At 46.5% G+C, this 211,696-nt stretch overlaps 1 protein-coding gene across 2 annotated transcripts; it reads right to left on the bottom strand.

Moving 5' to 3' along the window:
• Positions 1 to 97,031: 97,031 nt before the first annotated feature.
• mino (glycerol-3-phosphate acyltransferase mino) lies at positions 97,032 to 210,282 on the bottom strand. 2 transcript variants are annotated; one of them, XM_075676631.1, is made up of 22 exons: positions 210,060 to 210,282; positions 152,231 to 152,477; positions 143,378 to 143,485; positions 142,809 to 142,882; positions 142,618 to 142,725; positions 142,502 to 142,545; positions 142,336 to 142,414; positions 142,127 to 142,223; positions 141,929 to 142,065; positions 141,752 to 141,848; positions 139,985 to 140,114; positions 139,797 to 139,879; positions 139,601 to 139,714; positions 139,287 to 139,488; positions 139,102 to 139,172; positions 133,324 to 133,624; positions 130,530 to 130,672; positions 130,370 to 130,447; positions 127,559 to 127,684; positions 123,724 to 123,847; positions 99,749 to 99,817; positions 97,032 to 98,042 (listed from the first exon to the last, which is right to left on the bottom strand). In XM_075676631.1, exons 2-22 carry the CDS (start codon positions 152,468 to 152,470, stop codon positions 97,870 to 97,872), a joined length of 2,598 nt encoding a protein of 865 aa, XP_075532746.1. In that variant the 5' UTR covers positions 152,471 to 152,477; positions 210,060 to 210,282; the 3' UTR covers positions 97,032 to 97,869. The 2 variants fall into 2 exon arrangements, with proteins under 2 accessions (XP_075532746.1, XP_075532745.1); XM_075676630.1 differs by lacking the exon at positions 210,060 to 210,282 and adding an exon at positions 160,498 to 160,757.
• Between the last annotated feature and the right edge of the window lie 1,414 nt (positions 210,283 to 211,696).

The raw sequence follows: 211,696 nt of genomic DNA on the forward strand, positions 1-211,696 counted from the left end.
TTCGATGGAAGCGATGCTCCGTGAGTAGTCACGAGACGGCTGAAACTCGTATGTGGCCTAATTGTTGGCAGGCAAGCAATATGGTGAAATGTTGCCCTTGCGACATGTCCAATGTGCACTCTGTTGCTAATGGGTCGCAAGACCCAAGGGTAGCGTTGGCCTGGCGGCCTGGGGCACAGCTGGAAGCATCCGAAGGTCCTGGCAAAGGATGAGTCGACTGCTGACAGAACAACTTGTTTATCCTAGCATCTCAAAAGAGCGGCCGGTCAGGTCGACCGAAGTGGAGAAACAGGAGACCACGTTATTCGACTGAATAAATCGAAGCTTCTCTCTTGGCGTCCAGGGGCAGCTGCTTTTATACTCTCGGAGTCGAGGGCAAGAAGGAACGGCTCGGAAGAGGCGCACGTGACGGCGCCGCACGGACACGTTGTGACAAGAAGTGACAAGTATCCGCCGGGCCGGCGCCGCTCAGACCTCCTCGCTTCACAGTTGGGGAGCTCCTCTCCCCGGCTGCCGCGCTTTGACAAGCGTGGGCACCAACATGCACACACACACACACACGCACACACACACACGAAGACACTTCGCATTGAAACATGCCTGGACGCGCTTAGCAGGAGGTGTTGGGGCAGCGCTGAACTGGCCAAAATGTCCGCCGCTGTGAACGAAGCACCCGGCGTCCGTTGCATCCGCGCCTGCTATACCGCACGTCGGAGGCGAAACGTAACAGACCGCCCCGCCGGGAGCAGGAGATCCCGATGGTCAGGGGACTGCATCCGCTGTCCGGAGGGATGTCGCTCGATGATGCTCGTAACCGAAGTCGGTCGTCCCTCGGCGTTTCTTGAGCGCAGCGCACAGAGAAGGCCTCGTTCTCACGTTCAGGTTCACACAGGATACTGCAAAGTGACTTCGGGAGAGTTGCCATTTTTGTTCTCGTTCACAGCAAGCGTTAGAACTACGCCGAAACTCAACCGCTCAGTCAGCAAGCACGACACAACCCTCACTAAGCCATCCCAGGCTCTTTCCCCTTTTATAGTACTGCCTAGTTCCTTACAGTAGTCTAGCAGCACTCAGAACGCGTCCACAAATTGGAAAATTGCACTAGAAAGCACGTCATGACTTTCAAACACTAAACAAAAGCAATATGTTAAACATCCTGCCTCAGGAAGAAAAACATCAGTAACAAACAACTTTGAGGCTGATTCCTACGTTAGGGGCCTCGACTTAAGCCATCGGCGTTACCGTTGAGACTCCCCTTTTTGTAACGCACCTCAAAGGAATATTGTTGCAAAGCGAGGCTCCAGCGCAGGAGGCGGCGATTTTTGGAAGAGATGGTCTGCAGCCATTGGAGAGGGCAGTGATCCGTCTCAATGATAAACCTCGAGCCGGCTAGGTAGCATGACAATTTCTGAACGGCCCACACGAGACACGCACACTCTTTCTCGGTGGCGCTGTACGCCTGCTCATGACTGGTCAGCTTACGACTAGCATACAGGACGGGGTGTTCCACTTCTCCATTTTCCCGTTGGCACAGTACAACGCCCACGCCTCGCTCACTAGCATCGCACTGAACAACGAATTCTTTTGTGTAGTCTGGCGATCGTAGCACAGGCTGGCTTGTTAGGGCGCTCTTTAGGGCGCTCAAAGTTATTTCCCTTGTCTCGTCCCAGACGACTGCTTGGGGCTCTGTTTTTCTTAGAGCATCCGTCAGGGGAGCCGCGATATCAGAGTACCTGGGGATGTACCTCTGATAGCAGCCGGCGACACCTAAGAACGACCGAATATCGGTCTTCGTGCGCGGTTGCGGGAAGTCTCGCATAGCGGCCACCTTTATTTCAGAGGGGCGGCGACGACCCCGTCCAATCACGTGACCGAGGTAGGCAACCTCGGCCTGTGCTAAATGGCACTTGGGAGCCTTGACTGTCAAGCCCGCTTCGCGCAGGCGGGTTAGCACTGCCCGCAAGTGTGCCATATGCTCAGACCAGGATGCGGACAATATCGCTACGTCGTATAAATACAGTAAAGCGAATTCTTCCTGTCCCCGCAACACTTTGTCCATGAGGCTTGAAAAGCAGTATGGCGCGTTCTCCAAACCAAAACTCAAAACTTTAGGACGGAATGTTCCCATTGGGGAAATGAACGCCGCATACCTACTAGCCTCTTCTGTAAGTGGAACCTGCCAATAACCCCTGACAAGATCTAGGGTGGAAATAAACTGAGCGCTACTAACTTTCTCAAGGCGCTCCTCGATGTTAGGAATCGGATAAGTTTGATCCTTAGTGATGGAATTAAGCCTGCGGTAGTCGACGCAAGGACGAGGTTCCTTGCGCGGTACCTCAACTAAAATCAAAGGGGAGGTATAATCACTCTCACCCGCCTCAATAACACCGAGCTGTAGCATTTTCTTTACCTCAGCCTCCATAATATCGCGCTGGCGGGGTGGCACCCGGTACGCCTTGGATCGTACTGGATCTGGGGAGGTAAGTTCTATTTCATGAGTAAGGACAGAAGTCCTACCAGGCCTCTCAGAGAACTGACCTTGAAACTCTTGTAAGAGCAGGTGTAGTTCGGTTTTCTGCTCAGGCGACAGCGGTGCTTTACTGATTAAGTCACTAATGACTTCATCGGTGTCTTCCCTGTTTGTCACTGAGCCTAGTCCCGGAAGCTCGACCGGAAGCTCTTCGGGAACGTTTACCATCATGCACACCACTGCTTCCCGTTGTTTATAGGGTTTGAGCAGATTACAGTGGTAAACTTGCTGTGCTTTCCGCTTTCCTGGCAGACTCACCACGTAGTTAACGTCCGACAGTTTTTGAACAATTCGTGCTGGGCCCTCCCACTGCACGTCTAGTTTGTTTTGTAGCGATGTGCGCAATATCATGACCTCATCGCCCACCTCAAAACGACGGGCCCTGGCTGTCCGATCATAATAAACCTTGGCCCTCTGCTGGGCCTTTGCCATTGCTTCACCTGACAACTCCTGTGCCCTTCTTAAGCGTTCGAGGAGCCTAAGCACATTCTCCACCACGACTGGGTCGTCGCCCCTGCCTTCCCACGGGTCTCGAAGCATGCGAAGCGGAGACCGCAGCGAGCGACCGTACACCAGCTCCGCTGGCGAAAACCCCGTAGCCGCATGCGGCGCGGTCCTTAATGCAAACATCACCCTAGGCAGACACAGCTCCCAGTCAGTTTGTTGTTCAAAACACAATGCTCTCAACACGCGCTTCATGACGGAGTGGAGCTTCTCAACGGAATTCGACTGTGGGTGGTACACTGAGCTGTGTAACAGCTTCACCCCCACACCTTTCGAGAAAGGCTGTCGTCAAAGCGCTAGTAAACACTGTGCTCTGATCTGACTGTATTTCCGCAGGAAAACCAACTCGCGCAAATATGGACAGTACTGCATTGACTATCTCAACTGAGCTGAGTTCTTTAAGCGGCACTGCTTCAGGGAACTTTGTCGCTGGGCAGATCACAGTCAAAATGTGTCTGTACCCCGTGGTTGTTACCGGCAGAGGTCCCACTGTATCAATAACGAGCCGTCTAAAAGGCTCCGTAATGATAGGTACCAACTTCAACGGCGCCCTCGATTTGTCCCCTGGTTTGCCCACCCGCTGACAGGTGTCACGTGTCCTCATAAAGTGTTCTGCGTCACGAAAACACCCTGGCCAATAGTACTCTTGCAAGAGACGGTCCTTAGTCTTATTAACTCCTAGGTGTCCGGACCACGAACCCCCATGCGACAAGCGCAACAGATCCTGACGGTAGCACTGAGGCACGATCAGCTGATCGAACTCCACTCCCCTGCGGTCTAGATACTTCCGGTAGAGGACCCCACTTCTTTCCACAAAACGAGCATCTTTCTTGGCGATACCTTCCTTGACATTGCAGCGCATGTTTTCTAGGCTGCCATCCTTTTTTTTGCTCGGCTATCAAAGCGGACCGGCTGACTTTTAGCAACCTATTAAGTCCATCTGACGTAGGCGCGATGAGCAAATCTGCAGATAGCTCTTCTAACTTTCCCGTGTCGGGCATTTCCTCTCCAGTATCTGGTACCTTCCACGCTACAGGCTCAATTTTATTCAGTTCGGACGTGCTCTGAATATCAGCTTGCTGCGCCTGCGACCCTTTCTCATTGTTCGACAACGTCGGCCCGGCAACTACCGCCTTTGCAGCGAGCTCCCGAACTCTCGATCTGGTTAAGGCCTGAACGCTAGCCTCACCAAACAAAAGCCCCTTCTCGCGCAGGAGGTGATCGGACCTGTTCGAAAATAGGTACGGGTACTAGGGGGGCAGCATAGATGACACTGCCGCCTCCATCTCAAGTGCTCCGAAAGGTCCTTCATAAGCACTTTTGCTACAGGCAGACACACGCTATGAGCTTCCACGGCTCCCTTGATCCATGCGCACTCGCCCGTGAACATATCGGGTTCTACGTAAGAGGGGTGAACTACATCCATTGTAGCTGCGGAATCACAAAGCACTCGGCACTCTTTCCCGTTCACGAGGAGGTCTCGCATGTAAGGCTTGAGAAGCTTCATGTTCTCGTCAGTGCTGCATAATGACAAAAACACGACTTTTGTTTTTGTTTCTGGACACTACGCCGAAAAGTGACCCGGCTTCTGGCACGTATAACACACGCGCGCTTGCCTCGTCTCGAACCGCTTTCTGCGTTGGGCTTCGGCTGCCGCCGTCTCCTTAGGTGGTTCGGTCGGACTGCTTTCACTCGCATCCGCACTATGTGTGTCCCCCCTTGCTCTCATGGGCGTGAACTTCGGCCTCTCAAACTTGGAGCCAAATTCACCCTTTTGACCGTCGTTAGCTCCGCGAGCCCGACGCGTCACAAACTCCTCGGCTAGCTCGGCGGCTTTAGCCACCGTACTAACGTCTGGCCTATCCAAGACCCAGTACCGCACGTTCTCAGGTAACCGACTATAAAACTGTTCCAGCCCGAAACACTGCAGAACTTTCTCGTGGTCACCAAACGCTTTCTCTTCTTTGAGCCACTCCTGCATGTTTGACATAAGCCTGTAGGCAAACTCTGTATATGACTCACTTCTGCCTTTCTCATTTTCCCGAAACTTTCGACGGAACGCCTCCGCTGACAGCCTGTACTTTTTTAGCAGACTCGATTTCACTTGGTCGAAATCCTCTGCCTCCTCTCTCTTCAAGCGAGCGACTACGTCGGCCGCCTCGCCGGGTAACAAAGTGAGCAAGCGCTGTGGCCACGCTTCCCGAGAGAACCCCTGCTTCTCGCACGTTCGCTCAAAGTTAACTAGGAACAAACCAATGTCCTCTCCAAGCTTAAACGGCCGCATCAGGTCAGTCATATTGAACGATACTCGCTTTCCTGCACCGTGTGCCTGATTTCCATTACGAGCGCGTTCCATCTCTACCTCGAGACGCTTCATTTTCAAAGCGTGTTGACGGTCGCGCTCCTATTTCTCTTTTTGCTCTTTACGTTTGCGCTCCTGTCTTTCTCTTTTTGCCGTCTCCCTCTCCTCAATGGTCTCATGGCATTCCGACAGCTCGTCATCCTCAGCTTCTAACTCAAGAATAGCCCTTAGCAGTTCTGGTTTTCTGAGTTTGTCTGAGACATCCAGTCCCAACTCTCTTGCAAGCTCCAGCAATTTCGGTTTGCGCAACGACTTCAAATCCATGGCTGCTCTGAATGCTGCTTTCTCTACTGCCTACTATTGTCTTGCCGCAAACTAACCCGGCAGCAACGACAACCACAATTACCAGCTCTGTTTCTGACACTAACAAAAGCCTGGCAAAACTCAGAAGAAGAAAGTCCCGCACTCACCAAACCTCGCAGCCAAGAATTCAGCGCAGTCGTTCCGCTGCAGGCAACCAGTCATCACACAGGGCTCGTTGCACTGCTCCCGGATGGTCGTTGTGCTGCTCAGCATACAGTCGACCGCATATCTTTGCTGCTGGCCTCCGTTGTCGCGCACCACTGGCAACCAGTTGTTGCAAATAGGTCGCAAGCCCCAAAGGTTGCGTTGCCCTGGCGGCCTGGGGCACAGCTGGAAGCATCCGAAGGTCCTGGCAAAGGATGAGTCGACTGCTAACAGAACAACTTGTTTATCCTAGCATCTCAAAAGAGCGGCCGGTCAGGTCGACCGAAGTGGAGAAACGGGAGACTACGTTACTCGACTGAATAAATCGAAGCTTCTCTCTTGGCGTCCGGGGGCAGCTGCTTTTATACTCTCGGAGTCGAGGGCAAGAAGGAACGGCTCGGAAGAGGCGCACGTGACGGCGCCGCACGGACACGTTGTGACAAGAAGTGACAAGTATCCGCCGGGCCGGCGCCGGTCAGACCTCCTCGCTTCACAGTTGGGGAGCTCCTCTCCCCGGCTGCCGCGCTTTGACAAGCGTGGGCACCAACATGCACACACACACACACGAAGACACGTGGCATTGAAACATGCCTGGACGCGCTTAGCAGGAGGCGTTGGAACAGCGCTGAACTGGCCAAAATGTCCGCCGCTGTGAACGAAGCCCCGGCGTCCGTTGCATCCGCGCCGGCTATACCGAACGTCGGAGGCGAAACGTAACAACTCTTAGAATGTCGACTGCAGTTTACGTTGTTATAGGGCAGTCACGCGCTATGGCGATTGTGGCTATTGTGGATGCACACTTAGGGAGGCCGAGGCATGTCCGTAGAACTTGGGCTTGTATACTATGGAGTGCGCGAAGGTTCGTTTTACTGGTGCTTCCCAGCACGGGGAGGCTGTGTCTTAAGAAGCCCATAAAAAATACATGGTACAGATGCAGCATCGATTGCAGAGAGGCACCGGCGACAAATTTGAATACATGGGCTATTGCAGTCAACCTCTTTTTTTATGTATGAAATATGTGGCGTCCAAGACAAACCACGGTCGACGATGACTTCAAGAAAACGGTGATTAGTTTCGTAAGCAATTACTCGTCCATTTACGCGTACGACATATGGACTTATTGTTTTGCGTGTAAATGCGACTAATCGGCACTTTTCTAAGGAGAGTTCTAGGCCTTTCATATGCAGGTAAGAAGACGTTTGTGTGACCGCCATCTGCCGCCTCGCTCGTATCTGCGGACGTGTCATGCCGGACGCCCAGATGCAGATCTGCGCCCTTGGCAATGATTAAAGATGCAGATCTGGACGGTCCTTGACAATGATCCAACAAGGCCCAGCAATGCTACGTAGAAGAGCGTGGGGCTTAACACTCCGCCTTGTGGCACATTTTTGCTAGATTGATGGTGGGATGTCGTGCCATCCTCTGTAAGCACGAAGAAGGATCTGTCCTCCAAATAGCTACGAATCCAGCACAGTGCACGGCCATCGATGGCCACATCAGTCAAAGCACCGAGGATTGCTTGGTGTGCCACGTTATCATATGCGCATCTTGAAGGGGCGGTGCAAGACGACGAAGACAGAAGGCAGGAAGAAACAGGACAGTTCCTGCCTTCTGTCTTCGTCGTCTTGCGCCGCCCCTTCAAGATGTTGAACCAGTTCCAACTCGCCCAAATGTCGATCCTTCTACATCATATGCGCCTTTCATATCAAGAAACATAGCCATCGTTAATCGTTTCATGCTCTTTTGATGTTGAACGGATGATGATGATGATTTGTGGTGTTTAATGGCGCAAGGGCCAGGTGTGGCCAAAGAGCGCCATGACAAGTGGTGATGTTGACGATGTATTATGGAGATGTGGCTTGGCTGTAAAGTGGCCTAAAAATAGTCGCTGTAAAGTGCGTAAAATCTATGTGCTATAAAATTATGGCGATGATTAATGACGAGTACTATGAACATTAAAATCCATCGTAGAAGGATGATGCAAATTATAAAATATATAAGATGGTAAAATTACTTGGAGCACTGCTGCCTCGCCAGAGCCCTTGAACCACAAGGGCCTAGAGGCATGTGCTATTCAAAAATAATTATCATAGCGCCATCCTCTGAAGAGAGGAGACGCTACGAACATGTGGGGCTAAAAACATGAAACACAACATCTTTCAGATAACTTAGAACTGCGACGGTGTCAAATAGCGGTTCTGGGCCGAGTAACATTACTGGATGAAGGGGGATCTGCTGCTGGTATGCTATGGGAAAATGTTTCTTTCTTTCATATTCGGCTTTCCGACACTCCAGAAGGACGTGGAGGACGGTGAGCCTCTCCCCGCATCTACCGCAGGTTGGAGGCTCGTTTCCGGTGAGTAAATAGTTATGTGTGCCGAATGTGTGTCCTATTCTTATACGACAGAATAGGACATCTGTCCGGCGTGATTTTGTTACGGAAGGCCAGAATCCTAACTGTGGCTTTATCACGTGGAGCTTATTATTTATTTCTTCGTCCCACATGCGTTGCCAGTGGTTTCGTAGTTTCCTTCTTAAGAAAGGCTTCAAGTCTTTGACAGGGACCGAAGCAGTAGGACTAACTGCATGTAATGAAATTGATGTGGCCATCTGGTCCACTAGAACGTTACCCTGGATGCCCCTATGGCCAGGCACCCAGCATATAATCACATGCTGGTTAGATACATATGCTTTACATAACACGGAATAGAGTTCAATTAAAACAGGATTTTTGCGCTTACAGAACGATATCAAAGCCTTCACAACACTTAGGGAGTCCGTAAAAATAACTGATTTTCTGAGTTTTGTTTTCCTTATATGCTTCACGGTCGACAATATTGCGTAGGCCTCAGCCGTAAAGATACTAGTTTCCGGATGCAGTACGTCGGATTCCGAGAAGGATGAACCGACGGCTGCATAGGACACCCCGTCGTGTGACTTCGATGCGTCTGTGTAGAACTCCGTACAGGAGTATTTGTGCTGGAGTTCCCGGAAATGCATTTGGATTGCAATCTCTGGGGCGTTTTTTGTAACTTCCATGAAAGATGTATCGCATTGTATCAACTGCCACTCCCAAGGAGGTAGCAGCTTGGCTGGATGCATTAGGCGAAGTTCGAGAAGTGGAACATGCATTTCATGACTAAGCTCCCTCACACGCAGCGAGAAAGGCTGTCTTACGGAAGGACGATTACGAAACAGTGTAGCATATGTCATGTCGTTAATGGTGTTAAAACAGGGATGTTCAGGATTAGAGTGGACTTTCAAAAAATATGTTTGGCTGATGTATGTTCTCTGGATATGAAGTGACCACTCATTCGATTCTGCATATAAGCTTTGTACGGGACTCGTTCTGAAAGCTCCTGTGGCTAAACGGATACCCAGATGGTGAACAGGGTCTAGCATCTTTAGCGCGCTCGGGGCGGCAGAGTGATAAATCACGGCACCATAGTCTAGGCGTGAACGAATGAGGCTTTTATAGAGTTTCAATAAAGACATCCTGTCACTACCCCATGTACTCTGGGATAGGAGTTTCATTATGTTCATCGTTTTTAGACATTTTTCTTTAAGATGTTTAATGTGGGGGACGAAAGTGAGTCTGTAGTCAAGTATGACACCTAGAAATTTGTGTTCTTTGTTTACAGGTATTTGTTGTCCACCCAGTTCTAAGCAAGGGTCTGGGATCATTCCTCTCTTTCTTGTAAAAAGAACGCAAGTGCTTTTGTTAGGATTGATCTTAAAGCCGTTCCTGTCTGCCCACATTGAGACTTTGTTCAGGCCATGCTGTACCTGTCTCTCGCACACTGCGAGGTTACAGGATTTGAAAGCTATCTGAATGTCGTCCACGTAGACAGAGTAAAAGATGGCCTGAGGTAATGAAGCGCGAAGCGTGTTCATCTTCACGATGAAGAGCGTGCAGCTGAGCACACCTCCTTGGGGTACACCCGTTTCTTGCGTAAAAGGACGTGAGAGTGCATTGCCTACTTTTACCCGGAACGTACGATTTGACAGATAGCTTTCCATTATGTTAAGCATATTACCGTGGATGCCCATTTCTGACAGGTCTCTTAAGATTCCGTAACGCCACGTTGTGTCATAGGCCTTTTCCATATCGAGAAATATCGATAGGAAGAACTGTTTATGTATGAATGCCTCCCGAATATTTGCTTCAACACGTACGAGATGATCAGTTGTGGACCGCCCTTCTCGAAAGCCGCATTGATAAGGATCAAGCATTTTGCTCATTTCAAGGAAATGGATCAGTCGCCGATTAATCATTTTTTCAAATACCTTACAAAGGCAACTTGTGAGGGCTATCGGGCGGTAACTTGCCACTGAGGAAGGGTCTTTACCTTGTTTCAAAACAGGGACCACAATAGCTTCCTTCCATGCGGTTGGAAGGTACCCTGCATCCCAGATGGTGTTGAAAAGTGTGAGTAGTGTAACTTGCGTGTTATCGTGTAAGTTTTTGAGCATTTCATACATGATTCTGTCAGATCCGGGTGCAGAGCTCTTGCATGAGCTCAAGGCAGCTTTCAACTCAGCAATACTGAATGGGCAGTTGTAGGATTCACTCTGTGGACATTTTCTTTTGAGTGGCTTACATTCTTCTATTTGCTTATATTTCAGGAAGGATTTCGAATAATGTTTTGAACTTGACACACTCTCAAAGTGCTCCCCAAGTGAGTCTGCCTGATGTTGCAGCGTATCACCCTGTGTGTTTACCAGAGGGAGTGAATATGTTTGTCTCCCTCTAATTCTATTTACGCGGTTCCAGACTTTCGCCTCATCTGTAAACGAGTTGATGTTCGATAAAAACTTTTGCCAGCTCTCTCTTCTGGCCTGTCGGCGGGTTCTCCTGCCTTGAGACTTAACTTTCTTAAAGTTAACGAGATTCTCTGCAGTGGGCGAAGCGCGTAGCAACCCCCACGCTTTGTTTTGATTCCTACGTGCGACTCTACATTCATCGTTCCACCACGGGACATGCCGTTTGCATGCCGAGCCACTTACTTCACGTATGCATTTAGATGCGGCATCTATAATAAAAGCTGTAAGGTAATCCACAGCAGCATCAATTTGTAACGAGGACATGTCATCCCATGATATGCTAGTTATGGTTCGGAATTTCTCCCAGTCGGCTGTGTCGACCTGCCACCTAGGAGCCTGTGGTAGATATTCGTTTTCTTTAAGTGTTCTTAATAGTATGGGGAAGTGGTCGCTTCCGTAAGGATTGTTCGCAACTTCCCACTCCAGTTCAGGCAGTATAGACGGGGAAACTATGCTGAGATCAATTGAAGAAAAGGTATTATTTGCAAGACAGTAATAAGTGGGTTTCTTCTTATTCAAAAGGCACGCACCAGAAGAAAAAAGGAACTGTTCAACAAGACGACCTCGCGCATCTATACGACAGTCACCCCACAGGGAGCTGTGCGCATTGAGATCGCCAAGAACAACATAAGGTTCTGGCAATTCGTCTATAAATGACTGGAATTCATGTTTGTTTAATTTGTAGTGTGGGGGTACGTAAAGCGAGCTAATGGTGATGAGTTTGTTTAGGAGGACAGCTCGAACTGCCACTGCTTCAAGAGGCGTTTGGAGCTGTAAATGTTGACACGCAATGCTTTTGTGGATAACTATAGCTACACCTCCCGATGATGCGATAGCATCATCGCGATCTTTGCGAAAAGTTATATACTGTCGGAGAAAGTTTGTGTGTTTTGATTTTAGGTGTGTTTCCTGTAAACACAGCACTTTTGGATTGTGTTTGTGTATGAGTTCTTGTACGTCATCCAGGTTTCTAAGAAGACCTCTGACGTTCCATTGGATAATTTGTGTATCCATATTTATTTTAAATAAGTACTGTGTCTACGGAAAGGGAGGTGATGCCTTAGGTTACAGAGCTCTTTCGAGGCCCTGTAACCGGGGTTTTGTTTTTTCTGGAGCGCTCGAGGGAACCTCGCCGCTCCTTAGGCGCTTGCTGCGCCGTAGGTATAGGTGTTGTGTCCATTGCCTCTTGTGAGGCGCCGGACACGCGCTCTTGCGAGCGAGAAGTTTTTCGTGAGAGTCTCACCTCGGAAGGCAAGACCCCTGCGCCCACCAGCCCTGAGGTCGATGGGGCTCCCTGTGGGATTTGGCTGCGCCGGCTGTTGCCAGCGCTGGGAGGGGCCGGGGAGGTCGAGGCAGCCTCAGCTGCGCCTACCTTCGTGGCCGCTATCGGTCCTGCGGGATCGCTGCGCGCAGCGCAGGTTTCCGCAGATAACTCTTGTGGGACCGGCAACCCAAGGGTAGCCGGGCCTGGTTGCTGGTTGGATGGAGTAGGCTTACCTACTTCCACCCTGGGGGCAGGAGCCAAAGGTGCCTGCTCGCTGCACGCGGGCAGGGCACTCGGCGATTGCCGCTGCGACGCTGCCCCCCGACGCGCCACATCAACATAAGGTGTGCTGTGGACAGGTGAGCACCGTTTACGGGCTTCCTTAAACGAAATATTTTCTTTGACTTTAAGGGTGATTATATCTTTTTCTTTCTTCCAGTTCGGACAGGAGCGTGAGTAAGCTGGATGGTCGCCACTGCAGTTCACACAGTGAGGTGTGCCACTGCAGTTCTCGGAGGGGTGGCCCTGCACTCCACACTTTGCACAAGTTGTCTGACCACGGCAGCTCTGCGAGCCATGGCCGAACCTCTGACATTTGAAACACCTTCTAGGGTTGGGGATATATGGTCGAACGTTTAATCTGATGTATCCTGTTTCAATCGTTTCTGGCAGTACGCTGGATGCAAATGTTAGGATAAGATGCTTTGTGGGGATTTCCTTATTGTCCCGTCTAATTATAATACGCTTTACATCGGTCACATTTTGATCTTTCCATCCTTCCAGCAGTTCAGCTTCTGTCAAATCCTGAAGGTCTGCCTCTGAGACGACTCCGCGTGAGCTGTTCATTGATCGGTGTGGCGTAACAGAAACTGGAATGTTGCCAAAGGTCACCAGTCTGTCTAGCTTTTCGTATTGATTTTTCTGTGGGATCTCAAGAAGAAGATCTCCACTTGCCATTTTCGTCACCTTGTAACCTGACCCTAAGGCTTCGGTCAAAGATTTTGAAACTATGAATGGTGAAATGAGTCTGGCCTGTTTTGCAGCATTCTCACTATGTACAACATGGTATTTCGGGTAGTTTTCTTTAGTGCGGGTCAAACATGTGCTGAATTCTTCGGTGCGTCCCCTCTTCTGAGGGTGACGATCAAGTAGGCGGGGAAATGCGGGCGTTCCCATGGTATTTTGGTTTGTGTTCGGCAGCAATGGCGGCCACCCACCACGGAGCCCAACATGGGGACGCTGCAGGCCTTAACGCGTAAGGCTGCAGGCGCCAGCCGTACATTGCTACTATAACCCAATATATTATACCCAAGGGAGGGCAGATACACAAGGTTAACCCTTGCCGCCGTGGAGAAAGGAAGTAATAAGAAGTGAAGAGAAGACAGGAAAGATGTAAAAGTGGGAGAGAAAGTCGAAGATTGGAGAGGAGGACAGGAAGAGGCGACTACCGATTTCCCCCGGGTGGGTCAGTCCGGGGGTGCCGCCTATGTGAAGCCGAGGCCGAAGAGGGGTGTTGCCTCCGCCGGGGGGCCTTAAAGGTCCAAACACCCAGCATCGGCTCAACCTCCAGGATCCCCCTTTCCCCAGACACGGCTAAGCCGCGCACGGCTACACGCGGGAGGGTCCAACCCTCGTGTGCTCGGGTCCGTGGTGTCGCAACACACCAAACGCCTGCTGACGCAGACGCCCCTGCGGGGATGTTGAACGGATGTTACCAAATTAAACACGTTATCGATGGATAATCGACCGCGCCGGAAGCCTGCCATTGCACTCGGATATACCTCATTATGCCTGAAGTACAATTCAAGGCACGTCAACACCATCCTTTCCCTTACTTTCCCAATGTAACTTGCGAGAGCGATGGGACGGTACGATGCCAAGTCTAGTGGAGATTTAAAATTCTTAAGTAAAGGTACTAGGCGGCTGACCTTCCACTCATAAAGAATGAATCCTTCGCGCCAGGATTCGTTGTATCTCTTCATGAGTACACTGCGAGCTTTTTGGCCAAGGTTTCCAAGTGCCTTATGTGTGATCCCGTCTGGCCGAGACGATTACGACTTCCTACAGATCGCTAGCGCAGCTTCTAGCTCCTCCGCAGAGAACATGAAATCCATGTAGGAGTCCTGGGATGCCACAACATCCCGTGATGTTGATACAGGCAGTGACGGCAATCCAGCAATTCTTACGCAGAAGTCCTCAGCAATGTCGATCTCACGTCGTCCATGATGCAGGAAAGGAGACTTAAAAATTCGGCGCTGTTGTGGAGACGATTGTAGGCCATGCAGAGTTCTCCATATATGGGACAGAGGCTTACGAGGATCCAAAGACTCGCAAAAGGATTTCCACTTTCGAGATTGCAACTTATCGATGCGGCGCTGAATTTTCTTTTGGATCCGCCTCGCCTCCCTCAGATCATGAATACATTTGGTGCACCTGCACTTTCTTTCAGCTCGTCTGCGAATCGCTCGAAGCCTTTACAATTCACCTTCGTATCCTGTATGCATTGTAGAGGGCCTAAAAGTGAACATAGCCTTTTGCAGTCCATTTCGAGTGTGATTCTCAAGGAATGCGGGTTGCCTTCTGACATCCGTCTTCCATAATCGACCTGAACTTCTTCCAGTCTGTTCTATGGAGAGCAGTAGATAGAGACTTGGCCACTCCCTTGATCTTCAGATAGGTAGGGACGTGATCACTGCCATGGGTTTCTGTGTCTCAGAACGACTTTACACTTCTTCGAAGACACCAAGAGACCAAAGTCCATGCACCTGCTGTAAGTCAGTCTCCGTAAACATCTTGGGCTGCTGCCATTGAAAGAACAGAGTTCTTCATCCGAGGCAAATGCTACTAGTTTTCTTCCCTTGGAGTCCATCTTCAAACTCCCCCAAAGCGGGTGGTGTGCGTTAAAATCTCCACTAAGAATCCAAGAGCCAAGTGTCGCGGATAAGAAAGCACCTGATCGTTGCGTGTCAAAACGACTTGTTGGAGAACTATATGCAGCGACAAGAGTGAATGTAAGTGTCTTTGTTTTCATAGTTAAACGCACGTACTGGTCGTCGTCGTGGGGCAAAACTGAATGTAGCACCTAAGTGAGCTCACACCGCCCATAAACGACGACCTGGCTGAGGACACTACACGTTGTGGAGGATAAAGCTTCATAGCCGGACAGCTGGAATGTAGTTTGAAAGTATGGTTCACAGACGACGACAACGGGAAATTTGTTAGAGAAAATGAAAGGTTGTAAATCCGGAATTATTGATCTGAGACCTCGAATATTCCAGTGAAAAAGTGGTGCTTCCTTGACATCTTTACGGGACGACAGCGGTGAATGGGCCATGGTGCTATTCAAGCTTGCAAGTACTGGATTCATCGCGTCCATTACCTGCAGTGCGCTGCGAGCGTTTGGGGTGTTAGAGTTCGTCACTAATGTAGGCATGACATTCATGAGTGACCTCATCATGGCGAGCACTTGCAAGTCCCGACATTCTGTGCGGACTGCTACAGAGCCTGCTGTAAGGCCTTTCGTAGTTGGTGGAAGAGTCGTGTCTCATAGTTCTGCAAGTTGGCGTGGCTTCGGTAGAGGTGACCATGCTTCATTTAAAACAGTGATGGTGGGTGTCCTTCTCTGATCGCTGGTAATGCATGATGTCAGCGGTTGACGACCCGTTTTCGCCGGATTGGGCCCTTCTTTAGACCACGCACGTATACCAAAAAACTAGCACACAACAATAGGTAGCTGTCAAGACATAGAGAGAGACACATAGAAAGGCAAGGAGGTTCACCAGAAGTAGTTCTGTTGGCTGCCCTGCTTTGGGGGAAAGGTTAAGGGGGACAAAGAGAGAAAGAGTGTGGAAGGGGGAGATAGAGAGAGAAAAAGAGAGATGAGCACGAGCAAACCGCGTACACTAAGAGCGGTTGGAGGTGGCGTTCATAGCTATCAGCAGAACAACGAAAGCGACTGATGGAAAGTATCAAGAACAGCGAAACAGCTATTATACAGATTTTGAATTTTGTACAAAACAGAATGTTTGCTGTGACAAGCAGGAACGAAGAATGGTCAGTGTTTCCTTGTGATTTTTGCGGAATCCGAAGCGCGACATAATTAAGTATCTCAGCGCGGTTTAGGTTTCCGTGAAGGTGCTTATACAAAAAGGGAAGTTCTGCTCGAATGCGTCGGCAGGTAATTAGGGAAGGCAGTGAGGGCAAAGTGCAACCGCTACAAGATTCCCCAATGTCAGCGCAAGAACGCTGGTGGTAAATTGCTATGAATTTTTTCTTGACTCTTCGCAGTCTATCACTGCATAATAATAATAATAATAATAATAATAATAATAATAATAATAATAATAATAATAATAATAATAATAATAATAATAATTGCCACCAAAAATGCAAAACGACACGAACAGGTCGGTATAAACCTCAGTTGACATGTAGGACCATGCCTATGAATATTGTTACGTAGGAAGACGCAGACGAACCGCTATATAGAAGTATATTTACAAGGAGATACGTCGCACTTGTCCAAGAGGCAACAGCCCTCGCTAGCTTCCAATCGTCGTCGTCGTCGTCTTTTCACTGCTCGCCTCTTTGTCATTGTAAACACTGCTCCATAGCACTACCACCGGCGGCAAAAGCGCCGTTTCGGAGCGACTAAAGGCCGGACTCGGAAGCAGTGTAGTAGGTCTTGAGCCTACTGACGTGCACGACATCACTAGATGCCAGAGTAGAGGACAAGGTTGAACACACAGGAGCGATTTCGTACGTCGCAGGCGTCACCTGGCGCAGCACGCGGTAGGGCCCTGTGTATCGCGAAAGGAGCTTTTCTGAAAGTCCGACGTGACGAGAGGGCGACCGCAGGAGCACGAGCGCACCAGGCGAAAACAGTACGTCAAGGTTGCGGGCGTTGTACTGACGCTGCTGAGTGGTTTGCGAGGCCGTCAGTCGAGCACGGGCAAGCTGGCGTGCATGGTCGGCGAGGGCGATGGCATTGCGCGCATACTCGCCTCTTGAGATCGCAGCAGGAAGAAGTGCCGTGTCAAGGGGCAAGGTCGGTTCGCAAGCGTACAGTAGGTAAAAGGGAGAAAATCCAGCGGTGTCATGCCGGGAAGAATTGTACGCAAATGTGACGTAAGGAAGGACAATGTCCCAGTCGCGCACGATGGTCCTTGGAAACGTACTTGGAGAGCATATCGGTAAGAGTACGGTTTAACCGCTCTGTCAGGCCATTGGTTTGAGGATGGTATGAGGTAGTCAGCTTGTGTTGAGTGGAGCAGGAACGCACAATGTCGGCGATAACTTTCGGGAAAAAGTTACGACCACGGTCAGTAGGCAGCTGTCACGGGGCGCCATGAAGTAAATCAATGTCATGCAAGAGAAAGTCCGCGACGTCAGTGGCGCAACTGGTAGGGAGAGCCCGCGTGATAGCATATCGGGTGGCGTAATCAGTCGACGGCTACCCATTTGTTCCCAGAGGATGGCGTGGGAAAGGGACCGAGGAGGTCTAATCCAACACGAAAGAACGGTTCCACAGGGACGGTGATCGGCTGAAGATGACCGGCAGGTAGCACCAGAGGTGTTTTCCGACGCTGGCAGGGATCACAGGCAGCAACATAGCGTCGGACGGAGCGAGTGAGATCAGGCCAATAGAAGCGGCGGTGGACGCGGTCGTACGTGCGGGTTACCCCAAGATGTCCTGCAGTGGGTGCGTCATGCATCTGAAAGAGCACAGTCTGTCGTAGATGTTTTGGCACGACAAAAAGAAGGTCAGATCCGTCAGGGAGGAAGTTCCTTCGGTACAGAATGCCACCCTGAAGGGCATATCGGCAAACGGATGCGTCCGTAGGTGTAGAGCGCAGACGCTCGATGAGTGCTCGCAGCGATAGGTCTCGGTACTGCTGATCGGCGATTTAGCGAAGGCAGACACAGAGAAAATGCCGTTGGCGATACTACTATCGGCGTCGTCAGGCTCGTCTACCGGGTAGCGAGACAGGCAGTCAGCGTCCTTGTGTAGTCGGCCAGATTTGTAGGTGACAGTATACGAATATTCTTGGAGGCGTGAGGCCCAACGACCAAATCTTCCTGCAGGATCTTTCAGTGAGTATAACCAGCAAAGCGCGTAATGGTCTGTGACAACTGAAAAGGGTCGGCCATATTGTCACGTGGTGGTGACGTTGAAGGACACAGTAGCAATACTGTGAAAGAAAAAACGAACTTTTATCGGGCGAACCTGTGCCCACAAAGCAGGCTACACTTATAGCACAACGATAGCGGCGAACACGGTCGGCGATCGTCGAAAATCTGATCAGCGGGTCAAGCGCGTCGGCTTTTATACATCAGTCGTCGAATGTTCCAGAGTAACCGCTGGGACCCGCGTGTCTTGCACAAAGTTCTACACTATTTGCACCGCGCATACATGCAATCAGGTTACACAAGTTGCGGTGAAAGACAGTGGACGGAACCATCGATAACATTCCAGAAACTTCTTGTACTTGCAGGCGCGCGCACTGCGCTGTACGATAACATTTGTTAGGCGGTGAAACATGTCACCCGATAAAGATAAATAAGTACACGTGTCAATATAAGTATGGCGGAACTTCGCAACCGCCCAAACTAGGGCCAGACACTCACGCTCAGTGATGGAACAGTTGCGCTCCGAGGGTGAGAGGAGCCTGCTGGCGTAAGCGATAACGCGGTCGTTGCCACGCTGGCGTTGGGCCAGTACTGTGCCAATTCTGTGACCGCTGGCATCAGTACGGACTTCGATAGGTGCAGAAGGATCGAAATGGGCCAGAACGGGAGGCGTTGTGAGAAGGTCTATTAGATGCGAGAATGCAGAGGCCTCGTTATCGTCCCCCTGGAAAGGGGCGTCTTTTTTCAAGAGCTCGGTTATGGTCGTGCTATGGCCGCGAAATTTTTCACGAAACGTCGGAAGTACGAACAAAGGCCGATGAAGCTGCGCACATCCTTGACAAACTTAGGAACAGGGAAGTATATGATACACAAGGCGAAAAAAATACGTCAATCTGCTCACCAGTGCCCGTTTGGACAAGGATCGAACATGCTTCGTAGACGCTGCTTCGTACGCTCAAGAAGAAGCCTTCTCCTCAGTGGTCATCGACTGTGATTCCAAAGTCCTCAGCTGCGCTACCATCCGCACTTCTAGTTCCAGCGTTGCAGAGCAGGTTGCAATTGCTCTTGCATTGACGGACAGTGTACATGACACGATTTATTCAGACTACAAGGCCGCTATCAGGCCTTTCGGAGGGTAATAGTGGCTCCCCAGGCCCTACGTATCATTCAAAATGCTAAAGACCTCAAACATTACTCATTGGCCTGGTTCCCTGCGCACCTTAGAACCATTGAGGGTGCCTCGCTCAACCCCAACGAGGAGGCGCACTCGGCTGCAAGAGGTTCGACTGACCGTGCACCGGGTGGCGTTTTTAGAATTGCTAGTAGGTACAGCGGGGCGGGTGCTTTTGACGGCGCTCGACGTTTCTGCGCAGGCGCGAGTAAGAACGGGTGCGAGAGAGAAAATCTGGGGGCCTTTGCTCCTTGAATATGTGACTCTGCCTAGGCACTACGGTGGAGAAGTTGCTTTGCGCGTGTAGCGTGCGTTTGTCCCTAGGCGTGCCGGCATGGCGGGGGGGGGGGGGGTCGAGTTTGTTTACGCTCCGCCGCTGACTGCCTGCGCGGTGAGGCAGTGGGCGATCACTGTCTCTGAAGGGGCAAGGTTCTGACTTGTGTTGTATAAGTTGCGGGTCACTTTGTTAGTCGCGACGATAGATTGCATTTTTTACAAGCACTGCTCCAGGAGGGTACATGTAACGGGCGAACGGAGGCCTCAGGAGAGCACCTGAGGTTATGTTAAAGCCGGCGGCGCAGGATCTCCAGGGCACCCAAGCGGTAGCGGGGGAATCAAAGCTGGAAGCACGGTGGCCCGTGGGTGGGGGCCGCGGAGGCCGAAGCGTGCCAGGGGGTGTTCACATAAAAAATTGGCTGTCCGCCGATCTTATACTCCCCTGGCACGCGCAGGTCTCTGCGAGCCCCAACCCACGGACCAGTCCGGCTTCTAGCTTTGATGCCCCCGTTGCCGCTTTGGTGTCCTAGAGGCGCCGCCAATAATGCGAAATAGTGACACGTTGTTTTAATTAGCAAACAGCAGGATTGAATAAATATAACTGCGCCGAGCCGCCATATTGCAATGCAAGGTTCAGCACTTCCGCGCCCCGCGACTTTTGCCGGCGCGCCTATAGGGACAAGCGCATGCAATACACGCTAATAAGCTCCTCCGTAGTGCCTAGGCAGAGTCGTATATTCAAGGAGCAAAATTGCCCACATTTACTCTCGCATCCGCTCTTACTCGCGCATGCGCGCAAACGTCCGTCGTCTCCGCAAGTGCCACGCCCCGTTGTACCTACTAGCAATTGGAAATACGCCACCGGGTAACGCGTCCTCTCCTGGGCGACCCGAGTCTCTCTGCTCGTACAACGAGATCTGCAAGCATAATTATCTCTGAAGAAGACTCCTGCTTTTGCTGCACTCCTCGCTGTGCAGGGCCCATGCAGTCACTCTCAGACTTCTACAAACAAGCACTTACCCGAGCCCCGCGGCACTGCACACAATGTACCCCGAACGGTTCGCAAGCCCAGACTGCCACCTGTGTGGTGGTTATGCGGACTTCGAGCATGTCCTGCGGGGCTTTGCCTCTGCCGGTCCCCCTTTCACCCAAGAGGAAAGGAAGCTTATTAAGGCCCAGGACCAGACCTCTGAAATCCTGGCAGTCCAGGGGGCCCGCGAGAGGGCTGCCAGGTTTTACCTGATGGTCCCTGAGTGGGCCTAGCCAGGTGACGTCGAGTTTACCCGCGTCTATTGTGGACCGAATAAAGTTGCTTCACTCACTTACTCACTCACTCAATTGATGAGACATGTAGAACAAAGAAAAAGAATGAATGACATGGATATAAAAAAATGAATAATAATAATAAAGCAAAATAAATTAATTAATTTGAAATTATTTAAAGTCGCAAGCTAGGCCGTGTTTTCGATGAGCGCATGCACTGTGCGACAGATACAGCTCGTGGGGCCCATTGTGCAAGCCTCTCTATTCCAGCGACGGCAACAGCTCTCGAAGCGTGTGCTTCGCTGCGGTCAGCCAAAAAAGAGCCCCACGCACTCGCAGCATTTACAAAGCACGCACTGGGGAGACGAGGCTCGACTGACGCTGTGCCAAGCAAATAAAGCCGCTGAGCGAACCACACTCGCTCACTGTCGCCAAAGGAGAGAGAAGCAACCTGCGGACAAAACTTCGGTCACAACAAAGGCCGCTGCTGCGTGGGCATCCCGAAAGGACAAAAGGTGCGCCCGAAACACAATGCTCGCCTTCGCCTTTCATTTCACTGTGACTCGTGCTTTGTTTTCGCTCCGCAGCAGAAAAGAAAGAGAAGAAACAAATCACTACTTTCTGAAACATTCTAGTTACCCTGGCAAGCGTTCGCACGCGTTTTTTACGCATGTAATTATCCGCGCCCATGACTACCACTCTCCTTTCTACTGCCTTAATCCCAATCCTGACTGGGCGTGCGGCTGACTATTCAGCCACAGAATGCTGTCTTTTGTCAGCCGTTGCCCCCAAGAAACAAAAACGATCAAGCAACGCGGAGAAAAGAAAAACCAGCAAACGTGCGCAGCTCGGTCCCAAGCTCGTTCGCTTTCATTAAATTCTCGCGACACTCGGAGAGCGTTTCTCCGCGAACATTGGGGCAAACGAGCGGCCTTTAATGTTGTGCTGCGGGGCGCTTCAAAGAGCGTGAAATTTCTTGTTTTCGAAACGTAACAGCGACAGCCGGATGGCCCATTTTATTTAGCGTGAAGTGCATGCCTTCAGTACATGTAGCTGAAATGACTGTTTCGAGTGAAGAGAGCTCAATTTGGTGCAGGCTGCCCCTTCGCTGCAGTTACTGAATTTGTCGAAATGGCGACATCGGCGGGAGAAGAACTTCTGTTTCTCTGTTACATTGCCCGGTAGTTTCCTCGCACACACATGATGCGTGTTACCTAATTAAAATAAAAATCCGCCTCCATTCCACCCCGTCAAAGTGGATGTGCGCGAAGCTTTTGCCGACGTTACGCAAGCACAACCGACGTTAGATGACGTAACACAAGCACCTCCGCCACAAACGGCGTACGTCATGCGCGCACATGCATGTGCGGAAGTGCAGCATACATCCTCATCCTTCCAGGTCCTCCACAAAGCGCAAGTGCATTATTGGAACTAAATGAATGCTTAAAAGTAAATTGCGTCAAAAAATTGCGCAAGGTATGGCTTACACACAATATGCAGACATAACAGCTTCGGATTAATATTCGAATATACGAGAAAACAAATCTATTACGCGGAAACCGAAAGACAAAGCCCTTTTCCAGCTGCCGTTGAGGTCTGTCTGAGTTACCGGGGCCGCTAGGTGGCAGTACCGTTAGCACAGCATGCGTCCTCATTCGTGTAAGCCCTCCGCCCAGTGCAAGTACGTTATTGCATTAATTGAATTTCGCAAAGGGAAATGCGTCAGAAAATTCGTAAGGTACGACTTACACACCACCACCACCTACAGAAATGACAGCGTCGGAGTGAAATTCGAAAATACGAGAAAACATAATTCTGTTACGCAGAAACTCAAACACAAAGCCTTCCAGCAGCCATCTGTTTTTGGGTGAGCACGCCACAAAATATCTGACAAACTAGAGGCTAACAGCTTCGCTGTAAAAAAACAGGCTGCTAAAATACTCACTGCTTGCTGTCGCACCACTGAAGATGATATCTGATGTTTAATGGCACAATGGGCATGTCTGGCCAAAGAGCGCCATGCAAGTGCGTATGAGAATTTAATGGGACAATGAAGTGGAAAGTATTGATTGAATGCGGCTTTATATGGGCCTAAAAGTAGAGTCGCCTCGCATTGCGTAAAATATAAATATATTAAAATTACGACAATGGCTTTAAAGTGTTCAGTTAAAGTAAAAGATGTTTTGAAAGAATGGTCTTTTAAATTATGTGCGTGGCATTGGCACTGCTGCCTGATCGGAAACCTTGGATGCAAGGCCTTGGAGGCATGTGCCATACAAATGCTACTATCGCAACAGTAGCCTCTGTTAAGAGGTTGTGGTATACGAATTCATCAGGCGTGGAACTTGTAATGAATGAACATCATTTAAATATTTTCAAAGTGATTTGCTGTTGAAAAATGAGTCCGCACGAAGGAACACTGCTGGCTGAAGAGGAATATTCTGTTTGTAGTCTAAAGTGTCTTTTTTTTCTTTCAGCTTCTGATTCACGGCACTCCACCAGGGTATGTATGACGGTCAGCGTCTCTCAGCACTTAGCGCAGACGGGAAGGTCACCCCAAGACAGCAAGTAGGAGTGGGTCCCGTAGGTATAGCCTATCCTAAGTCAACAAAGAATTACTTCAATTCGTCGTATTTTCGATGTTGGTCGTCAATTACCCAACTAAGGCTTAATTAAATGAAGCTTATTCGATGTTCGATGTCCCAAATTCGCTGCCAGTATGTCCTAATTTTTCTGCGGAGGAAAGGCTTCAAGTCTGTCACGGGGATAGGTATGAGAGTGTTGCTCGCTTTCGCTGTAACAGATGTAGCTATAAGGCCTGCCAGCACATTCCCCTTGATGCCTCTGGGGCCGGGCACCCAGCAGATCACAACAAGCTGGTTTGACATGTACACAGCGCACAAAAGTGAATAAAGCTTGTTGCGTACAGGATTTTTGTTTTTGCGAAATGGCATTAAGGACCTTACTGCACTCAAAGTCAGTGAACACGATGGCACTGGGTAGGTTGGTTTTCCTGATAAATTTAACTGCCCAGATTACTACGCATGCCTCAGCAGAAAAGATACTTGTTTCCGTGTGCAAAACATCAGATTCTGAGAATGGTGGGCCAACCGCTGCAAAAGACCCGCCAGCATAGGACCTTGATTCGCCAGTATAAAATTTCGAGCATGAGTACTTTACCTGGAGTTCTACAAAGTACATTCGGATGTGTTCCTCAGGAGCGTGCTTTGTAACATGAACAAACGACGTGTCACATTTAATAAGCTGTCATTTCCACGGCGGTAAGAGCTTTGCCGGGGACTTTAGACGAGGTTCTAAAAGTGGGACACCCATTTCATCACTGAGCTTCCTCACACGCAGTCAGAAAGGCTCCTTTGCTGTGTGTCGGTTGCAAAACTATGGTGCACGTCATATCATTTATAGTAGCGTAACATGGATGTTCAGGGTTTGCGTGCACCTTCAGAAGATATGTAAAGCTGGAGTATGATCTATGCAAGTTAAGTGACCACTCGTTCGATTCCGCGTAGAGGCTTTGCACTGGACGTGCCCTGAACGTACCTGTGGCCAGGCGGTTACCCAAATGGTGAATCGGAACCAGCATCTTCAACGCGCATGGTGCGGCCAAAGTGGTACACCACAGCAGCATAGTTTAAACGTGTACGTATAAGGCTTTTGCACCGGTCCAATAGGCACTTCCTGTCGCTACCCCCCGTGGTGACAGAAGCTTTAGGAGGTTCATTATTTTCAAACATTTCGTCCTGCGATAGTTGATATGGGGTATAAGCGTTAGTTTCAAATCCAAGATAATACCTAAGAATTTATGTTCACTGCTGACAGTGAGTTCATGTCCACTGATAAAAATACCAGGGACTGGTATAGAGCCTCTTCGTGAAAAGCATGCAAATACTTTTCTGCATACATCCGCCAATATAGATAATTTGTTTAAATCAAGCTGAAGCTGGCGTTCGCAGATAGCAATATTACATGATTTAAAGCCTATCTGCCCATCGTCGATATACGACTTTATGAAGTGAATTCATTTTTACGACAAAGAGTGTGCAGCTAAGCATGCCTCTCTGCGACACACCGGTCTCTTGGGTGAATGTTCTAGACAAACTGTGCTGCCCACTCTTAAACAAAACGCACGATCAGATAGATAGCTTGCGATTGTGTTCAGCATGTTGCCACGAACACCCATTGCGGAAAGGTGCCAAAGAATACTGAAACGCCATGTCCTATCATATGCCTTCTCCAGGTCGAGAAACACTGAAAGAAAGAAGTGTTTATTTATGAAGGCATCCCTGATGTTCTCCTCAATACGAACTAGGTGATCTGTCGTCGACCTACCTTCTCGGAAACCACATTGGAAGGGGTCTACTATTTTGTTTTTCCTAAGAAACGGATTAAGTCCGGTTTATCATTTTTTCCAATAGCTTGCACAGACTGCTTATCAGAGCTATTCGTCTGTAACGGCTGGCTAGAGATGGGTCCTTGCCTTGTTTAAGTATGGGTATAACAATAGCTCCTTTCCAAGCAGATGGAATGTATCCAGCTGCCCACATGGCACTGAAAAGAGATAGAAGTGTTTTTAGAGTTTCCGAGTGTTCGTGTTCGATCAATTCATAAATGACGCGATCACTACCCGGCGCCGAGTCTTTGCAACTATTAAAAGATGCCTGAAGTTCAATTGTGATGAACGGGCGATTGTACGCTTCATTTCCTCCACATTGGCGTTCAAGGTGCTGTCACTCTGCGCTTTGTTTGAACCGCAGGAAAGTGTGCGTGTAGTGAGATGCACTCGAGATTTGTTCAAAGTGCTCACCTAGAAAACCTACCTCATTTTTCAGGCCGTGTCCTTCCGTATTTACTAGGGGTAGAGGATGAGACTGTCGTCTTTTTAATTTCCTTACCCGGTTCCAGACCTTTTTCTCATCAGTGTATGAATTAATACTGGATATATACTTCTCCCAACTATCTTTCTTAGCTCGTCGACATGTTCTTTTGCCCTGAGACAAAACTAATGAGGTTTTCTGCAGTTGGGCTGTCACGTAGCAAACCCCAAGCTCTGTTCTTTTTCCTTGCCTTTTGACATTCGTCACTCCACCAGGGGTTGCGGCGTTTATTAGACAGCCCATTCGTTTGTTGGATGCATTTTGTGGAAGAGTCTATTATAAAATCTGTCAAGTCAGCCACGGCATTGTCTATATTAAGATCGGCAATGTCCTCCCTGTCTAAACGTGTACGTTCTCGGAATAATTCCAAGTTCGCCGAGTCAACCTTCCATCGAGGATGATGTGGAGAGAATTCCTCCTGTGTTGTGAGACTTAGAACTATCGGAAGGTGGTCACTTCCGTAAGGGTTCTTGATAACATTCCAGTCGAGGTACGGCAGGAGTGTGCTGGATATGCTGGATACTATGCTTAAGTTGATTAAGGAGCAGGTGTTGTACGCAACGCTATAGTACATCGGCTCCTTCTTATTGAGCAAGCATGTACCAGATGAATGGAGAAAGTTTTCTATTAACCGCCCTTTTCCCTCGCAACGGGAGTCTCCCCACAAAGTGTTAAGCAGGTTAAGATCTCCGGCAATAATATATGGCTCAAGGAGTTCATCGATCTAACTTTGAAATTTGGTTTTATGAAGTTGATAGTTGGGAGGGATGTATATAGAGCTGATAGTAACTAACTTATTAAACAACACCGCTTGAACAGCAACTGCCTCTAGGGGTGTACAGAGCTCTTTTTTTCGTAACAGGCTACACATCTATAGCCTATAATAGACACGCTGCCAGACGACGCGACTGCATTATCACGGTATTTACAAAAAAAAATAGTATATTGTGTAAGAAAACTTGTTTGTGCGCGTTTGAGGTGCGTTTCTTGAAAACACAGCACCCTGGGACTAAGCTTGCGGGGGAGTTCTTTAACGTCATCGAGATTATGGAGGAGACCTTTGATGTTCCAATGAACTATTTGAGTACCCATATTAAAAAGAGTTTTGTGCTGTGTGTTTATGAAAAGTAAGTTAGCTTACAGAGGCCTTTACCGGCCCTGTGATTCGAGGTCTCTCTTTTTTTGAGCGGTCAAGAGAGTCGCGCCGCTCTTTAGGCGCTATAGCTAGGCTGTTTGGCTGGGAGTCGTGTCCATCGCCTCTTGAGGGGCGCTGGACACCCGCTCTTGCGAGCGCTGTGTTTCACGTGAAGGCCTCGTATCGGGGGACGAGACCCTTGCGGCCACCAGCCCGGAAGTCGATGACCTCTTCTTTGGACGGCAGAACAGTGCTAGCTGCAGCCGCAAGCCGTTGTGTCGCTGCCCCCTGACGCGTCACTTCGGCAAAACTGACCTTAGGCAGGTAGGGCACCCGCCTGCGTGCTTCCTTGAATTAGATATTTTCTTTTACTTTTAATTTCACAATTTCATTTTTTTTAAAGGATGGGCACGACTGCGAGTATTTAGCGTGCTCCTAGTCACAGTTCACACAGTAGAGGGAGTTTTCACTTGATTCAGGGAAGTGTTCATTTTCACCACATTTCGCACGCCTGACGACCTCGGCAATTCTGTGAACTGTGGCCGAATCCCTGGCACTTAAAGCATCGCAGGCGCTTTGGGACATACAGCTTGAACCGGATCTTAATATACCCTGCCTCGATAGTGTCGGGCAAGATGCTTGAGCCAAATACAAGTATGAGGTGTTTGGTATCAATTTGTTTTCCATCACGCCTCATTTTAATTCGCTTAACATTGATCACATTCCGATCATTCCAACCCTCTAGAAGTTCGGCTTCAGACAATTCTATCAGATCAGCATCGGAGAGAACGGCGCGGGCGGGTAGTATTCATGGAACGGTGTGGGGTCACTTACTGGAACACCCCCAAAAGACACAAGATTGGGCTGTTTTCATGTGTTTCTGATTGCGGAGCTCCAGAAGTAGATCACCGCTTGCCATTTTCGATGCTTTGTAACCGGGACCGAAAACTTCAGTCGGATATTTCGAGACGACGAAGGGTGAGATCATTCTCACCGTCTTTTCAGGTTTATCAGAGTTGATTACGTGAAAGCACGTGAAAGCGGGGAAAGTTCTGTGTTCGATTGCCAAAAAACTTCAAGACTTCTTCGGTGCGCCCGCGTTTCTGAGAGCGATCAGGAAGTGGGGGGAAGGAAGTTGCCATGAATACGCATAATAAATTCGGCAGCGGTGCCAGCCACCCACCACGGAGCCCAACGAGGGGACGCTGTAGGACCTTGAAAGGGCAGGTCCTGCATACGCCAGCTGTACGAAACTGCTATAACCAAATATGGTGTACCCAACGTTGGCTACCCACACAAGGTTAACCCTTGTTGCCCAGAAAATTAGAGGTAAAAGGAAATAAGGAGAGGACAGGAAAGAATGAAAGTGAGGGAGAAATACAAAGATATGAGAGAAGAGTATAGGAAAAGGCAACTACCGAGCTCCCCCGGGTAGGTCAGTACCAGGGTGCCTTCTACGTGAAGCGGAAGCCAAAGAGGTGTGTTGCCTCTGCCGAGGAGCCGTAAAGGTCCAAACACCCGGCATTGGCTCAACCTCCAGGATTCCCTTTTCCCCGGACACGACTAAGCAGCGCACGGTTAGACGCAGGAGGGTCCAACCCTGGTGTGCTCGGGTATGTGGGGCCGCAACACGCCAAACGCCTGCTGACGCAAACGCCCCTGCGGGGCACACCACTGAAAAAAACTATACTATAACTGCTATAAAAATACTATACATTTTCTAGGGCCCACAGTATTACACTGCAAAAGCTATCCACAACACCATGTAGATAGGAGACTTTACAAAAGAAGACGAATACATTAAGAACAGAATCCTGAACATCGGTAACATCGCGTGCTGCAAAGTCAGCTGCCCGTAAAGCAACGGAAGTCAGTTCAGCCCTGCGCAATAGTCAAACCTGACAGCTTCTAAATGATCAAAATGAGTCCTTGCTACGAATTGCAATCCGTTCTTTTATTGAAGTTATTGTTTACTCATACGAACTTGGTTTCAACTTCATAAACCTTGTTCGTACGCGTATTCGAACCAAGGGCCATCTAAATAGGTCGCGAAGAAACTTGCCAAAACCTATCGCCAGCGATATCAGTTAGTGGTGCACGGCTGAAGCGTAACTAGGTGAGGTGGGCCAAACACCGATACTAGAAAACCTATGTGAAAAATAAAATGTTCGAAAAATTTTAATCAGAATGCTGGCATACGAGTAAAAGTTCTGTTTCACACATTTTTCCAGCACTAAAAGAACAAATGTTAATTTTTTTCTATTTCACAATTTATTAGTTCTTTCTTGGAGACCACTACCAATCAGTGACTCTGGCGCAAGACTTGGCAAGCCTGTGCAAGCCAGCTATTACGTCGTGACCGAGGAATGGCGTTTCTCGCTTTAACGCGGTGGTTTCGTCCGAGTTATTATTATTATTATTATTATTATTATTATTATTATTATTATTATTTCCTTGCGTGTTTCTTCAAAGTGTGGCGGGCGCTTCAAATTTTGCGTGACCGAGCGCACTGCATTCGTTGGCGAAAAGTGTGAGTGCGGGTTTTTTGTTATCGTGCAAGTTCACCCTGCGGTATCCGACGCCCTTATCTCGTCGTGGAGATAAATGCGGAACGCCCGGCGAAGAAACATCGCGCTATGTTCGTTTACTCTCCATAACACAGGCTCTGAGTGTGCGACGGGCAGCAACATTAGTAAGTGAAATGTTTCCTAAATTATAATGTGGGGCAATGTTGTCTGATAACTGTTGTACATGAATACATGATGTGGCAGGGAATCGCAAATGATTCTGTGAAAAGGATTCGCATAGGCTGCTATGCATTACGACTGTGTGCTGGTCACAGTACTTTGCATCAGTGAAACACGTTTTGTGTGGTCAGTTATGTTGATTGCATTATTCAAGACGAATAAAAGTGAAGTTGATTTTGAAAGCTCTTTGGCAGTGTCATTTATTTCCATTCTATTCGCTCACCTTCCTAAGGAAGCTACTGAAGCAATTTACGTCGGTAACCGCCTAATTGCGTTCACCTTAAGACATACGCCACTCCTAATAGTTAAAGGGCACGCTGGTTTTTCAGCTGAGGCGAGTCGCAAACTCGCCTCAGCCTGAAAAGAAAAATAACTGCTGTCCTAGAGGCCGTAATGCCGGTCGCTAAAGAAATTCGAGCATTCGCGCTAGGCAGCGTAAGATCTTGACATCACTGCCATTTCCGGTTGTGACGTCACATTTCTTTTTTTTTCACTTTTTGCTTGCTGTTAGTTGTCCCCACGATACGTAGACGGCGATGGTTACAACGAGCCCCATCATCTTGACATGTGGGCTTCTATGGAAGCTTCGCTACCAGTTTACATATACCTTTATTCGAACAGCAAACTTTAGTACAAGTCATAATGGTTGACGCTATTTGAGAGTCGAAAGTGAAACCAGATGTTCTGCTTCCATTGGTATACGACAGCGCGACAGACGAAACACACAAAATAGAAACACAGGACGAGCGCTCAAAACTTCCAACTGAAAGTTGAATGCCTAACCCATGCAATATACGTAGTACATCTCAGAGCGTCCTGAGAAAGGACCGATATGAAAAAAATAAGCATATCAACACGTTTTTATGTATGCAGGTTCTTTAGAAAGCAAGTCAACAGAAGGCTGCGCGACGCATGCTTCCGACAGTTTGCTCATCCGAGCTGATACAACAATTTCCCGTTGCGTCTGTCCCCTGTGTTGGCAAACATGGGGACATATCCGCAATCACGACAGGGGTGACAAGGGTGAGCCATCTTGCCCTTCCAAGGAATTGTGGTGCTCCCGCAGGCGCTCATTAATGCAGCGCCCCGTCTGCCCAACATCCCAACGTACACACGATCGCACGAAAGCGGGACCGAATACCCCACCGAAGTGCGGTATGGGTCGCAACTGTTTACATGCCTCACCTGACAGCCGCCCTTCCGAGCCTTCGACTTGCACGAGATTATCCGGTCTACTTTTGCACAAAGCGTGCCCATATCGTGGGGGCAGAAATTAAGACTTGAACATCATAGCGTGAGGCCATCTTTTTTAGGCAGGGAGTCAATCCATTGACGTAGAGACGAACGGCTATTTCCCTACGCTTTTTTTCGCTCAACAGGCTGCTCTGCCCTCCTGTCACCTTTCTTGACGTTCCGTATATGCGAGCTATTCCGCGGCAGAAGAAAGCCGTTCTTCGGGAAAATCAGCTTCCCTCTGTGAAAACTGTGTGTTTCGTCTGTTGCGCTGTCATATACCAGTGGAACCATACCAACTAGCCTAGCTTTCCACCTTGCTGATGTTCTGCTTCATTCACTGATTTTTACTTAAAGAATTTCAGCTTTACGTGCACGCACCACCGCTGCTGCTGCATTATCTCCTTCCTGGACGTATACAGTGTCGTGATCACGAACACGCCTCGAGCATGAACGGTAATCATCCTTTCCGAGAAAACAAGAAACGCGAAGACAATCACAAAACCTAAAACCATGCAAAGAACATGCGCCAAAAAGTGAGCCCAACCCTTCTGAGCAGGAGGCGAATGGAAGTTCGTCTCCTGGCTCACAGTCCCCGGACCGGATATTCACTAACACCAAACCCACCAGACGTGTAATTCCGCCTTAACCATCACAGCGGAGAAACTAGTCACGCGCTGCCAGAAGTGCGGGAGGCTGAACGATAAAAAAAGCAATATCGAGCCCCTGCATTGTAGATGCACGGCAATAAATGACATGAGATACAAGAGCATTAAAGCGCGCCTAATAAATGAGTTCAAGGATTCCTCTTAACCCGGCTCATAATCCCCTATTCCCCACAATAGTTTTCGGGCCATAATTGCCAATAAAATTTGTCAACCGACCAACGGCCATGTATTGAGACAATAAGACGGCATTTTCACTACGTTAACCACCCACACCTCCCTGTAGATAATTCTGAACACTTCCAATACATGTTATTTGCATTGCATGCTGCGAAGAGGAAAAAAAAATTATGTTGCAGTACGATTCAACCAGCAAGGTTGTCAAGTGCCAATTCCTTTTCGGTCCTTCTCTTTGTCCTACGTGTCCCTTCCTTGTTCGTTTTTTTTTTTTGCGCTACTGGGAAAATGATGACGAAGTACCTCTTAGGTAAAAAGAAATGATAATAGTTTTTTTTCATCTCCCGATTCACGGTCGATCCCCCAGAGTGGATTGCGCCATTTCGCTAGAGAACAAGCACAAATTAGAACGCTTCTGTTTCTGTTCCTTGCATTCTAATCAGATGTTCCAAATTTTATATTGGGGGGACGCTGCTCCCTGCCTCATGGCAACGGACGTAGAGCCTTCCACAGGTCCGCCCAGCCTGAGGTCTGCTATGGCAAGATCCCCGGTGAATCAACGCCCCTGGTCCAGCATCAGCGAGATCATCAACGAGGCTCACTGCTTTGTGGCTATGGACGCTGTTGCGTTTCGCCTGCGACACGTGGTTTTGCCGGCGCGACGGCGGCGGGGCGGCGGACATTTTGGCCCGATCGTCGTCACCGCAACACTCATCGCCAGGTGTTTCCAGGCGCGTCTGCGGCGATGCGACCGCCTAGGGATTTCGTTCCAGTCATTGTGCCCGAAACAGGCGAGGCCAAAGCAGGGATCTCCTTCCAGTTATTGGGCCCGAAACAGGCGATGCCAAAGCAGGGATCTCGTTCCAGTCATTGTGCCCGAAACAGGCGATGCCAAAGCAGGGACCATCTTCTCGTTACAGTCATTGTGTCCGACCGGCAGCGCCACGACAGTGTGCTGCGCAGCGCCACGACAGTATGCTGCGCAGCGCCACGACAGTGTGCTGCGCAGCGCCACGACCAGGTGCTACGAGATCGTGCGCAGCGCCACGACATGGTGCTACGGCATCGCTACGACAGTGTGCGTCACCATTAGCCCATTGTACATTCACGTGCTCGTCTTTTGAGGGGTTCCTTCTTGCCCTCAACTGCGAGAGTATAAAAACAGCTGCCCCCGGACGCCAGAGAGGGCTCCGATTTCTTCCGTTGAGTGAAGTGCTCTCCCGTCTCTCTACTTCGGTCAAACCTGACCGCCAACTCTTTGCGATGTTAAAATAAACAAGTTGTTTCGTTGTTACCTGTCGACTCATGCTTTGCCGGGACCTTCGGATGCTTCGAGTTGTACCCCAGGCCGCCAGGCCAACGCTACCCTTGGGGCTTGCGACCCAGGTACAACCACGGGCGTCAGCGCCGAGTTCCCAACAGATCGTACCAGCAGTCGGATCCAAACATCTGGTTGGCAGCGGTGAGATCGCCTACGACTTCAAACAACTGTCTGCCAGCGGTGAGATCGCGACAACGGAGGCCAGCAGCGAAGAGATGCAGTTGACTGTATGCTGAGCAGCTCAACGACGATCCGGGAGCAGTGCAACGAGCCCTGTGTGACGACTGGTTGCCTGCAGCGGAACGACTGCGCGGAATTCCTGCCTGCGAGGTTTGGTGAGTGCGGGACTTTCTTCTACTGAGCTTTGCCAGGCTTTTTGTTAGTGTCAGAAACAGAGCTGGTAATTGTGGTTGTCGTTGCTGCCGGGTTAGTTTGCGGCAAGACAATAGTAAGCAGTAGAGAAAGCAGCATTCAGAGCAGCCATGGATTTGAAGTCGTTGCGCAAACCGAAATTGTTGGAGCTTGCAAGAGAGTTGGGTCTGGATGTCTCAGACAAACTAAGAAAACCGGAACTGATAACGGCTATTCTTGAGTTAGAGGCTGAGGATGACGAGCTGTCGGAATGCCTTGAGACTATTGAGGAGAGGTCAAAAAGACAGGAGCGCGAACTTAAAGAGCAGAAAGAAAAAGAAGAGCGCGAACACGCTTTGGAAATGAAGCGTCTCGAGGTAGAGATGGAACGCGCTCGTAATGGAAGTCAGGCACACGGTGCAGGAGAACGCGTATTGTTCAAAATGACTGACCTGATGCGGCCGTTTAAGCTTGGAGAGGACATTGGTTTGTTCCTGGTTAACTTTGAGCGAACGTGCGAGAAGCAGGGGTTCTCTCGGGAAACGTGGCCACAGCGCTTGCTCACTTTGTTACCCGGCGAGGCGGCCGACGTAGTCGCTCGCTTGGATAGAGAGGAAGCAGAGGATTTCGACAAAGTAAAATCGAGTCTGCTAAAAAAGTACCGGCTGTCTGCGGAAGCGTTCCGTCGGAAGTTTCGGGAAAATGAGAAAGGCAAAAGTGAGTCATATACAGAGTTTGCGTATAGGCTTATGTCGAACATGCAGGAGTGGCTCAAAGAAGAGAAAGCGTTTGGTGACCACGATAAAGTTCTGCAGTGTTTCGGGCTAGAACAGTTTTATAGTCGGTTACCGGAGAACGTGCGATACTGGGTCTTGGATAGGCCAGACGTGAGTACGGTGGCTAGAGCCGCTGAGCTAGCCGAGGAGTTTGTGACGCGTCGAGCTCGTGGAGCTAAGGACGGTCAAAAGGGTGAATTTGGCTCCAAGTCTGAGAGGCCAAGGTTCACGCCCATGAGATTTAAGGGGGACACGCGTAGTGAGGATGCGAGTGAAAGCAGTCCGACCAAACGTAAAGAGACGGCGGCAGCCAAACGCAGAAAGCGGTTCGAGATGAGGCGAGCGGGCGTTTGTTATACGTGCCAGAAGCCGGGTCACTTTTCGGCGCAGTGTCCGGAAACAACACCAAAAGTTGTGTTTTTTTCAATAGGCAGCACTGACGAGAACATGAAGCTTCTTGAGCCTTACATGCGAGACCTCCTCGTAAACGGGAAAGAGTGCCGAGTGCTTCGCGATTCCGCAGCTACGATGGATGTAGTTCACCCGTCTTATGTAGAACCCCATATGTTCACGGGCGAGTGCGCGTGGATCAAGCAAGCCGTGGAAGCTCATAGCGTGTGTCTGCCGGTAGCAAAAGTGCTTATTGAAGGACCTTTCGGAGCGCTTGAGACGGAGGCGGCAGTGTCATCTATGCTGCCACCCCAGTACCCGTACCTATTTTCAAACAGGTCCGATCACCTCCTGCGCGAGAAGGGGCTTTTGTTTGGTGAAGCTAGTGTTCAGGCCTTAACCAGATCGAAGGTTCGGGAGCTCGCTGCAAAGGCGGTAGTTGCGGGGCCGACGTTATCAAACAACGAAAAAGGGTCAGAGGCGCAGCAAGCTGATATTCAGAGCACGCCCGAACAGAATAGAATTGAGTCTGTAGCGTTGAAGGCGCCAGATACTGGAGAGGAAAATCCCGACGCGGGAAAGTTAGAAGAGCTATCTACTGATTTGCTCATCGCGCCTACGTCAGACGGACTTGATAGGTTGCTAAAAGTCAGCCGGACGGCTTTGATAGCCGAGCAAAAAAAGGATGGCAGCCTGGAAAACGTGCGCTGCAATGTCAAAGAAGGTATCGCCAGGAAAACTGCGCGTTTTGTGGAAAGAGGTGGAGTCCTGTACCGGAAGTATCTAGACCGCCGAGGAGTGGAGTTCGATCAGCTGGTCGTGCCTCAATGCTATCGTCAGGATCTGTTGCGCTTGTCACATGGGGGTTCGTGGTCCGGACACCTAGGAGTTAAGAAAACTAAGGACCGTCTCTTGCAAGAGTACTATTGGCCAGGGTGTTTTCGGGACGCAGACCATTTCGTGAGGACATGTGACACTTGTCAGCGGGTGGGCAAACCAGGGGACAAATCGAGGGCGCCGTTGAAATTGGTACCTATCATTACGGAGCCTTTTAGACGGCTCGTTATTGATACAGTGGGACCTCTGCCGGTAACAGCCACGGGGTACAGACACATTTTGACTGTGATCTGCCCAGCGACAAAGTTCCCTGAAGCAGTGCCGCTTAAAGAACTCAGCTCAGTTGAGATAGTTAATGCACTACTGTCCATATTTGCGCGAGTTGGTTTTCCTGCAGAAATTCAATCAGATCAGGGCACAGTGTTTACTAGCGCTTTGACGACAACTTTTCTCGAAAGGTGTGGGGTAAAGCTGCTACACAGCTCAGTGTACCACCCACAGTCGAATTCCGTTGAGAAGCTCCACTCCGTCATGAAGCGCGTGTTGAGAGCGTTGTGTTTTGAACATCGAACTGACTGGGAGCTGTGTCTGCCTGGGGTGATGTTTGCTTTAAGGACCGCGCCGCATGCGGCTACGGGGTTTTCGCCAGCTGAACTGGTGTACGGTCGCTCGCTTCGATCTCCGCTTCGCATGCTTCGAGAATCATGGGAAGGTAGGGGCGACGACCCAGTCGTGGTGGAGTACGTGCTTAAGCTCCTCGAACGCTTAAGAAGGGCACAGGAGTTGTCAGGTGAAGCAATGACAAAGGCCCAGCAGAGGGCCAAGGTTTATTATGATCGGACAGCCAGGGCCCGTCGTTTTGAGGTTGGCGATGAGGTCATGATATTGCGCACATCGCTAAACAACAAACTAGACGTGCAGTGGGAGGGCCCAGCGCGAATTGTTCAGAAACTGTCGGACGTTAACTACGTGGTAAGTCTGCCAGGAAAGCGGAAAGCACAGCAAGTTTACCACTGTAATCTGCTCAAACCTTATAGACAAAGAGAAGCAGTGGTGTGCATGATGGTAAACGTTCCTGAAGAGCTTCCGGTCGAGCTTCCGGGACTAGGCTCAGTGACGAACAGGGAAGACACCGGTCAAGTCATTAGTGACCTTATCAGTAAAGCACCGCTGTCGCCTGAGCAGAAAACCGAACTACACCAGCTATTACAAGAGTTTCAAGGTCTGTTCTCTGAGAGGCCTGGTAGGACTTCTGTACTTACTCATGATATAGAACTTACCTCCACAGAGCCAGTACGATCCAAGGCGTATCGGGTGTCACCCCGCCAGAGCGATATTATGGAGGCTGAGGTAAAGAAAATGCTACAGCTCGGTGTTATTGAGGCAGGTGAGAGTGATTATACCTCCCCTTTGATTTTAGTTGAGGTACCGGGCAAGGAACCTCGTCCTTGCGTCGACTACCGCAGGCTTAATTCCATCACTAAGGATCAAATTTATCCGATCCCTAACATCGAGGAGCGCCTTGAGAAAGTTAGTAGCGCTCAGTTTATTTCCACCCTAGATCTTGTCAGGGGTTATTGGCAGGTTCCACTTACAGAAGAGGCTAGTAGGTATGCGGCGTTCATTTCACCAATGGGAACATTCCGTCCTAAAGTGTTGAGTTTTGGTTTGAAGAACGCGCCATACTGTTTTTCAAGTCTCATGGATAAAGTGTTGCGGGGACAGCAAGAATTCGCTTTACCGTATCTAGACGACGTAGCGATATTCTCCGCATCCTGGTCTGAGCATATGACACACTTGCGGGCAGTGCTAACCCGCCTGCGCGAAGCAGGCTTGACAGTAAAGGCTCCTAAGTGCCAGTTAGCACAGGCCGAGGTTGTCTACCTCGGTCACGTGATTGGTCAGGGTCGTCGCCGCCCCTCTGAAATAAAAGTGGCCGCTGTGCGAGACTTTCCGCAACCGCGCACAAAGACCGATATTCGGTCGTTCTTAGGTGTCGCCGGCTACTATCAGAGGTACATCCCTAGGTACTCTGATATCGCGGCTCCCCTGACGGATGCTCTAAGAAAGACAGAGCCTCAAACAGTCGTCTGGGACGAGACAAAGGAAAGGGCTTTTAGCGCCCTAAAGAGTGCCCTAACAAGCCAGCCTGTGCTACGATCGCCAGACTATACAAAAGGGTTCATTGTTCAGTGCGATGCTAGTGAGCGAGGCATGGGCGTTGTACTGTGCCAACGGGAAAATGGAGAAGTAGAACACCCCGTCCTGTATGCTAGTCGTAAGCTGACCAGTCGTGAGCAGGCGTATAGCGCCACCGAGAAAGAGTGTGCGTGTCTCGTGTGGGCCGTTCAGAAATTGTCATGCTATCTAGCCGGCTCGAGGTTTATCATTGAGACAGATCACTGCCCTCTCCAATGGCTGCAGACCATCTCTCCCAAAAATGGCCGCCTCCTGCGCTGGAGCCTCGCTTTACAACAATATTCCTTTGAGGTGCGTTACAAAAAGGGGAGTCTCAACGGTAACGCCGATGGCTTAAGTCGAAGCCCCTAACGTAGGAATCAGCCTCAAAATTGTTTGTTACTGATGTTTTTCTTCCTGAGGCAGGATTTTTTTTAACATATTGCTTTTGTTTAGTGTTTCAAAGTGATGATATGCTTTCTAGTGCAATTTTTCAATTTGTGGACGCGTTCTGAGTGATGCTAGACTACTGTAAGGAACTAGGCAGTGGTATAAAAAGGGGAAAGAGCCTGGCAGGGCTTAGTGAGGGTTGTGCCGTGCTTGCTGACTGAGCGGTTGAGTTTTCAGCGTAGTTCTAACGCTTGCCGGGAACGAGAACAAAAATGTGAACTCTCCCGAAGTCACTTTGCAGTGTCCCGTGCGAACCTGAACGAGAGAACGAGGCCTTCTCTGTGCGCTGCGCTCAAGAAACGTCAAGGGACGCCCGACTTCGGTTATGAGCATCATCGAGCGACATCCCTCCGGACAGCGGATGCAGTCCCCTGTCCATCGGGATCTCCTTTCCCCGGCGGGGCGGTCTGTTGCGTTTCGCCTGCGACACGTGGTTTTGCCGGCGCGACGGCGGCGGGGCGGCGGACATTTTGGCCCGATCGTCGTCACCGCAACACTCATCGCCAGGTGTTTCCAGGCGCGTCTGCGGCGATGCGACCGCCTAGGGATTTCGTTCCAGTCATTGTGCCCGAAACAGGCGAGGCCAAAGCAGGGATCTCCTTCCAGTTATTGGGCCCGAAACAGGCGATGCCAAAGCAGGGATCTCGTTCCAGTCATTGTGCCCGAAACAGGCGATGCCAAAGCAGGGACCATCTTCTCGTTACAGTCATTGTGTCCGACCGGCAGCGCCACGACAGTGTGCTGCGCAGCGCCACGACAGTATGCTGCGCAGCGCCACGACAGTGTGCTGCGCAGCGCCACGACCAGGTGCTACGAGATCGTGCGCAGCGCCACGACATGGTGCTACGGCATCGCTACGACAGTGTGCGTCACCATTAGCCCATTGTACATTCACGTGCTCGTCTTTTGAGGGGTTCCTTCTTGCCCTCAACTGCGAGAGTATAAAAACAGCTGCCCCCGGACGCCAGAGAGGGCTCCGATTTCTTCCGTTGAGTGAAGTGCTCTCCCGTCTCTCTACTTCGGTCAAACCTGACCGCCAACTCTTTGCGATGTTAAAATAAACAAGTTGTTTCGTTGTTACCTGTCGACTCATGCTTTGCCGGGACCTTCGGATGCTTCGAGTTGTACCCCAGGCCGCCAGGCCAACGCTACCCTTGGGGCTTGCGACGCAGGTACAACCACGGGCGTCAGCGCCGAGTTCCCAACAGATCGTACCAGCAGTCGGATCCAAATAACGCGGAGTCAGCTGCGGTACCGGCTGGCCTGAGGTCAACTATAACGAGCTCGTCGAGGAAACGAGGTACTTGGTCCAGCACCAGCGAGGACACCGAACTGTTTTCGGTCACAGGCGACGACTCATCAGATGACAGGTTTGAGTCTGTAATAAGCAGGAATTCCAAAAGAAAGAGCCTCAAGGTATACCTTCACTAGCGAGGACGTTAGCTATGACGAAAAGAAAAAAAAAAGAGGGGGGGGGAGTAACTCTTAAGCCAAAATATGCGGATCCCACGTACTGTGGGAATCGATGAGCGCGAAGCTTTCTGTGCTGTTTGCTTTGATTGACGATAATTAGCGGTGATGTTGACGGCGAATGTTTAATTTATTCAACGTTTAGTCCAACACGAGAGTGGTGAGTTGATGTTGCGTGCACCAGCAGTGCTGCACGCAACATCATGATTGGTTGGGCTTCTGTATGCATCAGAAGGAGGCGGACGCCCTTAGCCAATCAGCACTTCAGCAGTAGACAAAATGGACATGTCCACTAGGTGAACACTTACAGAATAATCCCCCTGGAGTTCCCATGTGGCCTACCCGAAGAAATGTCTAACGGCCATTTCTCACCTTTACAAATTTTTTCTAGAGAAAACGTGGGATACTTCAGTACACACGTTGTTAAAACTCTACAGAACGCTGTTTCTCGGGTATCTCAGATACAGCTTACCTGTACTGAGCAATACTTACACAAGTAACATCCGCACAATCGAGAGTGCTCAGGCGCTGGCACTCATGGCACTCTTAAATTGCCGCGCTGGACATCAACAGCGGAAACAATTGCAAGAGCCCAAGATTACCCAGTCACAACTCATATGATATTGGAAGTGCTCATAGCACACATCAGGCACATTGCCCGCGCCCCATTTTTCACCACCGCGCCGCGCTGACAGAAGACCGGCCCAGTGCCTCCTTTTGCCAAGAGATATCGGCGTACCGCGACTGCCTCCCTAGAGATCGTGCACCTGCGTAGAGGCTGCTGGCACCTCCTTGGTGTTTGGCTCGCCCACAAGTTCGACTCTCGGTACCAAGAATTCGAACGAAAGCAGTATTCTCGTCGCCAGCTCTCAAGCAGCTATCTCTACTCATGCTGCACGAAACATACAAGGACCATCTTCAGATTTACACTGATGGCTCGGCAATTGCGGACGGATCTGCAGGAGCTGTGATCTTCCCCGAAAAAGCCGTGATCATTCAGTTTAAAACATCTCACCTGACAACGCCGACTGCTGCGGAGCTTGCTGCACTTCGCAGCGCACTTCACGGGATTCACCCCGAAAATGGAGCATATTTACCGATTCCGAGGCAGCCCTGCAATGTCTTCTATTTGCTCTAGGTTGTGGACCACAAGACTAACTTGTGCTGGAAACCAAGAAGCTATATCACCAACTAGCGGCGAAAGGACATGATATCCCTCCTCAGTGGCTTAAGGTCACTGCCGCATCATGGGCACCGAACATGCCGATGAAGCTGCTAGGAAGGCTCACGAAGATGCCGTGAAGGAACCCATCCCGCTATCAAGAACCGATGCAGCGACAAAGCTTCGCATACTCGCGCGTGGTGCCGCACGATCCATGTGGAACACGCTAGGCTTCCGGCATACTCGTTTGCATCGCTTGGACGCATCCCTCCGACTACTCATTCCACCTGCACTATCCCGAATAGAGACAATTGTTCTCTGCCAACAGTGTCTTGAAATGTCCTCTACGAATGCATTTGCTTGCCGCATCAGAATGGCCGACAGCGCTGCCTGTGATAGTTGTGGCAGCGAGGAAACCATCGAACATGTCCCCTGTTGTTATCCTCGCTACAGCTCCTAGAGACAGTCGCTCGTGACGGCGTTGGCACGCCTCGATGACCAGCTGTTTTCTAAGCAGACGACCTTGGGATGCCGGCTGATGTGGTCTTCACACCAGAAAGCGGCAGAGGCGCTACAGAAATTACTTTGGTCAAGTGACCTCTTCGAACGACTGTGACACTCGCGCATTCCTTTGCTTGTTTTCCTTCTTTTTCATCTCCTTCTCTTTGTATGCGTGTGTATTTTTTCTTTAACTTTCTGTCTCCCCTTACCCGTTCCCCAGTGCAGGGTAGCAAACTGGATATCTATCTTTCGGTTAACCTCCCAACCTTTCGCATATCAATTATATTTTTGCACGCTGCTCCAGCCTTTATTTACTAAATGAACCAACCAGCCCAAGCCATACGTTTATCGCTTCTATGCTTCGCGCGCAACAAAGCCGCTTTTAGCCTTCTTCCGGGAATCCGGCCTGAACCAGACAATCTATACTTGCTCGTGGATTTTGTGTGCGTGCGTACTACGAGGTGCGACTGGGTAATTTTCATGCATCCCTCTTCTCATTTGGAGCAACATGCGTACGGCCAAGGCTAAATGCCAATATTGCGAATAGCTTTATTCGGTTCATAAGACCAGTTTTCGTTCCTTGTATCTAACCATGTTCGTGGGTTGATTCCGAAGGCAGTGCTGTCTCACACAACGACTCAAAACGCTATAGCTGTCACAAGGGAAGAATACGAGAATCTGGCTCGTCGCGCACGCGCCAGACGTTTCAAGGCGCTTCTTTCACATGATAGAAACACGCGTGGCCTGCAATAAAGAAGACAAAAATGTGATTGCGCCCTGATAGAGCATTGGGCTGCTGTGCTGGCAGACAGAAGTTCTATGCCACCATCGTTCACGCATTTCCTTACAGCATTATAGGTGTATCGCGAGCGCGTCACCATGTGTACGAAGTCTCGAGTTCGTAACAGATGCGACATAAAGAAAACTCACTATAATACAGCGGACAGCTTTCTGGAAGCGGCAATGGTTTCTGCATGGGTTTCTTTTTTTTTTTTTTTTTTTTGCCTGAAACCACTGGCGCGAACCAAGACCTGTCCCATTCCGAAGCGCAGCAAAGCAGGTTGAAGACCCACATCCGCGAGAGCACAGCATGTCCGGAGAGGCGGACGAGTCAGACCGTGAGCCAGCTCTGGCTGCGCTCTTTCCATTACCTGCACAAGGTAAACCCTTCTCTTCCCGACTGGATAGCAGCGCCGGAGAAAGAAAGCTGTGGTGCGTCATGGGACGCGCAGGAAACGAAAAAACGGTGTCGAAACTTTGGAAAGGGGCAAGCTCGTGTGTTGCCATCGCTGCACGCGGTGCACCCCTCGAGAAACATTTCGCTCGTCACAACGCGCCGGCGAACGCAGCGCACTGCACAAGACCACGCTCGCAACCTTTCCGTCTGGTTTGCATGCAAATCTGATCATGCTACCCTGGCAGAAAACGAACCATGAGAGCAGCGTACTAGCGACTTGCCACACCGCAGCATCAGCGACCCGAAGTAGATGGCTCCGCATGAGACGTATGCCAGACGCGAAAACCTGGAACAGCACGCACACAGACATATCATCAGCCGTAGCGCACATCGCAAGTAATTCAATTACCAGGATTGAACGCGCAGTCGAGACTTGTCACTATTTTGTTGAGTCGGTTCAACTATGCAGGCGCATGCGCTGAATGCGAAATCAACCGCAAAAATGTATTCTGTTCCTTTTTATTTCATTTTATTCCTTCTCTACTTTCATAGTAGTCTCCTTAGTTTTGCTTTTAAACAAGCGTTCCACGTTCTCTGAATCCGCGCGAGGATTTTCAAGCTCAGACCTATCGCGATGGCTTAGTGGCCATGGTATTGCGCTGCTAAAGCACGAGGTCGCGGGATCAAATCCCGGCCGCGGCGGCCGCATTTCGATGGGGGCGAAATGCAAAAACGCCCTTGTCTTGTGCATTGGATGCCCGTTAAAGATCCCCTGCTGGTCAAAATTAATCCGGAGTCCCCCACTACGGCGTGCCGCATAATCAAATCGTGGTTCTGGCACGCAAAACCCCGGAATTCAATTTAATTTCCAAGCTCTGACAAGTCAACCTAATCATGAGCTTGTGACTCCGCAGTTTCTGAGCTAAGCTGTGTAGGTCTGTCTCTGAACCAGTACAATGGCTAGCCCAAAATATTGACGCTTACAAAATTATGTTACAGCTGAACGTCAGATTCATTGACATGTTTCGTGTCATATTGGATGGTCAAAAAAGTTACCCCAAAGCTATGTCTTCCGTGCTTCACGCGACGATGGGCTCTCAGACGTTATTTCTTCAAAATTTCCCCAAGATATACGTGTAGCATCCAGGCAATACATGGCTGCTCATGCAGAATTGTTATTAAGCAGCCACACTGTAAATTATGTGTGTGTGAAGGAAGCATTTTTTCGTATCCGGTGTCTAATAAATTTAAAGCCATGCAGGCGCACGTAGGCAAGCAAAAACAAGCATTTCATTTCGACGTCTCGGCCGGGATCCCGCCTTCATCAAGAGTACGACTGCAAGCACCCACAGCTCAATTTATACATTGTCTCTGTATGGGTGAAGTACATTAAAAAAACTATACGGCTTCATGAATACCTACATGCAACACGCGTACTTTCACTCAAGTACAAAAAAAGCGTAGGTAGCCTATGAATACAAACACGCGTATGCATGCAGTATATAGCGCCCACAAGAGAGGGGCGTGAGAAATATAAGATGGAAAGACGCAGCCAGTGGAATGCATAGGAGATCTAGGGGTCGTATGTTAACAAAGAACATGTGAGGATCGAGTCGCAACTGCCAGAAGAGTATTTCTCTTGTTCTTTGTTTGAAGGTACTGCAACTTCTGTGAGGCAACGAAGACTGTCAATACACCCATGCTTGGTTATATGACACCCATATCGCGACCTCCACAACCTCCGAGTTCCGCGAATTGCATTTCATTGCATTCTTTGCACAGGTGGTATCTTTCGTGATTGGGGGCGAACTGTTTGTTATACAATGTCTATGCGTGTATGAAAAATAAAATAAAATAATAAATTAGAAACTATACGACAAAGTGAAGTAATAAACATCAACATAAGAGAAGGGCGAGAAGAATCTCTAATAAAAGATGCGTAAATCTAGATGTAGCTTCATAAAGATGCTATATATATTATACCATATATAACCATTAGTTAATGCATAAATCAGGCAGAAAAAAGCATTCATTTGTGCACCAAACATGTCGGCAAACATGTCTTTTGCTAGTTGGGCATACAGGTCAGCCTACCTATGTTTTCATTACTTCCTCTAGAAAGTGTGCTGAAATCGTGTATTAGAAATGACTCGCAAGCTTCTCTGTCGCAGTGAGTGGAGAATATTGATTTCAAGATAGTGGCCTCAAAACCTTTCGGAAGGGTGCCCTAGTGTATTCACATGTTTGGAAAGGGGGAGCTGCGCTATAGATGAGCACCGCTAATGCTGCCAAGAGCACTGGTCTTCACTTTCACTCAAAATTCAAGGGCACTACAACCGCGACACTTATAATGTTGTATACCTGCTGCGCACAATACATCGGACTAACGGAAACCCATTTTAGGCTACGCTTTAATAATCCAAAACGCATGTAAAATCTACTGCTTTTACTTTTTTTATATATGAATAATATATTTTATCTCGAAGCATGATCTCGCCGTTGTCTCCGTTCTCAGCAGTCACGATACCAACGATAAATGCGTGATATTTTCTGCGACAAGTGGCTAAGTCCTAGGAAACCGGGTTTGTAAGTCCAACGCTCATAACGTAACGTCACGCTCATTTAGCCAACTCTGAGTGGTCGTCATAGGTGAACAACACATTGCCAGGCGATAGTGGCGGTCAAGAGGCCGAAACAATAGAATCCGGAAGTAGAAAACTGAAGAATCCAACTCTTTATTGAGCGAATTCATATACTCGAAAAGTAGCTTATAAGAGATGTGCCAGCGGCGAGCGCAATTGTCGAATCGAATATCCCACCACTCACATCCGGTACTTATCTATGCGGCATCGTATACATCTCAGAGCATTGACCGGTGCCCACGTAGATGTGAGATTGTGCTGCGCTATCCGAGTCGCTCTTACAATCTTATTAGACGCGCCTATCTCGCTAAACGAATAGGCGACAGCGTTCGCGAAGTTTCGGATACAGTCTTGCGTAAGAGCGATAGCTCGATAACAGCGATCATGGCGCTATTTGGCCATAGCTGGCCCTTGCGCCATTATACGCCACACATCATCATTGATAACAGCGAAATTAGGCGAAAGTAGTCAAAGTATATTACGCTCTTGCTCGTCGGTGTGAACGCCTATTGAAATAACACACCTAAAAAATTACTTTAAATTGTGGTATTTGACGTCCCGAACCTGCACAGTGGGTTCTGAGAGACGCCGTGTATAGTGGACGGATCTGGATTAATTTTGTCCACCTGGCGTTCTTTCACATACACACCCAATCCACGGTACGCGAGCGTTTTTTGCATTCTTACCCCATCGGAATAATGCTGCTACGACCGGGAATCGAACATCGGACCTAGTGCTCACTTACCTAATACAGCTGACAGTGATGACCGTTTCCGTATTTTAATGCCTTGGTACCTGAGAGCCCTTAAGGACTCCGAGGGGTTACATGCGCCAAAGGATTGTATGATTCAATTTTATTTTTATTTTCATTTTTCTATGTTCGAAAACACAGCAGTGAACTGCCTGTACGATTAAGGAGAAGTGATTAAATGCCTGGTACTGTTAGTACCGATGCATCAAGACGGCAAGTCGGGCCAGTTGGTTAGGACACAAGACACGGACAAAAGGAAGGTCCGTATTAGGTTGGATCAGAGATGCCAAGAAGAGCGTGGTCCCAGTCTTGCAATTAACTTACCATTTCAGCAGTTCAACGGCATCGTATTGCAAGTCATCGGTACTGATTGCAAGGTTCATTACAGCGCAATACAAGACACGGACAAAAGGAAGGTATAAAACGACGACACGGCGCTGACTCTCAACAGATATTATATTCAAGATATGTCTAACATACATATAGGTGCCAGTTCAAAAGCCAAACATGCACAAGACACAGAGATATATCGAGGCAACTGTGACCAACTGACGCATAATCAAAATCGACATAGGTAACGCAGTTCTTTGTCATGAAGAGCGATAGACGGTTCGCTGATACATGCCTTGTCCCTAATCTTTATATTGCGAGCCTCAGTGATTTCTCTTGTCAATTGGCTCGCGTGTTTAGAAATGACATTAGGTTTTTTTTTTTTTAAACAAGGACGACAACCACACGACTTGCAATGCTCCGGGAGATGAAGTTGCGCAACCCTTTGAAGAGATAGATTGCTCATGCTCCCTAAGTCGAACATTCACACAGCGCTACATTTGTCCCACGTACTCTCCATAACAAGATAATGGAATGGCACATACAACCTGCTTAACGGAAGTCATGTACCCGTTCACATGGTTGACAGTGCACTTTCCCTTTTCTTGTTTATCCTTCAACATATTATCAAACTAACGGGCATATGCGACCTATCTTATGTTTCGTAGAAAAACGAACATTAATGATGTACCTTTAACCGCCGACGTTCTTAAGCCCATGCGCCAACTTGTGTACATACGGTACTGCGTTTTTTTTTTCTTTTTTCTTCTAATTTAGTTTTGCCTCACTTATACTCTTGACGCCACGAACCATACTTCGCACACAGATGAAATAATCACTTCGGGGTAACCAGGGTCCAGTAAACGATTTACCTGGTCAGAAAAAGTAGCCTTGGACATATGAAAACACGACTTCTTTAGTGCAGCATTTAGGATAGTCTTCGTTATAGCCCGCTTCACTACCTTAGAATGACCGGATTGATAGTTCAAAATGGGCTTGACCGACCTGGGATCATATTTCCAGCACACGTGATTTTTACCAAAGGTTAACCTCAGGTCTAGAAAGTGCAGTTGATGATCTTTAGGGACTTCGAAAGTAAAATCAAGGCCCATGCCATGCTGCCTGAATACCATCAAAATTTCATCAGCCCCTTCGGAGTGAATGTCACTGTTAAAGAATATAACGAAATGATCAACATAGCGGAAAACCTTATTGGAAAGCTTAGCAAGGTGACCCTCTAGTTGCCTATCAATATAACCTAGAAAAAGTTCACTAATTATAGGAGCTACACACGAGCCAATGCCCCGATTTTTGTATATACAGACCTCCTCTCCATGAAACAAAGATAGATCTCAAGTAAAAGGAAAGAAGTTCAAGAAAGGCTTCTATTGAGATACCGCAACCATTGACGAAGGCTTCTTCATCATTGTTAAACACTATGCAGTCTTTAACACATTTCATAACTTGGGCATGTGGAAGGGAGTAATACAAGCTTCCCACATCTGCGCTGAAGGCACACCGGATGTTCAACGAACTGCCTTCCAGGTAGTCACACACAGTATCCGAACTGGCTATCCGGGAAGGATCAACTATTGTTAAGCGCACAAGTTTCCTCTGTAGAAATCGCGACACAACTATCAGCTGCCCTATTCCGAGACTATGGCCCGGAACGGCATGTCAACCTTGTGCGATTTCAGTGATAAAAACCTGTAGTTCCATAATTTTTGCTTTCTTTACGCTGGCCGCTAAACGTTGCAAATTCCTTCCTTCCAACAAAGATAGTGCTTGCTGCCCCGAAGTGATTATTTCATCTTTGAGTGAAAGTACGGTTCGTGGCGTCAAGAATGACTAAGGAGGTAAAATCAAAGAAGAAAAAAAGAAAAACGCAGTAGTACCGTATGTACACAAGTTGGCGCATGGCTTAAGAACGTCGGTTAAAGGTACAGCATTGATGTTCGTTTTTCTGGAAGACGTAAGATAGGTCGCATATGCCCGTTAGTTGACAATATGTTGAAGGATAAACAAGAAAAGGGAAAGTGCACTGTCAACCATGTGGACGGGTACATCACTTGCGTTAAGCAGGTTGTATGTGCCATTCCATTATCTTGTGGTGGAGAGTACGTGGGACAAATGAAGCGCTGAGTGAATGTTCAACTTAGGGAGCATGAGCTATCTATAGATAGCGCATGCTCCCTAAGTCGAACATTCACTCAGCGCTCTGAAGAGATATATCTCTTCAAAGGGTTGCTCCACTTCATCTCCCGGAGCATTGCAAGTCGTGCGGTTGTCGTCCCTGCTTAAAAAAAAACGAATGTCATTTCTAAACACGCGAGCCAATTGACAAGAGACACCGCTGAGGCTTGTAATATAAAGATTATGGTCAAGGCATGTATCAGTGAACCGTCTATCGCTCTCCATGACAAAGAACTGCGTCAATGTCAATTTTGATTATGCGTCAGTTGGTCACAGTTGCCTGGATGTATCTTTGTGTCTCGTGCATGTCATGGTTTTGAACTGGCACCTATGTATATGTTAAACATATCTTCAATAAAAATATCAGTTGAGAGTCAGTACCGTGGTCATCGTTTTATACTTTCTTGTGCTGCGCTGTAACGAACCTTACAATCAGTATCGATGCTTTGCAATACGATGCCGTTGAAATGCTGGAATGGTAAGTTAATTGCAAGACTTGGACAACGCTCTTCTAGGCATCTCTGATCCAACCTAATACGAAAACTGGACACCCCCGGACGAAGTACTCTATAAGAACGCCCCGCTTGAAGGTATTTTCCAGTGCGACCAGTCTTACATGACAGCGCGCATCACAGCTATTCGTCGCCTCCTTCGCTGCCCATGTTCAGTGTTTCGCAATGAATCTACCAAAACAACCAGTAGCAGCGTACTCGCTAGAGCCCGTAATGACAGGGCTATAAACTTCAATGGCCATTGTTCCTTTACTCAGCGTTGTCGCGAGATTATCAGACGAAGCACAGTAGACATCCTAAGAGAACATCCTTGCAAAAACCGCAGCCAAAGTGTGAGCGCCTAATATAGGGCCCTTATCAGGTTACACTGTAAAGCCCCCCTCCGCGCTGTCGTACAGAGCTGCTACCATTTCCAGAGGGAAAATGACCACCAGCGAACGGTGAGAACATTTCAGTGCCGTCTCGTCTGACGATCGGCCGCGATAATTGGCCGCCTTGTCGGGCCCCCCAGGTAATGATTCGACGCTGCGCCCGCAAATGGGCGCACCGACGGCCGGGCTTCGCTCGCGCAGACTCACTGCCATTATTACGGCCGATCACTCAAAGCTGCGCGTCGCCACGCACTAGAAGCACTGCCAGAGCTGTCGCGAATAGAACGACCTCGAAGCCTGCAGGCAGGTGTGCGATCGCCCAGAGGTGCATGGGCGTAGTCGATTTGAACTGGTTACGCACTGCATAGTGCGAGCGAATGGGGCTTTAAATGGGGCATGGCAGATGCTCCAACCGTGTCAGCAGCACCAGACGAACGCACGCCAAATTCCGCGCTAGAACGCCGACGGCGCCGTCAGGTCACCAGCACGCGGCACACCTAGGATCGCGACGCTGTGCAACGTGACTGGAGCCGGCGACAGCGAAGAGGAGCACGCGTCTGTTGTTGGCGTCGGAGTGTCTCGCTTACCTGGGCGTGCTTGGGTGTCGCACCTCCACAGCGGCGACAGACCGACTCTGGCACTACGTTTTCACTCAAGTTTCGGAAGCGCGCACACGGGAGCAAAGAGAAAGCGGACACCGTCTACGTAACTTTGACTCGTTAGAGCGCCGGTAAACATACGCAGCCACGCGTGTGACCTCATGGCGACGTTGCACTTGCGTAAGGCGTGCCAGATGCGCGCGCGTTGGGGCGAAGTGGAGTACACGCGCAGTGGATGCCAAGAAAGAAAAATAAAGGGAGATGGCGGAGGCAACGAGAGCGCTCGAAATCTAGCTCGGTGCGCAGGTCGCCGTTGTATCTCTTTCAGCTAAGGACATACACATGAATGAACTACAGCTCCGCCGCTGGTGCAGCCTTTGTAGCGAGGGCCTGGCCCACAGCCAAGACAGAACACGTACTATCACCATCGGCAGGCGCGCTCATCCGGTTTGAACGCACTGCGCTATGATGCTCCCACTTTTCGTTTCCGTTCTGGTTCTTTTTAATTTGAAAGCGACAAAAGAACAATCGAAGAAAGCGGAAGCTGCAATGTCACAGCGTAGGGCATGGACGATACTATATAATGTTGATCACCCAGTGCGGCGAAAGCGTATGTGCCATATCGGTTTCAAATTAAACGCGAACGGAGGTGCACTGTTTGCGCAGTCATCATTACTGCGCCGTCATTTGTACACTCTTAAGCAAAATTACACCCTTTTGCCACACAACAATAATCGTCATCTGTCTTGTCCGTATTTCCTTTCTTTAACCTGCATGGCAAGCCCGGTACTTCCCAGTCACGAACGGCATGCGCGTTATCAGTGCGACGCAGCATTCTCGACAGGAAAGTAGCGAGCGCCGAGTTTTCAGGAAAGGAAACGCAAGCAAGGCAGATGACAATTATCGTTGTGGGACAAATATACACCCCAAAGGGTGCAACCATTTTAAGAGTGTAGGAGTGTTGCGTGGTAGAGATACACCCCAAAGGGTGTAACTTTGCTTAAGACTGTACATTGAATAAAGGGAAAATGAGACATCCACCCGTGCTTCGTGTTGTCGACAAATTCGACTTCGCCCTACCATCTGCTAGCCGCCTGGTTAGCTCAGATGGTAGAGCGGATGCCCCGGAAAGGCGGTGGTCCCGGGTTCGAGTCCCGGACCAGGACGAATTTTTCTTCAACTTGAGGCTTTTCTTTCGAGGAACCCGTATGGGTTTCCTTTGTAGCAATTGCTACAAAACGGGTGGATGTCTCATTTTCCCTTTATTCATTGCCTCTCTCCACCTTGCGGGTTTCCGCAGAACTACTACGTCAAGACTGTACATTCTTCACTCTTACAAAAATTTACACCCTTTGGGGCTTATCTTGTCCCACAACGATAATCGTCATCCGTGTTGCCCGCGTTTCCTTTCTCTAACGCGGCGAGCCCGGTATTTCCCAGTCACGAACGGCATGCGCGTTATCAGTGTGACGCAGCATTCTCGACAGGAAAGTAGCGAGCACCGAGTTTTCAGGAAAGGAAACGCAAGCAATAATATAATATTTGGGGTTTTACGTGCCAAAACCACTTTCTGATTATGAGGCACGCCGTAGTGGAGGACTCCGGAAATTTTGACCACCTGGGGTTCTTTAACGTGCACCTAAATCTAAGCACACGGGTGTTTTCGCATTTCGCCCCCATCGAAATGCGGCCGCCGTGGCCGGGATTCGATCCCGCGACCTCGTGCTCAGCAGCCCAACACCATAGCCACTGAGCAACCACGGCGGGTGAAACGCAATCAAGGCAGATGACGATTATCGTTGTGGGACAAATTTACACCCCAAAGGGTGCAACCGTTTTAAGAGTGTTAAACAAATGTACACCCTTTGGGTCGTATGTTGCCACACAACGATAATCGTCATCTGTCTCGCTTGCGTTTCCTTTCTTGAAAACGCTGCGCTCGCTACTTTCCTGTCGAGAATGCTCTGTGATGCTGATAACGAGCATGCCGTTCGTGGCTTGGAAGTACTGGGCTCGCAGCGTTAAAAGAAGGAAATGCGGACAAGATAGATGACGGTTATCGTTGTGTGGCAAGATGCGACCCGAAGGGTGTAATTTTGCTTAGGAGTGTATGTACAGCACACACTAAAAAAGTTTACACCCTTTGGGGTGTATACCTGCCACACAACGATAATCGTCGTCTGCCTTGCTTGCGTTTCCTTTCCTGAAAACTCGGCGCTCGCTACTTTCCTGTCGAGAATGCTGCGTCGCACTGTGGGACTCGAAAGTTTTCACCATGTGTCGTTTGCGTTCGTTGTCTCCGGACATACGGATGCACCTCCCGCCTGTGTTACCACGACGTGAACAGGCTATGCTGTACCGTCTGTGGCTAGGCGTTGCCTTTACGAACTCATACTGTATGCTTTCCTTATTGGAATGGCCAACTGCCCTACGTGCGACACATGCAACACCAATGAGACGCTCGCACATATATGTGTCTGCCCTCGATATAGTGCCCAGAGACAAGTGATGTGCAGAGTACTGGACCAGTTGTACAATCATCCACTATCAGAACTCAAAGTTTTATGTGAGTGCTCCGAAAGAACATCCGCGTTGAAGGCCTTACTCGCGTTGTTAAGGGTCCTGCAGTCTACGGGACTTCACGATTGACTTTAAGAACGACGCCCCCTAGAGCTCTATAGTGCATGCGCTTTGTTCGTGCTAGTCTCTCTTTCTCTCTATCTCCCCCTTCCACTCTCTTTCTCTTTTTATCCCCCTTAACCCTTCCCTCCGTGCAGGGTAGCCAACCGAAACTACCTCTCGTTAACCTCCCCGCCTTTCTCTGTATTCTTCTCTCTCTCCCTCTCTCTCTCTCTCTCTCTCTCTCTCTCTCTCTCTCTCTCTCTCTTACATAGAACGTGAGGTACTGAGCGATCCCGACGCCATATGAGAATGCCACCAGACTTTCACATACGCGCTTACCCGACATTTGGCTGTGACTGCGGGGAATAGAAGAGCTGCCGTCGTGTCAGCCTCGAGACCCAGATTGCAGAAAGTGGTCAGGACTCTCTGAGCCGTGTTACAGTGCGTGCGCGCCTGAGGAGGAGATGATCTAATGTCTCCCCCTGGCAACATTCGGGCCACGCGCTGGCGGAAGCAGTGCCTTGTTTGTGGCGGCGATCCATTGTCCACGCGCACCCGTGTGTGTATTGCAGGCTGTGGCCTCCGAAGAGTGAAAAATGAAATTGTGATTCACTCGACAGTAGCACAAAGCAGGGCCCCCCAATGAGAAAATTTCGCAAATAAAAATGAATCGACCAGTTTCAAGCATTTAAAGCGCAGCGAAGGCCTTTCCGGGGCGATAGGAGCTAACCAAGAGGCTAGCAGGCCACAGTATGAGGCCGAATTAATAGACAGCTCGAAGCACATGGGGACTGGACATGACACACCACTTCGGTGGAAATACGCAAGACTGAGATAGTCTCATGAAAGGGAGAATTGTCATCCACCTACTAGTAGCACGAAGCTCTCTCTGCGTTCTGCCAGCCTCCTGGTATATATGTAATCCTGATTAGCTTACATCGTACAACAACCGCTAAGGAAAGACGTTGGTCACGGGTGCGATTCCTTGACCGCCACGAATTTTTTTCTTTTGCGAAGCTTTCTCTTCACAGAACCATTCTAGCTTCGTGTTTTGTCGGGTGGATGGCAATTTTCCTTTCATAAAACTGAATGAAGAATGAAGTGCACAAAACGTGTGCTTTCTTTTTTGGTACTATCATGTTCCAGGATGTTTCCCCATGTAGCAAAATCTCCTATTAACGGAGTAATCGTTTCTATAGCACGAACGCAACAATTCATGTCTGCTCTCTGTGCGCACTACCTATAAGGGGCACGAACGATACTATTCGCTGTTCGTAGGTGCTACACGTACGTGCCTCCGACTGCGGTGGCTCGAGAGACGGCGCACTCTTCCGCAGTCAAAAACGACCTGATCGATTAAAGCGAGGCCGATCGCCGCGAACCTTCATTTGAGTAGCGCAATCGATCAGCGCTGCGCGACGGCGATAAGAACAGCTGACTGCTGGCGAAGTTCCGAGAACCACGCGAAAAGTGTCCGGCCCCTTTTCGCCGTCCAGAGGTCAGCGGATCGAACGCACCAAGCCCAGAGAGGTACACGCGCTCCCTTCTATTTCTTTTCTTTAGTTTCTCTTTTTTGCTTTGGCTCTGAGTTCTCACAGGGAACGCCCAAGGGGACCACTCCTGCAGCAGCAGCAGCTTCAGCAGTTTGGAGTTCTTGCAGTTGAGCTCATGACTCCACCAAAGGCTGTTCTTGGTTTCATTCTTCCCGAACGAAGACGAACAAAACAAACACAGCTGGGCGCGTATAGCCCCACCCCCTCCTCTTCCTTCCTCGACTTCCCTAGTATTCAATACGTACCTTACCACCGGAACCTATGATTTGGTATCTTCAAGTGAACACAGACTGCGCGGACAAATGAAACATAGCATCGGGTGACGTTTAATTCTAACGTGCCGACACAATCCCCCTGAAAGCAATGCGCGTATACTGATCAATGCCATCTTTGCAGTGACGCACGACTGAGATATAGCATATGTGACCGCACAAAGAAGTTTTCTCTCGCGCGTGCTTATAGGTTGTAGCCTCTTATCCTGCTGAGAGGTCACCTGCCATGAGACATTTACAAAATGAGGGACACACACACACACACACACACACACACACAGACATAAATATGTTGGTGGGGTCGGCGCGTGCAGCATTGAAATTCTGGGGTTTTATGAGCCAAAACCGCGATCTTATTATGAGGCACATCGTAGCGGAGGACTCCGATTTAATTTTGACCACCTGGGGCTAACGTGCACTGAAATTTCGCCCCATCAAAATGCGGCAGCCGCGGCCGGGAATCGAAGCCGCAACTTCCATGTACATCGTGCTTAGCAGCTCAACGCCATAGCCACTAAGCCACCACTGCGGGTCAACTAAAGTATATTTGCTTAAATAACCACTGTGTCGGCAGTCAGTCACAGCGTTGTTTTCCAGGATGAAGTAACAGTAACTTGGTTGCGGTGCGCAATGCTGCTGCAGAGCCTCATACGTTCCAATTTTTTCCATGCTGCCTCAGCCAATTTTTCGAAGATTCGGCTACATGCGCTGCATAGGCACGCTAAACGATTTAGAACAGACTGCAATTGAATTCGTTGCTCCAGTTCGTGTACATTTCAGAGCGCGCGAGCCCCACGCCGACGGCTTACTGCGCAAACGCACACGCGAAACGTGAGGCAAAAAAGTTAAGTAAATTCTGGGGTCTTACGTGCCAAAACCACGATATGATTATGAGGGACGCCGTAGTGGGGGACTCCTGGTTAAGTTTGGCACTTGGAGTTCTTTAGCGTGCACCCAATGCACAGTACACAGGCGTTTTTGCGTTTCATTCCCATCGAAATGCGGCCGCCGTGGCAGGGAATCGATCCCGCGATCTCGTGCTTAGCAGCTCAACGACAAAGCCAATGCTGCAGGTAGTGCAATCAATAAGCACGCAGTAAATGGCCTCGACAAAAGGGGCTGCTATGTGAAAGACAGCACGTGCATTTGTAAGACAACGCGCCACGCAGACGCACGGGCACGCGTGCTGTGGCACCAAAGCAGCGCGTCCTTTCAAGTGGAGGAGGGCCATCGTTGAGGGAAGGGGAACGTGGAGCATCTAGGCAGCAAGCAAGTGAACAAAAACATACACGGGCGGCACAAGGCAGTACATGAATCGGGAAACAAACCAGAGCTAAAACCGTCGGTACAGCGCAAGCACGCACGCACGCGCGCGATCAGGTTGTGCGTGAGGTTCGGAGGATGACTCACACCTCACAGTGGAGGGTCACCAGATATTGCCTGTAAAACATAAATTCCTTGTGCTTTCTATTTCGGCCAAAGAAAGAAAAAGATAAAAGCTTTTGAAAAAAATCGAAATTAAGTTCACAAAACGAAACGGAAAATGCGTGGTATATGGCGTTTGGCGTTATATATATATATATATATATATATATATATATATATATATATATATATATATAGGTGTTTTCTTCAAAGTTCAGCACGGAGGACCCGACGTAACATACACAGGAAAGAGACGACGAACTTTTTGGGAGACTTCTTTTACTTAACGTTTTCGGCTGGTGGACCAGCCTTCGTCAGAGTACTGTACTCTGACGAAGGCTGGTCCACCAGCCGAAAACGTTAAGTAAAAGAAGTCTCCCAAAAAGTTCGTCGTCTCTTTCCTGTGTATATATATATATATATATATATATATATATATATATATATATATATATATATATATATATATATATATATATATATATATATATATATATATATATATATATCGTCGAAGGGTTTCTGACGGACAGACATCTGCGGGAATCTCAATTTTCCAGTCATATCATACATGACAGTGACAATATCAGCGGTGCAAACGGGGCAGCTTCCACTCTGTGGTCATAACCGCTTGCCACTACGACGAAAGCATACGATGCTTACAGTGTTCAGTTCAAACCGACTGCAGACATAATTGATTGCACACAGTCAACTCAGTCAACAGTGTCAAGGGTGTTCGATACAGTCGCAAGAGGCAAATTTCATTTTATTTTATTTCGAATTTTATTTTATTTCAGTGCGTTTCCAACTGGTTCCATTTTCGTGAACTCAGGTGACATTTGGGTAACCGTGAATGAATGAATGAATGAATGAATGAATGAATGAATGAATGAATGAATGAATGAATGAATGAATGAATTCTGGAGTTTCACGTGCCAAAACCACGATTTGATTATGAGGCACGTCGTAATGGCCCGATTAATTTTGACCACCTGGGGATCCTTAACGTGCCCCCATATGCACGGGACACGGGCGTTTCTGCATTTCGCCCCCGTCGAGATGCGGCCGCCGCGGCCGCGATTTGATCCCGCGACCTCGGGCTTAATTAACAGCGCAACACCACAGCCGCTAAGCCACCGCGGCGGATTGGTACCCGTGGACCACCTGCGGAAGGGTAGGTGAACGTTCTGGACAAGGATGCTCGAGGTGCTCAAGCGCAAGAGGCACATACGCCAACATTTACGACACGAGCGAAAAACAACGACATGAGCGGAGAACGGGATTAAGTTCCATCAGCGTTCCACTATGTCCTAGCTGATAGGAAGGACAGAAACGCCATAAACAGAAAGACAACAAAAGCGCAGAAGTTAAAGTACCGTGTGTTTAGGGTTGGGACGATCGCACATGCATGACCCTATCATTGCTGACGACAGCAGACCAGAAACGGGAAAGGTGCACACGCATGATTGCATGCTATCGTGAAGAGGTACTCAAGCTCATCAATGAGAAAACTAGTTGTTCGTGAAAAAAAAATCGCTGCTTCAAGCCTGCACGCAGGAACACTCAGACGGACACAGGCACCTACCCAGGGGGGGGGGGGCACATACCCGAGGGGGGGGGGGCACGCCCCCCCCTCCCGCTGAAATTAAGCCGAATACCCCCACCCCCATCCGCCCACGCCACCACTCCTCACACACATACCTTAAGCGCCGACAAATCAATCTACTCGGCGGTCAACATTTTGTTGCCTCTTACAGCGAAAGCAGTATATGACTAACTTCCGTAGTTTTTTCGGCGTCGATTAACAGAAAAAATCATCATGTGGGGGGGCCGATCTTGGTGATTGTGCAAGAAGGGTCCAAGATCAGTGGCACATACCCCTGTGGACTCGGGAACCTATAACGCACCCTTCGGAATCTTCGGGACGGGCCCGCGTATGGGGAGCGCTTAACGACTGCTTCACCTCCGATGCGGGTGGGCCTGGTATTGCAATATCTTCGGGATGGGCCCACGTATGGGGAGCGCTTAAGGCCTGCTTCACCTACACCGCGGGTCGGCCCGGCATTGCAATACCTTCGGTATGGACCCGCGTATGGGGAGCGCTTAACGCCTGCTTCACCTCCGACGCGGGTGGGCCTGGTATTGCAATATCTTCGGGATGGACCCACGTATGGGGAGCGCTTAAGGCCTGCTTCACCTCTGCCGAGGGTCGGCCTGGTGTTGCACTGCTTTCGGGATTGGCCCACGTAAAGAGGGTGATTAACGCCTGCTTCACCTCTGCCGAGAGTCGGCCTGGTGTTGCACTATCTTCGGGATGGACCCACCTATGGGGAGCGCTTAAGGCCTGCTTCACCTCCGGCGCAGGTGGGCCCGGTATTGCAATATCATCCGGATCGGGCTACGTATGGGGAGTTCTTAAAGGGACACTAAAGGTCAATATTAAGTCAACGTGGGCTGTTGAAATACCATCCCAGAAACCTCGAAACGCTTGTTTCATGCGAGGAAGAGACTTATTTTAAGAGAAAATGCGTTCTGAAGCGTCCGCGTTCCTCTAGCGCAGTTCAAATCGCCCGCCCTCCGATCGAGGAGTGGTGACGTCATGGTCTCATAGTGACGTTGCGCCGTCGGTGAGTAAAACGGCGCCCGCAGACGGCGCTACGGCTTTTCTGAGCAAAACGCAAACTCGCGGCCAAAAACAGAGCCAAGACAGAGCCGACAGCAGCGCGAAAGAGGAACTATGGTGGCTAGTGGAAGGGAAAGCGCGCGACGATAAGCTGGTTCTTTATTTTATGACGCCAACTTTGACGCTCGTTGCAATGGACGACCCTGACAACGACACATTGGCTCGCGACGCTGGGGTCGACTTCAGCGATTTAAGCACTGATGAACGTGACCTGCTGCTGAGGGCTCGCGCTGCCAGCGTCGTTGTGTACTGCTACGACGGCAACTGTATGTCATGGCTGTATATATTCGCACATTTGTAGCTTTCCCTTCGTGAAAACAGAATGCCGCACTCACCGCCCCGTCTTCGACCTGCAGTTGTTCTTGCGCTTCGGAGAATGCAGGCAAGACCGACGGAACAGCGCTACGGGAAAGCATTGTTTTGAAAGGCACTCAACACGACTTCAGTAAGTCGGCGTTGAACTCGTAATCCTCTGGACGAAAGTGAAGCGAGCACACTATGCGATTTTTCGGCTCTTTGCCAAGGCGCTGTGGCAAACGCACAGCACTTAACCACTTCGAACGGAGAGGTTCACTCGTTGACACAGAGTGATAAGTAACGTTGGATGCGCCGCTGCAACTGCCCTTGGCCAAGTTCCGCGGACCGTTCGCACATCCCACGACATAACATGGACGTGGCATTCTCGCTGCTTGTTCCAAATGCAAGTTTTGCGAGCTAGCAGAACCAGCGCAGCACGACGCGATAACTAAACAACTGAAACTCCAAAGCGCGCACGGCGCAGAGTCGAGCGCGCAGGGTCGAGCGAAAACGAAACCTTTTGACCACACATACTACTGAAGGGTAACGTCGAAATGTTGTTTTTTTATTAGAATCAAACAGAAGCAGACAAGTAGCATTTTCTTCCGTCTTATAACCTAATGAAATTATCTTTTTAATACGAGTAGTTGAGTACTAGTGATATAAATTATGATGAGGAGTGCCTTCGTCATCGGGCTAGTACCGGAATGTCGCTGGCGGGTCTGAAATCGTGTCATGCATTTACCTCAATTTCCCGTTTACTAAAGCTTTGTTCGCGATTCTATTGACGCCTTAGACGTTCTAGAGCATTGCTTTATCACTTTAACTTGACTTCATAGTAACCTTTAGTGTCCCTTTAACGCCTGCTTCACCCCCACAGCAGGTCGGCCCGGCGTTTCACTACCTTCGGCATCGGCCCACATATGGGGAGTGCTTAACGCCTGTTTCACCTTTGCCGCCGGTCGGCCTCGCGTTGCACTACCTTCGGCATCGGCCCACGTATGGGGGGTGCTTAACGCCTGCTTCACCTCCGCCGCGGCTCGGCCCGGCGTTGCACTACCTTCGGCATCGGCCCACGTATGGGGGGTGCTTAACGCCTGCTTCACCTCCGCCGCGGGTCGGCCCGATATTACACTATCTTTAGGCCGATCCGCAGCGGAGGTGAAACCCTTTGCCTTTCGTTTGAGAGCTTTTACTGTTGTCAGCTCTCGCTGCCACACCCGCCGTGGTTGCTCAGTGGCTATGGTGTTGGGCTGCTGAGCACGAGGTCGCGGGATCGAATCCCGGCCACGGCGGCCGCATTTCGATGGGGGCGAAATGCGAAAACACCTGTGTACTTAGATTTAAGTTGACGTTAAAGAACCCCAGGTGGTCGAAATTTCCGGAGTCCTCCACTACGGCGTGCCTCATAATCAGAAAGTGGTTTTGGCACGTAAAACCCCATAATTAAATTAGCTCTCGCTGCCATTCCATCATCACAGAGTGGAATGCATGGTTGTCAATTTTTTCACTCCTTTTGGATGGCGGTGGTTATAGGCATCTCCTGGGGTATGGAGGCCAGTTTTCTCATCAATTCGGTGCCCTCACGATTAACTCAAGATGAGTTGTATTATCACCATGTATTTCAGTAGGCAAGGCTTAGCTTATTGTTTTAATTATAATATTTTATTTTATTTATAAAGCCCAACGCAATTTTTATGTCACCATCTATTCAATGATCACGCGCGTCGCTGTTGCTTCGTTAGTTCAACCTTTTTTGTTTAGACTGATCCAGGGGCCAGGAAAGGGATTCGGTTCATAGTCAGCTGGTCTGTATGCTTGAGGAACGAGTTGCAGCCGGAGAAAACACCAGTTGCGTTGAACTTTTCCTTTTACTTCATTATTTCATCGAGTGAAGGCTCGCGGCGACGGTGGCAGAACCTCGGAACCATATACCCGCGATATGGGTTAGATAAGGTGGAAAATAAAATGATGCGAAACAGCGTCCATCATCAGGCCCTGCGATAACCGTTAAACCCATAAGCAATATGACTGTTACCTCGTCTGTATGTTCCCTAATTGTGCAACACTTTTCGTGCAAAACTGGCAACTGGAAACAAGAGGTGAAGGAGATGAAAAATTAAGCGATCTACTAAGGGAGAGAGCCAAGGCAACAGCCAAACAGAGAGGAAAACCGAAAATTGTTTGTGAAAATATTTATGAATCAACATCTTTTTATTTAAAAAGGAAGTAGAGGAAACGCCGCCGGAAGTGGAGAATAATTTCGTGCGTTTTGAATGACACTTCTACAGTTATCAATCGAGCTGCTTGACGTAGCCACTTCTCTGCTGTGCTAATGGGGGTGTTTTTCTAATCTTCCGCGGTGGGCGCAGTGCGTCTGGAACCGCAGCGTCCTGCGCTCTACGCGGTTTTACGGGACTGGTGACCCCGCATCGTTACGCAACTTCCCAGATAACAACACGAGTCGGTTTTGGCACTTGGTAGAGCAGTAAACGAGGGATCCAAAAGAACTGTGATTGTTCCGCAAATATACATTTCTCTATAATTCTTCCAGAGCTAATTCAAGAAACGCTAGTAGAAATATTTATTTTGCACTTTCGCTTGTTAACTTGTTCTTGGCAAGGTTCTTCCTGCGCATCTTTCATGAGCGAATCAATTTGATGTGGTTCTTTGTTTGCCACGTAAAGGAAAGGTGTATCTCATAGGCGTACCTGTGAGATACAGGTTATTTCAATCCTCTTTTCCGGGTGTACACGTCTTTGTGGTGAATGGTGGGCATTAGCCACATTCGTACTAGTAAAAGTACCCCACCCCCCGTCATTTGCATAGAAAAATTACCTTGGCTTGCCCCCCCCTGCCCCCCCCCCCTGAAAAAGAATCCTGCGTACGTACCTGGACGGACACACAAGTCCGTAGTTGGTGGAGCCGTCAAACCAACTATTAAAGGTGCCGTCATAAAGGGGGCATAGAGTCAACTTTCCAGACGTGCCCCATTGCCGTGTACGAACCTTCACACCTATCAACCGCAGATTGATTGGGTCCTTACCTTGAAAGCTGTCGGTAAACGTGGAAACAGCGAGAGAAAACGCACGCAAGCGGCTGCGGCACCAGGCGACAGCATCCGATCTCTGCGCCTGCACAAGCTGTCACGCGACTTAAACCTTCGTAGTCGTGTGGAAGTAGCGAGATTCTGAATTTAATTGTAATTCAAAAAATTATACAGATCCCACGCACTGTGGGAAGCGATGTAAGCGAAGCTTTCCGTGCTGGATGCTTTGATTGTAGAAATTAAGCTTTAGCCGACAACATCACCGCTAATTATCGTCAAAGTTTAGAACGTATATAGTACACACAGCACACAGGGAGAGGTGTTTGCTTGAGGCGTTGTTGTGCGCCATATTTTATAACATCTGAGAGGGTTGAGCGTTGTCATTGCCTCACATGGCACATTACATTGTGGCACATTGTATTACACTTGAGTTGGATTATGGGGCTGTACGTGCCAAAACCACAATCGGATTATGAGGCAAGCCGTAGTGGCGGACTCCGGATTAATTTTGAAACCGTAATGTTCTTTAATGTGTCCCAAAATCTAAGTGCACGTGCGTTTTCTATTTCGCTCCCGTCGAAATGCGGCTGCCGCGATTGGAATCAGATCCACGAGCTTAGCAATGCCATAGCCGCAAAGTTAACGCGGCGGGCACAGAAGTGTTGATTTGACGGTCGACCATTTCCGTAGTCTCTCCTGGACCCTGCGGTCCGTTTTAAGTAATGCGGCCCTGCTTCAGCACTCCCTGCGTATGTTGCCCGCTTGACATATTTGCAGGGCATTTATTTTTTAGAAATAGCAGCAACGTACTGTACTGTACCTTGAACTTAAGCTTATCCTGTTTGCCCGCAACCGCTTCTTTGCCTTCTCACGTCACCTCCCCCCCTCTCTTGTATGGGAACTACCTCTTCTCCCTATACAGTTATATATGCGTCCCCTCTGGCCTATCACGTTAGTAGAAAGGGAAGCGCTGCAGTTTCTGCAATGCTTCTGAGGGAAGTCACGGTTAATTACAGCTGTCAAGCTATTAATTTGGCGACGGCCATGGAGCTCCAGAGGGCATAGGGCACATTCGACGCGGTGAGGCGAAAAGGTGTTTTTCCCGTCGCCTTTCATCTCTGACTCGCGCCACGCTCTGAGCCACCCCCCGACGCGGTGTGCGCGACAGCAGCAGCAGCAGCAGCAGCAGCAGCAGCAGTGGGAAAGTAGACGGAGGAGGCAAAGAAAGCTTCGCTTTAAAATCACAAGTGAAGAAATGTAATGCCAGTACTCCTTTAAAAGTGGATGTGCGATCGTCTCAGTCAACACAACCTGATCAATGCACTCTCTATGGTGCAACGACGGCATGCAGGCCACAATATGCCCTCCGTGAAGGAGGAGCCGGCGGCGAAGGAATCTCAACGCAACCTGGCCGACGCGCGTACGGGCACTCGGGTGAGTGTATACCACATTGGCGCGGACCGTCGCCAGGAGGGTGAACAAGCACGTCGGCTATAATCGCACAGCCTCAGTGAATGCAAGCTAAAGGGAACGATTAGCCTCCCGAAGAGGGGACACAACGTGTCACGGGGAGTAAGGAGGACCATAACAATAGAAAGAAAAGGCTCGAGAACCAGCGGTCGGGAATAGAACGTCCAGTATACAAGGTGTTTCACATACCTCGAAGCAAAATGTTTCGTTTAAATGTGGTTTATTCGTGGACTGGTAAGATCAATGGCATATCAGCGTTCGCAATGCCCCTTAGAAACATATAATATGCTTAGTGTGCTTATAAGCTCATTGTTGCTAGGCCTTATGAGTGGCAAGCCTGGTTGTTTTCTCTGTATTTTTAATCAATAAAACAACATATGACACCGTTAAATCAAATGAATTCTGTAAATTTTTGAAAGTTCATTTAGGACATAAGTTAGGTTTGAAAGTAAAGCAGGACAAGAAATGTAGCTTGAGCACTGGACAGCTTCAGTTCCCAAAATGCGACAGTCCCTTCAATTAATTATAATGTTAATGACCTTTTAATTAGAGAAGTATGCACTGCCCTTTGTCGTCCAAGTAATTTACGCGTCTAAGTAAACCAGCTAAAAAGGTGGAATTCTGCTTGAGTTTTAAAGAAATTAGCGATATAGAGTAACGAGCTCCGTTTTAATAAAACGCTTGAGCGTTACCCGCCGTTAACGGCGCTCAGTGATTTATGCACACGCTCCTGAAGTTGCCTAACGGCTCCTCCCACCCTTGTTCTTATCAAGTCCCCCTCCCCCATTAGTTTTCCTTTCGTTCTCACTTAGAACCACGCGACAACGAAAATTAAATTTTGCCGTAGTGGGCTGGTGTCGAAGTTGATCCGCATGACTGCAAAATTATTGATATTTTGCATTTACTTGTGCGCCTGAAAATTTTCCAGACTATATTGCAGGGGGAAAGCGAACAAGGAAGAAAAAATTATGGAATTAGGCTAATGACAGCAAATGAAAATTTCGACTTTCGATGCCGTCTTGAAAATGGTGATTTGTAATTAATAAGAAGTATTTAAAACGCTGCTGGCGACTTTTCTTTTTTTTTTGCCGTCTGTCGAATTCTCGAAGTTAACCTGCAGAAGTTCATTGAAATAGGTTTATCAACGTCAGCAATGCATCTGGAAAATTTTCGAAAGCTATTCCGAAAGCATAATGCCCCTTTTCTCTGTATAACTTGCATTCGCAGAAGCGTGTAGGCGTTGTATACAAGAATCATCCGCGCTCGGATTGTGCAGAAGTATGGTAGTCGTGAAGACCGCAAGAACGACGGCTCGGTTTAAAGGGCAACTCCGGCGATTTTTAGAGATCAACGGCTCTGAATGAAATTTGCTGAGTGGGTTCTTTTGCATGCTTCCATAATTCCTTGAAAACATGAGGCTTGAGAGTTGCGCAGATTGTTTACAAATGAATTTCGCTCATTCACTAGTACCACCTGTCTTGCCTGTTCCTCAGCTACTGACTACACTGCGTTATGACATAAAAGGTTGTATACGCAGAGCATGCTGGGAATGAATAGCAGACGACAGGGAACTAGTGATAAGGAGCTAGTGTTTGGCGTGAGAAGTTGTTGTGCCAAAAGTTACGTTCTGCGTGTACGGACAAGAGATGGGAGACACGTGCTGATGCGTTGTTGGCTGTACGAACTTCAGCCCTCGCCATACGCACACACAGTTTGAGCTGATGCCGATGGCGTTCAGCCGAGGTTAAGCCTATCACAGTCGCTGAGTTCTGCGCCTATACTCGCGGCGGACCTGAGCTACTGACCTGGAGCTAATGAAGCCGTTGGGATGAAGAAAAATGCTTCTGTAGTTTTTACAATACAAATTTGAAATAAACCATTCCGCATTTCGTGTAGTGCCGTTCTCGAAGGCGGCCAGTCGCACTCGCCGGTACTTCCCTAAATTAAATGTGACTATACGTACATGGGTGTATTTTTACGAATTGTTATGCTGACTCGTTATTTAGTTTCCGAGGCGCACTGTTTGCCTCGTATCCCAAATGGGCAGCATGCCGATGCCCCTTCGTTACAGCAGCGTAAACAACCGCCTCATTCAGCTAGCTGCCAACGGTGTCAATAATGGCATCGTCGTTCCCGCGAGAAAACTTAGCGTTTTCAATATGAATGATCACATGCGCAAAGTCCAAATCTAGGTTTACATTACGGAACACATTAATTGTGTGCATGAAGAGATTACGAAGAATGATAAGTAGGCAGCATAACAGCGGTCCCGTACTATGGTCTCCCGCTCGCTGTTTTCGAAGGTGTCTGGTCGCTCATATCAGCGCGACTCATATATAGTGATGCAACGGTGCTTACATGCACAAAATCTGCGTGTTTTGATATGTTCTGATATTGATGCCACCCACGAGCGGCTAGCATTATATCTCAAGCGACTCACTGGACCGCCAACGTCCTACAGATGTCGACCAGACGTCCTAAACGGGACAGCCGAACGTAACTATAGGAAATACGTAAAAATCCAGTGGATCATTTTTGAATGTCCATGAGATTGTCGCGTGTACGCGAACTTACGTTCCTAGAAATGTCCCATGAATGTCCTAATGGGATATTGGAACGTCCAAGGGATGTTTAAATATGGCTAATTCTTATTGCATGATCCCGAGCACGTACTAAGGACATTTCTGTGAGGATGATGGACGCTTCTGGAACATTTTGTGTTAACAATCGTCCAAAGGTGGTTTGCGGGACATTTGTGTGGGACATTTTTGTGGGCTTGTCGTCTGCCGTTTCTAAACCAGACAGACAAGCTTTAGAATAGGCAGTCACCCCTGACACTTGTGCGCATTTTATTCGAGAGTGTGAAATAGTGTCAGCAGTGATAAGGGATCTATACCGACATATGTGACATCGAATTGCACGATAGTGCATTAGGCGTAGCTGAAATAGCTGGATTGTTGGCGACGTAGCATGGATGGCCATCTGACCCAACAGCGATGCTAATGGTTTGTGGTCAGTTTCAAAAACGACTTCTAAACCACGTATGTACTCATCAAATCGTTCGGTTGCCCAAGTCAGCGCGAGAGCTTCCTTTTCGTTCTGGGAGTAGCTTCGCTCGGTTTTTGTTAGCGAACGAGACGAAAAAGCAACTGGTCTGCGTTGCCCGTTTTGTGCGTGCGTGCGTGCGTGCGTGTGCGTGTGCGTGCGCGTGCGTGCGTGCGTGCGTGCGTGTGTGTGTGTGTGTGCGTGTGTGTGTGTGTGTGTGCGTGTGTGTGTGTGTGTGTGTGTGTGTGTGTGTGTGTGTGTGTGTGTGTGTGTGTGTGTGTGTGTGTGTGTGTGTGTGTGTGTGTGTGTGCGTGTGCGTGTGTGTGTGTGCGTGTGTGTGTGTGTGCGTGTGTGTGTGTGTGTGTGTGTGTGTGTGTGTGTGTGTGTGTGTGTGTGTGTGTGTGTGTGTGTGTGTGTGTGTGTGTGTGTGTGTGTGTGGAACAAAGCAGCTCCCATGCCCATATGAGGATGCGTCCGCCGAAAGAACTTGATCGCGTGGCGTCATACATTGTCATACACTACGTTGAATAAATCAGTAGCTTCAGTTCTTTGCATGACTTTTCTTTGCGTACAGCCCCAGAGCCACTCCACCTCCTTATGCAAAATAGCGTGCATGCACTGGATCACTGGTTGCTCTGATCTGAGCTGAAAATCTTGCCGGATGCCGTTTTCATCGATGATGTGATGGTAACACTTGTGCTATAGCTAGACGCGAAATCACTTTAACTAGTCGCTCATTGTGCTGACCTTTACTTTTGCCAAACACTAAGACATCGTCCATGACACTGACAACGTACTCGGAAGGCCGCATAGAATATCCGATATCCTTTTCTGAAGATATTCTGGTCTTCAAGCGATACCGAACGGCAATCTGGTAAAACAGTATCTACCAAAAGGAGCAAGAGCAAGAAATGTCGTGAGCTCTTCCGAATCTTTACCTAGATTCAGTTGGTAGAAGCCCCAGTTAGAGTCGAGTTTAGAAAACCACTTTGCTCCCGAGAGAGATTCCAAGGCTTGATCCACCTTCGGCAAAGTAAAACGCTCTCGGGCAACACATTTGTTCAGCTTGGCTGGGTCTACACATACCCTCACGTCACCTGATGGTTTCATGACCGGAACTATTCCTGCACATGGGGTCATCTATTCTTTCCTGATGACACCCATATACGCTCTATTTTTTTTAAGTTTCTTTCTTCAATGGTTCCCCAAGCGAATTGGTATCCTACGTGTAACGGCCTAAGGACATGTGGAACTGCCCCAGGCTGGAGTCTGATCTTTGAAGAAAAGAGCGCTACGAAGACGCAGACTAAAAGAGGAACATGTACGACGGACAAGGCGCACATGTTCCTTTTTTAGTCCGCGTCTTCGTAGCGCTCTTTTCTTCAAGTACGCAAAACCAACTCGCCCACATCAAGCTTCTGCCGGAGTCTGATCGTGCACTGACCTGGCAGAGTTCCAAGTTCTGAACATTTGCTGGGAGAGAGCGTCGTAATCCTGCTTCGTTCCACTAAGCTCGTCGGCAAATTTAATAAGCCCGCTGAGTGCCTCTAGCGCTGGCAGTTCCCGAAGTACGTCGCCCAGTGAAATAATGACATAACAAATTTGACTGGCAACCTTTCCTTTCCGCGCTATCTCGGCGATAAATTTACCCATAATAAACTGAGCTTGTTGCATGCATCGCGCATTCTGCATATCACGTCAGTTTCCTCTAGATAGAGAGTAATCCGGGAAAAATTGACGGCACAATAGACGCTTCTGCGTCCGAGTCCGCTTTATCAAAAATATACACAGCATTTAACAATGCCTGCAGATAGCGCGGTTTCCCGTTCGCGTCGATCGCACCAATAAAAGCCTCTCCGGTCTCGCGTTCGCATTCTGTGACCATTGATACTCTCCAGTTAACCCAACCATCGCAAAAACTTCACGAGCTTGGCATCTGATAGTTTAAATAAGCGTGCGTACCTGGGCTTCCCCGGAGCATTCGTTGAGACCCGTTGCATAGCCGTAGCCACTGAAGTGCTCGATCCACGCTGGCCACTCTGACGTGTTGGCAAAGTACAGCGGCGGAGGTTGCTGAAGCCCGAACATCGGCACAGGAGACGTCTTTGACATCTGCACGGTTTTGCTGGGGTCAGTGGGATGTTTCTGACACCATGTCATGATTGGCCACCGTCTAGCGCACGCCAGACGTGCTGCTTTATGATAAATCCAAGTGCCGTGAGCTCGGATGACAAAGACTGTTTTATTCTTGCGTCGTCTTATATACACTACCAAGCACAATATCACCTAATCTAATCCTAACCTAACCTAACCTAATCACCTAATCTCGCGACTCGCCTTGTATACACTTCCAAACACAACATCACCTGGTCATATCGTGACTCGATCGTCTTGTATACACATCCAGGCACATCATAGCATGATCAGTGCCAGACGTAGCTGTCGCCGCTCGCCGTCTGTCACGTAGAGTAGCGCGTAAGATATGAAAATGCTATCCCAGCACAATTCGTCCGGCAGAGCCCTTATCACGATGAATGTCGACGTTAATGCGATTATCCTTGAAGCAATGTAGCGACACCCCGTATTGCCAGCGCCAAAACACGTCATTTATGAAGCGTGTACTGCAGCCGGGCTCCTCTCTCGCCATTCGATTTGGACACGCTGCGCCATCTAACAGCGCAGCGTGTCCTCTGAGATGCGTGACGCGCCGGTGCGCGCGCTCGCTTAGAAACGCGTCATGTATGCATGAGGCGTGTACTGCATCCGGTCTCCTCTCTAGCTGATGATTATTAATTGGCATCCGCTACCGAAACGGGGCAGCAACAAATATTCACCTATCCTGCTTTAGCTTAATCAAGTAATCTAGTGACGTTTAAGCTTTCATCTCTTCCTTAAAACCTTCATATTTATTTTGTACAGTTACCTATGCCTGTAAAGGAACCGGTCCTATAAATTTCTTTCCTGTTTATTTTCCACCAATACTCTAATCGTCTTTGCTTATCTCAACTGGCCAGCGCTTCTGGAAGGCAGGCGTTTCCGATGGGTCTGGCTGGGTGAATACCTTCGTATTCCATAAGGATGTGCTGAGTTATCTCCGGATTTTTGCTGCAGCACACACATGTATGACCCTGTTACGCATATTTGCTCCGGTGTGTTTTCGTCCTTAGACAACCAGCTCGAGCCTCATACGGGGTGATCATCTTTAAATTTCGTGCATTTTTTTTTAAAATCGCTTGTGGCAGATCCCATAATTTTGGTCCTTAAGCTGGATGGTTCAGAGAGCCGGACATAACTTCCACGAAAAATCAGAATGCATATTCAAATGATTAAAACTTTTACTAATAAACTTATTAATTAATTACATTACGGAACATTTTGCAATTTACGAGTTCTAGCGTAAGAGTTGGTCAGGAGGATACACTTGGAATGAATTTCCTGAATTACACCAATTTGGAGCAATGCGCCATCAAACTCACCGTAAAAATGCACTTTGGTCCGCTTGCATTTTTAATGAAACGCTATTTATGCATTGAAGCACAAAAGTAACTGGAACGTCCATGTATTTATTCCCGTAATTTGGTAAATACCTCGAAACTTGCGTCATCTTGGAAATGCATTTCGAGTGGATGCGTCTTGCAATCTCACCGGCTACAATTAGTAAATTGCAATATGTGCCATGAAGTAATTAATAAGGTTATTAGTCCATTTCTTATTGTTTAATGTTGTTTTCGATTTCTTGTGTCAGTAATGTCCACCTCTTCGAATACTCCAGCTCGATGACAAGACTTATGCTATCTGCCACAGGAGGTTTTTAAAACTTCCGTGAAACTTAAAAATAATCGCTCTGTATAGCAAAGCCCTGCCATTTGTTTATTGCACAGATTTTCCCTTATTTATTTCTTCCCATTCTTGTAAATCTCCATGGTCTTCTTTGTTTCGATTCTTTGAATCCAATTCACTGCGTCTGTTTCTCTCAGTTTCTTTTTCATGACTCCTGGTTGCCTATTTACACCTTCAATTACCCTGCACTTGGTTGCCGACTTTTTGACCTCTTCCAGCATCCTGTGTACACGCTTTTTCAGATACAGATACTTGCGCACTTTAGCCGCCCATTTATTTTGATCCATGTTCCTGAGTCTTTCTTCAAAACTAATTTTCCTCTGGGCTTTTCTGACTGCAAAAGAGGCCCAACCTATGTCACCCTGCAATGCCTCATTCCACTGCCTCACCGTGGGCTTCCAAGGTCAACAGGCCTACCGAACTTTGGTTGTGTTATATCGCACTATTTAATCAGTTATCTTGCAACCCCGGAAAGATAACCGATTTTAAGCATAGAATGGCATTTGCGAACGTTAGCGCTGGCACCATTACTCCTTTCCAGATTCCACGCACCACCTCATACTTATTGTGGCCCCTCAATACTCTGTTTTTCATTGTTGCAGCAATGCGCTTCCCCTTTATTTTCAGATTCTCTTTGTGGGTACTTGAGTCTTTCCTTCGTTTATGTATACGCTGAGGTACTTATATTGCTTGACTGTGGGCATGACTTGCTGTTGAATTCACACCACGTAATTACTCTCTCTTCATTAAAGATCATAATTACCGATTTCTCTGTGCTGAACTTGAGGCCTAAATTTGTTGCTGCGTTGCCACAGATATTCGCAAGTGTCTGTGGCTGGATGGATGGATGCATAGGCGCCGAGTACGGGGGTCATCCGGGGCACCGGGCGGCGTATTTCCAATTGCTAGTAGGTACAGCGGGGCATGGCACTTGCTGAGACGACGGACATTTGCGCGAATGCGCGAGTAAGAGCGGCTGAAGGAGAGGAAATGTGGAAAGTTTTGCTCCTTAAAAATACGACTCTGCCTAGGCACTACGGAGGAGTTTCTTAGCGCGTGTTGTACGCGCTTGTCCCTAGGCGCGCCGGCAGAAATCGCGGGGCGCGGTAGTGCTGAACCTAGCATCGCAAGTTGGCGGCTTGACGTAATTATATTTATTCAATCACGTTGTTTGCTAATTAAAACAACGTGTCACTATTCCGCATTATTGGCGGCGCCACCAGGACACCAAAGCGGCAACGGGGACATCAAAGCTAGAAGCCGGACTGGACCGTGGGTTGGGGCTAGCAGAGGTCTGCGCGTGCCAGGGGAGTGTAAGATCGGCGTACAGCCAATTTTTTATGCGAACACCTCCTGGCACGCTTCGGCCTCCGCGGCCCCAACCCATGGGCCGCCCTGCTTCCAGCTTTGATCCCCCCGCTACCACTTGGGTGCCTCGGAGATCCTGCGCCGCCTATTTTAATATAACGTCAGGTGCTCTCCTGAGGCCTCGGTTTGCCGGTTACATGTGCCCTCCTGGAGCAGTGCTTGTAAAAATGCAATCTATCGTCGCGACTAAGGAAGTGATCCGCGTCTTATACAACACCAGTCAGAACCTTGCCCCTTCAGAGACAGTCATCACCGAATGGGGCGTCCGTGCCCACTGCCTCACCGCGCGGGCAGTCAGCGGTGGAGCGTAAACAAACTCGACCCCCCTCCGCCATGCCGGCACGCCTAGGGACAAACGCACGCTACACGCGCAAAGAAACATATTCAAGGAGCAAAGGCCCCCAGATTTTCTCTCTCGCACCCACTCTTACTCACGCCTGCGCAGAAACGTCGAGCGCCGTCAAAAGCGCCACGCCCCGCTGTACCTGCCAGCAATTGTAAAAGAGGTTTTTACAACCCGCCTCTTTCACGGCGCGACGGCGCATGCGCCCTGCACTATCGGATTAGGCGCGAAACGTTTTGGGAGGGACGCGCGCGCGCGGCCAGATATTAGGGGAAAGTACCCCGAAAAAAAAAAGCTCTTGGACGCGCGCTGTTGCAAACCCTCGTGCCATGTACCGCGTTGAAACTCTACCGGTAGCTGGTGCGGTGCCGAAAACCTGCGTAAGACTGCAACTCCACTTTGGAACAGGAAAGAGCCAGGGCTTAGTACGGACTGCACCGTGAACCACGTAGTTGCCGCTTTGCATTGACGGCTGTCACATTTATCGATAAACTCCTGCGTTACACTTGGGCGACACTTCAAAAACACGTTGCTGACGCAGTCTTCTTGCAGCGTCGGCCCACTCTTGCTGGTGGTGGCAGCGCGTGCCTGACTTCATGTACTGTTTTAAGGCGTGGTAACAATTGGTCTATACGCGCCATGCACGCCGGCGGACGCGCCACTGGTGGCAGCCTTGCGCAGAACACGCGGGAGAGGAGCGTGGCGCACGCCGTAGCTTGTTGTGTCGTTGATCGTGCTTCTCTGTCTTATTCACGTTTTCAGAGCAAGATAGGCAACACCATTCGCACGTGTGGGGTGGCCAAAGCTTTAGGGAATGTCGAAGAAGAATTGTTGCAGGGTGGGGGGCTCAAATACCGGTGAAAACGTGCCGGCGATACGGTTCTAATCATTCCCGGCAAAGCCTCATCAGTGAGAGCAACGGTAGCTAAAATGGATCGTCGCTTCGAAGGGAAATTTCTTGTTCTCACCTTTTCCTTTGTCTCGTCGGTGTTTTTTTCCACTCGATCATAGTTAGACGCGTGAGCAACGAAGTTCGTCTGCAGTGCAGCATGAGGTTTAAAGGCATTTCGATAAAGTTCGGAATGCTTTTTGCCGCTTATATTGTTTTCCGCTTCTTTACCGCGTTACAGGCAGCACGACTGCACGAGCGCATTGCGTTGTATGTTAAAGCTACTGAACTTTGCAAGAACTGAAATTGTTGGTTTCATGTGGCGCGGTAAATCTTCGCACCAGCTGTCGTGCACTTCATGTTTTTACATATATTTTATGCGTGGCTTCGCACATGTTTAACTGTTGCTAGTTGCTCCATGCATAACTCTTGTCGATTCTTTTGAGCTGCGAAGTTTTCACCCTGCCTTGTTTATAAAGGGTATAAATCACGCTGTGTCTTATCGGAATGATACAAAGGAAGTGCTTCTTTAACAGCTTCATTCTTTTCGCCTGAGGGTATCTTAGATTTTGTTTGCGTTTTGGGAAATGTGTTTAGAAAATAGGTAGTTCAGGGCGAGAATTGCTAATAGCTGCTGCATATGGTATTTTTGTTCCATTTCTCGCTGAAAAGTTCGCGTCCCGTTTGGGAAGTCATCACACCTCGATGCTGCGTGAGCAAACTTAACACGCCGAGTGATTTGTTTGTTTAAGAACGTAGTCCCTTCTTGCATGTGAGTTTTGTACTCAACTGAATGCTTTCTTATACTTACACTGCAGACGACTAAACCGGGCCTTGCCGCCAGCGCTCATCTACTTTGACTGGCGCTGCTCTGCCTTTAAATATATCATGTGGCACCTCTCTCTAGTAATATAAAAAAGTACTGAAAAGTTAGTCAATCTTTAGCTTTGTACGTTTCCAAGCAGCTCCCTTAGGGAATTTAAAATTGCACAAACTGCAGCGGGAACGGTAGTTCATCGGCGTATGCAGCAGAATTGCATCGACGGTACAGCACTAACACGCGCTTTTATTAACCCGTGTGTTTGGTGACTTCGTTGGCTAGTGTACGCGTTTCCATCAATAAATTGTCAATTACTCTTCTTGAGGCGACTTCGACTGCAGTTATTCGGCAATGTCACATATAATCATTGGCAAAAAAATCACAACGGCATATGCAGAGATTGTACCGTGCGGATTTGTTGGATATAAGTCTGCACTAACGACGAGTGCTTATTATTCAGGTACAAAAGCAGCATTGCGGCAAGGGTAGAATAAAAAAAAAACCATCGAGAGATCGCATCACTCAACAAAATTTATCGACTAGTCAACATGAGCTCCACGTCATGTAAATGGGGTTCATGGCGTTTGTCTGCGGGACACACCTTGCACGTATGTGTACCATGTTGTCCCAAACACCAGTAACATCGTGTTCATACCCGCTCGCACAGAGATCAGCATCTTCCCTACAGGTGTCACCGCAGAGAAGCAGCCTGGCACCCGAACAAAGGAGAAATCGCAGCCGCGAACTTCAGCCATCCTTGCTGCAAAGGGTTGTCGTCTGCTACTGCTCCCGCGTGTACTGTTGGAAGCGTCCGCTAGGTGGCTTTCAGTGGCGCCTCTACTAAGGTCCCTCTATAACAAGGTAGCGACATCTGCCGCGCGCGCCACCTAGGAAGCTCCTGTAGCAGACGGCGCCCAAGCTAAACCGCGGCGCCGCGGCATTCATGAGGTGAAAAAATATCTGCACACGCGCGGAAATAAAACGCTACTGGTGCCTGACTATGGTGAAAAACGAAAGAAGGGCCCGAACTGCTAAATCTAGTCCTTTAATTTCAAATGAGCGCTGAAAGAAAAACGCTCAAGAGAGGAATGAGTGCTTGATCGCCTCGCGAGTCCATGTTTACCTTTCGTTCGTTTGCGCTCAATCACCGCGCGAGCCTTGGTGATTGCTTGCGCTTAATCCCGTTTGCTCTGTGAATCCTTTTGCTCGTAAGTGTGCTGCGTACACATAGCGGTTACTTTGAACGAAGAATTTGGGCAAAAAAGAAGGCTGACAGTGGCTTGGACCGAAAAGTTTCGACATAACGTCGCTGAAACGTGCGACCCTCACGGCAACTAAACAACATCCTGTATGTGTGTGGAAACGAGAGCGCCAACAGTCCTCTTGCCGCTGAGTGTGTTTGTCGTGTAGCGATTACACGACGACTGTTTTGTTTTGTAGTTCAGTGCTACGAGCCAGTGCAACTGTCGTGACATTCTAAAGCGGCTGTATGGATCATGTCAGCGAGTCTCCTCGATCGTGTTCGGGCTGCCAGCGCGATCTAATGTCGCGGCACACCAACATCGAGCGTAGTGTGTGCGCGTGTGTGCATGCGGTTGACTGTTCTCTTGAACCGTGCGACGTCGCCACGTAAACTTCAATCATGACGCGCATTGTTGTGTTTATGCCTTTTCGCCTCCGTGCACCTCTAAAGCCTCGTAAGAATTAGGGCGCCCTTATACGAAACGCACGCGGATTGGCCTAGCTATTACTGCACTGTTTTGCTGGCGATCCGTGTATCGCTTCTGGCGTTTTTCTTATGCTAATTAGCAGTTGTGTGTTTTTCATCAGTAAAATGGTGTCGCCGATTTCTGAAACTTCTTCGAGGGTAAGGGAAACTTGGAAGGAACGAGCTCGCAGCTGTATGTAATGTACTTTGATAAATTGTATTACACTTTATTATTTGATGGCCAGTAGCAGTGGCTATGCAGTATTTGTTTCTAAAGGCAGAGTAATGCAGGCACTTAGGAATATATTTGTTCACATATGCAATGCACAGAAAACGATTAGGATATGCAGAGTTGGAAATGACTTTTTGGACATATTGTAAAGCGCAATTAACAACGCGCGCAAACACAGGAAAGTGTGAAAGTAGAATTCGCTGCTGAAATTTATTTTTTATCGCACGTAACGCAATGCGGATATTTGTCAGCGAGTTAATGGGTTTCTGCCCCACTATTTACTTGCATGCTAGGTCATACTGCACTTGCTAAGTCAATGGGCTCCATAATGCACTAAAATCAATAATCTCCACAAACTTCGGCCGTCAACATTCATGCGCGTGAATGAAATACTATCGCAGCTCTGCACACACACGTGTATACTTTTTCTCGCACCTTCGTATCGCTCTACGTTACTTTCCTCGCATAGTCGTGCAGTTACCGACGGTTCTGTCTATCCGTCCGATTCTATGCGGCCACATTTATCTTCTGGTTAGGTTTTGTTTGCCGCGCGGAATGCAAAATAACTTCTTGTCGTCCTCCGTCTGATCTCGGCACTCACCCGCACAGCAACAAGGCATTTCGGTCCTTTGCATCCTAGGTCATACTGAACTATTCAGCGGGCTCCCCCCCCCCCATAACGAACTAAAATAAATAATATCCACAAACTTTGGCCATCAACATTCATGCGCGCGAGTGAAATACTATCACAGCTCGACGCATGCACGTGTATACTTTCTATCGCACCTTTGTATCGTTCTGTGTTTCTTGCGTCGCATAACCGTGCAGTTACAGGCAGTTCGAAGTCCTTCCGTCCAATTCTGTTCAAGCATACTTTTCTTCTGGTTAGGTTCTGGTTGCCGCGCGGGATGCAAAATAACTTCTTGCCATCGTTCGTCCGGTTTCGGCACCCAACCGCAAAGCAACAAGGCAATTCGGCCCTCCCGGAACGAAATTACCGCAGCAATGTGCATAGCACAACAGGCGAAACGCGCGCACTTCACCCGGCACGCAGGAACTTTCATGGCGGCAAAGGGGCGGAGCAAGGTCACATGTCACCGATCAGCCTATCGCTGGCGTCGTCGGCTGGATCAAAGCCTTTCTGTACTTTGGAATTATTGAGGGACTTTAGCCTCTATAGGCGGTGCACGAGGCGTATACGAGACCGACAAGACGCTGACGCCGACGATTGCCCGACTATTCAGCAGTGTGTCACTGAGACAATTTAATCGTAATAGCCCGACAACGACAGCACCGACGGGTGCGAGTTGTCATATAGCGCGACGGGCTTTCGTGTCGACAGCGTGACGACCGTGATAGCTCGACCGAACTCTACGTGATCAGTCGTCGAACCGACAACGCGATAGCTGCAGCTCATTCACTTGTGAATATAATTATTCGCGCTCAAAATGCGTCGACATGACTTCGAAGTTGAAATGCACGAGCTTCAGTCCTCTCAAGCCGTGCACGTGAAGTTTGAGCCAATGTTGATCCTGTTTAGCGAAGTTTGGGTTAGGCTTAACCCGGTCGAGTTCGTGCACCGGCTACCGATGGAGCTGAACTTAAAAAATAAGCAGTCAGGACGAAGGAAACCGCTCTTATATTTAGGTTGCGGCCCTATAGCGATTTGGTAACTACTCTTCACTTCGCACGGCACGTACAAAATAAGCGGCAAGCGGCGACACAGCGCTGTGCCAACATCTCGTACTTTGGTCACCGTACCCGAACGCTGCCGGTCGCATTCCCGTAGATGGTGGGTATGTGTGTGTTATTATGCCGACATTTCTTAATTCCAAAAAAGCATTGTTTACCTATGCGTCAAACGGGAAAGGAGAGACAGTGCATTCGATACAGCAGCATAAACTCGCTCAGTTGCCAACGGTGTCAGCGATGGCATCCGCCTTTTTGCGAGAGAACTACACGGCATATAAGTGGGGACTTATGTCGAGCACAGTTCATAGTTCACAGTTCACAGTTCATAATACTTCATAGCACGCGCAAACTGTAAGTATGGTGAAGTTAAGCAAAGGCGGGAATCAGTAGTAGCAGCCCGTAATATATATGTGTCTGGATCACAGTTGCAGTTGTTTAAGGGACTCGGCCGCTCATACTGACTCGTATGTATCTTTTGCTACGTTTTGAGATTATTTCACATCAGCGATGCGCCGTTTATAATATAACCGAAGCTTACAGCGATCTGAAGCTGTAGAGGTAAACAAATGCATCGCTTTGGCAAATCCCACGTGGAAGGCTGCGCTCGAAGGCTTCTGAATATGCGAAATGTTTAGTGAATGTGTAAAAGGAATACAAAAAGCGACGTGCAATCGCAGACATCAGCGACAACGCACCCAAGGCAGTGTTAAGAACGGCCAGCTGCAGTGCAAGTTTGCCAGCGATTTACGCCAGCGGTGGTAACCTCATCTTGGAACGCCGCCGCCAACCTCTAGCCTCGTCGCCGTTGCGAGTGAAGGAGTTCGACGAAGTAGGCTTTGTGCGCAACACGAAAACGCCGCCCTGTTCTGCTATGAGTGGGGGAGTTTCAGCGACGTACTAATTTTCAGCGACGTACTAATTGATTACTAATTTTTTCCGACTGATAAATAAACCCCATGAAAAATGAAAAATACCACGTGACTGCGCTCCCACCCGCATCATAAAGCAGTGCCCTCGAACATGCTTCCTCTGAGTTATCCATAACGAAATAAAGGAAATAAACAAAAACATCGTGATCGAGTTAGTTCCTTATCTGCCGCGTCCCGGCCGAAGTAACACGTCGCGTTCGGCGTTAGTTGGAAACAAGTTGTGATAGCTGTTGTCTTAGCGTAGATAAAATACACGGATTTTTTTTTTTGTCACAGAACCTATCATCATAAAAGCGGATTGACAACGTCAGTGCAAAGGTTTAGAGGCGCGTTTTGTTTCGTCCCAGTCACCATGTCTTCCTCTGTTGAGCAGATGGTAAACATGTCCCTGGCCTTGGGATCTGCAAATGGCAACAAGAGGGATGCCGCAAATATACATATCAGTCATGGAAGTGTGGCGGTAGACCCAACGCATCGACTATCATCAGAAATTAGAGAGTTTTAGTTTAGGGGACGCAAGCGGCTTGCGTACGCAAGAACTAGGGGCGACGGTACTGCGCATGCGCAGACCGCTACGTCTACTTGCGTCCTTGGGTTGTATGGCCGGCCGAAAACATCGCTGCCCCTAAGTGGTCACGTTACCCACGTGACTCTCGCGGTGTAGGAGAACTGGCGAGTAGCTAGCGGGTAGATAATCTAATAAATCTTTCGCCAAGTGTCGACAGACGTCGTCATATATATATATATATATATATATATATATATATATATATATATATATATATAGAGAGAGAGAGAGAGAGAGAGAGAGAGAGAGAGAGGTTTAGCGTGTCCGGTACTCGGATAAACGCAGGCTGGGGCGTTGGGGCGGAGCCATGAACGGGAGCGGCCTGCATGGTGCATCCACCTGGCGGCGCAAAGCTCAAACGGAAAAAAGCAGTTAATATTGCTGTAACCAAGCATATTCTACTTCGCTGCTGGTGTAAATTTTCGGCACTGGCGTAATTGTGTTGCTGCAAAAAATTTATACGCACAGCAAAGTAAAATACACTTGTTTACTGCAATATTAGCTGTGTTTGTCTGTTTGAGCTTTGCGCCACCAGGTGGCCGCACCGTGCAGGTCGCTCCCGTTCATGGCTCCGCCCCAACGCCCCAGCCTGCGTTTACCCGAATACCGGACACGCAAAACCTCTCTACTAACTGCTTTTAATAAGGATAGTTTCATGTGCTTTACTTCATATGCTTGATTTCACGTTTTAAAAAATGATTACGAAGCAAAAATCAGACGTTGATGGCGCTGCGAGCTCATCCGACCTCACTGTGGCTTGCGTTTGGGGCCGCTAATCTATAACGTGTTTCTGCTTGCGTACGCAAACGCAAACGCACCCAAGCGCTAGGGGCCCCAACGCCTTGCGTCCCCTAAACTAAAACTCTCTATTATGAAAACCTGAGACAAACCGGCAGCTTCAAGAAACAGCGGCGGAGGACTTCATCTTTGACTCCTAGCCTACACTCTCAGACAAAGGTACACCATTTGGGGTGTACCTTTAGAGTGTGCACTCTAAAACAAAATTACACCCTTTGGGTCGTCTCTTGCCACACAACGATAAACGTCATCTGTCTTGTCCGCATTTCCTTTCTTTAACGCTACGAGCCCGGTACTTCCCAGTAACGAACGGCATGCGCGTTATCAGCATGCATGACATAGCATTGCCGACAGGAATGTAGCGGGCGCGGCGTTTTCAAGAAAGGAAATGCAAGCAAGGCAGATGATGATTATCGTTGTGTGGCAGATATGCACTCCAAAGGGTGTACCTTGTCTAAGAGTGTACGCACGGATGTTCTAGCATTTATGGCCTCAAACCCTCTTGCTAGCGTGCGGGACGTGGCCGCCCAGGTGCCAATTTCCAACTCATCAGTTTGGAGGATTCTAAACGACGGCCTTTCACCCGTAGGACCTTAACCAGCACCAACGCTTGGAAGATAGGTACCTGTAGAATCGTCTAGATTTCTCGAACTGGGTCCTCACAAAAGCCGATGAGTCACCGGACTTTTTGAGTAACATCATGTGCACAAATGAAGTCAACTTTCGCAGAAACGCCCAGGTAAATTTGCATAACACACATTACTAGAGGGACTCCAGTCCACACTGGGTAAAGCGCAATCGGCACCAGTACCATATGTTGCTCTATGTGAGGTTCGGAATTTACGCCGGTGCTATAATCGGCCCCATCTTCTTCGATTAGACACTGAACTGCACAGCGTTACGTGAAAAAAATCCTTGAACGAGGGGTGGGCGAGTTTCTCAGCGAAGTCCCGCTGTCACGTCTTCCACTTCGGTGGTATCAACAAGTTGGAGCACCAGCACACAGCAGCAGCCGAGCACGCAACTAGTTGGATGCCACTTTTCATGCGCAATAGATTGGAAGGCACGGGCCTGTAAATTGGCCGGCTACGTCACATGACCTCTATTCACTCGATTTCTTTCTTTGAGATTATGTGAAAGATCGCGCTTACATGATGGAGACGGACGTCAGATTAGTTCAAGGCAAGGATAACGGATGTCTTCTATAGAATTCCGGCGTCGGTCATCAAGAACGCCACTGAAGATGTTATAAAACGAACACAGTACTACGTAGCTGCAAGAGAGACCTTTTCGAACACGTCCTCTAGGCAGCATCTGGTGTTCAACGGAGCTTACGAATTTATAGATAATAAGGGCACACTGAAATCTGATGCGTTTTTTTTTTTCTGCAGCCATCCTGATTGCCAATTCGGCTCATTTAGAAATGCTATAATTACATTCTTGAACGCATCGGTTTTGCCTTTTCTCTACATGTTGCTCGCTTCCCGTTCTGTTCATTTCGCTTTTATTTTTTGACACGAACCTGCTTTTGCAGCACGTATACACTTTCATGAAAAATAAAACGGTCACTTTAATTTGGCTTTGGTCCACAGCAAGTTTCTCGCCCAAAATATAGCTTCGCGTGCACGCTTTCGATGAGGTGCGAGCAAAGCCGGGATTTTAGAATATTCTATGTATATGCCTATTACATTGCTATTCGCATTTCATGCGTGGTCAGAGCGGCGCTTCGGCCGCGTTATCAAGGGGATGTCGTTATCAATGTGATCAGTCCGCACTAAGAGACGGATAATACTTGTGACGTAGAAATGAGAGGAAGGAATAGCTGCAAAGCCGCGAAACCTGCTGTCGGTGCTCCTTCCGTACCATTATCAAGGTGGTGCGCAGTACCTTCGAATTTGCGACAGGCAATTCAGTTGCTTTCAATCAGCTTATTTGAGGGCGATGCTTTATGAAGCGGGTGGGAGAGCAATCACGCGATATTTTTCATGTTTCGTGGGGTTTCTTTACCAGTCGGAAAAAATTAGTGCGCAATTAGTGCGCAATTAGTGCGTTGCTCAAAACACCGCAGTTAGATGTCATTTTGGGTACCTACGAATGCCTCATTGACACTCTGAAAATTAGGACAGTACTTCTCGAGTTAGATAATTCATTGCAATTACCGAATTAAATCTCAGTAACAAAAGAATTACTGGTGGCTACTCCACTATACTGGAAACAATATGCGCTAGGTTTTCTTCGAGTAACGCAAATACTCTTTCTTAAAGTCTTGGTGCATGATAGTTGGGGAACACACTATAATTCACTCAGTAACCGAAATGAGGTCCAGCCGGATTCACTCGAAATCTAAACAAGTGTCATGCGCAGCAGCGCTTATACTCGGACTCACAGAAAAAGAAAAGAGACAGACAGAGAGAGAGAGAGAGAGAGACTACAGTTTCGGTGGAAAGGCGCAGCAGTATTAGTCATAGCCACGTATGCCATAATTACACGAAGGAAGATTACACCACCGAGAGGATCAGGCTGTGAAATTGAACTGTCTCCTACTATGAGGTCTTGTATATGTATATATTATATAACGCCGTCACTTCAGCGCTCGATTCTTCGAGCGGAAGAGATTGCCGAAGCCCAAGAACGCGCGCAACTCACTCGCCTGACCACCACAGCGGCAGGTAAACGAATCCTCGAAGAGCTGGGTTACCACCCTGTGGGATTCCCGATGGTCAGTACCCCGATCCCTAGGTGCATTCGACACATGTTCGTAGTGACCCCTGTGCCCCGAAACGTCCATCCCGCCCACAACGAGGGTAGACGCAAGGCCAGAGCAACAGCCATCTTCAAACAGATCAAGCAGCACGACATTAGAGCAAGCTTCGTTGACGCCGCGGAGTGCAGCGACGGGAAGACCTTTGCCGTCGTTGTGGTCGACTCCAGCGGCAAGATTTCCAATAGCACCTCGATTCGCACTTCAGATCCCGGAGTCGCCGAGCAAGCCAGCATCGCCCTCGCCCTGCTAGACGGTCGTGGGTCCGAGATCTATAGTGATTCCAAAACGGCAGTTAGGGCTTTTCAGAAGGGTTGCATCGCCAAGCAAGCTGCTCTTCTTCTTAGCGGCTCGAGTCCATATGCTCTCACACATTATTCAATTCACTGGTTTCCCGCTCACGTAGGGTCGGTCGAGGGTGCTCCACCGACCCTCAATGAGTCTGCTGACGAGGCTGCGCGTGACCTCACCGACCGCGCTTCCTCTATAAAGAGCGCTGACTCCCCTCCTCTCTACGGCTACAGGGACGCTGCCGCTACTCACAACGAGATTATTAAATTTTTCTACATGTCTAGAAGAGTCTTTCCACCCCCTCACCCAAAGTATAACAGGACGCAAGCCGTTTCGCTTAGACTTTTACAGACTAGCACATACGCGTGTCTGTCCGTTCTCCGCGAGGCATACCCCGACGTGTATCGCGACGACACCTGCCCGTCCTGCGGGCAGACCTCCACTCTACCTCACATGCTCTGGGAGTGCTGGTCGACATACCCCAAGTTCATCAAGGAGGAGTGGGACTCGCTCCTGCGTAGCCCCGCTCTAGACAAGGAAATCCTGGCTGTCCGGCGTGCCCGCGACCGGGTCGGTGGGCTAGACCTGCCGGTGCCGACGTGGGACTAGCCGGGTACGCGACGAGTTCGCGTCCTCGCCGGACCTGCAATAAAGTTTCTTCACTCACTCAGGTCACACGAAGTTTCTTCAAGTGCAATTTTATATATATATATATATATATATATATATATATATATATATATATATAATATTTGGGGTTTTACGTGCCAAAACCACTTTCTGATTATGAGGCACGCCGTAGTGGAGGACTCCGGAAATTTTGACCACCTGAGGTTCTTTAACGTGCACCTAAATCTAAGCACACGGGTGTTTTCGCATTTCGCCCCCATCGAAATGCGGCCGCCGTGGCCGGGATTCGATCCCGCGACCTCGTGCTCAGCAGCCCAACACCATAGCCACTGAGCAACCACGGCGGGTTATACATATATAATGAAAGGTGGTTTATTGCAGCTCGTTCGAGGGATCGCAAGTAGCTCTTGATCACGAGTCCCAGAGTCCTAGCCCGAGCTCGGGTCTCGCGCCGCAGCGGTGGCAGTACGCACAGCGCCACATGCATATTCCCTACTACAATATATATATATATATATATATATATAGATATTGCGACTCATTTTCCTATGTGCAACCCTTTAAAGAGTTTTTTTTTTTTTTTTTTTTTTTAGCTTTGCGTGATGGATCCTAGCCACGGCAGCCGTATTTCCATGGGGGCGAAATGCGAAAACACCTGTGTAGTTAGATTTAGGTGCACGTTAAAGAACACCAAGTGGTCCAAATTTCCTGAAGTCCCCCACTATGGCGCCCCTCATAATCAAATCATGGTTTTGGCTCTTAAACCGCATAAAAAAATAGGGGGGGGGGGGTTACTTTGCATGATATGTTACTGTGAAACCAGGTAGGTTAGGCCCTTCTCCGCATGTGCTCCATCCACACGAACCGGGGTAGACGCGCCATCAGATCAACGTTCGACGTTCGTCCGCGCGGCGTACTCTGCCAAAGCCACGTAGAAAAAGAATATATAAGGCCTCCGCACGTCGGTGTGACGTCACGCTAGTCGCATGGGCCGGACAGTCGACGCCGTCGGCGTCTCCGCGCCTAGGTTCGTTGCGCTTGCAGTCTCGTTGCGCGTCGTGGATACTATGGCTTCGGAAAATTAGTGCTTTCCTTGAAGTGACAGCAACCTATAAATGCATATGCTTCGGTTCCAAAGCAAGACACGTTTAGCTGACGCAAAAAACAAAGGGGAGCCGCCGGTTCACCGCAGTCAACTCCACCATGGAAAGCAACATTCTTTGATACCTTTCTTAGATTACTTGACTAGCGACATTGTTTTATGCGTGTATCGCAATATGACCTGCCTTATTGTCCTTGCGATGTTTGGTCGGGACTAATACAAGCAAACTGCATGCTGTTTAGTCACTTTAACCTTAGACGGGAAGAAAGAAAGAGGAAAACTGCATATTGAAGACACATAATATACTTTATTCACAAATGATAAGAACTGCATTCAGAAACAAACATTTTAAATCTTTCATATACAATTATCATTCTCACTTTTGCATTGCGTAAAACAGTCCTCGCTAGACACATGAATATCGAGGTTCATTTTGTAGTGAACATTGTAACATTATAGGGTCACGCACAACTAATTGTCGAATAGAATAAGCTTCCGTTTTTGTTGTACCATTTCTTGTGTTTCTTTTATTTCCACCCGCCTGTTTTCAGGCTTTTTTGGTCTTCATAAAATGCTGAGATAACGGTGAAAAGTAAGTCAAAAACAAGAGGCCTACTCTCAGTCCTGAAGGAAAACGTGCAATTAATGGACTGCGGTAGCATGGAGAGTTCCAATCATAAACAGGTAGCACAATACACTCAAACGCTAACATTTGAATTGGCCAAAATGCAGGGCTTAAATTTTGATAATGTAGGCAAATAAATCCTAGCTACGCCACAGGTTTATTTTTACAAGGGTTCTGTCAACACAAACATACGTAGATCTTCAACATAAACAGAGCTTCATGAATAAAAAATAAATAATGAGAAACATATCTCAGGCCTTCAAGGTCTGCAATTTTCGGTCGTTCTTGGCATTGCGTAATTTGACATTTTCTGTGCGGCACAAGTTGTTCAGCAGTGTATTCGCTGCAGCACTTACAACATGCCCCATTACCTCCTGCGCAGGATGACCGAAATCACACACATCTACATCCTCAAAGTCATGAAGGGTAGCGAACACAAGGCCGACAAGAGTATCTTTCTGCCTAGGAAGGCTGAAAAATCGTACGGCATATTCTGGTGTCCTGAGCTTGTCCAATATGATTTCAGAAAAGAGTACAGCATTAACTACAACTGCTCGTAGAAACTTCAGGCCACCCCTCGTCATCTTCGTGATTAATGCATTGTCAGGGTCATCTAGATCGACGTCTTGCATCACAAGGCTTTCGCTGCAAGATGTGCATGTCAAATTTTTTAGAGCTGCATGGGCACAATAGCCGGCAACATAGGTTAGTGCCGGTAGCCTTGACGTTTTTTTCTCAATGTCAGAGTCGGTCACAGTGACGTGAAACTGGCCGCTTCCTGAATTTACACTTGTCTCCAACGTGCTCGCACTTGGTGGTAGTAGCATGTCCAAATCTGGCAGGTCCAGAACCTTCTGCAAACGCAATTTGTTTTCAGATTCATATATCTGCCTTATAGACACGTGGTAATTGGCACCAGACAATTGCCGATACTTTCCAAGCTATCCTCCAAGCTATCAGTTTGAAATTTGCCCAAAAGAACATACTCGAAATTAAGCTCTTCGAGACAGTATATGGCAAGTTCGTGCAAGGCGTGGGTAGTGTGGCTGAAAGCTGTGTGCGTTTCACGTGTCAGGCGGCCATTGTCATGTTTGAGGCTTCCCCAGCGATCAAGCCATTGAACTATTCTCTCTAAGAATTCTAGTTGAGGACATGACGATGAAACTATTGGACCTTGCAACTGATCTCGCAACCGCAATTTTTAGACCCACCCTTCGGCTTTGCCTCCCCAGGTCAGTGAGCATGCATTGCAGTTGGTCCCCTGAGTTACTAAGCAAGGCAATATCATCAGCGAATCGCAAGTTACTAAGGTATTCTCCATTAACTCTTATCCCCAATTCTTCCCAATCCAGGTCTCTGAATACCTCCTGTAAACACGCTGTGAATAGCATTGGAGAGATCGTATCTCCCTGCCTGACGCCTTTCTTTATTGGGATTTTGTTGCTTTCTTTATGGAGGACAACGGTGGCTGTGGAGCCGCTATAGATATATTTCAGTATCTTTACATACGGCTCGTCTACACCCTGATTCCGCAATGCCTCCATGACTGCTGAGGTTTCGACTGAATCAAACGCTTTCTCGTAATCAATGAAAGCTATATATAAAGGTTGGTTATATTCCGCAAATTTTTCTATCACCTGATTGATAGTGTGAATATGGTCTATTGTTGAGTAGCCTTTACGGAATCCTGCCTGGTCCTTTGGTTGACGGAAGTCCAAGGTGTTCCTGATTCTATTTGCAATTACCTTAGTAAATACTTTGTAGGCAACGGACAGTAAGCTGCTCGGTCTATAATTTTTTAAGTCTTTGGCGTCCCCTTTCTTATGGATTAGGATTATCTTAGCGTTTTTACAAGATTCCGGTACGCTCGAAGTCATGAGGCATTGCGTATACAGGGTGGCCAGTTTCTCTAGAACAATCTGCCCACCATCCTTCAACAAATCTGCTGTTACCTGATCCTCCCCAGCTGCCTTCCCCCTTCGCATAGCTCAAGGCTTTCTTTACTTCTTCCGGCGTTACCTGTGGGATTTCGAATTCCTCTAGGCTATTCTCTCTTCCATTATCGTCGTGGGTGCCACTGGTACTGTATAGATCTCTATAGAACTCCTCAGCCACGTGAACTATCTCATCCATATTAGTAATGATGTTGCCGGCTTTGTCTCTTAACGCATACATCTGATTCTGGTCAATTCCTAGTTTCTTCTTCACTGCTTTTAGGCTTCCTCCGTTCCTGAGAGCGTGTTCAATTCTATCCATATCATACTTCCTTATGTCAGCTGTCTTACGCTTGTTGATTAACTTCGAAAGTTCTGCCAGTTCTATTCTACCTGTAGGGTTAGAGGCTTTCATACATTGGCGTTTCTTGATCAGATCTTTCGTCTCCTGCGATAGCTTGCTGGTATCCTGTCTAACGGAGTTACCACCGACTTCTATTGCACACTCATTAATGATGGCCACAAGACTGTCGTTCATTGCTTCAACACTAAGGTCTTCTTCCTGAGTTAAAGCCGAATACCTGTTCTGTAGCTTGATCTGAAATTCGTCTATTTTCCCTCTTACCGCTAACTCATTTATCGGCTTCTTATATACCAGTTTCTTCCGTTCCCTCCTCAGGTATAGGCTAATTCGAGTTCTTACCATCCTATGGTCACTGCAGCGCACCTTGCTGAGCACGTCAACATCTTGTATGATACCAGGGTTAGCGCAGAGTATGAAGTCGACTTCATTTCTAGTCTCGCCGTTCGGGCTCCTCTACGTACACTTTCGGCTATCCCACTTGCGGAAGAAGGTATTCATTATCCGCATATTATTCTGTTCCGCAAGCTCTACTAATAACTCTCCCCTGCTATTCCTAGTTCCTATGCCATATTCCCCCACTGCCTTGTCTCCAGCCTGCTTCTTGCCTACATTGGCATTGAAGTCGCCCATCAGCATAGTGTATTTTGTTTTGACTTTACCCATCGCCGATTCCACGTCTTCATAGAAGCTTTCGACTTGCTGGTCATCATGACTGGATGTAGGGGCGTAAACCTGTACAACTTTCATTTTGTACCTCTTATTGAGTTTCACAACAAGACCTGCCACCCTCTCGTTAAAGGGACCCTGAAACGCTTTTGACGATTTTCTACAAACGTATTGAGTCGTTAGAGTAGGTCCTTCTGATCATTAATTGACACATCTAAGTGCTCCGCGTAAAGCGTGTAATTTATTATAAGGTTTTAAATATGCACATCGCTGCCGATCGCAGCGCACTGCTCGGCGGAATTTTAAGCCGCCCCTACCCATATGACCGAAATCGCCCATACGACGTCAGTGGGGCGAGCTATCCGATTGGCTGACAAGGGCGCGTGATCGATAATTTTTCCAACTTTATGGTAAACAAATGATCTTCGTAATAGTTGGAATGTTAGTTAATTTGTTTTTATGAAAAGAAAGTAACATAAAGAGAATGCACAATAATAATTTTTCAGTACACTTAAGCACTTCCGGCACACAGCAAGTGTCGTCTGCTTGTGTTACAACGTACTCCATTTTGAAGAGAGCTCCGCGGTCAGAGTCGGTCTCAGTCTTTTCGCGAGCACTGTGATTCGACTTTCTTGCCTTGTGGACTGCAAACGTAGCGACTGGCAATATGTCAAGCTGCGACATCGTGTCCCACTGCAAGGCAGCGTGCGAGCGAACTAGCTGCTGCGCATCGGACTGTCGCTATCCGATCCGCGCCAGAATTTGCGCGGTTGTGGCCGTCACTTTACACCGGAAGATTACTAACGCAATAGCGTTTCCCGAGTCCAGTATTAGGGAAAACGCAAGCGCAAGGGGACAGAGTCTGGCCGCTTGACTTTGCCGTAACGGGATGAGCCATGAGATGAGCAGAAGGGCAAATGCGAATGGTCTGCACGGTGCAGCCACCTGGTGGCACAGAGCTCAACCATACACAGTAGCAGCAACGAAGTGTATTCTTCTTTGCTGCTGATGTGTATTTTTCGCAGGAGTGTAATCATGAACACGTTTTTATAAATGTTTAAAATGTTTTACGCTTGGTTAGAGCAATATTAGCGCTTTGTTTGGCTGGTTAAACGCTGCACCAACAAGTGTATGGACCGTGCTGACCGATCAGGCCGCTCACGTACGTCTACGCTAAAGTTCCTTCATCAGCTTGAGTTTATGCCTAGTCATTTGCCGAAATGACCAGCTTGCCTGTGGTTACCGGAATACAAGACACGTTCGGCGCTACGACAGAATGCTCGCAACGCACGCTGCTTCGATAGCTCTCGCTTGGGGTCGACGGCCAAGCGGCTAGCGGAGCGGTCTCGCGCGGGCGGGGGCGGGCTCCAAAACAACCGGAAGTGGACGATGTGACGTCGCATCGTGACGCTGAACCAGTGAAGGCGGAGCTTAGCCCCACTCGCTCGGCGAACGAGTTGAGGAGGAAAAGCATGGCTAGGGAGGAGGGTAGCTTCTAATCGCTTGTAGCTCCATTAATACGTAACGCTTCACTTAAATTGTGGTGCGAATGTTCTACTTAAGCTGTACCCTACGCGTCTACAAAATTTGTCCGAACCGTTTCAGGGGCCCTTTAATGCTATAGAATTGCTTTATGTTACCAGCTATATTCTTATTAATCAGGAACCTGACTCCTAGTTCTCGTCTCTCCGCTAAGCCCCGGTAGCACAGGACGTGCCCGCTTTTTAGCACTGTATATGCTTCTTTTGGCTTCCTAACTTCACTGAGCCCTATTATATCCCATTTACTGCCCTCTAATTCCTCCAATAGCACTGCTAGACTCGCCTCACTAGATAACGTTCTAGCGTTAAACGTTGCCAGGTTCATATTCCAATGGCGGCCTGTCCGGAGCCAGGGATTCTTAGCACCCTCTGCTGGGGACTGAGGGCCGGGGTTTGATTGTTGTGTTCATATAGGAGGTTGTGGCCAAGTACTGCACCAGGGTGACCAATCCTGCTCTGGTGAGGGAGTGCGTTACCGGTTCTGATCACCGGGATCAGGCCACACTCCAGGCCTGCTTATGCAATTTTATCAACACGCGGATTTTTTTTAATCCGGTGGAAAATTGCGCGGCACCGGGATTCGATCCACGGACCTCTTGCACGCGAGGCGGGTGTTCTACTTCTACGCCACCGCTGCTTTTTCTTTATTTTTTTTCGTTTTTCTTTAAACTTTAGTACAGAGACCCAGCTGCTAGTGCCCGCAGGTGAGCGGCCACCCTTTTCCACGTAGCCGTGGCCCTATTCTGATAGCATACGCCGATTCACCAGCTGTAGCTGGTCCTCGGGACTTGCGGTTGTCAGCTGGGCCTCTCACTAGTCTTCTGTTGGTGCTTGGATAGGCGTTGTCCGCGAGTTCTGTTTGGATTCCCAGACCATGTGGTAAAGGGCTTTTGGTGTATCTCAGAACTGGCAGTCTCTTGTATATGTTGAGGGGTACATCGCGTGTATAGTGGAGTGGCGTGGAGGCGATTGCCCATCTGAAGTCTGCGTAGTGTGATGGCTTCTTCTCTGTTAAGCTTGCAGTGTAGTGGTAGATATTCCGGCCCGTTCCTCTTGTAATGTTCTAGGATGTTGCAGTATATATTTGCTTTGTATCATTTCGTCTTGGTCGGACGGCAGGCGATGTCCTGGTGGGGTTGCCCGGTGTACATGTTCTCGGGCCGCGGCGTGAGCCGCTTGCTTTTTCTCCAAGGATTCGTGTACCAGAGTTCAGACGATGTACATTTCAGGGATGTCTTGATTCTTGATGGTGGCGAGTGCGGCCTTGCTCATCCTTCCTGTCCGAAAATGGCGACTAGCTGCCCGCGAGTCTGTGACGACGATGACCGGCACATCCCATCGGCAGGTCCATATGGCCATTGCTATGACGACCTGTTCGGCTACCTCAAGGCCCTCAGCAACTACTGATGCAGCTGCTATCTCTTCGTTCGCCTTTTTGGTGATGCAGGTTATGCTGCCTGGCGTCCGTGTACCATATTTCTGCCTTATTGCTTTCTTTGTTTAGCATTTCTTGTAGCGCGGTGGCTCTCGCAATTGTCTTCTCTCTTTGTTGTATTCTGGGTGCATGTGTCTCCTTGGATGTATCCTTGCTCTCAGGGTCAGGGGTACACGTTGTGTTCTTCTTCGAGAGGGTATCCAAGTCTTCTGAGTAAAGTTCTACCGGCAGTGGCAAGTTTTAGTCTTTCGAGTTAGTCTGTCTTGTGAGCCTCCGCCAATTCTTCCCAGGTATTATGTACTCCTATAGCCGGGTAAAACTCAAGAAGGCAGTGGCATTTCATCCTCAAAGGCGGATGCATACGAACCTCCACCAATGGGCCCGCACTCTAGACTGATGTCATGAGCCGGACGGCCGGTGACCCCGCCGACGGAGAACACGGCACTGGGCCGAGTCGCGTCAGCGGGACTATTTCTTTAGTCGCAGAGGCAATCGGCTCCGCGACTGAACACACGCAGGAACTCACGCACGCACACGTTTGTCCATTTGATTCGCCTGTAGCCATAAGGCAATATTTTAAAGCCAAATATAACTAAATCTGTACTAGAGAAGAGTACATAAGCAGCGTGTTCAAAGGGGCTGGTTGGTTCATCTTTTAGAATAAAAAACAGCGTGACACAGAGTGAAAACAAACAGCGTGACTCGCTCGTCCTGTGTCGCACTCTTTTTTATTCTAAAGAATATATTTGTGTCGTCAGCATATAACAGGTGCTGTGTTGGGCACAGTAATAATGCCATTTATATATATCAAGAATAATAATGGGCCAAGGATGGAACGTTGTGGGACACCGTATTTTTGAGGGACCTACGTTTAACATAATTTTCGCGCACTGTACAAACAAAATGTTGTTTCATAGAGTCGAACGCTTTCCTAAAATCGAAAAACAATCCGATAGTAAGCAGTTTCTGTTCAATGTTACTATTTTCGTCTTTGTTTATAGGACCTGTTCAGAACATTTTTCTTTTGAAAACCGTACTTTGGTCTACGATAATGTTGTTTACGTTAAAGAAGTTTAATAATCTTAATTTCTTTTTCTAGTTATATAAAAAATTGCAAAGCAGGAATGGGTCGGTAATTATTTAAGTCATTAGAATCACCCTTTCTGTAGATAGCCAATACCTTTGCCATTTTAATTGGTAATGAAAAATATCAGTAGAAAGCACTAAGTCACAGATATGAGTTAGGGGCTTGCAAATAAAATGAGCGACTGCTTTGATCGGCTATGCTCATCATACCCAGCTGCACCATACTGTTTCAGTTTCTGAAGAAATTTATAAATTTCTGCTTCTGTGGTAGAAGAAAATTGAATTCATGTTTTTTGAAGCAAGCTGGCATCTGTAGCCAGAGCCACCATCTGCTAAATTACTGGCACACCCAGCTCATTAAATTAAGGATCTGCCAATTGCCTAAAGTAGGAGCACGCCACGGACAGTACGGATCCTTGGTCTTGATATTCATCAGTCCGGAACAGGATCAAAGTGACTATGCAAAATAAGAAATACATCAAAGTCGACCCTCCACATAATACGAATGCCAATATATCCTTAAACGTCTGGGACCGCGCACTTCAGAGACAGTTCGTAACGCTGTTCGGTCTGCATTGCAGCCACGCATGCTCTACCAGGCTGTTTCCTCGGCTCACACTGAAGAAGTTGAACCATGCAGATTGAGATTATTACTCGGGACGCGATGAGGGCAGTCACCACTCTTCTGCGCATTATGCCTCTATTCAATCTTCAGGAATGGGCCTGCAGTTAATGCTACAGCAGAATGACAACTCAACATGAGTGAGCGCGCTAATTAAGGAAGCAACATATTTCAGTCGCTGCTGAACTTTTCACCTAGTTCCAGAATGCACGTCAGCACCTCAAGTCAATGAACTGCCCCTCTGGGTGTATACCTGCGTACAACAGATCATACCAATGCAAGAAGTAACCGAAGTCCAAGGTACCACAGCACACTGATGTTCCCTTGGGCCACCATGTGCACAGACGCTGCTGTTACACGTGGCAGCGGAGGAACGGCTTAGATCAGTGCTACGCATTTATCTATTCAAGGGAACACTACACGATGAATGTATGACTCCCCTCTGCTTGAACTCCAGAACACACATGATGCAACTGAGACAGCCTCACGTTTATCGAACATCTGCCCAAGTGCACGCATACACTTACTCCTTGAGTGTCAATGAACAGGTAAAGTGAGTCACTAAAACTTCATTATTAAGGAGAAACAAAGTTTCATAATCGCTTGATTTTGAATGTTCGCCTACACTGGACTTAAGGGCACAGCAATGACATCACAAATAACAAAACACAGAACTCGAACACTCATCTACAGACACCTCTTGTGCCGGGGTCATTTTGCATTCTCCTATATAGCCCAAAAATATTCCCTCCGATGCACACACGTGCTCCCATACCCTCACGTGCCCGCTCCCTCCCCGCAACCTCACAGGGCGAACTACACCAAGGAAGCCCCGTTCCCCAACTGTACAACCCTGACACAAGGCACCAATGTGTGCCGCCTGCTGTGAAATTTGCCGAACACTATTCGGGAGCTCTTCCTCATATGTCCTGGCCCTACGCAGCGACCAGCAAACTGACTTCAGCTTGTGTATTCAAGTTATCACTACATGGAATTACTGGACTTCTGCAAGATGCGAGGTTGCATTCATTTTTTTTTTATTACTATGCCTCAAAGAACCACATTTAGAATTGAATATATATACAGACTACCTATCGGGGAGGCAGGCACCACGAGACGATAAAATTTTACAACCTTTGGAGGCAATAAATGCAATTTACGGAAACGGATGTTTGACAAGCACCCAGGACATGTTCCCGCGCTTCTTCCGTTACCATGTATTTCGTAACCAAAAGAACCACAGATTCCTTTCACAGCATTTGTGTGTCCTCTTGTGTCGGCATTGTTTTATGCACTGTTCTTACCCTCAAAACCCTACAAATTAGTGTAAAACGTGTAGTTTCATCCAGTCTTCCATCCTCGCACAATGCTCTCAGTGAACTTTGGTCACAGTCGGTTGGAAAGATATCACATGCCAGCCTATTACTAGAACAGGGTCACACGCAATGTGAGAGCACAGTTGCCAAAGACAAAGAGCAGATAACGATAATGAAGTCCACTTATGCACATGCAGGACAACATTGCAACAATTTGAGTTGGTTTAGGGAGAATTTTTAGTTTCTAACGTCAACTTTCATACAAGCCGGCGGGCAGTTGGAAACGATATTGGAATGCTCTGTTTCAGTGCCAAAGCGTTGCCCTTTCCGAAAACCGCCGAAGTTGCATGACCACAAACACTCGTTCTCTCTCACCTGCAGCCGCAAAAGGGTGTCCCAACTCTATGCCCGCACGCATGTTGCAACCGCATATATTCGAGATTGCTCAACCCTGTGCAGATTTCACTCACACGCAAATGTGAAAGGGGGGCAGTGACCTGCACAGCACGAGCACACTGAATCATCGACTCTTTCGGGCCCGGCCTCCACGTCGAGTATAGAACGCACTTCTAAGGACAAAGAAGTCCGTTATGAATGCGCTGTTTCGCCAAGCCGACGAGGCTGTTTTCTACCTCCCAACGCTACGGGAAATTGGGAAAACCCCGTAAAACAGCTGGTCCCTTGCAAAGTCCCTACATGATGATGGGCACAATACGCAGGTCACCCAATTGACTAACAATTGGTCCGTGTCTGCTTTCATTTCTAGGCAGGCGAGCGTGTATATCAGCAGGAGTGATTCAATTGTATGGACACGAGTTCTTTTGATAATGTACCACTTAGGTGATTGCGTCATTCGTGATGCAAGAATTGATGGCAGCTGTCTGCGCAAAAGTCGTCAACGCGCCTTCTGCTAACCGATGGCAACCATCACTCATGGCTATCTTCTGCCAACACGAAACTCGCAATCCCGGCTACTCTCAGTCCTTGGACTTTTTTTCTTATCTGCAAATCAGCATCCCACCACTGCTTTTAGGAGCAGATTTTGCGAACATGGCCGCGCGCAAAGCCTCCCCGCCGTGGTGGTTGCACATCTTCACGCTCCTTCGTTAAATGTTTTACCGCACATAAACAAGTGGCAGATAACCATTGACAGCGCACACGCAACAGCGCAAGGCCACAAGTCATTGACTTTAAGGACTTGACGACAAATAGCTCGACAAAGAAATCTGCATAGGTACGATAAAACAGGCCTTGGACACTGGCTGTGTTGTGTACGAGCATCTCCGAATGCAACGTGCACACAGTTTTGGCAACAAACGTGATAAGGGGTTATACCGGCTGTCCCAACTAAATGTGGCCAACAATCGCAAAATAACAGACAGCTTTATGCGAATGGCGATCAATATGTTGGCGAGTGTTGTTCATGCTATCCAGCCTTTTTTTTTTTTTTGCAAAAAGAATTATCTTGCAAAAGTTAACTATTAGCTTAACTAATCGATAAGGTGGCAAGGCAAAAGTTGCGGATGTTCAAGAATGATTGTAAACAGCTTTAAGACAAGCTAGGCCTCTTTTTTTGTTTTGTTTTGTAACAGAAAACCGAATGTAGAAACATTTAACGCGACATTGCCTCCACGTGGCAGGGATTGTAGCGCTCTCGAATGTACTCAAATACGGGCATAGCTAATCGAACTGGGAACAAGCAAACCATGCTCTTTCCACAATGCGTCGACTTTACTATTTACTGTTCAGCAGTAGTAAAGCTGCACATCATTTACTCTTGAATATTCCTGGTCTCAATGTCGCAGCTGCTGTAGGCTGTAGACTGCAGGGCACTAAGCAGATCATAGCAAACACTATAAACTTCTTATTCATAGAGTTCAGCAAAAAAGCACTTGCAAAAGTGCTTCTCTTTAATAATGTGTAGAACTTTAAAATATGTAAGGCTTTCTTTTATTGTTGACATTAAAAAAACATTGCTTTAAAATTCACCCGTCACACTTAACACAATTCTACTTCTTAAACTAGATTACTCTCAGAGGCAGACATTATTTGCAAGAAAAATCAAAGTAAATACTTGACTAAAACAAACTTTTGCTAATCAACTTTTGAACTAATTACTGTACACCGCATATAGCAATTTACAAATTGTAGCCAGCAACTCTTTAAAGACACCAGTTTTAATACTATATGTGTTCGAAAAGTTTGTGATGAAATACACTGTTCCAGTAACTTTTGACCTTTAATGCACAAGATTTTTTGTTAAAAAAAGTGAAACAGTACATTCTTACGGCAAGTTGGATTTTGCTTATCTCAAAACGGGCTAGTTTCAAGATTTGTTCCAAATGAATGTGCCTCGAGACGACTAGCTTCTATTCGTGCATTGCAGTATGCACGCTAAAGTAATTAGTTTAGGTTCATTAATGAAATTTTGTTAATCAATCATGCATGTTGACTTTCAGTGTATGTATGAAATTAATTAAATTATGGGGTTTTACGTGCCAAAACCACTTTCTGTTTATGAGGCACGCCGTAGTGGAGGACTCCTGAAATTTTGACCACCTGGGGTTCTTTAACGTGCACCTAAATCTAAGTACCCGGGTGTTTTTGCATTTCGCCCCCATCGAAATGCGGCTGCCGTGGCCAGGATTCGATCCCGCGAAGTGTATGTATGTATTCTGTTCACTTTGGCTCCCTATTCCAAGAAAGCCAGTGGCATCTTTCTATCAGAAGTGATTGCCCCAAAAACAATTATTGACTGAGGGTGAGGAACGCTTGAGGCAATCCTTCCACTGACGGCTTCTTAAGAGGTTTTCCATCAATACTCTTCTGTTTGGTGGTTTAAAAACTGCTTGATATTGAACACTGCTTCATCTGTGAAGTGTGCAGAGCATTTGTGTGCAGAGCTCCCAAAGCATTTGAGCAGGTCCTTGCCTTTACGACCCTGGCCTCTTATGTGCTCTGCGAGCTTTCTGAATCTTGTACTTGTGCAGATTCTTTTTCCCAATTCTTCAGACGAAACACTGAGAAATTCCTTCGGTTTTGGCTATTTGGTATTTTCACAACTGATTTCAGGAGAGTGCTGCAACTTTTGGCACACCCTGTAGACTAAGTTAAAACATTCCTCAATATCTCACAGACATGTTATGATATTCACACGTTATGTACTTGGGCAGCTCGTTTGCTATGAGACAACATACACTACTAGTTTCAATGTATGCTTGGCAACAGCTTCAAACAAAGACCATTTGACGATTGGAGTTTTTCTCCCCTCTGCAGGAAAAGTGCCTAGCAGGTATAGCTAGCATACTAAGGCTAGAGGCTATTAACACAGTTTATTTTCTTTATTATTTCAACTAAAGGCATAGCAACCACACCGAATTGCTCACCTTGGAGGCATTAATAAGAAGACTTCTTGGATATGCCTATTTCTATCTGAGAATATGACAAAGTTGCTTTATTTGTTAACTATGATGGCACAAACTAAATTATACAGTCATGAAATGACATTATTCACAAATGAACAATTTGATTACATATATACACAGTACATGCAATGTGAAAACGAAATGCAGTTTGTCCCTTTATGGTGCAATTCCCTCACCTTTTGATTTGAAAGAGTCATGCTTCTCAGTGCCAACAACACACACACATTACCACATGAAACAAGACATGAACAAGATATGAAAGCACAGTAATAAGCCACTAATGCTTTAAACTTGCACACTTAGAACTACGCAATAGAGACTCTGGAAAGCAAAGGTTACAGCATGAAAACAGTTTCACCAGTTCAACAACTGCTAAACAAGCTGCCTTTTGAAATATCACTCTTTAAACCCTTATCTAGTGCGTTCATCTCTCGTTTTACCTTAAAGCAGGAGAAAATTACAACAACATGCTGACAGTTCTTAGGTCCCATCAACACCACAACAAGCCTAGAAAAACAAGGAACACAAAACCCAAAGTATAAAACTTGAACTGGAAAGGCATGAAAGGGGTTTAAAGTTAAAAAAAAAAAACCTGATAAGCAGGTCATCATTAGCCCCAGCACAGTATAGATGCACACTTGCATACACATACTACACGAAATGACACGAAATGACCAGAACCTTAAAAAAGGAAAGAAAAGAAAGAAAGAAAAGCAAGAAGCGAAAGCTTTGACCTGGGCAGCCACCAATAGAACACAAAAACTAGACACGAACAGTTGCTTTTGTCTTTGGCAGCTGCTGTTCCCAGCTGAATGTCTCACAAGTGAACGTCCTTCAGTCACTGCCTGAATGCCCCCACAAAGCTAATCACAGAATCGATGGCTTCGTCCACATTCCACTGTTCATTCAAATAGAGAACACGCACGCCATCTTGAGTGTGGTGTTCCATAATACCCCATTGTTCATACAGCTGGACTGCATTGTGCAGTGTGTCAGCAGCAAAGCTTTCCTCTGCAACAGAAAAGAATGGGAATTAGAAAATAAACATAATTTTGCAGTTGAAACAAGACGTCCAAACTGGCAAATAAATATGAACGTGTCATGATGCACATTTCTCCAATGCCTCACACAGGCACCGATGTGTGCTATGACCAGATCTGCCAACTTTAATATCTGAAAAACAATAGTCGAAACCAAAAAAGTTCATTAATAATAATAATTGATTTATTACTCAAGATACTGACTGTGGGTGCTCTGCGCTATAGTCGAGGCAAGCATGATCTGCACTACCAGTGTTCTCCCTACGGGGGGCGGCAGTGGAAATACCGCTCACTGCTCCAGTCGAACACCCTTCACACCTGTTTCACCGCCCACTGCTCCGGGTGACCAGTGAAAATTTATTATCCTTATTTTACTATCCTCGGGTGTTCCTTCATCAAGTGTGGAAATATAAGGAAGAAAATTGACATATAGGTTGAGAAAATCATGTTTTCATAGTGGGCTATCGACATAAATTGGGTAGAGACGTCCGTCTGAAGGTGCCTATCACACTGTGAAGCGCGCAACTTTACGTTGCACTATGAAGGGCAACACTGTCATGCTGTAACCATCGTAAAGAGGAGATCTGACCCTCACATAATCTAGTGCCATATTTCGCCATGCATAAATAAAGCAAAAGAAGTGTACAAAAACATTTTTAAAAAAGCTAGCGTTGCAATTTGTTACTGCTGCCACGTGGACAAAAGTCCTCCTAATGGCTGATGCAGATTTGAATCATCAGCTCATGTTTCGTGTGCATTTTGACAGCCGCAAGCTGTGCATTTTTTTGTCCTGACCAAGTTGGGCAGGATGCGTCACTGGCTTGCGTTATAGTTTCATTAATGTATCCAAAATTCAAAATTGGTGAGTTAACACAAAATGGTGGCATGGCTATATTTGAAAAAAAGAGACAGAGAGGGGAGGAGCGGGCTTGGGGCTTAGGCGTATGCGTGCAGCAGTAAACAGCATGGTGCGCTGGTTACAGAGTTGATAACATGCCGAGCAAATATGCACTGACTAGCAAACCTCACCTTATTTAGTTGTATACAAACAGCCATTAGCATTCAAACCCCCTCCCGACACCTTGCATGCTGAATGGCACAGTCCTCTGCCCAGTTGCATTCAGTGTCTACATGCTTTGGACAGAGTTAAGATCATTGTAAAAAAATTACAGGTTTTATTGCCAATTGGTAGTCACATTCTAGGGTCAGGCATTGGAAGACTACAGAAGTGGCTTAAAGGGAACATTTCGACAGAAGTGCATTGGGCTTGGATAGTACATTTCGTGAGCCAGTCCCCATGGCAAAGTGTTCAAATAAAATTGTGGCATCTGTTTTTTCTCATGGCAGGCACAAATGAATAAGTACACCAGTGAAAATTGAAAAGGTAAATGTGGGAGCCCAGTCCCATTTTAATTGAAAAATAAAAATCTACGTAACTAGCACAATGTGCTAGTCTGATATGCAATGCATATGCATTGTTCTTCTCCTGCAATACCCAACTGCTTAAAAAGTCAAGGCAGCAGGCAGCGCACGCGCACACACACACACACACACACACACACACACACACACACACACACACACACACACACACAAAATTTGAAAACATAAGATGCAGACAGCAGCAAATGAATGAGAACAAATCCATCAATTCAAGAACTAATAACTTTTTCTTACCATAATACAGCGTCCCTTGTTGCAATTTGTCTTGAGCAACCTTCTGTATTTGTCGGAAGAATATTCTCTCTGCAATTAAAAGAAACCCACAGGCAACAATATAGCAAAAGACAGCTTGTTTTATTTAGGATACCAGCACACAGACACAAGCACAAATAGAGTAGGCACAAATACTTCAGAGAAGTAAGCCATGAGAGAGATTCAGATTTTGAGCCAAGACCATCACAAGTTTACTCAATAACCACGCTGTTGAACTGAAGCGAGTGTACACCACACGGCCTAATAAAAGAGCAGAACCTCGAATAAACATGATGTTAAAGGGAGTGACAAACGATTTTCATGGTATCTATTTTTTTATTGCAATGGAAAGCTTACCGGTCAGAGTGTCTAATTATGTAGTAGTAACATGGAAAACACCATGGAACATTTTTTATCAAAATTTTTCGATTTGCAGTGAGGATGTAGTCATGCACCGGAAGTTTGCTGAAAACGGTGACAGGTGAGCGCCATAGCGATTACACACCGGCATTAGTGGGAGGCAGACAACAAGTGTGGCTGTAACTGAGAAAATATTGTTTATCAAGTCGATGTTCCTGTGATTCATGCTTTACGAAATGTTAAAGTATTTCTGCTATATTAGCTACGCGTTTTTATGGCCTCCTGTCCAACTGCCTTGCTATTTAGCCAGTCAAAACGAAACCAATCAGATCAAAAATGAAATGATGCTTCTACACGTCATACGCAGCTCAGCATGTTGCCATAGTCACGCAAGAGTTTTTGATTACCGAAGCGTAGAATAAAGCGCAAGTGTCTAATAATACAGCAACTGCAATTTTAAGCAATACATTGTACTTATTCACAGTCAAATTACGTACAGTAATCTCATACACTACATCCAAAGTACCAAAATTTAAATGACAGGCCTCACTAACTGGTCTTTGAGACTTTATTTGCCAATTCATAATTCCTACTTAAATCGTGAACAGCGCGCTGGATTCTATCACTATAAATCTTGGTCATTTCCATCAATGTCTCACAACACATTTGGGCCAGTTGTCAGTCCCTTGAAAGCACAGACACACTGCACTCATTAACTTATGACCAAAAGCTGTGCAAATTGGTAGGCATTATCCATGGCTTGAAGAGACAGGCGCATAAAGCATGGAAACAAGAAAAATGAGAAGGACAACACAAGTCTAGCCATTAGCATTTTGAGTTATCTTTTTTGCTTTTGTGTGTTTTGTATGCCTACATCTTCAGACCATGACTCTGTATTGAGAACTGCATTTTCTTGTATGTCTGTGTTAATGGACATCAAATGAGACTGAAAATGTGTTTATGGATGGATGGATATTAAGAGCATCTCCTTTGAAATGTGGCAATGCTGGGTGTCACCCAGCTATTTCCATCTTTCTACCGAGTCTCATGTTACAGACTAACTTTAATGGGTGCCGCCATATTGCACAAGCAGTGGTGCCAACTATGGGCAGTCGGCATGCTGGCTTGGGTGAGCACTCCACGTTGTTTACCAGGTATACGCTCTGTGGCAGTTTCTAGCAGTTATTTTTTGCACTCCTGTGGTTTATTTTGTATGGTGTGGCGTCTTCTATATGAGAAACTGTTCTGCGAGACGTACTGAAGTGATTAAGTCAGCATGGCGGGAGTTGCTGTTGTCATGAAGCGTACGGAGCAGCCAACGAGACGTGTGCGCATGTTTGAGCCTACAATCAGCCTTGGAGATCAGTTGCATATTTCTGAAAATTCATTTCACAAATGTCACCTTACCGCGGCAGTCTCACTGTAATTCTGAGCTGTGGTTTAGCACATTTCTGCTGCGAAATAAGTTGTGCTGTTTACTTTGACAAGCGTTCAAACTTATCTGTAGATACACTGCACAACTACCTCGTTTGTTGGACAAAGTTTCCACTCACTACTAAAAACAGCATACCGTACAGTGTGAATCACACTTTTCTAGTGGTCGAGCCACCAGCTGCAGACTGCACGAGCGTCCGAAACAGTTATTGATGCTAGGTCATAGATATATTTGTTCTTATAGTGCATGATACAGGCATGCGGCATGACCATGCAATGTCTTATTACAGAGTTAGCGAGTGTTTTTCGTAAAAGAAGAGGGTGAAAATCGATTATTTTTTTTTTTATTTGGTCATCCCGTCCTTTACGATACACTGACCTGTTTTAGGGAAATTGTATACCCACAAATAGCAGTTTAGTTTTTTTTTAATGTGATCCCCTTTGGGTATTACTGGTTTACAGGGCAAGAAGGCAATGCCAAAGCAGAAAGCTTATACAGGGTGTTTCAGCAAACACTCAAATTTTTAAAGGTTGCCTATGGCCGATATCACAATTCTACTCGAAGCGGCGGACACTACTTGCACAATAAAATGAAATGCAAAAGCGACTAATTAACAAGAATGCACTAATTAACTTTTAGTTAATTATCTCATGACCCATATTGCAATTTACAAATTCTAGCAGTGGACTTCACAAGGCAGATCCACTTGGAACGAATTCTCAGGACGACACTAGTTTTGAGATATAAATTCCCGAACTTTGCGGAGAAAAGCATTGGTGCTCCAGTTACTTGTGTGCTTCAGTGCACGAAACAACGTTTTGTTAAATGAACTTGTCTTCGCCTCCAGTACTTGCACCACTTCGTCCTTGTCTTGATGGCAAACGACATTCTCCGGGGCCTCTTGTTCCACCCTTCCTGGGATGATACAGGATGATGTTCCTAATGGATTGTCTTCACTGGAGTCTCGTAGTACATTGACTTCAGAATTTCTTGCTGGCTTGCCATCTAGTAACCATGTATGGACTAAGGAATTCGCACATGAGGCTGCCGAGTCCTTTCTTGACGAGCAAAACTTCCAGGTTCAATCACAGGCAACTTACGATAGTGCCTGCTGTTGAAGTTTCTCTTCATTCCAAATTTATATTTCATTTGTTGTTCGGCTGTCTTGGGGGTCTCTAGAAGAGCAAAGGAACTAGCAATTCCTAACTGATGATCTGCAGGAAGCCAAGGATTGTTCCATTTGTACAAAAGTACATAGTGCAACCTAGCCCCTCCATGTAAGTGCTATATTGTGGTGAGTTGCTGCAGCTTCCAAGGCATATTTCCACCCACCAGGGAAGGACGGGTACATCTCCAAGCACTCCTTTAGGTCGTGAATTAACTTTTCTGTGGGTGGTACCTTTCCAGGTGGTGTGCCGTTGAAATTCTTAGCGATTCCTCCTCTGTTCTGCCCATTTCCAGAGTTTTTCACTATGAAAAGCAGGTCCGGTTATAGGAGACCAGTGCTTTAGTTGACTCTTTCCACTAGGGCAACTACAGAGTTGGCATCTTCTTTTCCACATTTACCTGCTGCCATTCTAGTATGTTTGTCAATAGTGACAAGGAAAGCCAGCATCTTCTGCACCCTTTCCCCCTTCTTTTTGACTTCAGCTAAGTCAAGGTAGACAACTTCAAAGGACCCCCCCAAATACATGGGAATGACCATTTCATTTCCTCTAGGTTTGCACATATTTGGCTTTGGCTATTTGACACAGGTGGCACGTACAGACATATTCAAGCACATCTTTCATACTTTCTCAGGTAAAACAGTGGTTTATCCTCTTGAATAACATCAGGGTGTCTATCAAGTTGACACTTTCAAATTCCCCAAGTTTTCCAGGCTTTCCCGGAATGCCTTTGCAAAATTGCCCGTGTGACGCAGAGCTTCGTTTCATGTCAACATGGGTTGACACCATGTCACCTGATGCTGTCACTCTCTAGTAAGCATGTTAAAGAATAAAAAAAAATACTTAATCCAGTGTGAATAGTAAGGAGCAGTGTTTATTTTATTTAAAATAGAAAACTGAATGGAGGGATTAGCAAAATGCACAGGGAATAAAACATCTTCGAAAAAAGAATGGTAAAGCCCATTGCAAATTGAGTTGAACATTTTCAAATACGAATAAAAAGAAATGCATACAGAAACAAATATTTTCGAAAATGAGCTATTTCTATCAACTGATAGCAAGCTCATTGGTATTAGGCCTGAACTTTGTTACAAGTGAGATTCTCTCAGCAGCTGGAAAGTCAACCTCAACTGTCCTGACATACTCTCAGCCTGCACACAATGCCTCAGTGTTGCATTTCCCTGCTTTAGTGAGTTTATTTTGGTTTGGATGAGGGTCACCTGCATCTCGGCGTCAGCCAACACTTTGCTTTTTGAGCTCAATATCCTTCAAAGCAGAGGCGGCACAGTTCCTTTCTCGATCATTCCTCAATGTGACAGTCCTTTCTGTTGTCATCCTGTTTCCGCCATATGTTCGCCCCACGGACCATTTGAAGCATCCTCTTGGCAAGCTGCACAGTCAACATCCAATTTTTTGGACTCGCTAGGGGCCGCGAGAACGTCTGAAAAATGAATGCATTTTTTTTACTGTCCTTCAGGGCTCAAACCGCCACAGGCATGTCCGAAAAAGCTCTGAAGGCCTGCCAGTACACTTATTAGGGATATCGGTGCTCGTACTGTGATAGAAGACTGTGTGCAAGCGTGTATATTTATGGAATATGTACCGAGTCCCGTTACAATTGCCCTTTCCCACGCTTAAGCTTCACCACAATACTTCACGTATGCTTCACCGTGTGACCTTCCTTTTCTGAGGCAAAGCTGCCTTTTGGGAACCGGCAATATACAATGTGCCGTGCTTGTTTGCCAATGCCAAGGATTACAGAGGTGGAGTCTATGCCATTGCTGACAGCGGTGAATTCTTTCAATGAAAAGCATGGCACCGAACGGCAAAAACCTTAATAGCGAACGTCGAAGCAGCTAGGCCTCGCACTGCCACAGTGGTGGGTACGGCTGCCAGCGTATCTGAGTGCGACAGGGCCGGTTCGAGGCAACGAGATAATCGAAACGGCAGTGTCGGCTTTGATTATAGTTATTTCGAACCTGCAGTCACGGCAAAATGTCCGAAAAATCAAATGGAGAAGGGTTCTTGCATACGAAATTTCGCACATTCTTATACATTGACTCTACGGGGTACGTGGTGGTGCTGCGAAGCCGTCTGCATTATTGGGCATGTCCCAAAAATCGAGCGTCCAGAAAATAGTTTGTTAACTGTACACTGGCAACTCCTCCAGCCGACAACATGGCGTCAAAGACAACGTTACGATTCCCCTCTTTTATTCGAGCCAGCATTAAGGTGACTTTCGTTCCCTTTCAATAAAATGATGGCTAATTTTCCCCGATAGAAACACAAATTCCCTGAGTTTTCCCCAAGTATTTCCAGACTATTCAAAGTCCCTGAGAATTCCCGGTTTTCCCAGTTGGTAGACACCCTGTACTTGGAGAATCCATCATGCCCACTCGATTCGGAACTGTAGTGGTAAGGTCGCAAGATTGGTAAAGTTACAAGATTCTTGGCCAACTTGTCTCTGGTAGATAAAACTTCTCACCCGGCACTAGAATTTCCTCTGTGCCCTCCCGAGTGTCGATGGCGCGCACTTTTTTTGCATTTACTGCCGATGTAATATACAGCATGATAATCCATCAGCTTCTGGCACCTTGTCCCCTTGTGTGTCTGGGTCGCTTCAAATGTGAATTGCTGCAACTCATTGATCCCCTTGCAATTCTACCTCTGGGTTGCGAGAGATTGAGAAAATAGGTTAGTACTTCGTTGTCCGTAAACAGTTTGAACTGCTAGCCTTCAAGGTATGTTCTGAAATAACCAACAGATATTACCACTGCAGGCACCATGTTCACTCCAAACAAACGGTAAACTTTTCGGCGTTAGAGATGTCAAGCACTTCGTCATGGAGGTGTAGTGTGGTATGAAGGGTCGAACAGACCAGACAGACCTAAAAAAAACTCTCAAGGAATACAAACTGTGCAGCCTAGAAAGACTCTGCTTTGGTACTTTTTGTGTGGCTGCCAAACACTCTGCCCAGAAATACCACAAAAAGCTTGAAAAATTCGCTTTTTCTAACGTTTAGCTACAACTTGGCTTTACTCAGTGCTTCCAAAACCTGTGATAAATTATTTATTTGCTGGTCCTCTGTTTTAGGGTACACAATAATAGTGTCCCTGTAGACGCTGCAAAATTGATAAGTAAAAGCAGATAGAACATTGCTAATTACTTTTTTAAGCCAGGCGCCCAAGTTCTTCCAGCCAAATGGAAGCCTGATGCAATCGTACACATTAAAAGGTGTGACGAAAGCTGTAAACTTCTTGTATTGTTCTTGGAGAGGAATTTGCCAATAACCTCTGCAGAGACTGATTCGCAATAACCACTAGTATTTTCCAGTTTCATTATGTCATCAATCCGTTGCATAGAAAATGAAAACAAGTCTGTCTGTCACCTTATCAATCTGTAGTCGATGCACAATCTGAAAGTACTGTCCTCCTACAATTGTTATAGGTGATGCAAACGGGGATGTGGAGGGCATGATGATTTTACAGGGCGTCTACCAAGTTGACATTTCCAAATTCCCAGAGTTTTCCAGGTTTTTCACTGAGGAGTGCCTTTGCGAAATTCCCTTAGTGATGCAGAACTATGTGTTAAGTCAAGACAGGCTGAAACCATATCGCCCGATGCTGTCACTGTCTGGTAAACATATGAAAAAAAAATTTAGAAAACGACTTAATCCAATTTGAATACTAAGGAGAGTGTTCATGTTATTCAAAAAGAGAATAGAAGGGAGGAGTTAGTAAAATGCACAGCAAATAAAATATCTTCGCAAAAGCTGCAAATCGAGTCGGACATTTTCGGCAACGACGACGAACAAAAACAATTTCTTCTCCTAGGCTACAGCAATGCGAGAAATGACTAAATGGCTGGCAGTACTGTTATTTGACGACTTGGTGCTCGTATTGTGACTGGAGGCGGTGCATGCACACAATGTATAATTAAACACATATTAGACCTTTGCCTCACATGCACTCGTCTACCCGTGTCTTGATCCGAAGCAAGTCAGCAGAGTTATGCCTAGACAGCCTGCTAACGAATGGTTGGATTTGAACTACTTAGGTTACCCACTTAGCACATAATGGCAAATAGAATGTGGCTGTGCTTCATGAAGTGGCTTTGTTTTGTTTTTCAATTTTTTTTTCTTCACTATGGGGTTAGGCAGAGTGTCTACCAAGTTGACATTTCCAAATTCCCGGAGTTTTCCCGGTTTTCCCCGAGTGCCTTTGCAAAATTTCCTGAGTGATGCGTAACTGTTTTATGTCAAGATGAGCTGAAACCACATCGCCCGATGCGGTCACTCTAGTAAGCATATAAAAAAAAATTTAAAAAAGAACAACTTAATCCAATTTGAATACTAAAGCGGAGTGTTCATGTTATTCAAAAAGAGAATAGAAGGGAGGGGTTAATAAAATGCACTGCAAATAAAATATCTTCGAAAAAATTGCAAATCGAGTTGGACATTCTCAAATACGAATAAAAAGATGCATACATGAGCAAATATTTTTGAATATGAGCTATTTCTATCAACTGATGGCAAGCTCGTTGGTATGAGGTCCGAACTTTGTCAGAAGTGAGATTCTCTTTCAATCACTGGTGTGTCGACCTCACTGTCCTGATATACTCTCAGCCCGCGCACTACACCTCAGTGTTGAGTTTCATTGCTTTAAAGAGTTTAGTTTGGTCTGGATCAGGAACACCTGCATCTCGGCGTCAGACAACACTGTTTTTTGAGCTCAAGCTCCTTGAAAGAAGCGGCGGCACACTCCCTTTCCCGTTCATTCATCAATGCATAGGTTCTTTCTGTTCTTGTCCTCCTTCCACCACTCGTTTGCCCCAGGGACCATTTGAAGCATCTTCTTGGTCAGTTGCACAATTTACGTCCTATTTTTCGAACCCCCTAGGGGCCGCGAAAACGTCCGAAAAATCGGCCAGTTCGAAAAAATAAATGCATGTCATTTACTGTATTTAAGGGCTTAAACCGCCACAGGCACATTCGAAAACGCTCTGAAGACCTGTCGATACACGTATTAGGCATATCGGTGCTCGTACTGTGGCAGGAAATACCGGGTGCATGCGTGTATAATTGAGGAATACATACAGTGTCCCGTGGCAATAGCCCCTCCCCACGCTTGTTATGCTTCACTGCAATACTCGTGCATATGCTTCACTAAGTAACATTCCTGTACGGAGGCGAAGCTGACTTTCGGAAACCGGCATTGCGCAACGCATTGTGCTTTCCAAGCTTCTAAGCCAATCGCGAGGACCAAAAAGGCTATCTCCGTGCCATTGCTTACAGCAACGAATTATTTCAATAAAACACACGGCACCCAAAGGCAAGAAGCTTCATAGCGAACGTCAAAACAGCTAGGCCTAGCGTTGTCGCAATGGTGGCTACGGCTGCCAGCGGATCTGCGTGCAAGAGTGCCGGTTCGAGGCAGCGAGATAATCAAAATAGCAGCGGTGGTGGCTTTGATTAATGCCGTTTCAAACCTGCGGTCACGGCAAAACGTCTGGAAAATGGGACGGCAAAGAGTTCTTGCATCCGAAATTTCAGACGTTCTGATACATTGACTATATGGGGTACGTGCATTTCTTGGCGGTGCCGCGAAGCCGTCCAAATTATTGGGAAACCGAAAAGTCGGTCGTCGACTGTACACTGGCAACCCCTTCGGAAGACGACAGGCCATCAAAGACTATCATTACGATTCCTGTCTGTTACTCGAGCCAGCGTTACCGCGACTTGCGGCCCTTTCAATAAAATCACACCTAATTTTCCCTCATAGAGGCTCAAATTCCCCGAGTTTTCCCTGCCTTTTTCCAGACTACTCAAAATCCCTAAGAATTCCCGATTTTCCCGGTTGGTAGACACCCTGTTTTAGCATTTAACAGTTGGCCCAGTTCGTTTCTGAGCCATACTTCCCTCTCGTGAAATAGTGGATAGGACTTCTTGCAGACTACATTACTGTCTCACAGCTTGAGTGTAACTTCCAGGAAAGGCGTCGCAGGAGGGTAGGCTGCAATGCAGATGAGGTCAGGATATGTTGTCAGTATCTCTTCTGCATTTCTTGTGCGAAGCAGCTTTATTCGAACGTTGAGTCAAGAGTTAATTAATTTTTGCGAATTATGTTGAGCTCCAGGCACCCCACTGCTTTGGACTGCTTTGCACCTCCACTGCTTTATCTCGCCGAATTCTCTTCTTGTCTGCCAGGACCTCATATATATGGCTCGCAGATGATTCAGTATCCACCAACACATGCGTGCCTCTGCAATTAATTTTCATTTTGGCATGAAGAATATCGGTCTTCAATGTATAACAGCTCTGTCGTATGACCCAGATACACTGTCCTTGCCATTTACTTGGCTTTCCACTCCTTCACTGCCAAGCGATCTCTCTTTCGCTCCTGCTTGCATTTGCTCTTGGGTTACTATGCTCTAAACATCCACTTGACCGACATTTTTGGCTTTTTTTTTTCGTGTAGTTCTGTGTTGGTCAATATGCCCAAAACAGTGCACAATAGCGGTGTTCAGATAGTGCAGGAGATCCTCAATGGTCTTAGGAGATTTGGCCAGGAGCTGTTTCTGACAGTATGCTTGGCATAATCAGCAGAACTGATGTGTCAGGAAGGCTTGCATCAGTGAGGAGTAGCCTCTGCTTTTCATAGAAGTATTCTTGAAGGCTTCAGACTGTGTCTGAACAAAATGGCATTGTTTCACCATTCTAAGTGGTTCATTTCAAACAATGCCAGTAAGCTCTGTTTTCATTGTGTCCACATGCCACTAAGGTGGTCTAAGGTTCTCATGCTGAACCACTTTTTCACAACTCCTGACGATAATGGCCTGAACTTTCTTATCTTGTCATCATCCAAATTCCATCGATTTTGCCGGCAGGCATATTCATAAAAGCCAATCTATGTAGCTGCAGCCATCGACACACCATTAAAAATGTCTGGTTTTACGGCACCACTTTTTTGGATGGCTCTGTGTAATGCAGCCTGACTCAAGATATTCGACAGCTGTGACAGCTGCTCAACCTGCTGCAACTGCACGTGCGGTAAATCATAATATAAATCATAACATAGTACTGCCATGAAAGCGACTCATTCAATGGTGTCTGACAGTAGGTCTTGCCATGGTGCATCAAAGTGCAAAATTCAGTCACACGTGTCTCTGTCAAGGGACATTTGGGCGGGCTGAGTGGCTCAGTCAATGTAGAAGACACGCCTGAGTCAATGTCACTCTTGTCACTTGGGCAGTAGCTTCCCGGCATGTCCACATTTCTGGCTCAGGTAGTCTTCTCAACATGCAATAGATTTAATCTTCTACGATTGCACAAAAATGTAAAGAAATCAACGGAGATGAATAAAGCCACTCTTCCGTTTTATTAAATTTCTTTTCTCCTCTTTTCCGGTACTTCCACCACTTTGTCCTTGTCTTGACAGCACTCCACATCTATATCTTTTACTAGGCTCTGCCACAGATGCATTTACGTTTCTCCATTGTCCCTAATAGTGAAGGTTTGAGGCAGACTAGCTACAGCCACAGTTACTTCCGAATGGATAGTTAGCAACAGTAAGACATGCCAATGATGGCCTTACAACACCTTACGCACTAATTGCTTTCATTGGTAAACTTACTGCGATAACTTCTCATTCCTAGACAGCCTCATCTGGCTTTGAACAGCAGAGCACTGCCAGGAGAACTACATTTCCTTGCCGGTTTCATTCTTTGCTACCTGTTACAGATCCAGAGATGGCTTCCTCTTCATCATGTATTTGTTAAGTAAGCTCTGTATATTTAATTATGTTTACCACCGTTATCTTTTGTCTTTTTCTCCCCTGTGTATCAGCATTTTTCATAACCACCGTTTCTTTTGTCTTCTCCACTGTGCATCAGCTTTTTTCATACAACTATGTAAACACTTTAGCTGCCCATCTATTTTCATTATTATTTTTATAATCCACCTTGCAGGCGATAAAACTAGGCAATAAAAGCCAACGCCATGAAGAATGCGTTCATCTGTGCCCTGTCATTTGCTCAAGCCTGTGACAACTCTGCATCCAACACAACACCCATAACTGATCCCTCTGGTAGGAGTGCGAATGATGCGAAGCAGTATGCTAAGGTTAATGTAATGCAGTGATTTGGGCTTGTTGGTATGACATCGTGAGACTTATAGTGCGTGAAAAGACAAGGACGAAAGGAAGACGTGAGCGCCTGTGTGTGTCACATCTCCCTTTCGTCCTTGTCTTTTTGTGTGCTATAAGCTTCACTAAGGTTGATATTGTTCAGGCTCTTTGATGTGCTTTCTGCCACTGCCACTGCACCAGAGCTTCTTTGTCAACAGGAATTTTCCAGGTTGGTTGTCTGGCAGCTCAATGGTATAACCTCATTCCTATGTTTCAGAAACAAAAATGTGTGAAAAAACATACTTAACCAGGAAAATGTACGACCCAAGTCACTAGAAAAATGTGGCAGACTGCACTGTAGTTGACGTCTATGTAATGCGAAGCATTGCATGAATCATTGCAGCACAAGACGGCTTCAGCAAGCATACATTTGCACTCTCCAGATCCAGCCTGCTTAAGCAAGTTCTTGGGTGGGCAGTTTTGATGTGCCCACTCGGCGAGAATTGTCGCGGCATGAGACTCCCAACGCACATGAAGCTGGTGGGACCCAAGTGACCCGAGATGCACTTTGTCATTTTCCTATTTCATAGTCTTACAGCGATGAGGAACCAAACGAAATCAAGTTGGTGGGCGTAGCTGGAATACAATGCCGCAACAGTGAAACATGACGCTCACTTCGCAATGCCTGCAGCAGAGACCAGTGGCGTGTGCAAGTTATTGCCTATTAAAAGCGGGAAGTAGACATCCATCAGCTGTGAAACAGATAGGTGAAGATGCTTATGGTAATAGGGTTGGCAGTGATAGCTGCGAATGCAACGTGCAATGACATACAAGGAGATTTTCTGATACCGAAAGTGGGAACTGGTTGTGTGCCTGCATTTTCATGTGACACAAGCAGGCAAGTACTGTGGGGAAGCTGCCGTGGTGGGAATCTACTGGTCTCGATCATGTGTGCCTAGTGGCCTTCCCAGTTCGTATGAGATCTAATGGCCAGAAGACGTACCACACAATTACAACTTGGCAATGTTCTGAATATCGGTGCCAAAAGGTAGTGTTCTCCGGGAATGTACTAACTGGCAAAAAAAACGCACCTGTATCGGGTCATTTTTTGTGTTCTTGAATGCGAACATTGGCACAGGGAAACTGCCTACGAAACGGGATTGTTTTTCAGTTCCTGCGGGGTCCAAAAAATCAGTCAGCTACAGCATATGCATTGCAAGCACTATACAGGGTGTCCCAGCTAACTTTAACCAGAGGTTAAAAATATGCAAATGCCACGTAGCTGGAACGAACCAAAGTATTGTTGTTTACTGTTGCTAGGAGACAGATTTTTTTCAGTCTACCTAATTACATCATTATCAGCAGCAGCAGCCTGGCTACACCCACTGCAGGGCAAAAGCCTCTCCCATACTTCTCCAACTACCCCGGTCATGTGCTAATTGTGACCATGTTGTCCCTGCAAACTTCTTAATCTCATCCACCCACCTAACTTACTGCCGCCTCCTGCTATGCTTCCCTTCCCTTGGAATCCAGTCCGTAACCCTTAATGACCATCGGTTATCTTCCCTCCTCATTACATGTCCTGCCCATGCCCTCCCCCCCCATTTCTTTTTCTTGATTTCAACTAAGATGTCATTAACTTGCATTTGTTCCCTCACCCAATCTGCTCTTTTTTTTATCCCTTCACGTTACACTCATCATTCTTCTTTCCAAGCTCATTGCATCATCCTCAATTTAACCCTTTGACGGTCAATGACATAAATATACGGCGCCGCGAACAAGTCTGAAAATAGTTTACAGCGCCGTCTGTACATTTAAAAAGCATGCCAATTTCCGAACTTTTTCTTTTCTGCCATGTGCTGCCACTATGTGGGGAGATACAGGGAATTTTTTTCGCGCACCTACCTCTTTCGGTTTTCGTTGCATGGTTTGTTTTAGCGCTAGTTTGTTCCCGCGCGTCTATATACTACCGCTCGTGCGCTGGCGTGCACGTGTGCAGGCGGCCGTTTGGATTTTGTTTCGCAGGTGGTTTCGGCTTTTTTCGCTTGCGAAACTGCTGGCTATCTTGTTCCTAATTGCTCAAAGGGCGACCGCTTGTTTCTCGCTCGTTTAGTGCTCACAGGGGTGCGCATAAGAAGGATGCCGCCGTGCATGCATTTTCATTTCTTTTCTTTTTTTCTTTTTTTTTTTAAGACTGGCAAAAGCTAATTGCCCTAGCTGGTTGGCGATAAGATGAAGATTAGCGGTAGTTTGTCACACGTGCTGCTTTTTTGATGGGCCCACAACCAAACAGTTTTTTTGAGCGCGCGCACCTACGCAGTTCGATTATGCTATGGACGTACGTATTAGTGTAAGAGCAGGAACATTTGAGGCTTGCGAAATATTCCCTTGTACGGATTTTCAAAACCTTGAACTATGTGCATAAAAATGCATAAAATTTTTAATTCTGACAAGTTTATAACGTTTTTTATTGTTTATTCATGAATGAAGAGTGCATATATACCAACGCAAAAGATTTTTTTTCTCACTTTACGGTGACCCTAGAAAAATTACGGAAAATTTTTTTCGAAATAAGTCCCCAAGAAGAATCGGAATCTGCAATAAAAAAAAAATCGACCCTGGGCAGTCGCATATGGTAAATAAATCTACCCTCAAAGGGTTACGAGAACCCTTTTCGTAAGCCTCCAGGTTTCTGCCCCGTACGACAGTACTGGTAAGACACATCTGTTATACACTTTTCTCTTGAGGGATAATGGCAACCTGCTGTTCATGATCTGAGAATGCCTGCCAAACGCACCCCAGCCCATTCTTATTCTTCTGATTATTTCAGCCTCATGATCCGGATGCGCGGTCACTACCTGTCCGAAGTAGATGTATTCCCTTGCCACATCCAGTGCCTCGCTACCTATCGTAAACTGCTGCTCTCTTCCGAGACTGTTAAACATTACTTTAGTTTTCTGCTGATGAATTTTTAGACCCACCCTTCTGCTTTGCCTCTCCAGGTCAGTGAGCATGCATTGCAATTGGTCCCCTGAGTTACTAAGCAAGGCAATATCATCAGCGAATCGCAAGTTACTAAGGTATTCTCCATTAACTCTTATCCCCAATTCTTCCCAATCCAGGTCTCTGAATACCTCCTGTAAACACGCTGTGAATAGCATTTGAGAGATCGTATCTCCCTGCCTGACGCCTTTCCTTATTGGGATTTTGTTGCTTTCTTTATGGAGGACTACGGTGGCTGTGGAGCCGCTATAGATATCTTTCAGTATATTTACATACGGGTCGTCTACACCACGATTCCGTACTGCATCCATGACTGCTGAGGTTTCGACTGAATCAAACGCTTTCTCGTAATCAATGGAAGCTACATATAAGGGTTGGTTATATTCCGCACATTTTTCTATCACCTGATTGATAGTGTGAATATGGTCTATTGTTGAGCAGCCTATACGGAATCCTGCCTGGTCCTTTGGTTGACAGAAGTCTAAGGTGTTCTCGATTCTATTTGCGTTTACCTTAGTAAATACTTTGTAGGCAATGGACAATAAGTTGATTTGTCTATAATTTTTCAAGTCTTTGGCGTCCCCTTTCTTATGGATTAGGATTACGTTAGAGTTCTTCCAAGATTCCGGTACGCTCCAAGTCATGAGGCATTGCGTATACAGGGTGGCCAGTTTTTCTAGAACAATCTGCCCACCATCCTTCAACAAATCTGCTGTTACCCGATCCTCCCCCCTTTGCATAGCTCCCAAGGCTTTTCTTTCTTTACTTCTTCTGGCATTACTTGTAGGATTTTAAATTCCTACAGACTATTCTTTCTTCCATTATCGTCGTGGGTGCCACTGGTAATGTATAAATCTCTATAGAATTCCTCAGCCACCTGAACTATCTCATCTATATTAGCAATAATATTGCCGGCTTTGTCTCTTAACGCATACATCTGATTCTTGCCTATTCCTAGTTTCTTCACTGCTTTTAGGCTTCCTCCGTTACTGAGAGCATGTTCAATTCTATCCATGTTATACTTCGTTATGTCAGCTGTCTTACACTTGTTGATTAACTTGGAAAGTTCTGCCAGTTCTATTCCAGCTGTAGGGTTAGAGGCTTTCATACATTGGCGTTTCTTGTGATCAGATCTTTCATCTCCTGCAATAGCTTACTGGCATCCTGCCTAACGGAGTTACCACCGACTTTTATTGCACACTCCTTAATGATGCCCATAAGATTGTCGTTCATATTTTCAACACTATGGTCCTCTTCCTGAGTTAAAGCCAAATACCTGTTCTGCAGCTTGATCCGAAATTCCTCTATTTTCCCTCTTACCGCTAACTCATTGATCGGCTTCTTATGTACCAGTTTCTTCCGTTCCTTCCTCAAGTCTAGGCTAATTAGAGTTCTTACCATCCTATGGTCACTGCAGCGCACCTTGCCGAGCACGTCCACATCTTGTATGATGCCAGGGTTTGCGCAGAGTTTAAGGTCTACAGTAAAACCTCGTTAAACCGTACCCGCTTAAACAGTAGTTTCGTTTTAAAAGTAGTAAAGTCAAATCCCCGACTCAGCGGCCGTTGAACATAATGTGTTTCGTATCCGCATAAACCGTACCAGCTTACTGCGTACGCATCGGTTAAAACGTAGCGTTTGAATTTTTCGTCGCGGAAACACGGCGCTGCGCCGTCTCCATCGGGCGGCCCGGCAGAACAACATGCCTCAGAGATCGGAACAACGGCCTCCAAGCGCCCTGTGCGTTTGCGCGTGAAGCCACATCAACATCAACATCATTTCGCCGCGCTGCCAGAGAGCGTTATGGCGTCGTGCAAGCGAGGACTCTCGTCATTCCGAAGCTTGGATAAAAAAGACGCCGGGTGCTCAGCATAGAAGAAAAATTAGACATCGTCCGTGCTATTGAACGTGACACGAAGAAGTCGGCGCTGACACGCAACAGGGATCTGCTGTTGACTACAGTGTGTGGCATTTGGAATGCGAAGAAGTTGCTCGGCAGCGCTGCTGCGACCGCGAAGATATGTCGGCTACGAGGTTCGACTTTTCGCAATCGTTGCCTCTGTTGTTGCCGAAGTGTCGACTAGCGACAGTGACGAGGACGACACGGAAAGCGATAGCACGGGTGATTCAGGGCCGACAGTGGCATAAGCTGCGCGTTGCGTCAGCCTCATGAATGCAATCGTCGCGACGACAATAGGGGCGCGATAACATAACTCTATTCCAAATGAAAATTATTCCAAACTCCGGCACCCGTAATGAAAAAGGCGCCCCCGGAACTTCTGCAGCACTACTGCGCACATGCACGGTGAATACAAAACGCCAACGAGGAATCTGCCATGCGAGTGTTTGCCGAGAAGAGGGGGCTGGCTGAAATCTGGCACGCAGCTTCAGCAAGTTTGAGGCCGCTGTCGTCGGCGTGCTAGGCCGCCGTGGCATCAAACGAAAATAACGCTTTTGTCGCGTGAAGTGAATAAATACTGCATGTTTTTTCCCCTTTCATCGCACTCTCTCCGAGTTCCGTTTTCGACAGGTAAGTGGGCGATCTCATGCTATTCGGTTAAACAGTACTACCGTTTAGTACGTACCTTTCCCGAGCTCCGGCCAACTATGGTTTAACGAGGTTTCACTGTATTTCATTTCTAGCCTCGCCATTCGGGCTCCTCCACGTCCACTTTCGGCTATGCCACTTGCGGAAGAAGGTATTCATTATCCGCATATTATTCTGTTCTGCAAACTCTACTAATAACTCTCCCCTGCTATTCCTAGAGTCTGTGCCATATTGCCCCACTGCTTCCTCCAGCCTCCAGCCTGCTTCTTGCCTACCCGGGCATTGAAGTCGCCCATCAGTATCGCGTTTTGTTTTGACTTAACCCAGCGCCGATTCCACGTCTTCATAGAAGCTTTCGACTTCCTGGTCATCATGACTGGATGTAGGGGCGTAGACCTGTACGACCTTCAATTTGTACCTCTTATTAAGTTTCACAACAACACCTGCCACCCTCTCAATGCCATAGAATTCCTGTATGTTACCAGCTATATTCTTATTAATCAGGAATCCGACTCCTAGTTCTCGCCTTTCCGCTAAGCCCCGGTAGCACAGGACGTGCCCGCTTTTTAGCACTGTGTATGCTTGTTTTGTCCCAACTTCACTGAGTCCTATTATATCCCATTTACTACCCTCTAATTCCTCTAATAGCACTGCTAGACTCGCCTCACTAGACAACATTCTAGCGTTAAATGTTGCCAGGTTCAGATTCCAATGGCTGCCTGTCTGAAACCAGGGATTCTTAGCACCCTCTGAATTACATAATTATAAAATACCTAACTACATAAGTAGTCCTAATTATTCAACTTCTCAAATATTATAATTAGATGAAAAGTGTCAATGAGAAAATTGTAGAGCAACATGAAAAACTCCTGATACTGCTTTCTGTTGCCCAATACGTGCTACATAAATGTGTTTTTCCGACCGTGAAAGGAGCCCATGAATATAGGCAAAGTACCTCATGCGGCCAGTCGCGCGGCAATTTTACTTGCATTTGTGGGCTTCTTTCACTCTCGGAAAAACACTAAAAACACTTATGTAGCACGTATTGAGTAACGAAAAGCGGTATCAGGAGTTTTTCATGTTGCTCTACAATTTTCTCATTGACACTCAAAATGCCTCAAGCAGCCAGTCGCACAGCAATTTTAAGTGCATTTGCGGGCTTCTTTCATGCTCGAAGAAACACTTTTATGCAGCACATATCAGGCAACAGAAAACTCATCATATCATCAGCCTATTTTATGTCCACTGCAGGACGAAGCCCTCTTCCAGTGATCTCCAATTACCCCTGTGCTGTGCCAACCGGCTCCAACTAGCACCTGGACATTTTTAAATTTCATCACCCTACCCAGTCTTCTGCCGTCCTCGACCGCACTTGCCTTCTCTTGGTACCCATTCTGTAACCCTAATGGTCCAATGGTTATCTGACCTGCACATTACATGACCTGCCCAGCGCCATTTTTTTCTCTTACTGTCAATTAGAGTATCGTCTATACCCGTTTGCTCCATGATCCAAACCGCTCTCTTTTTGTCTTTCAAAGTTATGCCTAGCATTCTTCGTTCCGTCGCTCTCTGTGAGGTCCTTAACTTGTTCTCAAGCTTCTTTGTCAGTCTCCAAGTCTCGGCCCCATATGTCAGCGCTGGTAAAATACACTGATTATACACCTTCATTTTCAATGATTTCAATGATTTCAATTTCTCCGCCACCGCGAGGGAAAGCCAACTTCCGGGGGCACATTCCGCCGCTTGACGTTCAATATATCGGGTGTCGCTGCTATTTTTGTTCGATGTAAGCGTAATTTTTGCGATATATACTCATTGTAACTATATCGTGTCCAGAAATTGTTCGATATATAGAATAATTCTATGTAAACGGGTTCGATATAGTTGGGTTCGACTGTACACATAGTTCAAGGCTTTCAAGATGCGCACACGAGAATATTTCGCAAGACTCAAATATTCCTGCTTTTACACTAATATGTACATCCATAGTGTAATCGAACTGCATAGGTGCGTGCACTCAAGAAAACTGTGTGGTTGTGTGCCCATCAAGAAAGCAAAATGTCTGACGAACTTCAGCTAATCTTCATCTTATCGCCAACCAAAGGCAATTAATTCTCGCGAGTCTCAAAAAAAAAAGAAGAAGAAGAAAAGCAACGGAAACGCATGCACGGCGGCATCGTTCCTATGCGCACCCCTGTGAGCACTAAATGAGCGCGAAACAAGCTGTCGCCCTTTGGGCGATTAGTAACGAGATAGCCATCAACTTTGCAAGCACAAGAAGCCGAAACCGCCCGCGGAACAAAGCCCAAACCACCACCCGCCCGCACGCGTGCAAATGGGCGAGTGGTGCTATACAAACGCGCGGGAGCGAACTAGCGATAAAACAAACCATGCAACGAAAACCCAGAGAGGAAGGCACGCGAAAAAAATTCCCTGTATCCCCACATAGTGGCAGCACATGGCAGAAAAGAAGAAGTTAAATTGGCGTGCTTTTTAAACATACAGACGCCGCTGTAAATATACAGCATCGACCATTTTGGACTTGGTTCACGACGCCGTATATTTACATCATTGACCCTCAAAGGTTTAACGTCTCCCTTTTCGTGGATTAGTATGATGTTGGCATTCTTCCAGTTATCTGGGGTCCTTAAAGTCTATGACAGTTCGTATAGAAGACCGCTAGTTTTTCAAGCATTACATGTCCTCCATCTTTGATTAAATCGGCTGTTATTCCATCTTCTCCTGCCACTTCTCCCCGTTTCATGTCTTGCAAGGCCCTTCTAACTTCATCACTAGTTATACAGTAAAAGCTCGTTAATTCGCACCTCATTAATTCAAATTTTCGAATAATTCGAACTAATTGGCACGGTCCGGCCATGCTCCATAGAGCCCCATGTATTGAAAAGCTCGTTAATTCGAATGCTAATCCGGTCCGCCACGGATAATTCGAACTGCGCGCCGCTGTAGCCAGCTTGCAGTCTCTGCTTTTAAGCGACAGATGGCGCGACATACACTATCATCATCGCGTGTTTTTAGGGGGCAGCACTTGCGTTTATTCGCAAATGCTCTGCCGCATCGTCATGGACAGCAGGATACGCAGTGCGTTCGGCGACAACCGCGAGACCGGCCATTCTCTCCGTCGCCTATGCGATCAGAACGTCGAAGCCTAAAAGTGCGCCGTTGCTCGCTTTTGTTCTGTACGCGTCCGTCGCAGACTGACACTGCTCGCGTGCCGCGATGTCGTCACGTGGAAAGTATCGTGCCAAAACGTTGAAGGATAAATTAGAAATTCTGCGGGAAGTTGATGCAGGGAAACTGAGCAAGAACGAAATTGCAAAGAAGCACGATATACCGAAAAGCACGCTGTCGACATACATCCGGAATAAGAGGACGATTGAGGACTCCTACAAGGCTGAAACTTTCGGCAAGGATCGGAAAAGGCTTTGGAGGCAGCGTTGCTCACATGGATCAAGGAAAAACGGAGCCAAGATATCCCATTGAGTGGCTCCATCATCATAGCGAAAGCGGCTGATTTCGCGCAACGTCTGAACGTCTCCGACTTCGCCGCTTCGGACGGATGGTTTCACCGCTTCAGAGACAGGCATGACCTCGTTTTCCGCAGTGTGTGCGGCGAAGCCAAAGCCGTAGACGCAGAAACCTGCACCGTGTGGCGGAATGGTGCGCTACTAGAGCACCTGAACAGGTACGCACCATCCGATATTTTCAATGCCGACGAGACCGCCTTGTTTTTTAAACTCTTACCGGACAAAACGATCACGTACAAGGGGGACGTGTGCGCAGGCTGCAAGCGCAGCAAAGAGCGCGTGACAGTGTTGCTCGGGGCGAACATGACTGGAACAGAGAAGCTCCCCCTGTTTGTGATAGGGAAGTCACAGAAACCTCGATGTTTTAAGAACATCCGCACGCTGCCGGCCAACTACGCAGCAAATAAGAAGGCCTGGATGACGGGCGAGCTTTTCAAGCAGTGGCTGAGGAAACTCGACCGAAAATTTGAGCTTGCCAAGAGGCAGATTCTCCTCCACATCGACAACTGCTCGGCGCACAAGGTGGAAATAGAATTGAGAGCCATTGAGCTCGTTTTTCTTCCGGCTAACACCACCGCGGCTCTTCAGCCTATGGATCAGGGCGTTATAAAGAATTTGAAAAGTTTTTATAGACGTCACATTCTTGAGAAGTTGCTCCTGTGCTCCGATAATGAGAAAAGCTATACCGTGACTCTGCTCACAGCCCTGCACATGCTTGTGCGTGCCTGGAATCAGGTACCCACAGAAACCATTGCAAATTGTTTCCGCCACTGTGGTTTCGGAGCCCTTAACGCAGACGCTAATGAAGTTGAAGAGGACGTCCGCGCTCCGCTTCATGTACGGGAGGTGCTCTGCGATACAGACTTCAGCGACTACGTGAATGTCAACAGCTGCGCCGCGGTCTGCGGTGCCGTGACCAATGATGAAATCATCGCCCAAGTCATCGGCGAAGACGAAGAACCGGCCGTGGACGATGATGACGCGAATGATGAAGATGATGATGTTGGTGAAACACCGGTACGACCTTCGTTGGCACAGGTGATGGACGGACTGAATCACGCCCGGCTTTTCTTCAGTTTCGAAGAAGGCGAAGACGATGCTTTTCGGCTCATTCGAGCTCTGGAAGATAAAGCGACAGCGATCGCTTTCAGAGGAAAAAAGCAAAAAACCATTAAGGACTTTTTTTCCAAATAAAAGTACCCAGAGTTACTGTACTTTTTTTTTATCAGATGTGGCCTTTTCTTAATCACTTTCGTTAGTTCGAATTTCGGTTAATTCGAACTCGTTAAGTGTCCCCGTGAAATTCGAATTAACGAGCTTTTACTGTAGAAGGAGTCTTTGTAACCTGTTCATTACTACTTCGAAGGGAGGTATTCTGGCTTCTATGGGTACTGTACAGGTCAGTATAGAATACTTCTGCTGCTTTTACTATATCTTCGAGATTGCTGATGGTATTACCCTGCTTATATTTCAGTGCATACACCTTGTTTTGTCCTATGCAAAGTTTCCTTCTCACCGATTTCATGCTGCGTCCATTTTTTACTGCTTCCTCAGCGTTTCTCACATTATAATTTCGAATATTCCGCATTTTCTACTTGATCAGTTTTGACAGTTCTGCGAATTCTATTTGAGCTCTTCAGTTGGACACTTATTTTTTTGTCATTTCTTTATTAGGTTTCGTTCATTACCTCTATGTCTTCATCTCTCTGTTCTAAGGCTCCATATTTGTTTGCAAGTACCAGCCTGAATTGATCTGCTTTTACCTTTACTGCATCTAGGTTGGTCTGTTTCCTCTTGGCCAATTTTACTCTTTCTCTCTTCAAATTGAGGTTAATCCTAACCCTCACTAACCTAGGATCACTGCACTTTACCCTACCTAACACTTCTACATCCAGCACTATGCAGGGACCGGCAGAAAGTATGAAATGAATCTCATTTCTTGTTTCACCAGTAGGGCTTTTCCAGGTCAACTTTTTGTTCCTACGCTTCCTGAAGGTGTTCATTATTGGCAGCTTATTCTTTTCAGCTAATTCTGCCAACATCTCTCCTCATGTGTTCCTAGAATCGATGCCATAGTTGCCAATTACTTGTTTACCAGCTTGCTTTTTCCCCTCTTTTGCATTGAAGTCACCCATTACTACAGTATACCGAGTTGGCACCTTCCTCACCGTTAATTCAACATCTTCATAAAACTGACCTATTTCATCATCATCATGACTGGAGGTTGGAGCGTAGGCTTGTTACCATCTTTATCTATACCACTGAACTTCTATTACGACTACTGCTACACTCTCATTAATGCTGTAGAATTTGTCAATGTTGCGTAATATGTCCTTATGGATTAAGAATCCTGCTCTGTACTGCTTTTTATCTGGAAGTCCTCTATGGCAAGTACGTGGCCATTTGTCAGCACTGCATAGGCTTCACCAGTTTTAACCTCACTAAGGCCAATGATACCACAAACAATGCTTGATAGTTTCTCAAAGAGCCCTTTTAAGCCAGCTTCACTCGAAAGAGTGCGAGTGTTAAATGTTGCCAGGGTCAGTTTCTAGGGTCAGTTTCCGCAGAAACCTGTATCAGGAGTCTTTCGTGTCGCTCTACAATTTTCTTATTGACACTTTTCATCTAATTATAATATTTGAGAGGTTAATTCAGTCTAATTATCTAATTAGTCAGAATGAAAAAAATATATATAATTTGGTTATCTCCAAGCGACGGCAAACAACATTACCTATGTTCGGTCCAGCTACGTGGCATTTTCACATTTTTAAAGCTTGGCTAAAGTTATGTGGGACACCCTGTATATGTTACAAGCAGTATATGTGCTGCTCAAGAGTGCACCTCGGAACACACCGATCAAGCTTGCTAAAATCACCAGCCCCATTTCTGTGTGCATATTTATAATAACTGCAAGATACCACAGATTTGACTATATAACCTGGTAAATAAAAAAAAATAACCTATAGCATATTTTGTTATATTCTTTTCATAAATCATACTCTAGCTAAGGCAAATGTTATAATGCACGGATAATTTACTGAGATTCACTGTAACATTAAAGGTGTTCATATACATTCAGGACTTGCCTAATGCCAGTTCCAACATTACACAGACGAAGAAATTGTCTTAACAGGCACTGCTGGGCTAGTTGGTTCATACTTAATTTGTAATAGCGCTTACGAGGACATCTGCTTGTTCTGTCTTTGCTGTGGTGTTGATCTCGTTAGTGCAACACCAATTGTAAGAAATGATTATAGCATTCACTTAAGCACAAAATATGGTGAAACCTATATACAGGGTGGGTGCCTGGTAAGTCAGTGGCTGTTAAATATGTTTCTTACTTCAAAAATTATACATTTGTATAAAACAATCTTAATGGATAACAGCATCCAAACATTTTCTTGCCATGCAGATGGTAACTGGCGACAGCACGGCTAACATGAATAGAATTCAGACTCCTGGCATGGCACAAAGGCCTCCTCCACTGACTGTCCAGTGGGAAATGTTGAACAGATTTGTAACAGTTTGAAATGATCTTCTGGGATGGGAGAAAGAACAAAGTGAAATAAAAAAACGAAAACAAGGGGCAGGGATCAAATGGAAATGGGAATGCAAGCAGTACGTTTAAAATATAGCATCTGCTATATTTTAATGTTCGTGCAAAGTTAATTACTGTAAATGCTTTTGCATGCGCAAGAAAAAATTTGAAATTGACAACAGAATCCAACATTGCACACACTGCATAAATCCTTGTAAGGGTGCAGCATTGTGGCATACCTTCCATCTGTGCTCCCACCAGCTTGGAAAGGGAACAGGCAACCACCCAGTAGGACTCTAGGTAGCTTGCAAGCACAGAGCGAAGAAACTCCAGCATGGCAATGCTCTTGTCATCCAACATAACCTGAAAAGGTTGAAAACAGTTTCCAGATTTGGGCTTTATTAAAGGGGCCCTGAACTGCCTTTTATCACAGTAACATAACGCAACCAGGGATCTGCACGCAAATGTGCAAATGGACATGTAAACTGAAAAGTTGAGAAATGCATTTGAAGTTAGAATAGACTATTTTAGAAATGCTTTGCCGATCAAAGTACATCAATGTGTTCAGCAGAAGCGTAGTTATTGGCAATCAAAAGTCGTGTATGATCACATTCGCAGTGCTTCTGCTCCTTCTTCAATGACTTGCGATGTGAAAGCTACAATGGAGAGGCATGCCCACAGTGCTCCACTACTGAACATTACTATGCCACGCAGTTCAAATTTGATTTTCGATGTTCACGTAAATGCCACTATTTCCGATTTTGGCACGTACGAAGCACCAAATGCGATTTTCCTCAGCGAGCTGCAGTGCGCTCAGCCAGTAGACTCATTACGGCATCCAAGTTACGCAGCAGTTCACAGGTACATGTTACTGCTGAGTCTACACACAACATTTGCTTTGTGCACGACAGGGTTTGAGTGCGCTCTCCAGACTGGCCTTGCTATGTGGTGCGGACTGGCTTTGTTCTGCACCAGCTTGACCGACGGATAGTAGCCACACCTAACTAGTGCATTTTTTAAGTGCTACCAATAGCTCAATATGAAGTTAAGCCTGCCAGGGCATGTAACTAGGACCAGCCAGGAGTAAGCGCACACTGGAAAGCGTGTCTGTGGTCTGACCTTTAAGTTTGGCACTGTTCGAGGCCAGTACAATGTTCAAAATAAGTCAAATTTAGCTAGACCTGATTGCTACAACATCGATAAGCAGGGCAGCCAAAGTTTAGGCGGGCAGTTGCGGCCGAGCATGAGTAGACAATAGTCTACTTCTTCCGGAAGTACGTAATTATTACCGAAATTAGACAGCAGATTTTAGCTTAGTTCAGCCTGTTTATAAACTGCATCAATAAATATACACAGTAACAATATGAAGAAGCATAATACTCCAAACTCCCTTCTTTATGGATGTCAGTTATAGGCCAATAGTAGCTGCGTATGGGGATCTGCTATATTATGAAATAAAGTGTTCAGAAAAGAGTGAGGAGTAGGTTTTGTTGAAGAGAAGCGTTCGAGAAAAAGGTGACTTCGCACTGCGGTTGTGAGCTCCACGCACCACACAGGACTTCAAAATTTGGCCGAGGCGTTAACAGCAGCTTATGCTATCTGCAGACTTTTTTCATCAAGAGCAAGGGGCGGTTCAGAATTCCTTTAAATCAAGAATTTTACCACCAGAAACAGACAAGCAATGCACTGCCAAACTGCCTGAAAATTTTCTGCCGGTGATGTCACCAAAAGAGCACAACGAAAGAAAACGTACAATAAAAATACAGAACAAGAAACTGAATCAAAATAGCTAACATCTAAACCCCCCCCCCCCCCCCCCCCGTTTCTACGAGTATTCACCTCCCAATCTTGATTTACTCTCCTTCAACGGTTGCATAAGGCTAACATGGGCACAAGCTACACATGAATAAGAATTATAAAATTGAAGGCCCACAGATTTGTGGAAAGGAGATGTACAGGGCACACTATTAGTGGCAGCAGTTCATGGGGTCAGAAAAAGTGCAAGACAATGGTGCACGAATATGAGTGCCTATGTAACTTAAAATGCTAGCAAAGGTTCTGTGGAATACAGTTTGGGAACACTTTCTCTAAATAACTAGCATACATTACTGAGCACTACAATCCTTTCCTTAAAATATAAAAGGTGATTTAATTTAATGGAAACAGATTTTAAAAACTTCAGATATAACTGGTGCAATGATGCTTTCTCCATTTTTCTTCTTTCAGTATGACGGGCACTAGATGTTCAAGGGGCCGTCACAGTCTACTTGTTAAATAAAATTGGTTAATCAATTTTTATTACTTTTAACACCAACAATGCAATAGCAGTATTGGAGGAAGATGCTGCAGGAGGCACAATCAAGTCGTGTGATTTTAATAATGCCACCTGTTGTTAAGACATTCATCAACGAAAATTTACCATTTCTAGATTCGATACCAAAACTTGGCACACGAAGAACGCTGGAGACACTGGGTGAATGCCTGTGCATCCCTCTTATCTCAAGAAGCATGTATCTTGGCGACCTACTATCACTTGCGGAGCAAACATGCAACTATGTATTGGATGCCTCAGCAGGCTATCGGAATTAACTGCTCTGCATCCTGAAAGTGTCAAGAATAAGTGGGCAGCGCTTCCAGTGCTGTATGTGTGCCGTTTCGGAATTGAGCGAAAAATTCCCAATTTTCGTCGACAAATATCTAAACAGTGGATGGCCTTTTTAAAACCATATAAACTGCTATAGCTTCCTGCAGCATTCTGCTGTAATATTGCCACTGTGACATGGCTTTAAAGCCCGTAACATAAAGGTTAACAAATATTCGTTAATTAGCAAACAAAGTGGAATGGCTATATACCCACCTAGTGTCTGCCACGCTGAAGAGTCATGTAGCGGAGAAAACATTGTCGCATCAGTTAAATGATCTTTAAAAAGAAATCTGTATCAATTAAAATACATCACCTTGTATAAATTCCATTTCATTTTATACCTTGAAGACAACCTAGGTGGCAACTATTACGTAAGGGGTGGGTAACATGGAATAAAAACGCAACTGTTATGTAAGGGGTGGGTAACATGCAATAAAAACACATCGGGTAACCAGTAAATGTCAGATAGACAAGTACATCTAAATCTGAAATAGTAGACTTCCGTTAATTTGGGTTCAGTTAATTCGATCAAGACCTAATGGACTGGCAGGTCCAAATGAATTTCTATAGGCCCAAACTTTCGTTATTTCCATCCTAAGATTGGCCTCCACCAGATAATTCGAACTTGACCAGTCAACATGCACATGCCTGATCCCTGTGGTGACCACAATACTGACCCCTTTAGTGGTAATGTCTGTCTCAGCGGAGCTTAAGGGACAGTGAATTCATTGAACACGCTTTATCTCCTGCTAAAACCCCCCATTTTCGGCCTGCCCGAGGAAAGTAACAACTGCAGCTCATAATGTCCAATTACAGTATTTACCCAATTCTAACGTGAGCTTTTCTTTTTCCAAGAAAACTGGGCAGAAAATTGCCTGCACGGTGCAATTGGACATGTAACCAAACTGCCTTGGAGAAATTCATATGCTTTACCACATTACACAAACGTATCACAGGAAACCAGCTGCCAGTGTGCAACACATATTAGACCTTTTCCCGTTTTTCTTGCTAAAAAATTAGAGTGTGCGTTGGATTTCTACTTTGTTTAACAGCTTTAATGTCATTTCTATACCAGTTTTCTACTTCGGACACATAAAAAGTGGCCGCGCGATTGGTTCAGGGTCGTATTAGAAAAGGGCAAATACTGCCAAAGAATCAGCAGTGCGTTTTGGTGTTTCAGCATCTTGTTTATTCGGACCACCGGTAATACGATCAATAGCGTCAGTCGTGTCAGGGTCGAAATAATGAAAGTCAACTGTAGTACAGTGAAAGCAGGCCTTCTAGTAGAAAAGAAACAGTCCCCCCAATAGATCATTACATATTAATAAAATGAGAATATCTTATACAGTATACGATAACGTTCTCAAGTAGAAAAATTAGTAGTTACAGTATTTATGAATAAGTGGACTGGAATGAGAGCTCATACAGACCCGGTACTGTTCTTCAACGATGTTGTACTCGTTATTGTCACCACTTTCATCACCCCAATCAAGTGCTTCCAATATAGCATCCGGCCACTTCTTGGGTGGACCAGGAATCTGCTTTTGGCTAGGGCACTGCGTCAAAAAAAAAAGTAAAAATTTGTTTAAGGCGTTTTCTAAGACACACACACACACAAATGCACGTAAAGCAAAATTTGCGCAAACTTTATGAACGGCAGATTGGGGCACTCTCTCTGCAATGGCAAAAAGTTTGTCCAATATTGATAAGGCATTCAATTATGTACATGGAAAAGGTTTGTTCAGCCCAATTTGAGTATAATGTCAGCAATGCTTAACCCATTACTGCATGTACTTTTGTTTCCTTATGAACAAATTAGGCAAGTCTGTCTATGTTGGAAATTCCCAGACAAACCAAGTTTCCAAAGAAATGCATTACTGTGGATCTGAGCAAAAATTGTGTATCATACATGATACACCATTCAGTTATGAGTATATATTATAGCCAGATGGAAAGACGTTTGAATTAGAACCTGCAGAAAATATCACCACTGGAAAAAAACTGCTGCGATAAATGTTTATTTCTTGTAGCGCAAGCTAGTAAAAGTTCCAGAAAAATGTGACATCATTTAGTCACTAAACGATAGCCTCAATATCAGTGGGACTCCGTTCCTTTTACGTGAATTTTTGTTTTACATTGGCTACGAGCTTGTCGCAAACAGAAAGAACGCAGAGTTCGTACAGGTCTCGGCGACAAAAATTCAAGGATATTCAAGGACTTTCAAGGCCTTGCCAAAGCTATTTAAAGGGTGCACAGCGGCATTGCATGTAGCAACTTTTTACTATAACGTTTTCAAAACACTATACCTAAACTTGGAGATAACGAACTTGGTAAAATTGGCACTTCGTCATATTGAAATTGGACCTTTTATGCAAATAAATACAGTCACCAACATATTCTTCTTGCACGGAAAGGGTCGTAATGCTTTTTGCATCATCACGAGACCAGAAAAATAAATTTCATGATGAGAAAGGCCTTTTTTTATATTTGTGAGTGCACAATGAAAGATATGCTTTCATGCCATGTTAATGTCTTTACATCAACGGTACAAAACGAAGCCTGAGAAGCTCTCATGTCCACTATGCCGTGGCGGTTGATAGCATCACCTGCAGGGGGTGACTTTGCAACTGCCATAGATTACCTTCAAAAATAAAGCATGGCCGCATGATAAAGAAAAAGTGCTGCAGCCACTTCTGTACCGCACACCCAATGCAGCACGATTTTGCCGTGTCGCCAGCCTCACACGCCTTTCTCCAGTCTTCCTTCCACTCTTTTGAAACACGAGCCTGACAGTGCCGACAGAAAAGGGACGGAAGGGAGACGGGGGTAAGCGTGAAAGGGTGTAACTGTGACAAAGTCGTGCTGTGCGAGGTCAAGAAATTCAAGGGTTTTCAAGGGTCAAAAAGAATTTCAGGGCTTTCAAGGGCCTTGAAAATATACTTTTCAATTTTAACGGTGTTCAAGGATTTCAAGGACCTGTGCGTACGCTGGAATTCCTTTTTTCTCTTTTGCAGGGAATTTTTTGTTGCTGTTCTTGTGTTTAGTGCTTGGAACACGGCTGGTGCCCAACACTATATATATGCTAAAGCTGTGGAATTTATTTTCAGACAAAATAGTCACAATAACGGTGCTATCGGAGGTATAGCCTGCAAGAACTTTATATTTTGCCAACAAATTTGTTTCTCTCTTGACACATCCTTGCTCATCCACAAAACAATCCATAACTTCATGCTGTATCATATCACACAGCAATTAATGCTTGCCTCACAGGACCACTAGAAAGTATTTTTCGTTCAAACATCACAGTAGGCTAATAAAGAGCAAACAGACACCCTGGTATTTTTCAATAACGTTTTAAAGCACAATGCTTATGAAAATGATCTTTTTGTTTGCAAACTGCTTGTCCACATCGCAAACTGTGTCCACATCACAGATTGCTTTCAAGATACAGTGCCCGCGCGGGTGCTCACCTTGTCCACATCGCAGATCGCTTTCAAGATACGGCGGCCGCACGGCCACGCCGTTAACTGCAGCCACCGGAGTAGCACACACACACCCACACACATACACATACCCACACACATAAATACACCCCACTGTGCCTTGCCACGTGGAAGACGCAGTTTCCGCCTCTCTTTCCTCCCTCCCTCACGCGCTCAAGATGTTCAGCTGCGATCACAGGCTGAGCTTCGCAAGTCAATTGCGGACACGGCAAAAGTCCGTTTTATACGCCCTATTCTGACAAAAATTGCCGCTAATTTCGTCGGCCTTGCTGTCAACCTTGCTTTAATGAACAAGTACAGTGTGTACATTACTCAGCCAATCATATTAGCTTAACAGTGCTGCTAGATGCATATAGGTGTACTAAGAAACTCCAGCTCAAACTTGATTTCCATTGGTCGTGCTAAATTGCTTGGTCATGGCCAGGATTGGTTTAATGACACCAGGCAGGAGCGATCTACCACAAGCCACAAAAAGCCCGTGGGAAGCTTATGACATCAAAGGAAGCACAGTGCACACAAGGCCATTCAATGAAGATATGTAGAGTCCTCTCATTGCAAGCATAAAAAGAGAAAGGGCACCATTATGATGCATGACTACATACGCTGAGGTGCTCATCAGCGAATATTATGGCTGCAAGCAAAGAGCAGCTCTTCATTTACTCAACCACTTGTAAATCAGCTTTTTCCCTCGACCCTGCAATTTGTGAAAAATTTTAGGGGCACTTTAGTGCCACTTACCTGGCAGTTAGTTAGAACATTCTCCCTAACAAGGTTCAATATGGCATCACTGATCACTGCCTGTACACTGGAGCAGGGCTGGAATAAAGAATACATAGAGTTGGCTTCAGAAAAACATTTTACATCCAACAAGAGAAAAATCTAACAAAGTGCCACTTACCAGGACCAACACAAACTCGCGCTGGAGGATGTTGAAGAGATCCTGGCATTTGCTCAGCAGGTCACCCCTTGAAACAACTACAAGGCTGTCACGGCCATGCATGCGAGTCATGTAGTCGCTAGTGAGACTATATAGTGCAGTGACTGAAATAAGGAAGAATCATTAAAAAAAAAATAAAAATAAAAGATTTAGACAAACGATGCAGCTTTACAGGATGGTAATTAACATAGAGCTCATTTAAGCTTTGCCCACATACAGCAAGTGAAATGTTCAATGCTAAGCTCATATGAGCCTCTTCTGCTCCAGTCTATCAGTCTGCTGGCACACTACACAGGGGCAAATTAATGAAAAGAGGCACGAAGCACATTCAAGCACTGGCACACACTAAAAAATGTTTGCACGCTTTGTTGCTTATCTTATTCTCAAACAATAATCATCTTTAACGCTGCACGCCAGGTACTTCCAGGTCATGAAAGACATGTACGTTATCAGAGCGACACAGCATTTTTTACAAGAAAGTCAAGGACAACTTTTCACGGTAAACACAAGAAAGAGAGATGATAATTATTTTGGGGGGACAAGGTAAGCTCCGACGGGTGCAAACTTTTTTTTTAGAGTAAAATTTCATAGCCTGCTGCTTGAGTGAAACACTGTCCCAACTAATTATTTCATTCAAACTTTTTTTTGTATGAAAGCAGCAGCTAAAACTACTAGGTAAGGAAGCTGTATGCATCCTTTAGTTCTCATTTTTATTCTTGCTAAGTTCTGGATATTAGCAATGTGATGTGAACATTAGGCAAGGACTGTGCTTTACTTCCAGAAAGTGCAGCAGCATGTGCTTGCCCTAGCATTTGCCTAATGCCTGGGCATGTACACAATCACATAGAATTTCAACGCTACTATTGTTGCTCTGTAAGCAATTGCGGCAAAAATCTGTTTTAAGAGCCATATTACAGCTGTGACCTTCCCCTCTCGTCCTAAGCCTGTCCTCTATTCTGCACAAAATCAAAGGTACTTGCCACTAAAATGAATGACCAAAGATCAGTGAGCGAGTCAGGTGTTTGCAAAAAGACAGATAAATTATCAGGTGCTCCACCTTATGACATTATCGAATATGTTTCTACGGCTAACACCCTATACTGTGATTCAGTATGAATGGCATGCTCAATACTGCAAGGAAAATGCTAGAGACAACCAGAGGATTGCAAAGCCACTCAGCCACTGTGAAAAAAATGACCATAAGGGTCTTCCGAGTAGCGCACGATAAATGACGACACAAAGACAAATGACAACACAAAGTGCTTTGTGTTGTCGTCTGTCCTTTTACATCATTGTTCAGCCTGCGCTACTCAGTACAAAGATCATGTATCAACAAGCCCAAATTTCCATCATGAAATTAATGAAGGGTGAGCCACACCTTAATCATAACATCAATGGGCAATTGTAAATGTGAAAACATTGCAATAGAAGAAATCATGTATTCTGTCTGGCAGTCTCATTTCCCAATGGCATCACACTAGTCCACCAGGCACATATACTGACCAAGTTCCTAGCCAAACGCAGGTTCGCTAAGAAAAATACTTTGCACTTGCCTAACTGCACTCCAATTTTCAAAGTGAAATTGACCTTGAAACAATGTTCCAACAACAATGCACATGCCAAGGAATTTGTAACCGCACACCTCAATTTAAAAAATTTTTAATTCTGCCATTCTACATGCCAAAACCACAATATGATTACGAGGCACACCATAGTGGGTACTACGGATTAATTTTGACCACCTGGAGTTCTTTAAGGTGTACCCAATGCACAGTACATGGGCATTTTTGCATTTCACCCCGATCAAAAAGTCGCCGCAGCAGCCACGATTTGATCCCGCGACCTTGTCCTAAGCAGTGCAACACCAAAGCCACTACAACACCTTGGCAAGTGCTGAATTCAATGTTGTCTCAGTAATTCACTTCAAAAATTAACAGATGGTTTCTGTAGCAATAAATATTGCACATAACGATGACCATTTTGGTTAAATACCACAAAAATTGGTAAGGCCCATTCCACTTAAGTTTTGTTAGACACTATGTTTGCTGCTTTCATCACTTTCCTTTGTTAATGGCTCTGTTAGCACTACCAAATTAAAAAAAAAAAAAGGAATCTAGACAACCACATCTACTTGCAAACGTTTTAAGAAGAGTTCACTATGAAGCATCCTCAAGAATTTTCTTTGCCACAATATTAGATACCTTTTACTCTAACAAACCAAACATTTAAATATGTGATAACTAGAAAAAAAATACTGTAAAGAAATTTTAGAAACACCAAATAAACTGAATTAAACAGAACAAGGACTTGGCAATACTGCATTACAGATGTTTACAACATGCTGATAAGTGCCTCCAAGTTTGTTTTTTTCTGCCACAGTTTTGAGAATGTGGAGATACTAGAGATGATCAATAAATGAATAAGCTGCAAAACCGAGCATACATGAAAATCTGCCATGCGTTTTTCTTTTTTTTCCATATTTAAGCAGCAATACGAAAGATGTCTGACCTTATGTTTATGATACTGCTGAAGCTAGGGGCTGCATGCACAAATAAAGAAAGGAAGGGTGGTCCACGGATGGCTGCACAAGCCTTATTTACACCACTCATGCAAGGTCCACCACATTCTGTGGGTCAAATGGAGTTTCTGGGAAAGCACACTTGCAAAACTTCGCATATCCCTTACGTTATTTAACTGCAATGTGGGTGGCAGTTGGTTAACTTTCACATCTGCCGGATGTCTTACGTGTTCTTACCAACAATTGCTTCATGCACAAACACTGGGAGTACAGCATTGGCATAGTACTGCAGCTCTAGCACAGAAGGAAGGTGTAGTGCAGGCCGGTAGAAGACAATCTTGACATTGTTATTCTCGGTGTCACCCGATGACCACTCCATCTGGACCGTCTCAGAGATGACCAGTTCCTTGCCCAGCAGGGAACAAGCATGGCGCACTGACTCTCCACTCTCACCAGGGCACATCACCTGGTGATCTCGCAGCGACACCGCCGCTCGCAGCCAGCAAAGGCTTTCCGCCAACTGCTGCAGTGTGCCGCCCTGCGCAGACGTACCACACCAATAGTTAAGGGCCACCCTAATGTACTTTTCTATCAGTTTGTGTGTGCGTGTGCGTGTGTGTGTGGGGGGAGGGGCAAAGGGAGGGGAAGAGTCCTGCAACATCACTGTTCGTCCCTTCCTGCACCTGAGACTTTCGTGACCTTTCATTACACTGAGATGCATGCATATCCAGTCACTGAATACAAAAGCCACCACTGACAGGTCTGCTTGTACAGTTAATCAACGAATGTTAACCAGCTGACTGCCAATAAAGACAAAGACGTAGCATGATCGCTGGTGTCAGAATGTGTTGCACTGTGGCAAAAAACTTGGCATGTCTGCAATGAAGAGAAAAGTTGCACACTAGGAGAAAGCAGACATGCTGCAGAGAGACAATGATTTCTCATAAGTTGATATTTGATATTTACATAGCAAATATTAATTTAACCCTTTCACAGGCAAATTTTTTTACACGCAGCACAGGTGTCTACTTACGCAGAATTTCCACAAAGACATGGTCACGAAAGTTCCCTGTAAAAATGTCACATTTCACATTTTTTCGAGAAAAATTTGTAGACGTACTCTGGTGGAAACTATTCTTCCTGCTGCCCAGTAGGCGCACAGAAGAAAAAAATATTTTCATATTACTCAAGAAACAACAAAAGACTTGAAATGCCTTTCTATGGCTCAAAAAAGTATACATATTACAGTGTCATTTTCCGTAAATCCTGAACAACGGGTCTGCGCAAAGTGGCATAGTACAGCACTGGAAAAGGTACTGCATACGCTTCTCTGCCACGTTTATGCTGCAGTGTCAGCGCATAATGCATAGACTCGTGTAAGGGCCGCATTTTTTTTTTCACAATTTTGGCAAGGTGCAGCCCTTATACGGGACCGAACCTTTCGGTCAATATAGTGCCGGCGCAACCAGCGACTTGTGCACTCCCCAACGATACGGTCATTTGAGGGATCACCCGATGTTTGTGCGCAGGCGTGAGTAAGAGCGGGTGCGAAAGAAAATCTGGGGGGCTTTCGCCCCTTGAGTACCTGTCTTTGTTTAGGCACTATGTAGAAGTTTCTGTGCTCGTGTTGTATGCGTTTGTCCCCTACACATGCTGGCATTGTGGAGTGGGGTCAAGTTTGTTTACACTCCGATGTTGGCTGCCCGCACGGTGAGGCAGCGAGCACAGATGCTCTATTTGGTGATGGGTGTGCCTGAAGGTATGTCAGGCAGACTTTCTCACGCCTGCGGCGCTGGTGCTGAGTCAGTCATGCCCGATTAAAACTTTCTTGCCCCTTACGACACTCTACTTTAAAAAAAAATAACATCACTGATTTTTCCGAGGGTGCAGTAGCAGCCGTAGTAGAGGCCCGGCCTGCTCTCCTGGTGCAGTATCTTTGCTCTTGACAGGCTTTTCGTGTGGTGCTGTCCGCGACTTTTCAGCAGCATTTTTTAGTGGTCCCCTTTGAGTGGAATAAATGCGCAGCGCCTTAGCAACTGCAGTTCAACGCCACTGCCTGATATCATGCCGTGAGGATTATTGGCATTGTGTCTCGCCCACGTTAGGTTAGCTTAGGTTACCTTAGGTTGGGTTATGTTAGTGTAAAAGGCGTTAGGGTGGCACGGCGAATTCTTGCAGCGCTTACACCGTGAGGATTATTGCCTTTTCGTCTCAGCCATGCTTGGTTAGGTTAACGTTATGTTAGGTTAGCGTAAGAGGTGTTAGGGTAGCATGACGTATTCTCATAGCGGTTGCATGGGCATCGAGCCTCAACGGCGGCCTTTCAGGCACTTGCGTTCAACCATGGCTGCGACGAGATTTTCAATATATGTGGCCCGGCCTCTACTACAGTCCCTACTGCTCCCAAGGAAACATCTCGGATGTTATTTTCAAGGTAAATCGCCGTAAGGCATGAGATAGCTACAATCCGGTACGACTGACTTAGCACGAGTGCCGCAGGTGCCTGTCCGACACAGCGGTCGCCAAATGGGGTGTCAGTGCCTGCTACTTCACCTATTTCACCCTGTTGGCAGCCAGCGTCCGAGCGTAAACAAACTCGACCCCAATCCGCAATGCCGGCACACCTAGGGACAAACGCATACAACACGCACTAGCCTGCGCACAAACATTGGGCAGTCCCTCAAATGACAGTCTCGTGCACACCCCAAATCCCCGGATATACCATTGCATCAGAGGTCAATGTGCAGCTCTCGCCATCTAGTAGCAACATGCAGAAGTATGCAGCGCAAGAAAATTTGGCAATGTGTACACGCAGCATCAGGGCACCGAACGTGATTGCTTCTCTGTTAGAAATTTATTTTTTCCAAATTTCGAATTGAAAAGTTGAGGGTACAGCCCTTACACAAGTCTGTACAGTATTTGCAACAAAAACACTAGCAGCAAATTCTGAACAAAGGACACGAAGAAACTTGTTTTGAAACATTTCAGCACCTTCTAAAGCCGCAACTCACACAAAGGATCAAGCAGACTGCATCAGTAAAATCAGCTCATGGTGGCAAAAGCTGCAGGTCTAATTCTTCTGCAACAGAGGGCACACCACTGTATCTGCTTTAAGGAGGTATGGTAGGGTAAATGGGTCATCTTAGTATCAGCTTTATATCTCGAACTGTATCATTTTATTGTGAAATCTTGCAGATTGAATGGGAATGCTTTTGGCCTTCACTTGGGTAATTTTTTCACTGCAACTTTCTTTTGTTTTTATTTGAGAACCAGATTTTAGGCTGGGGTGTAAAATTAAATGCACCTTTTCTCAGAACAAAATATATTATGTTCGTGAAATTTTGCACAATAATTCCACATGATAAAAATTTGGTGCCTACACTCATCTCGCAAGAAAAAAAAATATTGTCCTCAATTGTGATGTACAGTAAGAGACACTTTCCAATTTATCTATTACTTTCTTTTTCAGAATTATTACTCAAACAGTTTTGTTCAGATTATTTGCAAGGGATCTCGGTATAACCTGAGAAAATGTCAGTGTCATCAGTCAGATAGTTTTCCAGAAAAGGTACATCAAAGTTAGAGAAATTTCAAAAAACTGATAGAGAAAAATGCAATTTTGTGTTTACTTTTAAATATAAGGACGTGCGGTCTTCAGTGCCATATTCAGATGGCTTCAAGCACTCTTGTGCACATGCCACTCCAAGCCTTTGCTCTGCACAGTGTGTATTATATTTTAGTAATAAAATAAAATATCTGTTTTTTGATGGAAAACAACATGTAAACAAACCCTTGCGTTTGTCATTTTGAAACACCAGGAGGCAAGATGTTTAAATGCACCATTTTTAAATGGCTTGGAGCGCTCCTGCGCACTCGCCACTCAGCAGTTTTACTATGCACAGTGTGTATAATTTTTCAGTAATGAAATTTTAAAAAATGGTTTTTTTGGTCAATTTACCCTACCATACCCCCCCCCCCCCCCAAGCTTTACTATGTTTCAGAGCAAAACGAGAACAAGGTGAAAGCAGGAGCCAATGTTTCGACAAGTGGACTTGTCTAAGCATCTCCCGCCTTACCCGTGTTTTCCCTGCAAGATGACAAGACAGTTCTGTGGTAGGAATAATGCTTTCCATGACCTTGCTACGCATATTTAGCACGTGGGAAGTGTGCTTCTCGCTGCCTGTGAAAGGGTTAACTATTTCCAATTTTAGCTTAAATTAACATTGCATATTAAACTCCGAGTTGGCGAAGTAATGTGGTACAAATTTCAATGTAACGAACTTGTTGCACTAGTGCCTTCATAACAAGCAAGGAAACTGACAGGCTTCATCTGCATACACCTTTTTTATGTAAAGATATTTTTAGCACAATACCAAACAGCTGCATGCCAAGAGATGTGCTACTTCGTTTCTCACTATTCACACTTATTCCAGCTCGTCAACAATATGATGACACTACATTAGTAAATTAGTTTTACAATAGCAAAGCAGCTACATTTAACTTCAAAAGAGACTGAGTAAGCAAGAAAAGACAAGAAAATAAAAGAGGTGGCAACACCACCCTGAAGTTCCCACACCAACTCACCATGACATCATGGATTTTGAGAGCGCCACTCACTTGTGTCTAGTTAATTGCTTATTGGTAATGGAAGACTACAATGCATTTTAAAGAAAAGACTCATCCCAGGATTTTTAATGTTAGTGCTTTTATGCCAAAACAGCCCAAATAAAGCAAATACATTGAAATCCATGCTGTCAAACTGATACCCCTGACCCACGGGCACTCTAAAGTCCTTTAGGTAAGGAGAAAATCTACCGGAAAGGCATTCAAGCACAGCGACACATGATAAAGGAGTATCTCCCTTACCGTAAAGTTCCCTTGCGGGAAAGGAAATCGCGCATCTACTTTTCGAGCGGAAAAGGTGTTACTCTCGCACAGAGCATGCACAACTCATCAACAGAAGGAAATCTGCCACAAAGCTACAATGCACCCTAAGTATTTTTTTTTTTTTTGCCTTGTGAACACGTTTTCATTTTTAGCATTAATGCGATTTGTCGAACAGTGAAGCTCTACTATAGCAATACTCTCAAACGCTCATATCACAACACAAACTTGAAAAAGGACGGCAGAAACATGTGCAGTACCATGGCAGCGCCATAATAAACAGCATGCACAGCAAAAACGCAAGAACATGAAAATAAGCTAATATGTGCATTATAAGCCACCAACGATGGAAAAAACATGTTTTTAGGTTCTACAGTAGCTAAATGTAATCTAAATACGCACCCACCTACGGAAGTTAATGCGGTGTCATGTGTCATTGGTGCCACTCCTTTCTGCAAAGGGTCCTTCAGAGTAACAAAAGGGGTTTACTGCGAAGGACTTTACTTTTGCCCATGTGTCAGGGGTATGACATGCCAAAGCCAATGCTTTGACTAGAAATTGAGGAAAGGTAAGTTCAACCTTCACTTTCTCCAATAAAAACCAACTTTTTCCTACCAAATGAACCAAAACAGTTTTGAAAGTCAATTTCACTCAGCCAAACCAGCTTGGTATAGCCTCTTTAGCATCCCTTTAAAGTATAATTTTACTGCCTTCCAAGTTGTGCATCAGCATAACTGAACTTACATGCAGTGGCAGCTAAGTGGCTATGAAATAGTGCTGCTTAGCATGATGTCACAGGTTCAACACTGGCCGTGGCAGCTACATTCCGATAGGGGGCAGAATACAGAAACTCTCATGTATGATGCATTCAGAGCATGTTAAAGAACCCCAAGTGGTCCAAATTAATCCAGAGTTTCCCACTATGGCACGCCATCCTAATCAGATCATGGCTTTGGCATGTAAAACCCCAGAATACGACTTCAAAATTTTCCAATTCAAAGGGAAATACACGTGGCAAAACAGATACTACAAACCTCGTCTTCACAGTCTGTCTTATGCAGCTATGTAATGATAGCATCAGAAGGTTATCCAAGTTTTCTACTTACAAGCAAGAAGCGCACACGGACTCACCTTTCGGTGTTTTGTGAGAAGTAGGAAGGCGACCAAGTTTGTGCTCATCAATGCAAGAGATGCCGTTGACTCTGGAAAAAATAAAAAAGAATTAGTGTGTGCGTGCGTGTGTGTGGAGAAATTAATAAAAACAAAAAAAGGAAATATTCAATCTTGTTCCCATACATGAGTAGCAAAGAACTCACGGTAAACAACATGGTTGGCAAGGCTTTTAATAGTTGTTCGTGTGTCTTCTGGCAAGCTGTCTGCACTGGCCAGTGAACTTGCACTTGCACACTCTTTGTTCTTGGTTAGAAGTGCATCGTCCTTTGCAGACCCCAGCAAAGAAAGTGGGCAGTGGAAGTATAGTGGCTCTGAAGACAAAGTTCTGGCAGAATTGAGAAACTCCTAAAACGATAAGGATACAAAATAAAACAAAATATAATGCAGCAAGCGACACACAGGAGAACAACAAATGCCTTCAGCGAGTAGCACATGAGAGCAATACTGAAGACTTTACCCTCAGTGAGAATGGCTGACAGAAATCAACACGGACAGCACCATAGTTGGAATGCAGTATCCTCCAGATGGAACTGAGTGCTGCTGTGAACGTTTCCATGACCTTTGGCTCTCCCTACAACCAGACAGTAAAGGAGTCAGCAATAAGTTAAGAAAGCTGCCAGGAAAGAACAAACAGTCGGACAAAAAAAACTAACCAGCTGCTCACTGACAAAGTTTCCATCTAACAGCTTCTCATAGCTTATGGAAATTGGTACTATAAAAACATCCTCCACTGGTTCTGAAAAGAAAAGATATCTTACTTACAGTAATGCCACTGCACACACTACGCCATCTACAGTGTAATGAGCAAGAATATAAGGCATAAAAAAACTGAAATGAATACCTTCAGTGAGAGCGTTAACGATGACTGACAGGAGACCTGCTTTTGGAAGGCGCGTTTTCCCAGTTCGTGATCGGCCTCCTTCGAGGAAGAACTCCAAGCTGTGGTTTGCCTTCAAAATCTCTTTCATGTACTGCAACATTACAAGTAGTTGAAGCAGTACCGTTAATTCCTGTGGACATGTGCAGCTACCCTACTGCGACATTGGTTTCGATTTACAGTACAGTTCAAAGCAGACACATGTAATGTGAAAGTACAAAGCTGACTAAGATCATGAAATTGAAAAACACTGTATGCATACAAGCTACGAATGACTACACATTGCTCTGGTATGATCAACATTGCTCCCAGCTATATAAATTAAAATGGGGTTTTACATGCCAAAACCACTATTGGATAATGACGCACACCGTAGTGGGCAAGTCCGGATTAATTTCGACCACCTGGGGTTCTTGAAGGTGCATCTAATGCGCGATACACAGGTGTTTTTTTTCCCCCTGACCCAATCGAAATGCAGAATGCTGTAGCCACTAAACCACGGCAGACGCTAGCTATTTAGTCTCTTCACAAGTCGTATTATTGTAAAAATTTTATTAGCACATAGAACAAATGACAGATCAAACATTTTTTTTGCTACAAATATTTACTGCTATCATTACACCCTTACTTGTGTAATCACAAAATGCTGTCTTAGGCTGCACCAACTGTTCATAGACATAATTATCACAGCTGATCATAGGGCTACCTTAGAATTTAAAAATTAAATTGGCCATGCACCTCTGGAATTTACAATTGAGGAGGTTAGATAAACTTGTAAGGTACAATATAACTGAATGCTGAACTGCAGCAGTCTTATCAACCAATAATAAAATTTCAGAACCTAACTATGCTCCAAGCCTCTGAAAGCTTAGAGCAATAAAATAATGCTGAAAGCTACAATGATGACAAGGAAAAAGCCAGTTAAATGCAAGTTGAAAGTTCTCGGGAAGCAAAGCAAATTCTACAGAATGGCAATTGACGTGCAATACAAAAAAGTTTGGAAGACAACAATGCAAAATCACCCACCCTGTTGGCTTAGTGGCTATGGTGTTGCGCTGCTAAGCACGAGGTCGTGGGATCAAATCCTGGCCACAGTGGCCGCATTTCGATGGGGTCGAGGTGCAAAAACACCATATACTGTGCATTGTGGGCACATTAAAGATATCCCTGTGGTCAAAATTAATCCAGAGTCCCCACTACGGCGTGCCTCATAATCAAATCTTGGTTTTGGTATGCAAGACCCCAGAATTCATTAATTCATCACAACAAATAGATGCAAAAGATTGAACAAGATTACTCTGAGCTACAAGGCTCTCATGCTATCTTGAAAGACTATGCAAGTTTAACAAGTTTAGTACACAGAATCTGGTGTCTGCAGATTACACTACAAGCTGCAGTTCTTGAAGCCAAATCACAACTGAAAGTAAATGCCACAATGTGCAGCTCTTTTGTGGCACTTTTTTCTTAGCTGATGTGGAGCCAAGCCGCCTCAACTGAACAAAAAAAGGGGTAAGGCATGGAGACACGGGCACAAGAGAAGTGGACAACACGAACACGGCAGAACACGAACAACAGGAACGGCATTCGTGTTGTCTACTTGTGTCCATGTCTGCATGCCTTACCCCTTTTTTTGCATTATGAATCCTTACCGACTAGCTCAGCTTTCTGTCGTTCTCAACTAAACAGTTGCGACAGACTAAACCTGTATGCAATTCATAATTGCTCCCTTACCTCGTTGAGGACAGCTCTGTACACGTGGTCTTTGCGTCCATCCTTGAAGTCGAGTCTCCGCTTAATAAAAAATCCTCCCAGTCCTCGTAGCAACTGCCTATTGGGTACAAAATAAATTTAGCTACCCTGTAAATACAATAAATTCAAAATGACACCACATTAAATGGCAGTCCTTACCCAAAAATAGGAATGAGCAGGTTGTCTCCAGCAGCCACAAGTGGCACCCTCATGCCATTGAGGTACAGCAGGTAGGTCACAAGGATGTAATCAAGGTGGCTCCGATGCAGGGGCAAGTAAACCATGGGGTAGTTTTGCTAAAAATTATGATGCAATGAGCACTGGATAATTCCTAAATTTCTTACAAGGCTCACTCACCTCTGTGGCTCGTTTGATCATGTCGATCTGGCCCTTTGGCACATACACACCACTCAACATGCGGGACATGATACGATGCATGAACCAAACTGCCGCCCTGAAATGATTAGCATTTTTTGTGAAATGAGCGAGAAAGACTGAAAAACTGAGCATGCACACACATGCTCATAAAAACACAAATGAGGTGTGCGGGAGTTCACTTGGGTTACCTTAGCAATGTTGTAGAAATCGACGCTCGCATCCGCTCAAAGATACTAGCAGCCCGTTTCCGATGCTCTGCTCTGTCAGCTGCAAGGCATTAGTCATTTTAAATTCAAATTTGCTGAAAGAACACAGAAAACTGTTAGCAAATGGAACGGACTGTGAGAAACTCACTTTCAGGATCATCTTCAATAGCTCGGCTGATAGCATCTTCAACTCTGCAAGAACACAAATTGCATGCATATGTGATTGCATCTGCAAAATTAAGATCTTGCTACATGCTTCATTACCTTTCAGAAGACAGGATTTCTTTAGGGATAGGCACATAGTCATGTGGTATGTTTTTGCAAGTAAGATAAATAGAGTTCTTCAGAAATTCTACTGGCGTCAGCCAACTCCTACAAATAGAGAATAAAGAAATCAATTTAAATAAGCGAAAAACAGAAGCTAACACTAATTAAAGCACAAGTACAAACATTACCTGCAACTAGATGGCATATTGAGGGCATTGTCAAGTCCTTGCAAAGTTGTACCTGCACCAGTGCTTAACTGCAACTGAAACATTTAAGCAAAATGACTACATGCCACATAATTTGGTAGCATGCCGAACACTACACAATGTTGAAGATAGCATTGTGAAGATGACCCCAGAATTGTAACTATCAATCTTGTCTTCATTTTACAGATAACACCAGCTGACTACACATTTTAGTACATGCAGCTATAAGGATAGGAACCACGTTCCGAAAGGCCTCGCAGTAAGTCCACTGCACATGTAACAGCACTAAATGTGGTCACAAAGTAATGCTCCAGACAAACAGTTCTGTGCAGAAGCATGCCCATTCCGTTTTATGATGAAACAATTGTAAATTCTTCTGCCAGAGACAAGATCCTTAATAAATGTACAGCTGTGACTTATACAAGAGCAGCCTACAGTAGCACCAGCGAAGTTGATCACTGCAGAACTTCCACACTACACTCACAATGCATAACCCACACAAGAAAGGTCCACCATTCTAACTGAAAATTCAAGCAAACAAGAGCTCCCACCTTGCTCACAGGCAGACACTTTTCACAGCTTTCAAGGGGAAGGTAGTGCAGCGCTTCAGACTGCCGCACTTCCTCCATAGGAGGCCACCTTTTGAAATGCGGCAAGACCTGAAACACACATGCCCTCAGTAGAGTCAGAAAATAGCTCGGCCCAGAATAAGCCCCCCCACTCTTCCCCTTTCACCCTCAAGGCACCCCACTCTTTCTGCCCTCCTCTGTTGCCAGCACAAAACCGCAAGATTCAGGGGCAACAGTGCATTCATCTTGGCTTAGAGACTATCTTATATAATTAACTCATTAACTGTACGGTGTGCAAGAATTAACAAGAACAGAAAAACAGTGATGCTACTGGCCCATGTCATCTTGGAGCAGGACTATACAAAGCAATTCCAAACTTTCCAAATTATAATATCCTCTAAAGTTCAAGTACCAGTAATTTTTATAAATCTAATGTCAGCTATGCAAATATTTGCTTGCATAGGCCGCTTATGTGCTTTGGCAGACACAGTTCTTAAGAAGAAATAGAGCTGGCAAACAAAACCACTTTTTTTTTAATTTGACAAATTATGGTATGTATGTTTTAATTCAAACATGAGTGACCAATTCTGAGACAAGTTCACTTTGTTTGATTTGACAAATTCGGCTTTTAGGCTAGCATGCTACATAATTACCTACGTCACCTGGTCGGTTCATCTTTGTGTCGAGACTTTCACCTCTGAATGGGAAAATTAGCGTACCGGGTGTCAAACTATAGTAAAAACAGTCGCCGGCCAATTTCTTATTTTTCACAAAAGTGTCCGAATAATCGGGCAGTCCAAGGATATGAGCTTTAGGAATAAAATAACTTTGTTGCTTTGTCCAACATCAGCAGTGCGAAAGATTTTCTGAATGCCCTAGTGCTGTGCTTCACTGATGTACCATCTATTTAAGATACCCTGATGGTCAAGACTGCAGAGGCGTTTCATTTTCGCATGGCCTATGACGGTACAATGTTGCAAGATTAGGCTCTGGTGTGTGAATTCAGTTAGTAGCTAGAATTCTGCCTACACGCAAGATTTTGCCGTTCCGCCCATTAAGCATATGAAACACACAATAAGTGTTTGCGGCAGTTGCTAGCATACCACCCGCAGACCCGATAGAGATTTCCGGTCGCCAGTCTAGCCACGATTCTCATGGCCAATCACCGAGGAGGTTTACAGGTCCGAACATATCAACCACCACCTTGCCGCGATGGCCTGATGTCAACTAATTTTTGTAACGGCGGTACGATGAAGTTAGGTCTATCGAGAACCGCTTCTTCAGTATCTTGCAGTACAAGTTAATGTTTGGTTCGAGTCAACGAAAATTTTACTAGCGGCCATACCACATCCCTAAAACCACAAAATCGCCTCACCAACTTAAGTTGGGGTTAGGCAACCAAATGAATGGCAGTAACTTTGTTCATGGCCACCATTTCTGTGACATTGTGCATGACATGTTCAAACAATTGAGCAAAACAACATATGGCATTCGAACTTCAGTCAGCCGACTTACACTGGTCATACAGAGAAAAGCACGCAGTCTGGCTTGGCACTATCGATATCACTTGCTGCCGCCTGAAAATCAACCCTCTAGCGTTGCCTAAGTAACCCACATGCGGCAGGCGGAAGGTATTGATGAAAACACGACTTCCTTAAGGAAGCATTTGGGATAGTCTTCGCTACAGCCCGCTTCACTACCTCAGAATCACTGGATTAAGCCCATCTTGAACTATATATCCGTCTCTACCACAAGATAATAACCACAAGTATTATCTTGTGGTAGAGAGTGTGTGGGACAAACGAATCGCTGTGTGAATGTTCGACTTAGGGAGCATGAGCTATCTCTTCAAGGGGTTGCGCCATTTCATCTCCCGGAGCATTGCAAGTCGCGCAGTTGTCGCCCCTATTTTAACCTTTTGAGGGTCAATCATGTAAATATATGGCGCCGCGAAAAAGTCCAAAATGATCGATGACGTATATTTACGGTGCCGTCTGTACGTTTAAAACACGCGTCAATTTCCTAACTTTTCCTTTTCTGGCATGTGCTGCCACTATGTGGGAATCAAGGGAATTTTTTTTCTCACGCCTCCCTCTCTCAGTTTTCGTTGCATGGTTTGTTTTAGAGCTAGTTTGCTTCCAGGTGTCTATATACTACCACTCGCGCATTAGAGCGCGCAGGCGGGCGGCGGTTTGGGTTTTGTTCGGCACGCAGTTTCGGCTTCTTCACTCGCAAAACTGACTGCTAAGTTGTTGCTCATCGCTCAAAGGGCGACCGCCTGCTTCTCGCTCGTTTAGTGCTCACAGGGGTGCGCATAGGAAGGATGCCGCTGTGCATGTATTTCCTCTTGTTTTCTTTTTTTTTGTTGCAGACTCGTGAAAACTAATTGCCTCTGGTTGGCGATAAGATGAAGATTAGCGAAAGTTTCTCACACGTTTTGCTTTTTTGACGGGCACACAACCACAGTTTTCTTGAGTGCGCTCACCTACGTAGTTCGATTATGCTATGGACGTAAATATTACTGTAAGAGCAGGAACACTTGACACTTTTGACATATTCTCGTGTGCGCATTTTCTAAGCCTTATGTGTATAACAATGCACCAAATTTTTAATTCTTATAAGTTTATTTCCTTTTTTTATTGTTATTCATGAATAAACAGTACATATATACCAACGCAAAATATTTTTTTCTCACTTTACGGTCACCCTAGAAAAATTACGGTAATTTTTTTTCGAAATAGGTCCCTAAGAAGAATTGGAATCTGCAATAAAAAAAAAAAAATCAACCATGGGAGGTCGCACATGGTGAGAAAATTGACCCTCAAGGGGATAAAATAACTAATGTCATTTACAAACACGCGAGCCAATTGATAAGAGAAATTGCCGAGGCTTACAATATGAAGATTAGAGACAAGGCATGTACCCGCGAATCGTCTATTGCTCTTCATGACAAGAAACAGAGTTACCTTTGTCACTTGATTATCTATCAGTTGGTCACAGTTGCCTCAATATATCTCTGTCTCGTGCATGTCATGGTTTATGAACTGGCAATATATATATATATATGTTAGACATATCTTCAATAAAGTATCAGGTAAGAGTCAGCGCCGTGTCGCCATTTTTACTTTCCTTTTGTCCGTGTCTTGTGTTACACTGTTACGAACCTTACAATGAAGGTTTGGAAATACCCTTTCAAGTGTCACTAACAAGCTCTATGAAGCGTGCTATCCACCTAGGTATTTATTTGAATCCATCAGTAAACACTTTACACCTAATGTGAGCCAAAATACAATATTGTAAATCTTTTATCTCTCAGAAAGCATCTGCTTTATTTGGCTTTCTAACATTTTCAACAGCTAGGCCGTAGTACCACAAGGCATGAAACTATTTTAATATAATTAGCATTTTTGGGGAACTTCACGCACTCTTTCATGTCAACTTGGGTCCCTGGGTATGTGCAACTGGGTATGCACCTGAATAGACAACTTGTGCCATCGGGTATGTGCAAATGGGCATGTGACAGTAGGTACGTGAACCTCCTTCAGTATTACATTTCCTCTGTAATTGTAATATTGTCTATTAATAATAAATTGATTGATTGATTGAGTCTTGGCCAATCCTCTAGAATGGGTATGTGCCACCAGGTCCAGACAGACAAGCAAAACACGAGGCAAGAAGTGAAGCCGTCGGCAACAGAAAATTGAAGTGAGCTGCAGAGAAGCAAAAAAGTCGGCATCAAAAGCAGCTGAGTGAGGAGAAAGAAGTGAACAGAATGGGACCAGAGTGTGCATTGAACGAGGAGTATAGAGAAGTGAAGATGATGTCACTAACAGAACATTAAAGAGGTCAGCTACACAGAAGTGAAGAATGTGGCAACACGGTATGTGTTGCTAAAATGCTTGAATGCCAATCAAATTAACGTCCGCAATCATCGTGAGGAGGGTCTTGCCGGATTTTTTAAATATCACAACACACACACACAAAAGATATGTTTCTTTTAAAGCTTTCAAATTGTGGCAATTTGCTATTTGAGTGGATAGTCAAGAACAAAGTAAATTGAGCTACACTAACTTTAAAGAATATGTACAAAGGAACCATTTCACGTTTGTATCCACTTCAGGACCGCAGATACAATCAGGGTAAGCCACTTGACTGTCAGGTTGCACGTGGCCCCCTGACTGCCTTCCACATTTGCCAAGCAAATATTATAGGAAGTGCCGCCACATACAGCATTCAGTGGAGAAAGGTCACATATGACATCGGCTCCAAGTCGTGCAAGCACTCCCCCATCTCAGAGGCCAAACCACATGTGGTCACTCTTCATTACCTGCTGTGTGGCAATCAGGCGAATCTTACTGAATGGACACATGACACACCAGAAAGGTATAAGAGCAAGGTATAAGAGAGGTATAAGAAAGGTATAATTTTTGGCAATGTTTGACCGAGGCTAGTTAAGCATTTACTAATAAAAAAAAAGTTATATTACGCCATAGTTAACAATAAATGAAGACTACTGTGAGTATTCCCCACACAAAATGGACCTAAACGTGCAAAAATATACAGCGATACCCTTCACATCATACCATTGCTGCCACGGTTGAAAAATTCTAAAATTTTTGAACTATGGCAAGATTAGAATTCATAAATGTTTAGCCTTCAGACTGTTTATAAACTTTTTTTTTGCAGTAAAACAATTGTTTTAACCCTTTAAGGGTCGATTCTTTTTACTGCAGATTCCAATTCTTCTTAAGGACTTATTTCGAAAAAGTGTATCGTAATTTTTCTAGGATGACCGTAAAGTGAGAAAAAAGTATTTTGTGTTGGAATATATGTACTCTTCATTCATGAATAACAACACTAAAAAAGGAAATAAACTTATAAGAATTAAGAATTTGATGCATTGTTATACACATAGTTCAAGGCTTTCAAGATGCGCACACGAGAACATTTCGCAAGACTCAAATATTCCTGCTTTTACACTAATATGTACATATGTGTAATATGTACATCCATAGTGTAATCGAACTGCATAGGTGCATGCACTCAAGAAAACTGTGTGGCCATCAAGAAAGCAAAATGTGTGACGAACTTCCGCTAATCTTCATCTTATCACCAACAAGAGGCAATTAGATTTCGCAAGTCTCCAAAAAAGAAAGGAAGAAAGAAAAGCAACACCTCTGTGAGCACCTCTGCGACACCTCTGTGAGCACTAAACGAGCGAAAAACAAGTGGTCACTCTTTGAGCGACTAGGAACGAGATAGCCATCAGTTTTGCATGTGCAAAAAGCCGAAACCGCCCGCGGAACAAAACCCAAACTGCCGCCCGCCCGCGCACGTGCCAATGCGCGAGCGGTAGTGTCACGTGGGAGCAAACTAGCTCTAGAACAAACCATGCAACGAAAACCGAGAGAGGGAGGCGCACGCAAAAAATTCCATGTATTCCCACATAGTGGCAGCACATGACAGAAAAAGTTAGGAAATTGGCGGACCTTTTAAACGTACAGACAGCGCCGTAAATATATGGCATCGACCATTTTGGACTTGTTCGTGGCGCCGTATATTTACGTCATTGACCCTGAAAGGGTTAATTAAATAAGCAGTCTTGGAAGTGTAGACCAGTCTAGACAAGTCTACAAGCTAGTCTCAGAGAGCAAGCTTCGCACATGGCCTCCTAATAAGTTCAGGCAGAGAGTCAGCAAAAAAGTTGGGAGTTGGTTTAGCAGAGCCACAGTCTCACTCTCTCCACTCAGAGACCCATTTGACTTCTAGTACAAGCCAGAGTGCTGTATGACAAGGCAGAATTTCATACGTGCACTTTCTGTGCCACCCATTTTAGAGCAATAACTATCTTTGCCTACTTGATCAATTCTGGATAGATGTCGGCCAATCTCTCACAATAAAAACCAGCAGGACAGTCAACTTGGGCCCTTGGGTATGTGCTGGCTGCTGTCTTGCCAAGCAGACATGGGCCACTTGCATGTGCCTGAATAGACAACTTGCTGCTTGCTGCAGTCTAGCAGCTTTGGCACTGCATATGTGATAGTGGTATGTGCCCATCCTTGGCCAATGCCCCAGAAAGGATGTGCCATGGTGACACAAGGGATAAGTAGCCATAAGTAGCCTTAAATGGCTACTTCACCCACTTTACGTTGGACTTTCACTGTTCTCAAACTGCGAAGAGAGTAAGAAGTGGAGAGAAACTGCAGGTGCTAAGAAAGAGTATAGCGAGGCACCCAATTGGTTGGCACATGCATGCCTGCTGTGAGCATCCCATCTGCACACACTGAGCGTAGCTACTTCATGAATAGCCATTGCAACTAAACTGAAGCCAGAATACTAGGGATAGTGGGGGGTTGCTATGAAGTTTCAACTGGGGTGCAGCGATTACAACAAGATAATACTGCCTCAAGGTATCATTTGGCATTGTGATTCGCAGGAAGATTGTCACTTCGTGTGTCTACTGATATAGGTTTCGCAATTCATGAATGGCATGGAGGTATGCATAGGTTACACAAGACAGCTATCGCTTACTTTGACAATCATCTTCTCCGATTATTTCTGCCACAATCTTTAGTTTTGCTCAAAATAAATATCGACGAACAGATGGAACAAAAGATCAATATCAATTTCTTAAGAAATTGGAGGCAAGGAAGTAGAGAAATTTATCAGAGTTTCAAAAGGCCTAAGGAAAGAATGCCCTATAGGAATAAAAAACCCTTTCAAGTAGGTCCCGCATTTTCTGGAAGGCCGCGAAGACCCCAAAGATGATGCAAGATCATGATGATGATAACCCTGATCATGTGTGTTCTCCTGTGCTCAGTGACTGCCGCATGACTTAGAAAGATATGAAGCACATGGTTGAGAAAGTTGTCCATTCCCCAGATTTTGACTGAAAATATGGAAATGAAAAACGTTTACACCAAGATGGTGCCCAAACAGCCGACTCCTGAACAAAAGTTAGGAGAAAAACAACATTGCTTTGATTTGAAAATTTCAGGCAACAGTGATGAATCCTTGAAGTGGGTCATCAACAACGAAATTTGGATTTACAAACACGAAATTGTGCTGAAGTTGCAGAGCAAGTAGAGGAAAAAGAAAGATGACCCAAGGCTAAATGAAGGGGGAACAAAGCAATAATCAAAGTCATGATCGTTTCTTGCCTGCCACAGAATTGTGCATCACAAATTTGTACCTGAACATCAAACTGTCAATGCAGCTTTCTTACGTGGAGGTCCTTGAAGCCTCTGAAAGATTGTGTGCCACGTGTGACCAAATTTGGTTGAAATAGTAGCTCTAGTGATTGATAGTACTCAACGCTCTGGCATGCAATTCCATCAGTGCACTGAAATACCCTCCCTACTCACTGGATTTAGCACCTCTGCAAATTTTTTTTTTTTTATTCCCCAAATGCCAACTGGTGCTCCAGAGGCAGCATTTCGGAGGTGTGATGACAATTCAAAAGGAAACGAGACTGCTACTGAAGCACTTCACGTAAGATGGTTTCCAAGGGCGCCTCCAGCAATGGAAGATGAGGTGGAGCCAGTGCATTGTGTCTAATAGGGAGTATGTTGTAGGTGACCACATTGATGTATTTGAAAGATTTCGATTTTTTTTTTTTTATGTACTGCGCGAACTTTTGGGAAAGATTTTGTACACTGTTTGAAAACAGGATTTTTACGTAGTCCAAAATTTCATTTCAGTTAGCCTTTAAGCACAGTAAAGAGCCCTAAGCTAAAGAAATGCCACTGGCACAGCACTCAAGTGACGTAAAGAACTCTGCATCAGGTGCACCTCAAGCTAAGAACCCCATACTAAAATTCATGTATTCCATTACATTCCATTATACACAGGTAGGGTCAAAAGTTTACAGGATGAAGGATCTGAGAGAGATTATTTCCGAAACCTGGGCAACACAGACTGGATTTCAAATATGCTACGTGTACTAGACCAGTGTACACGACCAACATAGCAATGTACTGTTTAAATGGCTGCGAGCTAAAATCAAGCTAATATATTTGACTGTTCTGCAGAACCTGCATCCCTTAACTTTTGACCTAGCCTGCTAAAATTAAATTCTGGGGTCTTATGTGTCGAAACCACAATATGATTATGAGGCATGCCGTAGTAGGGGCTTTGGATTACTTTCGGCCATGTGGGGTTCTTTAACAGGCACCCAATGCATGGTAAATGGGCGTTTCTGCATTTGGGCTGCCGCAGATCCAGCACCTTCGGGCTTAGCAGTGTAATGCCATAGCAACCACGACAGGTAACGCTACATACATCATGACGACCATGCAAGTAACCCTCACACAGAGGACCTGGGCGCACAGTAATATAAAAGACAAAATGTATTTAGCGACATAGCACCCAGCTGAATATACTAATATGTTGGAGGAGACTGCTCAGACAGCAGATAAGGAACAAGCATGAGAACATCTGCCGAGCTACAATCGCACGACATAGCAGCCGAGACTGCTCAGCCAAAATTGGCAGGTTGAACCAAAGCACCAGGATGTGAAGACTTTGCAGCCAGATAAGCATGCATGTTCTCTCGCCTCCTTGCTCATGCAACAGCACTTGTGTTCCAAGTGTGGACTTTAAACATCACCCTGCGCTGGAAAGAGGTGCTCATCAGCGTGAGCTGGCCTCTTCAAATCTGCCTTTAGAGTAACAAATGACAGCATTATTTTGCAAAAGGACAGTGTAAAAAAATTTTTTTAGAACAAAGTAACACAAGTAGAAAATGGCACCACACACAAGCTGCCATGCTAGTGTGTGGTGCACAAAGATAGCATACACAAAGATAGCATGTAATTTTTAGAAATGGTGGCTCACCTCAGGGACCTTATTCCGCTTGTTGCGGTGAACACAGGGCACGCGGATGGACTCCACACCATGGCTGTTGGGCTTAAGAGCTGGGCCCCGAAAGTAGACTCGATCTCCATTGCGGTACCTGCGATGGTGCTGTTCATGCCCCCGGCCCGCAAAGGATGTTGAGGAGTCTCCAACACAAGGCCGCGATTTGAAATTCCACATTGTGGAGACATCTTGCACGTTCTGTAGCAGCTTCACCATCAGGGCCCTGCAAGCACAACACACAATTGCAGAAAGCGCTGAACTTTCATTTTACTTCAATCATAATTAGCAGTGTTTGAAGCTGTCTCCAACTGAAGCTATGTATGCATGTTAAAAAGAGTTACTAAAGCTTGAGTTAAGTAAGTTGTGCTCTATACAAAGCACGAATTCTATTTGCACTTTAGAAAAGTAAGGCACCATGTAAGGCATCGTGCTAAACTCCCCATAACAATAGCTCATTTGTGTTACATGCTATCGATTGATGGTCATTGTCAGAGACTGCACCTTCTCAGCACCTGCAGTAAACATATTCAAGAACATGCCCACAAAATTCCCACAACACACTGTTAGGAATGGCCGTACGGGGTGGCAACATGCCAGCTACTTCAGCACGTGTTCCTATCCAACCGGACGGGGCGCACTTCAGAGAACTGCGAATAACCGGCAGCCACGAGGCGCGGGGTCAGCTCAGGAATGTGGTACTCGGCCGCGCCACCCGGGACGAAGCAGAGTTCTACGAAGCCCCTCTGACGTCGGCTCCGGACCTTTACACCTGTGTGTGTGTGTGCGGCACTGAAACCTGTGCAACACGTGTTTGTGAGCCCTCCTCCAAAAGGGCGGGTCATCTACGGTGACGTCGAACGATGACTGGACGAAAGTTTCCATCCACTGGGAATCAAGGGGGGTCAAGTGCTTATAAGCAGCGGTTGCCAGCTGCTAGGGCGTGCTCGTCGTCGGGAGCTGTGTGCTCGTTGTCGTGCTAGAAATGTACTAGTGAGCTGCGTGCTCGTTGTCATGCTCGAAATGTACTCGTGAGCTGTGTGCTCGTAAGCTGTTTGCTGTATGTTAGTCTTGCGGGTTCTATATGGGAGTCACGCTAGACTGTCGATGTATGTCTAAGATGTAAATAATGTAAATAAATCCTGTTCACCGAGTTCCTCTCTACGACCTTCAACTCCTTCAAATGGTGGGAGCGGCGAGATCGTCCAACGACTCCTACATCTGGTTGACAGCGGTGGGATCGTCCGACGAATCTAATAACACCTAACAAATAATTAAAGCAGCTTCTACTAAACACTCAGGCATACACACACACTTGCTCACAATATAGATGGAGTATTTTGGTGAAGGCACACTTCACAATATGTACATCCCCTTGGCAAATTACAAATTGAATTTCATATGAAGTCGTCAATTTTGTGTTCATCTTAAGCATTGAAGAGCTAGCTAGAGAGCAATGCCAGAAATATCAGGAAGCATATCTATGGGAGGAAATATATTGTGTAGCACAGCTCACACGAAATCTCAAGAGGAAGATAAAGGAATCAACAGATACAACTTAAAGATACTTTGAATGAACACTAAAGAAAAATAATTGTACAGAAGCCATTGACACTGATAATTGATGTAAGCTGATAGCCAAACGCTTCTAGAAAGCTATTCGCTTTATTAAAGAAATGAGGCACTTTATAGAGTATATTAGTTTCTGTGGGGATATTTAGGTAGCAGTTGTTTCATTCAGTAATTCCATAGAGAACAGACCCATAAAAGGCACATCGGTAGCTTTAGACATAAGCCAATTTGTCATATGTACATGGGCCGTCTCCAGCGCTGCGAGCGCCGGTATGGAAGGTGACTGCCATCCTCCTCTATGCCAGACCCTCTCCCACAGCTACCACAATGAAGAGATTGAAGGAAGAGGCTGGTTGTCTTTGCCAAGCACTCTACAGTGTCTCATACACAATGTGTTTTAAAAAGCTAGTTGGCATTCACCTACGAACATGCCCCACAACTTGGTTGCGCGAGAGCACACACCCTTTGCATTGGCAGGGAAAATACGACCACCAACCACTGACTGCCAGCCATGAAAACGGGAGGAAGAGGCAAAGAAAGCTAATCAGTTTTAAAAACACAACATGCAGACATCAAAGGGGCCATAATAACTAAAGAAAGAATAATATGCTCAAACTGCATGAACCCCACAGTTGGACAAGTATGCTCAAGAGGCCAAGATTGTTGGGAGTACTTGAATTAATATCTTGCGGCCCTCTTTTACAGAATTCTTAAGAGCAAGGAGATAAGGTTCAAGAGCCCCATTTCAAATCAGATATCTTGTCCGCAGTAAGCACAATCCAGAAGTGCCAGAGAAAACCCTGCACAGATAACGTGGAATCATGTGGGGTTGCAATGTGTACAAAGGTCATTGACAAAAAGATTATGTTGCACAGCTTGATCGAAACGCTGAAGACTACTTACTGCCAGATACAAAACGAAATATGAGCAAGGAAACCAAAGTGGACCAATAGCCCTATCAACTACAAAATTTGAGTAGCAAAGTGTCTATGCTTAACACTTTTGCAATGAACGAAGAACGGCACTGGCTCTCTGCATCTTAAAGTGAATAGCTTCCTTTATCTCTTTTGCCCATTTTTGTGGTCCAACTTTCACTACTGGACACAAAGGTGCAGACACAAAGGGTGAATGCCCTAGTGTAACTGAGTTGCGGGGCACATTTGGTGACAAATTCCAGCAGCAAATATATCAGGTTAAAAAATCGTCATTGCAAACAGAGTGCTCACAAGCTTATCAGTTCAAGATATGTCATTTGCAACGGTGAAATAAATATTTTGTCAAATTTTGTTACACATACATAATGCAAACGTTGTGAAAATAGGCAACTGAAGAAATTGCGAAGTTAGAACTTGGCTCTATTGTAAACATGCCTTCGTAGCCTCGCACTTACAGAGTTGTGCATGTACGCAAACAGCCAGGCCTGACTGCACGCGCTGCCGTGCAACAGCTTTGAGCCGTTTGAAGATTTACGAGTTGTGGTGGTGTGCTCAGGAAGGACAGCCTTCCTCTTCTGCAGGAGAGGATTCCGGCACCACTACAGACGTACTGGTTAATAGTCCTGTTCTCTAGGAAATTATGCAATGAAGCAACAAATGCTGCCCAGATCTCCTCGCTGCAACAAATATATTATGCCTTCAAGCTCATCACTCCTCTAATAATATTAATAGTTTTCTAGAAGCGTTCGGCTACTCGTTTACATTGACAATCATTAGAAATGGTTTGTGCACAATTTTTATTAATACGTAGGCTCTGTATCACTTTGAATGTACAAGAAGTTGTTTAATAATGTGCATAACATGAAATTAAAGTGCAAGAGCAACTGCAAAAATCCATGCGCATGTTAAAATGACATTTGTCAATGCAAAAAATAAATTCCAACAAAAATGAAACTTGTATTCAACTTCTATTTAATTTAATGTTTCAAATAATCATCAACAGAGTTGTGCAAGTTTAATGCTTCAATGGCAAACAAACTAGTACCAAGAACTGGTTGTCACCCCATAGCCAAAGCATAAGCTAAAGAAAAAAAAGTAGTGACAACATACTATTCAGCTTCTGTTCTTCAATTAATTCAAGCGTTCAAAACTCCCCTGCAACCATCTGGCACAAGGACATCAAGCAGCTGCATTTTGACAAACAACCTGCCCTACTGCTAAAGCTACTTTTCAGTTCATTATACGCAGAAACTAGAACACAACTTGCACATAAAGTGGTAACTGTGTTGCACTGAGCTTTTGGGAATTAAAGCAAGCAGTCACACACTTTTTGTGCAAAGTATGAGCCTGGACAAAGTGTGCTGCATTTCATTATGACAAATTGAATAAAATGCTCTATACACTTGCAAAATGCCTACGATACATCCTCCACACAATGAAATTTCTTTCACCATAATGAAGCAGGTGGTGTACTACATACAGCAAGATAATAAAACAAAGAACAAGCTTTTTTGTGACATGTTGGCTAATCGCATTCAACACTCCTTAACCAAGACTACACCTTGCAAACAGCACAATTTTCTACATAAATAATCACAAATATACATCAAACAGGTTAGAGATAGTGGTGCACTTTTGCACTGATGAACCACTAGCTGCAAAATTGATGTCAGCCAACATCTCCACTGCTGCCACTGGTAGCAAAATGCAATAGCAGATGCTTGTCCAGAACACTATTCTCTTTCAGTTGCAAACCTCACTTGCATACTTTATTATATCACAAGTAGCACATTATGCCATACAGGGCATCCCTGCGTAACATGCACACGTCACCTTTCTGAACAGTAATTTAACTCAACCAGTGAATTGAAGGCAAAAATGCATTGATATAATTATGGCTTCAAGTCAAGGCAACGCTGTAGTGATTTTAATAAATAATTGTGTTTTACATAGGGTTTACTATGCATAGGGTTTCTATGCATCAACACCACAAGAAAGTCTCATGTACTACTGTGCCATGCTGCATCAATTGAACCTACACGACAGTGTAATACACTGAGCCCATCTGGCTCTAAAGACTCTCTCCACAAAGGATCCAATTAGTGCACAAAAAGTTTATATGCAATCTTACTGGTATGACATGGTCTTCAACCAAGAATAAAAAGCAATGCATTAACTATATTTTGTGCACTTAATTTCTTGAACAACTTCTGATAAGTATTGACCCAGTTCACAAATTCTGGATGCCATCTTCAAACTAAAGACAATTCATGTTAGCTTCATTGTACATTACATGTATGCATCAACCATAAACATACCATCAGTGTTTGCATGAAAAAAAGTGCCGAGTTATTTCACCTGCACTCCACACAGTACAGTCGGCAATTAAGTGTATAGGGTATGGTATCCAGAAAAAAAAAGTATAATATTTATGCAGTCTCTGCACCAATCCCTGGTATCAGGATTCCCAGTCTTTACTAGTATATACAAACATCGTGTTGCATTATTTTAATGGCTGTAAGAACAAACTTTAAAAATTTGCTGAACCAGTGCCTTGTAAACTTTTGATGCCGACTGCACATAGTAACACTGAAGCCAAGGAAAGCATGAGGGAACTGAATATTTTAATTCTAGAACAGCATTTTCTGTCAGGTTGATTTCACTCCAGGTACATACTAAGAAGTCATTCTGTGTTGGGAACTGAATGTGGCAGAATGGACAAGGTACCACTACTAAGATCCAAGGACACACAGTAACTAAACGTAAAAGGAAATAGAAGGAGTAGGATCGTAAATGCAACTGAAATAAAATGCAGACTGCACCTTTCCATGCTTGCTTCAGCACTTCAACTGTTTTCTTTACACTAACAACAATGCTGTGTTCAAAGCGAGGTGCTTCCTAACGTATAACTTATGGCCTACAGCAGTGATTTGTTCTTCCTTGAAGTAACATTTAAAGTTATGCACTAAGAATATTTTAATATGACGATCACAATGGCCAAATCAAAACACTACTCTGGAAGTTGTAGAGTTATCAACCTGGCACATACTGAACATAGGCAGCTAAGAGCTGGGGAAAATGTGGTGGCACACACACCTTTATCTTTTGACATGCACTAGGGCCAAGCCCTTCTTTATATATTCAAAAGTCACATCGTGGTTTTCGTAAGGCTGTCCTCAAATGCGAGTGCTTTCGCTCTCGAGAAGCTGCAAAGCCTTGACAATGTGCAATACCACTGTGCAACACAGACACACCTGCTCCACCAAATATAATCAGGTGCACAGAGTATCTGCAGTGAAAAGAAGCTCAGGCTACACTTCACAATACCTGGAATTTTCCATTTGTTTGTGTCAAGCATAATTCAGAGGCTTGAAGTTGGCAATTTGTGAGAAGTGTATACACGAACAATGGTGGGTCTCTGCCAAGCTCCTCGTTTGGTGCTTCATTTTTAAATTTTTTTTTATCTTTCATTTCATATATTGACTTATTCCAGCTCTTCACACAAAATGTGCAACAGTATTTTACCAGTGATAATGAAGCTGCTTTGAAGTTCCAAGGATGAAGCTTTTGAGATGTGCATTTGTCACGCATCTTCGCGCACATTTTTGTTTCGGGTGCCTTCCTATCAATAGCACTTACATGAGGACAGCGCTATTGTAAGGAATTCAACTTAAGTTGCACATTATTAAAGAGATGTTCACACTACAGAATATCATCCGGTGTACATATTCATACGTTCACCTTTATCCACAGCGTGCGTATGTTCTTCATACTGAGTGCAGTTTTTACAATTGCAGGAATTAAAGCACTTATGGCTGCTGAACTCTAGAACGAGCAGCCTCAAATCAAGCGCACAGTCGCAGCGGGCATGACGCATATGTGGTCAAGCGCATGAATGTGAACGCACAGCCACCTTGCGCTCATTCATGTCAAGGCCACGGCGCGACCAACCAGACCGCGACGACGAGCGGCTAACAAGTGGATCTCCGAAAGGAGATGGCGCGCGATGGAAGCCAGTTTCCTGAGGGGCCCAGTCGCCCCCTTTCAAGAGAATTCCAACTCGCGGGTGAGCGGAATGCCAAAGGAGGCGGCGCTAACACCGGAGGAGTTCACACTCAGCAGAGCGAACGAGGAAAGATGACTGGGACACGTGTTCACGCTTTGCCTCTCAAAATCAGCATCACGGTCGAGCCCTACCGTTGTGACAACGTCGCTCCCCGCGTCGGGGAACCACAAGGAAAACACGCCCACCATCCGAAACCCGAACACGCTCCAACGCCGATGAAACTTTTTTTTCTTCTTTCGAGGTAGTAAATTAGAATGACCCAAATCCTTTTCGGTAGCATTTTGAAACTAAATAAAGAGCTGTAGCGCACTCAGTTTGTTCTCAAAAGAAGGGCGTTTATTGAGATACTTGAACAAGCGAAATAATAACCCCCTCCCCAAGTGAATTATTATCTAGTGAACATGACACGAACAGTGGAATACAATGCCAAAGCACGCGCCAAATAACTAATCCTGCGAAGCTAGGCGAAGTTGCGGCACCAAAAAAAAAAAAAAAAAAGAAAGAAAAAAGAAAAAAAAGAAAGAGAAAACACGTTAGGTACAATCACTTAAAATGAGCTGTATCAACAAGACTAACCAATTTATTACAGCACGCGCACATAATTTTAATGTAACGACAGCCGCACCAGCTAACTACAGTCCAACTTCTCGAGGAGAGCATATATGTATATATCTTCAAACTCCAGTTATTGACAAACTAATTGTACGTGTATAGCTGGTGCAGCTGCAATTATTGTGAGAGTAAGTTTGGTGCGCTTGTTTTAATAAATTGGTTAGATATGATGATCCTATCAGGTGATTACGCGCTCCCACGAGCATGAACGTTACGAGGATAAACAACACGAGCGGCGAACGGCGCACATTCATATCGGAAGTCCAGCAGTTTTCCTCTTCGGACACGTTTTGATCCGTCGTTTCACGCACGCGGCGTTCGACCAAGTACGGCGCGTTGGCGACATTGTAACAAGACCCAACAATATTGTTTTATAGCAAGTTAACGAAAAAGAGTTTTTTTTTTTTTTAACGCAGTTCCGATCTAGAGCTGCGAGTCGCGAAGACAAGCTCACGCCGCTCTCATTCATAACCAAGTGACCGAACAACTTACAACGTGCACAGAGAGAAAAATTCATGAGTACGGCTGAATGCAGAAAGGAACAGATTACGCTGCGCAGTGTGCGGCCGTTGCAGCAAAAGCAGACGAACGTCGACAGAATCAACATGAGATCGCAGCCACCCCAGCAGCGAGTGCCACGACGATCTCTACCCGCATACCAATCTCCCCCAACATTTGCAACATAAAAACGCGCACAACTTCACTCGCGCTAGGGTCCTGCGGCTGTGTCAAGCCTAGCTACTTCACACAAAAAGCACACGAAGCGAAAACTAAGAGCAGAATCAGCACTTCAAACAAGCCCGCGCTGTCGAATCTGCGTGCAATCTTGCATCAGCCTGCGCATTATCAAACCCACGTGCTCATCGGCAGCGGCTGAACTCGATCGGCCGGCACGGCAGTGGCGCCGCTCCGCGCGATCGCAGCCAATAAGTCTGACATCACGCAGCACAAAAGTTCCGTGAAAGCCGAAACACGCAGTAAGCAAGGGAAGACACCGTCTGAGCCGCGGTGACCGAATGTAAACGACGCGAACAGAGGCAGTTCTCGAACCGGTGGCTCACCTGACGGCCAGGTAGACTGACACAAACAGCACCAGGGCGGTCAGCATTTCGCCGCACTACTGCTGACGATCCTCGCAGTGAAAGTGACGGCGGCCGAATAAGCCGGCAGCGAAGACGCCGAATCCACCAGGGACAATCATGCTCTCGACGACGTCGCGACCGGTGCAGTGATAGCGCCTTGCAGATTACGTCATGGCCAGGCTATGGTGGCTAGCCAGGCCGGCGAACAACATTTACAAAACCAAAGCGGAAACGCACTACGCAGCGGAGCGGAAGCGTACACGCCAGCGCGGCATTCGATTGGCCTGCTCGCGCGAATGGAGCAGGCTGCCGGCCACCAGGGGCCACGCTCGCACATATGTGACGCAGCAAACGAGGCCGGCCAGAGAGCAGAGCGCGCGCGGTCGTCGCCGCCGCGGCAGCAGAAAAATCGTCGACGCGCTTCCGACGAACTCCACTTACGGCACATTCGGGAGAGGGAGACATACGGTTTATTTTTTTTTTTCAGGCTTCTTTCTCTTTTTCCACCCCCTTTTCGGAACGCCCCACATTCCGCGTGGTTCAGTGCACATACGACCAATTTATGGATGCGCTCAACAACAGTTTACGAATAGCCGTCTGAGACACCAAGCGGTTTCGGCAGAGAAAGCAATTTTGTCATGACGACAGCCGTAATTGATGGTGAATATTCCGATCCGGGTATTAAATCAGCGAAGCTCGCAGACGTAAAGTCGTTTCAACATAGAAGTCGTCGTTGCTTCTGGTTTCGCCTTGTGTGAGGGAAATGCGAGCATAGTTATGCGCATGTGGTTTCATTCAATACTGAACTTTGTTTTTCTGAGTTAGTAACGTCACGTTTTAGTGCACACTTGTTAGTCGTTCTCATGGGCAGGCTAGATAATATTTGGCATACAAAGTAGAATTGAACACATTTGCAAATTTTCAAGGTCGTGGTAAATTGGCATAGTAATAACTTCTAAAAACTGGCTCATTTAAGGCCGAGTGAACCACCGAGAATCAGAGTGGCAGGGAGCAGGCTCATTCGCTTTCCGTTTGAATGAAAGAATCGTAAACAATTATTGCTTTAACTGTGTCGCGCAATAAGTGACTTAAGGATGTCGTAAGTGTCCAATTGTAATTTTGGGGGGAGTGACCTATATACGGCGACTTCTCGGGGTCCTTGTTAATGACAGATGAAAAGCGTTCACAAAGAACGTAGGTAGTTACAACTATTATGGATTACAAAACTAAGGTTATGCTTTTAAGCTCTCTTTGGAAGATATCTAACAGCACATCGGATTACAAGAAGAAAAAAAAATAATGTTTATTACTCGCACATAAGAAATTCACCATGAACCTACGCAAGAGCCGCACGGTGATAAAAAAGAAAGTTATTTAAATGTCGTTTGTTCGGTAGATAAAGTATTGTGCGTAGTGTATACATGGTAATGGTGACTGCGGGCTGTCGAGTAGTAATACTTGATAGCCTGCCGTCACACACAAAACCCCAGCAAACAAAATTGGAGAGGTTGGGCGCACGTCTACTCGCAAATCAGAAGCAACGAACTGTGGCGATTTTTATTTAGCGAAGACGTATAACTTGCAAAGAACACGTTCACATGAATATGAATGATAAGGACATACACACGCGCTAGCTTTGGAGAATCTATGCGGGATGATAAATTTACGGCGATAATACGATCTACGCACGGAACTATAAATGAGCTGCAATGAAATTGAACGAGTGACTGAGTTTAATGAAATTGAAAAACGGTGCTACTAGTTTCAAGGATTATGCTGTTGATCACAAAAAGACAATTTCTGTACGTTGTGAGCACGTTACAAGTCTGTGGTACGTCCTGCGTGGATTATTTCAGCTACCATCGCACTCACCAGGAATAGTATGTTAGGCGTGCCGCCAGGCAAACCCAGGAAGTTTTCATTAAAAGAGCCTCTCTCTTTCGCGCGCGCCCGAGTGCAGATGTCCCGGCAGTCCGATAAGTCAACATTGCTGCCGTTGATGTAGAAGACAGTGCGCGATGGTCGATGAGAAGGAATAGCTATTAATGAATTGACAACATTATCAGATCACTCTGTACGTTCCGTACACCGGAGTGCAAAGGGTGATAACCAAGCCACTGACACCTGGAATCTAACGAGACTCATCCACGCTTGCCAAGAGCTTTTACGTCAGTGATCAGGTGACGTCAAGAAGTCCCTTGAACTTTATTAATCGGACTTCCGCGCTGAAGAACACAATATTGAAGGACAGCGACGAGGCTTGATTGGTGCGCGTTAGTTCGCTGGCCCCACTATTAAATACTTTTTTTTTTTTTTTTGAGTCTCTATGTCGGCCTCACCCTTGTGTAGAGCGCTGGAACGGCGGCCTCCGGGGGCGCCTTGGAGGCAGCCAGCGACGTCTAACGCTAGCTGCCTCACCCTTGTGTAGAGCGCTGGAACGGCGGCCTCCGGGGCGCTTTGGAGGCAGCCAGCGACGTCTAACGCTAGCTGTTGGACACGTTTGTGCTCAGCAGCTAGCGTTAGACGTCGCTGGCTGTCTCCAAGGCGCCCCCGGAGGCCGCCGTTCCAGCGCTCTACACAAGGGTGAGGCCGACATATCCATGCTTGTGAAAAGGATAGGTTATTGCGTTGAACTGGAAGGGGAGTATAACGCTTTTAGTGACAGTTACTTTGGTTCGTCCTATAAGAATTCTGATCTCCAACTAAAGGCGCACCTTAAGTTCCTAAAGGGTCAGGCTGCAGCGCTCTAACAAGGTGTGCCAACACAAGCTCGAGCAAATGATGGAAGCATCGCTCGTATAATTTCAAGGTCAAGAATGTAACAGCGGTGTGAAGTTGCATAACTCGGTACAAATCAGTCGGTTGGTTTTACACAACACGACGGTGTGGCGCTTCAAATGTTAACTTCGTAAGCCAACGCTAGTCGCGAGAGCGAAAGGGCCACGAGACGAGGAAGAAAAAGCAGCGCAATAAACTAATATACAATACACAGCCCAATGGGTGCTTCTTTTTGCACTCCCAGAACTTCCTAAATAACAACCCTTGTAGAAAAGAAAGCAAGAAATATTGAGGAGCCAATCCACTCTGTGAAGGTGGATGACCAGCGAAGCTGTATGGCACATTACACAGGGTTAGGAAAGGGTACATGCATTCATTTTCAACATTTGGTAACAGTAGTGACGATAGCTTTGTGATTACGATTGGTGCGGTTACAACCTTAGAATCTTGGTCAAAGTTAAATCTATACACGGCCGTTGTTGAGTAGTTGAGTGTCTTGGATTGGTTTGGCACTTTATACCAAAACTCTTCTAGCACAAACTGAGTGAACCATTTCTTGTTTGGTTTTGAAATGCCCACATTGAAGTCTCCAACGATGACCAGAGGGGTAGTGTCGTCACGGCTAACCCACGCAAAGTGCGTGGTCATGAACTTCTCTATATCACACTTGGATGTGCCTAGAGATACATACACAGTGAATATCACAATTCCGTCTTTCGTTTGTGCGGCACAGACATGCCCACAGTCGGTAACATTGTCCTCTTGCGAGTTAAAGGTGTATGGTTGTACATACATATTGTCCTTCGCGTATATGGCAATGCCTCCTGCTCGTGAGTCCATGTGTTGTTAACAAACGAGTCCAGCATACCCATCCACTTGCAACAATTTATCTATGATTTATGTATGTCAATTATTATTATTATTATTATTATTATTATTATTATTATTATTATTATTATTATTATTATTATTATTATTATAGGTGGAGTGCTTAGACTGTTGAAAGGTATCTCCTGTCGTAATGTAAATATTGTAAATAAATTCCGTACTCCTAGTTCTCAATGATAGCAAGTTCCTCCCTACAACCACGTCCCAAGCGTGGGTGAGTTGGACGACGGCATGGGCCAGCTACCACATGTTTACATGCCCGACTACAACCCGTACAGTAGTACAATGAACACACAGCGAGACGTGTTTGCTTGGGGCGTTGCTGTGCGCCATTGTTCATAGCCTGCGAGAAGGTTAGCACTGTCATTGCCTCACATGACATTTCATCGTATCAGAAGGGTTGAGCTTTAAATTGTGGGGCTTTACGTGCCAAGCCCACAATTTGATTATGAACACCTAGCAGTGGGGGCCTCCGTTTAATTTTGATCACTTGTGATTCTTTAGTGTGCACCTAAATCTGAATACACTAGCGTTTTAACATTTCTCCGCCGTCGAAATGCGGCTGCCGCGGTCGGGATCAAACCCGTGAGCCCAAGGATCCTATACTTAACTCGCCTATCGAAGAATATGAGAAATGGGCTGAGTCGCTGCTAGCTGTCAAAGGAAGAGTAACGAGAACGCTGCATACCTCAGAGGATGTCCCGGCAGTCGACAACTACCTGCTCCACCTCTGGGAGGCCAGGAGAGGCCTCCCCAGAAGATGGAAGAAGCAAGAACACAATCACAAGCTTAAAATCAAGATTGCTGAAATGACGCGACAAGCAGAGGAATACGCTTGGACGTTGGCTAAGAACAACTGGCTAATCAAGTGCGACTAATTGAGAGGCGGGCTGGGCGTCAAGTCTACGTGCAGCCTCCTGCGATGCCTTATCGAGCCCAGCAAGACGAGCGCAGAGCAGCAGAGGAACCTCAAGAGAGCACTCCACGGCTATGAGGTTAGGGATTATCAGCTGGTGGCAGCCCTGACGAGCAAGTACCAGCAAGCTGATGGAGAAAGCAATGCATGTCAGACTTTTAGCGTATTTGGAGGGAAATGATTACATGCCCCACACCATGTTTGGCTTCAGCGCGCCTCTATCCACGCAAGACGTACTGCTGCAGCTCAAGATGGAAGTTATTGACCCACCCAATAAACGCAACAGTAGAGCCAGCCTAGCCCTGGATCTATCGATAATGTGAAGTACTCAAAGATCCTGGACAACCTGCGGAAGACGCTGTGTGGAAGAAGGACTTCTGAATACGTCAGAGACTTTGTACAAGACATCCCTGTCAGTCCCTGCGTGGGAGACGCCCACTGCGCGCTGAAGTGCGTTCTGCAGGACTTTTATTAAAGTTTGTCCAATCCAATCTACAAGACAAAGAAGCTGATGTAAAAATTGGAGATGTTAGGACCCAACCAGTCTTTGTGGACACTAGGGGTACGCCACAAGGAGCAGTCCTCTACCCTCTGCTCTCCAATATTGCTCTTATAAATTTGCCAGAACAACTCGATCGCATAGAGGGAATTCGGCACGCCCTCTATGCAGATGACATCACGGTCTCGGTGACGAAGGGCAGTCTGAAGCAGAGGAAAGAGGCGCTTCAAGAGGCTGTTTTGACAGTCCAAAAATACGCCGAGGTGTGCGGACTGCGCTGCTCTCCGGAAAAATCGGCACTTCTAGCATGCGCAGACGTGAAGATGAAGTCCCGGTCAAAATTAGGGTGCACGACGCCGCGATCCCTGAAGTGGAGACAGTGCGTATCCTGGGACTACTGGTTAACAACAAGGGTGTCAACGCAGCAATGATTATTCAACTCCGTACATCATGCGAATAAGTAATGCGAATGGTTACTCGTATCATCAATAAGACGAGAGGGATGATGGAGAACGACCCTCTTTGTTTGGTCCAAGCCTTTATACTCAGCCGAATCGTGTACGTGGCTCCGTACTTTCGGATGAGGAGGCGCTATTTAAACCATTCCGTCGTCACGCTTAGAACAGCACATACAAGAAGGTGCTAGCACTGTCGGTCAAAACATCTACAGAGCACTTGTTGCAGTTGGGGGTGCACAATACAACAGATGAGGTAATTGAGGCCCACGTATTAATATGCCAGATTGGAAGGAACAAAAACGGGACGAAAGGTGCTGGATGACTTGAATATGAGCTGTCCTCGCTATACGGCAACAAGACAAGACATTCCGAAGGAGTGAAGGAGCAAGTTTGCGAAACCACCCCTTCCTAAAAGATACACCCAGAACATCACAAAGCAAGGAGGAGGGCAAGAGTCAAGAATATGGACCGTATCTATTCTCAATTAGAGGGAGTCTTCTTCGTGGATGTTGCGGTTCCGGAAGGAGCCTTCACAATATCGATGGTGCATCAAGAGCAGACGGTCAATGGAATTTCTGTTCGGTACGGGATGGATAGATGGATGAATAACTCTCTTGAGGTCCCTCGGTGCGCGCGATTAGCGCGCAGCGGGCCGCTCCCACGTCGGGACAGAGAGGCCATGCATGCCCCACCGCCGCGTTGCGGGCCCGATGGACAGCCTAGAGCTATGCTTCAAGGTCCGAGCTGCGCAGAGCTCGGTCCCACTCTTCCTTCGTGCTCCTGGCCCCCGGCGCCAGGGGGCAAACCCAGAGCATGTGAGCAAGGCGAGCTATATATTTACAAAAGCGACACGCATTGTGAGGGTGCGCGTCCAGATATTGTGCAGGAAGGCCGGGCATGGGTAGGAAGTCGCCTGTACATGACTTCTTGTGCTTTATTGATTGCTTTGTGCGGTAGCGGGATAGTTCTCTTGACTAACTTATAGCGCTGGGTGAGATCATTGTAAGTGGAAATTGCAGAATTGGAAGAGGTGTCGATCGCTATGGCAGCTTCGCATCCTAATTCCGAATACATCGTTACGGACTCGCAAACTGCATAGAGAAATTACACGCAGGGCGGAATTGCACCGCTAGCTTGCAGGATTCTAAAACACTCTGGGGTCTTCGCTTCGCGCAAAGAGCTGATTTGGATGCCATGTCATGGGGGTGTAGAGGGAAACGCTGCACACGCTGCCGTCCCAGCTTTTCTCCCGCAGGGTGCCTCCCCCTCCATCCCCGAAGACTCGGACTTCCCATTGCCATTAGTAACTTGTGCAGACGCATTACAGCACTTGCGCTTATCGCGACGAAAATACCCCGGCCCAGCCAAGGGATTAGGTAAAACAGAAGAATGTCATTTACGGTGATTACAAACCATGTCATTTAAAGGGACACTAAAGTGAAAAATGATTTTTTCTGCATCAATAAATTACCGTTCTACAACACCAAAAACACCACTCTTACAACGAAAAGATGTTTGGTAAGCCAGAAAAAGAGCAAGAACGAAATACGGGTGGCGACGCCTACTTAAGTTCCCGCACCTGGGGGCTGTGACGTCTTGGATTTGGATGGCATCTTCTAGGGCCTGCTAATTATATATCGCGGTACAAATTGACTACTGTGTTCTAAAGGTACCAAGTATTAAACATGGCAAGTTTCGGGAACCTTTATTCAGCCAACGCGGCCCAAATGCGAAAACATACTTTGGAATCCCTGACGTCACGCTGACGTACCGGCGCTGGGGCTTCGGCGCGAAATTCAAATACTGATACTTGTAGATTCATTATCTCATCTAATAATCAAAATATTTTTTTGAAATGACTGCCTGCGGGGTTCTCAAACAATGCTTCATTAGTCTAAACTGATTTATTGTTTCGCTTTAGTGTCCCTTTAATAACCCAGTCAAGCTACATGCTATCGAGCCACAATCATTTTCAGCCGAATGTAAATTCTGCGGGCAGAAAGCAGATTTGTACCATATGGTGTGGGCCTGCCAGGCTGATAATGCCTTAGACGCTATTAGCCTTGCACCATACCATATGGCAACGTGGGAAGGATGGGAGGCAGCCTATTCCAGCTCAACCCTCGAAGACCAGCAAGCCCTCGTGGAAAAAGCCAGGGCGGCGGCCTTAGCCAACGGAATTCCGGGATAAGAATCCGACCACCCTTCTCCTAACTCCCCCCCCCCCCTTTTCCTGTCAATAAAACGTTTTCATCATCATCAACCCGTGACCTCGAGCAACGTCGCAGCCACAAAACTACCGCGGCGGGTACAGAAGTGTTGATTTAATGGACGGTTGCTTCCGAAGTGTCGTCTGTTGTCCGTTTGACTAATTTTCACGGTATTTATTCTTTAGAAATAGCAGAAGCGTACCGAAATAGTACCCATAGAACTTAAGCTTATCCAGTTTATCCACAACTGCTGCAGTGTCTAATAGTCGCGTTTGCTTGCCTTCTTACGTAACCTTTTCCCTCTCCCCCCCCCCCCCGCATGCGAGCGAAGAGTGGCAAGGCTGTTAAGGGCTCAATCACGCCGGCGACTTCAAGAGGTTGCGTGACCATTCGCGACTGGCGACCAAAAAGCGACTGAAGGCGACCGATGCTCAAACCGGCAAGCCCGGGCGAGCGCGACCCGCAAGCCGCAATCCTGGAGATTATCCTTCTCAGAGAGAACTCTAAGGACCTACGCAGTTCGCGTGCACTTCGCTGCGTTCAGGCAACAGCCATGGATTTTGGTTCCAGCGAAGAGGAAAATGTCGTCCCTGTGCTGATGTGCATGCCGCGCATGGCGTCAGCTGTGGCAGCAGGGAAGCCTCCGAAGAAAAAGCAACGCTAGTGGGTGCGACCGTGCCGCCGTTCGCGATCAGCGGCAGGGCACGCAAGCCGCCTACTGGGCAGCGAGCGACTGGACCAGAATAGCCGCTTTTCTAGAAAAGCGACCGTTTGCGACCAACTTGGTCGCGCGACCACTGTCAGTTGCCTGTGTGAATGAACCTTTATTCAGTCCTTTCGTGACTTCGTCGGTTCTAACCCGTTCTCTGGCTCACCTTCCTACCTCCTCTCTACCATTCTAGCTACCTCACATCCGCACTGTTGCACGCGTAGAAATAGCTGCAGTTTCTGCAAAGCTTTTGAGTGGATAATTGCAGAAGTCGAGAGGGTATTGTGGCGATGCCCAGGGAGCTCCAGAGGGCATTGTTGCGACGCGTAAAGCATACCTGATTAACTCAAGCAAGTTAAGTGATCACTTGTCACCGCCCCGTTTCAAAGGGGATGCCAATAAATTATAATCGGAAAGGTCGAAACGAGTTTCTCGCGTCGCCTTTCCTCTCTGCCGTGCTCCCTCAAACCACCCACCGACGCTGGACAGCAGCAGCAGTGGAAAATTCGAAGGAAGAGGCAAAGAAAGCTTCGCTTTAAAAAGAGGAAATAAATGCGACATTTCAGCCGCCTTCAACACTTCCCGTCCAAGCAGTGGCCAACTCGTGAAAAAAAGTTCAGTAATGTGATCACCAAATGATGGGGAAAATTCACGGCTTCAAAAGCAAGTTTTGTTGTCTTAAGAATCCCAGGGTTTGTTTCACATTCATAAGTAGAAAAAAAGGCACTGATTCGGCAACTGATACGCTAGATCTTAAAGCAAGCAAACGAAAGACGAAGAGGCGTGCAGCTACAGTATGCCTTCAGTGTTTGCCTACTATGCGGCAGCCGACTACAATTTCAGTACGAGGAGACCAACCTCCCTACTTACCATACAGAGTCTTAACACCACTCAACACCAAGGAAAACTAGGGCTTGTTTACCATGGAAAGAAGGTTCGTATTAAAAATAACAACAAAGAAGCGCTTCTGAGATAGAAAAAATTGTGTTGAAATTAATTTATTAGTAATTAGTTTGCTGAACCATCCACAACTGGAAATTTTACTTAAGCGTTATTCGATCTTGCCGTTGAGTGCGGGAGTTGGCCGATTAAGTACAGGAATAGAAAAAAGGCAAAATACCAGTAAACAAGTCATCGCTACAGCCGACAGCAAATCAGACGCTGCGGCCCGCGGCAAGAAAAGTGCCTCTCTTCCTGATGTTTCTCTTGCTTATAACCCCTTCAGTCCGTCGGGGTCACTTCATTTTCAGCCAATCGTCGAGCCCGTGCAAGTCGCGTCATGTTCCGTCAATGGGGACACTTTCATGGGCTCTATTCTTCGATGGCTGACCTCCTTCCGGCGTTGCCTCCCGCCTGGAAGACGCTCAGCTGGAGGGGACGGGTCGTTCTTGAACAACATTCCAGTGCTGCGAGGCAGCTTTTCCCTGGACGAGGGTCAACGACTTCGAACCGTGCCGGCTTCCAGTTGCAATTTCGGAAAGCATTCGTCAAGGGATTACAAAAGCTCCAGGCACGGCACGCGAGGGCGGCATAGCCGACCTGTCTGACGAGTCCGACAGCGTGGTCGACGCGAACCTGCGCACTAAAGCAACTCCATAGTTTTCGCCGAAAGGTTAAGTACTGCCAACCTACCCTCCTCCTCCTCTTGCGCTTCTCCCTCGCTCACTCCCTCAGCTTCCGGCGTCAAGCGGAATTGCGTGGTCCCAGCTACTGGTTTTAGGCGGAGGCGGCGTCACTGCTGCATAGAGGTGCGGCCGTGCAACATCGAAAATTCAGGAACCGGAAATCCCGAAAACCGGACGACTGGAAACGGAAACCTCGGAAGCGGAAATTGCGGTGGAGGAGGTGAGAATTTAAGTTCAAGATACGGTACGCTCCTGCTATTTTTGGAAAAATAAACCCCATGCAAATTTCTCAGGCGAACAATTTACGCAAGGCGTGCAGAAGCAGAGCCGAATTAAAGTGCACCGTAGGGTCTAGGCAGCACTACGGAAGCGGTCACACGTCAAATCAACACTTCTCTGCCCGCCGCGATAGCTTTGCGGCTATGGCATTGCTCAAGGTCGCCTGTTTGATCGCGACAGCCGCATTTCGACGGGAGCGAAATAAAAAACGTTCGTGCGCTTAGATTTAGGGACACGTTAAAGAACACCATGATGTCAAAATTAATGCAGAGTCCGCCACTACGGCGTGCCTCATAATCCGATCGTGGTTTTGGCCCGTACAGCCCCGTAATTCAATTGAATTTAATACTTCTGCCCCGATGCGACGTGCCATGTACGAGGCAAGGAATATAATTAACCCTCTTGAAGTTTGTGAAGTACGGCGCACAACAACGCCTCACACAAACACCTCCCCCTGTGTGTTTTGTGTACTACGCAAACAAACAGCAGTGGTGCACGCAAGGTAACGTAAAACATCAACTCACCACTCTCGTGTTAGACTAAACGTTGATGAAATTAAACATTCGCCGTCAACATCACCGCTAATTATCGTCAATCAAGGCAATAGCACAGAAAGCTTCCCTTACATCGATTCCCACAGTGTGCGGGATCCGCATAATTTTTAAGCTTTACAGAATTTTTAAATATCGCCTGTGGCAGACAGCAAGATTCCAGTCCTTGAGTTGGATGATTCAAGGAGGCGGACATTACTTGCAAGAGAAATCGGAACATACGCTTAATTCAAAAACACTAATTAAGTTCATAATTAATTAGCTTACGGCACATATTGCAATTTATTAATAGTAGCCGGTGAGTTCGTAAGGCGCACTTGGAACGAATTTTCAGGTTGACACCAGTTCCGAGGGGTTCATTCGCAAAACGAAATACATTGGCGGTCTAGTTACTTTTGTGCTCCAATACATAAAAAAGCGTTTTGTTAAAAAAAAAGTAATTCGTAAAAAAGCATTTTTACAGCACGTTTTACGGTTGCATGGGTCTAAACCGGAGCCTTTCATTTCGTTCAGAGTGGATACGCCTTGTGAACTCACAGGCTACAATTCGTAAATTGCAATATGTGCCGTAAAGTGATTCTTTAAAAATTGATTTAGGGAAAGTTTGTTAGTCAATTCATTTCTATTGTTCCAGTAACGTCCGCTTCTTCTAGCAATTAGGTTCAAGGATTAGATTTGTGCTACCTGCCACAGGCAATTAAAAAACATGTACATTCTAAAAAAATGAATAACCCTGGTACAACTGGCCTCCGCGCAATACTTTATGTTCGAAATGCAAGTGCCTGCGCCAAGAAAAGCTCGAAAGAGGAATAATCACCGCCATCTGACTGCTCGCCGGTAATGCTGCAGTACTCGGAAAGCTGAGAACCAGTGCGGCGCCTGTGCATGACTTCCGTGATATGCAGTCACCCTCGGCAAGCTGAAAATCTCGGAAGCCTTGTTCTGCGATTTGTGTAATATCTGCTGACCACCACGTGGCCGCGTCGTCTGGTAAGGTGCTATATAAAGGCTGTCAATAAAAGAATTAAGAGTATTATCAGCCGTGCAGCTTAGACAACATTGCTTGGATAAATTTATAATTTCTATAATTTATAAATTCTATAGGTGAAAATTCGCTGCAGTCTTTCCAATGCCGGTACACGAGCTCCGGATACTCTTCTCGTCCAATCCTTCATAGCTCTTTTATCCTGGATTTTGTACCAACAGCGTAAATTGAAACACGAACAGGAAATAACTGATCGGAACGCCTGTTACACATAATTACATGAAAATACGACGTGTAATCGCTCTGCAGCCGCTTTCTAGCCATGCAGTAGTCCCTGTGTGTGTACGTTTTGGAGTCTGAATTAAGCGACCGTTACAAATGCATGTGACTCTGGAAGCGGTACAACGCATTGGAGTAGTTTTGGAATTGTTCGCGTCTGAATGTATGTTGATAGTACATGCCGACGGCTTACATGCCCTACTTTGATCGCTCTTTTCCTTTCACTGGGCCTGTCGGTCCCTTCCTATTTGAAACAAACAACATTCTCACTCAGTCGTTTTCGTTATCAATCTGGCACTGTCGATCGCTCTCAAACGTCCGTGCTTAGCATAGTAGATCAAGGACGCCATCAAATGAAAGCCGTTCCATTTTATTATAAATCTCTTTTTCGTGCACTACAGTTGGCGTTTTATTTGCGTTTACTCTGCAGAAGTTACACCCACTTATCGCAAAATCAGGACAAGGTCATTAAATTATGCAACAGCGGCATCACAAGTATGACGCCAGGAATAAAACGCGGGCTCTCAGCCGCTCTTTTTTCTCATCCCAGGCGACAAATCTGACTCTTCCAGCCCGAGACAGAGCGAACAGCTTTCATCAATCGCGCACGCACAGCTGCGATCGCTCCATCCGCCTGATGTGTTACGCCAGCCCTAGGTACACTAAACACCTTCGCATCTATCACGAGCCATCAATGGCCGCTAACCTGTCGCCTGGACGGATGCCAGGGAGCTACGCGGTTTCGTTTCTGAGTTTGCAGATACATTTAAGCATGCAGATAACGTGCATCGCCTAAGCCGCCCTGCAGGCTATCCGTATTCCACGGTTTTTTCTGTCCTAATGGTTTGTGAGAAAAAAAACTTCAGCAACTTGCCAAGTCGCAGGCAGCGGCTTTTAGAGCAATGGAGGAAAAATTACTGGGATGGAATTTGCTTTTTTCAAAGTCCGTTTCCAAGAGTGCAGGCTGTCGACGTTTGCAGCAAGTGCGTGCCACGTATCGAACCAGACGAACAGGAAGCTTTATAGAGTCCCTGAAGTCGGGAGACGCTATCGGCCAGGCGTACAAAATCACTGGAAAAGGCGTAGAAAAGAGTTTGGTTTTTTGGGGTACGCTATTTCTAAACTCCCTAAGACAGCCAACAGCTTGTCGTATCTTACATGCGGGAAGCGTGTGGTACGGTTTATACAACTTCGAAAGCACGCTACGGCTCAACGAACATGTTTGTCACGGCAAGGCAATGATAGGGCTATAGTGGTCCTGAGGGTATATCCATGTATCTCTTTTCACGTCGAATAGCAGTACACATTTTCTTTATTTGACTTAAGACAACAAAATATTGCTTTTCCTCTGCGCACTTTATCACGTTTATAATTGTATTTTTTTCAATTATTTAGAAATAGCCATGCTTCCTCAGTTGATACGGAAAGCAATTACGATACTAGTGTACCGACAAAACTGTCAAGCAATTTAATAATTCTGAATATTTGTGTTATCGACGTCCCCATCCCCACGGTGCAATATGCCTGCTCCTATTTCATAAACAAGTATCTGATATAGTTCTCACATGTGCAAGTAATTGTAGTCTACGTATAATGATGTGTACGTATATGTAAAAAAATATTTATTACTACGCAAACAACCAAGGCATGTAGTCAAAGGCTTACACATGAAACTTGATGAGGAAAAAAAACGCATACATAATGGGACGAGGAAAGTACATGCACTTCAGTCTCTTGGAGGGTCGTTGGAACGACGAAGAAAAACACGCCCTGTTCGCTGTTCTCTGTCAGCATTAGAAACAAAATGAAATGGTGTCCAATAGCAGGCTAATTTCCCTACCGCTCTCTTTTGAACTGTAAGAGTGCCTGTCGCCTTCCGAGCCAGCCAGGGATAAAACCCAGCCGTCTAAGCCGTCACACGGCCATTTAGGTGCCAAAATTGCGTAGCCATTGGTTTGTTGCCGTAAGCATCGCGCCGGTGGCGCACATCCAACGCCTAGCGCCAACGCGCGCTTGTTTGTTTCGTAGGGCGATACCACCGGTTTGACGGCGGGAGATAAGTGGCCTTCCGTTAGCTGCCCTCGTTAGCCATCTGGGCTAGGACAACTTGTGCTGAAACGTGTGACCATGCACGCCTCAGACGGTGGCCGATTTGTGGCGTCCTATCGAAGGAGGCGCCAATTAATTTTAAACCAAGCTACTAAATAAATATTTCAGTCGGAATCACCAGGCACCAAGCTACAGCCACTAAAATGGCCACTAAGAAACAGGCTACGAAATACATTCTGCAGCGAAAAAACGAGTAGATTGCCGCTGCTGGAAAACTTTGATGCGACGGCGCTCCAGAGCATCACGGGACCATCCCGCGAAAAGCTTAGGGGCAGGCCATCGGAATCGACGAACTCGATCGTTCGAACGCACGACCGTTCGCCTGACCGTACACGCGAACGATTGGGCGTTGGTGTCCAGCATGGGTGCGAACATATTCGCTCGCTATCCGGTCGCGGTGAGTCGAACTTCTTCGATTTATCGTATATGTTGTATAGGTAATAATTTGGCTGGCTAGATTGGTGTATAAAAGGCGAAATAAATGCCATTGTGATTGTCTGCACCACTGTGTTTTTGTTCCTTTGTCGCAAGGGCACGTTTGAGAGCGCCCAACTCCTACGGGTGCACTTGATACGGCTGGTCGCAATATAAAAAAAAGGGAGCCCGAAGAAAAAAACTGTCGGAGACCCCATGACAAGATACTGTTTCTTTCTAACAGCAACAGTGAGAGCACAGAAGTATAGGGCAGCCGGAAGTATAAGGGACCGGGAATATAGATGGCAAATGTGGTAGTCGTACTGAGAAGTCCCCACTGAAGTTTTCGACTTAAAGGGACTGACAACCGACTTTTAAGGACCTAGTTTTCTATGGCGCGACGCAAAGCTCACCCTCGGTAGTGTTTAGATCTGCAGAGGTTACTCCCAAAAGCATGTGGATATTTAGTAAGCAGAATTTTTCGATCTGAGCAGTCTAAAACAAAGAGTCCGTCCTCCAGCAACGCTGAGAAGTGAGAGCGATGTCGATAGCCTGCCTCGCAAATTGTGAAAGTCACCTATCGTTCTGCTTTCACAGAAATGAGTGCAACTGTGGTTAACCTCCTAAGTGTTGACCTTTTCAACCACTTCTGAAGATAGGCTAGTGCAATAAGTTCACGTTGTTGTACAGTTATTTCTTACATTTGTACCACGTTTTTTCCCAAGTACACGCCTACGTCATGGCTGGCCGGCCCTCGTCGCCGTTGTTCTGTCGATAGACGAGCCAAGCCAACTCATCGAAAACGAAGGCAGCTCCAATTTTCTGCTCACAATAAACGAAGGCTTATCTGCACATTGTAAGTCAGGAAATACTTATAGTAATAAAAAGGTATACTGCATTTTATTACTAATAAAAAGATCAGGAACCGCGTACTCTAGTAGAAGGTCACGTGGTGGACCTCTTATGCAGCTTCATGTTTTTGCCGAGTTGGGCGCCAAAGGTCATTTTTCGCAACTTGTAGTGATCAATTAAAAATATAAATTCATGTTTAATGAGAAAAACGTGGCTCGTTTTAGCCACTACGATAGAGAATCGTTCCATCAGCGGAGTTATCTCGATTCACATTCTGAGCGGTTGCCTGTCCCTTTAAGTACAGACGCGTCAGCTGCGACAAAATTTCCTTTTTTAGTCTCACATTCTGTGTCCCGTAAACTTGTGGTTGGAGGCATAAGACTGCCGTCTGATAGTGAAAATGCCACTGTAGCTCAATCATATTTTCCCTTATTCGAGGACGATGCGCCATTTATAACGCAAGCCGTGAGCAAGAAGTTACCGATCAACAAGCCTGTACCGCCAGTCAAGCCAATACTATGACCCCGGGAAGTAAATATAGAAAAGAAAAAAAAACTAGCGTTTACGGACTGTCTATGTCTATTCTTTGCGGATAACTTTGGCTACCTGAACTATGACGTCTGTGCGCAACGAATAATTCGGGTAACTGCAGAAACGAAAAAGAACGACCTTAACTACCGCTGTTCTACCGCCTCTAATCGTCATGAGAAAGCGCTCTGAGCCCGAATTCTAATCCGGACGCCGTAAAAAGAAGAAGAAAAAACGCGCGATAACCAGCGAGGTTTCCGGTTCACTACTCTTTCCAGGAAAGAAAACCGTGACAAGAACAAAAGCGTCCGACGCAAGCCCCGAGTGGGGTCTCAGGCCAGGGACGTTTCCATTCACTTTTTTTTTTTTTTTTTTTTTTAAGAAAGCAGAGCCCTGTCTTGTCACCCGCCGCCGAGGTTATCACAGCAAGGCAACACAACAAGCGCTGCTCTTTCCTACAAGCCCCTTCCCCCGCCGCAGGCAGCGAGCGCTGCAGGAAACGGAACATTGTAATCACGCTAGACACTGGCCTAGCTGGCAGACAAAGAGGGAAAGATTAGCTCACCAGTCTCGGCCTACAGTCCAGAAATAGCAGCGATACTATTCAGAAGCTAAGGGCGGCGTATTACTATCACAAGGGTGTTGCGCTTCTCTTTTTATTTGTACAGGCTCAATTTCCTTACCGCGCTCTTAATCACTCTGACGCGCGGGTTTCCTTTAGACAGGTACGTAACAGACAGTCTTCAACGTCTCAAAGCAACGTTAAGAAACATTTGATAGTAGAAAGTGCTACGTAGCACTTGCACAACTCCCGAGGTACACATGGGGCTTGAGCAACGGCGATTTCACTCGGCTTTTACACGCGCAAGGTCGCCGGACGTCATGCAAGCGCTATGTTTGGCTCCTATCAGGCCGGTAATTTTGCAACCGTTACCATCACCTCAATGCCCTTATCAACGTTCACATCCTGCACGGAAGTTTCCTCGTTCTTTTATCGACCACATCGACAGCGCGTGCTGCTGGAGTGCACAGGACGAAAAAACCCACATCAAAACGAGCCACATTTGAGGGTTATATTAACTACCGCTTCTCACACGCGGCGCAAGTACGTGCGCCAGCGAGTCGGAACTATCCTCTCACCCTCGCCGCTGCGACTGTTAGGTTTGTGCAGTGTAGTACCACTACAGCGCTCTCTCTCTCTCTCTCTCTCTCTCTCTCTCTCTCTCTCTCTCTACTTCCTTTTTTTCATATGGTCTTAACGCGCACGCTCTCACAATCTAAGAAAGAGCCGTCGCCGGGTTCGGCTCCCACCGGCAACAAAAGTTCTTACAATAAAAAGAAATTTTGGCACACTTTATCTCCGCTTATAATTAATTCCGCAGCGTAATTAAAAATAACTGCTCATTTTCTCCAACAATTTCTTTGGCTTCACACACACACACACACACAGTAAGATTCCGCAAGCATGTGAAAGTAATTAGAAACCAATTAGCAACATATAATGAACCGCACATTGTTGTGAACTGTCGTGCAAAGAAATGCCAGCAGCTTCAAGTAATTGAACTGAAGATGGAGGAATTGGGTACCGCCAGCATCTTTTTAAAATGATTTCTAACCTTTAAAAAAATCTCCGACGATTACGATAGTCCCTAATAAGAAATTTGAGCGCAGCTCCGTGAGTGTTTTAATTTTGCGATATATTGGCTGGCGCGGACAATCTGTCTCGTGCGGCACAATGCAATAGGAGCAAAGCATGGTGCGACTGCCTCGCTAATTGGGAGATCGCGAGGCAGCGCGTGGGTGACGCATGCGCGCAATTCACAGCAGCCGCCGCAGACAGACCTCCACTCATGCAGCGCTTTGTTTCCACATCGTATCAGTCGACGAGCTCGATGCATGCCATCGGTGAATAGACGACGGCGCGCTACTTTGGCGCCATCTCGTAGCAGTCATCGCCGCAGAGCACGTCTTGCATGGTACTACGCTTTTCTTCGGACGCTTTCGCCATACCCTCCTCCTCTTCTTTCCGCCTTGTGGTTCCGCTGCAGCCTCATCCGTTTTTCTCCCTCGCGTTCTCATCGCTATCGCCGTCTTTCATCCCCCGCTGCGCGCCGCGCTCCTTGTTTCATCCTTCGCTGTGCTCGTTCGCTCAGTTACGCCGAGGGACGACGCCGACGCGAAACGCAGGAATGGGCGCCTATGAGCTGCACCGACCCCCGGAACGCGAGTGCTAGTTTCGGTTGTAAGGGACAGGCGTGCTCCTAGCGGTAGCCAGGCTCCCGTGGAAGATACCGTGGAACGAAGTGTACGTGGACGTTGACATTTCTTGTCATTGACAAGTTTTTAGAAATAAAGAAATGTGAGTGAGCGGCAACACTATTTCTGGTTAGTTATTGTTTTATTTCTCTTTGTGAATTTAAATCGGACAAAGCGCGGGAAGTGGTTGCCCTCGTGTGTCCGTCCAACTCTCTTCTGTTCACACTTGCCACACGCTCAGCGATATCACAAGTCGGATCGCGCTCGGTCATCAGCTTCGGTTGTGGTGCCAAGTATGAAGATGGAAAAGATAAGAGAAGCTTGATCAGGCGTGCAAGGAACGGAGGACGGTCCAAGCATTAGACGAAAATGGCTAAATTGGGGCGTCACATGTCTTGTGTGGCTCTGTAGGTGTTCCAACAGCGGGATTTCCAGTTCTGCGGAGTTTTTCAGATTTTCTAATGAAAACAGGTAAGCACAATTTCCACTATTTTCTGAGCAGGTATTCACTTTGCATGATTAAAACAGCTTTGTGCAAGCTTGAGTGGACTGACCTAAGTGTTCCTCGACTCATTCGTCATGACGGCAGCGCATGTGCTGCCAGTGAAATACTTGTAATGAAGTGCTTGAGTGCGTGCGTGTTGAGCTATACATTTTGTTCACTTTTCTTTGTCGACATGAACAGTAAAGGCTAAAGTAAAATTAAACGAAACCCCGCCGTGATGTTTTGTCAAACTTCAAGAGCAAGGACGGCGAAACGATTCCATTCCTTCTTGGCGTTTTGATGCACCCCTGATTGTACTAACGAAGGTTTAAGCTGTCTATTTGAATTTTTCTGCAGACTGCCACTTTCGCACTGCGTGGAGGTCAGTCATTTTTCCAGTATAAATGTGTGAATAAAAACAAAAACGTTCAGCTTTTACTTGTGTTGAGATTTGGCTGATTGGGAAATCGGCCAGCTTTCACTGAACCACTTCACAACACACGAACAAAATTAACGAATGTTGGCGCCAGAAAGTTACTTTCTTTGTGTTAGCCCCCACTATTATCTGTTGACTAGCTGAACTTATTAACCACAAGGAATTTCAAAGCGTCTAATTTTACGAAATGACGAAATGTAACATTTTAACAGCGAAAATTGGTAGCTAACGATGGTTTCATACACACATATTTCTCATTATAATAGCTTTGCGCTGGTGTGTACGACCGATGTTTCAGTGCTTTAAAAAATGGACAGAAGCTTGCAAGGTAAACGCGGCAGAAAAGCGCTCCGTAAAGACGGCGCACTTCAGCGGGTCCTGCTCCGTGATATGGTCAATGCCGCGCGCGGCCAGCGGGCATGCAAGAGAGCAAAAGCACATCCCGCTTACATCTGAAATGGCAGAAAGAGAGCTTCCGCGGCAACCCTCCTCCTCCCGGCTGCGCGCCCTCTCCTCTATCTCCTGGCCTCCGCAGTGACGTGTCATGAAGGCATTGTTTCGTTCGCGAATGATTTCCAGTTACGGCAGCCGCCAGTGGTGGAAGCGGCGCTGCCGCGACTATCAGCATGCGGCCGAGCGTCCCAAGGGAGGTACCGCACACTGGCTGCGCTGTACAATAGATTCGCGCAGAAGCGTGTGACCAGCTACAGCTGCAGCTGGCGACGTAACGTTTTAGCATAACGCCCCCACATCAGCGCTACCATTATTGTTCTTGTCGGGCGCCATCTGCGAGTGCTTGGAATGGTGTAGCTAGCGCACACGAAGCTGACACCTCACCGGTGTGGTGGCAACGGTAACGCGCCCTTAATAACGTAACGCGCCGTAACGCGCCCGTAGTTTTTCTCTCTCCCTCTCCTTACAAAAAAGAAATAACCCACGAATAAATATCAAGAACGCGCCTTTCACATTATTGACTACGGTATTTGAATTTCATAAATGAACCAGCAGTTTCCAAGAGAAAACTTAATCTGTTGTCTCCTTGAGTATGGTCTCGTGACAGTACATCGCCCTACCTGCGCAGGCGTTAGTCCTCTGGAAGCTGCCTGCCGGGTATTCTCGGAATGCGGGCCATGCCCGCTGTCGCGTTCGCTCCGGTAGTGGACCCGACTACGCAATCGACCAGCTCCGTAGTGGACCCAGCTACGCAATCGACCAGCCAAAAATGAAACCCGAACAAAATATGCACATCGTACATCATTGAGCGGTTGCGTTGAGGCATCACACAGTCAAGTAAAATCCCTGCACAAAAATTCGTCATATTGCAAAAAACAGTCAATGGTCAAAAACAGTCCATCTGACTTGAAATCTAGAACTCGGCGGCCACAGCAGTTGCGACATGAAGATGCGACGTGGCGTGAAGATGCGTGACACTAATTTCATCTACCGCTCAAAAAGGAAAAAAAATCATTCAGGACCAATAAAAAAAGATGGAAAATATTGGGCGAGCTGGTGAAGCTTCATAGTAGCTACAGCCAGACAGACGCGGACAGCTAAAATACGGCGGGCAGGGAACTTAAAGCGCACCAGGGCGGGAGAAGCCAAGGATTAAGAGCGGAACAGAGTTGCTTTCTCGCACAGACTGAAGAAAGTGGCTTCTAAGTTCCAGGTCAGGATTGGGTTCTCGCGAAAAATAAACTAACAGGCATATGTGAAGCAGTAAGCAAGTGCGTTCTTCACAAGGGGTGTCTGAGCAGGGGGGACTGCAAAGTGAAACATGGCATGTAGTTTGTTCCTTTCACACAAAATGCTTGAAGATTCGACCAAGGGAGCACCATAGTTCTTTGCACGGTTTTGCGCATTCGCACCTTTCTATGCATTGTCGTGACTATGGATGTCATCCGGTTATTCAAAGCATTATTGTGCTGTTCAGACACCGTTAAAAGCTCTCACGTGAATTAATGGAGGCTTATCACATTGGCTTATCATGTTAGCCAGCCTTCCATTTCGCTGGAAGATAGCGAGGCTGCCTTGTTAGATCTTGATTAAAGCCACTGATTAGCCTCGTGCATTAGTAATTTGTTATGTCGGTTAATCAGTCGTGACAAGTGTATCACCGTCGAAACACGCGCCTTCTGTGATATAAAGGTTGTTTTTTATCGTGTATCTGCGTGTACCGGGGGAGGAGGAAGGGAGGGGGTTCGGTCACGTGATGCGTGTTATATATTGGTTGTTTTCTTCCAATAAACTTTAGTTGTTAGTCAGCGTCGTATAGTGTCCCCTTCCATTCCTTGTCCGCGCCTGTCGCGCTGTAGCTGCCATGAAACTTCAGGCAATCATCAACGTTTCAAAGATCAACGCTTTAGGCAATTATACTGATCGCTCGAAGCGTTTATCGTGTTCCATTGTGGGCTAGTACAAGCGTAGCAGCACCCGCAAGCAAGGGAAAGCACGAACCGCAAGAGCGCTGGGAATTCAAGTGGAAACGACCACCCGAGAGGGGATGCTTTGTGTGTGCGCGCGTGTGTGTGCGCGCGCGCGCCTCGATGTCAGCGCCACCTCCAAAAGCGTGGTGTCGAGGCGCCCTAGTGTGTGTGTGTGTGTGTGTGGAGGGGGGGGGGGCTTTATATTTGAAGCGTTAGCGAGGAGTCCATCCATTTGAAGGCATCGCTTAATGTAGGCAGCCTACACCGTGTCCTTATTCCTTCCTAGTTGGCGTGCGAGGAATGTGCAACTTCGATAAAACAACCACCGTGGGGGTAATGTGTCCGAGAACCCGCCGAGCGCTACACCGAATCCACGAAGCCGCCTTTATTCGGACATTCAACGGCCTCTTTGTACGCTGCAGCTTCCACTCCAACCCAACGTATACGTGCCGCTGAGCCGCGCTAAGCTACGGTACGCTTTCAAAGAATATGAATGAATATATGGCCTTGCTTTTGTGCGCTACAATTCCATCTCACGATCTCCTGTTCTCTCATCTCCATTCAAGAAAGAAAAACACAATGCAATACTCGGGAGTCAAGCGACGCAGCCATAACGCCAACTTTTTTCCGCCTCCTCCAAGATTAGACTGGAGACCTCGCATTCTGTTTGCACCCACTGCACACTTCGTTCCTCGTTGGACTGGACGAGGGCCAAGGCAACGGGTATGCCGTGTCAACGTGCATCGGTCGCTTCGTGGAAATCCTGGAGGGGTCTTTCTTGGGCCTAATTTGTGTGGCTTCGTCATTAACGTCGGATGTAGTAGAAGCGAGGTTTCTGCAACGGCTATAGACTTAGTACGTCACAGCAATTCTCGAACCCGTAATAGTTACTCAGCAAAACAACGTGCTGTTTAAGAAAAAAAACACGGTTAGTCACCGCACGGGAAAACCACACAGCGCCCCGTTCGCATTTAATATACAGCGTCCGAAGGGTACGATAGTGACAAGACTTGTAGGTGCCAACCTGATCAACATCACGGGGATTCGAAACCGTCGGAAAATACGGTTTTGTCGCAAGCGCTAGGCGACGGCTATGGTTTGTTTCTATCGGTGGCTTGAACAAGATCGGGCAACCGTCCTCGACACAGCACAAGGCGCAGTGGTAATCCGTCTCGGTCTGCCTGTTCAATCGGAGTTCTACAGTCGGTGGTTAAGCGTGTTTTGTAGCAATTGCCACTTAGGTTGAGCAGAAGCGAACACATTGTCCATGTTTTAAGAGCTTCCGCCTTACAGTTCTGCGTGCTTGAACAGAAAGAAAACAAAGGACAACAGGTGTTACGCCTCCTGATCACTAAAGACGAGGGAACAATTCATTAAACAAACTTAAATTCTGAGGTATTATGGACCAGAGTCATGATTTGATCATGAGGCACGTCGTAGTGAGAGACTCCGCATTAATTTTGACCACCTGGGGTACTTTAATGTGCACCCAATGCACAGCATACGGGCGTTTATGCATTTCACGCCCATCGAAATCCGGCCGCTGCGGCGGTATACGATCCCGCGCGTTAGGGCGTAGTAGCGCAACGCCATAGCCTACTATACGCCACCACGGCGGGCTATCTTACTTTTTTTTTTTTTTACTGGAAAACTTTTTTCGGTGACTCTATTGGTTGCACTATAACGCGGTCGGAAGAGTGACAGAAGAGACGCGGTCTGTCAGTCTTCCGTCCGCTGGTGCGCTATTTTTACGATGGATTACCAACTAGCCCGGTCACCCACACCTCCTCTCGGGTCAACGTTGGAGGCACAAAAGTAGCGCCGTCTTTTTTCCCCTGGCGGAAAGGGATTGATTAAAGCTCCAACTTTGCGTGCACAGCTATCGCGCTTCTGTCGCGCTTCATTTCTCTCCATAAGGTGCGGCTGCCCTGCAATCGGTTAACCACAGCTCCATAAACACTAACCCCCGTATTCTTAAACACTCAACGCTTCTCCTCGACTCAGCCAAGTCGAGGCGACGGGGCTTGCTTCACTCAAGGCGCCGTTGCGTTTCATGGACACTACTCCACCTTTCCTCCACCAAGGAACGCCTTGAAAATGCACCCTTGACTCGAGTGAAGTGCACTGACCGAGAAAAGCGACTGAAATCGAGACTATTCCTAAATGTGCTTATCAAAACTACAATTATTTAGGACAAATATATATTTCTGTTAATTTGTCTTTATAATCAAACGACTAAATCGCGCAATGCACAACTTTAGCTCGGCAACGCTGCCACTGTGAGCATTCGACTGATAGATCAAGCGGGAGCTGTGTTTGAGGTCTGCCAACAATCACACCCAAACAGCTGAGAGCATGGCGCATGGCTAAAAACCAAGAAAATTAAGAAAATTTGCGCCGGCATTTGTCCGCTGCTCTTTGTTTCCTAGTGCTTCATTGGTGGTTCACGTTGCGGTTGTTAATCGCGCTTATTATGGGTGATTTTGTCCGTGTGTGTATGGTGAACGAGCCGGATTGACTTCTAAGAAGGCCACAGATGGAACGGCCGCTTTGTTTGCCTCCCAGATTCAAAACCGATTGGTGCTGAAAGTGCTGAAAGCAACAAGAGGGCAGAAAATACAGGTGAGTGAACCATTTTTGCATAGAAGCACATTATGTTGATGCGGTTTTCGCGAGGCTGCTACGGCGCTGTCGATAAAACGTTTCCAATGTGCTCAAACATGACTGTTGTTCATGCTACGGGCACCTGAAGCATATTAGAAGCAGCATAAGCTTGCGCAAAACATTTTTGTTTTTACTAATCGGAGCTTGTGGAAGATTCGGCACGAAAGTGTTATTGGTTCCGCTTTTTAAAACAAAAAGAGAGAATGTACCGATCGGCACCTATGTCCAACGATCATTACAGTATCGCGTATGAAATCTTTCAGTATAGAGGAGAAGCCGTTATAGTATACATGTGGCAGAATGCATATGGTTGGCTGCACCGGCAGGTTGAAGAAAAGCGTTCTTGAGTCCTGTACTTTGTTTTAGAAACCGTGGTGGTTAGTCGCTTTGTTCAAATTGTAGCACACATAGTCAATGAACTAGCACTAGTGCCTGCATTTTCAGTGCTTCCTCATTTCACATACACGCTACGCAATGTTTTAATCTTCTGAAAATTCAGTTGCCAGTAGTTCATCACCAGCATTAATGCTTTTTCTCCTTACCTTTTTCAATGTGCTATGTGGTAGTATCTGATGTATGTACCATGAACTGTGCTTTAAGTTCACGCTGTAGCTACATTTTTTAGTTGTGCTATGTCTTATCATTTTTGTTGCTTAGGTACATTGATTTTACTCAGCGCGTGAACGCCCAGTGTGCATAATATTTTTGGAATTCTGGTGCAGGATGTGGGCTTTGGAAGGACCAGCTGATGAAAAAATCAACGTCTGTGCTGCACAGCAAGGCTTGTGGCAGACTCGAAAGCATAGATAGATACGATGCCTGCCTGTTGGAATTGCACTAGCCCACTTCCCTGAAAGAACCTAGGTGCTCAAGGAGTACTGGACTAACCAACCCGGTAATTAGTCTGTGTTTATTTTCATCAACTTTGTAATAACATTGACGTTACGTCTCCCTGCATTGACAAAATGGCGAAATGGACATCGTGTTATTTCGAACCACAAACATGAAACAGCTATACCGTAATGAAATGAAATGCATATTTTATTCCTGTTCAACTGTCATATAAACTTGTTCGGGAGAGCATATATTCATAATTATGATGTGCGAAGTCATCAGTTGCCCATGATGTGTTGCGACTGCGATGTGAGCTTTTTACTGTCCACAATTTGTGATGCAGCAGTTTCGTAGCATTTGTAGCCAGCACTTTAGTATGCTGAAGCTACTTCAGCTTGAGCTAGTGTACATTAAGAAATATTCCATAATTTTATGGCTAATCGCAGCTTGTCTAAAGTAACGGTAGTGATGCACTCTATCTGTATTTTTCAGGATCGTCATTGTGACAGTCTGCACCATCATTTGGCCTAATTTGGGAACCTACAAGACACGCTGCTACCCTGCGTTTTGTTCCTCGGTCAATTGCAGAAATTCTGCAAGCCCCATGGAAGCCAACTGTCATCCCTATCTAATGAAAGAAATTCATTGTTCCGACCTTCATTATTCATCTTAAGCTGAAGCTAGAACAAGAGCAAAAACAGCATATATTCTGCAAGGATTTACCATTACACGCCGTCGGGTGCCTACACCTGACATGCTACTGTCTAGAATACAGATGGAGTTTTATTCTAGAATATATTTGTAAGCAATACTATTGCTTCTGTTTGCAAGATCAGAGTTCACGCTGTATTTGCATACTATCAAATTACAAAAAGGCGAGCATAATGTTAAGTTGTTTTAGAAAAAAAATGGCACTTGGATTGACCAGAAATTATTAAGGGGTACATACTATTTTAATAAATATGGCTGAAGAAAAGAAACCTCGATAAACATACAATCAGTTCAGCTACAACGTGTCTATGAAGGCAAATGCATGCAGTCAAACTGCTTTTAGTGGTGATGTTTGCGCTGATAGGATGTAGGATGTGGTAGGATAGACGTCAGTCAGAATATTGCGACAACTATTGCGGTGCAGTAGGACACATTAACTGGAGCTATTCACTTGCACACCAATGCATGCGCATCACACACAGCACACTGGGAAAGGCAGTTGCTCTGCGTGCTTGTGTTGGAAGCCTGGTTCCTGCATAAGACAAGGGGTTGGTGATAAATATACAATGATGTTAAGGCATATGAAAAGAAGCTTAGGTACTGTGTTCGTTTTCTTTAGTTTACTTTTCGTACTAATTAAATTTGGTTAAGACTTATGTTCGAGAGCGCGATTTTTTTTACTGTAATAAGCTCACACTCTTTTTATTTATATTTGCAAAGAAACATTTTTCAGCTGGTTAGGCGCTTGCGCAGGGAGACCGACATACAGTGATCTGAAACTTACATAATGAACCCTCTAGAGAGCTGCAATGTTCGCGACAAAGATATGCGAGATATATCTGCTACCACTTGGTAGGAATGTCTGATTAGGAGCTGCCACTGCACTGCTACAGCTTTTCTATCACAATAAAAAATAATGTGAGGTGCAAAAAGTATACTCTGTTGTACTGTTATTGTTTTTTACTCAAATAAAACATTCCATTCACCTTCGTATATATGCAGGTATAATGCTGAATGCCGTTTCATAACTGGCCACTTCCTCGTTGGGCTCGGATGTTCATAGGCATGATAAGCTGATTATTTTGAAGCAAGGCTCACGTAATTATTGGTTACGACTTTAAATTCCACCAATTGCACACGGTCCACGCAAAGTTACAGTACATTTTTTTTGTTTTCCCTAGCGCAACTAGCTGCATGGAATTAAAGAAAATTAAAAAAAAAATTAAAGTGAACGCACCAGCTCGTTTATAGAGGTGATCGCCTTGCTGCGGTGTGCTTCGCCGTCCTTGGATTACAGTAGTCAGTGACGATCTACCCTAGTGCAAACCGCGTGAACGCGGGCGACTGCCGGCGCTTGCAAAAGCAATACACGCACACAGACAATACATGCACTAATCGCAGCAGTCTTCGCCGTTGTTTTATTTTCATGGGTTTGAAGTCCCCCGCAGTTATGCATCGCGGCGTGCTTGAACTGATGCGACCTTGTGCGATCAGCCGTGAGAAACACATAAATGCTCTGGCGCCAGTAGTAGTTTTGGAGCACTCGCACGAAGAACGCCTGTATGCAGGTCAACAGCTGGCTCATGCCAGGAGTAATACAACAGTCACTGCACTAGCTCGCAGTCTTCTTGACAGGACGGCCAATATGTCTCGGCGCCGCAGTGGAATAATTCTGTTGACGAAGCGCTCCAGAGGATTGAACCGTTCCCAAAAACGAAGTCTTTGAAAATGCGGAGCCAGCGTTACCTAAAAAAAAAAAGCTACGGAGGCAACAGGCGTCCATCCGAAAAGGCTGACAAGGCGAGCGACAGATAACAAGGCAGCCATGTTTACTCACTAACTTCACTCGAGGAGCGATTCAAGGCAGCTTTTTTAAACAGAACAGCGCGGTTTTGACGGGGACAAGCACGGAGAAACGACACGGACGAGCGCTGACTTGCAACTGAAGTTTATTGCTTGGAACGAAGAATATATGAGCTCCAACCAACAGTAGAAACAAAAAAAAACATACATATATTCACAGTCAATCATACATGCCGCATTGAACAAGGGAGATAACTGTAATCATCATGCCCCCCCCCCCCCCGCTAATAATGCCAGTTCTTTGGACGTAATCGATAAGGAGGGGCTACTGACGCATGCGTCTTTTGACCAGGCGATGTGCGCTGCTTCGATGATTTCATCATCAGCTGCGAGGCTACCTTGACATTTTTGAGTAAAACGCTCGAGCTTTCCTTCACTCAAGGAGCATTTCGAGTGGGGGGCCGAGTCGAGGTGCGTTTGTGAATACGGGGGTAAGCCTGCACGAAAAAGAGAATGAATTTTAATCTCGAGGGTGCTCAGTGGCCTACGCAAGGGAGAGAGTCAGCATAGTGAGAGTCACACAACGAAATAAACTAACACGGCTCATAGCATGTCAGTCGGGCCGCGCAACCTAGCGTACGAACCCTCATATGGAGTTTATAGTTCGCTGGGCATCGGCCTGAGGGAGTGGCGTAGTCCATGCCTTCAGCGCGGTAACGCCACGCCCCTTCTTGTAGTAAGTGCTTGACCGTCGACCGGGCGCTGGCGTCGCACGTACTGCACGTGTCGATGACGGCTCGTCCGACTGTAGCTCTTCCTCCTTGTTTCTGAAACAATGCCTCTGATGGTGGCTGCGTCTTCTTTAAAGCGACGTACGCGTCCACCCAGTGAGGGCTGCGCCTATCCTTGCCTTATGCGGCACCTACGCCTTCAGCTTCCCGGTTTTTATTTTTTTTTCCTTGCTTGCTGTTTAAATCGCTCTTGCTCAGGGTACAGACGCACGAGAAAGAGATGGAGCGAATCACGGCGGGATGGGCGAGAGAAAGTAACAGCTCGCACGATGCACTGTGAACCGCACCGTTGCTGATTCTGCCCGAGTGGCCCAGGCCAGTCTACCCACGCCACCGCGCCACGATACCGGCGAAGGGATGCGCATGGAGACGACCTTAATGTAGTGCGTACATATATATGCCGGCGCTCGGAATCACGGTGAGTGCATTCAGGGCGCCCAAGGGGTCGGTGAAGCTCTTTGCCACTGGTGTCCCTTCTGGACACTTCCACCTCTTTCGCAGGAATATGGATCACTACTGACTGCCTTCCATTTGATGGAAATTTCGCCTGACATCCAAATTTTATTTTTCAATCAACTGTGCTTTTACAATTCCCTGAGATTACGCAACATCTGACAGACAATGTCAAGCTTACCCCAATGTACTCTAAGCGCTGAAAGAATCAAGTACAAGTCGCAGTTTCACCCGAAAGGCGGACTATGGATTGCGATAGCAAGTTAGTGGACAGATATACTAAGTTAGGATAGTAGTTTTATCGGCAGTATAAAGCTGTGAACATAGGCATAGTAACTAAATTAATAAGCATGGTGTCATGCGCGCACAAGCAAACATGAACACATCTCACTGGATGACTGCGGAAACTCGCTATCAAAACACTAGAGTGAGCGCGGCGGCAGCAGCAGCGAGCGAATTTACCTTCGTGCTGCCGCCCGCATCAACGCTAACTAATCGAAAATACAGCGCGCGGCGTCACGTCGTAGACGTCGCAGATGTCTTTCAAGACAAAGCGGCCCGGCCGACGCGCGCAGCCGGTGACAGGGCCTGCCAATGCTGCCGTATTACGGCGTGATCGAGTGTCCAACCAAGACTGTACACAGACTGTCCGACGAGACGGAATGTCCCCTATTCCATGACACCTTCAACTGTGTCGTGAACGGGCTGAAAACGCCTGGAACTTAAACGAGCGGGCACTATTGGTGAAGCGATGCTAATGACCACAGACAAGCATGTGCATACACTGTAGCCCGTGTTGGTTTCATGTTTGGCCGTGATAAAACCACTCGCTTCGACGTTTCGGTGCGAGGCAAAGAGAGGAAAAATAAAGAAAATTTCGCCGATGAGGATGAATACAAGAATCGACAGTATAACATCCACGTCACAGGTACACTTTCAGTCAGTGGGCAACCAGACTCAACGGGGATGGTTTTCGACGGTAACTCAAAGGCCTCTCTGTAAGAAGCTCTTCCACGAGCTGAATAACAAGAAACACACATTTCGATATTCTTATAAAATATGTTCAAATATCGTTTTGAACAATGCGTCAAAAAATTATTAAAGCTTGGGCTTCAGATTATAGTTTTGTACTACACAGCCAAACGCGAACATAACGAAGCCGAATAAAGCGAAAGCGCGAAATTCCCTCACGACAAACTGGACACTGGATATATCGAACTCCGGGCGTCGCCCCAAGCTTCTGGACGCAAGTTTTTGCGATGCATGTGGTGCGCCGGCACACTGATGACATCGAATGACGGGAAGCGGACTGGAGTAGGTGTGCACAGTCTAGTTGATCGAGAATGCCGTTCTCAGTGACGCTGAGAAATAGTTCGAGGCGCAGGCAAAAATTACTGCTTACTACACGTAGTTCTGCTTTCGGGAACTCCTACTCTGCTTCTCTTCTACCCTGAAAATAAATACGCATTATATAACGAACGGAAGCTTCAAGTTCGGCGAGTTTGGGTATATAGTAATACGTTTAGCGCCTCTTCGTTATAACAAGGTTCGGCTGTAGACGAAACACCAGCTCTCTAGCCTGTCGGATTTAAGCAAATGTCATCTGCTGAGCTTTCCTCAACTTTTCCTTTTATCGCGACCCCCCCCCCCCCCCCCCCATACAAGTCGCTCTTTCATTCCAAGCGTGTCGTCAAAAGGAAGTTTTCCTCTCGCGTCATATGTCGCATAAGGCGTGCAAATGTTTCAAAGACTATTGAAATGCGCAGCGTGGCAGTGGCTTGCGCGAATGTAGATGAACGGTCCGTCGCTATTAGCTCAAATGGTCCTTAAGATTTCACAAGTAACCGAGGTAGAACGCATGCAGAACGAGTTCGCGAGCCTTCGCGTCTTAGTCGAGGGAAGCGGTCTTTGCCTCGCACTGAGATTCTAATCTGCCGCGAGAACGAAAACAGACCAGCGGGGCTCAACCTCGCATTGCGTTTCTCGTCCTCTCCCACCACGAGCCAGAGAGTGGACGAAAACACGTGCCAAGGCTAGCGCACAAACGGTCCCAAAGGTTTGGCTTCAACCCAAAGCAGCGAGGACATAACAAAGTAGCGCTGTACATGGAGATACAAGACGCCAGGACGCGGTGGTCGCCGACTCCCACGCGCAGGTGCAGAACGCGTCCCTTGCGCGAAGGGGACGCGGTCCGCCATAACCTCCTCGGAAAGCCGCGGTCGCATCTTCAAGAAGCTGCTCCCGACAGCGTTGGCGCAGGGCGACGGCAGCTCTCTCGCTCGATAGCGGCATATCAGCTGGCCACTCGGCCGGCCGCCCATCTTGAGATACAAACTGAGGTGATAAATGGCGAGCACGCTAAACATAGAGCGACCCTTGTCGAGTGGACGCCCGGAGACTATCGTCGACATCCCAGAGTAACAAACAAACGCATGCGTGTGTCGCATCGCATGCTTCGGCGATGGCGGGCGCAGGCATAACCATGGCTAGTTTGACTGCCGCGGAAAATGCCCTGTGAGCCGACGGAAAATTGAAAGACGGGCAAAGCAGGTCGCACGCGTTGCGGTTGCATCAAGCGGTGTCACTGACATATGGCTACCAAGGCTCAGCAAAAAGAATTGCCGAGACAAGAGCCCCTGCGGCATGTATTCCCGACTTATCGACGACGTTATGCTTTATGCCTAGTGCTTCAACATACCATATGTACTCGCACTAGACCGCCCTCGATTCTAAACCGACCACCCAAATTCGGAAGGTCAGAAAATTAAAGAAAAGCTTTTCTTGCAAGAAAATTCACTGAATATTACGATACTTCCTAATGCGAAATTTAAGCGCAGTTGTATATGTTTCAATTTCGCGGTATATTGGCTGGTGCGGGCGATGTCTCGTGCAGCAAGTCGCAACGGAGCGAGTGTGGCGCGACAGCAGCCGCCGCAGATAGACCCCCAGACGACGCGCGCTACTATGGCGCCATCTCCTAGCTATCGACGCAGCAGAGGTGTGTGTGTGTGTGTGTGTGTGTGTGTGTGTGTGTGTGTGTGTGTGTGTGTGTGTGTGTGTGTGTGTGTGTGTGTGTGTGTGTGTGTGTGTGTGTGTGTGTGTGTGTGTGTGTGTGTGTGTGTGTGTGTGTGTGTGTGTGTGTGTGTGTGTGTGTGTGTGTGTGTGTGTGTGTGTGTGTGTGTCGTTTTGCAGAGGAAGAGGCGCCGCAGAGCCCGTCTTGTGCGGGCTCTGCGGCGCTTCATGCTTTTGACATACCCTCTTCCTCCGCTTTCCACCTCATGGTTCCGCTGCACCCTCCTCCTCGCGCTCTCTTCGCTATTGCCATCTTTCATCTGAGCTGCGCTCCGCGTTCGCTTTCAGCCTTCGCTGCGCTGGTTCGCTCGGTTACGCCGACGATCGCCGCAGGAACGGGCGCCTAAGAGCTGCGCTCTAAAAGCAAATGGCATTAATTACCCAATGTCCAGCTCCAGCCACACAACGCACTTGACGGGCTCTGTAGGCACCACTCTGACACCGCGTACACGGAGTCACCAGCGTCTCGCCGAAAGCAAACTTTGTAGAAATAAATTCACCGACGATTACGATACTCCCTAATGCGAAATTTGTGCGCAGTTGTGCGCAGCTGTATACGTGTTTTCATTTCGCGATATATTGGCTGGCGCGGACAATCTGTCTTGTGTGACACGTTGCAAACGGCTGAAAGCGTGAGTACACAGCGTATAGTGTAGCGCGACTGCCTCGCTGATCTGAAGACGGCGAGAGCCAGCGCGTGGGTGAAGCGGGGGCGGGTTCAAAGCAGTCGCCGCAGACAGACCTCCCAGACGACGCGCGCTACTCTGGCGTCATCTTGTAGCCATCGTCGCCGCACAACGCTTTTCTTCTCACCCTTTCGCTATAACCACCTCCTCCGCTTCCTCCTCGCGTCTTTCATCGCGCTCTTTCGCTCGGTTACACCGACGCTCGCCGCAGGAATGGGCGCCTAAGCTGCGCTCTAAAGAACAGTGAGTCTGCCCACACTGCACACATCAATGCGGTTAAAATAGCGTACCGTTACAGTGAGCTGTAGTACTGTGCCGCTGCGGTAGCGGCTAGTCATGGCTACAGTACCGTTTTATTTTTTTTATTTGTTTTTTGGTGCTTGCATTTGCGACAAGCCATGTTTCTAGTTTCGGCAGCTAACAAAATTCCCAACAGCTCCTAACAAATTCTCGAATCTAAGCTGACCTAGGTGTTTGGTAACTCCCGTCTCTTTAAAAGAACTATCAGCCTAGATTCGAATAAATGCGGTAAATCTCAGCATTCGCGCCTCAAACTGTGGTAGACCATCAGCAGCAGCAGCAGCAGGCTATTTTATGTCCACTGTAGAACGAAGGCCTCTCCCTACGGTTTCCAATTGCCCCTGTCCTGCGCCAACCGATTCCAACCAACACGACCTAGATGTCACAAGGCCTGTTCACTCCCATCCATAAACTCATGCTAATGGCCCGACTGCCATAGAATCTAATGGATATGCTCCCGAGTAAGCCGCGGTGATTTTGACGTCACCGCTTTCGTCACACCAGCCTTGGCAATGGAAATTTTGGGCCAGTAGCATAACGTCATGGATCGGGGTGAACAGGCCTTCGTGGTGTTGCTCCGAATAGCACCTGCAAATTTCCTCGACTGCGCTTCCCTTCTGGCACCCATTCTGTAACCCTAATGGTCCATCGGTTACCTTACCGGCGCATTACATGACCTGCCCCCCCCCCCCCAGCTCCATTTTTGTTCTCTTAATAACAATCAGAATATCGGCTATCCCCGTTTGCTCTCATATCCACACCGCTCTCTTTCTGTTTCCTTAACGTTACGTCTAACATTCTTCTTTCCATCGCTCTTTGCGCGCTTCTTAACTTGTTCTCAAGCTTATAACGCCAGTCTCCAAGTTTATGCCCCATATGTCAGCACTGGTAAAATGCACTGATTGTACATTTTTCTTTTCAGTGACAATGGTAAGCTTCCAGTCAGAAGCTGACAGTGTCTGCCGTATGCGCTCCAACCCATTTTTATTCTGTAAAATTCCTTCTCGTGATCAGGATCCCCTGTGAATAATTGACCTAGGAAAACATATTCTTTCGCATACTCTAGAGGCTGAATGGCGATCCTGAACTCTTGTCTCTTGCCAGGCTATTGATCATTATCTTTGTTTTCTGCATATTCAACCACTTCTGCATATTCAACCCCACTCTTACACTCTCTCTGTTAGGAACCTCAATCATTTATTGTAACTCGTCCGCAGTGTTGCTGAATAGGACAATGTCATCTGCAAGACGAAGGCTGCTGATATTCGCCGTAGATCCTCACTCCTAAGCCTTCCCAGTTTAATAGCTTGAATACTCCTTCCAAACAAGCAGTATATAATATTGGAGAGATTGTGTCTTCTTGTCTGACCCCTTTCATCATAGGTATCGTCCTACGTTTCTTGCAGCTGCGGAATTTCCGTAGATGTTTTCCAAGATATTTACGTAAGCGTCGTGTACTCCTTGACTACACCATGTCTCTATGATTGCGGGTATATCTACTGAATAAAATGCCTTTTCGTAATCTATGAAAGCCATATAGAGAGGCTTATTATACTCTGCGGATTCATCGATTACCTGATTGATGACATGGATGTGATCTATTGTAGAGTAACCATTTCTGAAGCTAGCCTGTTCCCTTAGTTGACTAAAGTCCAGTGTTGCCCTTACTCTATTGGAGGTTATCTAGGGGACTATTCTATATAATACTAGGAGTAAGCTGATGGGCCTATAATTTTCCATCTCTTAAACGTCTCCCTTTTTATGGACTAGTATAATGCTGGCATTCTTCAAATTCTCTGGGACCCTTGAAGTCGATAGAAAGTTCGTATAAAGTGCCGCCACTTTTTCAAGTATTATGTCTCCTTCATCTTTGATTAAATCGGTTGTTATTCCATCTTCTCCTACCACTTCTCCCCCTTTCATGTCTTGTAAAGCCCTTCTAACTTCATCGCTAGTTATAGAAGGAGCATCTGTGACCTGTTCACTACTACGTCGAATGGAGGTATCGTGGCTCCTCTGGGTACTGTACAGGTCAATATAGAATACTTCCGCTGCTCTTACTGTATTTTCGAGATTGCTGATGTTATTACCCTGCTTATAGTTCAGTGCATACACCTTGGTTTGTCCTATGGCAAGTTTCCTTCTCACTGATTTCATGCTGCGTCCATTTTTTACTGCTTCCTCAGTGTTTCTCACGTTATAATTTCGAATATCCCGCATTTTCTCCTTGTTGATCAGTTTTGACAGTTCCTCGAATTCTATCTGAGTTGGACACTTTCATTCTTTATCGTTTCTTGATTAGGCCCTTAGTTACTTGGTAGAGCTTACCTATTGGTTGCTTTGATGCCTTACCTCCCACTTCAATTTCTGCTTCTGAAGCCAGCCTAGTTACGGTTTCTTTCATTACCTCTATGTGATCTACATCTCGCTGTTCTAAGGATGCATATTTGTTTGCAAGTACCAGCCTGAATTGGTCTGCTTTTACCCTTACTGCGTCTAGGTTGGCCTGTTTCCTCCTGACCAATTTTACTCTTTCTCTTTTCACATTGAGGTGAATCCTAGACTTCACTAACTAATGATCACTGCACTTTACTTTACCTAACACTTCAACATCCTGCACTATGCTGGGATCGGCAGGAAGTATGAAATCTATTTTTCTTGTTTCACCATTAGGGCTTTTCCAGGTCCACTTCTGTTGCTACGTTTTCTGAAGAAGGTGTTCATTATTCGCAGCTTATTCCTTTCCGCGAATTCTACCAGCCATCTCTCCTCTAGCGTTCCTAGAATCGACGCCGTAGTTGAAAAATTGCTTGTTCACCAGCCTGATTTTGTCCCCTTTTTGCATTGAAGTCGCCCATTACTACAGTATACTAAAGTTGCACTTTTCTTCTCGCTAATTCAACATCTTCATAAAACTTATCTATTTCATCATCATCATGAGTGGAGGTTGGAACGTAGGCTTGTACTACCTTTATTCTATACCTCCTATTCCGCTTTATCACGACTACGGCTACCCTCTCATTACTGCTGTAGATTTCATCAATGTTGCCCGCTATGTCCTTGTGGATTAGGAATCCAACCTCGTATTGTCTCTTAACTGGAAGTCCTCTGTAGCAGAGGGCGTGGCCGTTAGTCAGAACTGTATAAGTCTCCCCAGTTCTAACCTCACTAAGGCCAATGATATCCCAAACAATGTCTGACAGTTCCTCAAAGAATCCAGTTAAGCTGGCCTCACTCGAGAGAGAGTGTTAAAGGGTGTGAGGGTCAGTTTCCATTGGCGACCTGTCCGGGTCCAGAGATTCTTAAACTGTGATACAAGATATGCCAAAAGGGGAGGGCAGCTACTATTTTTGTAAGTTGTCTAGACAATATTTTTGGCAAAACTGGACTGTCTCAAAAAAAAGAGGGAGCGGGGAATTCGAATCAAACTTTTGGTTGACCATGATTAATGAGAGTGGTGGACCTCAATATTGTGACAATCACCAGTATCTATTAAACACCAGTAAAAGCATCAACTAATGTTCACTAATTAACTGCAATTACTTTAGTGTGCATGCATATAACAATTACAAAACTGAAGCCTGTCAGTGCTCAATTCATATGCCTAGCAGAATTATTGAGAATGTAACACCATTTTTGTGATTTTGGCGAAATGCGTTGGCGTTCCACGCATCGTTTTCCTGTCCTTGGTCAATGTGAGACGAAGATATACGTGGAACATCGATGTATTCGCACAATTTCAAGTGCCGCTGCTGCCATAATTTAGACCAGAAAAAATAAACTGTCGCAAGTTCCCTGTATTAAACTGATAATAGAACGACATAGAAGACCCGCCGTGGGTCCTTAGTGGCTATTGCGTTGGGCTGCTAAACACGAGGTCGCAGGATCGAATCCCGGCCATGGCGGCTGGATTTCGATGGGGGCAAATGCGAAGAGAACACCCGTGTATTTAGATTTAGGCGCACGTTAAAGAACCCCAGGTGGTACAAATTCCCGGAGTCCACCAATACGGCGTGCCTCATAAGCAGATCGTGGTTTTGGCACGTAAAACCCCATAACTTTTTAACGACATAGTCACAAAGGCTGCAAAGTAATGTCGACTGCAGCGCATAGGAACTGTACGTATGGTCTTAGAATTAAACAGTTGGCCATTCCCGTCCCGTTGCACCATTGAAGAGTGACATATGAGCCAAATAGAACGAACAAGTACTGCAATATTTTTAATAACTATATAAATCCGCACCTCAGCTACGTCTTGTATATTTTACTTGGTTAGAATACACAACGTGAACTTGTTCAGACGCCTTTGAACTATGACTGACCGACGCACAGCAACGGGAAAGAAAGCTCGTCCAAAGACTACGGTTGGATTTTGAAAACTATCGAAAGCAAAAGTGTGGAGGCAGTATCCGAGAATATATCCCCTGACTGTTCTATACAAGGTGTGAGCCACAAACAGGGAATGGTCAAACAGATTTTCAGCGAACGTAGAAAACGCCGACTATACTAACAGGTCTGCCGATATCACACACATGCAAATGCCAAGACAGAGAAGTGTAACAGGCGAATAGGCGAGATTCTCTTACGTCTCTCGTTTCTCTCTCCAACAGAGCACAATATACCACGTAAAACGCAATAGCTTTTCAGATTTTAAAACCGCCAGCTGTTGCATATCCCAGCTCTTCTTGGCAAAACTGACTACTGCCAAAATTAAGGAGCATGCTCGGGGCGCCACCTTAGCACTCATGACGGGGGAAAGCACCGCAAAGTAAATGACAAAGACAGAGCAGCGCAAAACACCAGTGCACAAAGTATGACGCGAAAACAGCAAATACGTTCGGGACCGAAAAAAAAAATTTACTATGGAGCGGATCAGACGAAGCAATAGTCTCGTTCACTAATGCAACAGTTGTCCACAAACGGAGCTATGTTTACGTGGAGGATGCGCAATCAGCTGCGCCGCACACGAAGTTCAGTGTAGGCACTGCCCAGTGTCATCAAAAGCAAGAATTTGGTCTCTCTTCTATTCTGGCATCGCATGAGCCTTAAAGCAAGCAATGTCCTGCCTTGACCCCCCTTCCTTCCTTCCTTCCCTCACTTTTTTTTCCCTGTTATTTTTGAACAGACAGCTACAGATGCGAGACCATTCACCCGGATATCACTGCTCAGTGGAAATAATAAGAGCCTTCGGGGGGGGGGGGGGGGGGGCACGAAATAACAGCCATCACGTAGCATTTCCTACACTTTACTGCAGCATTACACTGCGACACGGCACAGAGTTTCGAAGCAGCACTTATACCAGGCCGCGTCATGGACGCGCACCCAACAGCGTCAGTCGCGCTGTTGCGTGCGAGGCGCGCCGAAATAATATTCGCTCGGGAAACCGCCCACTTCGGCCATTGTACCCGCCGCAGCTGGTCGGCAGCAGCAACGACATAGCCGAATTACTGCAGCGACCGGCTAATCGAATGCGAAAAAGAACGAAAATGCGCGCAGCGGGTACTCTCCCCAGTTGCCGCAACGAAAGGTTCCAGCTTCTCGTCAGGAAGACTTCGTGCGTCATGTGAACAAGCATCCGGAAAATAACATCCCTCTTGCCCCATTCATTTCTCCATGCCCTGCTCAATCAAAATTTCCCCACGCCGCTACCATAGCCGCTACGTTTGGACCGTGCAGTGGGTCTTCGCTTGCACACCACCAGCACTTCAAAGCGACGGAGGGAGAGCAGACCGCATATCTTCACGGTACTCGCCCGCCTCACGGCGCAGCGATAGGTGTGGCAGCACGCAAAGTGGCCAGAACACTTAGACGACGATCAGGAGCGCGCACAAGCTTCCTGAGCTTACATATAGTTGTTCACGCGCAGAAATGCAGGGGGGCAAGGTCAGCTATGCGTGATGCTTGTTACATTCGACAGGGCTCCGCCGCATGTAATGGAAGGGTAAAGTCCCGCAAGGCAGCGCAACTCACTGGCGTCCACGTGTTGTCATGCCAATTCCCTCGGGAACATGCGAAAGCACTGTTAACTGGCTATCGAGAAGCGAATCCTGGCTCCTCGTTGCACACCTTCCGAGGAGGGAGACGTCAGCGGTCGCTCTCGTACTGCAAGCATTACTGGGATTCGTGTAAACTGTCAGCCAAGCTGCGCGTTTAAAGAACGCGCCAAATCTTGGCCTACTTACATTTTTTCCCCACTTTGCATGATCGAATGCTTCGTGTGAGCGCGAAGGCATGTATAGCACTGCAGTGGGACTGATGAAATGACAAGTTCTTGGTTGTGCGCGCAAGTGGATTGGTGCCAGCAGGGGGTCCAGGCCCACTCGGCACACCACCACTCGTCGTAGGGAAAATTGTCCGGAAAGCCAGCGTGTCGTAGGCCATGTCGTACAAGGATTTCTCATACCACCACACTATTCGTCACACGGAAAACTCGAGTTAAGAGCTGGGTTTACCTAACCTAACTGCAATTCAACAGGCTGGTGTCAGTCGGCTCCGCGGCTTGTGTATGACTGCCAGCCACAGCCGCTACTAAAGTAAAAAAATCGTCCGCAGTAACCTTCGCCTTGCAATGCTTTCTGTCCCTATCCAGTAAATGCCCGAACTGCGCTGCCCATTGACAGTGTACGGATATTCCTGGTGCAATAACATCGGCACACCCCGTAGAGTTTTCGCGAGCTCCATTCTTCTCCAACCGCTAATGAACACATACGAACCTAAATTAAGCCTATCAGTATCCCTTTAGCAATCCAAGTGACGAAAAGACACCCTCCCCGAGATTTCCTATCTTGACATTGCATCGAATCAGATGGCCGATATGACCAGTGACGAGTGAGATTGTGACGAGTGAGGGTTATTTCAGGAAAACGGAGAGGGTAGGGACGAAGGGAGTAAGCGGGTAGGGGCAGGGAAGGTACTAAAGCTACGCTTGGCGCTCGCTTTGGTCTGACAAGCGTGGTCTGACAGAAACGTTTATCAACCGGCGAATAAACTGTGGATACCGTTGGTCTTTCCTGCCACGCACTGTGTCGCTGCAAACGCTTGCGAAGGTGGACAGAGCGCATCGGCAGCCCATCTGGCAACTGTATCCGAACCAATCCAAGACGCCGAACGTCAAGTCACTGGCGAAGACCAGCCGGCGCCACAACGGCGCACTTTTATTTACCTGAAGGATTTAAAAAAAAAAAGGGGGGGGGGGGGGGGAACAGACACCTGCTCTCAGCTATGCCAGTGCTGGGTGCTATAGGCGACATTAAACGTAAATGCCTACATAACATCTGTGGAACACCCTCCCCGCCGTAGGGATTCAATTTGTCGCGAAGTGAGCTAAACGCCCTTTAGCCCCTGTTGCCGTCGGCCTTTTTGTCTTCATCAATCGGGCCTTCTTAAAGGGACCCTGAAACGGTTTTAACGATTTTCTACAAACGTACTGAGTCATTAGAGTAGGTCCTTCTGATCATTGATTGACACATCTAAGTGCCCCGCGTAAAGCGTGTAATTTATTATAAGGTTTTAAAAATGCACATCGCTGCCGATCGCAGCACACTGCTCGGCGTAATTTTAAGCCGCCCCTACCCATATGACCGAAATCACCCATACGACGTCAGTGGGGCGAGCTATCCGATTGGCTGACAAGGGCGTGTGATCGATAATTTTTCCAACTTTATGGTAAACTAATGATCTTCGTAATAGTTGGAATATTAGTTAATTTGTTTTTATGAAAAGAAAGTAACATAAAGAGAATGCACAAGAATAATTTTTCAGTACACTTAAGCACTTCCGGCACACAGCAAGTGTCGTCTGCTTTTGTTACAACGTACTCCATTTTGACGAGAGCTCCGCGGTCAGAGTCGGTCTCAGTCTTTTCGCGAGCACTATGATTCGACTTTGTTGCCTTGTGGACTGCAAACGTAGCGACTGGCAATATGTCAAGCTGCGACATCGTGTCCCTCTGCAAGGCAGCGTACGAGCGAACTGGCTGCTGCGCATAGGACTGCCGCTATCCGATCGGCGCCAGGATTTGCGCGTTTGTGGTCGTCACTTTACACCGGAAGATTACTAACGCAATAGCGTTTCGCGAGTCCGGTATTAGGGCAAACGCAAGAGCAAGGGGACAGAGTCTGGCCGCTTAACTGTGCCGTAACGGGATGAGCCATGAGATGAGCAGAAGGGCAAATGTGAATGGTCTGCACGGTGCAGCCACCTGGTGGCACAAAGCTCAACCATACACAGTAGCAGCAACGAAGTGTATTCTTCTTTGCTGCTGGTGTGTATTTTTCGCAGGAGTGTAATCATCAACACGTTTTTATAAATGTTTAAAATGTTTTGCACTTCGTTAGAGCAATGTTAGCGCTTTGTTTGGCTGCTTAAGCGCTGCGCCAACAAGTGTATGGACCGTGCAGACCGATCAGGCCGCTCACGTACATCTACGCTAACGTTCCTTCATCAGCTTGAGTTCATGCCTCCAGTCATTTGCCGAAATGACCAGCTTGCCTGTGGTTACCGGAATACAAAACACGTTCGGCGCTACGACAGAATGCTCGCAACGCACGCTGCTTCGATAGCTCTCGCTTGGGGTCGACGGCCAAGCGGCTAGCGGAGAGGTCTCGCGCGGGCGGGGGCGGGCTCCAAAACAACCGGAAGTGGAAGATGTGACGTCGCATCGTGACGCTAAACCAGTGAAGGCGGAGCTTAGCCCCGCTCGCTCGGCGAACGAGTTGAGGAGAAAAAGCATGGCTAGGGAGGAGGGTAACTTTTAATCGCTTATAGCTCCATTAATACCAAACGCTTCACTTAAATTGTGGTGCGAATGTTCTACTTAAGCTGTACCCTACGCGTCTACAAAATTTGTCCTAACCGTTTCAGGGGCCCTTTAACGATCGCGGGAAAAGTGTGGCAGAAGTGAGCGCCTGCTACGGATTATATGGTGACACAAGGCGCAACGACACCTGCGACAAAAGCCAGTAAAATGCCCCCGCATTAGCGAGCGCGAGCCCAAGTCATCCTCGGCAGCTTCCTCCGGACCGCCTCGCCTCATCCAGCCTCTAAGATTAAGGCGAGCTTATCGAGGACCATGCAAATGCTACAGGAAAAACTGCGAGCTTGCGCATTTCGCATCTTTACCACGCGTGCTCCAACATTCGTCTTGCCGGAAGGCGCGGGCGGGGGGCCATTGAACGATTGTTCAGGGTTGATGTTGGGACGTTTAATGGCGGCGGCTCCTTCCTGCTCCAAAGTCATGAGGGATGAGGACGGCTACCCTCACTTTCCCCACTGCAAGGTTGAGCGGCCTGAGACCTTTTGAAGAGGAAATGTATCATCAGTAACAAAAACAAAAAATTTAAGAGATAAATTTCATGCAGAAAATGGAGGCACTACACAAAGAATGAGAGAGGGAGAGGGAGACAAAACGCACCGGAGACCAGTCATGCAGCCTGCAATTTAGAGGGGCGCCCTCTACTCATATGCTTGTTTCGATGTCAGGTTGCGCGTCCACACCGCGAAGAAGTTTAGCTTCTCGTGAATTTCGCACCCTGCAAACTTTCCTTGAGGATCGCAACCATGCCGTAGTGTACACTTCAGACATTTCGCCATACTATGCGCAGATTTGCGAAGACGTCTGAAATATGTTTAAAAGAAAACGCAGAACTACAGCTTGAAGTGCGATTTTGACGGCGCGGCGATGCAGCGTCAGTCCAAGGAAACACGGATTAAAATGGCTCCACAAAAGTCCCGTATATAGATATTTCAGTTCGTGACAGCTATCGAGTAAAAGTGCACCGAATAATTGCGAGTCCCCAGTCGCACGGTACTTTCTGACGCTGACGAGGACACAAGTCCGATACGTTCGTTGCTATTTCTCGCCACGCGTCGTTTCCCCCCTCGTCAAATTCGAAATGAAATTACTTCTACGAGCGTAAGAGATGAAGCGAAATGTGCCCCGATATGAGCCACGCGCTGTCGCGTTGACCTGTAACGACAGACGGAGCACAACTGTCCAAACACCTGCGGACCGGCACCAGGCAGGCCAACGCTGCGCTTTTGCACCGATCCGTGTCCGAAACACAGAACTGCTCGTGGTCAGACGCAGTCCACATTTATTTGTAAGACTACTCATCTGAAGTACTGGAGTACCGCCATTATGAGTTGTCGGTCTCTTAAATATAACGACCACTGTCCACGCAAGTCACTGCGAACCCAGAAAACAAACAGTCCAAGAGTAACCTTATGAACCGAAATTCGCCAAATTTATAATTTAATATCTTCAAGGACAACTGACAAAATCATTTGCCTCGCTTTGCTCCGTTAGATATTTATCTGTCGACTCCGTAATCACGTTATGACGCCTCATTTCCCCGAACGTGCAACAAATCCTCGATCATAACATCTTTTAATGTGAATTATTAAAAAAAAAAGGCGCGCCATATTCTTGGCGTAGAGATCATAAGCAAGCTGTGTAGGTTACAAAAATAGGAGACGAGGAAGGGGTGAGGAGGTTACATGGTATCAATGATTGAATTGAATTTATTTCCTTGAAATAGGAGGCAGAGACTAAAGGCACGGAGTGCCTGACAGAGGTCCCTGCCCCCACATACACCTGCGGTAGCACGGCGCAGAAAAACAGGCATTTGGTTACACATCAAATGTGAGCATAAACAAAACAAATGCGCGGGTCGATGCGGAAGTCGAGGCCGCACTGTGCTCGCCTTGTCGAAAGTTTTAGACGACAGATAAGGGAGAAATGGGGAGAAGTGCAAATGGTGATGCGCAACAGAAGCGACAGCCAATCTCCCATAGTGGGAATGAGCCGCGAGTTCAGAGGACAGGGGACCAACCTTAGTATTCCGAGCTGAATTCGTAGAAGCATAGAGTGAGAGAGGAAAGAATGGTTATTGCAGCGTGCACACAGCTTTCGGTGAGACACGGTCACTAATGTTCCCTCCACATGCCCGTCATCCTTCACCCCCTCCGCACTAAAGAGCTGTGGGACGATGCCCTTCACCACGAGCCTTCCGAAGGACGCCGGGCCCTAATCCAACGGGCCCACTGAGATCGTCATAGAGACCTCGGACTAGAGGACCAACCCGCTCTCCTCCGTTTCGTATGTGCAATAAAAAGTGTCACTCTCACTCTCTGCATGTGGTCTGCGACCACTGGACCAGGCTGACCGGCGCGTGCGTCAACGGTTTGTGACCACTACCTCCGATTTTAGCGGCGTACGGAGATAAATTGTAAACGAACCATATGCCACGAAGACGCACTCAACTTGGCGCGAATTTTAAACGGCCACCCTAAAAGACAATATTATTGGCGATTTTTTTTTTTCGAGCGTTCAAGGAATTCTGGCACGACACTACTTACGGGGTGACAGCTACCTGATAAATCAATAAACCGAAGCGGAATAGAACATTGTTTCAAGTCTCCTCCAAGACTTGGCTAACTGGCCTAAGGTAACTAACCAGAGTGAACAAAATATACTATTTTACCTAAACCCGCGTACAAAAAGAAGAGCCTCTGCGACTGAAAAAAAAAACTCGTTCATGTTGTACACCTTGCGTGCCTGCCACCCGCTTTTTATACGGTTACGTTACGAAGAGTAGGCGCAGCCAGGAGACAGATAACCTCGCCTTGCCTCTCTTCATGGGCATTTCTCGTTATGTTCGAACAAAAAAAAAATGAAACAAAATGAAAAAACAGGTGCAGAGCCGCTGTTACGACAACGAAAATTGCCCGCCGTCGCTTCATTTTTATTTCCCCTGTCCAGAATTTCCTGTCGCCTTGACTCCATTTTCAAAACAACGGCTGCGTTCAGTCAAGTGCAGTCGTTGCGGAGAAAACAGTGTTTAGCGCTTTGTAGCGGCGGTGTATGTACCTCATTGAACTCACCGGTGTTCGGCAAGTTCTGCCTCGCCACCCAGCAGCGGCACATCTGCCCACGATGAGAGCGGAGAGGGGGCGCGGCGTGCGACTTCAGGTCAGAATGGAGTCGCAGCACGTGGCCCCCGACACAAACACGTAATCAATCTGCCATGACCACAGTCGTTACTTTTATTATCAACAATGAGCAATCGATAACAGTCCAAATATCCTAACGCGAGCACTATGAATAAACTACTTGTCATGTTACACCAACCAGCCCGCCCACGTTTTCCGTATTCTGCTTTAGATTACCCTTTTTGCGCGTCGTACCCCCCCCCCCCCACACACACACACACACTTACACACCAATTATTCTGTGTCATCTAGCAGCCACCGAGAACGAGCACATTTGCGTGCTTCCACACGTCTTCATATACGTGATCCGAAAGTCAATGTGCTTCCTGAAGCTTGCAGGGTACCTGCACTTTTTTTTTCCTAACAGTCCTACTCTTTATCAGCGAAACTGAATCGAAAGTGGCCTGGTCGGCGTCTGTAACGTCCCCAAGCACCTGCCGTGCTCAGCGCCGTTCCCGGCACGTCGACGGCCTCCGAGGGTCGTGGCATTCGACGACACAGGATGCATACACGCGATTTATATCGGCAAACAGTGTTGATTGCATCGAAGATAAACACGCAGGCCAAGTCGTGAGGTGGTCGGCCTACGAGCAACGGGACACATGCGACCACGTCACCACTTGTCGGCGCAGCCACAAGGTCAATGACGACCCAGACCCAATAAATGTGCTGCTCCCTAGTGCCCAGCAATGCGACTAACCCAGCGGTAGCACGGCCGCCTGGCGCGCGCCGATCCAGGGGGCCGTGGCGATAACAGGACGGGGCACGACCTCCGAGACCATCTCCGGGTTCACAACGCACGCCAATGCTGCCACGCGTTATCCAGCACGAAATTAAAATTTGCAGAACGCTTCACAGATCCCCGACTGCTTGTCAGGCTTCCCGGCAGCCGCAGCTTTGTCGCGGTTGCGCGGATGCGAGCGCGACGGTGCTGTTGCAAGGGCCGAGCGGGCCGCGCCGCTCGGAAAAGGGGGTTTGTGTTAGAGTTGCTGCGTAACAAAATTATGTTTTCTGGTATATTCACATTAAACTCCGACGCTATCATGTCGGTAGGTTGTGTTTAGGTCGTATTTTACGATTTTTCTGACGTACTTTACTTCGAGATCATCAATTAGTTCAACAAACGCATTTGCGCCACGCGGAGGGCCTGTGTGGTTGTGGTTCCGAATGATTTTTCGCCAAGCGACATCCTACGCTGACATCGGATTTTCAGCGACACTAGGCCCTTAAGAGGAAGCTTTAGCTCGAGTGCTCCTATCTAAATACATGTAAAAGGAGAATTCGTTTTTCTCAGCAACCACTGCACCAAATTTGACTAGGTTTGTTGCACTTAAAATACAAACCTAAAATCTAGTGACTGTTGGTTTCGAATTTTTAAGTTAGGTCGTCAATTTTTTATGAAAAATTGGCAAAAATCGAACATTTTCAAAAAACGAAACTATCAAGTTTACAACTCTGTAACTCAACCACTAAAAATGATAATACAATTCTGTCAATTGCATCTAATAGTACATCTAAAGCGGACAAAATTGATATGTTACACATGAATATAAAAAAACATTAATCATAGGAAAATACAACTTTTGCAAAACCGTTGTAACTAACGTAACAAATTCACGTAACATGTAAAATGACATATTGAATTTGTCCGCTTTGAATGATCTAATAGATGCAGTCTACAGAACCGCGATATCAGTTCTTGATGCAGAGCTATGAATTTGTAAACTTCGTGCTTCTATATTTTTCAAACGGTCAAATATTTGAAAATCGTTTTAAGAAAATTCAAGCCCTAAATCGAAATTCGGCTTCCAACAGTCACTAGAATTTAACTTTCTCTTTCAAATGCAACAGATTTTATCAAAATCGGTCCAGGGGTTATCTCGTAAAAACGTTTTTGCGTTTTACATGTATTTGAATAGGCCGCGTCGGAGTTGGGCCCGAGCTAAAGCTTCCTCTTAACGGTGTTGCGTTAAAACACCAGGCAGACACACAAGCAAGGCGATAGGTCAGACCTCTTCCTGGTATATTTCCCACGCAGTAACTGTGCGCAGCTTGTCTCCGCGTCTGCGGCAGCCTCAAGTTTATTTTCCCTGGACTTGGGGCGCGATCAGTTTAACTGGAAAGAAGGGAGACTTCACTCCGTCTTCATGCGGCTTAACATTGCGAGCCCTTCAGCTGCAAGTCACCCGTTTCTGGTCAGATTGGCAGAATACACAATTAAGAGGAAGCTTTAGCTCGGGTGCTCCTATCTAAATACATGTAAATTTCTGAGTTAGGTCGTCAATATTTTATTAAAAATTGGCAAAAATCGAATATTTTCAGAAAAAGAAACTATCAATTTACAACTCTAACTCAACAACGAAAATTCATAATTCTGTGAATTTCGTCTAATAGTACATCTAAAGCGGAGAAAATTGATATGTTACACATGAATATAAAAAAATAGTAATATGGAAATACAGCTTTTGCAGAACCCTTGTAACCAACGTAACAAATTCACGTAAGATGTAAAATGACATAGGGTATTTGTCCGCTTTGAATGATCTAATGGATACCGTTTACAGAACCGCGATATCTGTTCTTGATGCTGCGCTAGAACTTGTAAACTTCGAGCTTCTATTTTTTTTTTTCAAACAGTCGAATATTTGAATATCTTTTTAGCAAAATTCAAGTCCTAAATCGAAATTCGGCTTCCAACAGTCACTATATTTTACCTTTCTCTCTCAAATGCAACAGATTTCATTAAAATCGGTCTAGGGGTTACCTCAGAAAAACGTTTTTGCGTTTTACATGTATTTGAATAGGCCGCGTCGGAGTTGGGTCCGAGCCATGGGTCCGAGCTAAAGCTTCCTCTTAACAGTGGGACGCGATGACATTCAAAGACCCCTGACTGACTGCCCCCCCTCCCCCTTTTCATGCCTCCTGGCAACTGCAGCTTATGTAACAGCAACGTTTACCGGGAAACGTTGGCGGTGAACGCTATGCACGAAGGCAAGCTTTCTGGTAGAAACTTACTGCTTCACACTTTTTAATATTTCGGTCTGAGAAGATCAACGAGAAGAAAGGGAGTTAACCGAGGGGGACGATGTTTATCAGTCATATGTTGGCTTCTTATGATAAGTCTGAGAAGATGAAACATAAAAGATATGCGCTGGCGTTTTTCTTCTTTTTTTTTTCCATTACATTTGTTTGTGGGCTTCCGTTCTCAAAATTCTGAGGAATAACTTTGTAAAGAATGAAAGACAAGGTATGAGCAACTTTGGCGATAGAAGAGTAGTTGGATATGCGTGGTTCGGAACGATTATTGCCGAAACGACAGTCGAGGTTGTGTACACCAGTTTCGGGACGCCGACGCCCGATTTTCTGCGACACGGGGCCCTAAACGATATCGCGTTAAAACAGAGGTGAAATTGATACGACGGGATCTTACAATCATAGTTAGCGGTACAAGGTATATTTCGAAGGAAACAAGAAAGGTTAAGAAGTTGTACACAAAAATGCTAGATACAAAACATGTATAGCATAAAAGGAGCACGTTAGGTGACTATTTTTCATCACCCAGTTTCAAAGGGGATGCCAATAAATCGCCATCTATCATCATCATCGGCGGCGCCCTCAACAAAAAGGTCTATATACTCGCGGACAACTTTCGGTGGCGATTAAGGGAAAGCTACGGGCGCGTGGCTGCTGAACATGTTACCGCCAGCGTTTGACAGTGCTTTTGGTAGCTCGGAACAGACGTTGAATCGACACAGCTTCACGTGCGACGGTTTCGCGTTTGCCCAGACGCGGAAGGGAAAAGCCGCGAAATAAGTAAACTTTTACATTCAGTGGCGTGTTTTATTTTATTTAACTGTGGCTAATAAGGTGCTTATGTTTTCTCTTCCCCAGCTTAACTAACGTAGATGAAAACGCGGGACTCTTCAGAAGCGCTCTCACGTGTGGGCCCTCTGCCTCCGTAGCTTTCCTTTCATTGGCACAGAAAGTTGCCCGTGAGTATGCTTGCTTTTATGATTCACTACTCATGAAGGCGCAAAGCAAACTTGCAAATGTACACTTTTTAGAGATGCTGTCATCGACATCACCACATGAAATGTCATTAAATTTAGACGTGTGGAAGCTCCGCTAAAAAAAATGTAATTAGGGATCTGAAAGCACTAATGAACGAATGACATTTTTTGTGCTCGTGTGGCACGGGTATAAAGAGCATCGAACGCATCTGAACATGCGCGACGTTCAAATGGCTCAGATCTTAAGCAGGCTGTCGTCAAAGCTCAAAACAGCCTATTTAGTGCTGGTTGTAATATTCGTTTGCGCCACAACAGCATGGATTTTGCAATTTTCACTCTCAGAGGCCTGAAACTGATTTATGACAATTAAGTATGCCGCTGCTCGCAGCGCGATGTCTCGAAGCTCTGCGCGCGCAGCTTTTTGCGCGTCCACCAACGAGGCTTGCAAACATGAAAGAAATCAGGTAGTACTTCCAGCAAGACAAAAGCACTCAGGAAGACAGTTATCAAAGCGAATTCACGAGCACGACAAGCTCTGAAGATTTACCTTTTTCGAGAAGCGCCGGTACTCCGTAGAAGTCGTTGAGGTTGTGAAAGCCTTTTACGTCTTCAGGGAGTTATCGTGGTTATCGCACCTCGTAGCAGCTTTACATTAAACCTGAGTTTTTAACAAAGCCCCACATTCGGCATATTCAATAAGACTACCGGCAGCACTCGTAAATGCCCGCAAACGCACGTGCACATCTTGCAAGAGAACACAGGCAACCACTTGCCAGACACAGACCTAGCAAAACACCAATGAATTCCGCGAGATGGCAGCGCCAGTTGCATCTACCTACTTCTACCCACGACCGGCTTTATTACTCGCGACCTGCTCACTACGCCGGCTCCTATGGCGGCGCGTGTCCGCGTAAATACCACGTGACTGTTCAGGAGGGACGGCGCGCCGCAACAGGTGGCGCCACAACTTACCCTCATTTCGGCAGCGCCCGCCGTGCGCTTCTGTTAGCTTCAGTACGCTTACGTTACCGTGTTGCCGGTAGGCCGAGTTAAACCGCATCGTTTTTTAAGCACGCACCGCAAAGACGTGTTAATATTTATAAGATGCAATAATCGTGGACAGCTTTCTGTATACAGTGGTAGTTAAGAGCGCGAGCTGTCAGCTAACACGCTTAAGTCTCTGGCTCATGAGCGTGCGAGAACAGCGCAGAAGCAGGCGTCTCGCGCTCGTAGCAATTCCCCTGCATGGCCACAAAAAGCTGCACCCGACTAACGGCTGATAGCGGTAATATTTTTCTTTCTCAGCGCAGCAGTTTTGCAGCTAAACAAGCTCAAAGAGTGGTTGTAGTGGTGGGCGCGGCTCTGGTGCTACTCGAGCGGCTTTTTTGCGCGTACAGCTGCACAATCTCAACATGATTGCTTCTGCTCTGTACCTAGCAGCATCCCAGGGCGAAGCCGCGCTACTTTCCGCCAATTTACGACAAAAAGCGCGCCATGCACACTTACTCATTTTCAGGAGCATTCACCCGATTGTTAATCATTTCAAGACGCACTCTACATGAAAAATGAATAAAACCAGACTAGAAAAGCTTGTTTGCCAGACACAATAGCCGGTCGTGGCCAGAACTTTATTTCAGGTCAGCCAGATCCTTACACTTTTAGGACCTTTCGAGATTTCGGTTTGGCATTAATTAATTTCCGTTTGGCGTGCTCTTCTGTGAGATCAGAGGCAAAATTAGACAAAAATGGCCTCATAAACTTGTGGACAATCAGCTTTAGCAGTGCCCTTCTGTGAGGCTCTGTGGTGTCCTTCGAGCACACAAACAGCGGATTTTTTGTGATTGACGGCAGCACTAGGTCTTCAAACTTCTTAAGCGGCGTTGGCCCCCTAACAAGCACAGGAGCCACACTTCATGCAGCACCTTCGCAGTTGTGTTACAGGAAACTCGTGGAATGTGATACCCTTCGCTGTGCGCCCGCTCGATTTGCAGAGCGGAACGCAGCAATACACCATCGCGGGCGATGATTTTTACGGCCTGCGAAATGTTCAGGCTCTCAGCAGTAATTGCGTTCTTGGCACGTATGCGGGCAGCAGTCAGAACAGCCGGAAACACGGTGTTCAGATGCGCACAAAAACACAACGAAGAAGCCGCCACTGCTACCGCTACGCCAGCCCGCACTCGG

This window comes from Dermacentor variabilis, unplaced genomic scaffold, assembly GCF_050947875.1.
Source record: "Dermacentor variabilis isolate Ectoservices unplaced genomic scaffold, ASM5094787v1 scaffold_12, whole genome shotgun sequence".
Lineage (NCBI taxonomy): Eukaryota > Metazoa > Arthropoda > Arachnida > Ixodida > Ixodidae > Dermacentor > Dermacentor variabilis.

Excerpts from the sequence above, each read along its gene's own strand:
- mino (XM_075676630.1), bottom strand. The coding sequence starts at position 160,544 with ATGCTGACCGCCCTGGTGCTGTTTGTGTCAGTCTACCTGGCCGTCAG. Across the intron at positions 142,415-142,501 it reads TATTGAAGATGATCCTGAAA|CTGACAGAGCAGAGCATCGG; the intron begins GTGAGTTTCTCA and ends AATGCCTTGCAG. Across the intron at positions 142,066-142,126 it reads TGATCAAACGAGCCACAGAG|CAAAACTACCCCATGGTTTA; the intron begins GTGAGTGAGCCT and ends CATAATTTTTAG.